The 286265-nt window shown below is 38.9% G+C and overlaps 27 protein-coding genes across 56 annotated transcripts in view; 14 read left to right on the top strand and 13 right to left on the bottom strand.

Moving 5' to 3' along the window:
• The window catches only part of LOC124409084, a 15246-nt gene extending 7900 nt beyond the window's left edge, over window positions 1-7346 (bottom strand). The window contains exons 1-6 of the mRNA XM_046886475.1: window positions 6929-7346; window positions 2941-3288; window positions 2068-2321; window positions 1575-1904; window positions 1194-1451; window positions 674-806 (exon numbers count right to left, since the gene is read on the bottom strand). Of these exons, the coding sequence (XP_046742431.1) occupies window positions 674-806; window positions 1194-1451; window positions 1575-1904; window positions 2068-2321; window positions 2941-3288; window positions 6929-7126 (1521 nt within the window). The 5' untranslated portion in view covers window positions 7127-7346. The remainder of the gene's footprint in view (window positions 1-673; window positions 807-1193; window positions 1452-1574; window positions 1905-2067; window positions 2322-2940; window positions 3289-6928) is intronic.
• Window positions 7347-16340: 8994 nt separating this feature from the next.
• LOC124409599 (putative fatty acyl-CoA reductase CG5065) lies at window positions 16341-39170 on the top strand. 3 transcript variants are annotated; one of them, XM_046887316.1, is made up of 6 exons: window positions 16341-16522; window positions 34341-34761; window positions 34883-35131; window positions 35903-36252; window positions 36539-37135; window positions 37368-39170. In XM_046887316.1, exons 2-6 carry the CDS (start codon window positions 34549-34551, stop codon window positions 37507-37509), a joined length of 1551 nt encoding a protein of 516 aa, XP_046743272.1. In that variant the 5' UTR covers window positions 16341-16522; window positions 34341-34548; the 3' UTR covers window positions 37510-39170. The 3 variants fall into 3 exon arrangements, with proteins under 3 accessions (XP_046743272.1, XP_046743270.1, XP_046743271.1); XM_046887314.1 differs by having other exon boundaries at window positions 16341-16592; XM_046887315.1 differs by lacking the exon at window positions 16341-16522 and adding an exon at window positions 21493-21637.
• Window positions 39171-41723: 2553 nt separating this feature from the next.
• On the bottom strand, window positions 41724-44223 carry LOC124409601 (putative fatty acyl-CoA reductase CG5065). The gene is made up of 4 exons (XM_046887319.1): window positions 43514-44223; window positions 42824-43116; window positions 42397-42658; window positions 41724-42340 (listed from the first exon to the last, which is right to left on the bottom strand). The coding sequence occupies exons 1-4, from the start codon at window positions 44104-44106 to the stop codon at window positions 41980-41982; spliced, it is 1509 nt and encodes a 502-aa protein (XP_046743275.1). The 5' UTR covers window positions 44107-44223; the 3' UTR covers window positions 41724-41979.
• Window positions 44224-45079: 856 nt separating this feature from the next.
• LOC124409391 (fatty acyl-CoA reductase 1-like) lies at window positions 45080-57437 on the bottom strand. 2 transcript variants are annotated; one of them, XM_046886976.1, is made up of 6 exons: window positions 56538-57437; window positions 54832-54964; window positions 50520-51106; window positions 47335-47627; window positions 46804-47062; window positions 45080-46737 (listed from the first exon to the last, which is right to left on the bottom strand). In XM_046886976.1, the coding sequence occupies exons 1-6, from the start codon at window positions 57128-57130 to the stop codon at window positions 46380-46382; spliced, it is 2223 nt and encodes a 740-aa protein (XP_046742932.1). In that variant the 5' UTR covers window positions 57131-57437; the 3' UTR covers window positions 45080-46379. The 2 variants fall into 2 exon arrangements, with proteins under 2 accessions (XP_046742932.1, XP_046742933.1); XM_046886977.1 differs by lacking the exons at window positions 45080-46737; window positions 46804-47062; window positions 47335-47627; window positions 50520-51106 and adding exons at window positions 53495-54074; window positions 54141-54399 and having other exon boundaries at window positions 54672-54964.
• A 4223-nt stretch (window positions 57438-61660) lies between these two features.
• Window positions 61661-78615, top strand: LOC124408604 (putative mediator of RNA polymerase II transcription subunit 26). 5 transcript variants are annotated; one of them, XM_046885640.1, is made up of 8 exons: window positions 61661-61868; window positions 62983-63125; window positions 63315-63567; window positions 63659-63787; window positions 64013-64132; window positions 76714-77048; window positions 77133-77483; window positions 77623-78615. In XM_046885640.1, the coding sequence occupies exons 1-8, from the start codon at window positions 61676-61678 to the stop codon at window positions 78334-78336; spliced, it is 2238 nt and encodes a 745-aa protein (XP_046741596.1). In that variant the 5' UTR covers window positions 61661-61675; the 3' UTR covers window positions 78337-78615. The 5 variants fall into 5 exon arrangements, with proteins under 5 accessions (XP_046741596.1, XP_046741598.1, XP_046741600.1 ...); XM_046885642.1 differs by lacking the exon at window positions 61661-61868 and adding an exon at window positions 62363-62924; XM_046885644.1 differs by lacking the exon at window positions 61661-61868 and having other exon boundaries at window positions 62992-63144.
• Window positions 65201-69683, top strand: LOC124408606. The gene is made up of 2 exons (XM_046885645.1): window positions 65201-66009; window positions 69007-69683. Exons 1-2 carry the CDS (start codon window positions 65842-65844, stop codon window positions 69442-69444), a joined length of 606 nt encoding a protein of 201 aa, XP_046741601.1. The 5' UTR covers window positions 65201-65841; the 3' UTR covers window positions 69445-69683.
• Window positions 78616-80224: 1609 nt separating the features above from the next.
• LOC124408423 (CUE domain-containing protein 2-A) lies at window positions 80225-82878 on the top strand. Of its 2 annotated transcripts, none has more exons than XM_046885307.1 (5): window positions 80225-80356; window positions 80713-80802; window positions 81297-81633; window positions 81761-81934; window positions 82159-82878. In XM_046885307.1, the coding sequence occupies exons 2-5, from the start codon at window positions 80714-80716 to the stop codon at window positions 82414-82416; spliced, it is 858 nt and encodes a 285-aa protein (XP_046741263.1). In that variant the 5' UTR covers window positions 80225-80356; window position 80713; the 3' UTR covers window positions 82417-82878. The 2 variants fall into 2 exon arrangements, with proteins under 2 accessions (XP_046741263.1, XP_046741262.1); XM_046885306.1 differs by having other exon boundaries at window positions 80226-80356; window positions 81758-81934.
• A 3593-nt stretch (window positions 82879-86471) lies between these two features.
• LOC124408422 (chromatin-remodeling complex ATPase chain Iswi-like) lies at window positions 86472-91269 on the bottom strand. Its single transcript, XM_046885303.1, has one exon. The coding sequence runs from the start codon at window positions 90906-90908 to the stop codon at window positions 87873-87875; it is 3036 nt and encodes a 1011-aa protein (XP_046741259.1). The 5' UTR covers window positions 90909-91269; the 3' UTR covers window positions 86472-87872.
• A 126-nt stretch (window positions 91270-91395) lies between these two features.
• Window positions 91396-92548, top strand: LOC124408424 (NADH dehydrogenase [ubiquinone] 1 alpha subcomplex assembly factor 3). Its single transcript, XM_046885308.1, has 3 exons — window positions 91396-91625; window positions 91721-91838; window positions 91935-92548. Exons 1-3 carry the CDS (start codon window positions 91567-91569, stop codon window positions 92337-92339), a joined length of 582 nt encoding a protein of 193 aa, XP_046741264.1. The 5' UTR covers window positions 91396-91566; the 3' UTR covers window positions 92340-92548.
• A 564-nt stretch (window positions 92549-93112) lies between these two features.
• LOC124408876 (protein RRP5 homolog) lies at window positions 93113-98344 on the top strand. Its single transcript, XM_046886145.1, has 5 exons — window positions 93113-93184; window positions 93275-93839; window positions 94083-97430; window positions 97791-97956; window positions 98106-98344. The coding sequence occupies exons 1-5, from the start codon at window positions 93122-93124 to the stop codon at window positions 98263-98265; spliced, it is 4302 nt and encodes a 1433-aa protein (XP_046742101.1). The 5' UTR covers window positions 93113-93121; the 3' UTR covers window positions 98266-98344.
• A 184-nt stretch (window positions 98345-98528) lies between these two features.
• Window positions 98529-116253, top strand: LOC124410099 (ubiquitin carboxyl-terminal hydrolase 4-like). 5 transcript variants are annotated; one of them, XM_046888248.1, is made up of 7 exons: window positions 98529-98841; window positions 105939-106239; window positions 108261-109626; window positions 113601-113696; window positions 113850-114202; window positions 114705-115030; window positions 115639-116253. In XM_046888248.1, the coding sequence occupies exons 2-7, from the start codon at window positions 105944-105946 to the stop codon at window positions 115953-115955; spliced, it is 2754 nt and encodes a 917-aa protein (XP_046744204.1). In that variant the 5' UTR covers window positions 98529-98841; window positions 105939-105943; the 3' UTR covers window positions 115956-116253. The 5 variants fall into 5 exon arrangements, with proteins under 5 accessions (XP_046744204.1, XP_046744206.1, XP_046744203.1 ...); XM_046888250.1 differs by lacking the exon at window positions 98529-98841 and adding an exon at window positions 99155-99655 and having other exon boundaries at window positions 105942-106239; XM_046888247.1 differs by lacking the exon at window positions 98529-98841 and adding an exon at window positions 99795-100264 and having other exon boundaries at window positions 105942-106239.
• Window positions 116254-119832: 3579 nt separating this feature from the next.
• On the top strand, window positions 119833-149157 carry LOC124409389. The gene is made up of 2 exons (XM_046886974.1): window positions 119833-120883; window positions 148141-149157. The coding sequence occupies exons 1-2, from the start codon at window positions 120636-120638 to the stop codon at window positions 148370-148372; spliced, it is 480 nt and encodes a 159-aa protein (XP_046742930.1). The 5' UTR covers window positions 119833-120635; the 3' UTR covers window positions 148373-149157.
• Window positions 149158-150027: 870 nt separating this feature from the next.
• LOC124409017 (DNA-binding protein Ets97D) lies at window positions 150028-153930 on the bottom strand. The gene is made up of 7 exons (XM_046886404.1): window positions 153778-153930; window positions 153447-153681; window positions 153073-153370; window positions 152818-152968; window positions 151983-152074; window positions 151673-151907; window positions 150028-151551 (listed from the first exon to the last, which is right to left on the bottom strand). The coding sequence occupies exons 3-7, from the start codon at window positions 153361-153363 to the stop codon at window positions 151034-151036; spliced, it is 1287 nt and encodes a 428-aa protein (XP_046742360.1). The 5' UTR covers window positions 153364-153370; window positions 153447-153681; window positions 153778-153930; the 3' UTR covers window positions 150028-151033.
• Window positions 153931-154082: 152 nt separating this feature from the next.
• LOC124409393 (protein unc-50 homolog) lies at window positions 154083-156086 on the top strand. The gene is made up of 7 exons (XM_046886980.1): window positions 154083-154322; window positions 154497-154612; window positions 154674-154825; window positions 155027-155213; window positions 155337-155470; window positions 155630-155731; window positions 155865-156086. The coding sequence occupies exons 2-7, from the start codon at window positions 154521-154523 to the stop codon at window positions 155999-156001; spliced, it is 804 nt and encodes a 267-aa protein (XP_046742936.1). The 5' UTR covers window positions 154083-154322; window positions 154497-154520; the 3' UTR covers window positions 156002-156086.
• A 15462-nt stretch (window positions 156087-171548) lies between these two features.
• On the bottom strand, window positions 171549-173255 carry LOC124409898 (ER membrane protein complex subunit 7). 3 transcript variants are annotated; one of them, XM_046887846.1, is made up of 4 exons: window positions 173019-173254; window positions 172676-172934; window positions 172409-172483; window positions 171549-172012 (listed from the first exon to the last, which is right to left on the bottom strand). In XM_046887846.1, the coding sequence occupies exons 1-4, from the start codon at window positions 173231-173233 to the stop codon at window positions 171860-171862; spliced, it is 702 nt and encodes a 233-aa protein (XP_046743802.1). In that variant the 5' UTR covers window positions 173234-173254; the 3' UTR covers window positions 171549-171859. The 3 variants fall into 3 exon arrangements, with proteins under 3 accessions (XP_046743802.1, XP_046743803.1, XP_046743804.1); XM_046887847.1 differs by having other exon boundaries at window positions 171549-171988; window positions 173019-173249; XM_046887848.1 differs by lacking the exon at window positions 171549-172012 and adding an exon at window positions 172254-172349 and having other exon boundaries at window positions 172382-172483; window positions 173019-173255.
• Window positions 173256-173567: 312 nt separating this feature from the next.
• LOC124409896 (nicastrin) lies at window positions 173568-179932 on the top strand. Of its 2 annotated transcripts, none has more exons than XM_046887842.1 (9): window positions 173568-173785; window positions 173873-173977; window positions 174071-174169; window positions 174281-174618; window positions 174705-175092; window positions 175162-175558; window positions 175644-176077; window positions 176196-176388; window positions 178902-179932. In XM_046887842.1, exons 2-9 carry the CDS (start codon window positions 173923-173925, stop codon window positions 178927-178929), a joined length of 1932 nt encoding a protein of 643 aa, XP_046743798.1. In that variant the 5' UTR covers window positions 173568-173785; window positions 173873-173922; the 3' UTR covers window positions 178930-179932. The 2 variants fall into 2 exon arrangements, with proteins under 2 accessions (XP_046743798.1, XP_046743799.1); XM_046887843.1 differs by lacking the exon at window positions 178902-179932 and adding an exon at window positions 177115-177758.
• Window positions 178346-193438, bottom strand: LOC124409897 (homeobox protein PKNOX2-like). 2 transcript variants are annotated; one of them, XM_046887844.1, is made up of 6 exons: window positions 193071-193438; window positions 184741-185184; window positions 184131-184331; window positions 183341-183629; window positions 182531-182712; window positions 178346-182455 (listed from the first exon to the last, which is right to left on the bottom strand). In XM_046887844.1, the coding sequence occupies exons 2-6, from the start codon at window positions 185047-185049 to the stop codon at window positions 182132-182134; spliced, it is 1305 nt and encodes a 434-aa protein (XP_046743800.1). In that variant the 5' UTR covers window positions 185050-185184; window positions 193071-193438; the 3' UTR covers window positions 178346-182131. The 2 variants fall into 2 exon arrangements, with proteins under 2 accessions (XP_046743800.1, XP_046743801.1); XM_046887845.1 differs by having other exon boundaries at window positions 179952-182455; window positions 182531-182697.
• A 961-nt stretch (window positions 193439-194399) lies between these two features.
• Window positions 194400-198210, top strand: LOC124409268 (leucine-rich repeat neuronal protein 1-like). The gene is made up of 6 exons (XM_046886780.1): window positions 194400-194857; window positions 195772-196043; window positions 196122-196381; window positions 196467-196758; window positions 196855-197013; window positions 197482-198210. The coding sequence occupies exons 1-6, from the start codon at window positions 194629-194631 to the stop codon at window positions 197806-197808; spliced, it is 1539 nt and encodes a 512-aa protein (XP_046742736.1). The 5' UTR covers window positions 194400-194628; the 3' UTR covers window positions 197809-198210.
• A 3211-nt stretch (window positions 198211-201421) lies between these two features.
• Window positions 201422-205278, top strand: LOC124408636 (brain-specific homeobox protein homolog). The gene is made up of 3 exons (XM_046885719.1): window positions 201422-202220; window positions 202525-202783; window positions 204555-205278. The coding sequence occupies exons 1-3, from the start codon at window positions 201891-201893 to the stop codon at window positions 204812-204814; spliced, it is 849 nt and encodes a 282-aa protein (XP_046741675.1). The 5' UTR covers window positions 201422-201890; the 3' UTR covers window positions 204815-205278.
• A 4759-nt stretch (window positions 205279-210037) lies between these two features.
• LOC124410022 (rho GTPase-activating protein 32) lies at window positions 210038-229554 on the bottom strand. 2 transcript variants are annotated; one of them, XM_046888125.1, is made up of 9 exons: window positions 229230-229554; window positions 223393-223869; window positions 218702-218839; window positions 217824-218225; window positions 217023-217353; window positions 216007-216340; window positions 215458-215915; window positions 214997-215259; window positions 210038-214855 (listed from the first exon to the last, which is right to left on the bottom strand). In XM_046888125.1, exons 2-9 carry the CDS (start codon window positions 223459-223461, stop codon window positions 212123-212125), a joined length of 4728 nt encoding a protein of 1575 aa, XP_046744081.1. In that variant the 5' UTR covers window positions 223462-223869; window positions 229230-229554; the 3' UTR covers window positions 210038-212122. The 2 variants fall into 2 exon arrangements, with proteins under 2 accessions (XP_046744081.1, XP_046744080.1); XM_046888124.1 differs by having other exon boundaries at window positions 214997-215915.
• A 256-nt stretch (window positions 229555-229810) lies between these two features.
• LOC124410029 lies at window positions 229811-242588 on the bottom strand. 2 transcript variants are annotated; one of them, XM_046888140.1, is made up of 4 exons: window positions 242560-242588; window positions 230825-230877; window positions 230349-230723; window positions 229811-230268 (listed from the first exon to the last, which is right to left on the bottom strand). In XM_046888140.1, the coding sequence occupies exons 2-4, from the start codon at window positions 230873-230875 to the stop codon at window positions 229942-229944; spliced, it is 753 nt and encodes a 250-aa protein (XP_046744096.1). In that variant the 5' UTR covers window positions 230876-230877; window positions 242560-242588; the 3' UTR covers window positions 229811-229941. The 2 variants fall into 2 exon arrangements, with proteins under 2 accessions (XP_046744096.1, XP_046744095.1); XM_046888139.1 differs by lacking the exon at window positions 242560-242588 and adding an exon at window positions 231553-231664.
• LOC124410021 (acetyl-CoA carboxylase) lies at window positions 231632-255049 on the top strand. 5 transcript variants are annotated; one of them, XM_046888120.1, is made up of 17 exons: window positions 231632-231763; window positions 238292-238607; window positions 245169-245292; window positions 245954-246284; window positions 246410-246707; window positions 246936-247149; window positions 247284-247617; window positions 247739-248199; window positions 248292-250427; window positions 250566-250871; window positions 251003-251363; window positions 251485-251801; window positions 251914-252165; window positions 252315-252764; window positions 252848-253127; window positions 253204-253484; window positions 253608-255049. In XM_046888120.1, the coding sequence occupies exons 2-17, from the start codon at window positions 238453-238455 to the stop codon at window positions 254220-254222; spliced, it is 6915 nt and encodes a 2304-aa protein (XP_046744076.1). In that variant the 5' UTR covers window positions 231632-231763; window positions 238292-238452; the 3' UTR covers window positions 254223-255049. The 5 variants fall into 5 exon arrangements, with proteins under 5 accessions (XP_046744076.1, XP_046744078.1, XP_046744074.1 ...); XM_046888118.1 differs by lacking the exon at window positions 231632-231763 and adding an exon at window positions 235938-236040; XM_046888122.1 differs by lacking the exon at window positions 238292-238607 and having other exon boundaries at window positions 231646-231763.
• On the bottom strand, window positions 254545-259204 carry LOC124410025 (SID1 transmembrane family member 1-like). Its single transcript, XM_046888133.1, has 10 exons — window positions 259040-259204; window positions 258484-258677; window positions 258058-258359; window positions 257801-257951; window positions 257278-257361; window positions 256819-257136; window positions 256184-256733; window positions 255647-255915; window positions 255313-255522; window positions 254545-255145 (listed from the first exon to the last, which is right to left on the bottom strand). Exons 2-10 carry the CDS (start codon window positions 258658-258660, stop codon window positions 254858-254860), a joined length of 2349 nt encoding a protein of 782 aa, XP_046744089.1. The 5' UTR covers window positions 258661-258677; window positions 259040-259204; the 3' UTR covers window positions 254545-254857.
• A 3220-nt stretch (window positions 259205-262424) lies between these two features.
• LOC124410027 (26S proteasome non-ATPase regulatory subunit 13) lies at window positions 262425-264512 on the bottom strand. Its single transcript, XM_046888136.1, has 5 exons — window positions 264341-264512; window positions 264145-264258; window positions 263376-263702; window positions 262923-263255; window positions 262425-262823 (listed from the first exon to the last, which is right to left on the bottom strand). The coding sequence occupies exons 1-5, from the start codon at window positions 264463-264465 to the stop codon at window positions 262556-262558; spliced, it is 1167 nt and encodes a 388-aa protein (XP_046744092.1). The 5' UTR covers window positions 264466-264512; the 3' UTR covers window positions 262425-262555.
• Window positions 264513-264671: 159 nt separating this feature from the next.
• LOC124410028 (sodium/bile acid cotransporter 7-like) lies at window positions 264672-267848 on the top strand. Of its 2 annotated transcripts, XM_046888138.1 has the most exons (6): window positions 264672-265187; window positions 265895-265927; window positions 266187-266413; window positions 266671-266814; window positions 266964-267213; window positions 267321-267848. In XM_046888138.1, exons 1-6 carry the CDS (start codon window positions 265163-265165, stop codon window positions 267563-267565), a joined length of 924 nt encoding a protein of 307 aa, XP_046744094.1. In that variant the 5' UTR covers window positions 264672-265162; the 3' UTR covers window positions 267566-267848. The 2 variants fall into 2 exon arrangements, with proteins under 2 accessions (XP_046744094.1, XP_046744093.1); XM_046888137.1 differs by lacking the exon at window positions 264672-265187 and having other exon boundaries at window positions 265744-265927.
• Window positions 267849-269955: 2107 nt separating this feature from the next.
• LOC124410023 (RNA-binding protein 26) lies at window positions 269956-275920 on the bottom strand. Of its 7 annotated transcripts, none has more exons than XM_046888131.1 (10): window positions 275732-275920; window positions 274490-274608; window positions 274013-274301; window positions 273743-273907; window positions 273278-273639; window positions 272947-273195; window positions 272193-272720; window positions 271214-271998; window positions 270767-271056; window positions 269956-270699 (listed from the first exon to the last, which is right to left on the bottom strand). In XM_046888131.1, exons 1-10 carry the CDS (start codon window positions 275788-275790, stop codon window positions 270657-270659), a joined length of 2889 nt encoding a protein of 962 aa, XP_046744087.1. In that variant the 5' UTR covers window positions 275791-275920; the 3' UTR covers window positions 269956-270656. The 7 variants fall into 7 exon arrangements, with proteins under 7 accessions (XP_046744087.1, XP_046744082.1, XP_046744086.1 ...); XM_046888126.1 differs by having other exon boundaries at window positions 269956-270681; window positions 270766-271056; window positions 275732-275919; XM_046888130.1 differs by having other exon boundaries at window positions 269956-270681; window positions 270805-271056; window positions 275732-275919.
• A 2836-nt stretch (window positions 275921-278756) lies between these two features.
• On the bottom strand, window positions 278757-285441 carry LOC124410026 (wee1-like protein kinase). The gene is made up of 4 exons (XM_046888134.1): window positions 285051-285441; window positions 282778-283102; window positions 281018-281900; window positions 278757-280012 (listed from the first exon to the last, which is right to left on the bottom strand). The coding sequence occupies exons 1-4, from the start codon at window positions 285280-285282 to the stop codon at window positions 279698-279700; spliced, it is 1755 nt and encodes a 584-aa protein (XP_046744090.1). The 5' UTR covers window positions 285283-285441; the 3' UTR covers window positions 278757-279697.
• Between the last annotated feature and the right edge of the window lie 824 nt (window positions 285442-286265).

Raw genomic sequence — 286265 nt, 5'->3', positions numbered from 1 at the left:
TAACAATTCTGCTAAATGATTAATGCGTACCTTCTTACAGACCAATCGTGCTCGATAAACTAAACATTCACCCCGTGAGTCGTCTTTGAGTGACTTCGAAACCACTGTGCACGTTATTGTTTCGTGCGTATTTCCAGCAATGTGCACGCAACACCTATATTTTTACACAACGAGTATTTGGGACACTTTCTAAAAGTTTTGGTAAAAGTTATTGAAAGTAGAATAAAATCATTTAATCAACATTTCAAACAGTTATAAGCTGGTGTTTTAAAATAAAAATAGGAATTAATAATGTTTACATAATTTCTATTTGTATTTTTAAATTTGCAGAAAACGGGGTATGTACAATATTTCTGCACACTAGATATAATAATTTTCGTTCACATAATGTAATTCGCCTTTTCTTTCAAGTAAGACAGAGGTGAATTGTAATACTTCACTATCTTAAAAATAATTCTCCCTCTTTATTTCGATATCGAACGCACGGTCATCTGTCTTAGGTATAATAATCATGCAATTACATTCACAGAGTAAAAATACATGCTGTACAAGAGTGATCTGCATAATAAAGAACCATGTATGACTGATTCCGTGTGAAATATCATTGCGATATAAATTTTGAATGAGAAATGCCTACTCATTTTATTTTCAAACAACTCCATTAAGATTATTAAACCCAAATCAAAAAAAGCAAGATACAGCCAGCAACGAACGCAGCGACCCAAGAAGAACATACAAAAAGTGAAGTAATTCCCCAAAGAAGGAAAAAACTTAGAAACGGAGTGACGGCTGCGATTATTCTCAATCTGAAACAGAGGAAAATGTCATATTAAACTCTTTTACAACAATCTTAAAGCAGATAATTATAATAGAAAGGAACTGGGCTCATACATAAATCACACCTCTCGCGATTATCTCTGGCGTAATATTGTTACGATCAATTTCATCATTTTCCAAGATCACTCGGAGACCCTTCGAAGGGACCTTCGATAAAACTAGTTCTGTAGGTCAGATGATGAAATTTTGAAGACACGGTAAACAAATATGAATTTTACACACCCTACGCGGTTACACTTTGAAAATGACAGTGTAGCCCGCAGCTACTGATTTCTAATTGGTTGTTTACCGCCTACCTCAAACCTTCGTGTGACGTAACGGAAAGAAACCTGGTTTACGCTGTCGGCAATTTTTACCTTTGCATCTCACGACGCGCCCTTTCCGTCGTGTTTTGCGATTCCCGATGGAAATACTGTCTCATCCCAATGACACATCCCTCAAGATAATCATCCCAATTGACTAGTTTAGGGTCGAAAGGATATGCCTTTCGTTCCTCTTCGGGCAAGATGGAGGCGAGCGCCGATACCTTTGCGGTATCGAATGGCCATTCCCTTTTCGTAAAGTACGCCGTGTATTTACAACCCCTGGCATACTTTCGCTGCAATTCGTATAGCCTGCAAATAATAAACACAAGTCACGTTAACCATTTTAACTCAGGGCGTTTCAGGTAAAACAAAAATTGCCTTTTAAACAAAGCTCGGATCGCATTCGGTTGCACGTTAACATGTATAACTTACGAGGGTTGTGCTCCGCGGAGTAGAATAATGTCCACGAAGAAGGCAGGAATGATTTGGAAGACCCAGATAACGATGAAGTTCCTAAATCCGCTCAGTCTTGTTTTGGCCTCGGGGTACCAGAGCACCCTTTTGCAAGGGTGATCCTGGGCCGCCTTGACAACCGCATTGCAATACCTTCCCCAAGTTACGGGATTCTCAGTCCCGGAAGTGCAGTGATAAATATGTAGAGTCTCTGGATCACGAACCGCTTGAAGTGCCGAAGCCAGAATCACCGAGACGACCATATCGGCGGGAATGACATCGGTGATACCATCCGGCCGTGAGGGAACTCTGGCATATATAATGATTTTCATCGATAATTATATATAGTTATAGTAAAACTTTTAATACTAGAGAAGTGAAAGAATAAGAATAAGAATAAGAAGAAGAAGAAAGATGTCCAACCGACTCAAAGTCCGCACCATATCTATAACATCGTGTTCATTTTCCTTACGTGCGAAATATGCCCTTGTTCACTCCCGCTATAAATCCGCAGGCCCCGTTGTTCACGTTATCCACCCAGCCCCTCTTCGGTATCTTCCAAGTGTTCAGGACGATGCTGGGCCTGACTATGCTCAGCGCCAAATGACCACGTTCTTTTGCCAGTAGGGCTTCAGCCATTTGTTTCGTGAAAGTGTAAGTATTGGGATGATCCCCAATCAATTCAGGGGTTTTTTGCTCCAGCTCTTCAGCGGAAAGATGTTTCACCTGTATGGAGGGTAAAATTTGCACAACATTAGTCATTGGTGGACTCTTGAGCTCCTCAAGGATCGTGGAAAAATATCACTGCGAATGGTTTGTATTGCTATTTTCACTGATGACGACAGTGGCGTTGCCTTTATTTGATATTGATACTGGACTTCATTGCATTTCGAGTGTCTCCTGACGTGGATACATACTGGGGTCGCACCCTGTCCAATGAGGATGAGACCTTTATGACTCTATCCTGACGTTGCTAACCCCGGAGCAAATACAGTAATAAAACAAAACTTGCGCTTCATCTCAAGTCCTTTCAATGAGTAAATACCTCATCTTACACTTGTCGCACCGTTTCAAAAGATACGCATTAGCATTTCATGACACCATCAATATCCATTAGCAAGTCCATATTATGTCACGTTGGTGTTCACGTGATCCAAATACTAATGGCTCGATGTATCTTTGCAACCTTTACGTAAATTCCACTCCACCGAAATCGGCTCGCTACAACCCACTTAGCATGAGTATCCTGGTAATTACTTACAATTAGAAGTACGCGCAGATAAACATTGCAATCAATTTAGCCAAAGCCAGTTCTCCCTAACATTGCTTTTTATGTTTTACCTACCATTTCCAGAAACTTTATCGGGTCGCACGGAGTCGGATATAACTTTTCTTCCACAACGGCGTGCCTGACGGTGCAGTTGGCATAGGCGGTCGAAACGTACACCATGGCTTTGCAATTGTCCATTTTTTTGGCCAAATTCAGGGCCTGTCTGGTACCCTCTAGATTAATTCTGATTGCCATGTCCAGGCGAGCTGCAAATGAGATGAAAGCCGCCGCGTGGAAAACCAAGTTGCACTCGGACACCAACAGTTTCCGATCACTTTCGGAAAGTCCAAGACCATCTTCACCCACGTCACCTTCCACCACTTGCACCAGATCCAATCTGTTGGGCTGAACATCTGAGAACAACTGTATTCAAGGAAAAATGGTCAGAATATTTTTTTTTCTAATTTTAAATACGTCAAATTATGTCTTTATTTGATTAGCCTTGATTGTCTCTGATAGAAAGCTAATTACTATTTTTTTCCTAAAGGCGTCTATAAATATCATTGATATTATCAATTAGGCACAAGTTCGAACTCGGTAGACGCGATTGAGGAAACGCATTGAATTTATTTCGCCCTTGAATCTGATATATCCTGCATGATGAAGATGTTTGCCAAGGCAATGGCCTCGGATGGGTGCGTTGTTATAGGAACCGATATTGCGTCGTGTTAATTCATTCGGTGAGTTCAGTGAACATCCCCGAATCGGTTTTACCCAACTTTCAGGTAACACTATGTCCATTCTGTGTCAAGGCTCGATAACCTCGACAATTTAAATAAAGGCTTGTCGATATGCAGAGTTGAAAACAAGCAACAAACACGCAATTTTTTTCCGAGTATAAAGGATGATTAGACACATTCTCGCACGCGTTTAACAGTTTTGTAACACCGATCGATTTCACTTTCCGTATAAAGTTTAATTTATTCAACAAACGTTGCACTTGGACTATATTGACATGTGCGTAATAGCAATCAGTGTTTAGTCATGCAAATAACGATTCACAAACTGCGTCTGCGACAGACCGCCACTACCAGGGGTTTTCACTATGTCATGAAGAATCAATAAACAAAAAAAAATTTTTTTTTGAAATGATCTTTTTCTGGATACTGTAGAACTAATTCCCTGGATTGGGCAATTACCTCAATATAAGGCTTAGATACACCGTGAAAAAAATCTCATGCAATATCTATCAGGCAAATTCATTATTCGCAATCGTGAAGAAGTGCTACGTCATTATTTAGTCAGCACCTTTTTTCGTAATAGAAAGAGACGTCAGTGCATATTGATTATCTGGAGGCAATTTTTTTTCTACGATTACCTTTCGACAGAACTGATTCTACGCGTTCATATAATTATTATGTAAATCTGCAACAGCTTACATACTTTTTCGAGGCTCTTTGCTAAGGTCACGTAATCCATTAAGACTGAGTATTGACATTCCTTTACGAGATTGAACACATTTGTCATGTCAACTTTTTCTTGCACCTATAATACTCCCATGGCAAATCCGTAAAAGAAATTACAAAATTTTAAGAAGGCATTAGTATTGAGGATTTAACCGCTCGTCAATACTGATTTATGAGTTTCGTCTAAGCAGCAATAAGATGCGTTAAATAAACTTTTTATATTTTATTCCACGCGTGCCGGCGTGAGTCTTTATGATTGAGACATTACTGAAGTGACAGAATTACAAGTAAAGTACAAGTTCAATAAAATAGCAACTACCGTGGTTCAGAGAGTCATTCAATCTGATTTAAATAAGGTCCTCGAACATTCTCGGAAGAAAGAGAGACGTTGGACTAGCGACACAATTTCGGTACAATGATCTGCGGCCGTCACAGTGTTGCAAAAAACTACAAGGACCAAGATCGAGTAGTTCGTAAAAAAAAGGAGTTGCAAAATGAGTTCAGACCGGAACTGTAGTTCCATTAAATTGAGATTATCCCCGCACAACATGACTTATACACAGTCTACAGTATCATGCATGCGACACGCGAATGAACAGCAACTGGGTGCTTTCTAATGAAAAATTTAAACACGTAAATTGAATGGTGGAGAAAATTTCACCGGATGCTCCGATTGTTCAATCATATTTACGTCAATTGTACAGTGATAATAGGTGCTGATCGCGATGTTCGTTGAAGGATGTACACTGCAGTAAACCATCTATATATACCGAAGAAAAACATAAAATTTTTTCCAACCGGATCAAAAACCTTCTATTTGAAAGTATATTTATTATACGGTACGTACGTACGTTCGTACATAATGTGCATGAAGCTACGACGAGCTAATAACGGTATAGGAGTGGAGAAAGTCGCGCGAGGTTAGCTAATTTTTGAATCACTAATTTTACCATCATTCCTCTGATCGGAAGGTGAATTGCCGAAATCGTAGCCGACTGTTGAAATAAGGAAGAATAAGAAGTAAAAAAACTATTTCTTCCTACCGGACGACTACAATCCGGTTTTCTACGACGAAACCGATGAAACCGGTGGACCAATTCAGCCCTGAACTAGCCAGGCCTATGCTGGAGTAGGTCACTTGGGCGAAGGTCATTATACTGCCCTTGCACAAAAACACCTTCTGTCTGTGTCTGATAGATACTCTGTGTACAACGTATGTGAGAAGGTAGTCTGCAGAAGCGCCATTGAGTGGGATTGGAAAAGGCTAAGGACGCGTAAAGACTGTTACAGCCATAAAAAATACATCGTTTTTCGTTTCAGGGATCTGGTGTTATGCCGGAAGGCGACCTCGGACGTTACGTTCATGGCATAAAGGGGAAGTGAGGGTGGGGTGTGCCCATAATTCCGGCATTGAAAGTGTCCGGCCTCGCTAATCATGGGCACGAAGATCACCCGATATGCAACAGTTAATATAATATTTCAGACAACGATGCTACCACGCGGAAAGAAAAAAGTCGTTGAATCAAAAAGGAAAAAAGAAATATTGTTTCGATCGACCAAATGCGACGATCACGGGTGGCGAAATAAATGCTAAGTAATTACAACAATTTATAAATTCGGTAAACTGGGCGAAAAGCAGATCTGTTGAATAAATTGTTATTTAATACAAGGGCGAGGATGTACAGTCAACGAAATATTAAGTCGAATGACCTGTGTTTGTAAGTATAGTCAATCTGGAAATCATTTTTTTGATCGGAATATCCTACTTTTTCGTCCAACAAACGTTTGGTCAGGTCAAGATCATATTCTGTTGGTCTCAAAGAATCTCAGTTAACAGAACTGGATATTAGTTGGAAAAATCGCAGCTGAATTTATTCGCCTATATTCGTGATTGTAGGTAAATTTAGTGGACTATTTTCATGGAAACAATTTTGTTCTCGTTTCAGCTGATAGATTAAGTTGAATCAACAAAAGTATTTGGAGTTATTCAAATTATATTTCCGGACTTGGATCAACGAAGCAAGTGGTACCTACAAGATCTAAACTTGATTATGCTGAAAAAACTTAATTTGTTTCTTCTAATCACGAAAAGTTCTTGGCGAAGAGCATATTTAGTTCAATCAATAATATGTATTCAACAATGTAAATAAGCTTGAACGGAAAGAATAAAAATCACTTAGTTTGACGATATCAATTTGTTTACTAAATCACAGGTATATTTGATTCAAGAGGATAAAATTTTATTCCACAGAATACCGAATTCTTTGCGACGGAAACAAAAATATATCTAGCAACCGGGTCGTTGAATTGACCCAACTAAATATTTTTTTTTTGAGCAATCAAATCAACCGCGTAGTTCAAATAACTCGTTCGGTCAATTTGACTTTGAATTTTCACAAAATAATGACTGAATCAACGATTTTTCCATCAAGTATGTAAACCGACTTGGTTGGTTGGGCCATACGGCCGTGGCCATGACTTTTACGCTTCCCGCAAATGTTGCGGGTACTTGCGAAACCTCTGCACTCTACCTACGACAAGTGCGGCTACGAAATGCGTCCTTGCGTTGGCGCGTTGGTGGGTGGACGAAAACGTACCTGCGATGAAAAAATCTCCTTGATACGATCCCGAGGGTCGGTTCCACGCCGGCTCCTCACCAGCAGGTAGACCCTCCTCGGCGGCGATGGTGCGGTCAGGATACGCTCCAGTAGAACACCGCCCACGAACCCAGTGGCACCGGTCAAAAATATCGTACTATCGGATATGAGCTCCCTCAGCGAAGCTGGATGTTTCATGTTGGCAGTGCACTGTCTTCTAGGTATATACAAGAAGCTTCGAGCCTTGCCTCTTACTAGCGCATAACTTGCTCTCGTAACGCGGGCTTTGAAAGTGATTCTCTCTTACTTACTGCCTATCGCTCACCGCGACATTGTGACACGTTTCCAAATGCATCGCTGTCAGCAAATTCCGATGCACATACGGCAACGGCTCTGACAATTTCCACGCGTGAAAGCCACCAACTTGCTAAATTGGCACTGAATTTCTCGGCTCAATCTGATACCCACCAATCCGCACACAATACTGGTATATGTATGTTTCCCCGAGGCAGGTAACTGTATCTATCTCTCACTCTTTTCCTCTGACTTTCGGCTCTCTGACCCACGGAAATGGTGCCTCCGAGTCCACCAACGGGTTTCAAGCTGTTCCGCGCTCGCCTATGTGTATAGGCGTAGGTACGTGTATACATGCGTACATACAAGCGCCGACTTCTATATAGTCACGCTTCGGAAATTTCAAAGATTTACCTAGTTTCCAAGATGCGAGGACATACTTTTCGAAATCATATTTGCACCATGCTAACAACACCACGGAACAATTTTACAATATTATGAATACCAAAGTCATCGCCTTACCGACCCGGTCCGTTTACTATCCGCACACATGTCATGTATACAGTACGTGTGGCCCCTTTTTACCGGATCCTTTAATTGCGATGGTAATTTAGGACACGGAATTCTCGCTTCAGCGCATTTAAAACGCACGATAATAAAACTAGGGTATTCATACTGAGGATTATAATTGATAACCTGATTTCGCACCATTCTGGATAGTTGTACTCATACAACTCGGTGCGATTCCAATTGCCGTGCAGAAACTTACTCGGAAGTTCGTACGTACCGTGGTTTACTTTTTCTTCATCTTTTTACTTTCGAGGAACGAAATCAACGGATTAAAAACGGACAGCCGGATGTTGCCCAAGTGCACCTCACCGCGATATTTGTCTTGCCTAATTATAAACAAGCTACGTCAATCTCGGATCAACTTTCACTCGGAATCGACCGATCCGAAGATGGCCGGTTGCATGCTATGAATGAAGAAAACAATTTCTTCAACCTCTTGAGACGAAACTAATTTAAAGGTGGAATCGCAAAACGGTGTAAGTGAAAATAAACGTGTCATACAAATTCTGTAAATTAAGTTTCCGATTCTTAAAAAATTTAACATTCTCGCCCTTCTACTTTTTAACTCTTACATATTTTAAACCCCACCTGAAATTAAGGTACGTTTTTTGTAGATCACAGAGGGAAATTATCGGGGTGCGAGAGGAAATGTTACAGTAATTCGAAGTCTGTATTTATTACTGAATGGAAATTGAAACCATCAGGTCCCACTCTCACCGACTCCGACAGGCCCACGACCCAGGAAAATTCTGACTCATAAACGTCACGTTAGGTCGAAAAACGAAATGCGCACAAGTTCCAATGACGACTACACCGAGAAAAGTAGCTTTGCCTGCGACATCGTAGCACATCTAAATGGACGGAGCCTTGTTTATGTTTATAGAGTTATCATGAGCGCTTTTACTTGCAATCAAAGCTGTTTTGGATCCAAAAATTTCAAGAACCATCAGCTACGGAATGAACTGGAAGCCAATTAGCCCGTAAAGTCTGTGACAATTTTATTGTAAACTGAGGAGGTGCGCAGCATTGACTGACAACCATTAGCTCATCTCGTCGTCTGTTTGAATGCTCGCGACGCGTTCATTCCAGTAAAGCTGTGTAATACACCGCAACCAAATCCAGCAACCGGTCATATTGAAACCGGAACAATGTCCAGCAACGAAAGGCAAGAGCCCTACAATCGTGATGAATTATTCAAATGGATGGCACCATCATCGGCTCTCCTTTCTTCACTGGGAGTATAATTGAAGGCGTCCATGAGCATTGCGGGATACGATTTGCACCATAGAACCCGAGGCTATGAGGTGTCTGACAGTCTCTCCTCTACAGAAGGCTAGTGAACCGGTCGCGAGACTTTCGCCTATTGACTACAAGAGCGTGGCGATGTATGCGATATAATGAAAATATGTTGTATTAACGTATCCTGAGCGACGTGCGTATACCTATACCTATGTAGGTACGTAATACGTAACGTTATACAATATAGCCGGGTAAAAAGAGTTCAATATTCAGTTAAACGTTGTACAAATTGTCCATATTCCAACCACTCGACTGTAATGCCTAAGTCACAGAGGCCAGCTATTGCAAAAGAATTTCTTTGGGTGGAATCGACGTCATTGCGGTTTAACGAGCAGCCTGTAAACAAGATGTTGTTGAACGCTTGTGATTGATGTACACGTGTCGGATTTCGAGGCTTTTTTTCAATGCCAAAATTAGAGGGGGTACTGGAACACGATGAACTTGGGAATGTTCAATGTTATCATGATGATTTGACCGTGAGGTCTCGGTGAGAGGAAGAAACTTTGTAACCATTTTTTTTGGTCATTCTAGACCGAAATTGAATGGAAAGGAATATCGATATTTTACAATTGACGAATGTTGATCATTAAAAAACCTCGTAACTTGTGAGAACGAAGGTCGCAACGCAAGTAATTAGTAAGATCAATATTTGAGTAAGAATCAGCACGGTGCAGTAATTGGTTCCAAGAAAATTTCTCTTCGGCTTATTTCGATGATTTATAAATAAATTGTCATTATCGCAATTATAGTCCAGATTGCACAACGAATTACTTACGTAACGCGTGTTTTGGAATTGTAACAAATTTTCAATAACAGTACGGTGCTGATGCGCTTGCTGCAGCAATAATATGTACATGCATGCATATAATATAACGAGTGAAATGATTATTCAACCTGTTGCAAAACTCGCATAAATTAATGGTATGATTTTGCAAATTCAATATAGAGAATGGAATCTAATGTAATTCTAATGAAGAAGGAAATGTATGATATTATAAACGAGAGGAATAATAAATTTTTCGAAATCTGCACGTACGATGTTGCTTGGCAATTCATTTGTTCTCATAACGAAATATTATATCAATAGAAAGTATGATGTATAAGATTGCGTAAGAAATTTTCTTCGGTTGCGTAACTGCAGCCTAGCGCGTGCATGAAATATTATAAAATATACCTCATCCGAACCGATTGTGGCAAAGAAAAACAGTTCGACATTAATTATTATTTGACTAATTAAGAGTATAATGCTTTAGTAGAACAAATATTACAGTAAACGACAGGAAAATGCTTACCTCAAAAAGTAATAAATAATAAAGGTCAGCGAATTTAGATTTTAATGATCGGAAGGTATCGATGTTTCCTGTATAATAATCCCCTAATTACATTCCATATCCATAAAAAATGGGTGAATCTTGTTTCGAAGGACTCGCAAAGATTCACATGCGAGATAGAACATCACGCTAAGCCTTTTATAACCTTATATTATATATACGCAATAAGATTATATAGATTTCATTCGGTGACCGTTACGTTACCTGACTACTTTCTTAATCAAAAACAAATTTATGAAGTCAGTTAAAACGGAAGTGAGCGCGTGACGTACGTAGTTTCGTCATCAACGTCATCGTGGCTGCAGCCAACAACTAAAAAGACATGTTCAACTTTCGTAACGATATTGGACTAATTAGCCGATAGAATAGAATTGTGCAAAATCACAATTCAGATACACGTATTTCGCGTAATCGTTCGGTCATTTATCGTATTAATTACAGTCGTATACCGCGTTGATTTATTATAGAAAAATAAGAAGCGTTACTCACATTACGCGAAGCAGGTAATTCGACGATTAACACTGCAATCATTCAAGTAGAAAGATGAGGATTTGTCCAGGATTTTAAAATATGGTCAGAATATAAATATAAATAGCCGAAAGAGTAACAATTATACAACGATCGGACCGCCGCATTGAATAATTCGATTGATCACGAAAGCAAGATTACGCTTTCGTGACTGTGCCGTAGAGTAAAAACGGCAAGTTAAACTGTAGCTATACATAACGGCTATAACTAAACGAATTTTCAAATACACCTCTGCATTTGCGCGACAGTAAAATTTATTTGAACAGAAATTTTACAGTGTTATGAAATTCATTATTCTTTTCGTCAATTTAAATTACCACTGTTCATAAAAATACAATCGCACAATGTCATTAGTCCTTGTATAATCTGCAAATCCCGCGAAAAAAATATTTGGCTATCGAAAACGGCATGTGGATAATTTTTTAAATTCTTTATCTAAGTAATTTATTAGAACTAAAACAATAAATTGAACGATGCTAATGCCTGAAAAAGTTGTAAGTTTGATGCCACTGTGAGATTTTGCACTTACAACAAATTCGAGGAGGAAGAATGGATAAGAGGTATAAAACGTCGTCAGACTGCTAATAAACTCTCGTCTTGTATTACACACTGAATGACAAAAAATTATAAAACACATCGATGAGGCTAAACGGTCAACACGTTTGATGGAAATTTTTCGACCGCGTAAAAACAAGATTCAACGCTGCGTTGACAATATCGTTATGAGATGACACAAGGCATTCATAGGTGTCACGTTGAGTGCAAAAACCACTTACAAGATTAATTTTTCGAAAAAAAAACACGCACGTCACTGTGCAGTAATTAGTAATTCAAGTGTCATCAGATCTCGATATGTCAGCCAGTACTAAGCAAATTACTGTCAGCTGCACTTTGTATGCATACAATTTACTACCTACACCCGTCAATCTAGCATTCAGATGTGCGTTGATTTTCAAGAATAAGGATTAACAATACAAGGTTGCCACGATAAGGTCATGTTGTTTGTACACGCGTGTAATAAACATTCAATTTTCTTATAATATGTAGGCTGGAATCTTACAGTTGCAGAATTATCGCAACTTTATATTGGTTTGTAGAAATGTTCTCGCGGATGGCTAGATAGTTACAGATATTTATGTAATCCAAGTTTTCCATGGAGAACACCGGCACGAAAGAAGTTTCGCCGGCAGACAGGCAACCAAAGTTACATCTTACACGCAAGCAAGTACCTAAGATGTAACTACGGTTGTCTATATACAGGCGAAACATCCTTAGCGTCGAGACCCTTTACCGAAAACTCCTGACATATAGTTCGATTCTAAGAGCAAAGCCCGTTCCTTCGCGATCAGCTCAAAGCAGCACGTAGATTTTAAGGGAAAAAAGTCCTGCCGGATGCCAACTGCTCTGTAGTTTCGCCCAAGTTGGCAAGCTCTGCGACCACGTACCTACCTATGTATTTGAGTTTCGCAAAAATCGAATACTGTCAGGCGAGGGTGCCAGGAATTGGCTCGAGCCGGAGGTTCAAGGAATACACCTGTCGTGTATTATGTTATGACAAACTGCACCACAGCGGTTGGGAAATTTTACGACGGGATTCAGGACATGGGCTGTACGTTGGATTTTTTTCCTGCTTCCAACAAGATTCCATGCTTACGTAATGTCACGTTGCAAGATTGTAGAGTAAACAGAATAAGTAAATTTTAATTATTAATGTGAATAAAAAAATAAAATAAAAATAACCGCAAGTAATTAGCGAACCTGCGGACTCTAAATGCTGCCGAGTATTTTTCGCTCGGAAAATCTTATCCCATGACAGCATAAAATAATATTGTACAAGGACAATTCACTCGACGTGTTATTATGACGCGGTCAGACAAACTTGTGTACGGTGACGATGGTTAGTTGGTACAAGCTGAATACGTTGGCAAATATTTGTCCCGATATATTAAAACGTAATTGTGCGTACATGGAAATTCACAGAAAAATAAATTTACACTTCAAATTCGAATAGCTTGGATGCCATATTGAGCTGATCTAGAAATGAATTATATCCGGGATGATAAAATACGTTATATATTTATACCTTCAGGCTGTAAATGAGGATAAAGGATTTGGAATTATTGATGATCTCTAACTAGTGAATTACAGACGTTATTGCGAGTAAAAAAAGTTTCGTTACTGTATTACATATACTATACATGCATAGACGGTAGTTCAGCCAATGAGAACAAGCTACTTATACGCTTTCGTTTGCTTTGACCTATTTTTAATTGGAATATTACGCTTAGGCTTGGATTAAGGGGGCAAGATACCTAAGGCTGCTCATTTGACACACATTTTGTATTACAACATTTTTTTTCGCGCCTTAATGCTGGAAAAATCATCTTTTACGTTTTAAAAATCTAAATCACAAGCGATTTCACTATTTATGCTCAACAGGGACAAAGCATTTAGATTTTCTTGTTATACTAAGTAAAAAATTGGCGGCCTACGATATTTTGTACACGTGTGTGAGAGCAGCGGCTGCTATCGACAACTATCGAAATTTTTGAGCGTACACACTTCGCGGTGATTGGTCGGCCGGGAGAACAGCCGATCTCAGATTACAGCGCCTGCGCATTAAATTTTAGCAGACGACGGTACGTGCGGTCGTTAGGAATCACTCTGTATACGAGTACACACAGAATTTAATGGATATAAAGGGTGACCCAAGTCTTAGTCCCATAGGGTAGCAATATCTATTCCTCGGGAAAATCTGAAAATGAGACTTGTTTTATTTCTTATAGAAAATTAGTTGTTTGCAAATTACAGCAGTTTTAAATCGACCAATCCAGTAGTATCTGATAGCCCAAAACATAACGAAAACAGGGCTGTTGGATTGTTATTTGACCGTTAAGCGCTCGGCAGCTATCCTGAGCTATGAGATGCTACCGGATTAGCGAATTTCAAATGATAGTCCTTGGTCAGCCGGTATGTACCAATTTTTATGTTGTAGGTATTAGTCGATTCTGGCAAAATGAGGAAATTTTTTTCATTCTTGACGTGATTACTTCAGACGACAAAAAGCGAATTAACTATTTTTAACTTAAGTTAGGAACATTGGGAAAAAATAGAGTTTAATAGCTGTTGCGTGTAAGACGTTTAATTGCGCCGAGGATTCCTAAGATCTATTAATTTTGCCAGGTTTCGAGAATCCGCAATTTATAAATAAGTCTTCAGTCATGGGTCATCAATTCTGAATTTGGCGAGGCCAGTCGAAAAATGAAAAAATTGTGCTTCTTGGTGACATAATAACGATGCAATCGTCATGGATAAAAAATTTGTATCCATACGAACTGTTATGAGTACTTGCACTTCTGCGTACTGCGTACTAAGTGCTTTGGATTATCCGTGGATTTTCTATCCGTGGTTAATAGTATTTTTCATTGGCAACCATCAATACATCCACTAATGTTAATAAGTTTCAACAACTTCGTCTTATCAGACTGATCAAACCAGCGTCTGCTTCATTTTTCCGAATCTCTGATGATAAATTTTCACGAAAAATTCGCGCCTTCCAGTTGTAATGAAGGTATTTCTATATACTTAAATCCAAAAACGATTTCTTATTCAACGCTATTATAGCTACGAAACGACCCTAAACAAGGAGGTGCGATCGTGCAACTAGAAAAATATATTTTGCAAATAAAAATGTCAGATAAGTTATAAGGTAAGGGGAGATTCGCGAAAAAAAAAGAAAAAAAAAAGTTTTTTAGCAACACCATATTTAAACAGCAGAAAAAAATTAATTTGCACACCAAACGCCAAATATACAATCTAACCAAAATTACAATCCGGATTTCTTTTTTTAATTATATTTTTAATTATCAAATGACTAACAAAATTCACGAAAATTTCATATATTATTTCTAAATATCCGTCTTACCTTATTCAAAAATTTTCCTCATCCTAAACATTTTATTCCTAAAGAACCAAATCAAAACTATCAGTTTTTATACCAGTCCCCATCTACACAATATAAAATAGTTCAACTATCAAATTAAAAAACTCAGTAACTAAATGGCAAATCATTTTCAAACTTTACAGGATTGTTCGGAATTGCTCCAAAAATTATGTAATTAAAACTCGCGTGAATTAAACATTTCCGAAATTACTGCCCAACTACCTTAAGGAGCAAGAGATTACAATTAACAATAGAATTAATCAACCGTGTACATGAAAAGTGCAGTTTCCTAGTTACCCAATTTTTCCACTGCTTCGAAACTCGAGAATCTTGTCTCATTTCGTAATTCTTTTGCAATTCGAATTTCCGACAGGTGAAGATTGTACACTAAAATAACAGGGGTTCTAATTTGATTTCGCAATGTGAACATCATTTCAGGTAGTTGAAAAAATCGCGGTGTAACTTGGCGCGAGAAGCGGTCGAACGCCTCGTCTAAATCCGTAACTTAGTTCGAGGGCCAGAAATACGGACATACCTAGATGCGCGTCTCGATTGTTGCAGTTGTAATCGACATGCAAGTACTATTACACAGCGAACCAAAGTACATTCGACTCAATTACGAAGGCAGTAGTTAATATTTATACATATACCAAGAGATTATCTTGAAAGTTGGCACTCAGTCACCTCCAATTCGGCACGACTCAAGATTTTCATCTGTTTCTCGCAGGCTGGCCACCCCGTTTTAATGAAAAAAAAACAATCGTCTTCGTCGATACAGTCATTTTACGGCCTTTCACAGTTTAAAATTAAAAAGGAGATGGCCAGCCTGCGAGAAACAGACGAAAATCTTGGGTGGCGCCGAATTGGCGGTGACTGACTGCGAAAGTTAACCTATCGCGATGTAAAAATAAAAAAACGAACGAATATCCTTCGACCGTGTAACGCGGTTTGAGTAAGGTTCGATTCTATAGAAATCAGTTCAACAGACTCGTTTCTACATGAATATTTTTCTACAGAATAGTTTTCTACAGGCGGGAACTTGAAATTCACATCAGAAATTATCCCACATGACTTATATTACGTGAAAATCGTTCTACAGAATATTTTTCTGCAGAGTATTTTTTTATAGAATAAAATTCTTCATAAAAAGCATACATTTAGTCGTCAATTTCGTACGTTTTGATTCAATAAACGAAGTCTGTAGAACATTCGCTCTGTAAAAGTGATTTCTGTAGAATCGACCCTCTCCCCGCAGTTTGAAGTGGAGTACTTGAGGCAGAATTTGGCGCCAGTGGCAAGTGCAGCACCCCCTCTAGGTATCGCCGTAGTCCTTGGCCGGAGGGTAGAGACTAGAGAGTCATAGAGAGCTTGCGTGCAACGATCCGGGGGGAGGGCGAAGAGGGTGGTGGAGTTAGGCATTGCAGCGCAGGCCTTTCCGCGGTTTAGCACCGCGGAATCCGTCGTCGACGGATCGACGAGGACGGTAGGTTGAAAATTGATCGTGGCGCCGCGCCGCCAGGGTGCGTGTTGATTTCGCAGTTGTCCCAAGATGGCGGACTCGGTTGGCGTGCGACGGGGACCCGAGGTAAAGCCGAGAGAGAGCGTGAAATCCTCGATTCTGTGTTAAAGGTGTTCGGCCGGGGTTGGCTCGAGGTGAAAGAGGGCCCGTGCGGCCAGGAATCGGCGTTTTGCGGACTAGGTACGTGCGTAGATTCATTTACGTTCGAAGTTTCGGAGGGTGAGCCGCGCCTACGCGACCGCCTCGTCTCCTCTCCCAGAAACTCTCCGCTTTTCTAACAATACACCCGTTCGTTCTATTATCGTTAGATTCAGCCGCTCGAATCCGCCCTCCGACCCCCGTCAAATCCCTATTTTTTACAACCCCGCGGCGCCGAGGGTGGCATTCGCAACTTGGTGCGGCGACATGGAACTCGCGGCCTCGAGTTGTCTGCTAGCGGTGCACCACCGCCCACTGCGGACGATCCCATCCCCCTTTCGCTGCGGCCTCTGCTCCTCGGACTTCAATAATTACATCACTCCACCTGCCCGCCCCGGAAGTGCCCTTCGTTGGTACACCCCTGTTGGAATTTAAAACCACGTCAAAACGTCCCTAACGTACATCCACTACCTTTTTCTCTTTTTCTATCCCCTTCCCACCCTGCTACCCCGGCGCCTTCACGGTGGAACTTCTTCGTCGTTCGATCGTGCTTCTTTTTTTTTTTTTCTTTTCTTTTCTGTCATTAGGTTCTTATCGCCATTTAATAAGAGATTATACACGTAACTGCGTGACGACAATGATCCAACCACCGTGTAAAACATCGACGCAACGATTTCCCAATGAATCTATATTTCTCTCTATTTCTCTCTCTTTCTCTCTCTCTCTCTCTCTCTCTCTCTCTCTCTCTCTCTCTCTCTCTCTCTCTCTCTCTCTCTCTCTCTCCCTCTTTCTCTCTTTCGCGTTTCACGCACGCGATATTCCTAGACGCCGAGGCATTCCAATAAACGGTGCCAACTCAGTGACTGTTGTTTTATCCCACTGCAGAGACTTCCGAAAAATTTCTATTCGTATAATCTCAACCTTAACACCTATAATACTGTGTCATACTCGTTGTCCAAGAACTCACTTGACCACGTTCACACAATTAACCTCGTCTGAACTAATTCATCAATCTAGAGTTGTTATAATGAAACTTGAATAACGTTTTAGGACCATTCAACCGAAAGACTGTGTTAGCTCGTATACATTACCATTTATCTCCCTCACCTGCACCGTCAGAATTAGGTTCTTCTTGCGTCTTTTATATTTTCTTCCTCCATTCCTGCATGCGCTATTCTCTGAGTATACCGCATAGTGGTTGAAGTAAAGCGCGGTGCCAGGTACTACCGTCACACGTGTATAATCGTCCTCCACTTTCCGCCGGAAGTGATTGCGGTTCGTTCATACCGGCACACGTGTAGCATGAGTAATCTCTTACCGGCCGACTTTCCTCCTCCGTTTAATGACGCTGCTTCAGATTAAATCGTGCCGATGCTCGCCTCACTTAAACCTTAAACCTTATACCTTATATGCATTGTTCTCATGTCGTAATCACTGTGGCGGGAAGCTGCGGTCCCGAGGCGACAGCGCGCGTGTCGCGGTAGAAGAGATAAATAATTATATTAGCGCACTAGTCGCCCTGTGTGCTGCTAGGCAAGTGCCATGCGAATAAGAAGAGAAAAAAGGAGGAGAAAGAAGGCGAAGAAAGTTTGCGGGGAAGCCTAGGAAGCGCATCGCGCTGCACCGCGTGCATTGGGATACCTGCACATATGCAGCTTTGTCGCATAATCGCGACTGCAGTCTTGGCTCACCTGTTAGCCGCGTCTGTGTAACGCAGTTTAACGCCTTGACGGCTTCGGCTCGATACCGAGAGGCGAATTAAAATCGTGCGACTCGAGTTAGTTTAATACGAAGTCGAGTTAATTTACAACGCAAATAAACGTTGAGTTTTAAATTAATCGGACATTTTTCACACCCTCGGAATAACTTTGTGGAAATGGTAGAATTTGCGAAACATGAGTTTATTAATGCCGTATTAAACCGGCTTGGCGGATTTCAGACAATGCCAAAGTTGCGAAATACGTAACGAGCTTCATCAACGATGCGTAATTCATGCAATAGCATTGCGAACCTTAACCTGATGACTTGAAACTGCGGTTCGTCACTTCCTTTATATCTCATATTTCTGATCATTACCTACATCACCATTACACGTGATTACATACACATGCTGTTTCGCAATACGCGCACGCAGTTTCCTTTTCTTTTCCTCCCACGTGAACTATCGAACGGAAAAGCGTGATCCAGGAGTTCGCATGCTGCAGCCGCACAAGATAACGCGTTATTATCTGATTGTAAATCGCGGGGAAAGTCTGAGTTCTATTAATAACTTAGGGAATATTACTACCAATGTCTTGACTCAGGCCTTTTACGGTTATGCAAGAATACACATATTATATATATATATATATATATATATATATATATTACATTCGAATCTCCAAGGGGACTCGACGTCATTCCTGATGTTTATTTAGACCAACGACCGAAAGTCATTGACGTTACGGGAGGCTCAGGTTTTTTAAAACTCACTCCACTTGAACGGCAGTCATCAGGATTAATTGCAAATCATAATTTCTCAACTAAACGCAAATATGCTATAGCTCTGACGAAAAGATTCCATTTATCAAGGAGTCGATTCGATATTCGTTTGAGACCGAATTTTATGAAAACTGCGTTAATTTCTAGAAAATTGCTTCGCCTAATTCTTGCACTCGGTTGCTGATACTCGTGCGATAAGCTATAATAAATTCATTTATAAAGCCTGAACTTTGTGATTGCTGATTGTGAATCTGTAGAAATAATTCTCTTTATATTGATCAAAGTTCAATGTTATTCAAGCGTTCTGGTCTCGTGACATCCATGCTGCATTTTCATACGCGTCTTTGAGAAGAATTTGCGTAAAACAAAAGCCTCGAAAATATAAAGTAGTTTTTTAGCGAGTAAATGTAGGGAGAAATTGGGGTTATAGATCGACGGATGTATAGATCCTAGCGATATGGAGCTGTGAGAGGGTTTCACCAAGTAATCCCTAATTCCGTTTAATGGGACCGAGATGTAGGTAAGCGGTATCTAGACCACAGCACCAGCCGAGTCGGGATCCCTAAGCCGTTCAAAATCGCCTAGCTCCAGCTCCAGCAGCAAACTTTTTGGCTCTTAGCTCCGGTTGTAATAACGAATATCGATCTATCTCGCCATTGAGGCACGGATTATTATACCTGCACCACTGACTGAACCTATACAGTTCCGACATAACGATAATATATATTATATCAGGGTGACCCATTTTTTAACTTTTTTTTATTTGCTACTCGAAAAATTTGTGACAAATATTAAAAAAAAAAAAAAAAAAAAAAAAAAAAAAAATTGTCGGAAAAGCTGGAGGAGGTAGGAAAATATTTAGAAGTTGCTAACAAATATTGAAATATATTTTATTTATTTAATATAGATATGTGATAGTTAATTTTTTTCGTATCGTGGTTCAATTAATCATTCATCTTATCTGAAAGATTAATCGTCACGGAGAAATTTGGATAACAGTTTTTGTTACCGAAACGGGAGTATTGCATAACGTTAATGTTCCTATTTCGTTTTCAGTACTGATTTTCATCAACAATGGTTAATTAAAATATATATATATATATACATGCAAAAACGGAATCTGCACGTCTCATCTGCAAACTTCTTTCCTTACATCATACAAATTGCACAAAAGAGTTTCTGCGAGCTGAGATAAGGGCGTTGATTGAAGCGAGAGCCGGAAGCTACAGAAAGTAAAAAATATTCATCAAAGTGCATTATCGTTCGCGGTGGTTTTATTTTTTTTTTTCAAATTTCCCCGATTTTGATTCTTCCTGCACGGAATATTCGACTTGACGAAATGAAAGAGGATGATTCACAGAACGAATAATGATAAACGCGTGAATGGGATTAAATTTTCTCGTGTATAATATGAGGAACTTTTTATCCTGCTTACTAATACCGAAAATTGCGTAAAAAAAGATTCTCCGACGATTAATTCGAAATTAAGATTTATAATTACATGATGGTTTACACGTCAGAGTAGAAATTGCATCTGTACAATTCGGTATTATCGTGGTGACGAATCGAAAAGTTTAAAGTATCACATGCCGATCGAGTAAAGTGTTTTGGTAACTTTTCAGGCCGCAATTCGTGAGAATTCAGTTTAGTTTTTAGAAACTTGCAACTTTGAAATGAAGATCTTTGTCTGGAAAGTATATCCGAAGGTCAAAGTTGCAGTTTGTTATTTACTACTCGCTCGAAAGTTATATTATACTTAATCTTGTGACACAACTGGCGAGTTATCGGACAACTTTTACGTCAGTTTAAAGTACATTTTTAAATTCCGAGTTCTCTGTCTTCAGAGAAATAAGGAAGTTATTGTAATCACACCGGAAACAAAAAGTTGTGTTTTCACTAGAGCTTTCTTGTATTTGATTCTTTTTCTTATAATTTTTCGCGCTACTCCTATACATAAAAAATTTTAAGATAGTGATTTTTCTGTGGCAAATAACCCCTCAGTTTTGAAAAAAAATTGCCAGTTTTGATTACCACAAGTAAAGACTGGCACTCGGGGAACCCCTCAAATCTAGACCATAAGCCCCTCACACACCCCTTTAAAAAATCATACCGTCCCGAAAATTAAGTTATAAAATGTAAAACACCTCTAATTTCTGAATGACAGATTCACCGGCCTATACCCAGGAAATGTACCCTCGTCTCTCGATGTCCAGTATCACGATTGCCATGCGGAGGAAACGACCGTCGCGTCGGGGCGACGGGATGATGAGTGTGAGGGTGGGGGAGGTTTCAGAGGGGGGGAGCCGATGGCCGAGAAAGAACACATCACCGGGATGTCTTTCGTGATATATAAGACCCGCGGTGGGCCCAGCGTAAGCTCAGTTCGTTTCGTGGCCGGCTCTTCGTTATCTTGATACACGTAAGATAGTATCGATCGACTTTAGCGATTTTTACAGTAAAAAAAGTTGTCCGAACCTTGAATACTCGTTACATTATACAGGATCGTTCTGTATAGTATGATCTGCAGTTTTCTGTTTCAATCGTGGATTACTTGATATCAAATATGTTATACATTGTATGTTGACACCTGTGCACCGGATATGCAGGTAAGCCGCATTTTCCCATTCTTTTCTACATTTCTCTATCCCACGTGTACATCCGTCAGTGAATTCAAACATCGTGCTGTATTTTTTTTTTTTTTTTTTTTTTCAACATGCGAATATTTGCCATCGTTCATTCATCATCACGCGATGAATGAGTTAAGGCGTGAGTGAATCGACAGGCTTACTTGACGATAACGTGCGGAAAGTTAATCCCGACAAATGAGTCAACGAAATCTATGATAGTTTGAAAAGAATCAATAATAATTGAAAAAAAAAAAAAACCAAGAAGAAGGACATTAACTCTCTTAAATACAGTGTATGTACCTGTAATGCAAAATCGAAACGATATCGGTTTTTGCAAAAAAAAATCATTCCATCGACACACGGTGCAATTCGAAAGTGCAGAAATTCCCGAAAGCCCGGGGCGGTGGGGGGAGGGGATATTCAATTCATCATGCATTATCATATAATTATTACGTTTACGTAACGAGTACATTTTTATTAATAAACTAATAAAATTATCCGCGATATTAGCTTGAATATTGTTGAATGTCTTCACTTTGTTAAACTTGAGGATTTCGTGCTTGGAACGTTGAAAATTAAAAGCGTAATTAGCGACTCGATCTGGTATTAACTCAGTTCGTCTGACAGACGCGTCAGTTTGTTCCATGCTTCTATATCGCACGCACAGAACGCCGCCTACAGCTTCCGGCTTTCAAAGACTAACAATAAATTGCGCGAATCGTCGCGTGTCTCATTGTCGTCAACGTGCGCGAATATCAACGTCCGTCACGCGTCGTCTCTCGATTCGCCAAAATAATTTATAGTGTATAACAATCGCTCTCTTTTCCACCGTTATACGTAAATTATTTCTTCATATTTAGAAATTTAAGGCGAGTGTGCCCCGGTTAAGGATCATTTCGTTTTCTTATATTCTCCAAACGATTTTAATAAAAGGAATTAAGAAAATATAAGAAAGCGAAATTATCCTTAACTGGGGCACACTCGCCTTAAATTTCTAAATATGAAGAAATAATTCACGTATAACGGTGGAAAAGAGAGCGCTTGTTATATATATATATATATATATATATATATATATATATATATATATATATATATATATACAGGCATGCAAAAAATACCCTACTTTCAGTCGATATATGTATATACACGTACGTATAATTTAATGAAATAAGGCAATAATCAACCGGTGAATTTAATACCAATCGAATCTGATCTCTTAATCTCCTTTTCGTTAGACTTCCGCATTTTATGTTATTACTTTTCTTTCTTTTTTTTTTTTTTGTTAACCATAAAATCGAGAATCTTACAGCTATATGCGTGACTATTCTCTCAACCTTGTTGCACGATGTATGACAACAACAACAACAACAACAACAACAACAACAATAATAATAATAATAATCATGGTAATATTTATATGTAGTTAAAAGAAGAGAATGAGATCACGATGCACAGTTGTTGTATGAGTTTCCAGATTGTAGGAACGGCGAAGAACGGGATATCCGAGGATAAAGTGGGTTCTTCTTTTTACGTGCGGCGGCACCGGCAGCCACCAGGGGCCAACTTTCTTTATTTTCTTATCCAACGTCGTATTAGCCGCTCGTTTCAGACGCGATTGTCAAATATCACGTGTTCGAGATCACTATTCTATGCTGCATTACATATAACATAGATACCATCCACGTGTAGCGTTATGTCAATTTTTAAATCTGGGTAAAATTGTTAGGTAGTACGGTGCTAAACTATAGACAACAAATATATATCTACCTGTATATATACATGTATATATGTGTGTGTATATATAATATCCACGCGTGTTTTAGGTCATCCTTACTTAGTCATCCTTACTTATAGTTTCTCTTAAACTTATATATGTGTAGACATATGTATATAATATGTGGCGGAAGTACTAGGTGTCAAAATGAATTGGATTTTCCTTTCTCTTTTATTTAGTGTCTTTGCCGGAAAAAGTGTTCTACTCTTTTTCTCTCATTCTAAAATTAATCTTACTACCCCCCCATGCTTCCCTTCATTTTTATTCTTCATCTCTTTTCAAGATATTATTTATCAACGATAATAAATTAAACAGTTTTTTTTTTTCTTTTTTTCTTTTAGTCCCAAATTTTCAATCGTATTATTTATCAGCGCAGGAATTTTTCACGTTTATTGTAAAAATTCAAAGAATTTTGCATGGAAACTTCGCATTCACGCGTTTTAACGGACAAGTTATCAATGGTGACAAGTACGATTTACCGTTCAGTGACTGAGTGTGCGATAATCATTTCCGATGATAACAAATGTCGTACACTCAGTCATATAAATACAAAGTATTAACGAGGCTTCCGATTATTGCTGCCGATATTCATTTCATAATTATTTATATCATATGAGTACAGCGTTTTCCAGATACAGCGATTGCAGCTCGTTAATTTTACTCGGGGCCTTCATTATCTGCACAATAATGATAATATACTTGTGTGTGAAATTGTCAGTTCATTTGGCTGTGGATAGCGATTTTTTTGCACCATCATTAGTAAGTAGAACGCGTCACACATTTGCCATCGCATAAAACGTTGGATTAAGAAAAAAAGATTGAAATCACCTAGGAAACACGTTTTGGCAGGATAAAAAAAAAGTGTGAAGATTATTTCGAAAGAGGATGTATGCGAGAGCGGATTTTTTATTTTCTTTCAGCAGAATTCGATTTTTTCTATGTTAGAAAAAATATTGCAAACTTTTACCAGTTTTTTCTGTCTCACGAATCCGGGCGCGAGTTTTTTGTAAGCTAGATATGAAAATAGAGATTAAGTTAGACGCATTGTTTCACCATCAGTAAATGTATCAGGCAAACGAACGCGGTGCGGAAGTTGAAGATAAAAAAGGAGCAGCGTGAAGATAAAGGCGGTAAATTTTTTTTTCTATACTCTAAAAAGTTGCGGGCTTAAAAAAAAATGAAAACGATTTATTATAGAAAATAGACCGACTGAAACGAATGCGTAAAGAAAATACACAAAGGAAACTGACGTGTGCAAAGTTTGAATAATTTTTTGTTCTTTATTGTCTCTTAACACATAATGAAACGCTTAGCAACTACACGTATTATCTCCTCGCGTATGATATGTACAAATGATTACATCGATACCGTTTACTGAAAAAATTCTTAATCGCTCACTTCGACTTATTCGTTTTTAATTTTTATCCGGATTCCAATCCTCCTATATGTATTTATACAGGGTGTCCAGTATTCATGGAAATTGTGAAATCAGGGAATATATCCCCTGGAAAAAACCTGGAAATCTCAGGGAATTTCATGTCGGATCTGGAATATACTAATTTTCATCCTAGGTTCATAAAAATTGTTTCTTTCAACTTTCAGGCAATGGTCACGAACCAAGACCAGATTTCTTAAAAATTGTACGTGCTAGCGAATTCTTACAAATCCGCTTGACAATGAGCTGTGCTCTAGTCAAATATAGAATATTCTTGTTCGTATGAATTGTATTTTTCATTTATTACTTGTTACATGAGAACAAACTGGATAAATAATAATTTTTGTCTGGAAAACCTGGAATTCTTAGGGAATTACGTTTTCACAAATAACTGGACAACCTGTTACAAATTCAACTAGTTATTCCGATTCCTGCAGATTGGGCGTGAATCGAACGTCTGACAGACACCAGGTCTAAATTCTAATAAAATTATTTCAAAAAAACAATAATGCTAATAACAATATGATGAACGTATGCAGAACGGTGTGAAAAAAAAAATTTTTTTTAGTGATTATAACATAGAGATTAATTTTCAATTAGAATCTATCACTGATATCAGGGTGTAAGTCTGCCTGTCAGATCTCCCGAGATTACTAAACGAGAATGATCAAATGATAGTCGATTAAATGCCGTAGTAATCCCACACCTATGTGATGCTGCATGTAGAGGAAAACCAGACAGTCCTTGAACGATGTGGAAATTTCTGAAATTTTGAATAATCGTCTTCCCATCATTTTTAACCCTAGAATGGTAACCTGGGGTGAAAAACCATCCCAGGCGTGTTTAAATCTCGCGCTCTTTTTCCCTCGGACTTGAAGGAAAATTGCCGTAAGCTCACGTGATTCTGCGTTAAAAAACGAAAAGAATGAGTCCAAGTTGAACCCTTTTCCTGAAATTTTACCGGAGACATGAATTTTTCAAAATTGGGGTCTTCTATCACCCCAGGTTACCATAATAGGTAAAAAAAAATAAAAATATGGCTGCCATTCTAGGGTTAAATGCACCCTCTGGAAAACCCGGGTTTCTCATTTTGCACAAAGTTCAGTTAGTAGGTCCGTACAACCGCAGTGCGATTACATTATATTACAAAATCGTCACCTCATACCTACGTTATAGGATAGATTCATTCTTGTTTTTCCCGCCTCCTCTTCATCGCAAAGTTCGAAACACAACTGCTAATCGTGCAAATCACTCCCGAGTTATCGCAATGTATAAATTCTAAGAGGACATTGACTTGCACAACTTCCAACTGTCTCAGGTTTTTGTCAATAGAGCAACTCGAAATTTTTACCCCCACTATTTTGCAGTGAAGACCGGTAGATAATTTCTCACTCCTGTAACTCTTATTATTATACACGTGTGACTCTGGTCGTTATATATTCTGCGTACAATGTTTATTTTTTGTTTCGTTTTTTCTTGTCTTGTTTGTCTGTTTCCGTTTTTATCTAGCACACTAGCGGTACATTTGACATAGAAATAAATGTAGCTACTCCTGAAGTGGAGTCTATAGTATAACAGCAATTAGCGTATAGTGTTATTCTGTTGGTACGAAAAAACTCTGTGTTGAAATCTAATGCCTCAACTTGAATAACATAGAATTGATACTTTACACCGCGAGTTTCAAATTATTCATTTGACACTGAACGTAAATTTCGTTCCATCTCAATTACATAATGTGCAAAATTGACATTTATTTATTTGAAAAAAAAACAACATATTTACATATATATATATACAAATATACATATATATATTATGTATATTTAACTAATCGTAATTCCGTATTGAATATATTGCTTAACGCTTCACATATCACTTATAGAAGAGAATTGATGATACAGTTTGTAGACGGGTTGTAAATTGGTTAAGATGAAAAAAAAAAATAAAAAGAACGCGTGAGTTTAACATTTGCACAAATCATTTTCCACAGCTGTGTGTATCAGCACATGGATAACAACTCGTTATCATCGAGAACCTTATAATGTATAAAGTACTCGGACAGCGGAAAGTTATATTTGTTTTACGGCTTTTCATTTCCATCCTTGACATTTGCACTGCCGCGGCCAAAAAATAAAAAAAAATGTTATTGCATTCAGTAATCGGCATATAATTACAATGTAATGCAGGTGCACAAATAACATTACATGTAATCATGCTCCCTGACATTGCGACGATTGTTTATTCATGTGAAAACGCTATTGCCTATTCATTAAACATTTTCCAAGGAAAGAGTATCGTTTCTACGAGTTCGTTTCTACAAGTGCCAATACCTAACAGTTCGTTTCTACAAGTCCGAAAATTAAAATACACTCACAAAGCGTAGATTACTCGACGAGTGGGTGTAAAAAAAAAACAGAAAAAACCGAAAATCAGAATGACCAGGATTTCGAACGTAAAAATATCGAAAATCCAAAACAGACAAAGATCAAAGTGACGAAATTTCAAGAAGCCGGAAATTCGCAGACGTGAAAATATTCGATCATTCGGAATTTCGATGTTTTAGATTTTGAAATTTTCCCATTTTCGCACTTTCGGAACTTTAAGTTGTCGGACTTACGCCCTTCGGGATTTCGTCCTTTCGAAAATTTGAGCGTCGATTTTCCGTGCATTCGAAACTTTGATGTTTCGTCAAAATTTGATTTCTTTACTTTAAGTTTAAGGAATTTCAACCCCGCCCCAAAGTGACCAGCTTACAAGTATACGTAATCGTGCGTCATAACGATCGATCATTTATCATACAAAGATCCTTAACGCATGCAGTCTCCGCGAATTAGGAATTACATAAATACGATAAGAGACACGTGTGCCGCGATTATATGTAAACGGACACGATATTACGATGGAATAAACGATTTGGCAGGTTTTGAAGAGGTTAAAAAAATACAAGAGAGAAAAAACACCTTCGGACAGTCGGAAATTATCGTTTAAAATTTATAGCTCAATACTGTTGCGATCAAATATGACTTGCGTATTACACATAGACCCAGCTTGCAGTTCGACTTAACGTAATTTAATTCCTAATCTCAGAATCTTATCCCTCTTTGCCAGCTCAAAGCTTAATCTAATCAAATGTGCATACATGTAATACGTGTATATAACATATATAGACCTATGTACGATTCATTCCTCCTGGCTATCTTTATATTCCGTTAAAATATACGTATAAGCTACACCCAATGTAGAGTATGATTATTATACTGCATTCCTAGGCTACAGACATCACGATACTATGCCACCTGTAATTCAGATAATACGGAAGAAAATCCTCTTGACCTATATATTACCCTCTGACGTGGCCGGATGCGTTCGGGTAAAAGTGCCTAACATCACGGTTAAAAATATGACTAAGTAATATAGTAAGACCGAAATATTTTCGGAATGAGGCATCTCTTCTGTGTGAAAAAAAGAGACCAAAAAACACACACACAGACGTAGAAAAAAAAGAAAGACCAGGTAACAAGAAGAAGAAGAAACGGTGAGAACATCTTCAGGTGAACTGGTCGGTCGCTCAGGCAACTACTCGTCGTGCACGCATCCACGCGTTACAGCTAAGGTTCCCTTTCCTTAACTCCTTTCCACTCTGCTCCTTTCCTTACCTTTCCTTACCTTTTCTTACGACGCCGCGTCGGGACGTCGGTATTTCGACGTGAACGACCGTCGGTGTGGTACACATTCTATATTGGAACAATAATATACTTATATATTATACTTGTAAGTAGAGGGTGGTGGGTGCTGCTACAGTGTAAGGTTTTAAATAAAACTCCCCTTACGTCGACGCAGGCTATGCGGCAACCAGAAGGGAGCGTCGTTACGGGTACGTATATAAGGATAGCCCGTGAGGAGTTGAAAGTCGATAGTTTTTAATAATTTTACTATCAAATAGTCGTCCGTTGAGTATTCATCAAATTTTTCATCATTCTGGGCCACGAAGATGTTTTTGTTTTAAATTGGAATAAAGAGGAGCCGAATAGGTATCGATGTATCCTTTATTTCAAATCGCTTCGAGTAAATGATTGCAAATCTGACGGATTAGTTCGATTTGACTCATTTTTAAATTCCACATACTGGTCTTGACGAGATGAGTGAAATGGATTTTCATCTTTTTCATTGATTGGTCCAATATGATTATTATTTATTGATCACAATCGATATCGGTGCAATGTTGGAAAATGAAATATTTAACGATGTCGACGTGATGAACACAAATCTGTTTCAATGAGTTATTAAGAAATATAGTCTTATGAGTAAAATGAGCCATCGTTGTCGTGAAATCGATCGAATATCTAAACTTTTCTTTGTAATTCTAGTATTACACGTATGTAATTTTTTTTCAATCAATCTTCATAGTTGAAGAGTATAGTAATTTGAACACTAACCTTTTAAATACGATCATTCTGAAATTTTCTTACTTTCATGATGAAAAATATCTCGCAATAAATTTTTTCAAATTCCGTAAAAATTTCCCATTCGAATAACACAGGACTTTTAGCACTTCGCAGTTATTTTCTATCCCTCAAAATCTCCAAATTTTTTTTTATCGAATCTACCTTATGCACGATTATATCCGTGAGAAATTTGTCACCTTTTAGACTACTCGATGCGACATATCGATAGGAAGAAAAATTTGACCGCAAAGTGGTAAAAATCTTGAATGTCATTCAAATGAGAAAATTTTGAGGCTTTTGAGCAGAATTTAAAACCGTCATACAGGAGCCCCGCAGTATTTTGCATATATTTTTTCGAATTTATTTCAAGATAGTCCAGCACATGGAACTAAGGAATTTCGACAATGACCGTATCAAGGACCAGCCTTAAAGTTCAAAAAGTTCTACCCGGTAACCTATTTCCTCTGTTGTGACTTCCCAAACCGAATAGTACATGTCCGTGATTTTAGTCAGCTGGATACAGCTGCTGACTGCGTGAGGAACCAGTTTGAGGCTATAAGTAAAAGACAACGAATTAAAAAAAAAAAAATATAAGGAGAAACGAGACCACAAAACCAACAACTTTCGTAACTCTCACGCTCCGTATATATATATACCTATTATAGGTAAATAGTATGTATAAACATAAGCAGTCAGGGTATCAGAAGTATCGTGTAATAGAATTAGGATTACGATAAATGGTAAAAGTCAATACAGGACAAGTTGAAAATTGGCGGCGGGATGGGGAGGGGGGAGGGGGGGGGGTATGGATAAAAAATCTGTTGTTTTCTACCACTAAACATGTTTTTTAGACTTCGGGAAATGCAATAAATGAATTTTTACGATAAACGTTCGTCTAGTAAAAGAAACCAACAAATGAAGATAACAATAGATAAATTGGAAAAAATTACGTTGATTAAACATAGTTTATTTAGATATGGTATAAAAGATCTGAAACACGAAAATATTAATCACAAAATTGTTCGTCCGGGCTTTGGGGCTCCTTTTTAAAATATTTTTCAGAGGAACGACTTGAATCTTTTTTAATTTCTTCATAAATTTCCATACAAAGAAGCGTGAAATTTCCTCTCATATTTTAAAGTTCCGCGCAGTCTATCTCTGTAATTCCATGATATGCACTCCCGTGAAGAACCCATACTTATACGATATTTCCCTACTGCTGGGTATATTCCGGACAAATTATCCTTTCACCGCTACTCAGTCCGGAATTCCGAGCATTGTTCCGGATGCGGTGTTCAATCTCAAACTGTCGTATTTTTTCATTTACATAAAAAAAAGACAACTGCGGATGGTTCAAGGAATCGAATTTCACACTGATTTTGTAATGCAATGTACTCGTATCTTAGCATTGCTGAGACGTAATATCGTCGCAGTTTTCAAACTGCTGCATTTGTTTCACTGCATTTTTTTTGATCTAGTATTTTTATTTTTTTTTTTATATCTTGTGAAAGATATGACCCAATTATTTCTGCTTTCTTTCTCCGCTTATAAGAATGTACAGTTTGTAAAATATTTTCATTCAAACACCGGATTATTTGAATAATTTATAACGCGTATATGTGTAAATACACAAATTGAATACAGTGCAACCGTGAAAGAAGAAGACAACAATGTATTTCGCACACGTGCACAGTATTTAAATAAATATAGTACGTGTATGTATATCGACAGGCATATGTACATGCATACATAAACGTGACGAGGCCCGTGGCCGTGACCGTTTAAATCCGAGAAATAGCGAGATACATAATATCTATTATACATACGTCCATACATATAATGAAAAATGACACCTGGCAAAAAGACGACAGGAAACAACAGTTTCGAAGTTGGCTTCACAGTCGAGAATGTGTATATAATTTTAAATACCCAACGGAGGGATTCGTGTCGATGTACATGCATGCATGCATACATATACAATTATACATGTACTGTAATAGTATATTGCGCTCGATGGCGTAGTGTGTACGTCCATCCATACGCTTCTATTATAATACATAATCTGGATGCGGAAAAGCCGGCGTCAAACGCCGCGGAGGATGCAGCGCGTCGCGACGCGATGCACCGGCCACTCGACGTCCACCGTTCACGGTTCTATTCACCGCGTACACTTCGTCAGCCAGTAAATCCCCTCCCTCGGCCCCTTTCCGCTTGCGGTTTAAGCCGCAACGGAGTCGCCGCTGCTCGCATAACGGGTTCTCCCGGAGGAATGGGGTCGATCCTCCTGCTTCGATACCTCCGCGACCGCCAGGGAAGGACGGTGACCTAGAATTATCTCCCATTCTCCGTTGCCCCCCTACCCCGATGATCTCCATTCGAATTGGAGGAGCTACATTGACCCTGACCACCTATGTATATATATATATGTATAAATACAAATCCATCGGTTGTGTGTATATCTATAATGTGAGAGAGAAAAAAGTCAAAGTTTTATTTTTCATTTTTTGTTAATTTCATTTGCTTTCTGGTTTTTGTTTGTCTTTTTACACTTTTCAAGTACCTTCGATGCCGGTGGTTTTTTGGTTTTTTTTTTTCTACACCTCTTGGTCCGCTTTCCCTGTTCACCGATTTTACCATCCCCTTTGGATGCAATCGGCCGTTCTACGAGACGCGCCGAATCTAACCTAACAATAAGTGTAGGCGAGAGCCTGTAGAGTTGTAGACTTTGCTGCAAGGTACGCCTCGCGAACAGCTACAGCATCCCTCAATTGAGATATCGATTCTTCTTGGCTATTGTACTTCGTGTGCCTCGTGTCTTTCTCTCCTCCCCCCCCCCCCCCCCTGCCGCCCCAAATTGTTGCTATCTCTTTTTTGCTCTCTGCTACCCTTCCGTACGTATACACATATCGTTATATGCTGATGCGTATTCATGTGTATGTGTATTATACCGCGGAGTGGGTTGGGTGACCAACTCATTTATTTATTCTATGTTTTGGATGTTCCGTTATGCCTACTTGCACAACGTATACTACATACACATACTCATATTACGATGTAACATGCCTATGTTACACACGCACTTGCCTTAAGAAACGCATCACTTTCTGATCTTTGGGAATATTTTTAAGTATATGTTTGTCGACCACGCTTTGTAACGAAATTTATATTTCAATTGAGCCGATTTTTCTTTTTTTATAAGAGAAAGAATTTAACTACTCGTTACGTCGAAACAATTTTGTTATTGCATTTTGATATTGACAAAGTGTGGAATATACTCGGTAAAGCCGAAATCACCGCTACCCAATTAGCTTTTTAATATGTGTATAATTGTAGTACTTTCGAAAAGAAGCAAATATTTTTAATCCGTCACCAACGACGTTATTTATTTATGTCACAGCGTTGAAGACACCGGAAGTTGCATTATTGATATGTTACATGCATTGTGTGTGCACGCACACGGTATATTTACGTATAATGAAGTGAGAACGTATTTAAAATGCATCGTTCGTACGTACATACTTACAGCTAGTTTCAGAATTGAAACCTGCGTGGCGTGGATTCGCGTCACGCATAACGTACCAAGTCGCGTGTAGAAAATATATACATATAATTTATAAAGAGAGCCAGGCGAAAGTAGGTAGGTTCATGACAACGCACATACATTCATAGTTAACAATATGCGAAAACAGAAAGAAACAATAAAGAAAAAAATAATTAAAGAGACAAAGAGTAGAAACGGAAGATCGACTAAGCACAGGTGCTTTATACTCGTGATGAGTTGGTACTTAATCGGTTTACCTAATCATGCTTCCCACATTCTGTAATCATTCACGTTTCAAACGCGTTTTTCCTCCAGGTTTTGTTTATTTTTTTATGGCTTTCGGCAGGTGTAACGCATCCGCCGTAATCCGCTTGATTCATTCACTCGTAACATCAACATTTCGAGGGACGATTTATTCCTGTTTCCCTCCGATCGACGAATATTTACGACAGTTGACATATGTAAACACCCACGCATAAACATGCACACCTGATTGATTGTACAACTCGCCCAGCTGATCGTGAGCTCAAGGTGATGCTACCGACTGCGTTAAATGCCTTCTATTTTGTCGATTATCGGAACCAAAATGTTCTAAATCCAAAATGTGTTAGTTTATTTTTGTTCAGATTTGCATGTAGGATGTGCCTGTTAGGCCTCTGACAATAATAACCAAAATAGAAGACACTTAACACAGTCGGCAAGGACTGATTACAGCATCCTCTTAAGGATGAATAGGGCCACCGTCTGATTGTAAATTAAAAGGTAGCAAATGAGAAGAAAACCGTAAAACCGTTTAAAAAATATCCAGCGACGTTATTTGTGACAATGATAGTGAACAAGAATATAACTTTTGCTTTAGACGGTGCGGCCCATTCGTTCTGAGTCAGGGATGGCTGTGATAACAATTCTTCTACTTTTATCAACAATCGTCAAAAATAACCACTTCTAATATCGCACTAATAATTTGACTGTACACAGTTAGATTTATCACCCAAACTTGAAGCATCTTTGCTATTCCAAGATACGCTATCAACGCTATAAAGTGAGGATTTCGACAATTTATATTCTCTCGTAATTGTCACTACTGTTCGTCAGCAATCAAATAGCTGGAATTTAGATCTAGATCATTTCCTGTATCGTCATCTTTCCAAGTTAGATGAACGACGAGTAAGAACGAATATGTCTAGATTAGTATTCCGGTAGCAAAGTGAAGATCAACGCGGAATCCCGTTATAAAATGGGAGTAAGAAAGAACTGGAAGATCCCCTGAATTCACTTTTAACCATTAGAATACTGGAAAATACGACCCATTGTTGATTTCATTTCGTTTTCCTACAGCTTTCTAAATGTTGACTAAACACTCCACACTGTCGACTGTACAAATAATTTTAGAGCTGTTATAAACAATATGTTTTTAATGTCTACTAAAAATTTATCTGTTTCAGTTTACATGCCTATAAATGTTTCTTTGATTTTTGTTTCAGGAGAAAAATCTTCACTAACGCGAAATGAGGCAAGTTTCAACAGGAACACCGAGCACCAGGAAGAGTAATACCGAAGCTAATATTTCAACGTCGTGTAGTAACTGTCTTCGCATTTGAGTCTTCAATCGAACGCACTATCTGATAAGATAGGCCTCTTCCATCTACAAATATCGCTTTCTTACCACGTATAATCTAGTCAATCAAGGAAATGGCCACAATGGCGGGTGGCGAATACACTTCCGTAAAGGATTTCTACCGGGACAGATCGATATTCATTACAGGGGGTACTGGCTTTATGGGAAAAGTATTAGTAGAAAAACTCCTCCGCTCCTGTCCCGGTATTAAAAATATTTATTTGCTTATGAGGCCCAAGAAAGGACAAGACGTTCAGCAAAGGCTGCAGGAACTTCTTAACGGTCCGGTAAGTTTCACAATGCAATGAAAAATTTCAGGGGCAATATAGCAGGGACCTAAATGTTTTTTTTTGGTATCTCTGTTTCACTCCATTCTTGTAATATAATATTTTGTTTATATTTTTGCAGTTGTTTGAGAAACTTCGGCGAGACTGTCCACACGAATTATTTAAAATTATACCAGTAGCTGGAGATGTGACAGAACCAGAACTCGGCATCTCGGAGAGCGATCAGGCAACTCTGATTCGCTTTGTATCTGTGGTTTTTCACTCAGCTGCAACGGTTAAATTTGACGAGGCTCTGAAGCTGTCTGTAACCATCAACATGCTCGGAACTAAACGTCTTATTCAACTTTGTCACCGCATGCAAAACCTAGAGGTAATTACAATCATAGAAAGTCTTATCGATATTCAATGGATTCATATTAAAAGTTTGATTGTAATTTCGGTAAAAACTACTTTCCACCCTGTGTCAATGAACTTTACTTCCCCCCCATCGTTACTTGCTGAACCTGAGTTGGCGTACAGACAACCCGTGTCTTTAATACGAAATTAACATAGTCTCAAGGTGGCGAATCACGAACGTGCTAATTTATACCGACAATCAGCTTTCCCTTGATTGAGTATATAAATTTGTATTGACAAACCAATCTCACATTAGCATAAAATTTATTATTCAAATGAATACTGACTTGAGTCAGGTCAAAACCTTTTCAATGATAGGTGAATATCAAAGTACAGGGTCTATTGAAGTTTAGTTTTCACATTTGTTGTCAGAAGGTGGCAATAAGTATTATGAAAATGCGATAATTTGCATATCACATTACTATGCTAATGCTAATTATCTAGACACGTTCATTGCCTTAGCCACCTACAAATTTTTGTAACGTACGAAGGTTTCCCAATTTCCGTATAAATCCAGCGAGTTGACAAAAATCAATTCTTGTAAGTGAAGCACATTTTATCCTTAATTCACATTATATGAAATATTTCAACGTGAAAAAATAATCTGATACATTAAAACTAAATAATTCAATGAACAATTTCATTCTTACAAGGAAAGGTTTAATTGTACTTGAAGACAAAAGAATGTCAATTTGTAAACTCTTACCTTTACGGCAATTCACCTGTATTTCCTCTCTGTCTGTAGGCAGTCATTCACGTATCAACAGCATACTGCAACTGCGATCGAACGGATGTTGGGGAGGAGATTTATGCGACGCCTCAGGAACCAGAACAAGTGATAGCCTGCACAGAGTGGATGGACGATAAATTGGTGGAAGAGTTAACACCTCGACTCATAGCCGGACGTCCAAATACATACACGTTCACCAAAGCTTTAGCGGAAAGAATGTTGCTTCGAGAAAGTGGTGCGTTGCCAGTTGCCATTGTCAGACCTTCTATCGTTTTATCCTCGTTTAAAGAGCCAGTGGCAGGATGGGTTGACAATTGGAACGGCCCAACTGGAATTATTGCTGCAGCAGGAAAAGGTTTCTTCAGGTAATGATGATTTAAGGAATATAATTTTTCATTAAAATTAGACTACAGATTACCAATTGGAAATACCTGTAATACATTATTTTAAAAGTATTTCCATTTTCTGCTGGTAGTTATACCTCATGTATATGTATTATTTCAGTTTTTAACGTATTGAATATTGATAAAATGCTGATACTTCGAAATTATTAAATACATTACGAGTATTCACTTTTGATAGCAACGTAGGAGTAAGAATTAAGGAACTTTATGAATCTCCTAATATAATACTATTCCTTTCTATCGATAGAACTATGCTCTGCCATGGAAACAAGGTCGCAGATTTCGTACCCGTCGACATAGTAATAAATCTGATGATCTGCGCCGCTTGGAAGACTGCAACACATCGTTCCGATAGTATCACAGTGTATAATTGCTGTACAGGACAACAAAACCCTATAACGTGGAAAGAGTTTGTTGATTTGTCGTTCAAGTACAGCAGATTACACCCTGTTAACGATGCTGTTTGGTATCCAGATGGCTGTTGCCGACGTTCCGTTGTTATCAACTCTGTGTGCAATACCTTGCAGCATACACTGCCTGCTCATATTTTGGATTTTCTGGCACGGCTCAGAGGCTCCAGGCCAATAATGGTCAGAGTTCAAGCCAAATTGGGCAAGGCTGCTCAGTGCTTGGAGTACTTTACCACTCAGCAATGGAATTTCAGGGATGACAATGTCAGGAGATTAGGACAACAGCTTAGCCCTGAAGATAAGCAAACGTTTATGTTTGACGTTAGCCAAATCGATTGGCCAGCTTACCTCGAACAGTACATATTGGGGATTCGACATTTCATTCTAAAAGAGAGCCCGGAAACTTTACCCGCTGCTCGTTCGTATATTACAAAGTAAGTTGGAACCCCTTTAAGAGGCTCGTACTGATCATACTTTGAACCGAAAATTTTTCCGGACTCTTTCGAATACTATTACGCCAGTACCGCATTCTTGATTGTTCAAGTTCAAACATTCTGAAACACTCGAAAGTAATTGCAATGTAAAGGAGCTTCAAAAATATGCTTTATCTTCGATGCTCTTTGTTCATGACAATTACAAAGTTCCGTTTTATTTTTTTTTTTGCAGATTATACTGGTTGCACAGAGCGGTGCAATTTGGAACGTTGTTGGTAGTCATGCGGATTTTATTGTCTCGCAGTTCAATGGCTCGTTCGTCATGGTTTTCCCTGCTGTCTTTCGTACTCCGTATGTGCCGCATGATTGTTTGACGGCTCAGAACCCCAACCGAAGAAAACGATAACAAGCATAATGAAAATAAGCAAAAGCTAAACTCTGAGCATAATATCAAGGGACGAATCGCCCAACGATTTCGATGCTCAGCTACCCTGACGGCAAGGAGCTGGTATATGTACTCTCCCAAGTTGGCAACTTTAACTATGGTCATTGTTTATAAAATTAGCAAATGGTACGGAGTATTATGCAGGGAAGAGTGGTGGTATCATTTAAGACAGGGATCGATTAGTGCGCCAATTAATACCGTTTCTACGGTAACCATCTAATATGATAAGCCAATCTATGAATAGAAGCTTAAATAATATAAACGTTTATAATAGAGAAATATGATCACAGTTCGTAATTAAAAGCTTTATTACGCGTTTTAGAGGCTACGTTATTGGGATATCGTCGGTAGAATGGATAATAACTTACAGTTGCCGTTTTCAATGGTATTTATAATTCCGTGAAGGTTTTTAATCCCGTTCTTCCATCAAGATGTCCAGCATTCTTTCCCCGTAATTTTCAGTGTAAGGTAGATATTTTTAACAACTACGTGATGCAAAGCGATGATTCCAAGAACGATGAATGAATAGTAATTTTTTTTTTTCTGAAAAGATTACCTCTTCCGAAAATTAAATCGTCCAACATGTCGGCTCTGGTATTTATTTGTGGGTTTTTTTGCATCCCAGTTATGGTCACATTCAGTGACGATTGATACAATTGATTCAGGCACCTAAAAATGGCCAATTGTATCACTTGCTAATTCGCGTAGCAATTTAAGTCTGCCACTATGCAACTGAAGGACGTTTACTTTTAAACGTAGCCTGAACGCGTATAAAAAGAAATTTGCTAATTACGTTCTGTATAAAATTCGTGTTCAAAGCTAACGAGTGCTACGTTATGTTCCAAAATTGCTCCATTTATATCTGTTACGGATTTGTTGTCACATAATTATCGTAGGATGTGAATATTCAAAATTTTTGAAGGCATCGGCAACTTAATCCTATACTCTATTATATAGGGAATTGTGCATTTTTCTTCACATAAGTTATACATAATATCACATACTCGGGTAGTAGTTGTAGATGAAGAAAATATTCCAATCTGAAGTCAAATTATTATAATTGCAAGTTCAAACTTCCGCCGCTCTATAGCTTCAACTTTGCGTGTAGGTTATTAAATTAAGAATTGTACATATGCTGAATAAAATTATCGATCACCGCAACTAAGAGTGAATTGATGTAGTCACACCGAAAAATGAGAAGATTTACCCACTTGGCCAAATTCAATACTAGCTAATTTTGAAAGAAAAAATAAACTACCGCTTCGCATAAGCCATTGCGAAATTGTGTGTAACATCTTTTTGGTTCTAGTTACGTTTGAGTTCACATGTATAGTGTATTTCAATCTTACTAAGCTTGCGTCGTGCAAATAAAATATTAAAAGAGTTGTACATGATACTTAGATATCTGTGATGACAAATTCACAATATTTCGATCTATGAGGAAATGTGTTTAGATTAAAATGTGGCATTAATTATTTCAGTTGCCTGTGCCTTTTGAAATGATTAGATTGCGAGTAATTTTTCAATTAATAATCGTTCGTTACCAAACAAACTCTTTCTCGAAGAGACTAAGAATTAAAATAAAAAAGAGGAGAAGAAGACCGTTTGTTATGCACTTCGAAGTGGGCTTCCCATGGAAAAACATTGTTCGGTGACCTATTGTTCACCTTTGCCAAGCAACTCATTGAAATAATTAAGCGAAATGAAAATAAGGTAAAATAAATTAATTAATAATTAATAAGAAAATGTTGAATAATGATAATGTAGAGCCCAAGGTTAAAAAGGTAGCGCCGTGAAGGTCATCACCAGCTAGTCTCATCTGTAATGTTATCCAATCACATGATGCATACAAGAAAACAATATTTATTATTATTAATTTAATTAATAATCGTACTGTACTATTACAAAACAGAAGAACTACAAAAAAAAACTAAAAAAAATGAAAGATTTAAAAATTGTCTGTTTCACTTTACTGACACATACCAGTCGTAGTAGTTTTAATAATAATCTGTAACTTTAAGCACAGCAACAATCATACGTTCATGTTTGAGACACTTTCCATTTGACGACGCGCTATTTATTTATTTATATAGTTTTGTTTTCATGTTTCTAATTTTTTACACTTCTTTTTCGTTTACATTTCATGTAAGGATCCCCTTCCCCCTTCTTACGTAAGATTTTACCTAGAGCTTGTCTAAAAAACGTTAAATAGTTGAGTGTCATTAGAAAAGGTTCAGTTACACTAAAACACGTCATTATTGGACATAAATAAAAAATTTTAATTTTTTTAAGAATAATTATTCAGTAGAGTAGTAGTAAGAGTAAAAACCGGTTCAGTTCAGATCATCAATCATCTTCCGAAAGGATCAGTATATTGACCACAGGCCAAATGGTATCCTTTATTTCGGTAATTCGATCTGTTATTCCACCTGATTGTGAATTTGACATCAAAACGCTTAATCGAGCGGAATTCGATTCAGTATCGACGATCCTGTAACGCATATATGCGAAATAGCCAGCTAATCGTAAGCACAAGTGCTGAGAAATCATGTTTTCTCATACAGCAATTTTTACTGTCACGTAATAGTGAGAAATCATCGATGAATATGGAACTAATTGAGTTATCAAATTACGTACTTCAGATTATCAAGAGCCAACAACTTATGCCAATTATGCCACAGATAATAATATAATCGCGTTTGATTATTCGTCAAATATATCCAGTTTTCGAAATTGCATGTCTTACCCGCATTATGGGTGTATAACCCAAAGTGGTAAATATCCTCAAGAATATACAATATGCAAACATGGATAACGTGGCGAGCATCCATAATGCCACGTACAATATTTTCTTCGCACAGCTTACGATCACGGGTGTATCGATATAGGAGTTCAAAAAATGTTTGGTCACGATGGGACTGTAATTACTCATGAAACTCATTTTCGCCCTATGCTTTACTATTATACACCCATATTCTTGGATTATCAGAATGAAACCTGTGCGTTAGGTGTTAAACGTTACTGCTGACGGAATTGACGTCATAACGAATTATTACAAACAAATTTGCTAAGACGTGAATACGCGTTTTTTTTTTCATTGCATAAGAGTCAATGCTCATTTAAATAAGAAGCCTTTCTTAAAAAAAATACAGCTAACTTCAAATTGCCGAGTGTATTTGTCATTGCAAATAAATCAGCAAAAACATCACTCACTTCAAATATGCAAATGACAGTTCTAAGAAAAAAAATATGCAGATAAAATTACCCAGAATCACATTACGACCCTGATCTATCCTGACTTCATTTAGCTTTAGTAGTTGAAACGTAATTTTGAAAACTTGTTAATTAGTCGCTATCACGAGATCTGTATAAACTTTTTTTCAACTACGTACATACATACATACATGGCACAAGACTACGTGGTAAAGATACGTCTGTAACACTGGCGACTCGTTACTTTGCGATATTAGTAACACCTGACTCCCTGGGCACCGTCGTTCACTAAAGTATTTTCTGTCTCCTTGAATTTTCAAATAATTGAGCCTCCTGCGTGTAAATTATTAACTATTCTACAGTGTCGTGGTTCAACGAAGCTTAAACTATATTTACTTCGAGTAAATCAAATCTCGCTTCCAAGATGAGAATAATAAAATCAACGTTGGATGACTCCAAACGTTGTAACAGACTCTCAGTGTAAACAACATTATGGTAAATATACATTGAAATTCCTCGCCTAAGACGCAGGATTGCGAAACCAATAATATGCAATACTCAACTCTACAGGGCCGACTGCATAATCCAAGTACAGATATGGAGGGGAATAATATGCAAACCATAAATTGCATACAACATGTACGTAAATTGTAAGTAATGTAAGTATGTGCACGCGCAGTAAATATTATATTTACCGTTAACCATTAATTAATTCAAACCTAATTTTATGGGCTGCGTAATCTTAGGCTCTTTATAAAATCATACAAAATAGATAAAAGTCGCATTACTTTTTTCGGATATGTTAAAGCGACATTTATATTAATTGATAGACGATAGATGTGATGATTTCGTGTATATGCAAAACGCAAATTTTACTCATTGATTTCAAGATGCATTTTATCGATGGTTCCTTGGTTATACTCGATTCAATCGCGTATCAACGTAGCCATGTCACATATAAATACGACGATATGCGAACCAAATGTAAGGAAAATTATTGTTATCAATATCATTGTGGTTGTTCATTTATTCTTGAATAATAGTTATCTACATTATTATTCCTGTAGGAGGAAACGTAGAAGAAATAAATATATGCAAATAATGCATTCAGGATATTAAAATAGCAGGGATACAGGAAGGAATCGCATTGAATCCCTGAAGGTTAATTTTGTCAACATTTTGTAGGTTACCTAAGTTTTCGCAACTTCGACAGATTGTAATGTTTCAACAAATAGATGCTGACAAGGACCATAAGACCAACCTTGAAAGCGTGTCCCACAAATTTAAACGCTGCAATCCTTTTTTGAGCAGCAGGAATCGCGTCGTCTTCTTCTCTGAGCACATTTTTTTTTATACCGATGTAGTAGCTCACGACATAGTCTTTCCAGTCCAACTTCCTGATATCAAAACCAAAGATTTCCTGGTCGGCTGGACTTAATCGGTTATTTAGCTGCTTAACATTGTTCGCTTTGAACTCCCATTCACGCGTGGTAAAAAACTCGAGTAACGACACCATGTGATTCAATTTCTGCTGATAGTACTTCAATCTGAAAAAGGGCCATTTGTACTTACAGGGAATTTTTAATGCCGTGGACAAACTTACTTTGGCTTACCGCCCGAAGACCGAATGATTAAGTCCCCAACATGGGCAGGTATCGATTGATAAAAAAGTGTCCTAAATGCGTGTCTGACCCTCGATGCCGTCATAACGATATCGGGTGCTGAGACGGTGTCACTCATCGCATAATTTACTCCACAGGGATACATGTGTGTTATAAAATCGTTCCATGTTAACCGATTAAATGGACCAGAGACGCAGTTGTAGACGAGGACATCTGGTACAAGCTTGCTACTTTTTCTCGTACCTTAAAAATTTCGAAAATATACTGTTTCTCTTTGTGTATCCGTTACGTACTTGTACCGACCTTCGCCATTGAGAATTTAAAGAAGCAGGAAAAAAGGTCAGTTCTTATTTGAAATAACGACCTACCGGTGATTGGCTTTCGGTGTATTTCGTTTTGATAGCTTACCCATCTCCCAAGCAGCAGCTATGAACAAATTGATGCAAACGTCGACGGGTATCATGTCAACTACTACATTCTTTCGACCGAAGATGCTCTTGAGCAGACCCTTGCCTGCGCCAACTACCAGCGCGGTTGGCCCATTGAAATTGTCAACCCATCCTGGTCTCGGCTCTTTCCAAGATGCTGCGACTATCGAGGGTCTCACGATAACGATTGGCAGAACGGTAGAATGCCTTGCGACGATGTCCTCAGCCAGGGCTTTAGTGAAAGTGTAGGTGTTTGGGTGGTTGTATATTAGCCTGTAAATAATCACAAAACACCATTACGAAGCGTTCTATCTCACAGAATCCGGACATCCGCGGCTAATTAATTGCAAAATTAAAAGATCGCTGCGAAGGTCTGCAAGTAATGATACCCATCTAATGATATACCGACTCCGGCCGGTGACCGGAAGCCGAGTGACGCCTTTGCAATGGCAATTAGATATTTTTATACATCCAGCCGTGAATTAGCCAATTATTTGTGTTCAATATCAAACGAATGTCTATGTCAGGAGAAACTGTTTGATTGTGAGTTGCGATTGATCACTTGCACGGAGTGATAGTGAGAGTCCAAATTGAAGTTGATTGTACCAGTGACGTTCGCATCGATATTTGGTGTCAAGTCTCACATCAGTTGCCGTTGTTGTTCGATTACCTTGGCGTTACGAAATCCAAGGCGTCATTGTCCAGTCCCGCAACGTACTGCAGGACCTTAGTAGGGTTCGCAGGCGGCGGATATACACGCTCCTCGATAACGGAAAGGTCGCAATTAGAGTAGGCAGTGGAGACGTGGACAATAGCGGCAAGGTGCGCCATGCCTTGACAAAGCTGCAGCATTGCTCTGGTGCCCTCGAAATTCATCGCCACGGCGAGTCGGAGGGGCTCGTCAAATCTGACGGTGGCTGCGACGTGGAAGACCACGGACACCGTTTCCTGAAGGAGGCGCCTGTCTTCGGGAGATATTCCTAGCTCTGGTTGGCTGACGTCCCCGGGGATGGCGTAGATTTTGTCACCCTGGATGATTCCGAAATTTCGAAGTTCTTTGAAGAGATCGGATGTCAGCATATTCTCGACCCGCTCGTGGGAGAGAACATCTTTTTTCTCACGGACCAGAATGTAGATCGGTCCAATTTCCGGACAGGATCGTAGCAGTTTCTCCAAGAGCACCTTACCCATGAAACCCGTTGCCCCAGTAATGAAAACCGTTCTTCCTCGATACCATCTCGCAATCTCAGATTCAGCCGCCATCTCGATCGGCCAATTCCTTGCTAATTTAAAGGACTGTACAATCGCGGGGAATTAATTTTCCACGAAACGAGACGCTCGATGACGGTTGTGTTGTTTGAATAGCTACTTGCGACTAAGTACTCACACTTGATGTGCCGGCGTTCTTCGTACGACGGTTAATTCCGCTCAGCGAAGAGCACTAATGAATTTTGATGAATATGTTCACTGATCCGAGTTAGGATTTTTGGAGTGGGAGACTTACGGCCAAAGTACAATCCAGCTAAAATTCTTCGTGTCTTCTACGGGCATACTAATTCACTGCCCATGGTCTACCGTTGACACTTTCATTTACCAAAGGATCAGCTATCGCAACAGCTCACAACCGTTAAATTGCAAAACGAATTAAATGTTGACCGAATTCCATACTTTATAGCACCAACGGCCAATTAGTACTGTAGGATACACTCCAAGTTTGAGGATTTATTCGAATAGTCTCGTACATAACTGTACGGATCAAAACTAGGTAATTAAATCCGGTTGTTGGTAAACGTATTGATAATTTTACTCGCCCGATAGATGTATCAATACTTTGTTCATATAACGAAAATAATTCAGTTCTACGAATCAACCGGTGATGAAATCGAACGTTTCAAATCCGAGAAACAAACAGAGTATACCCAGTCAAGGCACCACCGTTAATTAAAGAAGGTACTTCAGGTTGACTTTGCGAGCCTCACAATATAGTCCAAATCTTTAATATGAGAAAGGTCATTTTATTCATCGAAAGCTCATAATAATGATAAGCCATCGTCGGATATAATTGTACATTGAGTTCAATAAATATACTTGCCTGACAATTGACGAATAGATCAACTCTTTACTTAAAGACAAATAAAATCACAAATCAGCATCGAGACTGGAAGACAAGATAATATCGTTCTGATTATTTTTTATCTGAAATCACTGTAGATTCACAAGACCTCAGAAAATTGCTTTCGTTGAAATTATGCAGTCAATATGTATTACATATTGGCTAAGTATAATTTGTCACACACGATGATTGAATGACCCAGTAAATCGTGAAAATCCTTGACTTTTACGCGTAGTTGAATTTGCATACGTGGATGCATGTGTAGAAAACTGTTACGATGAAAAATTATTATTTGATCATTCCTGGAAAAACAAGCATTTGATTCAAACCTACTGCGGAATAGGTGTGAGTAAAATACCTCTTTATTGAAGTGTACAAAGCGTTGACCATCTCAATCAAAAATTCTTAAAAAGTTACGTTCTAAGAAACTAAATACCTGTCACGTATTAGCTATTATAAGTGAAATCAGTTACGCACGGTTCTTGTGAGGATCTCGAGAGCCAAGCACGGCGTCGATTGACGCTTTTCAAAAGTGGCATAATCTTGACGTCCTTGAAATCTGCGCACGCTCTCTATTCCGAGAGTTTTGTGTGAAATGAATTATCTCCGATACGTCTTACTGTACATTAAACCACTTTGTATCGTTTGCCGATGGTGAGATCAATTAATAAACTGAATTTTTTAAAGGGCCATGTCTTTCAGGACTCAAAAACATATAACAGTTGGAAAAATAATTTTCTCGATCTGGGTGATGAGTTTACAGAGTGTGGTAGCTTAGATATCTGACTGATCGTGTGAGAGGAAATGGTAAATTTGAATGAAGCTCTTAACGTATGGCAACCGTGTATACATAGATGCCATCCATTTATTGTAGGTGCGGTTTGCAGGCGTAGCACTGCCACAAATAACATGCCAGGATATCTAGTCTTTGATAAGTGCCGATATTAACAAAGTTGAGCGGATATTTGATCAAAAAAACATTTCTTTTGTTTTTCCTCAATCATACCTATGATACTGCCACGTATTGTTTGCAAGATTAATAAAGAACTGTGCTGAACTCTGAATGAAATGACGTGTTTATTATATATTCCGATTATTAGTGGATTTCATTTATTCGTGATGCCCCAGTTCCGTTGTCTCCCCACGGGTAATGGAGGTTTTACTGTGTTACTTTAGCTTGAACTGATTTTCTACCCTGATTATTTTTACCCGATCTCATTCTATTTCTATGTTACACGTCTTGTCATTCAAAAATCCCGTGTAATTCAAACGTATGAAAATATATCTTTCAGACTCTCGAGAGACGAAACGTTACTTTATTTTTCTACTCTATCTTATGAACTATTGATTACGGCGACGTAAGCCAGCATACCGAAACTGACGGATCTGAGGTGACACATATTTTCAAAAAATTGCAAATGATTTACAGGATACCTTGGAGCTGAACTCCATAGAAGCTAATAACCCCGAGTACGATGCTGACGAGAATGCCCCATGGAATGGTCTTCGCTATCAGTGCTTTCCTGGCCATCATCTTTCTGCCGTGTTCAAGAGTACTATCTTCCTCGCGCATGATATTTCGCCGAATGCCCATGTAGTAATTGTAGATAAACTTCCTCCATTCTATCTTCGATATGTCAATATTGAAGGTCTCCCGATCTTCGGGCGACATCCGGTCCCTCAATAGCTTGACATTCGTCGACTCGAATTCCCATTCGTGTGTTGTGAAGAATTCGAATGATTCGGTTACAACGCGTATCTTTTTTTGGAATGCGCGAAGTCTGCAAACAATCGCGATCAATCAATCCCATCATAATTGCCCCAGTATTTCCGTATATGTCACTCACCTTGGTTTTCCACCCGACACCCAGGTGAAGTAATCTACCAAAACACCGGGTACCTGCCTCAGGACGTTGAGCACTATGTGCGTCATTCTGCAATCGGTCATCGTAAGGTATGGAATCATGAAGACGTCACTTAGGGCATATTTCCTCTCACAGGCATGGATTTCCTCTACAAACAAGCCCCACGTAATGGGACTGAATGGTCTGGAGACACAATTATATACTCGTATATCTGGAACGAGTCTCGTGTTGTCTCCGCTCCCTGATTAAACATAAAAAGATGCTCAACGATCACTCAGTTACGCCAAAATCGTTCGTGTACACCAAAGAATCACTGAAATGAAGACAGTCGGACCCGGAAGGACAAGCAAAGTTCTCTTTCGGCATTCAACCGTGACTATTGACTTCTACTGTAGCATCTATATATGTCCTTAGATAATATAGGATGCGAGAGACTGAAAGCCAGCAACGGTGATTTTTTCCCACGGAAACCCACACCTATAGGCGAAAGATCGACTACCAGGAAGAACGTACCGATTTCCCATGCGGCAGCTATGAAAATATTGACGCATGTATCAACGGGTATAAAATCGGCAACAAGTTTCTTCTTCCCGTAAATACTGCTCACGAGTCCCTTGGCGGTAGCAATCACCGCAAGAGTTGGGCCACTGTAACTGTCAGTCCATCCTGGAACCGGTTCCTTCCACGAGGCTAAGACCATGGAAGGCCGCACGACGGCAATTGGCAATTGAGTCGAATGCTCTGCGACTAGATGCTCCGCAAGAGCTTTGGTAAATGTGTAAGTGTTGGGCAGTTTACCGATCAACCTTCGAAAGAAAATCGAACCATAAAAAAGGCACCCTGACCTATTGTGAAATTGGCCACCCAGCTCGGATTTTCAAACTTTTCTCTTTTGGAATCGATTCGTGGACGGTTGGTGGTGTTTGGCAGTCCAGTATTGAGGTTTGGCGAAATACAGTTCTTTCGATATTCAAGAAACAAAGTGGTTAGCGCGAAGTCAGCCCCCCCCCCCCCCCCCCCTCCCCCCGCACTTTGACTTTTTGCAAGTTTTTACCTAATGTCCTAACTCACGGGTCCCTGTCGATTAACATCATTTCGTGAAGCTCCCCAAAAAGTGCACCGTTTGGGAGTCATGAAATTTTGGAATAATAGAATCTCGAATCTGGGACGTTGACGAATCAAAGAGAAAGATTTGGCAGAGATTTGTACTAAGTCGTCATGGTGGATACCTTTAGTCGGCGAAAGGTGCGGTGCGTAATTTTACGATTGTCGGGTTTTCCGGTACGATTACTTTTTCAAAAAACGTCCTGGGACAATTTTCTTTTTCTTCTTTCCCAACGGGACCCAGCTTGGAAAAATCGCACCGTTTTTGAGTTATGGATTTTTGAGGAACTGACTCGCGACCGGGTGCAGATAAAATTATTTCCGATCATCCTCCGAAGAGACGGCGTCGTTACTGACAACAAACGCGAACACCATTAGACACGTGAATATGCTCAGTTCTCATTAACACCTTTCGATCAACCAATACACATGGTGCATATTAGGGTAGGGCAAAAATAAAAAAAAAATTTCTGCAGCTTCCGTCAAATTCCGTTCAAGATGTTGAAAACTAAATTCCGTGAAAAGATGAGCTCTTAATATTCATATCAAAGAGGTGCTAAATCGCGGCTTTTGATTTCCCATTTTAATAAAAACCGTAATTTTTTTTTTCCTTATAATTTTATTGCGTTCTAACAAATGAGCGAGATGTAAAAATCAATAAATATTTCTATAGGATATTGAACGATTTACAAAAAAAGTTCGATGTGATTTTTTGCCATGTCGACTCGTTTAAAAGATATTCAAGGTTAAAGTTCATCCTCAAATGATATACGATAACATCCACAATTTTTTTTATATTTCATCACGAAATAATGGCTCCAAAACATCATATTTTTCGTGAAGTTTATCAAGTATTTTTTGGTAAAACATCAATTTTCCGCTTCAAAACATCAAACTTTTTACCAAGTACTACCAATACTTGACGAACTTCATGAAATAGTATATTGTGTAGCTAGCGCGTGAAGCAGGCGATATCCGAAGAGTGTGAAGTTTGCCGCACGAGCCCACGGTGCATGCGCATTCGCGCGAGATCGAGTGACCGTAATCACACGAGAACTCGCGCGAATGCCGTATGCGCTGAGGTGAGTGCTGCAATCACACGAGACAGATATCGCCTTCACGCACGCGCTGCACACGCTATTTTTAGTAATACATGCGAAGAAACGTGTTATTTGAGAGGCAAACCAACGTCGAATTGACAGGTTGACGCGATACAAAACGGCCGACTGCGAAACCTGAATTTAGGCAATAGTCGAGATCGCACATACGTCGCTGAAGCCGGATGGCGTTACTGTCGGTAACAAGGATACGCTGCAGCGGGAAATAGGGCATATCGAATGTGCGCATGCGTCACCAATCTTACGCACCGGGAAATAGAGCATATCAAGTGAACGCATGCGCCAACTCTGTTATTCAGGAATAAGGCACTTCATGCACGCTACACGACCCTCGAAAATGACACTTTCCAAGCAGATGTTACAAAGAATATGATGTTTTATGTTTTCGAGCCATTATTTCGTGATGAAATATAAAAAAATTGTGGAACTCTTTAACCTTGGATACCTATTTAACGAGTCGATGTGACGAAAAATCACATCTGACCTTTTTTGCAGATCGTTCAATTTCCTACAGGAATCTGTATTGATTTCTGCAACTCGCTTATTTGTTCGGACGCAATAAAATTCCGAAAAAAACAATTTGATTGTGTTATTCGAATGGGAAATAAAAAATCGCGATCAAGCACCTCTTAATATTAATATAAAGAGTCCAAACTTTCACAGAATTTGTTATTCGTCATCTTGAACGATATTTTCAGGGAAACTAAATGAAGAAAAAAAAGTAATTTTTTTCGCCCACCCTACTAGTGCATATACCACACGCCAAACTGTTTCTTGGCTGTCGAAGTGAAACCTAATAAGAGCGAAACAGTCGGCTGGGATTGTTGATAAAATTACCTAAAAATACGCGTCAGCGAAGTTATATCTGATGACAGAAAATGAAAACGAAGAGGTGGAGAATCACTTTTCCCGTGTCTTACGTCAGAATGTATCGTGAGAGTTTATCACGATAGTAGTGATACAGGTATCATCATGGTATTTACTCTGATCCAAGTTACCAGAATAATGAATCCTATAATTCTACTTTCAGTCGAGGAAGGAACGGACTTATTGATTCGAGGTAATACTTGTGGGATGGTTCTCATAAACACCGTTAGATACTGAAAAACTTCAATTTTGAATAAACTTTTATCCACCACACCTTGAAGTTGGACGACGAAACACCACAAAATCAATCAAAGAAACAAAAAAAAATTGAAAAGCCGCGGCAGACTCTGACCAATTCAAGGTCACCGGTCTCGTCTGCTACGCAGGTCGAATGGATGGTAGCAGTGACACCGATGGCCTTGAATCGGTCAGAATCAATCTCAAGAGGTATACGTGGTGCGTAAAGTATCGCCCGGAGGCGTTGTTGATTTACATTTATGCATCAAGAGTAAATAAGTAGAGGTGATTCTTTCCTTGTTTGTATTCAGTGCTAATGTTATACTTAGAACCAAGCAATAAGAACTGTAGAGAAAACGCAACTTCATTAACCTGGGTGTGATTAGGTCCAAAAGCTCGTCATCCAGGCCAGCCACGCAATCCTTCACCTTACACAAGTCCATGGGTGGCGGATAGATGCGTTCACGAATGACGGGGATGCCGCAGTTGGAGTAAGCTGTGGATACGTGGACAATAGCGCGGAGGTTTTTCATCCCCTGAGAGAGCTGGAGCATCGCCTTGGTGCCTTCGATGTTTACGTCCACCGCTTTTCGCAGCGGCTCCGTGAATCTCACTGTCGCTGCGACGTGAAAAACCACCGATACTGTGTCTTGCAGAAGCGACCTGTCTTCGGCGGTTATTCCCAGACCTGGAACGCGAACATCCCCTGGAATGGCAACGAGCTTGACTCTTGGATTTGGTTGAGCGGTCTGAATCTCGTCGAACAAACACGCCGACAGCATCTGCTCGACACGGTCTCGAGGGGACGTGCCCTTCTTGTCACGAATCAGTAAAAAGATCGTTCCGATGTCGGGGCAGGAACGCAGAAGCTTTTCGACCAACGTTTTTCCAACGAATCCTGTTGCTCCGGTAATAAAGACTGATCTTCCTCGGTACCATTCCGCTATTTCGGAGTGTGACTCCATATCCGCAGACTGAGGGATTGTATTGAGGTGTATTGAGAAAGTACTCTACTTGTCAGTATGGCTGTTGTCTAACGAGCACCGTTGCCGTAGCTGGTACACGACACAAGACCGATTATTTTTACTGCTCAAAAGTTAGGGAGAATGCAATTCTATAATAGTCTCGTGAACCGCACTGATATAACGCGAGGTGAGAATGGCAGTCTAGACACTACATGGATTGGAATATGACACAAAAAAGTGCACTTCCCACTCTTTCTCTAGATAAATTTATAGCTCTCATCTTAAGGTAACATGGCGGCGATTCGCTGCCGCGAATCTTGATTTCACTGGCTCTTAAAGCTGTTATTCGGACCGCACCTTCAGCAGCTCCTAGATGTATCGTCAATCGCTATTCCAAGCCGGTTCGACATGTACACTTCGTTAATGTTTTAAATATTCATCTATGGTAAGTATATCGTATTCCAAGTCACACATATGTGTACACCTTTCACCGAGAACCTTGTCACCTTTAATCCCTCACTCAATGCTCCGTTGTCAGATCAATTCTTCCAGTTATACGTATAAAGGCCGAAGCAGGATAAGCACGGATTGGCTGCACTCAATTGGTTTTGGTCCATATTAGGAGAGTAAATTGTTAACATTATAGGACTAATTTACGTTAAGTATGATTTTGGAAAAAAAATTTCCCACAGAAGTTATAAGCAAATCTTGAAATATGAAGAATAAAAATTTTTCTCCAAATTAGCTCAATCAATCTTAATGAATAAAATATATGTTATGTCAAGTATTAAGTCAGTTTTGAAAAAAATTCAGAATCAAATACGTTAGTGAGACAAGGATGAATAAGTTATCGAAATTCGATAAAGATTTTTTTGACGTGATAACGTCTTATAAATCGGTGAACGCCGGCTGCACTCACGAAACAGCATGACTCATAGTAACGTTCCGCCTGAGCCGAGCGTGCAAGCGAGAGCGAGGTACGAAAAAAAGTGCAAATACATAAATGTTAATTTACAGAAAAAATTGTAATTTTCAATTAACTCCTTCTTTGTATTATACAAAATAATGATAATTCAGTGATAATAATTCAATTCAATTCATAAAAGTATGCAATTTTTCATCAATGTTTTCTTATGACGTTATCACGTAAAATTATCGTCCGTAAACCGACTTTACAGACAACCCGTTTTTAATGAACCTTTTTTTGTACTAACGCCATTTTTTCTGTGATATATTCACATCCTAAGTTACAAAATATTTTTTTTTGAATTTTCGACAGGGTACTTCACAGTTGAAAAAAAATAACATTTTCTTGGCCCCTAACAAGTCTCTGATTTCACGAGAAATGGGGGTTAACTCAATTTTTAACTTATGACTCAATCGAGTGAGCATAATTTGAACAAATTAAATGTAATACTTTATTTAATTGTAAGTCAAGAAACAATTTCACATTCTTCAAGTTCATGCTTGCGGTAAATTTGTTCTATAATGATAACAATTTACTACCCTACTATGGACAAAATCCGAGCGAGGGCAGCAAAACCGTGCTTTAATCCTACTACGGCCTTAGTGACGAATAATAAGACACGTTTATGGTTCTGAGGTTCAAAACCCAACGAAAATACCGATTGTAATCTTCTTCTAAGCTTAATAAGAGCATAATAGCACGAAGAGCAATGAATTAATCTTGAATCACGATTCCTTTTTTTTTTTAATCTGTTTATTGAGATTATGCAGAACTTTAAACTGCCAAGTCAACAGTCGTTGACGCGCGGAACTTCAATCGATGTGTAAGAAGGATCTATAGAAAAGATCCGTGAACCAATCTCATGCCTTGCAGAGACAATGGTGGCACTACATACTCTGCGGCTTGATTGCTCAACTGTGCATCCTCACAATTGTCCATAGATAATAAGTACCTCCTACTTCGTCAATTTCGTCCGACCAATCTGATAATGCGCGAATGGAGGTGGATTCCCAACTGCACAAAATGCAAGATTCCAATTACAATCCCATGATATTGTAACGAAGTGGTGTTCATACCCCTCATGCACTCTGGTACGGCCGATGCCATTATAATGTTCAACGGTGGGTTTTACCGATCCTGGTCGGTCGAATTACCCTTTGGTGGCGGTTGCAAACCCCTTCAGCCGGATGCTCAGAGTCTACCAGGGTCAGTTTAGGAGGGAATAGGGTAATTGGCACAATCGAACACTTGATTATGATAATAAATTTAATTTAATAACTGCGTCTTGTGGATCGCTATGAAAAACAGAAATACAAGAGTGTATGCTGCATGTACATGTAAATAGCAGGTCACAGAATTTCCTTACGGACCAGACACAATAGAAAGAACATTAAATCGGCGGAGCCGATACACGGTATATACACATATATATATATATATATATATATATATTGTACACCAAGGAAAAAGTATATTATAGATTTACGGTATATTAATATCGTTAAGTGCCCTGTTTTGCCCCCCCTCCCCCTACTACATCGACACGTACTACATTTCGCACGCAAATTAATGTTTAACCAGCTTACTGGACTTGACGAAGCTGAGGTTGAATATGTTTTTTTTTAATTGCAAATGATTTATAGAATACCTTGGAGCCAAACTTTATAGAAGCTACTGACACCGAGTACGATGCTGAAGAGAATGCCCAACAGGATGGTCTTCGCTATCAGTGCTTTCCTGGCCATCATCTTTCTGCCGTGTTCAAGAGTACTATCTTCCTCGCGCATGATATTTCGCCGAATGCCCATGTAGTAATTGTAGATAAACTTCCTCCATTCTATCTTCGATATGTCAATATTGAAGGTCTCCCGATCTTCGGGCGACATCCGGTCCCTCAATAGCTTGACATTCGTCGACTCGAATTCCCATTCGTGTGTTGTGAAGAATTCAAATGATTCGGTTACAACGCGTATCTTTTTTTGGGATGCGCGAAGTCTGCAAACAATCGCGATCAATCAATCCCATCATAATTGCCCCAGTATTTCCGTATATGTCACTCACCTTGGTTTTCCACCCAACACCCAGGTGAAGTAATCTACCAAACCACCGGGTACCTGCCTCAGGACGTTGAGCACTATGTGCGTCATTCTGCAATCGGTCATCGTAAGGTATGGAATCATGAAGACGTCACTTAGGGCATATTTCCTCTCACAGGCATGGATTTCCTCTACAAACAAGCCCCACGTAATGGGACCGAATGGTCTGGAGACACAATTATATACTCGTATATCTGGAACGAGTCTCGTGTTGTCTCCGCTCCCTGATTAAACATAAAAAGATGCTCAACGATCACTCAGTTACGCCAAAATCGTTCGTGTACACCAAAGAATCACTGAAATGAAGACAGTCGGACCCGGAAGGACAAGCAAAGTTCTCTTTCGGCATTCAACCGTGACTATTGACTTCTACTGTAGCATCTATATATGTCCGTAGATAATATAGGATGCGAGAGACTGAAAGCCAGCAACGGTGATTTTTTCCCACGGAAACCCACACCTATAGGCGAAAAATCGACTACCAGGAAGAACGTACCGATTTCCCATGCGGCAGCTATGAAAATATTGACGCATGTATCAACGGGTATAAAATCGGCAACAAGTTTCTTCTTCCCGTAAATACTGCTCACGAGTCCCTTGGCGGTAGCAATCACCGCAAAAGTTGGGCCACTGTAACTGTCAGTCCATCCTGGAACCGGTTCCTTCCACGAGGCACAGACAATGGAAGGCCGCACGACGGCAATTGGCAATTGAGTCGAATGCTCTGCGACTAGATGCTCCGCAAGAGCTTTGGTGAATGTGTAAGTGTTGGGCAGTTTACCGATCAACCTTCGAAAGAAAATCGAACCATAAAAAAGGCACCCTGACCTATTGTAAAATGGGCCACCCAGCTCGGATTTTCAAACTTTTCTCTTTTGGAATCGATTCGTGGATGTTTGGTGGTGTTTGGCAGTCCAGTATTGAGGTTTGGCGGAATACAGTTCTTTCGATATTCAAGAAACAAAGTGGTTAGCGTGAAGTAAGCCCCCCCCATCCCGCACTTTGACTTTTTGCAAATTTTTACCTCATGTCCTAACTCACGGGTCCCTGTCGACTAAAATCCTTTTGTGAAGCTTTCTCAAAAGTGCATCGTTTAGGAGTCATAACATTTTAGAATAATAGAATCTCGAATCTGGGACGTCGACGAATCAAAGAGGAAGATTTGGCAGAGATTTGTACCAAGTCGTCATGGTGGATACCTCTGGTGGAATACTTGACGAACCTCACGAAAAATATGATGTTTTATGTTCTCGAGCCATTATTATGATGAAATATAAAAAAATTGTCGAAGTCATCTTATACCATTTGAGGTTGAACTTTAACCTTGGATAACTATTCAACGAGACGACGTGACGAAAAATCACATCTGACCTTTTTTGTAGATCGTTCAATTTCTTACACGGATCTGTATTGATTTCTGCAACTCGCTTATTTGTTTGGACGCAATAAAATTCCGAATAAAAACAATTTGATCGTGTTATTCGAATGGGAAATGACAAATCGCGATCAAGCACCTCTTAATATTAATATTAAGAGCTCAAACTTTCACAGAATTTGTTATTCGTCATATTGAACGATATTTTCACGGAAACTGAATAAGGAAAATTTTTTTATTTTTCTCGCCCACCCTAGTGCATATACCACACGCCAAACTGTTTCTTGGCTGTCGAACTGAAATCTAATAAAAGCGAAACAGTCGTCTGGGATTGTTGATAAAATTACCTAAAAATGCGCGTCAGTGAAGTTATATCTGATGACAGAAAATGAGAACGAAGAGGTGGAGAAGCACTTTTCCCGTGTCTTACGTCAGAATGTATCGTGAGAGTTTATCACGATAGTAGTGATACAGGTATCATCATGGTATTTACTCTGATCCAAGTTACCAGAATAATGAATCCTATAATTCTACTATCAGTCGAGGAAGGAACGAAATTATTGATTCGAGGTATTACTTGTGGGAATGGTTTCCATAAACACCGCGAGATACTGAAAAACTTCAAATTCGAAAAAACTTTTAATCACCGCACCTTGAAGTTGGACTACGAAACACCACAACATCAATCCAAGAAACAAAAAAAATTTGAAAAGCCGCGGCAGACTCTGACCAATTCAAGGTCACCGGTCTCGTCTGCTACGCAGGTCGAATGGATGGTAGCAGTGACACCGATGGCCTTGAATCGGTCAGAATCAATCTCAAGAGGTATACGTGGTGCGTAAAGTATCGCCCGGAGGCGTTGTTGATTTACATTTATGCGTCAAGAGTAAATAAGTAGAGGTGATTCTTTCCTTGTTTGTATTCAGTGCTAATGTTATACTTAGAACCAAGCAATAAGAACTGTGGAGAAAACGCAACTTCATTAACCTGGGTGTGATTAGGTCCAAAAGCTCGTCATCCAGGCCAGCCACGCAATCCTTCACCTTACACAAGTCCATGGGTGGCGGATAGATGCGTTCACGAATGACGGGGATGCCGCAGTTGGAGTAAGCTGTGGATACGTGGACAATAGCGCGGAGGTTTTTCATCCCCTGAGAGAGCTGGAGCATCGCCTTGGTGCCTTCGATGTTTACGTCCACCGCTTTTCGCAGCGGCTCCGTGAATCTCACTGTCGCTGCGACGTGAAAAACCACCGATACTGTGTCTTGCAGAAGCGACCTGTCTTCGGCGGTTATTCCCAGACCTGGAACGCTAACATCCCCTGGAATGGCGACGAGCTTGACTCTTGGATTTGGTTGAGCGGTCCGAATCTCGTCGAACAAACACGCCGACAGCATCTGCTCGACACGGTCTCGAGGGGACGTGCCCTTCTTGTCACGAATCAGCAAAAAGATCGTTCCGATGTCGGGGCAGGAACGCAAAAGCTTCTCGACCAACGTTTTTCCAACGAATCCTGTTGCTCCGGTAATAAAGACCGATCTTCCTCGGTACCATTCCGCTATTTCGGAGTGTGACTCCATATCCGCAGACTGAGGGAGACGGGTGTATTGAGAAAGTACTCTACTTGTCAGTATGGCTGTTGTCTAACGAGCACCGTTGCCGTAGCTGGTACACGACACAAGACCGATTATTTTTACTGCTCAAAATTTGGGGAGAATGCAATTCTATAATAGTCTCGTGAACCGCACTGGTATAACGCGAGGTGAGAAAGGCAGTCTAGGCACTACATGGATTGGAATATGACACAAAAAAGTGCACTTCCCACTCTTTTTTTATACAAATTTATCGCTCTCGTCTTGAGGTAACTTGGCCGCGAATCTTGATTTCACTGGCTCTTCAAGCTGTTATTCGGACTGCACCTTCAGCAGCTCCTAGATATATCGTCAATCGCTATTCCAAGCCAGTTTGACATGTACACTTCGTTAATGTTTTAAATATTCATCTATGGTAAGTATATCGTATTCCAAGTCACACATATGTGTACACCTTTCACCGAGAACTTTGTCACCTTTAATCCCTCACTCAATGCTCCGTTGTCAGATCAATTCTTTGAGTTACATGAAGGCGGATGAGGGGTAAGCACGGATTGGCTGCCGTCTACAGAAAATTCGTCGGAAACAATTCGTCGAAACACAATTCGTCGAATAACAATTCGTCGAATAAACTCATTAACACAGAAAATTTTACGGAGTATTTAGTCGTTAAGGGTAACCGGACGAATTACTCTCTGTTGTTCAAAAATGCAAGGACTGCAATGCAAGGTGTCAGTGGCACCCGAAAGGTTAGAATAACTTGGGCTACCTGAAAGGCTAGAATAACTTCGGCATTTTGAGCACATTTACGTTAAAAACTGGAAGAAAAAATTTTCGACGAATTGTGTTTAGGACAAATTGTGTTTTCGATGAATTGTTTTCGATCATTTGTTTTCCACGAATTTTTCGATAATCATTGGCTGCACTCTCTCGCATTTTGTCCACATTAGGGAAGTAAATTCTCATCATTGTAGGACTAATTTACGCCAAGTATGATCTTGAAAAAAAATATTCTTACAGAAGTTATAAACAAATTTTATAGAAAAAATTTTCTTCAAATTAGTTCAATCGATCTTGATGAATAAATCATACGTCATGTAAAGTATTAAGTCAATTTTGAAAAAAATTGAGAATCAATTCCGTTAATGAGAAAAGGATAACAAAAATTATTTAAATTCAATAATAATTTTTTTAATGAGCCTTTTTTTGTACTAACGCCATTTTTTTTGTAATATATTTATATGATAAGTTACACCATATTTTATCTCTGAATTTTCAAAAGGGTACTTCTTAGTTAGAAGAATAATATAACATCTTCTTGGCCCTAACATTTGTCTGATTTCACGAGAACTGGGAGTTGACTCAATTTTTAACTTATGGCTCAATCGGGTGAGTACAATTTCAACAAATTAAATGTGATGCTTTATTCAATTGTAAGTCAAAAAACATTTTTATAAAGATATAACAATTTTTAAGTTCATACTAGCGGTAAATCCTCTTACGCTTTTTTTTTCTTTGCCGACTACTAGATCTTTAGAGAAAAAATAAAATTGTAATCGAACTGAAGTTACACTAAGATTTCGCGGCGTAGTGGAAAAATTTTACAACCGCACCGAAGAATTGAGTGGAACTCGAGTGGATTTGATTATCCGGAACGTCACTCTAATATCGCTGATTTTAGTATCGAATGAAATAACACGGTGGGACTGAATCCGCAGGGGAATTGCAACTCGTCTAGTTTAGGCGAGTTTTTGAAATGTACGACGTGATCTTAAAAGCACCTTAAGAGTGCATTCGAAAATCAACTCTCAGGACTGTCAACAATCTGTCACCTCTTTTGTGCTCCCAAGTTCGTGAATAGCCTTGCCTCTGCCCTAGTGAGTTTTAATGTTGGCAGCTAGTTTCAAAACGAGAAATGAAGCATAAATGAAATCTCTTCGACATGCCTATTAACGCAGCCATATGATGCAACAAAGCTATACTAGTTATTTTGACATTTTGGTACATACATTTTTCGTTGCCTCTTTCTAAGGTTTCAGACAGCGTAGCAGGACCAGCGCTGTGCCTAGCCTTTCGAGTATCTACGGCAAACTGGAAGAACCCGCCTTTCCCGATACAAATATTTAAATACAGAATTTATAAACAATTAACTAAGAATTCTTAGTCGAACACGTGGTTCATCATTTCCACCGTATTTATTGACTCCAAATCACTGACATCAAAGTAACCACAAATTAACTAAGAATTGATAGTGGACCCTGTGATTTGTCGTTCCCACCGTATATATTGACACCAAATCACTATATTTTTCATTTGATCAAACCTACCCTTCACACAAAACATATTTTTTGTGCTTTCACTTTTACAAAGTCTGCAATAAGTTCCTCGTACTCGATGCGATAAGATAATTCGCTTTCAACAGATATAGTGGCCAATCGCTCCTGGCCCATTGACGATCGCAGATAATTGAAAAAAAAAATTTTAACCAGCATAAGTGATCGAATCTGTGCGTAATATTTCTCATGGGCATACAAATTTGGCAACTCTTACTATTCAGTATTGTGGTATACGACCAGTACTGGGAGTAACCTTTTCTATGAAGTTTTATTGAGCTGTTTCTGCAGATTGTGATTTTGCGGGGCTATGATCATCATCTCTGTCTTCATCATCGATCAGGAAAAAAACATTCTCGTCAAGCTTCCTCTCAAACGGCACTGTCGTTTCTCCTTTCAAAAGTATAATTTGAGTTCAGACATTATGTACCATAGCTGCTGCCATATATAGTCGCCCATTCTAGTCCCGCTTTCCTACACTCACCGGATGAAGTGCAGCCTTTTTTAGAATTACACGATATTAATGTCAATAATGATTCCGGAGCAAGTGCCTTAAGTGTCAGTACTGGTCTAAGGGGGGAGGTCATTGTGATGGCCGTAAAAATGTTATTATGTGTATATTAAACCTGGTTTGTGTAAACTTTTATTAAAATGGATTTAAAAGGGGGCCGGGGCCGGGGAGGCCGGTGGTATTGTGAGATCACAGCGATAATCTCTTATAATATCATTATGTATATTTCATTAAAATTAGGATAAGTTCCATGCGGATTATCTTTTTATTTTAGGAATTATTAGAGACGAGAAAACATGGTACAAAGTCCATACGGAATCCCTATATTACTCTTATATTGACCACGTCAATTATATGATATGTCTTATACCAGAAGTCTCCCAATAGCTTTTAACGACATTGCGCACGAAGATGAGACACGTTTTCCTTTGCTGTAAAATACACATTATGCCAAAGTGCTTCACATCTGGTTATATCATGCCCACGAACTTAAGATCTCTGACGCACAATTGCAAAAGGCCAAAGTACATAATGGCCTTATGTATCCGCGTCATCATACGTGCGTGAGTAAACTCTTAGTTAGCCAGACACATCTCCCAATTACATCAAAAGTTTGTGGCAATATGTTTTCCTGTCTTCTTTGTTTCAGCGACTGAAGAGAAAGTTTGAAATTATGGGTCGCTTTTCAATCTCACAATGACAGATGTGAAAGAATTCGAAAAAATAATTCGATGTAGCTCATCAAACTCTTTAAGAATATAATCCATAAGCTCTGACGTAACAACACCTCGGCGATTCTGGCTATGGATTTTTGTCAATGTGCCTTATTGCACGGCAGGTCAACTTTCGTTTCTAATACTGGATCTTCCTGTGTTAACCGTTTTGGACTGGAGCAGTTTACAGGTGCCATTATTGGACATTGGCCCGTTCGTTGCATCATTACATCAGAAGGTGATACCATCGCTAGATGAAATACTTGTAAAATGAAACGGATAGGGTCACGGCGAGCGGACCTGGAATTTCGTAGATTGTATAAATTAAAGGTATATGAATTAATGATTATAAATCATTTATTCCAAACGAAACATCTACACATGGATCATGTCGGAATATTTCGTTCCGTAATATTCCAGCATACAATCAACTTATCTAATCACTGAAATGGACTGAAAAGCATTAAATTGTCATTAATTTTGTCACTTCCTTTTTCTGACTTGGTTTTAATAAATCCGAGGCCAACAAAGCATAAGTACGATTCCTCATAGCTATACAGATTCCGTGATAGAGCGTTGTTATAACGATCTTAACAGACTTCGAACCAAAAGTGAATGAGGAGAATTCCCAATGTCTGATTATACTGCATTTGGGTAAAAAAAGTCAGCTACTAGCATACGAGAGTGACGTCAGCCAATCGTTCTATCACCCATTTTCAATATTCCAGCTAATAACGGACTAATGACACTTCAAGAAATCGGAATTTCCACGTTTCACGTTATTATGAGAATAATCATCTAGTTGTACAAAATTATATCGTCAATTGTCCGCATTTACCCTGCGGCTGGATACTGGATACTGGCTTCGATTTTCACGCGTCGCATTAGCAGATGAGAACAAGTGTGTTCAGGCGCGTTTAAAAATTCGAACGCCGCCCTATCCGTTATCGGGCCGGTCCGGTATGAACGGACCTTTATGGACCAGGAACCGTGGTGCCGTTTATTGATCGCCGCGCAGCGGTGCCATATTTCTTGGTCTCCATCGTCCCGCCGTAACTGCCGTCCAGTCGATCGAGGACGTTGGCCATTTCGGTATCGTTCGTCGAGTTCCATTTCCCGAATTTTTCTTTTCGACAATTGTCAACCGACGAACGTCGTTAGACTATCAGGTACTAATTTGTCTCGTTATAGTCCTGCCATGCGTGCCTAAATTGTCATGTCCTTTAACCACATTCACCCACTCGAATATTACCTGAAACAATTGACTTGTACGCCCGTCACCCATATCAGGTGCTCGGCTTTAATCTCATTTGTTTATGCGTACGTTGATTCATATTTGCTGTGTAACACATTGCAGGTATAACATGCATTTATCGGTTCATATATTTGTCAGCCGTGGAAATTTCTTGACGACATTACAATAATCGTATATATGCGAATCGTTACCTTTTGTTTCACCTGTATCTCGCTATCGCAACTACATTAGTCTCTGATCGCGTTTGTTTTGTTTACACATAGTCTGGCCAAAGATTAGGTCGGTTAGAGTTTCGTTTGCTCGTAATTGCCGACAACAAGCTGAGCCCTTTTTTATCCAGATTTGAAAACGTATGTATAATACCATTTTCTACAGTTCCGAGCTCTTTCTTGATACTCGGTCGTTACTCGTCCGGGCACCCTAACGCGTTTTTCTGATCGAACCACATTACGGTGCTGCACTCTGTTGCTACTCTGTGAACTACTTCACAGCTGTTGCCACACAGAAGAGATACAACTGTCACCTCATAAATGAAATGATGACTGGTAGCCGTGAAGAAGAAAAGTACACGGGAAGAATGTTGTTTTAAATTCGGAGATTAGTCATTGGGCTAAAGAGGTTTCTTTGATTTTTCTAATATACCGTATCAGCGAAGCGAGGGTGTCGAAAGAATGAAACTAAAATGTTACAGAGTGCACAGATCAAGGACACAATCTATAATTGAATAACAGTAATTTCGTCATTTTTCTGTATTTTCGTTTCTCATAGTCTAAAAATAGTTATGGAATGCCCCAGAATTTTTGAACGCCTTATAGCCTTCTTCTCAATGTGAAAATTACATTTTTAACCACCGCCGGACTGCTATTCACTGTTACTCACGGAAAACCCTGACCACTTCTATTGTAACGACAAATATTTCCATTCCTTGATTCTATATGTTGAAATAAATCTACCAGCATTTTATGTAGAGGTATGTGTAGTCGCTTGTTTATTACCAGTTATAACAGCTTTATATTTCTCATCTGCAGAGTCATTCTGGAAAATGTTGGCACAAACTGGATGTACATCGAAAAGTAACGCAAACTCTGATGCAAAGGAACCGAAAGCTGAAACGCCGTCGCTGATTAAGATGGAGGAATTGCTGAATGAGGAAGATTCCAATGTTGCTGAGGTGCTTATACATGTTTAGTGTATACTTTATTTCCAAACATTTTACAAGATAATTAATTGTACATTTATGAAAATATGAGTAATGGATAATCAATGCATATTGGATAATCGATCTTCCAGTTTCAAGAATACATATAGTGATTGAATCGCTCCTTTTGAATGTATAATGAAATAGAATTCTTCATTTTAGGTGGTACTCTCGAATAAAGGAGGTCCTAAAGTCATCCATAAGGGTTTTATGTACACGTTGCATAAGAAACAACCTAATACTATACGCTGGCGATGCGTTGGCAGAACGTTGCACTGTAGAGGAAGTCTCATTACTACCGGAGATTGCAAAAAACCGAGAATACGAATGCAACACAATCATAGTCCAGATTTTGCCGCAGCACAATTGGCCAGAAAACGATACATTGCTTTAGGTCAACCTCCGGTACTTTCAGGTTAGTATATATTATTGTTATAAGAAATAGAGAATGTGAAAATGCAAAATGCGTCCTATATCATACTAATTTAGCTGCTTTACTGTCCCAGATGATGAGCCTAGGCCACAAATGGTACAAGCTGGGAATCTAAAGCCTAGTGATTTTGTCACATGGGCCGACTGGCAGGTCCAGAATCCGTTACAATTCCCGTGCCCAATGCTGCCAATACTACCAAACGGTAAATTTAACCAGTCATTCATTTGCATGATGAATGCTGTTAATAAGAGACTAGATTTACGTTTGAAAGTTGGTGATGACTTAAATGAACGATGGATTGTATTTCAGGAGAAAAAAGTTTCTTTTACTTTTGTTGTACGCTGCATTGACCTATTCAAAACTATGATCAATTCTTGACCAATTTCTAACATTTAATATGAAATATCGTGATTATTTCACATCACAGACGAGGAAACGAAGCGGATTACAAGATCGACGAGCAGAAATAATAGTGAGATCGGGCTCGTATCTGATTGGCAAAGCAGTGATCAATCCGAAGGCCAATTTTTACCGGGACTTCAAAAAGGTAAGCTAATTACCTTTAGTATCGTTGATTAAGTAACCTTTCGCAACGTTGCGATTTGTTTAAAGTGACTGAGACGAATGAATTTCCCTCCAATGCTTCAAAACATACAGATTTGAACAAACTCCTTTTATCCCCCCACTCCACGTATTTACTCTATTTCCTTTGAAAATCTGGTGTATCGTACAACACAAGTGTAAGTGATTCACGTATTACAAAATTTACAATCCCCCTTAACACGCGTTGAACAAAGTGTTCTAATTTTTAGAATATTACGAGTATTATGAGCAAGAACCGCTTAGTTTTCTCTTAGCTCAGTTCGGCGCCTGAAAGTATGCAACCTGACAGGCAGCGATGAAACACTCGCTTTAAACATCATCTGCGCCAATTTTAAAATTTGACTCAGCTGGTATTGGGTAATTTGAGATTTTGCTGATGGTTATGCCATGACGTATCGTTATTCCAATAGCTTTTTCTTTCCTCTTCTCATATAAACATCTTCAAATTATCGTTCACTGTGAGATTGAGTTACAAACGACATTTTCTGTTCCGTATTTAAATACAAGTCTAAGTCAACTCAATTAAACTAACGCGTATATTGGTAGTTTGAATACATTACTTTTGTACATTCTTATCGCATCTTTATCGCATGCTTGCTTCGTTAACGACAGGAAAAAAAGAAATTTGTTATCGAATTCGCCTTCGAATTTTTAAATTCGTCAACAAACGTTGAGATTTAATTGACCATTACCGCGATTCTTTTCCCGAGTGTACGTGTTTTTAGAAATATACTTCGTGCCACGAAGAAATAGGAATGTCTGTAGAACCTACGAAAAATCCGGAATCAAGTTTCCATACACCCACGTACGATGTGTATATATGTGTATAAATGTGGTATGTAAGTAAGAATAAAATTCTTGTTAAAAATATCATAAATATACAATACATGTGACTAGATGTTTCCACGACAATTGCCTCACTCTCCGTTAATATATCCGTGTTTTTCTTCTCTTCAAACCCTTTTTATTGCCGTGAAATATTCCTTACTTCGATTCGCAGTGCATCGTATAACGCGGTGTATCAATTGTAAGTAAAACGCGAAAGGCGTGTATCATTTTGAAAAAGGATTGCGGTTTGTTTTTGCAACACGCCAGAATCGTGCAACGCGTGTTACAATGTAACATGTTAATCGATGCCTTGACAAAGTTCGGGCAACGTAATCAGGTCGGATAGTAGAGCGCACATATGATACAGATAATGCGTTGACGACCGGCGCCGTCGCACATGCGCGTCCCGACGCCCCTCGGCCACCGATTTCGATTTTAGTCATTCCTGGGTCGGGGGGATCGTTACCACTGAAGCACGGTGCAAAGCACATCGGCCATTTTCTAAGCTCTTCCCGTTACGATTTTATATTCGTCAATCCGAGATTCGCGAAGCTCGGTCCTGTGTGTTTTCGAAATTTTTTTCAAAAATCCGTTATCCTCAGTGTTCTTATCATCCTCTTGCCGTTCGTCGCGCACTAATCGCGCTTCGATATTAACTGGTAAAACGTAAACGAATTAATAAATAAAACAAGAATAAATATAAGGATAAAAAAGCTTCGGTGGACTCGGTTCTTCGAGCCGAACCAGGTTGAAAAACACGAGGAAATTCGGTGCGTCTCGATCAGTGCCCGGTTTGCGCGCGTTTCGTCGCTATGATGGTAGTGAATGACTGCAGCGAGAGTATTACGAGTGGCTTATAGTGCGTGTGGTTCGGTTTCCTCTTCTCCAACTACGTTCACTCCGTCTAATTTGTTATCAACATCAAACACAGCTCTCCGGGCTACCGCACTGCGGTCAATCGTCACATTTTCCTTATTTCTTACAATATTTCCAGTGAGTGATTAAAATATATCTGACACTTATTACAATAACACGTTACAACGCCGCCGGAGTGTTTTTCTTAAAGCACGTTTTTAAAGCGACGCTCGATACGGCAAGACGACCGTCAAATCTCCGCAAAATACCCACTCGATCTCTAAAAGAGCAACGAGCTTGTGTTCTCCCTCGTACGCCTCGTCCAACACAGACACACGCATACGCATGTGTAACATATTTATGTATACCGCATACGTACTACGCATAGATATACATATACATTATCAACCCAGGGCGAGATAATGATTGCTTTTTATAGACGGAACGTCTCGTTGCAAGGAATGGGTTGCTACAACCACAGAAAGACCCTGCTTCTAAGAATAATTATATACACGCTCAATATTTTCGTTGCAAAGGCTCCCCTGGCCGACACCGCGGGGCTATATTATACGCACGATCACCTCGCGAATATTCATATTTTTCCCGTACGCGTTATCGTCTAATTTATCGGTAGTCGTCTCTCCTACCCCTGTATCAAACCGCGTCGGAAACGAGACGGTTGTTTTTGTTTCGTTTTTTGTTTTTCTTTCCTCAAGCTCCGGGATTTCGTGCCTCGACGGAATTGAAAACATCGACTACTACGTCGCTCCGCAGATTCATATCCGACACAGAGAGACACACACACACACACACACACGTAGAGACACAGCGCCAGCGTCGCGACTCATTGTCTCGTTCTCGATCGATGTTTGCGGCTCGTTGCCGATTTCTAGCAATTGCCTTTTCACACCTCGTACCGCGATCTTCTCCTCGAAAAATGTTGCATATTCAACGGGCTGCAAAAGTAGTAGCCGCGCACAAGCCAAAATCGACGAGGTGCTTGATAGGCGGGTTCTCGCGACGCTCACTTATTGATCCGATCGTAATCCTCCCTGGCTCGACTGTATTGAATCGGAAACGGAACGCCGCTGCACTAACTCGGCCGATATCGGAGAAAATCGGTAATAGGAAATAGCAGGTATCTGCCACCACGGAGAGCCTCGGTTTAATCGTTGATGACGTAATTCACGCTTGGATTACATACACTCTTTGCCCGCGATCTTCTTACAGCGGTGCAGATTCCGAATCCGGTAAAAACTTGCACGCGTTACGGACTCCGTGCACCAGGCTAGCTCTATGCAAGCCAGCTCTGACTCGTCGTCGCAAATTGAAACTATTTATACCAATGTATATCGCTAATCGTATCCGCGGCCACGTGACCACTTGACGAACCCTCGCTCCCGTACATTTACGATACTTTCGAATAAAGTTTGCGATGATTACCGCCGATTGTGGGTAGTTATAGGCACTCGAGGAAAGCTCGCTACTACGCGAAATTTTATTGGAATTTTTTTAAAGATATTACGGGCGTTTTCGGTTCGAACAAAACGACAAACCGCTGCGACGTCGAATCGCAGGGAGCTTCGCTTTACTTAAAACGGCGGCGGGACTTGAAAGAAAATTCAAATAGGTACCATTCTCGAATCAAGCAATGTATCGAACTCAGGTGCCACGTGTTTTTTCGCCGACTCGTTGCTCGGCCCGGTGTGTTGTTTTCACGTAATCTCTAGATTCTATACCACACACGTGTGATCTAACCATTTCAGTCCTATTCCTATTTACATTCGATGCGAATTTCCGAAGCGTCTTGCCAGTAAACAGTCTAATCAGAAAATGAATGAAAAAGAAAATCAAATAGGTTTGCCCCCAGGTGCGGCTAAATTCAATTTCGGTTCAATTTCGTTCAATGATTATCTCCTTAAGGGGGTGACCTAGTGGATTTTGTCGTTGTCGTACATGTATCTCGAAATATCGAAGTCCGCGTACCTTAAACGCGATTCATGGCTTAGCAGCCCCATTCTATACATCATCCCGAAGGAAAAAACTACAACTCATTTTCATTTGACGCAGAAGTAACGAAATGGCATGAATTTTACGAATATACTATTGCGATTTCGTGAAATCGCGCCATTCCTTTGTTACTGCGTCAAATGAAAAGGTATTGGAGTGTTTTTGTTCAGAAGTTTGTATAACTACGTCGACCTCGGTATTTGGTGATACGTACGTCGATGTCGAAATCGGCTAGGGCACCCCCTTAAGAGAATGTTATAGTCTCAAAAACTACGCATCGCTGATGTGAAATTACCGCAAACAGCGTAATTCTGCATGCAATGCTGAATATGAATTTTTTAAAGAAGTTTTATTTTATGTAACAATGGTGCCAAGAAATGAATTCCGGTAATAGAATAACCACTAAGAATACATCTCCTAGCGTTATTTTCCCATGAAACCAAAAAATGTCAGGTTAATTTTGTTTGGCATTGAATTTAGAAGTGCGCTGACTGCAGCATTTTCGCATCGATGCAGTGTAGGCTTACACAATATTGTTAAGTAATAGTGAAAATTTGTGACATTTTACACGGTCGGTAAAGATTGACTATAGCATCCTCTTAATGTGATCACAATTTTCAGAAATTTCTTTGAATAAGTGATGAGAAAATATTATTGATATCATTAAAAAAAAAAAGTGTTATATGCAACAGTATTTTATAACGCATTATAAGTAATAAAATTACGGTTCCGTTGCACAAATTGTACACTAATAATATGAATATTGTTACCAAAAATCGACCTCGGGTGAATTTTTTGATGGGAGATTCTTGAAAATCACAATTCAAAATTGACGACAGCCGCACCTTTGCTACATAATTTTTTTGTTGCAATGTATTATTGATCAACCGTACCTCACACTTTCTTAATTATAAGTATCTACAGAAATCGGTTTCTTATTATTATGTGGTATATGTATATGTCCCGTTGCAGTAAAAAGATTGTGCTCGAATACGGTGATTAATTGTCCAGCCCGCTGCGTAAGTTTGCAAAATTTGTTTCCTTCCGAGGAAGCAGAGTAATATCGGGTTTTTGTCGTACGTGTTGCAGCGTGCGATACATTGGCGAGGAAAGAATTGTCCTTAGGCACGAAAAACCCGAGGTCACGACCTGTCCTGGAATATCCAGGGGGGCAGAAACAATGGGGTGGACGTCCCGCTGCTCTTAGGCGACCCTGTTTGCCCCCCTCCTTCTCCTTCCTGCACGAGTTCGGTTTACTCGCCAGGTTTTAGAGCCGAATTCGAAGAGGCAAGTCTAGGGCTCGTGCGTATGTACACCCGGCATGCTGGAATGCGAACCCCTCGACCAAGGAGTTGGCAAAATGAGAAAGTCCAGTGTCGAGCTTGCTCAGCGTGTCCGGAAGATGTTAGACCGATCATTCGATTGCCTCTAATATTTAAGGAGAAAGAGGGACGTGGACCCGGTTTTATTTATATAGCGATTGCGCGTGTAACCGTTCGACCCTGGAGATTTTCATTTTGCCATAGGAATATTAAATTCCTTAGAGTTGTCCAACTCCTGTAGGAGTCGTAAGAATTTGAGAAGCCGAGTGTACGCAACGCGTTTCATCGGGGTGCAGGGGTCAAGCTATAGTCACCGTATCCGCGTGAATCATTGCTGCAGCACGACATATAACGTATACGAATATCTACGCAGCCGGCTCAGCAAAGTTGACGATTTGAATTCCCGGCGAATTCGGTTAAATCGGGGCTTGTTTGAACTTGGCGAAGTGGTCATACACGACGAATGTAACATACTTGTGTGTGTACAAACATATAGTTGCACTGGAGAACGGTTTGACGTACTAACACGTCTCGCAACGATCTCGCGTCTCAAGATAACGGAGAAAATAAAGGCGTCAAAATTTCGGGCTCACGTAAGATTTTGCACAAGAGAGTGTCGGGCATCATGAAACAGGAACCGGAAGACGAGGACGACTGCCTCGTCGATCACGTGACACCCTCCGGATTTTCGTCCGGGCACTCGAGCAGCCGGGTTAGATCCCATTCTCGAAGTCTCAGGGCCATGGCGAATCCCAGCGCCGTTTGGGCCCACTTCGATCTCTGCCTGAACGACCCCCTCAGAGCCCAGTGCCGTATATGCGGTGCCGTTGTCGTCAGAGGGGGCGCCAATCCCAGACAGTGCGGGACCACCAATTTGCATCGACATTTGCGGGTTCATCACGGAGGACGGCTTATCGGGAGACGGTATCACGGTAATGAGAATCACGATTCTATATGCACAAGTTATATACGATTATACTACGCAGTGCTTCATTCCCCATTTCATGAACCTCTTGTGATTTCATGTAAAATGTATATATATATATCCAGTTATACTATTTTTCTTTCTATAATTCACTCGTACCATCGAAATCACGAGTCGAGTAATTACGAGTAGCAGTACACGATGAGATAGACTAATGCCGTTAAATACACCTTCGACAAAGTGCATTGACTGTTTCCTTATATCTTGTAGACACGCGCGGTAATCGCGACTGCAAATATTTATTGGTACAATATTTATAGGTACAGGTACCCAGGTTAATTTTCCTAGGCTGGCTATATGACACAGACTACGAATGCATGGCCTTGCAATTTTGCGACAATAAGGTATACACTTCCAAAGGCACTTTGCAAGGAAGTATGATAGACAGTATAAGAGAGCTCGCCTCGTTTATCGATAGAATTTTACTCTTTCCCTTAATTGCAATTAGCCTTATAATGTCCTTGAGCGGTTCATCCTGTGAGTCCACGCGGCTGCTCATGATTACGCAGAGTTTTGGCTAGAACGGCAGCTGTTGTATGAATGAGGCACGGCCTCCTGCATTGGCTGGATAAAGGGAAATTTTTTAATTCGTTGTACAATACCAACCGTCTGACCGACGAGAGCTTCGTTGTCCGACGCCCTTGGCTGATCATTTGACGTAACGCCGCAGCTGGACGGGTTAAAGAAATACTCCGATTACGATCTGCTGCAGCGGCGTCTTCGACGAAGCTCGTTTCGCCTGAATATTTTATAACCCTCGAATCATAGATAACGCGGCTTCGCGATTCTCATCGCCGATATTCGACACTCATTGAAAATAAGAAATCCTTTTGATCTTGTTAATAAAGCATAATATGGAAGAGAATTAAAGACTTGAGTTTTGAAATTTTTATCGCTGTCTAGATTAGGCATCAACCTACAATTTTACGCTGTTTTTTTTCGCCCACAAAAGCCTAGCGAAATTCGTTGATCGCATCTCTACTCGAATACTTTTGGAATTAGAACTATACAGGCAACCCAAACGAGAATTATCACAATTTTATCAGGAACACGCACTACCAACTTATAGGCGTAATAATTAAGCAAGAGGGCTAAGGTTATCAACGATCCTCCGATACAGCAGTGTTGTGGAAGGAAAAAAATTGCTTATTGCTTACTTTGACCTTGATTTTTTTCACATAGAGAAAAGTAGTAGGTCGAAGACGAGAAACCTCTCTTCGTGCAGCATCTTCTCTGTTTGCAGCTTTAAATTTTCTCCTTTCTCAACCTTGTAAATCTTATAGCGATGATCTGTTAAAATTTGAATTTTGTATTTCTGCACTTCGTCAAAGTTGAGAAATTTTTCAAAATGGTCGATGAATTCCGGAATAAATTATCGCTGGAAGCTAAACTAACGTTTCGTTATATTTTTCTCTTTAATTTATGGATTGTACTGAATCCTCGGGATTTAACGAATTTAAATTTTCAGTTTAAAAAAACAACGTGTGACAAAGTTCAACGTTGCATCGACAATTCTACAGCTATAATAATTTTCATCCCTCAACATATCCACAACGATTCCAGCAAAATTATTTATTTCTGTGACTTGAAGGTGTATCATCTGTAAGACTGATGATTGAGGATTATACACATTCGCCCATATACCGCCTATTTGAATAATGAAATAAATTTAGAAATGAAGGATGAAATTTTTCAGTCTTGTTGTATAATACGGGATAAAAAGAGTATTGTTTAACCCTTGCGGCATATTACAGCCTACACAGGAAGCCCAGACAACAGAGGTGAAACATGGCGGCGTAGAAGAAGTGGGGGTCGTCGGGACGCGAGGGGGGTTGGTTTTCGCGTCTTTTAATCAATAATTTAAAAAAATGTATAAATTAGTGAGGCTAGTGGGGGCGTCGCACATCCAGCCCCCCGCCATCCCTACTTCTCCACCGCGTCGTCTCAGCCGAGGATATCTGTATCGGAGGGGAAGTTTGAAAATTTAATTATTGTACCTACCAGTTATATAGGAGGGGAACCGAAGGGCGGTGCCTCCGCTCGAAATTACTCGCTTATATATCGCTTTATGAATATGCGCCTGGCGCCTCTCTCTCTGTCTCTCTCCGTCTCTCCCCCTCGTATTGCAAAAAATATCAACAAAGGCCTTCGAACCGCTTCACTTCCTCGAAAAATGACGGTTGAAAGTTCTGATCTCGTGCTTCCCCTGATTCCCCCCCCCCCTTCCGCCCCTCCTACCGCACCGCTTTTAATTCCTTCTACTCACCCGGCCATGTAATATTCCAGAGAGAGGGTCGATGAATTCTCGTTTACGTTATCATATATCTTCGAAAAATATTGGTTTGAAAAATAAAAATGAACAGTTTACATGCTACGTGTAACAATAAACTTGACCTATGAAATTAGGCGATATTAAAAAACTTGCTGTTCTTTTATAAACGTATACATGCACATGTACCTATACGCGGTATCGTGCAGGCTGTAAGTTTTCTCCAATAATCGAAGGATTGTATGTTTGTACGTCATGTAATGCGCAGGATCAATTCCATGAGGCAAAAAGTTGGGTGTATTAGGTATATATTTTTTCCGTTCTTCAAAGCTACTAACAATTCCAATCTGTGAGTTGAACGAGAAAAGAAAACATCGTGAAAATTGTGGCATGTTTTGGTGAAATTTTAGAAATAATTCTTTTGGAAGTTGATATATAAAATTATCTAAAATCTAAGACATTCAATTGACTTTTTTGAATTTACTTTTGTCCCTACATCACTGAAATTGCGAATAATTAGCACAATATACGCGTTGGTCCAGCCGCGTACTTTGCGGTTATGCCTATATCACATGTATGTCATGTGATAAAGCTATATTTCCGGATCAACAGGATGTCGACAATCACATAGTTATACTGATTGTTATACAGTGGCCTGTATACCATAAGTCTTAGTTTTACTGTGTTACAGTTTTCATATCTCTCGTTGAACACGCTGCTGCGCTCCCGAATAACGATATTCCGTACATTTTCCTCTTATAAACAACACTGTGGATACATAATATTTGATGAGTCTCCCTCATCGCTCTGTAGAGGAAAACTAATTTCAAACCGACAAAAACGATGCACTGAACAAACAGGCAATGTTCATTCATGACGAGACTACGCGTTTTTCATTCATACACTTATATGATTTTGCGAAATCGAACAAGGACGCGGTATATAATTTATTTATAATACTTAAATACCCCGATGAGGGAAAAGATGGGTATAAAAAGAAATGGGAAAAAGTCGGCTCTCGTCGTACGCGCATCTGGGTATTGAGGCGAGCGAAAAGCGGGGGTGGGTGGGACTGAACGTGCGCAGTGCAGCAACCCCGTCGATTTCTCTGGGCTTTCGTTGCTGCCCTCGCTGCACTTGAAAAGAGGGACGCCAACGACCAAGTAGTACGACTCGCGTGTTCGACTGGCGCAGATGCGTCGCTGATTGGGAATTATCGTAGCAATTGCGGGCGATTAGACGTCGTCGATAAACTTATCTTACGTACGGATGCAGATGATACAATACATACATAGTATATTATAATCTTATGATATAATACAACACGGTGCGGTAGAGAAGTGAGCGTGTGGTGACTGCTATAGCGACGTTCTTTCTGTGCATAAACAATTCCTCTACCGTTTATTTTTTCCTGTCGTTTTTTATCGCCAAACGCCCGCGTCACTTCGCGCGTCTTTCTGCATACGCATACGAGTACGAATATATCGACATGGAGAGGTATCGTTGCGACGAGTTTGGTTAGTGGTTGTATTCCTGCAACGCGGCTTTAATTTCGTCTATAACCCGGGTCAATTTGACGTAGAGATATAGCGCAAACAACGCTTATATTATGTCTAACGTATGTACTTTGTACATAATACGATGTTGGAGCCGTTTAAATTTATATATATATTCAAATTCTGCAGCTGTTTTTCAACGATAGGAAAATAAACATTTCGATGAGAAAAAAAAATAACAACAAATATCTGTATAGAATTTAAATGGGATAGGGTTGGTTGTACAAGAAATAGAAATAAAGAGAAAAAAAAATTATAACACGCCTACGCCTGTGAGTTTATTATATTAAAATAATTATGTATGCGCACGTTAATATGTATAATACGTGTGTGTGTTCAAAGCGACGCGACGTGCGGGAAGGAACGTTGAATGCCAGATATAACGCGGATGCTGCTTATGCCGCGTGCCTCTGAAAATAACTCATGTATAATACTGGAGAGAGGTAGAGAGCAAGCGAAAAGAAAATCTGTTTTTGTATTCTTACGTCCTCCTGAAATGCCTTGGAGACGATGATAGCTTTCTCATTTTCTCTCTTTTTTCAAAAAATAAGACAATATTTATTGTAGTATGTATACCTGATATTTTATAACTTTATACAGCATGGCTTGCAAAACTTGATTACTTATTTAAAACAATCGAACGACCAAGTAAGTGCATTCGTAATCGGGGGAATAGAAAATATCAACTTGTGTATTAGGTATGTTAAAATTTTTACCCGACCCGCGATATGTACTTTATTCAAACAGGTGCAGTATAAAAAAATATAACATTGAACAGGGTGGCATTTGACTGGAAGTTGTAAACTTAGAGGCGAAAATTTCCGAGAAAAATCATGAGTTAATCAAATTTTCAGCTCCACGAAATGATGGTTGAATTATACTAGTCATAATTTCCCTTAGCTATAAATTCTTCGATTATTAATCGAAAATCGACTGTGACTGCGAATAAGACTCATTCCTCTCCTGGGAGATAAAATCGTCTACACAATATGATTAAGGTCTCAGTTGACAGTTAAAAAATGAGTAAATATTTAACGGTACGGATTGAGGATGATATGCAAAATAGTAATTTATTCACGTCAAAGAAAATTTGTTAATCAAGTTGTTGCGAAACTTGGATAACCGTGCGTGTAGGAATACAACCACGAAACCAAAACTTATGTAGTACGATTCTTCCGGAGAACCAAACAATTCACTTTATACCTAATGTAGGGATGTTCGATCTTCAGTAAAAAATTAATCTCCGCATCGATTCGGATTCGGACGTGTGAGAATCGATTCTACGAAAAATCCAAGGGTGAAAGACCGATCTTGTTAAAATCGATCCTTTCATATCACGTGTCCCAAAAAAACCAAACTCCAAATTAAGCGAATGATCGATACCTAAAGTCAAAATCCAAACCGTGACACACGCTTCTATAATCGGAGACGCAACGCGGGAACCAAATACACTTTCTTTTGTATCTTGACTCTCTCTCTCTCTGAGTAGTTAAACAATTTTCTGGATCATCATCGTTGAGCATGTAAGACGCGAGTCTCAAATCTGAATTATAATCTTGGTCGGGCCGCAAAATTTGGCCAATTTAAGTTAGGCTTTCTCACACTCGAATATTTTCACGAAAATTTTTCACTGTGTTCCTACCTCAGAACCCGGAACCCGCAACCCGGAAGCACTTAAAAGAATCGATTCCAGCGTATAAAAATGGATTTTCTTGAAAATCGAAGGTCGGAGAATCGACAGAAAAGATCGATTCAGAATCGAACATCCCTAAGTCTGATAATGAAAGCTTTGCTTGTATGAAACAAAAAAATTGCACAGCTTGTTCGCGTTGTCGTTGCTTCGCGGAGGCGACCTGCAGGGACCTGGTGGTGGGCTAAACGGAAGGTTACCGATGAACACGATGCACCCCACAGCAGCAGCTTCGTCCTTTCCCAATTACAAATCGTCGCCGGTGTCGCATAAGTTCGCGGGGAGCGTTAAGCAGCGGAAAGTGAATTTCTCTACCCGCGAAGTCGAGACCCTCCTGGCGATGGTCAGACAGTATCGGGACGCGATATTAATGAGCGTTGCGAACGGGCGTGGGTGGCTCCAAGCTTGGCAATCGGTAGCTAAAGCCGTCTCGGCGGCTGACGGTGTCGAACGGAGCGAATCCGACTGTAGAAAGAAGTGGACTTATCTAAAATGGGAGGCGAGACACACGAGCAAACCGGGCAGAACCCCGACCTCCAGGGCTGTGTTGGACATCCTTTTGAACAAGGATTCCACCCTCGAGAACCACTTCGCTCCTTCGCGGGGAATCATCGGCGCGGGTTCAGGGACCGTTGGGAACAAGATTTTAACCGCAGACCCCAGTAACACTCGCGGCAATGAGCAGCTAATGATACCGAGAGATTGGGAAGGTCTTCTTCAGTCTCACCTCCGACCCTGTAAGAATTCTATTCCACCCTTTCGGATCGACCTTGTAGCGTATAGTCTCTTTCGTAGATTGTTCCGTCGACTTGAATTTCTTTGAACAAAAATTTCAGAAGCATTCATCTAAACCAGCTGAACAATCCTACGTTTTCTGCCCCAACCTACACCGGGAAATTCTTATTTTTAACTTCTTCAATTTCGTGCAATTTGCGTTTTATCATCTACGCAACCATTCAAACAGTTACACATCGATGTGATAACGTGCGCTACCCTTATTCTTGTTCCAGTACTTCCTACGCCAACGCAGGCTAGTTCCGGTAGCAAAACTATCAGGATAGGACAATCGCTCATAAGGCCGAGACCCATTGCACCAGCACCTTCTCAGCACCTGCAGCAATCACAACAACAACAGCAACATCATCCTCAACAGCAACAACAGCAGTCGCCGCAGCAGCAACAACAACTCCAGCTGCCGTTGCAACAGCAACAACAACCAAAGACTTTAGTCCTTAAGACCATTCCCCTTAAGGTGAAACACGTCGCTCCAACCACCATAAAAATGGCACCCCGTCAACCACCCACTGTAATTCCTCAAACCACTGTACCGCAACAACCAACCGAGGTTAGTATATGAGCTACAAATTTATGTTCACCAGAAGAAAATTAATGCTTTAGGAAAATATAACGCCATTTAAACTTATTTCAGGTTTGTCTGCGATGGAACAGTTACCACAGTAACATGCAGAACAGTTTTCCCTCTCTGTTAGATACTGAGCAATTCGTCGATGTCACTTTGGCTTGTGAGGGTCGATCCCTCAAGTGTCACAAGATGATTTTATCCACCTGTAGCGATTACCTCGCTGATCTTCTGCGTGAAAATCCTTGCCAACATCCAATTATCCTCATGAAAGATATTAAGTTTTGGGAAGTTGAGGCACTAGTCAGATTCATGTACAGGGGCGAGGTAAACGTCGCCCACGACAAGTTACCGCAACTATTGAATGCCGCCGAAGCGCTGCAAGTCAAAGGACTGGCTGGTCCCAGTCCATCCTCGCAGGTATATCTTCAATCATTAGTGTTACACGAATCGTAGATATTCCCCACTCACTTTCTATTCGTTGAGCAAAAATTGGAGCTTGTTATTGAATCGCAGCTTCTGAGAATTCCAATGTGATGTCTCAATTTTTATCTTGCAGAGTACAAAGCCACCGATGTTGATCCCGCAATCAAAGCCGTCGACGTCCCAACCAATAATTCAGCGAATCTCAGCAGAAACCAAAGAAGCCAGAAGCCAACCTCCCAATACGGTCAATGTGATAACTGCTCCGAAACGTACCCAAAAACGTCGCCCTTCAGAATCAAACGAACCAAGCAAACCGTTCACGAAAATCCGCTTGCAGCGTCCCCAGAGCCCTGTCTCTCCGACAGTGACCGTGAAACTTGAACCTTTAGATATACCTTTAAGTCCTACTGAAATGTTTCCCGATGGTCACGACGACAACCGCTCGTCGTCTCCTGCACGATATGGGAATTCGGACGACTTTCACGAGGAAGAAGATCCGGAGGGTGATCGGGAGCGGAGCAGCAGGGATCGAGATCTGAATTTTTGTGAAATACCGGGTCCACCTGATCTCAACGATGGCGAAGAACAAATGGAATTCGTACCGACGGACTTTTTAGAACAGGAACAAGATATTTTAGATGATCACGAAAACGAGCACGAACACGATCCGGACCAAGATGGGGAAGATGGAGAAGACGGAGAAGACGAAGACGACGGAGATGATGGGGATGAAATACACGAGTTGAACGATAAAGACGAATCACCGGGCCGGAGTAGAGATCACGATGACGAAATTGAGGATGATGACTATTCAGAAAAACTCCCGGGAGATAATAATATGACATAATTAAATGTGTTTTTCTTCAATCTTGCGAGCGGAACATCGGGAAATTGCAAACTTACACTGGTCTGTACATTTGCAGTATTAATCACTGCTCAGTGTGGTTTAGTCTGGTTGAAAACGCTAATTACTGATCACGATAGATGACCTTGTTCATTTGACAAATCTCATCGTGAAGAACTGTGAATACCTCTATTTCTCTACTTTATCTACAACCAATGAATTCGTACAAGATCTGAATCAACTGGAATATGCACATTTATTCCATACTTGCCGCGTGGCTATGTGGGCATGCTTACGAATCTGTACATGATTCTACTGACACCAAAAAGTATTGTAAAATTGTTATTTTATTTCTGTTTATTTTTTTTTAAATATTTTTTAAGTTTTTTTTTTGATTTTATGTTTTTTTAATATACGATTTATTGCTATATCTATGATCTAACCCATGCATTTATACAATTTAGTCATAACGATAAGTAAGTTTTCTGCATTCAGTCATTATACAAAGATTATTACTCATTCAGAGTGGAGTCTTAAAGAAAACCAAGGTATATCCAAATATTAGAAGAAACCTGTAATGTTGCCACATTTTATATTATTAAAATTACGTATTAGTTCATTATAGTATACATTACTAGTTATAAGTAAGAATTAAGTTATTATTCAATATTCACATCATGGACCCCTCGGAAAAAAGCCGGTAATGAATTCCGGTATATATGTATATGCAAAAGGACGATAATTTGTATACGTACATACGTATGGCAGTACGTAAATATATGTATGTATAGACGTTTGAAATTTGTGTCACAGAATGTCTTATCGTTCGTAAGTAAGTTCAGGTAATAAATATAAATGCTATGTACCTACCTACCTGTTGTGTATATTTCAAAAAATGTGGACAACGCAAAAGTCTTATAAATAAATGATCATTATGTCATAATATATTCAATTCTCCACGTTCACGCTACTTGTCCTTTTTACTATTTGCTTCATGCAAGCTCTAAATTACAACCGATCTAACCGTAATCGCTCGAGCACGCAGTAAAATTTATATCGGTTTCGGCTTCCGATAAATAAAATTTGATTAAATCGCTTCTGCCGCAATTAAAAAAAAAGTATCAAATTCATTACTGCAATGATAAAATATGCTCTACACGTTATATGTGCTACTATCGGCTTATTAATTTCAATAAATAAACGCCATCGGAAATTTGGGATCCGCTCAAGGAAATCGAGGACAAGAGTGTACATTTAATTAATAAAATAAACCTGGTTCCACGAGTTCATAAATAGGCAAAGCACAGTTTTCGTTAAACCCTCTTAAAAATAGCTGGCTGCAGAAGCCTTGATGGTAGCAAGGTATTCCATTACATAGTTAGGTCAGCATTTATTGAGATTAATGAGGAGTAGTATAAGTCCGCACCCTTCGTCCTTTCTTTTGGTAAGCCAAATGTAGAATTAATTTGTTTACGTTGGCAAAGCAACGCTTTGAACAATGACCATCTTTATAGCGTTGCAAAGAACCTATAATTAAGCAGTGCAATTGAAAAATGCAGTATTTTTACTGTGATTGCTCAGAATTACACATTGCGACCTACAAAAATGTGCTCTGTTTCCTTTAATACATGCACGTAGTGATGCAGTAATAGTTAAATTTAAAGTATGCGATAATTTATTCTTCATCGAAAAGCTGTCGCACATATGATGAATACATCGTGTTAGTTCGCATCAATGTACTTCATCGCCTGCACTGTATGCCCCGTATGGAAAACCTAGTTTGCTGGTCAGTGCCGTAGGGTATTGATCTGTTTTGCAGGGGTGGCCTGGAAAAGGGTTGTGAATCTGAAGAGCTCCGGGTTCCATGATGCCTTGCGACTTGTCAGGCCGCCAGGTGGCGATAGTAGCGTATCACCCCTCCTACGGAGCGAGCTGTCAAATTGCAAGACGTTGTTTGTATACGAAATTTTTATCGGTATTTAGTGTTAAATAAGACGAAGCTGTGCTGATCCGATATCAGTAGGTTAGTATATACAGTAGTAATACACGATGTAACCCTATAGCCACTTTTTCATATCTGTTTATTGTGCAGCATAAAAAAGACCGGCGATGCTTGTACAGGAGCTGTCATTTTTTTCTACATTTTTGCCGTTTTTACCTGCTTCAACTTCGCGAAATCGAACCTTACACCGATACACAGCGAGCTCGTCAGTTTTGAAAATTAATAACCAGCTGCATAAATTCGCGATTTGATTATCCCAGCTGAGGAATCTAATTTCCGTGTTTTTTTCTTTTCACTTTACTTAACCTATCCCTCACTGATCATGTTCTACAATATCACTGGGCAACAATAAGAGTGTATTTGTTTTATTGCTTCAGAATGAATAGAACAATGGATGAGAAGGAAGAACTAGTGAAGAAATCGCTTTTCAGCTTTGTAAGGAAACAGGTTCCCACTGCTCAACTGAGGTGAGAATTTAAATTTGATCACACTACTTTACACCGTGTCTTCTTCCTGAGAAGTTAAAAGAAAACAGAAATTTTTTGAAAGCTAAAATTTATTGACTTTGTGAACCGACAAATAATGTTATATATGGCACTTGTTAATACTAAGTATAGGCATGAATTTTTCATCTTGCCGATCATCTCTCCACTGGATCACTATTAATTATGCTAGAGTTATAAATTTTTGTTGAAGAAACATGCACAGAATGAATCTTATCGTAACAGGAATATCTATTGTACAAATCATATTCTATTCATGCAAATTTGCATAAACTGGTAAGTCACATCTGTTAGACAGATAAATATACAATAAATTCAAATTTTTGTTCTCAGCACAAACAGGGATAAAAATGATAGTAGCTATTTATCAATGTCCTTGTTCAATCTTGAAGCACGTTGTATGTAGTCATTTTCCATGTATTGTTGATGGCTATAAACAAAGAAAAAAAATTTTTTAGCTTGATAGATGACATAGTTCTCAGCTACGTTGTGAGCATGGTTGAGGAGGATGCTCTCGAGGAGAATTTAGATGTCGAGGGATTGTGCGAAATGGTGTCTGCCTGTCTTCCCGAATTTTCAACTATTGACAAAGAGGCAGTATCCAAATGGCTGTTGGAAATAGAGAGCGAGCTCAGACAGGGAAGTAAACCGGGCGAGGACTCTCAATCTCATGATCCGTTGAGTCATATCAGTTTGACAGCATTTTTACCTCCTGAAGCTCAGAGGATCAGGGTGCACCATTTGTCCGAAACAAGTGATGCTGGTAGTGATTCCAGCGGTGAATATTTCGCTGAAGTAAGTGAACCTGAAAAATCGAAAAGGATGTTATCGTCGTACTTTTTTACTAAAAGTTTATGTATCAAGTTTTGCTATGTCATCCCTCATGTTTAACTCTAATTAATGTCTTTTTGTGATATAGCAGGAATCAACTTGGCATCAGGTTGCTCTTCTCCAGGAAATGTTTCCAGGAGCGAGTCCAGCAGAGGCACGACATTGCTTAGCCGTAGCAGGTGGTGACATAGCGAAGGCAGCGCAGCTCGCGTTACATAGACAAGAGGCAGGCCAAAGTCTAGTTGGCAATCTTACTTTCCTCACGGTACGTAGGTCTCGCCATAATATTTCTATGAATAATTTTATCGAGATACAATTCGCCAGCTTAACACAAAATTCGCAAAATACGTTATTTGGAAAGTAGTAGTAGTAGTAGTATGTGTGGACCATTGTGCCCGGGCCCGTTAGGGGCACCCCGTTATTTGGGAAAGTATAACTATTAATGACGATAGGAAAATCTTATCTAAATCTAACTCAAAGTATTTTCAGCCAAGCGTTCGTACTAAGGCAAGAGTGAACGACGAAGAGTTGAAATCGCGCATAATTGCCCGCTATAGCTATGTGGATCGTGACAATACTGTACGCGAGCATCGCCCAGTGGCTCCTAAGACGGAACCAAAGAAACTGGTTCGTTATTTGGATAACAAGATCGTAAGTGTAAAAGGTGAACGATACACAGAAGTTCGACGGGGTGATGACGATGAGGGGAACGAGGGGGGCAGGAAGAGGGGGCACAGTCGTCCGTAACCAGCCCCCTTGCCTCCCCCCCCCGATCCACCCCCTTGGAGGCACCTGGTTTTAAATTACACTTGAATTAATGTCCTTCTCTTAGATGAGCCTAGGGGTGTAAACAAACAGTGCTAAATGATAGTAAAAACAGTCAGGCTTCATTTTATATACGACTCCAAGCTTATGTTCAACATTATTTTGAAACTGACGGCGCTCTGTGTGATTTTTGAAAGAAGTATTTACACTGCACAGCGTTTATCTAATATTTAGCACTAGAGCTTGTATTATACTCTTAGATAAACTAGTGAGTATACAATGGCCATTACACACATAATTCTATTACACAAATTAAAAATGTGATTAGGGACACGTCATTTAATTATCTGACGACTGAATATTGTTAATAACAAACACACCTATGAATGGCGTTACGTTTCTATTTGCCATTGTAAACTGATTAATTTTATGAGAGACGTGAGCAGAACTAAAAAGACTATTCTACTTGAGTTATTACCTCTGACTGTGGTATTCATTAAACTAACCTCTTTAATACGTTTTTTATACAGCAACAAAAAATTTTTCCTTCAAATGTTTAACGTATTCTGTTGATATTGTTATTGCTATTATCGAGGTGAATAATATTAGGTACCTATTATTATCACCATTATTCGCGATTTATTACGGACTGTACATACAGTATGATGTGAAAGTATAGTGTACATTATGCACGGTATGATATTCATTGCGCAATAGCTTTTGCAATTAACGATATATTTATATCTCTGACAGTTAAGACAATTTTCGATTTTCCCGTTTCTACATATTTATTATGAGAAAAAATTCCACTTTGTCGCTGTCTGATGTACATGATCCAAACAGATTCGTGTAGCCATTGCATGGTTAACATTAATTTTAAGAGACCTCCACGTAGGTAATTTGAATCTCATATAAAATATTCTAAAATTCCAGTAGACCCGATACCATTTATCATTAAGAAGGTATAAAGGTATATTGTGGCAGCTGAGTTCTTCAATTTTACTAATTATTGCAGAATTAACTACAGCAATCTGTCGTCATTATACTATTTTCCTAAAGCATTCATTGACTGGAGTTTTAAATTTTATTGCCTCATTTAATTTCTAAATACGTTACGGATGCATTATTCGCTTTAACGAACACCTTTTGTGATATTTATCATTACGCATGTTCATATGCGAAAGTGAGGGGATATTCACTCATAGATCGGGTGACAAGAAATTGCAATGATTTCAACTGATTTCAAGCGATTTTTCAAGTGATTTTAAGCTATTTCAAAATGACTACTTTCCATAGTGGTTTGCAATTTCAACCAGTGAATACCCCCTCGCGCGAAAGGCAAGCAGATTACATGCCAGTAATCCCACGCGATTTCAAATACAGTCGGACCTCTCTATAAGTCTGCCCAGGCCTCCAAGGGGAAGAGTTTTTCAAGGAAATGAGGTACCCACTTTGCCCTATTCGCTAGCCAGAGTATCCCCTCGCGCGAAAGACGTGCAGGCAGTTACATGCCAGTGATCCCACACTATTTCAAATACAGTCGGACGTCTCCGTAAGTCCGCTCAGGCCCCTCCCCTTCAATCCATTCCCTTTCAGTCTCTCTCGTTCTTTGCGCCGCTACCTCTCAATAGGATCAGCCGCTCAAGTGGGGGAACACTGTGAGTAAGAAACTGGGGAAGTGGGCTTATTGAGAGGTCGGACTGTAGAATTATTCATTGATATTTATGATTTAAGAAAAAAAAGGCTCCGATGTCGTTCCGTTTGCGCACAATACCTGTAACCAACACATCAGCTGGAATTTTCTGTTTACTAATTATATAAGATGTAAGATCAAACCTAGCATTATTTTTAAATGTTGACGATGTTGGACTGGTAACTCCAGCCACTGACAATGATAAGTTATCTTAGAGTATAAGACACAGAAAAATTTGCAACTAACTAAAATGCCCGCGAACAAAGCAAAAACAAATTGCATTTTTACATTGATTTATACTGATTACAAAGATGTATCCAGTCAATTTTAAGCTTCATTCTCAAGTTCGCAGACGATTGTAATTCAAAAAATTAATTTCGACATTACCCTATCTGTACAGTCTCTACATTTTTACCAGTAATGGTTACTTTCCACACTGCTTACAACTATATATCCAGTGATTTTTATGCCATTGAGACAAGGTGAAACTTCTTTAATTCACAGGTACTACCAAATGAAATGTAGTACACACGTTAACATTATTTCTTAAGTACGGTATGAATCTGTTTTTAATTTCATGTTATGATTAGAGTTAACTTTATTTAAGGATATTGAACCATCCTGATGCCAAACAAGTTTACATGACATACATTGAAAACTTATGTCGAGCTGCATAATTTCAATAACTGGAAAATTGATTATTTGTTCAACTAAGATAAAAATTTTGTGTTCTAGTCGATCAGACATCGAGGTTCAATAAGATCTAGATCATTTGTGATCATTTTTTTAGTTATATTTTTTTCTTATTTTATTTTAGACGCATCTATAAAACTGTGACACATGTATTTTATTTTTTTTTTACTAATCCATATTGTGTTAAGAATACTTGAAACTTTTATCAGACCCGAACATACAATTTCGTATTTTATCTGTTGAATATAAATACTTCTTGGCTGTCAAGAGAAAACTTGCTGATTTATTTATAAAGTAGATATACATTGACGTTTTGGGTGTCGTTACATGTTGGAATATGGAAGTAATTGTCAGATCCAAGGTGTCGGTGTAGGTATTAGGTGAGCAATGAAATGCGTATCATGTATTTAGACTAAAAGAAAAAATTTTGCTTACCATGCCACACGTTGTACCAGTATTACTATTGTTATTATCAATTCTTAAATGAATTTTGAACTATAGATAATCCATGATATGATGGTCATTCGAAAATACTAACATTACATTATATTAAACGCTAGGCATCTCACGTAATATATAGATATGATTTGTCTCGAAATATCTGGACACTGATATGTTTAAAGGCGAAAAAAGAGCAAAGACAGTTGAAACGCAATGAGAAACTTAGATTTATAAATGTATTTGTGTAACGGTTTATTTATTTTTAATTTTTCTTGATTTTTATAACGTTTTTCCGTAATCCAGGCTACACAGTGGGTCACCTGTTTCCCTAAAAGTATCCTATTTTGTATAAATATACCCTGAAGCAGTCAACTTTATCCTAAAATCCCACTACTTTTTCCAGTCAGTTACTTTATTTTCACAAGCTAAAATGTACTGAGTTGATGAGCTCATGTTTGAGATATTATCCCAAAATTTTTATATTTTCAAGGGAATTTATTTTTCTATAGTATGAACATGTTTTTATTGATATATTTTTTTCATGATTATTTTAAAATTTTTTGGGGGTGCAATCGAAAAAAATCTAAAACGATCAAAATAACGAACACCCTAGTGTATATCTAATTTTGCCCTATTTGGTCAGTACTGTGAAAATATATTGGAACCTTAATACCCCCTCATTCTCACAAAGCATTGTGAAGCCCGGAAATCGTATATGTTGAAAAAATATTATATCAAGTTGTTTATGAATTAAAAAGATGTTTTTTTTTTCGTTATAAGACATACTGAAGTGCAACAGAATTTGAAAATTACTAATCTGAAGTAGCTCGTTGCCAGTGATGAAAAAAGAGATATGTGAATGATATATTTGGACATGTTGTAATACTTGCGTGCTTAGATAAATTGGAAGTGCTATGCATATCAATATCTGGGATTAATTACACTATTCTGCTTGGTGAGTTTAGAAATTCCTGAGTACTTTCAGATTCTGTTGCAATTAGCTTTTCATGCAATGTCTTTCAATATTTTAAATATATTACGAGAAGGGCCGGCCCTTGCCATAACTAAATGAAAACTATGGGTGTGTAGTTTGATAGAATTCTACATGAGATGATATTGGGATGATTCGAAGCGAATGAAATGAATAACCAGTTTTAATTGTAATACCCACTGTTCTATAGAACGGTACACAAATAATTTAGAGAAGGAGTGAGAGTTTCAAGATTTGTACAAATAATGTACAAATCTCACACCGCTGATGTGGTATTTATTACGTGCAGGTGTGAAATAAATGCGTAATATTATAACTTTGAAAGAAAATATTACTCGTGTAATTATCACAATTATAACTACTGTCAAAAACATACGTATTCGTATACATAGTATGTGTAAACGCATTTATCGGTATATACAGATTCACTTATGTATGTATTATACCTATTAATACACATTCTATGTGCATACTATATTCTTTTATTTCTGTATTATTATGTAGGATAGTATCATAATTACCGTAAAAATCTCTAATATGCTTGTATAGGATGAGATATTTTGGTGTTGGAGACGGTACATTATAATATTCGATTCTTGCGTTTTGCACACAGGTAACGGCAGATAAAATCTTGACCGTAAAAAATGTAATTGATTTGTCGATATGTTTTACAAGATTATGCTTTTTTTAAATCTCGAACAGTTCATTTTCATTGTATTTATATGAAGACGATTACGAGGATAATTTAATAGTTCTCAAGTTTTTACGCTACGTACGAATGACGTGTGTTCACTGCAAGATATTTGTTACTATTATACATATATGTATTATATATGTAATTATAGAAATATTATAAATTGTGAAGTAATTTAGGGTATAAATTAAATAATACGTATGTATCTTATTTCATACTTTTTATTTACTCTGCTCCTCGATAAGAATTCTTAAATTCAATAAACGTGATAGTAAACAAAATTCATTGTACCAATCAATCCTGAACCAAGTTTCCAAGTTTTATCAAGTAAACTTATTCTAAGTGAGAGTACACCGAACACTGCATTTGACAATATTGAAAATATCATTGATAATTAATTAAATCTTTCGACCTTAACAATTAGCGCATTTCTTTGTTTTTCATACATATTTCATAAATAACTATGGTTCTAAAAGTATGTGAAAATTTACTGTTCTAGTTAGAAAAGATGCTACTTCTAAACATCATGAAAGACTTCAAGGAAAGAAGGAATTCTTCATAGAAATGAAATTTGCTGTTACCACTTCTTTTTCGAGACAAACAAGCTGTTTCTGACAAATTAATTGGGTGTCTAGAAGAAGGTATTGAAATTGTGTAATTTGTGCCCCCGACTTCACTTCAATTAACAGAAAAGATTTTTTTGAGATTTAATTAATGTGCAATTAAAAAAGTTTATTTTTCTTTTAAATTTATGTTGACAGTGGTGTGATGATAGATGGCCCTAAATACCATGGTTTTGAATTATTTTAACATGAACAGTATATGCCTGACCTGAATTCAGCCACTGTAATAAACTTAAAGTGATATTGGAAATAATTAAAATTTAGATAAACTGAAATTATGTTGTGTAGATAATGAAAGTACATTTACTTCTTCTTCTTCCTAGGTTTATCCTGAGGTGCTGGAAGATTCTCTTGCTTCCGTTTGGACGCTGGCTTTGATCCAATACTTCCACCCTTCTTTCGTCTCTCCTGTCTCTCTCTTTCTTCAAGCTCTAGATTTTCACGTTCAATTAGCGTTATCAAAGTGTTGCATCTTCTTTGGAGTTCCAGTGCTGTTCTTGACTTGACAAACCAATCGAAGCGAAATTGTGGCGCAGATCTTACGGTTGCCCTCAGTTCTTCATATACATTTTCTTTGTCAAATCCAAGTTTATGCAACATGCATACAAGGAATCTATCCTCTTCTTCGGTATAATTTTTTCCCTTATTCGTTCCATAAGCTATTCTCAGCTGATGGAATGGTGCTCTGTACCTAGCCATTTTTGCATCCAGAGCTTTCTTTATGCCGGCACGTCTCTGAATTTTTGCTTCTCCTCGCTCTATCTGGGCCATTACTCTGTCTATATCTTGAAGTTCATGACAACGCTCCCAAAAGACAGCAGAATACTCCATTACTTCTTCAGGAGATTTTCCTTCAACATCTTTGGCAATATTCTCAATGTCGTCTCGACCGTATTTTTCATTAGCCTTTATAAATTGATTGAAATCTCTCTTTGTCCAATTTGTAAATCCCTGAGTAAGCAGTTTTTCTTTCTCTGTCAGTTCCTCGTCTGTGAGTGGCTGAGCTTCGTCAATTTTTCGCTGTTCTTCCTTTTGAATTCTTCCTGCATCAGATCCAAGTTCAGGGTTTTTTGGTACTTTGTATCCTACTGTCTGTCTAAAGTAATATATTTCTTGATCGAGTAGCTCAAACAATCGTGGTGGAAAGAATTGAAAGTCTTGAACAATTGGTTGTTTCGGAGGTCTCGGTGCCTTTGGAGCTTTCGGCTCTGAGACTCTTAGTGCTTCCCTGAAGTAAGCATCGACTGCATAATTTGCCTTTCTCTCACGTTTAGGTGGCTCAATCCAGTTTCCTATTCCCAATATTTTTTGCTTCTCCCTATAGTCCTCACCTTCAAATTGGTAGACTGAATCGGTCGGAGCATCGACTGTGAAATTTCTCAATGACGACTCGCCTAAATTCTCCAACTTCTGTTTCATTTCCTCTGTTTTAGCTTCCCCTTTCTGAAGTATCGTATCAATATCTTCGTCCGTTATAGCACTGTCTTTTGAGGCAAATACTTCGTTAGCTCCATGTCTAATCATGTTGAGCATCTCGTCTTTGTTCAGTGCAGTTTGTTTTGCATCTACTAGCCTGCCCTGCTGAATAACAAGTTTATCTAAGCGCAATTTGACCTCGGCACGTTCAACAATCTTTTCCTCCACTGTATTCTCCGTTATGAACCTGAACACTCGCACTTGTTTCTGTTGACCAATTCGATGTGCTCGATCCATAGCTTGCAGATCCATTTGAGGATTCCAATCAGAATCATAAATAATAACTACATCAGCAGTAGCTAAATTAATGCCAAGTCCTCCAGCTCTTGTGGATAACATGAAGATAAATTTTTCACTCCCCGGAGCGTTATACTCGTTTATTTGGCGCTGACGATCCTCATGAGCCGTGTTACCATCCAATCGACAATATTGGAAGTTTCTCCAATGGCAATAATCTTCAAGAATATCAAGCATCCTGGTCATCTGACTGAATATCAATATCCTGGAGTCTTGTTGCTTCAATTTTGGCAGTAATTTATCAAGGATAACCATCTTTCCACAATTATAAACCAAGTGTTCATCAGTGGTATACGGAGGACCAGGCTCAGCTCCGTCGAACAAATATGGATGATTGCAACACTTCCTTAGCTGCATAAGAATGTTTTGTAACCTCATTTTTTCAATTTTTCCAGCACCATTTACGATGTCGATATCCTTCATAAGCACTTTGGTGTACCATTCCCGCTGCATCTTGCTCAATCCAATGTAAACTTTTATTTCTTTTTTAGGCTTAAGGCCCTTCTCTACTTCAGCCTTGAGGCGTCTAAGAAGGAATGGTCTTAACACAGCGTGCAGCCTTTCGACCAAAGAATTATCTCCAAGAAAACTGTTGGTATTGAACCAAGAGTCAAAGTCGTCCGAGCTGTTAAACACATCCGGTAACAAGAAGTTCAAGAGTGACCATAGCTCGTGAAGATTATTTTGTAACGGTGTGCCGGTGAGTAAAAGTCTATTGGCAGTTTTAAACTCACGCAAAATTTCTGACAACTTCGATTTCTCGTTTTTAATCCTGTGAGCCTCGTCAATTACCATGTACCTCCAGTTAAACTTCTTGAATACTGATTTCTCCTTTATAACCATTTCATAAGACGTTACGCAGACATCCCACTCCCCTGGCATCATGACATCTCTGATGAACGTGTTCCTTGTCTCAGCGTCTCCAATCAGACAAACAGCTCTCAGCGAGGGACACCATTTCTTAAATTCATTCATCCAGTTCGCTAGCGTTGACTTTGGGACAATTACTATGTGGGGTCCTGGAATGCTGCGGAAATGCTTCATGTATCCAAGCAATGAAATGGTCTGGAGGGTTTTTCCAAGACCCATTTCATCCGCCAGTATACCATTGATTCCATTTTCATAGAGCGAAATCATCCAGTTAAGCCCACGAATCTGGTAGTCCCTCAGCTCTCCTGATTTTATGTAATGAGGGGATGACTCGAAACGGGTTGTTGGCGCGACGCTGACATTGCTCTCAGCGAGGAGTTCTTCGTCTTCTTCTTGTTCGGTTTTTCGATGCCTGAGATCAGCCGACGTGTCACCCTTGACAGGAATCTCGGGCTGCTTCCTTGGTCTCCCAGCTTTAACTTTGAGCGGACTGACACTTTTGTCTTTCTGATTATTCGTCATGAAATGAGAAAAAATTTCGGTCTGTTTAAGCAAGTAATCAAACCTCTTGCTTCTGTCGGTCTCCAGTTTAGTTTCGAAATCGCCACCCCTAGAAGATGTTGTTTCTGCTGACGATCCGTTTGAATTCTCCCCCGTTTCCACCGCGTCGGCATTTTCCGTCTCCGGCTTGGACATTTTTCGTCGCTCAGCTCAATTCCTTGCTTAATTTGTTCGATGAAATACTCGAGGCGCGTATCCGACGCCAAACAGATTATTCACCGGTATCGTATGTACGATGCCGCGTTCACCACCGAATCAACGAATCAAAGGCTCATCGCCATTTTAACGCTTTAACTCCCTCCAAAACTGTTTTATGTCCGCAATCACCTGTCAGCTTGGCCAGTTAATTAAAGAATCAGCCTAAAACCATCGCCTCGGAACTCTAATAACTAGTTGTAATCTTCAAATTACCACAGATTGTTAGCAGGTCAAGCGGTAATCCGGCTTTCGAAAGTTTATACACAACGTGAGTGAGATTGTAGGCCTTTGCAATGTTGCACGTATTGCGGCGTGAACAGAATTTACTACGAATTTTCCGTCCGAACCATCCAGTAGCCGCGATTAATGAAGCTTTCGGCCGTGTCCACACCGGATTTAAAGCTGATCTAACGGAAAAAACCAATGGCATCACTTTGTGCAGCCATCGCACCCGGTAGGTTCTCATAACCTCCCAAGTCCAAGAACGTAACCTTAAATAACCTCAAGATACAATTTCGAATTCAATGCAAGCTCAAACTTGATGAAAATAAAGTATCAAATTTTTCGGAAGATTGTTTCTTGAACCTACAAAACGATGACGACTACCTTCATATTTAGCCGCATAATTTCAGCAAACGTAAGGCAAACTGTTAGGTGAGCAATATTCAAATGTGTGAATCATTTTCATTATATTTCCCATTCACACGTCTTATGTAAATTATTTTTACCAAACAGATCGATTGTTACAGAAAAATTCACGGGTCATCAATCATTCGCAAAAGTGCTTACGAAGGTGATGGGAAAACGACGATATCTATTCTTAACAGGGATGAGATCTATGGACTCATGATAGATTCCTACAGCAATGTATCTATTATTTTATTTCTGTTTTTTTTTTTTTTTTTTTTTTACATAATATTTACTTTTGTACCAATACAGAGCTTGACAAAATTCCTGTTTCAGAATGGATTTCGTTTAAACAATGGCGTTCATATCATTGGACCACTTGCAATATTTCCACGAAGCGTACTGAGTTGGAAAGTCAACACTATAGATGATGTCAACGAAGAAACTTTGTCTCTATTTACTATTCTTGACCCAAAACCTGACATCTTAGTAATTGGAACTGGTGACCCTCATAATAACATTCAAATTGACAGGAAGCTGGTTCAGTTTGGCAAACAATTCAAAATGAGCGTGGAGATTGTTCCAACACATCAAGCTTGTCCAATATTCAATTTCCTTAATGCCGAAGGAAGATTCGTTGCGGCTGCGCTCATCCCACCTGCAAAACTTGATGTCAAAGCTGAAGATTCCATATTGGATCAAACGGGTCCAATAGTTATAGGAAGTCCAACAAACTCATAGATACATAAACAAGCTTTTTTTCAATGAAGGTACATGTAATACTGATTTAGTTGGACCAGAAAAGCAAAAGAAACGATTAAAATGACTTTTGGCATTTTAGTCTAATGCCCACAATTATTTGAAGTATTTACAGCCATATTTAGCATCCATTAGATTATTAATTTTACATAAATCATATCCCATCTATGACTGGCTTACCTCATACCTTGTTGCAGTAAATGACTCCGATGGACTGTTAATAATAGCGTATCTATTTATGAATTTGAAAAAGATAATTACGTACCTATGCGATTATATATAATTTATACCAATGTACAGAGTAATATTATCTATGTGTAAAGCAGAGAATTATCGTAGAAACTTGTATAAATATTTAATTATTGATAGAATATTTAGCAAATAAATCGTAGTGTAAAGTAATTGACTTCTTTATCAATTATCATCCATCACGTTTATTGTAATCCCCGTCTGATTCATATTCGAAAACAGCTTATGTGACCATGCGCGTCTGACGCATGCGCAAACCTTTCCTCACAACATGCTGCCGGACCCGACATAACCTAAAAATCTAGTGTGTGTCGAATGTTCTAATGACTTGGAGGGAATCCGCACGTGTGTTGATCTGAAGACATTTTTATAGATACGTCAACCCCAAGAAATAACAAGTACGCAATGTTGCTCGGAATCAATATTTTGTTTATTGCCATATTTTATTTGTATTCAGTAACAATATATTAGGGTGAAATGCAATTCATGTGTCTAACCTTAAAATTAAATTACAGATGACGTTAAAAAGTTTTCCACGCGGAGGACGCAAACCCCTAAAAAATTTGCACGCAAATAATGTAAGTTTTTTCAGCTTATCGCCACCACCACCACCACCACCCCTATCCTCTGTAATCCACATTTCACCAAAACTTGCTGTATGTTTATAGGAATTGAAAAAAAAGCCAAGATCAAAACTAAGAGTCCACAAAGACAATTTAGCTGTAACCAATTATGAAGATTCGCATACTATAAATATATTGGCAACATCAGCGGACTGTTTGAATTATACTACATTAACGCAAGGAATGGTTGTTCTGGGTCGTATTCGAGAGGCCAGGGATTATGACTTGATTATATCACTCCCTGGACGATTAATCGGTCGATTGGAGCTGACAGACATCAGCAATTCGTACACAAAGTTATTGCAAAGTATGATCAGTGTACAAGATGACAAACCTGAGGGTTATAAACCACTGACAGAATTATTCAAACCTGGTGACTACTTGGTCTGTTATGTTAAGCAACTACACTTGAAAGAGAAGTGGAGAGTCTCTTTGTCCCTGGAACCAGAACTTATAAATCAAAATCTGGATCGTACTCGGATCATTAAAAAATCGAAGATTGTTGGCACTGTATCAAGTATTGAAGAACATGGCTATGTCATTGACACTGGGGTTGCTAATCTCAGAGCATTTCTAACTTCTCAAGATGTTGATGAAGGAAAAGAATACTGTAAGTTGGTATCCTGCCACTTTTTATTCATTAATTATCACAATTTTGAACAAGCTTGGAACAGATATTGAATACTGAAATTAACATTTCAATTAGTTCAAAGGTAAAAGAACGCTACCTGTAGTTTACAAGACTGGTTCTCACGTTTTATCTCTGTACTATAATCTTGTCAAAAATCACTACCAAAATTAAATACTCCTCCTTTTGTGATTCTTTGTTGAAAAGTCATTCTTTTTTTATAAGTTATAGGACAGCAACTCTTTCTGGCAATTAAAACCGTTGAAACATCAGAGTCAGCATCGACACTCAAGTTATCTGCAAAATCAAAACACAGCAGTAAAGCAGTTCCTCAGGATACACAGTTATTGGATGCTCTAGTACCTGGAACAAAATTAGTTCTCACCATCAAAAGTATTCTGTCAAACGGATTGCAGGTGCTGTACAATGAAAGTAACATTGGTTACATCAATCAGATTTATTTGGATAATCCCCTATCTTCGTATGAGACAGATGAGTCTGTCCATGGTACGCTCTTGTATGTTCTGCCAACTGTAAAATTTGCATATTTTAGTTTGTTGACGGAAGAAAGAGAAACTGAAACACTGAACATTGGTGATATTATAACCAACGCGACAGTAGTGTGCAAGGAGCAGAAAGGCATTCTCCTAGAATTACGAAGAAAGTTGAGGGGTTATATACCCATGCGAAGAACGGAAGTTGACTTTGAGAAGATTAATTCCACATTTAAACCCAAATCTAAACATAAGTGTCGAGTATTGAATTACGACTGCTTTGACAGAGTCTATATTTGCAGTATGGAAAAGAATATTTTGAACGAGGAATATTTTACGGCTACTAGCTTTGCTCCTGGAGAATTGGTGACGGCAGAAATTACAAAAATTGATATAGCTTATGGATCTGTCACATTAAAAGTTAATAAAAGCAAAGGGTATGTGCCCCCCGAACATGTGTCTGATATTGGTAAGAATATGATATATGAGCTCAGAGTTGGCCAGTCTGTGAAAGTAAGAGCTTTAAACCGTGATGATCAGCGAAATAGAGTTTTGTTCACAATGAAGCAGTCATTAGTTGATAGCAATTTACCAATCTTGAATAACATTAAGGATGCAGCTGTCGGTTCCCAGCATCATGGCACCATTGTGCAAGTAAAAAAGACTGGACTTTTGGTCAAATTTTTTGGAGACTTGAAGGGTTGGGCCCTTCCGTATTTGCTTGGCTGCAAAAGAACTGAGATTAAGCAGAAATTTTCGATCGGCCAAGTAGTTCCTGCAACAATTGTGGCAATAGATAAAAAAGAAAATAAAATGAGTCTGAGCTTGATCGGCATACAGAAGAATACTAATACTCAATTACATGTCGGTGAAACTGTCGATTGTATCATCACAGAATCTTCTTCACAAGGAGTGCATGTCGAGATTCATTCCACACGTGATGACCAGGTGATAGAAACTGGGTTTCTGCCAGCCGCACATATGTCGCCATGCTTGGAAGTAGCAAGCTTATTAGCTGCCAGATGCACTCCAGGGGATAAAATAAGAGCCACTGTGTTCTCTACTACCCCAAGTGTAATTTTGACTAAAACATTCGTACCACTTGATGAATTAACAACTTTTAAAAACCTAAGAGTTGGACATTACTTACCGTGTTCTGTCAGAGAGATAGGTGAAAATAGTATGAAGGTCCTCTTGCCTATTGATGATTACAGTGAACTTGGTGTTGTTCCTTACGTTAGATCATCCGAATTAGAATCGATTTATGTCAATCAAGTGCTATTTGGAAAAATTATTGCCATTGACGAGAACAAAAGAAAAATTGAGTTGCAAACCGATTTATATGAATTGTGGATGGATTCTGTGAATCAAAACACTGAAATGACTAATGCGGTTGATACTTTGGGCTTCTACCTCACAAAAGTTCAAGAGCTTTCAAATTATGATTTTTACCAAAGTAGGCCGATATCAAAGGTTAGTTTGGGGCAACGAGTATCTGGTATAATTGAAAAAGTTACTGAAGATGGCCTTGTTTTACTATTAGACAATGATTTACATGGTACAGTGCGTAAAGATCAGTACAAAAAGAATTTTAAAGTGGGAAATAAGGTTTCTGGTATAATTATATGGCTAAATTATGTCCACGAAATTGTTGAGGTAACACTCAAAACCACAGTGGTAAATTACATCACTACTCATAAAAGTGACTCACCTTCCATTCCCATGGAAACAAAATTGAAAGGGGAAATAATTTTGGTCACGAATTGGTTCATCCTTGTCATTTTAAAAGGGCAAGGGAAGGGAAGATTAGCTGCTCTTCCAGCCCGAAGACACCTCAATGATGTCCAACCTGACTTACGACCTTACTTTATCGGAGCAAAAGTGAATTGTTACGTTATTATAGAAGCTGTTGAGTCTGGTCTGTTACCAATTTGCGTCTTATCATCGACACTCGAACCAAGTAAGTTGAATGCAAGTGCGAAATATCAGGAAGGTCTAAAAAAACGGAAGAAAGACGATGCACCCAAAGTAAATTTACAGGCTAAGAAGGCAAAGTTGGATCACAAGGATTCATCTAAAGATGCTGACCATGTAACTGTTAACGAATCCATAAATGATGATAATTCAACAAGTCTGACGAGTAAAAAGAAATCTAAAAAATTGAAGAGGAAAGTCACTACAGAAGTTGAACCAAAAACAAATGTCGATAATGAAATAATTTGGAACAGCAGCTGCGATAATGGAGGAATCAAGAATAGCATACCTGGAATTGAGCCGAAGAAAAAGAAAATGAAGGAATCTAAAACAGAGGAATCGAATGAAAAACAGATACCAAATTTTAATGAGAGACAGGAAGAAAAAGCGAGTGATGAAAGTTTGAAACCAGATGATCTAAGCATTCCTGCATGTGGATTTTATTGGGATACTGAACCTACACCTCAGGAAGAATTAGCTGTTGAGTCATCAAGCGACAGTGACGAAGAAGCAGAAAGTCCACAGAACCAAAAGAAGAAAAAACTAAGTGCTGCCGAACGAAGGGAACAAGAAAGACAGAAAGAGCGCGAAATACGTGAGAGAGAAGAGGCCTTGGCGAGTAATCAATTGCCAAATTCAGTTGACCAATTTGACAGATTAGTTATGTCAAGTCCCGATAGTTCTGTAGTCTGGGTACAGTACATGGCTTATCATTTGCAAGCAACTGAAGTAGAAAAAGCACGAGCGGTGGCTAAGAGAGCGATTAAAACAATTAATTTTCGAGAAGAGAATGAAAAATTGAACGTTTGGCAGGCTTGGCTGAATTTAGAGTCAAGATTTGGCACACTTGAATCATTGAATGAGGTTTTCCAGGAAGCAGTGAGAACTAACGATGCTTTCAAAGTATATACTCATATGTTAACGTTACACGCCGATGCTAATAGACAAACAGCACTGGACAAAACGATTACAACAATCACAGGAAAGTTCAAACAAAATCCACAAGCTTGGATTGAGTCTGGAATTGCATTACTGAAAATGGGGCTCAAAGATAGATCGAGACACATCATGCAGAGAGCTTTGCAGTCGTTGCCAGCACACCAACGTGAGTTTATCAATTACTTATTCAGTTTTATTACGGGTTAATTAATCTTTCGGACTAAATGAGGTACAGTTGTAGACATTAGGAGATTATTATATCAAGTTCTGAAAAGGGAATTAAAAGGTTCATGTATCACTTTAAATTTTTTTGTATTTTTATTTCGTTGAAATATAAACAGATTGTACATCTAATACAAAATATGATAATACAGCACATGAGATAAGGGTGATCAGAATATATCTATTAGATGGTCACATTGGATACGTTGAATAAGGCTGCATTTGTATTACATTGCTTTAGTTAGTAAAAGATTTTTTACAGAATAAGTTTATTACATGAGTACATTGTGCTTAAATTTTTTAGATGTTGACTTAATGGTAAGATTTGCTCAGTTGGAAAACAAATATGGAGACAAGGAGAGGGCACAGACTTTATTTGAGAAAATTCTAAGCTCATACCCCAAACGAGTCGATGTATGGTCTGCGTACGTGGATGCCTTAATCAAATCTGCGGACATTCCCATTGCCCGGTACGTTTTAACGACTCTACTTTTATATGTATATATATGTTGATGTATAGCAGGTTGATAGACAGGGGTAAATTATTTATTTATTTTTAAAAAGCATTTTCCATATGTGACGACGTAATCAATCCGTTTTTTTTTTTTTTTTTATACAGACAAGTTTTGGAAAGAGCAGCAGCCCAAACGCTACCAGCTAGAAAAATGAAAACAATATTCAAGAAGTACATTGCATTTGAAGAACAGCATGGTACAGCGGAAAATGTAGTCAATGTGCAAGAAATGGCTCGCAATTACGTTGAAAATCAATCTCAGTAAACATATGTAAAATTATTGCTCGTGAATAAGGCGAGAGTGACAAATAATAACGTTGAAAATACAGTGGGATTATAATCAAGATAAGCATAAACCCTCCATTTTCAACATCCGTTTTTTTAAATCCCAGTCTTGTGTGTGTATTTACATACACACTTTTTTTAAGCGACGCCTTGAAGATTCCGAATAAAAGAAAGTCTCGGCGCATGCGCAGAGCGTATTCGATCTGTGGGCGCCTGGGCGGAAAGGTCGCAGTCTGCTTTGCAGCGTCGGTAGGGTAGCTCGGCTTGGTGTGATTCTGCGCTAGCGCGGAAATAGAAATAAATAAAGAATTCCCGTGGGAGGGGCAGCAGGGGTGTAGAGATAGCGTAAGTCGCGACGGAGAAACGTGGTGAATTATCAACACGGAAATTCAGCACCGACAACCTTGTCGTAGCAGCCATATTGTTTTCACACACGTTGCTGGTGATCCGGCGGTGGTGCATCTCGTTACCTTACCGGAGCTTTTCGAAGAACGCACGGGCCTCGGAGATCGTGACAGTCGTAAACAAAATTAAAAAAAAAAAAAAAAAAAAAAACAAACAAACAAACAAACAAAAGATAAATTACAAGGTAAATATAACAGGTGATGCAAAGATTCGGTGCTTCGTTATGTGTCGATTGATCGATCCTCTATGATAATTTTCAACGACTAAAATGTTGGGAAAATGTTTTAGTATAAGCGAGTGAAGTTAGTCAGTTTTTGCCTACTCGTCACGCACGCTGCCGAATGCCAATGGGTTGTGCGAATCGATCGCGGTTATGTATGTACACCCTATAGCTTATGTAGAACAAGCGTCGACTCTCTCTCTTTCTCCTTCTCACCCACTTACTTACTCCTGTCCTCACCTCAGGGTCGGCTGGAAATCTAAATATTTGCCAGGATGACGTCATCGTCATCAGCTTCCGAATTGGCCCGTCACGTCACGGCGAATCTCCAGGCAACGCGAAACGGCTCGCGGAGGGTCCGTCGACTGTCCGTTTCCGTTCCCGATCTTCTCTAAACCCAGGCTTTACTAATCTTCGTTCGTTGCTGTTTCTTTGGTTTTATTCCTTGTTTTTCTTTCCTCACAAAGTGTAGTTGAATTTGCAAAACCGCGATGAGAATAAAAGGAAGGTACGCGCTCTCGAAATGACCTCGGCTCTCGGAATATTCTGTCAAACGAAGCAGCGGCTGGCAGTATTTCTATGTTAAAAGAAGAGCAGCTACATACCAGACGACGATAGTAGTGCGGTCTAGCTAGTGACGCGTGAGAAAAACGTCGTCGAGGAACCGCGCGACGTTTCGCAATATTATAGACAGCCGAAGAAAAGTTGCAAGCCCGCGGAATACTCCCACGTCGAGATACTTTCTGTGAGTATTTTCATCGGCAAATATGTCGCCCATTTTCCATCCTCGTCTAGCGGTGGGCGTATAGGTTATAGTCGAAGAAAGAGAGAGAGAGGGAGAGAGAGAGAGAGAGAGACAGTCGCTCAGCCACCGCAACCGGGGAAGTGGGCTTAACTTTAGCCTAAAAAAACCCGTGCGAATCACACAGATTGAAGAAATGTGGCAGCCTAGCTTAGCTAACTCAAATATTCTCAGTTAACAACTCGAGCTCAGTGAGTCGCGCGGGATTCGATCTCGTGCGTGCGCGAGGACATCGCACGCAAAATTACGAGGTAAAGAATTTACTCGCATCAAATTACGAGAGGGAAGGTCTACGCAGGATAACGAAAGTTAACAAGATGCGTCATCGTTTTATCGAGGCCCATTGAAACACCTGCGCCGGCCCTGATCCAGAGTCAAGTTGGGGGGGGGGGGGGGGGGGGGGTCGCGTGTGCGCGGACGTGTGCGTGACCCTTGAAGGCCTACCACGTGGTCGTAGGCCGACCGACTACTGTCTCTTCCTGATAGTATTAATTTGCCTCTGTCATTCCTCCACGGTAGCAGCATCGATTTAACGCTTTTGTCATTGCAACAGTGAGTACAGAAATGAATTTCACGTATTCTCCTCACTTTTTTTTCGTTATACGCTATAAATAAATACCCCGATTCCGAATATATCCTCGCGAGGTTCTCGGGTTTAATCTGGAATACTGAAATCCGATTCTCTGATCGGAAGAGAATTTCTTGTCGAGTCATCTTCAACGGCTATTTTTATCGTTGTATTTGTTATCTTGAAAGGTATTCGACCCTTCTGGGATGGGTAATAGGATTTTGCGGAAGCTGTCGCAGCTCGGACGACGTTTTTCAATAAGACCCTCTAGAAACTATGTAGATATACGTATACATATGTGTGATCCTGTGTTAACATCGTCCAGACGTACATACGCATACAGTGTATATACATATCTTTGCGTTTGCGTAACTGATTGTGAGCTTAGGTACTTATCTCTCACCCCATGATGGAACAATTTTTAAACCATTCTACCTCATTCTTTGTGCGGAATTGTGAAAACTGCTGTTTACCACCTGCCGTGCAAAGTTCAAGTGCAAATAATCCTTGCGCAACGGCTAATTACGACAATCACGTTACCGCCGATTTTTCTTATAATCTCACGATGGTTGTACTTATGTACTTACGTACAAACAGCGTTTAATTACCCGAGCGTCAATCAGCTGCTCCATCGCCCGCGCACGTGGGTAATAAATTTGAATTGTTTAATGAGGCATACCGATTTATGCATACACAATAAGGAAACACGTGCCGGAGGACGAGAGTCGCGAAATTTCGTTTTTTTTTCTTTTTTTTTCTTTCTAACAATTATCACTAATCGTATGTAAAAATTTTCACATACTTTGTAGTTTTATTTGATCTATACACGTTCACGTTTTTTTAGATTACATATATATATATCAACATCGATTGATTCCGAAGATTCGGGGCTGATCTTCGATGGAATGCGAAAACGGTTCTTTTGCCCAGTGAATCAATCGAGTCAAATAATTTTTTTACCAATGTATTTTCTAATTTGTTCTTTCCATCTTTCGACGTATACTTTGCAAATTTATGTATACAATCGAGACTGCAGAGTTGAATTTATATTTTTATATCATTTCCGAAGGACTCTGCAATGAATATAGGTATAAACTGTGTGGATATTTTATATTGAAATAGAAATTTTTTGTATATATACTGCACGTAAATGTATCGCGCTCTGCGGCTTATCCTCAATATTTGCGAGAACTTTTCGCAAAGTGGGAGGTTGAGAAATAAAGAAAGAAAGAGAGGAAAAAACGTTGCACAAATGTCGAAAGCATTTGAAATAACATCGACAGGATATTAACGGGTATGTGTATTTACTGCAAAAACTGTGCGAATCGCAATTGATATTATAAACGGTAATTTTAAACAACTTGCACATAGCATGGATCGGACCGCGCGGTAATAATATTTGTTGGAAAATTTCGTGCAGAAGTTATACATGTTTGAGGTTCTCCGTAGACGGATACTCGTTGGTATGTCTAAAATGAAAAATGGCGCGCTGCCAAACAATGAGAAAATTGTTTGAAACATTCTCTCTGTCTCGTTTACAATTACAGTTCGTCAGTATACAACTATACCTGCTTCACAATGTATTTGAGCTGCTACCTCGTTTGTTCTGCTATATTCTCAGTTTTTTCTCCAATTATAGGATTTCCCACGACATGTGACAAAAGCCGTAAATATTTTTCGATTCAAAATTATTGCAAAAAATAAAAATAAATTTAAAAAAAAAAGTGAATGATAGAATTTATTTGATTCGTGAGCGGTTCTTTCAAAGCCACAGTGTAGTAACGTCACGGTCGTGTTCCGCATGCATATCAATGTTCCTTTCATGTGTGAGGTTAGCAGTTGTGTCCTCTAGTCACGTGTCGTCCGCCGTCATTGACACACCTAAATGACAATTCGTTATACGTCAGAATCACAAGTACGCGATTATAAGTACGTTTGTATTTTTTTGCTCAGTTTTTTTTTTTCTCAATATTTTTTATCATCCATTGTATAATAATTTGTTGGAAATAAAGGTTATTAGAAGCACGTGAGTTGTTAGATATATAGAGAGCAGCAGCTGCTATAATAGCTCGTTGTGGAATCAAACGATCAAGTGAACGTTAATTAACATCATCAAAGCGTATAACAAACACGGTTACGGTGGACTTTCGGTCGCGAAGAACCCGGAATATTGAACATAAGAGAAAAATTTCGGGAGTGTAAAGAATTTTCGCTTTTTTGCATTGTGATATGAATTTATGTGCTCGGCAGCTGTAACTTGCGTGTTACTTTTTTTTTAACCTATTGTACCAAATTCGGAGTTGGGAAAATAAAAAAGCATCACGCTCTAATTAGAGACGACGCTATATAGTAGGTGTATGAAATATATTTATATCCCACTTGATTTTCCAAAAGCGACAAAACCGTGATCAGCTGTGCAGGAAATTGATTGAAATCCATACACACAAATGGGTATAATATTTGGAATTTTTATTTTCCAATTTCAAACTTGACTTGAATTTTCTTTTCCTACAACCTGAAATTGAAATTTCTGATTCTTAGCCCGTGTAACGAACGCTGTGGTATTTGTTACATAATACGTTATCGTTATCGGTTAAATGCTTTCTCATCGTGTACGTATATATGATAACTAAACACACTTTTCATTAAACACTCTCGATACACAACGATTTAATAATTATCATTTTGATTTGCTACACGTTGTCACGAAGAAGAAAAAATAATATTTCTTTTAAGTCACGCACCCACATACGTATAGATAACATGTGGATGGAACGATTTGTTCAACGTTTTATCTCTTCGTTATGCAGGAAAGATTCCTCGCTGTTGTAGTTAATTACCCGCATATTCATACAGCACATTGTACATACCGATGTTTCTATATATAAAATATATAAATCAAATTGTATGTAAGGATATTATTTCTATTTTTGTCACATGATTATAACATCAGCGATGTCCATTGCTTCACATACTCGACTGTATTCTTTCTTTTTTTTTCGCCTGTTTCTTTTTTCATCTCGTGTTAGATCACTTTGCCTTATACGTGTACGTACCTACATCGAGGTAGGTATGTGTATTTCGTTCATTCGATCATTTAGTATGTTTTATAGGTATATGTGGACACGTATAATACACCTACAGCATAAATGCTTCGTTGAGACTTCTTTTCGCACTTTAGCGCGCGAGACACGTGTCGTGAAATACTGCACATTTTTTGCTCACGCCAGCCCGTCGAACATTCCACGGATTATTTTTAGCGATTCGTTTTGTTAACATTGAAATTATCGAATCAATTAAAGTCATATTTTTATAAAATCCTTCCTGACCCCAAAATGATGCGAGAATATATACGCAATTATTCGTATACATCCGATTACAAATATTCTAATAATATTACGGTTTATACTTTGCTTTTAACTTTGATTTTAACTCTTGTAGGTATACACCTGGTATTGAGTTTATACCTAAAATTATCGCAACGCCGATTATTTTTTTAGTCGACTGTTGATGAAGTTTCTAGGCATAAGGTGAAACAGCGCATGGCGATTACACGCTGTAACATTACTCGAAAATTATTCGATAGATAAACACGTTTTAGTACTAGGACGTAAAAGTGCACTTTTTTTTAACTCGGACGCTCGCTTTTGTACTGTTGCAGAAACGATTACTTTACTTAGGAATCTACTCAGGCAAAAATACTGGTGTTACGTAAAAATACTTGAGCTATTATGACTTGACACGGCATTCGCTGCCTTATTAGGTGTATTCCGTAAAACGGTGTATCAGGAAGCAGATTTTAACCGTCCCGTAACAGCGAGTGAGCGTTCAAGCACGAATGAGTCGAAACAGGAAGTGGATGTTTAACTCCGTGAATCGCATTTATGTACGTACAGTTCGTACGATCGTGAAAACGAGTCAGTCAATAGCAGATCGTCCCTTAAATACTAGTCTGTCAACGCGTTGATCGTCATCTCGTACGTTTATTTATATAATTATTTATTAATTACGTTTTTATATTATTATTTTTATTTTTATATCATCTTATCTCCGGGAAAATCTCACCCCGAGCAATAATTACCGTAGAGTAAAAAATCAGGCCTACCGGATTACAATAATATTAGATATCCAAAAAAAATATTCCGAGTATTATATGCCATACAAGGCATTCCGTGACAGCTTCGGGATCGCCCCAGTCTTATGATCATTTCGGTTTTGATCTATGGATCATGTTTGTATAAGGATTTATATTTATATATCTTTATTTCAATTCTGAAATGTGTCCGTAGGTCGCCCACAATTTCTTATTTTTTTCTCTCTCTCTTTTTTTCTTCGTACCATAGAAAGTGTCGTCTATTTTGATATTGTTTTCAAAATATTCAAAATTTTACGTCAAGTACGGAAATTATTTCTGTATTTTCTTCTTAATCAATCGATTATCAAAAGTTTTAGTTATTTTTAATAAACGCATATTATCATTGGTTTATTGATACCACAATTTGATTATGAATAAAATACAGAGTAAATTTTTGTGACAAGAAGGTATCGGTAAAAAAGATTCCTTTATTTATATATACGTTAAAGGTGATCCGAGACGTGGTAAGGACTAGATCAGAGTCGAGTTGGTTATTTAGGTTGTTTTCGCATTGATTGTTTTTTACCCGCATCCCGTCCCTCCTCTTCCTCCTTGTATGTTGTGAATTTATGAAAATTATATTTCTGGACTGATCATTTTAAGAGGTTCATTGACCTAAGATTATTCCTCATTTATCAAATTGTCGTATTCGTAAGCTATAAAAGTTCTTTGAAAATAACAGGATAGAAAGTACTGGAATTAGAAACAAAAACTTAGGTATTGACAGATACCTCTTTACGATGGCTCATTTTATTCAGAAAACTATATTTTCTACACGGTTACCGAGCTACATTTTTTCTCACGGTAATATTAAATTCGGTATTGTCATTTTTCCCTCATAATTAATGTCTTGCGAATAAAACAAGGCATCATATAAGAGTGAAATGAAGCATCGATGTCTAAGCCTTTCTTCATAATTGTAGTATTTTCTATTTTTGTATATTTTCTCAATTATATATTCGTACAGGTTTATTAAAAAATGCATAAATCTGCATAACAGGGTGGCCACACATATGGAAAATCTAGAAAACCTGTAAATGTCAGGAAATTTAAAAGGGGTCATAAAAAAATCCGGAATTGTCAGAGGATTTCTAATTTAGTCGTGAAAAAAAGTGAAAATGTCTCTTTTCTATCATGGAAAGTAGGAATGATTTTTTGAAGTAATAATAAGTTTACTTTTTTCGTCGAGAAAATAAATTGGCTCAAACTAACTTTTTTTTTACGTTATATTTTTCCTCAATTCGAATTAAATTTTAACCGAATATAAAGTTACCAAGCTCAACGATTTAGGTTTTAGTAACTTACTAAAACTGCGGAAAATGTCAGAGGAAACTAGGATTTAAGTTCCTGGAAATGTGTTGTAATATTATTTCCCAAAAATTTGTGGTCACCCTGTATAAACAAAACTACAAAAAAGAATTAGTTTTTGGTCAATCAACATCTCCTTGATCATTCAATGACTTAAATCACACGTATTTCTCGGATGTGTTTGAAATATAAACAAAATCATTATTCGTGGCTTAAAGCAATGCCGTACAACAGAGGGGAGCATGCCGGTGCGGTTGCAGTATCGTACAGCACGAACGCGATGCCCTCAACTTTGTCACCCAGGCGATATTCTAGCGGTTCCGGTTCGAGCACAACAACATCTGGGGTTGGCAGTTCTGCATCGCCAAAGCTCGCCTCCTCGTACAGAACTTCCGGATCTACCAGTTCCTTCGACCGTTCGACCAGCTACTACAGTTCCGGTTCCGGCTACGGCTCCACTCATCGATCTAGCTTGTACTCTTCTTCCGAGTATCGCCGCTTCTGTTCACCCTCCAGGTAACCCGAAATCTATGCTTTATTCCAATATCGTTAGTATGAAATATCTCGATATTTTTGTCATCATTGTCATTCGAAATGATTTGCATTCGAATCGGATGTGAAAAAGAAAAATCAGCCCTTCGAATCTAAAATCTACTGTCATTTTTCAGGTTTATTCCGTTTTTATATTCGTTCATTAAAACATATTTTCCCATCAAATTGAAGTTAGTCACGTTATCGTAACGATTTGTGCCGAGGAAAAATCGTTATTTCGCGATTTTGGAACTGTCTGAAATTCAGTGAGCTGTAATAAAACAAAACACTCGTATTTTGAAATCAAGAAAGTACTCGTTTTAACGTTACTAACTTCAAATTCGTATTTTCTGTATTTTCCCGGACTTTCGAGCCTGGATAATACAATTTTTAATATACCACAGATTTTCATACAAAATTTAGGTCGGCTGAGTCACGCGATATTATCCGAGAGTAAACGATGCAATCGATGCCTCAGTGTTCTGGTGCCGAGTTCGTTGAATTCGTTTAACGGCTCACACCCTAATTCGAAGTTTGGTTATATAATTCTAGGACTTGTTTTCCCGAAAGAAAAAGATTTAATCTTCATTTCCTCGAGAATGAATACACGCATATTTTTCCGGAATGACACGATTATCTTCACACAGTCATGCTCGATGAGTAAACAAATTTGAAGACTGCCCGACGCACGAAAAGAAACGACAAAAAAAAACTCCGTTACGAATTCAAAACGTCTTCATCTAATCCGCTAATCGATTCAGTCGCGTAAGTCTGACAACCGTTTTTCCATCATCGCCGACGAAATAAAGATTAAACAAATATTAATGAATAAATAAAACTGACAAAGACAACAGAAAATCCGGTAAAGAAATACGTTGCAATATTGCAGGGAATATAAAATACGTTTCAAAATTACCGTATAACGTATGACAATAAGCATAGGTACACATATTATGTACATACATCTCCACTGCAACGTGGCCGTATGATTTCATGTATTGGAACGGCCTTACGCACTGCAGTGAATGTAGCGTAGAGACGTCCTAGATTTAAAACTTCCGGTCAAAAATATTTTTGGCAAGTATGGAACGCGATAGATAGAATAAAAATTATCATCTCTACATCGTAGAATGCCTTTTGGTTTATGTTAAATTCGTTCTTCCACTTTACAAATCAATTCCGACTAACCAATGTCTGCTTTCCAATTTTCACCCTACATACCAAGTGCTGCATCATCTTCATTACAGTAATGAAAATTATGATCACATTTGTTTATTCTTTGTTACATAGTTATTTATTCAGAGCGTCCTTATTAGATGTTTGGATCACGATATGCGCTTGTGTAAAAACATGTTTACAAGGTACAGTAGAAACTTGTACTGTACAGAAATACATTCTTACACCGTAACATTCCGCTCACTCGGAGATATGTACTGTAATTACCTGCACGAATGCAGTAAAACTACATTTTACGTTGTATACCTGTCGAGGATAAACGTAGCTGTATATACGTATAGTGCGGTGCAGTTTTGTCCGTCCGTTAAACTGCTTTTCAGATTTGCTTAGGGTTCTTGATCACGTTATTGCATATTTTTACACAGGTAGAGTCGTACTTCTCATCAAGCAATAAATTACATGTTCCTATCCGAATAATGCGCAGTTTTTTTTGCTTATACCGTTACGGTTACCCCGAAACTACGATTTACATCTACTATATGTATAATATTCCGGAAAAGTCGAAATGGCAAGCTGGCGTAAAATTTTTTGTAATCTCAAGCGCGCGCGCATACACACACATACACACACTCACACACACGTATGTAATGGTTATTGTATACCCTTACGCGAATGTATGCCAGTAGACATTGAGCGGGTTGCATAACCAGTGCAGCCGTAACATTACTGGGAGCCCTTGGCCATCGGCCCGAAAGATTGTTGGCGGGGGGATGTTGGTCGGTTGAGTATAGAGAAGCGTAGTAATTCGCAACGGTTGCTTTTATTCGCAGGTCGCTATCAGTCTCGTCCACGTCTTACTCGGACACGGGCAGCGGTGGTGGTGGTGGTGGTGGTCCAGGAAGCGGAGTGTTGTCGGGTGCTGGTAGATACTCCACGTCATACTCGTCGTCGAGGGATCAGCGTAACAGCGAGGCCCGGGAAACCCTAGGAAGTTTGGCGGCCTCGACAGCGGACCTTATCGCTAAGTATTCGCCGGCTAATTACGTGCCAAATATATCGGGCAGCAACGAACGACACGGAATTGGGAAAACAGCCGTCAACGGATACGGAATCGCCGGACCGTTGGGGACGAGCCCTGGGGTACACTCGTCGAGCTCGAGCTCAATCGTCGGGGGAAACGCGTCCAGTGCGAAAAACCATCTACTCACCGCCAACGAATCTACGACCTCGAACACGCTGCTCCAGGGCCGACCACCCCGGGCATCGAGAAGATCTCCGATCGGTAGCAACCTGATTGGCAGCAATCATGCGCAGCCGGACAGCGCGGCGACAGAGGTAACGGGGACGTCGCAAAAGGGGCCTAAGAACGACGACAACAATAATAACAATAACAGTAACAACAACAACAACAACAACGAATACGAATACGAATACGAACACGGAAACTGTACCGAGGGTCTGCAGTCGAGAGCTGTCAGGCTGCAACCGCCTCCACTCGTTAACATTAATACCACACGGTGTTCCGAGGCAAATGGTGCCGCTACCTGCCCTTCGGGAATCCTTGAGTCAAACGGGTTACAAAAAACCAATTCTCGTCCCTCTAACTCTTGTGTTGCTGATGATGGCGTTGATGCTGACGTTGATGATGATGGTGTGAACGTTAACTCGGTTTGTATTTATCGGCCGGTAACTAACACGTCTAACAATTCATTAACTAACACTCTATTAACGAACAACAACCATAACGCCGATCCTAACACCGATGACGAGGACGCTAAAGACGACGAAGGTTTACTCGGTGGAAGACACGCAACGACGACCAATCGTTTGAACGGATTTTTAACGCCCGAAGATCCGAGTCCTGACACAGAGCTGGGGATCATATCCGCTGGTGGCCTTATCTATGAGAGTAGCGGCGATAACGCCGCCTCTTTACTGGATACCATTTCAAACGATCCGGCGAATGGTTTCAACTCCGCTGTACGACAACCCGTCGTTTCTCGACCCAGCGGCGTGAACCACGCCGGAGATAATACCTCGACCTTATCCTCGTTACCTTCCACCTCGAGACGGGGTGACAATTATCCCGGTAACGGAAGTACCAGCAACGCGGCAAACGGAATTGCTGCAAATAATTCGCAAACGGCTACTGCAGCCACCCATCAAAACGTCTATCGCGGTATCAACGATCAAATCGTAAGTGACATGGATTTTTTTTCCTCTTCGTTTGGTATCGTTGGATACTTTGGTCGTCTAAGGGGTTCTGTACACCTTTAATGCATTGCTGCACATTTTTGATCTTCCTTTTTATCCAAGCTGCATGTGTCCTACATTTGACAGATTTATTGAACAAAATTTTGGTAAAAAATCGTTGGATCTATCTGGTGAAGATCCGTTTATTACAGCATAGCATACAAAACACGTTTAATGCTTCTTCTGTTTCCTGGTTCGGGGATCAGACTCTGAACTGAACTCCAAAGACTCTTATATAACTTTTACATCGAGTTATACGTAGTAAATCTAGAACCAAGTTTTGTACGCGATCGTTGTATTTTGTTCGTTTTAGAAATCCAAGAGTTCTTCCATTGTTAGCTTTTTCTCATCGATTGCTTACCTCCAATCGAGTTGGAGAATTCATTTACATTGAAAAGTTTAAATTAAGTTAATTCCATGCCGAGTACTTGTCGGATAATCAGCATAACTTTTACTCTTTCAAATATTTATCAATTCGATAAAATCTCAGATTCCAAACGCGATTCCCACGAGCAGATTCACTTCCGTAAAGGTGTATATGAGCCCCTTACAGTCGGAAGCTTCTGGCTTTTGCTTTACTTCTATGGTAAGACTGAATAGAAACTAAGTGGTATATAATAGAAAAGTCGTCGACGAGCGTGCTGATTATCGGTGAGTATCATGGCGTCCCTTTATTTATTTATTTATTTCACTCCCTAGCTTCTCTGTAGGATACCTTTACGCAATTTAAGACTCGGGATTGAATATCTATCGTGTTCAACAAAACTACGGGCAAGGTATTGCAGGTATAACATAGGTATATATGTAGGTTGCGCATTGAAAATAGCTGCAGAGTTGATGTAGCGTGTAGGTAGGTGTAAATGCACACCTATGTCAGTTATAATAAACTTTATGAGTCAACTGGTTGGTGCAGAAATTTTATGCTGCGACGTATGTTCCGATGTAAAGTCTCGACTCGCGTTATAAGATCGCTCGTTGTACGGCCTAATGAAAAATCTATAAAGTCGGATCGATGAACGATTAATATGTAACACTCGAAGTAGCGAATGTTCCATTAAATTTAATTTTTCTCAATCATTACACCGGTGCTTTGCAGCCACCCGCAACTGCCTTATATCGAGTGGCTATACTATATTCGAGAACAAGCACACGTGTCTTTGGTTTGGTCCGATCATTTATTTCATTTAGAAAGGTTCACTCTGTGATATATAAATATAATTCTTGTGTCGACTAGTGGAACAGTGGGGCACTATTTGTCTCCTCTTCGTCGCTTATGCCAGTAGCTTCTACACGTGTATAATGTATACGTAACGTATACAGTAGAGTGTAGACAAATCCGAACGGGTGGTGGTCCACATAGGCATGTATTCTATTAAACTATAGTATACCTATATATGAGGACAGCTCGCCACTTCACTGGGTCAAGTATAGCTGCTGTCGAAGAAAGGACTACAGAGATTGAATTCAAGCGAAGTATTGAACAACGAGAATTCTGCACGTTCGATGCATTTTTATATTTCAATTATAGTAGAGCTTCAAATAGGATCGCAAACTTCATCGTGTATAAAAGCTGGTAAATAGTGTTGGTCAGAAAAATTCTCAACTAAAAAAGAAAGTTAATTTGTAACGAATTAGAAAGTGCGAAAAACGAAAAAATAGAAAAGATTTAGCTGGCCGGTAGAATTTTCTCTGAGAAAATGAAAGGGGAGAAGATAAAATTCACTGGGAGTGTCGAAAAATTCGGTCAGAGTGACCAGCGCTTTGCGATGATTCTGTCCTCCCGTCAAGTAGTAGGATTTATTAATAGACTACTACTTTGCTGGTGATCGGTGAGCTTTTAGACTTTGAGGGTTTGAGGTGAGTTTGTTCACTGGTTAGCGTCGGACAAAATTATATGCTTTCATAAGATTTGCGTCGGTGTCGACGCACCGTGTATTTGTTCTTATATGTATACCCAATCCTAGATTTCGGTGTAAATTATAATGCTTTTTGAACGGGTTTAAAAAAAAAAAAAAAAAAAAAACAATCATAAATAATGAATGCTCAAAATGTGATGTAACTAAAGAAAATTGACATCCTTTTGCTCAAATTTAATACTTTCTTCATCGTTAAAATCTAGGGTTCCATTCGAGTAAAATATTAAACTGGCTTACGTAGAACTCGTGGGTTGGGGTTTGTGGTGCTTTTGGACCGCCGCGGCACTTGGCGTCGGTTATGCTTTCGCGCTTGGCGTCGCGGCGCCCCTCGAAAATCGCAAACGCGTCGTCGTTCCTGCTGCTTGCGCCGCTGATACTGCTGCCCACTGCAATTACGTAAGATCTAATTACGCTAGTATTCGGGTCACGACAACGACGACGCAAACACGTGCCGTTGATCGCAGATTTTCGCACTCGTACGACAGACAGGTGAGTTCAACTGTTTGCACCTCTCTCTTTTGCCGATTAATCGGCGGTACGTTTGGAATTGAAGCGATCGATGAATGCGAAGATCTAGTGTAAACGATGCATAAAAACAGCTTCCGAAAACTCGGAAGAAATCGTCGTCGTGAATTTAGTTGTATTTATTTATTTATTTATTTATTTTCTTTCTTTCATCATGAAAAAATATAATAATCATGAAATCGAAGAACCCTGCAAAGTTTTAACGTAACCGTAACTACGAAGGCTTCGCACTTTACCTGCGTTCTGCAGTACTTGCATTTTCTAATACTATCTATACTGTATATATAATGTCAATTTTATTGCTGATGTAGGTTTGTACATCGATGAGATGAAATTCGAAGCAGTATTTCAAATTTTGGATCATCGTATATTGATGTTTGATGATTTTCAAATTCCAAAAGTTGAGGCAATGGTCGTGAAATCTGTTGTTTTCTTGTTCTTCGTTTTATACAAATTGTGATATTTTATCGCTCGGTAGTTTTGAATAGCCACTAATTATAACGATAATTTAATCAGCATGTTCAAGTAGGCTCAGGTTAATCTTATGATAAGAAAGTGAATTTGATAACATAATGATACAGTTTCAAGATTAAAATATACAGTTTTATTTTCTCCCTTGTCCTTTAATTAAAGGCTTAAGTACGTCCTATTTATAATTTGCTTATAATATTTTTGGAGTGCATAATTAAACCTTGCCCGTATCTTTCTTCTTTTTCTTTTCATATTTTATTTTCAGCTTATCGATCTCAATCGTAATTCGTATTATGTAATATAAATTGATGAGATTTTATGATATTGATGAAGTTGCGCATGTAGCGTCGACAGTTATAAGTATAAAACACCGTTGAAAAACAGGGGAGCGAACTCAGAACAGCTGGTTGTATAAGAAATAAGTAATGAGTTATCGTACAATATACACTCTCATTCAGCACAAGTGTTAGTCAAGTTTTTACGAAAGCGCTATTATGTGACCGCTACAGAAATAAAAGGTATGCAATCTCATTGTTTATATTTTTCTCTTCCTTGCATCTGATTAAAGATGCAGCGTCCTTATTTTTCGCGTCATGTTTCTTCAGTTATTCAACTTACAAACAGACATTAACTCATGCTTCTAACACCTTTTGTACTTTTATTATCGAGTAATACATATCCTTATCCATTATCCTTTGACACTATCGAAGTCTAATACATGCGCAAAAACTTATCTCATAGTATTGAAAACTTCAGGAAGTATCTATAACTTTTTGGATTTGACGTGTGAAACATTACCGATAATGCGCGTAAATATTTTTCATCGACTCGTGACTGCAGGCTGATTTACATGATACATTTATATGTAATGTAAAAAAAATGTTCAAACGCGTGAAGTTGGGGTCAAAGTTCAACGAAAATAACTCATTCATACACTATAACTTACCAAGTAATATAATATAATATAATATAATAACAATTTGTAAAATATCATTTCATTTACAGGAGGGAAGTCCGACGATTCGGGCACCGCGCAACCGGTTGCAGACTCCTCGAGACGAACGATGTGGATTGAACGGTCTCCGAAACATAGGAAACACAGTTAGTATTGCTCATTACCTTATACAAAATTCTTTACATTCAGTATTATACAACTTTTTACTATTTGAAATATGCAATCGATGCGTGTTCACTGCTATTCATATTGAAAACAATCAAAAACAATGGGCCTCTGTATGAATGACTGTATTTCAGTGTTTTATGAACAGCGTGATCCAATGTCTGAGCAACACGAGACCGCTGCTGGAGTATTTAATAAACGAGCAGTATCTAGCTGACATCAACACCTCGACATCAAGCATGAAGGGTGCGCTGATCAAGGCGTTCTCCCAGGTGATACAAGAACTCTGGGAAGTGGGCGGAGAGCACGTTGTCAATACAACTTCCCTCAAATCTCAAATCCAGAGATTTGCTCCTCGCTTTATGGGCTACAGTCAGCAAGACGCTCAGGAGTTTTTGAGATATCTGCTCGAAGGACTGCACGAAGATGTTAACAGGGTCACTGTCAAACCGCAGCCCATTCACACGGATATACCGGAACATTACACGTAAGATGACAATACTATAAAAGTGAAGAAATGAAGATGGCTAGAAGGGTTGTGATAAATCTGAAAAATTGGCAAAAAGTATTTTTGAAAATTTCGAATTAGAGAGCAGTTCCCATATTTATTTCAATTGCATGTCAACTTCAACGACAATGGGTCTAATACGAGATTCTACTTGTGTCATGATCTCTGCTTCATTTTATGTTCAACTATAATGCCAGGTGCAGAATTTGAGCAATCAGAATATCAGATACAATTATTTCTTGCTTCATAATGCATAACTACTGAATACTATGGTTATAGGAAAGTCAGGGATTTAAAAAAGAAAGTTTGGAACTGCTGTCGATTACTGTTGAATAATAAAGACCGAAGCAACTAAAATATACATGTCGATTTCACACGTCACTTTAATAATAATTTATCACTAGTAGAATTGAATTGTTTATCACGCATCAAGTTTCAAAATAGGTCTTGTTTCGCCACGTTTAAATATTTTTAACTGCAGGGATAGCCAGAAAGCTGCTGAAAGCTGGAAGCGATATCTAAGAAACGAAGACAGCACGATCGTCGACGTATTTGTCGGACAGCTGAGATCCTCGTTGCACTGTACATCATGCGGTCACGTTTCCGTGACATTGGATCCATTCTGGGACTTGAGTTTACCCATCCCAACAAGGAGCGGTACAGTAAAGCTGAATCAGTGCCTGGAGCACTTTACAAAGGAAGAAGTACTTGACGGTGATGAAAAGCCGACTTGCTCCAAGTGCCAGATGAGAAGAAAGTGCACGAAAAGTTTCAGCATCCAAAAATTTCCAAAGATATTGGTTATTCGTATCCTTTTACACTCGTTATTGGAATTTTCAGTATTTTCACATAATGCTTTTTACATCTTGGTATTCGTAAAACACTACGTTACCTGCATCGCAAAATCCAATTTGACTCAGAGTTTTACGTGTCAGAAAATTGAATCGATGAGGGTAATCAAAGGTAGCCTTGGCTCTTAAAACTCTTGAGTTTAAAAACTGTGGATAAACACATGAAATAATTTTTTGAGATTGACGCGATCTACTTTACTGATCGATTATTTATGAATACCAGTATTTAAATTGATATCAGTATCGGATATATTAAAAAAACTTGATTGCGATTGTGAATTTTAAAGAAAGAAGACAATTCTTGAGGAAAAGAGAAATGGGAAAAAAGTATCTGTTCATTGCTCGATTTTATTTATTTTGCTATTGGCAGCTGAGTTTATATAATTTGCTCATGTAGGTAATAAGGTATAAATTAGGTTTCAGGTGAAATTTGAATTAACCAATTGTCTGAATTAACTGCATTTGTTGCAGAATTTTTCTTTATTATCAATTTGATAATGATCCCTATCCTCCAAGAACAAATTCATTGTATCGGATTTTCCTATGACCGAAACCAACGATCAGATTTGAAACGTTTTTCCCCCATGGAACGTTTTCGTGGTAAATTGAACGTTTTAGTTGATTTTCCACTGACCGGTTTGGACCTGAGTGCCTTTTCTGCACCGAGAGTGGCCGGTTGCACCTACAACTTGTACGGAGTGGCAAATCACTCGGGGACAACTTATTCAGGGCACTATACTGCCTATTGTAAACATCCTTACTCGGGAGAGTGGCATGAGTACAACGACAGCAGAGTGTCTTCAATAGCGGCAAGATCAGTCGTCTCCAGCGAGGGATACGTATTGTTCTATGAACAACAGCCGCATAGCTCTAATTTGTAACATTTCGCTACGCTTAGAACCATCTTGCCTCTCAGTACCTCAGGTTCATAACCTCACGATACCATCTTTGGTTCATAGAATTTCTTTTTTTAATCAAACGCGCCTCGACACTGTAACGTTGCAATAATTTAATTGTATATTTATTTATTATTCGTTGCGGTTGATAGCATTTTTATTTTATACAAAACGTTTTAACCGTAATAATTATCGAGTCATCTTTGCACGTTTTGAATTGTTATCATTCATTGGCATACGCTACTTTTTACGACGGGACATGTGTAGAAGAAATCAAAAGAAAGAAAAAAATGAAAAACGAAAATTGAAAAAAAAAAAAGAAAAATGATAGACTGAATTAGGCGCAAATTATTTGTTCATACAATTTGTCAGATTTCGGATTCGGAACATCGATTCGTTGCTGAAACACGCCTGATGCAGGACTTTATATTTGTCGTTTAGGGACGAAACAATTATTCAATCGACCCATTGATTTTTGCTATTTTATTGACGTAATTTAAATCTTTACAAAAACGAATTTACGTGCTTTAAGTTGTTACGTATATATATATTTTTTTTCTTTGTGTATTCAATTTTTAATTTAACGAACTGATAACCCGTGTATAGGTAGTTGCTTTGAAGGCTGTCGACGTAACTAGTTCTTTTACCCTATACCTCACACCCCTTTTCATCGAATCTCTTGGTAGTTTATACTAATATGTCTATCTGATTACTTTTGTAAAATATTTTGTTTAATTATTGCAGTCAAAGAGTTATTTATTTAATTTATGAAAACAGATGAAAAAAAAGAATAATGACTATGGAAATAAAAATATTAATATATATGATATTATTTATGAACATAATATATATTATTATACGTATATTAATACATTACGAATAAAAACCTAACAAAAGTTGATTATTGCAAATAAAGAAAAACGGTTTTGGATAAATCTCGGGAATATTCGTACGAAGAAAAAACAAATACCTTACAGTTTTTCAACGATAATCGATTCACACATGTTATTACCATCATTATTCGCTTGATTCTTAGAACGGAAAATTTCAACGCAACTTTTACTTTTACAATCCTTTAATGAAAGAAGAAGAATAAGAAGAAGACGAAACTGAACGTAAAAATAAAATGTCTATTCAACCAATATTTATAGATTGAATAGGTGCAAAAAATGGTATATGGTAAAAAAAAAATCATGGAACTGAAGACAGGTAACTATTCTAACCCGAGAATAACGTAAATTTGATTTGAGCTGAATAGGCTTTGAGAGATAATTCCCTCCCGTTGCATGCCAATATTGCATCGTATATTTTGATTTATCCTTAATGTATTTTCGCGTGAACGATCCTTCTTTGTACAGCGCAATTGAAATAATTGACTGTACACGCTGTAAGATCTATTCGTCGCAGTTCCGAAGGAGAAAACGTGTAATTATTAACAGTACACGTATACGTGACACACGACATTTGCGGTACCGCTGCTTCTAGCTTAGTTCCGCAAACAATTACGGAGGCCAGTTTCCATCGCGTTCTAGATTTCAAACTGATAAAGTTTGACGACTATTAAGGCGCGGTAACTCGATAGGTACATCGCCAAATTATTCTCCGTTTTTAAAGTATTGTGATAATATGAGACAGGGGTTACTAATTTTTAATGTAATTAACGCGAACACACTTCTTAATATTCAATTGCAGTTACCCGTCGTTATACAACAAGGATATATGATTCATCTTTAATTTTTGCAACTATACATAAAACACTTTAGAATTTTTTGATTTTCTCGTTTGATTAATTTTTTGGTTTTCTTTCCCTGTAAAGTACCTCCGTAGAACATGCATACATGGAAGCGGTACTTGACCTATTGAAACCTGTGTCGTCGGACATTACGTAGCTGCGTACCTAACACGTGGCTCGAAAAAGGCTGAAATGATGCCCAATGTTATGCTCGGTTAGCCGAATTCAGTGGAAGTAATGAATCTCTTTCGTCCTGCACGGAAATTAACCGTAGAATCAAGTTCTCACGATTTTGATCATCCTTTGTACACACGGTTCCACCTGTTCGTTGATCAACGACTGAACAATCGCATCTATTTACATGTACGTATGCATTGTGTGCGTGCACATATGTATTAGTTCCAGTCAATCCGAAATCGTTCATTTTACAGTCTTTCATTTTTCAAAATTACACCTTACAATTCCACTGTTTTCACGAAGGAAGGCATGATTCCAGGTTTCGAGATATAATATCGTATTTCTATTTTGGTCTAGTATCAGGTATATTTTTATTGAAAAAATAAAACAATGAAACAATACAGCGTGGTTCAATTTATGAGCCTTAAACGATGTCGATCAAGCAAGAGATCATCTAATCGCTTCTAGCCGGAACTATTAGTAAAATATACAGTCGTATAGACAAATTCAATGGAGCTAGTTCAGCGGCGAGAAACCTGAAAAGTATGGAGGCACCAAAATGGATCCCAGCATGAGATAGCTGCTCTGGCGAATACGAGGAATGGTAATCAAGGAAATGCTATAGTCAGTCCTTACCGACTGCGTTGAATGTCTTTTATTGCGGCTATTATCAGAGGCTATATGCATCGCAATTTAAAAGAGGGTATAACAGCCGTATTCTATATGCAATTCTGAACAAAAACACACCAACACATTTTGTTTTTACGCAAAAATAAGGATATGGCACGACAAATAAGTAGTCACGATCACGGTTTTGTATTTTTCATGCCATTTTGTTATTTTTGCGTACAACTAAAACGCGTTGGTGTATTTTTGTTCAGAATTGTATGTAGAAATCGGCCGTGACGTCCTTATTTACGTTGCGATGCATAACCTCTGATATTGGCCACGATGGAAGACATTTAACGCAGTCGGTAAGAACTGACTATATCATCCTCTTAAACGAGAAGACTGGAAAAAGCCTGACGAAAATAAAACAATAACGTAAATAACAAGTAAATTATTTTTATCGATTCAGAATAACAAGAATTTGACTACGTTTTTTTAATTTGCAAAAATACAAAGTTTATTGAAATAAACCAGTAGATTCAGACTAATTCACGTTACATTATATGTTAGATATGCTACAGAAATCGTGACGACGAACAATTTTTTCGATGCATACCAAAAGTGGAAGTAGTAAAAATTATATTGGTAAGGATAATATTTCCTTGACAAGTTGTTAGACAACAATTCCCGTTAAGTATAAAAAATTATAAAAAGAAGGTACAGAAGCAACGAAGAAAAAAAAACCAAGCGGAAGTTGTGTATTATAGTTCTTATCGATCAGCTGTCGACTACACGATAATTTAATTTCGAGTTTTAATATACTATAGCAAATTAACAGTAGTGTACAGATATAACGTATACGTATAGGTTGTGTAGGCATGTACACCGGTGTGTACGAGGAGGTTAGCTAACGCGAATAAGTATACGAGAAAGAGGTAGGGCTCGTATTTAGGAGCATCGTATTAGTATTTCGAGTTTTAGTTGAAGGCGATCTACGAACAGACTATCTTCGGATCGTACAAGGGGAAGAGGAAGATACGATCACTGGTCTACACGTGGTCGCGGCGGTGTTACGTCACGCTGTACGGAATAAAATTCGAAGTAACGTAATTCGCGTGCAATTTAAAAGTTTGAATAGACACGACGAGAGTTAAATAGCTCTGGATAAACCACCCTGTAGAAAAAAATTGAGGCAACTAGAGAGTGATCAGCCTGGGCAGTATCGCGCAACGAGTTTCCGTCGCATAGAAAAACCAAGGGAAAATTGGGGAGCAGCTTGATTTCCAAACGTCGCGGGCGAGTCGCGAAAACGAGAAATCGCGCATTCGCGAATAATCTCTTCACCTCTCGACCAGATGGCGACGGTGTCCTGTATCAGCACACGTTGCCTGTTGCGACGGGGCGACCTAGGAGGGGGGAGATTCGCAGTATGCATCGGTGTGGGTTAGAGTGAGTGATATTTCGCGAGTGTCGCTTGCCTCGCCGGGCCGCCGCCGCTGCTCGGAGGGGATACCTCCCGCGAAAAATCCTACCATTTTCAGTGCTATTTGGGCTTAAGGACGTCCTCCTCGATCGCCAGGGGTCAGGGTATTTAATCTTGGTGTATCGGGCCCGCATATTTCGGCCAAATCGAGCCGGGAACCTCGCTGAAACTCCGCTTGAACATATAAAAATAAAATAATAAAATAGCGGCAGAGCTTAACACCGAAACGGATTCGGAGAGGCCCCAGCATTCGTTGTGTGCCGTGTTTCTGCTGCCTTCGCGTGCTTGCTGCTGCTGCCGCTGCTGCTGCTGTGGGCAGGCAGTCTCTGTTGCCGAGTGCCTTGGTTCAGGCCGGAAATACTGAGTACTGTTAAAAGGACGGGGGTTACGTATGTGAGAACATGATTTTAACACATGAAAAGACGAAAAAATTTCAAATACCATTTTACAAGATGAGAAAAGAAAAAAGAAAGAAAGAAAGATTAAAGACAGACACACACACACAGGCACGCGGATTGAACTGAAATTTTCTCAAATGTAACTTCTTTTTACCGGAATGTCGAACACTCTTTTGACAACCATTTCGACGCCGGGACGGGGGATTGCGATTTATCGTTAAACCCTGTTGCAAAAACCAAGAACGAAGAAGCCAGCACGACTACGGATGAGGGCAGTGATCTCTCAGGGAGCGGCGACCTGCGAACCGTCCATAGATATACCTATAGGATATACTCTCCTCCTCGCTACGCAGACTGGCGATTCTGGCTGGCTGGCTGGATGGCTGGCTGGCTGGCTGGTTGCAGACTGGAGTCTGGGACAAGGATTCTCTCTCTCAATATCACGTTCTATACTCTTCGTGTGTGTAACCGAGGACAGAGTCACACGTTCGAAAAGAGAATTTTTCAAACCGAGGTAAAATACTCACACATACCAATGAAATTATAAAAAAATTATTCTACTAGTCCGTATTATCAGTAGTCTCTCTCTCTCTATCATACTTCGTCTCTTTCTCTCTCTCTCTCTCTCTCTCTCTCTCTCTCTCTCTCTCTCTTCAGTTTCGTTTTTAGAATTGTCTGATCAATCGGTAGATTATATCGACCAACTGTAGGTACACAGTGAATTATATACCAAAGTTAGAGAGACCGAATTTCGCGAGGCATCTCTTTTCGCTTATTCGTAACTCGTGATACTTTTTGTTAGCCTCCACGTTGAACGGAAGCTGTGAGAAGGCTGGTCGATTAATTTATACCGCGAGATGTGTCAATAGGTCGTTACAGTTTTCTTCGCAAACAAAGAACTGTATCTAACGTCACCGAATCTGTTCCACGGACATTTCGGCGACCGATGTCTCGAGAAAATTCGTCGAGATGTGTACCGACGTCGAAGATAATATCATCGCTGAATCCGCAGACATCGGTGTGGTTCAACGCGAGCATGGACAACTCGTCGTCGCTATTGTCATAATCTAAGCTAGGAATTAATAAAATCTCTTTCGTAACACAGCGTGTCGGTTATTGGCTTTGCTTATCGAAGTAAATATATATAATAAAACACTCCGGCGCTGATTATAACAACGGTGAAAACGATATACATATTCAGAATCGCCAAGCTCGCTCATTTTCTGCGTCTATACGAATATTATGTCTGAATGTCGATAATTTTTACACGTTTCTCAAACTTTTTCGCTACCTTTTCTACACTGCATATTACACAGGGTATAAATCGGGGCTCGGATTCACACCCCGTTTCATCGAGTTCTCTCTGTTACTACACATTACGCCTCGCGAGTACGAATTTGCTCGGTAATTCGACGTTTTAATTCTTACGGTTGAACGGTACCAATTGGTAAGTGGGGATCATGTCTTGACTTGGTCTCCAACCGTCCTGCGGCTCTCTAGTTGGTGTCCGTACACACATAATGGTTTCGAGATATACTCTGTCGGCCTGACTCGCTTATTCCTAGTTTTATAAATACCTATCTACATATTCCTGCGCGATTGTATAACCGAGAGGAGAACACCGTTTCGCCGTCTACTCCACGGAGAGAATTATATATTTTTCTCTCAACCTCTCCACTTTTCTAACGCACGCATAATTATCTTCATATACGTATACGTACCGTCCACCAAATGGACTCATTTTGTAAATAATAATAATAATAACAACAATAATAATAATAGTAGTAATAGTAATAATATACACTTGTAGCAAATGACAATCGATATATTTATAAAAAAAAAAGAAAAAAAATTCAACGAATCCGTGATAACGTCTCTCGCTCTCGACGCTCGTGGACGAGATTGACGTTTATGAAATCGTTATACGTGAAACGGAGCTCGGAATATAAAATTTCCGAAAAATTATCGACCATCGTCTAGTTGCGTGGGTTTTTACCGAGTATCGTGATCAATTATGCAGATTGATTCTTTGTATTTCTTTGGTCAATTTCTCGAAGCCACGAATCTATAAGACGGGCTATGCTGCATCGAGTTTTCCATAAAATTCAAACCGTCGGCTCTTATGGCCGCCATTTTAAACCAGCTTGAGTCGTGCATCGAAATCATTATACGTGTGCATACCGGACGTTGTTACACGTATGTATATCACCACGCGTCGTCGGCCAGCATGGCTCGCGTATCCATTTTCAATTAATCGAATCGACGATTGATTGCAATAGTGATCGGGGAAGAAAGGAAAAACTAATGAATAAAAAATTAAAATTACCGACGTACACACCGTGTGACTCAATATTCTGGGCATCGAAGAACTTGAGCTTTTGTCTCGTAACATAAATTGTACATAATGTATGTAAAAAAATACAAAATGGCTCGTGGACGTCGCGCGGAGAAGTTTCGAACTGCGAGAGTATGATTCGTATAGCCAGCCGTGTATAATAAGGCCTACGCTGAAGAAAAAAATCCAACGAATCGTTGGGTCGTTTCAGGAGGTGACACGTGTCCACGGCCGATGAATTTCGTTTTAATTATTCCATTATCCTACGCACTCTGTCGATGTGTACGTGAGCTCGGCATATTTACCACAAAATCGCGCACCGTACGTGCTTCTGTATATTTTTATGTATTACATGCTAACGGGTTATTCGACGCGCGAATGTCGCCGATGGTGAGAATTGAACGGATGCCATCGGCTACAATTCACCTTGTAACAATTGTTGGTGGTTGATTGAAGAATCATTCGATATATTTTCCAACGTTTAGAAGATGTGCTGAAATTCATATGTCCTGTAAGTTTTTTTTTCTTTTTTTCATTTACTTCTTTCCATTTCACGGTTTAAAATTTACGTAATCGGTAGTGGTACTGGTCTGTAAAAAATATTGTACAGTCTGCGGATATTTGATTTGATGAAAAAAGTTATCCGAATTTCACTTTGATTAAGAAAATTCTTATCGATTTTATTAAATAATATCATTCAACGATGCTTACCAACTAAACCTATTTCTTTGACATTCCATGCTATCAATTATCGGATGGAATTGTTATTTCAGAATATTGATCAAACTGTCTTCAGTTGGGAGAAAGTATCTACTGTAATTTATAAATTTTTTAAATTAAAACTTCACGCTTTTTGAGTAAAAATCGAGCCACTGCAATGAGCAGTGAGATTTTATTAAATATTTTTCTAGATTTACTGCCGTAAAATCTCACTCCTGTCGGATTTGCTCGGTTTTTACTCCACTAAATTTAGAGACTATAATGGTAGAAGTACGTAACGCAGAATTTCCTTGAGCTGAGTAAAGTTTTTTTTTTTTTTCATCTACTTATTTCAAGGTAAATAAGAATAAACAATTTCTTCGAAACAACGAAACACGGTTTAAGAAATACTTTTTACGACTTAAACTTTGCCAATTGCGTTTTTCTTCTTTCTTTCTTTTCTCAAACGAGCGATAACGAAAGAAGCAAAAATATTTTTTGTCACCTTTGAGAGTATAAATCGCATGTTAATCACTAACGCGACAATCAGCTTGCAGGGTGTAAAATAAAACGGTAATATTAATCAGGACGTAAAAATAAAAAATGACACAGGGAACCCGGTTCCAATTGAGTTCATGTACTGATCGGATCAGTTGTACATTTTTTTTGCAACGGAAGAACGAAGATACGCGAACCGTCGTATCGCACGACTCTACATGCGTACGGTGATCAGTGATCGCGTTGAATTTTAGGCCTACGCGGACCACCGCCGCGGTATTCGCCGCGCATTTTCGCGACTTCGAGATTAAACTACACGTCGCTCGATTACGTGCGACATCGCCTGATTATTTCATTTGGTAAGCCTAAAATCGCATAATCAGACTACCAGACGATTTTTGCGAGGAAAATGCGAAAATCTTATAATTCGGGATCGAGCCCTGGGCTTTCTGCAACATTGCAAAAACGTTGAAAGAAAACGTTTCGAGTCTGTTATACCTCATTCTGAACTACACTAATCTCATATTGTAAATGAGTGATCGATTAATGGTCTTTCAGGAATAATAAAAAAAGAATGAAAAGGTGAGTGGAAGAGGGAGAGGGAGTGACTCAAATGGCCTGATTATTATAATATACGAGCTTTCGGTTATCGAGACGAATGAATTCTTTAATTATAGGATTTTTCGTACCAAGGATTACCTCAATATCGTATACGTGGAACGCACACGTGGTTTTCTCAATCCACCCTTCCTCTTTTTCATTGCCCCGAGTAAAATCCACCATTTTGTAAAACGCGCTGAGTGTACAGCCGTTGACATTTTTTCCTCGATTATTATACCTCCGTTCTACTGCTATAACACTTGCCAACATTCACGATAATTAGTTTGGACTCATATTTTAGTACGCCAGAACAATTAGATCATCGTCTGTCCGACATGTGTCGCTATGTATCTGTGTACATGCATATTCATATGTACAGCATATTACCGATGTGAACAGCAATGGAAAATCCAAAATATTTTACACACGATATTTATTACGCTTTGATTCTTATCATATAATATTGCAAAGGCTTTTTCAGAATGTAAACGAAACTCCAGTTACGGTAGGAGTTTTTTTCTTCATACGTATGTCAGAGAGAAGAATATAAGGATAATTCTCTAATCTCTTTTTTCAAACGCAATCCAACATTTTTTCAGCATTATTATATGTTACATTACAACAGCTTATATATATACATATATACATATTGTATGATTGCGTTGCGGTTAGAAATGAAATTAAAACAAACTCTATAAGGCTAATCAATTTTTTGACGAACCGTTATAGCACTTCAATTTCGCGATAGTAGTAACACGAGGCGCGATTATAGCTTACTCAAGCCACACGTAACACGCGGTGCGGCTGGCTCCGTCCGGCTTGACTTATTTTTGCACTTGAATTGCCGATGATATGCCAAGCTCGTTATATTTGCGAAAATGAATAAATGAAAAAGAGAAAATAAACCACACACACGTGGACATCATCGCGTAATTTTATTCTACATCTTTTGTAGAAATAAAATATGACCACACGACGTTGGTAATGTGAAAAAAAAATCGTAATTTTTATTTCTTCTCGACGCGTAATAAACGAGTTTTGCGCATACCGGCCACTCACTTCAAATCTCCGAGTATTCTCATGCAGATGATTGGCTCGTGGATGTATATTGGCCAAGCCTTTGCGGTTGGTATCGCCTCAAATTATTAACCAGGCAGAATAAAATACTCGATTCCATATTTGGAAAAGGAAGCTTTTGATTTTTATAACTCGAAAAGTACTTCTCTCTTATTATTTTCCTTCCTTCTTTTCACACTACGTTACTGATGCAGATGTAATAAAAAAAAGTAGACGTTTAAAAAAATGGATATAATAGCCTTTTTATGGAATATGCTGTATGCCATTGGCTCTGTTAAATTGAATAATTTTCAATATTCCAAGACACTTTGCAGGTGAATGAGCTTGAAAAATATTGACGATACCGGAAGTTGAATTCCGGATACTCGATCCTAGCAATTTCGAGGCCTATCATATTCTCTTTTTACGCCGTATTATAAATCAGACATGGATACTTTATTCATCTCTAGATCTGCAGTTTGAGACAATTTTTTTTTTTACCTGCAATAACTTACGCACAATTTTTTTTTTTTTTTTTTTTCTATCAATAACATCTTTTAGTGCATTTTCTGCAAACACATATACCCACCACTAGTATATATACTCATATACTAATTATGACGCACCAAAAAATTTTAAGAATTGAATCATAATGAGGTTAATAGTATTTGGAAACGTACTGTCAGAATAAAGAAGAGAAAAGATTTATTTGCCCGATTTAGACGCGAAATAACTCGCGACCGGTCGTCGTGAAATTTGACCGAGTGGCGTGAAATTTTTAGGCTGTATAATATGTTTCATGTTCAGATATCGGTGAGACTATAGCAATGTATAGGAGAGCGATATGAGACATACATATATGTATAGCAAGGGATACCCACACAGGCCGAAAAAAGGCCAAAATTAGGTATTTCTGGCTGGCGTGGATGATTGTAGTCCGGACTCAAAGAGCTTGAACGAAAAATTATTTTACTTTGAACTCGTCAAATTGTTTCCCATTTTACAGTCTGATGGATGTTTTAATCATGATGACTAGGACCAATCACTCATTTTACACGAAAGATGGAAGGATGTGAAATTTTGAGTTCTATGTACGTTTTTAAAAATTCAAAACATGCATGTAAAACAAGTCAGCTTATTCTGGCTGGTATAGTCCACAAGTACCAAATAAATAGAATATCGTGTAACAGCGTAAGCTTGCAATATCAGTCGTAGGTGAACCGATGATGAATATTGCAAATACGCGAGGCAAAAAGACCGTTGCCTCCTCGTTGCACACGATTCTTTAAATAACCAGAGTGTATTACGCGGTTTTTCACGAAGCAAGAATGTGAGGTTAGGGTCGCGTAATGTCAGACTTTCATGCAACAGCGCACGCGCGCGGTTCAGAAAATAACACTCTTAACTTCTAGGACTCGAAAGTGGTATTTTTAGTACTCCGCGCATGCGCATTTGCAGACTCACTCGACCGTCATAGAAACGAGTACTTTGTGTACGAAAAACACTGATGAAAAGACGCGTAAAACATGCTGGCATTATATAAATACATTTGTTCACCTTTCCTTATCTTCATGAGTGATACGATAAAGCGAGGAATTGACCTCTTTTTCACCCATCCGCTTATTCGCAATATTACATCTATGTATACTTTTTCCATAATTCTTGTACCTACTATCCTTCAGAGCGTGAGAGTGTTTTAGAAATTTTCACTCTTTTTACTTCGACTGGATATTATGACAAATGCCAGGATAGTGTAACTCAGATGATGCCGTTGATTTTTTTTTTTGCGGCAATATTTTGCAACTCATATGAAATAAACGTCTAAGCGGTATAAAGAGAGAGAGAGCCATGGGATGATTGCAAGTGTCTTTGTTACGTTGAAAAAAATATTGAAAAAAAAATAATAATAATCACAACACCGATTAAATAATTGCCACGACGAATTGCTCTTGATGAAACTGACTTTGTGATTTTGAAATTTACATTAATTGCCTAGCCTGCCATCTAGGGTGGCGCCATATTGTTTTGCGACGGAATCGGGCGTAGCCAGAACGACAATGAGAAAAGTTTCACGAAAATAACCTAACCCAACCCAACCTAAGCTAACAAAAACATCATTTACGTCCCCGAACATTGTAGAATATATAGAACATTAGTCTCTTAGTAAGATGCAGCAATTTATATTCCAAGTCCAACGCGAAATTTAAGGTCGTAAAAAAATCGAGGTTAATACCCGGTTTTACGCCTGCTCTGAGATGGCGCTAGAATCGCTAATGAGACGACAGTGTACAAAAATAGTCGTGCAGCCTTTCTTCTCTCCGATCGTATAGTGAACGTATCGCAAAAATATTAGCATCGAGTGCATACGATCGACAAACTCCGGTTAAAATTTGTCCACCGTATAACCTCGCAGATTTCCCGCAGCAAGAAATCGGATCGAAAGGGGTAACCGGTATACTATAGTCAGAGAATCCGCGTCTCTTTGTAAAAGAAAAAGACTGAGAAAAAAAAAAAAATTGCTCAGGGTATAATATGACAGGGGCGTAATGTTTTGGCCCGAAGAAGGGTGTCGTTACAGGATCTAGGCGCGCGTTACAATAGGGGTAAGTTTCGCAGCGGACTGCAGCCTACACAAGAGCAGTATAAGACATTAGTTAGCATCTATAGACATCAGGACCAGTCCGGTCCGCCACCGGGCAGACCAGACATGCAGCGGCGACAGAACTAAACAAGCAAGTTGTGGTAGGCCTCTGGGCCAAGGCTTCCCTTTGTCGAGAAGACGTCGAGGGTCGCGGATCGGCGGTGCGCTTGCGCCCTTCCGCCAACACCACCACCTCCTCCTCCCCCTCCTCCTCCTCCTCCTCCTCCTCCTCGCCGTCGGACGGGGTGGTCGACGATCCTTCGTCGTCGTCGTCGTCGTCGTGGAATCGCGAGAGGGCCGAAGAGGTCGCGGACTCTGTCTCACGTCTGTCTAGTCCGAAACGACGGTTGCGGGATCGCTGGGAGGAGAGGATCGCGTCGGGACGAGGGGAGCGGCGCGATGGTGGTGGTGGTGGTGGTGGTGGTGGTGGTGGTAGCGGTGGTGGTAGTGGTGGTGGTTGTGTCGAGGCGTCTGCTCGCCGGTCGGGCGACCGGTGCTGCCGGTGGTTGGCTGCGTCTCTCCTCCTCGTACCCCTGCAACAGACCGAAGGAACGACCAACGCGGCAGCCTGTCGACGGCGTCGCTGCACCTAACCTCTGCTCCGCAATCGCCTCGATGCCCTGCGGCCCTCCAGTTAGCAACCCCCGTCGCCTTGTCGTCCGTATACGCCGTGATTTATGCGCGATTATTTCTTCGTGGGGTGGAACGAGGATCGACTCGTCGTGCAGAGATAGATAGAGCCCTTCGCACTATCAATCCTTTCATTTATCACGGTTCATTTTTTTTCTACCTACTAATTGTGGCAAAAGGTTACCATCTTCTACTTCTTCGTGTCTCTTGTACGTTTTTTATCTCCTTTGGATCGTTTTTTTTTCCTCGTGCCTGATTCAATCACAATTCGAGTACTTGTCATCTACGTTGTTTGTCTTTTCGCGGTATTTATCGCACTCATACGTCGCGGCGAGTAACGACATATCGGAAATAAATTCAGACGTCTTCAGCGTTACATTGATATTTTCAAATTACCCAAGAACCCGTGTGAAGGCATTACCGAATGAACGAACGGTACCGTACTCTTACCTAATCTAGATTTGATTTCTACAGCTTTTTCAGAAAAAAGAATGGCTGCAGAAATTGAAATCTTGAAGAAAAGTATAAGTATAACACCTTCGATCCTCATCCTCGTTATAATTTCCCCTTCAATCAATTCTTTCATTCTTTCTTACACTTGTAAAGCGTTAGTGTATATACACGGTAACACGATGAGCATATGAGCAGCATGAGCGCGGCAAAATATTCTGCTACCCGCTAACCAAGGTAGGAAATTAACGTTAGTTAGTTGGAAGGACTTCCATAATAGAAGCCTATATTCGAAGGGCAGCTAGGAGGAAGAGATGTTCAGTTTGACTGGTGCTGCTGCCGCGACAGAAACGGCAGCAGGACCAACGGCAGCAGCAGCATCAGCATCAACGATGCACTCCCGTATCAACAGGTTTTATTTTTGCCAAGCGAAAAGGCCAAGGTCCTCTCGAGTCCTCCCTCCCCACCACCGGCATCGCTCCACGCCGTCCAGCCCCAACAGCGAGACGAGGGATGCTGCGAGGAACCTTCAGCCTTTCGATTAGTCGCTGCATCGCCGGCTACTCGACCCCCCCGTTTATCGTCTCCCGGCGTTGATGCACGACACACAATGCCAGACAGACGTTTGCTTGTCTTTCTTTCCTTTTTTTTTTATCTTTCTCTTTTTTCTTTCAATCTTTAACGAATCGTGAAAATCTTCAATTTTTACTTACGCCCCTGCACCCTAATTTTATAGATACATACATAAGATTTCATCCTAATAACGGTATAATATAGATTATTTCTCTCTACGTATTTATTTTCTCAAACTTTTGTTCGCCATCGGGTGAAATTTCTATAGGCACAATTATACGCACGTCACACGTATAATTATACACGTTCAGCTGCACTTCAAATATGTCTAAAAATCACAAAAATTCCACTATAATTCGATAGCGAAAAATCTATCTTAACACTTTTCATTATTATATACACCTCAATACTCTCGTATGCCTTGTACCCCGTGAATTTATACGCGCTTTGTTCCATTCAGGGTTGATCTTAAAGAGCAAGACGATATTATTGATTCTTTTTATCCCACTCTCTCCTTCTCTTTTCTCTATCTGATTATAAATCGAGGAGTCCAAGTTTTTCGAGCGCCTATGTAAAACGTTTCGATTTCATCATTTTCTTCTTCTCTCCATCTAACTCTAACTTGGATAAAGTTACACGACTTAGAGACACGGGCGCGATCAGCTGCTCGCTGTATGTACACATGCATGCTAACTTATACACGCAAGCATCGAATCATGCCGGGAGTGAAATTCTTGAGAGAATCAGCAGCCTCGGGTACTTTTGTGTGGGTAGAAAGGGAGAGGGAGAGGGAGAGACAGACAGCGGAATGGGGGGGGAGGGAGAGGCGTTGGTACACCGGTGGATGCAGCCAGCCTCCGCGTCGGCCTCGGAGTGCACCGGCCTCTGCTGTGCACCACGAACGAACGGCAGCCGAGCAGCCCGCCGCTAGAGTATTCGCCATTATATTTCGCGTGGATAGAGTCTTTACAACATATTCTCGAATATCGTGCAGTCGCGTGATCAATATAAGCCCCGAAGCCCGGCGGAGATCCACGAAGACTCGCCACCAGACTCGTACCTAGTCGATTTTACTCCGGTGGCCAAAAACACGAATGCATTGCATCTATCCGACACGACACGCCACTCGGTACCGAAACGTTCCAGCAACCGGATTGCATCCTCGTCTCCTTTTACAAAGACCATCTTCTCTCTCTCTCTCTCTCTTTGCATGAAAGAAATCTTTAACGCGCATCCTTGTAGAAAATGTGTCCAATCTTTAAATTATTTTCTTTCACATTTATAATTAGTTTATTCATTCGGTTTCCTTCCGGATATCACGAATTTTGACAATCGTCAAAATTGTTGTTGTTGAGAATCCGAGCACCGAAACTTTGAATTTTTCTTCAATATTTTCCTCCGGCTCGGTTCGCTTTATATCTATAATTCGAAAAAATCAAATTTCATTATTTTTATCATGTTCAATAAGGATGTCGTGCGATTCTCTTTTCTTCTCTTCTCTTCTCTTCTGGTATCTTTTGTCAAAACGGAAATACATAATTTCGACGGTACCTACAACTGATCGTCAACGGGAATCATACGTTTTTCTACCTATATATTCGTTCAAATGCGTTGCGTCTGAAAGTGAAAATTTCGCAGGATCTCCGCTGCAAGTTCGCCGAGGCAAATATCGTCGCGTGTGCGCGTGGCGGCGGCCCTGAGTGCACCTACCCACCTATACACCTATACCTTCCCTATGCTCCTCGTCGCGGACGCAAACTCTTGCTCGACCGGCGGGCAACCGGGACGACGACGGCGGCGGCGGCGGAGGCGGAGGCGGAGGCGACTGCAGCCTCAATTCTAGCATTAGAGTAACTCCAACCCCCGTGTAGGAAAGTCAACTCCAAAGAGGACCGACACTGAATACGCATACATCTACCTATACTGCATGCGTGTATGTATTCATGTATGTATGTATGTATGTATGTATGTATGTATGTATGTACGTGTCGTTGAACTTTGATAGAGAGAAAAATACGGTGAAGATAAGAGAACGATGTACGCACTTTATACGTATATAATTCTCATTTCCAATTTTGGATAAGGTCAGTGAGACGTGAAAGACACATCGAACTGTTTATTATAAACACACGTTAGCCGAGGGTGTAAAAAAGAGTTTGAAAAATGATAACCTAACCGTGGAGACGGTGGAAAGAAAAATGAGAAAATCGCTTATCGAGTCGGAAACTGCGCTGCAAAATACGTTAGACCTACGTACTGCAGCGACGGCGGCGATATCATTCTTTCTCTTGGATCGCGATGGCGCGTCTCTTCTTAACGCGACCAGCATTCGACCGTAGAAGAAAAGTGCATGTAGTTATACTGCGTACGGGCAGATGTGTGCGTGTGTGTCGTTCTCTGCACAGTGTATAAGATTGTTACATCGCAACGCAGTGATTTTGCCGGCGAATACCCGAGGAGAAAATGAACGAGGCCGAGATGAAAGAGAGAAATAATAAAAGACCAGAGTGATGCTGCGCTGCAGCTCGACGACGTGCCAATGGTGCAACATACGTATGACATTCGGTTCTTTCTTTCTTTCTCTCGATTTGAATGACAACGGAAATTTCTGTCTTCCTTATTCTCGTACCCTAACGAAAGGAAACAACGGACATGACGGATCTCACCGTTTTATAGACGAACGTTTGTTTGCTGTTTTTGATAAAAAATATGTTCACCCTGTGCAAAAGTGAACCATCATCGAAGTTTGTCGTTTCTGTGCCGTTCGTATCTGCATCCGCGATTGGCGGCACCGTTGTTAGGTATTTTGCATTGATTTGGTACTAGCTGATTAAAGCGATATCCACACGTTAAAGTTCATTTACGATTGATCTAAGATTATGATAATCTAAACTGTGAATAATTTTATATGCTGCCATTTGTGCGGAAAGATGGCGTTCAGTGATCCGGTAATTTCTGCGTACAGGCATTGAATAATGTGTGTAATTGTCGGTAGAGTGAGTTTTCTCGTGATCGAGATGTATCGCATATTTGCGCCTGCTTCGTCAGTTACCCATACCTACACAGTGCGCTTGTATAGAAACATGGCGACATCGGTACGGAACGGCAGCTTCCGGCACGTTAAACTTTGCTGCGCCGGAATGAAAATTTGCACCGTGCACAACGAGACGCTGCACATTTTCTGCGTACGTTCGAGAAAAGAAAGAAAATCATACGTGGGGAAATATTGCATTTTCCTCGAGGAAAGATAATGGTCAACGGTTGTGGTAATGTTGAAAACTTTATTATATACTTACATCGTTGCTTTTTAGTATTCTTTCCAATTAAGAGGGAAACCTACCTTGGGAGTCAAAAAAAAAATGAATACTTTTCGGGAATTTTTTCGACAGAGAAATATTGAACGGATATTTTCGAAACTCTAGAAATATTTCATCACTAGTTTGAACTACTATAAGGTGGTCTTAGAAATAGTACAAAGAATTAAAAAATTTCAGTTTGGTTGGCTTCAGATCAAAATTGCGACCTCCACAGTGTACGCAAGTTGCCAACACGAATGAAACTTGCTGTGGGAGGTAGTTAATAACTCCATCAATCATGGTTCGAATGACTTGAAAAAATTACCAGATGTAGTTGAAATTTTAAATAAGAAAAGATCCTCAGAGTTTAGCAAATATCCACTTAATTCTTACTTGTCGAAAAAATTCTCGAAAAGCACTCACCCTTCACCGTCCCAAGGCTGATTTCCCCATTGATAATTTACGTAAGATTGAAAATGTCGCTGATAAAAGTAGATACAAAAAAGATTAATTCTCGAAAGTGTCCTGCACTTTGATTTGAACAATCTTACATTTGTGATAGTAATATTATCCAAAGTAAATATTCCAGTACTTGTGCTGCAATGTTTTTCGCAGGAAAACCGATGTGTGTCTGTTATTCGTTCAGTTCGTGTCGTATTTTACACTGTAAATGACGATCAGATAGTTTTTGTTTCAAAGAATAATTAATCTCATTGCAGTTAAATTCACAATCAGCCGAATTGTTCTAGTCACATTAGCCATTCCTGAAATAGTTTCTGCATCACTTTTTCAATTCTTGTAAAATTTATTCTGGCTGAAATTCCACCCCTTTTATTTTCTCTGTTCACGGATACGAAAATTTCTTCTTTGTCTCGTCTCCCCCACTAATTCTCGTTCGATTCGAACCAGGCGAAAAGAATTTAAAAAATAATAATAAAGACTACGTAAAACTTGATCTAAACTTCGCTACCGCGAGGTAGTAAGGTGTTGTTCCTTATCGCCTACAACAGGCAATTCCTTATCTCCCGGAAGTTTGCCAAAATAATATTTTTCAATATACCTTTGTAGTATTTCTACCACGTATAACGTATGTAGACCAGTACAAGGAAGCAAAAAAGAAAAGATTTGTTCTGAGGCAACGAATCGAAAATCGAATTTTATTTAACGAAAAGAAATCTGCGTTCTTTTTTTTACACTAAAACGACGTACAGTCTCGTTTCTATAACTTAATTCTTTTCTTCCCCATTTTTTTTACCTCTATTGCTCTTTTTTCAAATATGATTTCTTTCTCATACTCAATTGAATTATACTGACAATAAAATTATTTCCCAAATCCAACGAATCCTCTCTCCATACCTGCATCCCCTCAGATACATAAACATACCAGACAAATTACTCTGCACCCTGCACCCTGGCGTAAAGTTATGCGATGCACGAATGTGACGCAGTCTTTCGAAAACCAAGTAATATCAGGCTGTACGTACTTTGAGCGTATGTACATAAAATACCAATCCACGTGTACCCTGGATACACCTATATAAGTATACCATATACATATACATATACGTATAGGTACATGCATAAGCGTAGAACTTGTAGCTCACGCATCCGCACGTACAATTCCGACCCTGACGAACCGCTGTGTTTTCCGGCGGTGGTGCGCGAATCGCCGGTAGAATTCTGCTCGCGATATCCTTTGTCCGCTTGTATTGGTACTATCTGAAATACATACATTAAACGCTATTATACATATTATTTTTCCAACCCGCTACTACTTTGTTATCGACGCTCAGCGAGAAATCCATTTTATTGTTAGATAAATTGTCGGTGCAGCACAACTAATAATGCTTGTGAGGTTATTCATACTATACATATAGGTATACGCACATGCATATTCTGTCCGTATTAAACGTGCATGTGTTATTGCCACGGTATTGTTTATTAATGTTATTATTATTATTGTTGTTGTTGTTATTATTATTTTCTGCAACGATCGCATACCGTACGTATGTTGTTCGCGTGACTTTTATCCTCTTGCGTTTAATATATTTCAACAAGAACGAATATGCATGTTTCATCTTTTACTATATATATGTATATAATGTCGACGATGAGTATAAAATACCTACCTGTGTTAAATTATTAGATTGCATTTTACTTTGTTATACAGTCTCGATTAACTTGTCATAATGAGTTTTCAATTGTATAACTAGATCGTTGTAGGAAAAGCAATTTTGTTGGTAATTATTTATTTATTTTTATTTTTTTTACATTTTTACAAAGAAAAAAAAAGAACATTTTTTTTATCCATTCGTTTCGAATGGATATTGTATATTTTATTTGGGTATTTAGCGACCCTTCTGATGCAGGAACCTTCGGTCGAGTGCATCGTGATTGTCTTGATCGCCGTATAAAGATGGAGAATACGAACCGTAAATAATGTGAATCGGATTTATCAATCGAAATCAAACAATGCACAATATCCATAATACGAATACTAATAACAATGATGACTGGTGCGCCGTATAATTAATTGCGCAACGATTTCCCGTCTAAAGGCAGTATTCGAGAGCTTGCAATAGTGAGTACAATATGAACGCTGATAACACCTCGCGTAAATTAATTTGACTTATAACATATTATTGTCGTATTGTATGTAATATTATACTATACGTATACCTGTATATTAGGGTGTTTCAGGAAAAAATAATTTGCCATTTACCACTGTGACGACCCCTTAAGGTGCATATAAAGACCCGTCGTACACCTCGAAAACGCGGGGATGCAAAACTCCTGTACCGCTCAAGCGATCAGAGTGAAACTTGGGAAGTTAATGCCTTATTTTGGCAAAAAGTGGAGCGTCTTTTTACTTTTTCAAAATTTTGAAAAAAAATTTACAGATTAGATACCACCCACAGAAATTGGCCAAATTTTCACAGTTACATTGAATTGATCGAACTATCCGGTATGATGCCACTCGGCGGTGATGAAACACACATTTTGAGCCCAGTCCCATGAGATTTGATGGTGAATTGACGAAATGGCAGCTAATCTGATTTTCGATTACGAAGAACACCGAAATCTCATTTTGGCGACATTTGTTACCGACCTTTCATGCATGCCGGTAATTTCTTACCGACATTACACGCATACATTACCGGCATGCGCATAATATCGGTAACAAATCTCGCCAAAATGAGATTTCGGTGTACTTCGTAATCGAAAACCAGATCAGCTGCCATTTCGTCATTTCACCATCAAATCTCATGGGACTGGGCTCAAAATGTGTGTTTCATCACCGCCGAGTGGCATCATACTGGATAGTTCGATCAATTCAGTGTAACTCTGAAAATTTGGCCAATTTCTGTGGGTGGTAACTAATCTGTAAATTTTTTTTCAAAATTTTGAAAAAATAACAAGACGCTCCACTTTTTGCCAAAATAAGGCATCAACTGCCCAAGTTTCACTCTGATCGCTTGAGCGGTACAGGAGTTTTGCATCCCCGCGTTTTCGAGGTGTACGACGGGTCTTTATATGCACCTTAAAAAGTTTGTTCAGGTGAAAAGTAGGTTGTGTAAAAAGATGAGCATTCTACGTTATGTGAAAGATCGTGCTCGTTTGATTTTTTACTTTCTACTCACAATTTCTTTGAATTTAGGAGGAAACACGTTGTAGTACTTCAATTATTATTTCTTTCCTGACATTTATATCCAGCGCAAAACTCACGATCCTTACACAGCAACATATCAACTAGGAATCTTGTTCTCCTAAATTAAAAATGAAAAATAGTTAGATACACTTTTCTCAAACATCAACTGGAGACTTATTAATATTACAAGTGTGGGTTGTCTTTGTGACGTCAATTATTGATGTAGGCGATGAAAAAAAATTTATTCACGATACTTCATAAATTTAGAAAAATGGAAAAAAGTGAAAAATTAACTGCTCATTCTTTAACAGAATCTCCCTTTTAACCTGAACAAACTTTTTACGGAGTGCCATGGAGGAAAATCGCAAGTTATTTTTTCCTGAAACACCCTGATATTATATATCCATGAAGCAGGAAAATCGGGGATGGGGGAGGAGGGGGAAGATTCAGACGGGGAACTGATTTAGAGAGAAAAGGGGAGAGAGAGAGAGAGCTGAGAGGTTGAACTCTCGAAGAGAGAGAGTGAGCTCTGTGAAGGAGACGGGAGTGTGGAAACGAACGAACGACAATCGGTCCGGCGGACGGAGGCAACGACCTCAACCCCAAAGTCGTTGCCACCGGCGCTAGTCTGGCGCCCCTAGACGAAGACGAGAGAAAATTGTGTAACGAGGTAAAAAGATCGGATCCAAATAGCATTCCGCGATTCTGCAGACCGTATTCCATACGGTTTATTCACCTTTTTTCGGCTCAGTACTTCTGTGCAATATAATTGTGCGATCTATATATAGTCATGATCCTGATTGATCACCCTATTCCATTATTAACATTAGGTATAAGGTCACGTCTTTAGTACCATTCTCTGAAAAATCATGAGACATGATACACTCCATGTATATATAGATGACGTTGTTTTAATTTATTTTTTATTTTATGTTATTTTTTCTCATCATTTTTGGATGTACGTCCAGGTAAGCATCGATGCTGTTGTCCGGGACTTGGTGGTTAAAATGACGAAAACGAAAACTAGTTCCGGCTCAAGATCAATACCCAAGTTGTGCAACGACTGTCTCCACTGTATGACTATACATGTGCACCTCTACGTGTATGTATATAGTTGGTATGTACGGGTTGTAATCGCATAAGCTCTCTTCGCGTTATAAGGGCGAGATATTATATTGTACCTTTTCTTCTCTCAAGAGATTCGTGGTACAGGTCAGTTTTGCACTACCGTCGTCGCTTATACGTACATACATATCTACATACGTTATAGGTACTCGGCGAGGAGCGAAACCGGATATGAAAATCGAATTATGCGAACGCTTCGCTTTGTGCGAATGCCTCTTTTCTATACTCGTGACCATCGTCTGGGTTTCGGCTACATCCTACCACTATTACATTGCAACCATCGCCTCCCAGCGACGCCTTGTACCTACATTATTATACTGCGGACAATGGTTGGATTGCTATGGTTTTTTTTTTTTTCTTTTTCCTCTCAAGAATCGGTGGAATCACTCGGTCTTGAATACCTTTACTCGATCTGGTATGTATGTAATGTGAACGATCAGTTGGAAATGCCGTGAATTGCAATTAACTTACCATTCAGTTTGTTGAAGAGAAGGTAAAGCGATATATCGGCGTGAAGTAAAAGTAAATAAGCCCCGTTCATCATTGACAGACGTGATTGAAGGATATCATGGGAATGGCATGGACTCTTCACGTTAAAATGCCTCGCGATATCGGATGTTTCTTTTTCCTATTCGTTGCTCGTTTTAATCCATTTTATTTCGTATAAATTGGTCTGATGGTCTCTTAAACATTGTTCCATTTCCGAAACAAGGTGTCGAATAACGAGGATAGTTTAGCGTATACACGCATGATGGTAATGCGAGAATGTGCAAATTGCCGATCATAGAGAAATGCTGCAGAATCCTGAAATTAGGTGATCGACTTGTCAATTCATGTCAATCATCTCTTGTGACATTCTAAACAAATATAGAAAGGTGATGGATTTTCTTCAGACTAATTCGAAAAGTATACCACAGACTTGAAAATTTTTAGCACCTCTTTTCTTGGGTGATCTATTCGATGACTTCGGAATTATTTTAGCAAAGTTTCTGCACGGACAGTATCGTCACTGACAAGAAATTGGTTATTATTAAAACTCTTCGCTGTAAAGAAAAATAATCATGAACCTCGTTGGGTATTATATTTCAAACATTGCTGTAATCCATCAACTTCCGCAAAAATTTGCGCCGATTTTCAAAAAGTTTACACGATGACTTCCTTGGGCTGGATTCGCACGTGGATGGTTGTATGTGTTCGACAGATTTACGGTAGATTCGCCAATTTAGATTTTGAGATACGGGCATATAGAAGGGTTCGTCGAAGAGTGTCTTCCTCGCATGTCGACCTAGTTGCAGCCTTTTCGAGTAACGAGGAAGTAGTCGGTGGCTGCACGAGTCCTAATCAGCACCGAGTGAGGAGGCTACCGCGCCTAGAAGAGGCGTTCATTCATTGGTAGACGATGCTAGGAGGTGGGCGGGGAAAGGGCAGACGAGCCGAGGCGACTTCAGCCCATGGGGTTCCCATGGAAAAGCGTTTCAGTGAGAGTGATCCGCCATGCTAGAATCGAGATGCAACTGCAATTGGGCGGTGCATAGAACCCAGGGCGACCCTCGACCCACATCGAATGGGACGCAGGCGCGCGACAGCGTCACTGTCTGGAATCGTCTAGACCCTAGAGAGTCGAGCTGCACTGCCGGCTGTGTCGGACCCTCACAAAGGGGGCCTTGGTTCAGTCTGATGATAAAAATGGCGGACTTGTACACGTCGGGCACGTGGTGCAGCAGGCCAGGAACGCTGACGCGAACGTTTTCCCTGCAGCTTCCTTCCGCGTGCGGGATGAACGACGCGGTCTCCAATTTAAGCACATATATATATACGAGTACACGTTGTATATATGCTGCATCGTCGCAGTGCGAATCGTTTCGCGGTTAATGTACCTACATACGTCGGTGCAACTTGAACAGTGCGGTTCATCACGTGTCGTAGTAACTACGGGATTATTAATCTCGTGACGCGGTGTTGTTAATACTAAATCGCAGCATGATACGTCACCCCTGCGAAGATATGTCGTCCCCTGATAACGGAGAATTGGAATCTGTGTCTGTTTCCACAAAATTTCTCATTCACGGTAATGTGCATGCAATATTTCTCAAATACATAAACGATCGTTTCAAGTTTTTAATCCGGTTGAAATACCGTATTATATGATGATGTGGAATGATTTTTTTTCATTTTACCAATTAGATATAAAAAGATATGTACTCGATGGTAAAGTAAAGAACGTTGTGTGACAATTTAAACACATTTACATAGATAAAATATTTTGATGTTCGATATTATAGGACAGTTTAATGTCGGGGGAATGTTCATTGATATTTCATGACACTTGGGAGGTTTTTTTTACTACTGATTCAAATTAAAGATTCGTTGTAACGTAGTCGAGAAAGAATTTTTTTTTTCTTGTCTGCTGGAACTGTTGAACGATTTTTCGTTCGAAGATACTGACATTTTCAGTTTTATTTTTTAAGACTGATAATTCTTGCATGCTAGACTGGTTATCCATTCGTTTTTTTTATTTATTTTACACAGTATTTAGCGAACCAGGCAAACAAATGCACGGTCTCACAATTGTGCAAAAATAACAATGATCAGCGCGTATAAAAATTACGAGACAAAGAAGTAAAGTAAAATTACACTTATACTTTATATTCTACAATTACATGCATTTCATTCTCTCGGCGAAGCCAGCAATGGCTGCAGCTTCTTCTGGTCTTGCTACGGACTTATTCAACTTGTATATTTTTTTCTTTTATAAAACACCAGATAAACAATTGCGAACAGGCTGCATATGAAGCCCGCAAGAAAAATAAGGCATTAATTAAAATAGATTACGTAATTTATTAGGCAGTTATTGTTGTGAAGGCACCTTTATGCTCGGCGAAACTCCTCGTTCGGTGGTATATTATACCCCAATATTTATCTATATAGATGCATAAATTTGCATAATACTCGACGTACACATACATCGAGACGTTGCGAAAAATTGGCAAAAAAAATGGTGTCTTACCGGTTCTTGTCTCGGGATATTGTTAAGCTATGGCGGCTGCTTCTAAAACGCTTTTTCGTCGACAAGTATAAAATGCGAATTATAAAAGTGTTGCAGCATCGTCAGGTCTGTGAATTATCCGTCAAATTTAATTCCGTTCGTCTCTATTATAATATATTATTTCACACATGTACCCCTTATACAGTCTGCCGCGGTGATCGATTCCAAGGATCTTAATTTAACGTAGGTAATGAAATCTCGAGTCAACGGTATTATGCAAGCTGAACGTTGAGAGAAACGCGGTAATATCAAAGATTCGTGTCAGACTTCACCGCAATTGGGAGAGGGACGCTCACGCTCTGCGGGGGGGATTTCTCAAAATTCAATTAATCCTCGCCGATTGTTCTCCACACTCCGCACAACGAGTATAATTAATTCTTTCATTTCTCGTAAAATTTAAATGGATCAGGATATACTATCCACCATATATCTTTTAGGGGTAAATAACATCCACCAGCGCGGTATAATTTCATCAAAACGCCAGATTTTACAATCGAAAAATTTGCTTCGTATTTCTTGGCGTATCGTATAGGAAAAAAACGATCGATTCACACACTCCGATTACACAAACTTTTCTCATGCTAGGCGCATGATGATGCGTAATTGCGTGAGAGGAACTTTGAACTTTATACTGCCAAGCAGTTATTCAATTTCTTCGCGATTGTTAGTTACTTCAACACAATTTATACTCTGGTATTATACTCGTAGATGCTACGGGTTCTTCTACAAAGCAAAACTCGCGAAGCTGATAGTCACATGTTTTTCTACTGTGCGATGTGTGTAATCGATCAAGCGGTGACGAACCAACGAGGAGGGCAAGAAACTGCAGTCTTCTAGACTCGGGTTACACGGAGACGAAGACTAGGTTTTACACTACACATTCACCCTACGGAATAATTTATTCAAAAAGAAGCCATAATTCACCTGAATGTCCAGAGCATTGCAAAACCTTCGACTTGTTCGAATGCGTGGCTGTATAAATTTTCCATAAGTTACTATTTTTTTCTGCAGATATTCCGTGTGTTTGTGTCGTTACGGTACTTCGTAAAATCACTTCTATATATACCTACCATGCACGAATATCAGGATGAAACTTATTTCTCGCAGTATTTTCTTCCAGTAGTTACTGACGATATTGCACAAACATTTCCATGAAACCAAGAAATTTCCGTTTTCATCCAAAGGATTTTTCTGTAACCATTCAGTCTTCCATCTACGTGAATAGCTGATGGTTCGTCACACGTGCGAGAGCAATAATTGAAAAATGCCCAAATCCCTTAGAGACCGATGCATGGTGAAAAGAATTCCTCTGCGCAAGCATTTACTTATACCAATACATAATTATTCATGAGTGAGGTACTTCAAGCTACCGTGAAACTTGATATTTAACGACAATCAGATTTCACATGCAGACGAATAACATTTCTGTGTTTCTTCGTACAGGACTTTTCCGCCGCTTGGTCACCGGTGATATCAGCAGATACCTTAACTTGATATAGAATCCGAATCACGGATCGAGGACCAGTGCGATGGATGCTTTGGTCAGGCAAGTCCTGCATGGATGCGCTGCATGCTGGTATATCGCGTGTTGCTATGGAGACGAATTTCTCCGTCCAGACTAAGCCTCGACTCTTCTTCATTCGCTCGTCCCGGACACTGTCGCATCTCTAATTTACTTTCTTACTAAAATTGTCATCAGACGTACTTTACAGATAATTATTCCCTTGGCAGTGTCGATCAAAGTTTCTCAATTACACGACTTGATCCTAATTTTCGTTCAAATAATGTTTCAGGAGAAATGCTACTTTTTCACGTAACTTCTAATGCCTATATTCTGATAAAATAGATTTCGGCTAACTTGTTTTCGGTTCGAAACAAACGGCGAGTTCAATTTTATACGATTTATGTGACTATGACTGGCGATGCAGCTGACGTGAGAATATGGAATGCATTTTTGCATAATTCGTACAGAAGCGAAGTCGCAATTTATTTTGGACTGAAAACAAGTTAGCCGTAAAGGTAAGGCATTTATGCAGTTAGTAATATTCACTAATAGGTTTCCAGTGGCTCACCATTTTTTTGGAATCAAAACTAAAACTAGTTTCCTTTCTGAGCAAAATTTATGTAACAATGACTAGCGACGCAAGTGACAGGAGAAACAAATGATGCGTTGATCATAGACGCATAAAATTTGCATAGAAAGAAAGCTTTTTTCTTTAAAAGCATGTGTTTTAAGTATTTTCGAGGTCAAGGAATCCGATTATGACGATAAAAAATTACCGAGTCAATGCGATTTATTGTTTAGTATAACTATAGCTTATATTAGAAAAATTCTTTTGTAACTCTTGAAATCGAGTATTAGGGCTCTAAAACATTATTATTCAATGTTTTTCAAACGAAAAATTCATTCTGAAGAAGGAAGATGATAGTTTGTTCTATGACGTCATTTGAGAAAATGATAAAAAAAATTCGTCAACTTCGAGGCCTCAAAACTGTAAAAATGCGTGAAAAAAATAACTTTTTATGGACATAATCGGATTCCTTGACCTCAAAAATACGGACAATACATGCTTTCAAAAGTAAATATTCACCTGAGAGACAAAAACATTAAATTACTTTATCACATGGTCAATTCGCATCACCGTACTACACACGTATTAATGAATAGCTGTAAAAATATTTCGATTTAAGTAATTATTACAAGTTAACAAAAGTATGCGTGTGTCATACAAAATGCAGTTCATCGACTTTCCGGTGAGGAGAGTATCAGTCCTGTTTAAAATAGCTCTATAGGATATAGTTCAGTTCATGGTATAATATGTGACGCGAGGCCGGAAATTAAACTGTATTAATTGACCGAAATGCAGACGTATCAGCACCGTAATTGAACACATACATGGACATACTCAGCTTGACCAGAAAATATCTGTTCAACTTCATCGCCCATTGATGAAATTGCCTGTTAATTTGTATTAGAGTAGAGGCCTGTTTTGAGTTGTACGAAGCTTGAGCGATGCGCCTGTCGAATAAAAGAAGTTGAATGATTCTCCATGCGGCATGTATCATGGTTTGACGTGGCTGTTTATAGAAAGCGTCTCCTTGTTCCATATGCACGAGGCAGATGCCAACTTCAAGTGCAAACCTAGTTTAACCACAATAGTAAAATTCGGGAATTTTTCTCCGTAAGTATTGTTACTTGGAACTGATTAATTTGAGTAAAGATTCTATTTTCTTTCTATTTCAAAGTTGTACTGCGATGAGGTATGGAATTTGTGCAGTTGTTTACGTGAAAGAATTATCAATAACTTTGTTCCATGTAATGCATGGTTGGCTAATTCATTGTATGATAAGTATTCAGGGACTTTCAACAGTATAAAGTATGCAAATACTATACCATACCACCTTATGGTTTAAGTAACAATAATTTTTATTGTTATACCCTGCGTCCAGAGATATAAAATCGTTAACACTCGGCGGAATGTAAAAACCTAAAACTATAAATTAGTGGCTTAAGACTACACCGAACAGCACATGGAGAACTTTGTAATATGTACTAAGAAGAGAACAAGCAGACTCATGCACTGATCCTCCCTTAAAAACTATGCAGCGATGTTTAAATTTTACGCGAAGATTATTATCTCATAGACGAACGTGTGGTATTATACAATTCATGATACACACTTTATACACTGGGAAAGAAAATTGAGGAAAACACGTCCAATATTATCGCTGAAACATTACTCCAGGGCAACGAACGCAGACAGTATGGACGTGCTACTCATACCTACCACAGTTGGTTGCGTCGTATATGTGTAGCGGAGGTATATGCGGGAAAAGTTTTGAGCACGCGTGAACCGTGGGGGAACCCCAGCGCAGAGTGCGTCCCTGTTACGCAGTTCATTCACACGGCGGGCTCTCTAAATATAATATGGCGGTAGTTCGTAGACCCCCCACTCCGCGGTGTGGAACTCGGACCTCGAAGTCCCCCTAATCCAACGCCCCTGCGATTACAAGCGTTCCTCTCCTCTCCTCTCCTCTCCTCTCCTCTCCATTCCTCTCCCTTCCTCTCCTCTCTCCTTCCCCCACGCCTTCCCCTTCCCCTTCCCCCTGGACCCTCCAGTCCTACGCCCACCGAATACGAAGCTCCCTTCTTCTCTCGTGCAGGCTGCAGCCAGGCAAGCAGGCGGGAGGGAAAATCTGCTCAAAGTACAACCTCCGCGAGGCGAACGGAATGCTTCGGTGTGTAGATAAGCGACGACGAAGAACCAACGAGAGAGAGAGAGAGCGGGCCTCTTTTCTGAATTCTTATATTATACGCATCGACCTGCGTTCCGCATGCCTCGGTCTCTGTCCCATGATCAGTCCGCTAATTTCTCATCTTCTTTACTTCTCGCGGTTTCCTATATTTTCAACGATAGTTTGAGAACGCTTACTACTCGTCGGCCCACTCATGCCAAAGACATAAACCTGCACAAATCGAAGATGCACAATGAGCGGAACGATCCCTTCTTCACCCAGTCTCCGTATACCGTATATGATATACAATCATCGATCATGATTACACGCAACTCTTTTAGATACTTGACGTTTATAGATAGAATCAGAGACAAGATAATGATTCTAGTTTAATCGTGGACGAAGATGCAACGCGAGGACTTGACTGCGTGGTGTATATGGTATGAAGAACATAACTGCGAAAACGGACGGACAGGGAGGCCGAGCGGAGACGAGAAGTAGAAAGGACACTTTGACTTGAGCAGGCAATTGTGGGATGTACCTAGTCCTTATTGGTACTGCGTAGGGTGGTTGCCGAATTTATGTGACGTGTACGCGGGTTTGTCTGCTGTATACGGATGATCGAGCGCATGATTCAGCATTGTTAATCCGTTAATTCGTTAATCCGTTAATCTGTGAACATGGTGTACCTTACATTTGCAGTCTGATACACTTAATACAGAATGAAGTCAACTGCAGAGCAAGATGCAAATTATTCCGTATAAAAGTCTGCCCGAACAACTAACTGTATGTTCTAAGTGCAACGTGTTTATACTCGTAGATATAGTTAGTGAGTGTTTCTGAGGAAAAAAAAAATTTCATTTTATTTATATTCAAATTTCGATGGTCAAAATGTCGATAGGTAAAAAGTTTTATTCGGTGCAGCAAACTAGAGTTGGAAACGCTGTATGAAGAAAAACGTGCTCTGCAAAGGGCAAAAATTGCATAAATTATCGAGATTATTTTCGCCACTTGACCTTTCAGGTTTTGTGCAGCAACATTTTTCTTTCTTTGTTTTTTTTTTTTATCCACACGTTCGTTCGAATACTGATCATACAATTGCGTGTACCATTCTTACAATAAGAACCAAAACGTCAAAACCACCGTCGACAGTCTGTATGACCCACCTATATCCGTAAGATATATTTTTAGAAGATTCACATTGTTCAGCGTGGCCACTTTGCCCTGTTCTATACCTATATCTGTAAAAACTGTTGTTATACATCGCGGGTACGTCACAGACTTATGTGCCACGTACCTACTCTGATCATGTACGACACATAACTGTATTATTGACTGTGAATAGTTGGACTAACCAGAAACGGAGCAACGATTAATTCTATTTGCATGTCCTGTGCATGTTGCAAGTGTAGTCGCCGTACGTCTTGAATGAATGAAACGCATTCATGTGCGAACCGAGTCCTACAGCTCTTGAATTTGTCAAATCAGTTTGTGCGGATGTCACAGTTTTTCTTCCGATATCAATTCTTTGCATCTGAAATCTATACACAAGCCAGTTCACTATAGGTATATATAATTTGACAGGCACGCGCTATAACATGTAGATGCAATTCTTTAAGAAAATTCCGGAGTCAATGTAACTCTGAATCGTTGGGGGCCTATAATCTTACCATTGCAAATTTTCGAAACGACACGTATTCAATAGACGAATGAATAATAGATGGCAATTCTTCGTTATTCTCCGAACGAATGTATCGACTTTGTCTCGTTTAGGACTGCTTCGTTTAATTCTAGTTACGTTACGTGGTCATGATGTGCAAATTAGCTGTAGTTTATCATCAAATGGCAGAAAAGAAGCGTCGAGCAGTACAAATGCGTCCGGTACTGCGTGTCCGATAACACATACGAGATCAAGTTCAGTGGCCTTTATTCTCAGAGTGGCAGTCTTTGAAACGGTGATTGTTTTTCTCTTGTCGTTATTGTTTCTCTGCCCTTTTTTCAATAATCATTTAGTATTCTTCTACTTGGAAATTACAATCACGTGATTCGATATTAGCTAGGCAACATGGCGCTGGAACTTGTTATCAGCTGATCGGTCGGTTTTGACTAAAGTACGTAAATGGCGTCTGCCATGCTGTTAGTCTTTTATTTATATAATATCTATAATACAGAGTAAAAAGTATGACAAAAAACGACCTTTAGAATTACATGCTACTTCTTTCGCGCAGCATATTTTACTGTGCTACCAGATGGCGTGTAGTTTAATGTGTCGGATCACATTGCCATAGCTGTGCGATTGTTTTTTCATCCTCTATTGATTGTTTCACCACCGTTAAGGTGTAAATTTGATGGATTTTTCTCAAAGTTTTTGGCGCTCCAGCAGCATCCCATGCGAGAATTTTAAAGCCCTGCTCTTTTGCGGATAAACGGCGATCACTTGAAATAGACCCTTTTATCCGGTTCTGCACGCGGCGAAGAAGATAGCTGCACGGTACTGCAGGGGCCATTAAACTGTCTACAAAGGAAAAATCAACGAGAAAGAGAAGGCCGGAGCCCTTCTTTTACCTCTGCTCATATACATATATGTGTGTGTGTGTGTGTGTGTGTGTGCGTCTATGTATACGTTCCTCTCTTTCCTCGGTAAATTTTTTTTCTTGTTCCTTAATTTCCTCCCTCTCTTTCTTTGCATCCTCCTTTTCGTCTTTTCGCCTGCTCGCAACCTCTTTCTTCTCTGCAGATTCTTCCCGCGATATTACAGTTTACATCTCGCGTTAGCAAATTAGTCATGCTGTCTATCAAAATCCGATCGTTATTTCATAGGTGAAATGTTGGAATTTTGACTGTGAGAAAAATTTCTGAAAGCAGAAAATTTCGGGAAGAAAATATTCTACCGATCAAATTCAAATGGCACAAATATTTTCTGCTTTCCTGTTGCAGACCTGCAGTTCGGGTGTATCTCATGCTGCAGACGACGACCAGCTGCTTCGAGGCGCAAAATTTGAAAACTGGTTATCCTGCCGGAGAGGATGACGCTGTTGCTGTCTTGGGCAGCGAGGCAGAGCGTCTGATCCAGCCTTTCAGCAGTTACTTGATGACACTAACCCGTAGATCCGAACTTGTGGGCTATATAATTTGCACACCGCAAGCTCCTATCTACCGGTACATGTAGTCAGGCCGTCGATTTGATGACATACATCTTTCGGACGAAAAGACGACCAAACAAATCAGAGTCTTACAACGATAGATTTCAAATGCTTCTTCAGCTTATAGGCGTTCTCAGAGGCGATTCGTGATCTCCAACATACCTAACCACCCGATGCATCTCTACAACGATGAGAACTGCAGGCTTGATGTATCCAGTAAATTTTATTATTGTACATGGTTTGCTTCTCGTCGAATTTTACGCTATGCAATACAAGGTGTAAAATTTTGCAGAACAATGGCAAAAATTCAAAATCACCTATTGAATAAGACGGAATGATTTTCAAGTGATCATGTGTTGCAAGAATCTTGCAATCAGGGTATAGTTACTGTCATTTTGAAACAAACCGCATACTCATGAAATGCACGCGTGACAAGTTTTATTATTACATGCAATCAATTATAAGGGGATATTGTAAGGTGGGATTTCGAAATTAATTGGAAATTTTACTTTATAAATTTTATAAACTAAATGGGGCAAGTAAATATTCCTCACAAATTTTTACTGGAACTTCTTGATTGATTTTATAGTATCTTCATTAGAAATAGTAATGATATGATGCCTGCTATATCATTTATGTTTTATTCAATTTTATATATATATATATGTGTCACCTTGAACTCTTGCTTTACAATATGATACGTGTATCCTTAGTTCCTATATATAGCTACGCTTTTTAACCAATCGAACTCCTTCGTATTATATACTATTTAGAGAAAAATCCATTCATTGGAAAATTTTTGTTCACTGCATTCGACCAGCTTTGCATACCTACATAGAAAAAAAAAATTGTTTAATAAAAACGTTGCTTTTTTTCTCTACCAAAATTATCATGGACTGGAAAGTACAAAATATAGATTTGAGAAAGTGTTGATATTTTCGAAAAAAAAACAAACGAAATACAAACGCGAAAAAGCGACGAGAATAAATGTGCAAAGAATTTCGAATATCCAAAAATTATTGCGGCGATGCCTGGGTGAGGTAGTAGGTTGTATAGTAGGGAATGAAAATTCGAAGATACGAAGTCCACTGTACAGCTTGCTAACTTTCCCGGTCGTCGGTGCCCCGACGATGGACCATCATCATCTTCATCATCATGATCATCACCATCAATAAATCCGTGTAAAATAATTATCGAGAGAAAGTGGGAGACAGGGGCAAAAATATTGACCGCGAGAACAAACAACGAATCAGAGAAGAATTCTTGCAAGAAATTATAGAGAAGGAAAATAACGAGGAGGAAGGATGAATGGATGGAAATAACGAAAAACGGAAGGCATGGCGGGCGGGCGTGTATAGCCTGCCGCGTCGCCGATTCCCTGAGACCCTAACTTGTGACGTCGCATCCGATATCTCACAGGCTAGATTCTCTGGTATTGGCGATGAGTGCTGCCTTTGCCAATGAGTAGTATGTCAGTTCCGGTGTGATGCTCTGTGTTAAAAGTGAACCGTAAACGATCGTACCGCAAAGAGAGAGTTCGCAATCACTTTACACTCGAGTTTTTCGTATTATTTCTTTATTAATATTGTTTTTTCTTTACCTTCGCTTATTATACCATTGCTCCTGTTGTAAATGAATCTATGTACATATGTATTTCAACCACGTAATCATATTGCTCTCATTTATCGAGAAATAACTAAATAATTCTCGTTTATTTCATTTTCATCATTGAAATAAATTTTTACCATCAACAGTTGTACAACCTTTCACGTGTACCTAGGATATATACTATATGCATGTAATGTATATACAGATATTTACCGTTAGTCTATATAAACTATAGATATATTAATAAAAATAATTGCAATTATTCAATCTTGCATTATTTGGTAAAAACTTGTTTTATACATCTACAATCTCCGTTGATATAAAAAATACAGAATTTCTAATGTCAAAATTGTTATTAACGCTATTCTGAATTTTACGACCTATTATCTACGAATATATATATATATATATATATCATCCCTTATGTTACTCAAATAAGATCAAACAATTGCAAGGTTCTGTCAACAAATAATATGAGTATGCAGGTAGGCTTAAATCTTGTAGCATGTTACGAAAGCGAAACCAAAAGTCATAACTACTTCCTCTTTAGTTGAATTCGAATTAAAATATATATGGTATCAATACGTGGAGTCAATTTTGGTTTAGGAATGTCCTGCAAAAAAATTTTTATGACAAAGCTAGCCAATACCATTATTTGATTGGTAAATAGTTTACTTTGATTTTGGATTTCAGGAGCATTACTCAATTTGACTAAGTGGATCTTTGCACCTAAAGCTGACTCCTTTCACATACCTGTGTACATTAATAACCTTGTCTTCATTATGAAAACTACGTTTCCAAAATGTAATCCATAAAAAAAGAGCTTGGACGTTGAAAGTATTAAAACCACAGCAAGAAGTAAGAATAATTTGAAAGAAGGGCAATTCTTCCGTTGCAATTTTTTTCTTCGATGAATTTAAATCGCGTGGCGGCAAAGTAATAATAATCCATTCTTGATAAGGTCCATGTAAATTTTGGCTTGCTTGCCGTTCGTTAATTGAACTTTTTATTGGCAAATACTCCAACTGTAATAACATCTTAAGTGTGTTGACTGCGTATTACCGCATGTCATATTCTTTTCAGAAGTATCTTCTACCTTCTTCGACAAGCCGACTAAGTTCCGCCGCAGAATATCCTAACAGCTGTTTAAGGTCGCAAACAAACTTGTATACAAATCGCTTTCCGTGAACTTTCGATATCATGTCCCCGTCGTAATAATACCGGAGCGCTCTGCTTAATTTTTCGTAATTCATCGAAGGTTTATTTTTTCGGGCTCCCCAAAGCTGAGCGACTACTTCAGGTTGATTCAGTTTAAACTCCCCTTCCGTTCCTAGCCACTGAATCGCTCCTCTGTGCTCTCGATCCGTTAATAATTCCAACAGAAATTGCCACAGTTGGATTTGGCCGTTGCTTCCCGTTCGGTTTGACGTCGCAATCGTTATTCCAGGTGAGTCAACACTTCCCATCGGAACGCTCACCAACCGGGGCTGCTGATTCAAATTACGAGCTTTTGGGGTCTTCTGACTTCTGATCTTTGCAGACTTAACTTCGTCAGTATTACCGTTTGATGCCATGGGAGGATCCTTCTGGACAACAGCTGCAATAATCATTATTAGAATATGAAGAGCTAAAGTCTGTAAACCACTGTTAGAAATAAGTACTTGTAGAATTTGAAATAGAAAAGTGAAGGAAACAGTAAACATATTACAAATACTTACCAACAAACTTGCATTTCCTGAGCAACTCCAAATGTGTCCAAAAAACATCACCAGGATCAAGTGGAACTTTTGATTGAAATTCGTCAAGGGTTAAGTTACAGAGTTGTGACCCTGTGATGTTCCAGTCGGCTAGTCTCAGGGAAACTAAATTGAACTGCCTGACAGCCCACTGCAACCAATGCTTTACATGGGCTTGAGACCAGTCTTTGGGACTTGCTGGTATTTTCAGACGTTCCTACACGGATAAATAATGTACTGTAAGTGAAAATATTGACTAAATATCTTTAGTTAACAAACTAAAATTTGTTACCTGTTCCTTCCTGTACTGCGGGTCTACCATCCACCTGATAACATTCTGCTTTCCCTCTTCATTGGGTGTTGCCGCCGCTGAGCTTTGCTCTGCTGTATGATAGGATGAGAAAAGTAAGACTTTCAGCATTTAGAGATATTAGTATTACTTCTCTTTGACAAATGAGAAAGATACACAATCACAAAGTACTATTTAATTGGCGTGAAACCTCATTTTCTGTGATAACAAAATAGAAATCTGTCATATGATTGGCGGTTCAAACTTTGTGAAATGAAATTCACTGCATTGGCCATCAGCTATTGATAGCGCTTACATGGAAACAAACAAGTGACCATTTTTAAACAAAATGAGTGTCACCTTGACTTCAAGATGATCAGTTTGGAATTTCTAATTTGTAGGAGTGAATTGAATGTTTTCGAAAGATGTATTGAATTTTAATTGAAAGAATTAAACTGTGCTGAGACAATATGGAAAAATACAACATTTTTTCTGTTCACAAATTAGTTAATTACTACTTTGTTGAGGAATTTGAGATTCAAAAATTCCAAGCATACGAAATATTTACTAGGAACTCTGAGATAACAAAGTAGTGTTGCTGATATTGGTTATTTAATCATTTTTATAAGAAAATTCAGCAATTACTGGTAATTAAATCACATCAATATAAACCATAATCAAATGAAATTTAATGGAGAATGTCATTAGAAACTAATAACAAGAGCGAGCATTTGCAATTTACATCAATCACCTAACACTGCAAAATATAATAGGCTCAGATTCCTTGGCGCGGTTATTTAGAAAAAGTAATACCATTAAAGAGAAAAAATTTACTCACATGTGTTTTCAGCCAACTCGATGTAATCTTCGGCAGGTTTTAAGACATCCACAATATTAATACGTCTCTGATTGGCTTTTATTTGTACATTAACTTGTACTAGTCCCTCTCCCTGGACGCATTGGTCAACCAAATTTTTGTGACTCTCAAGCTGTTGATGTAATTTGAATTGGAATAAAAAGGTATAAAACATATTGTAAATGCAATGTAATTGATAAATTTTCCTTTATATTTAGTTTCTTTCACATCACGTACCATTTGAGCATCCTGGAGCCAGAAGGAATAGTCCATTAATTCAACACCGAGTCTTTGTTCAAGCAGATTTCTTAAGGTTGATAACGGCTCTCTTATGTCCATGTGCTGCATCAGTACTCCTTCGTTAGCATCGTCTCCATTAGTTACTCCGTCCAGTGCAAAACTGGGCTCTACTTCCAGATCTGAACTCTCCTGCTGAAGCTGCGCCATTATATCATCTTCCTGTGATAAAATTGCTTCTGGTTCCATCTTTATTCTTTTTATCATAACAAAATCTGAGTCATCATCCATGTTGAAGCTGTGAATAAAATTAACAGATTATTAGACATAGTTAGCAGAAAGTTAAATAAATAGGATGGGTTCTAGAAGGATACCTGATTGCTGTATCTTTTATCAACGATAGTGTAGTAAGACGAAACACTTATCGTTAAGCACATGCGAAAATATCCGAATGCTCAGTCAGAACGAGCGTTCTTTTTAGGGTTAGGATTCCGTAATTGTTGTGGTTAACAGTATTTTGTATCTGTCCAAGCGGTACGTCGATGATTGGAAAAAGCTGCCTTCTGCGTGTTACAATTTGAAGAAATCTTGCGGTAAGATAGTGGTTATCTAATTATATAAAAAGTGCATGTTAAATTAAGTCAAGTTAGGTTAGGGTATTTTTCCCTGCTTTCAACTGCTTTGAAATACAAAGCGGATGCTCACCCCTTATCCGAAAATTTTCGACGGTTATTTTTTTCCATCAGTAGTCTCGTCTTTCATAAAAAATCCACCCCTCGTGATCGTGATCATCAATTCTTGGTATAAAAATTCGTGGAGTTTGGTGAAATTGTGATTATCAAATTTCTACACGCGTATACAATGACAGATGGACTGGATGCACAGCGCCATGGCTAAATTACATTCCTCGGATTCGGTCACCCATTGGCTGTCCACTATTCCCAACGACGGTGTCTAACTTTGTAATACCTAACTGTCGCGTGGGTTCAAGATTTGGAGATACTGGCATAATGTTAAACGTCATCTGTATGGTGTCATTGGTGTTTCTGATTAAGGCTCTAAATCAGAGTGAAAGAATAAAAATTAAAGTAATAAGGAATGGTATCGACCATAGATGTGGAATTGCACATTCCTGCCGCATGGCAATGATATTGAAGCAAGAATTTTACAAATTGTCATTTATTCGAAGATTCCAAGGAATTCCTACTTAACCTAGAAGAATTTGACAATTTGATGTCTTCGCTGTGAAGGTTTTGTAGATTTTAACATTTTCAACTTCCGTTATTTAAATTTCATTTTATCAACTCGTATTACGTCATCTGCCTGAAATTTTCTTTCGATAAGATAAATATAACAGCAGATAATGAGAATGTTTTTTCGCTTTGGCAAATGTTAAAATTTTTTCCCCCTTCCTAAATATAGAGAGAATTCAGTCAAACCTTGACAAAATGAAGTATACAACCTCGCCTCCGATAAGTCGCAGCACTTCCCCGTTATCGTTCAAATCGGGGTCCCCGCTGCCAATGCCAGTGACCTACAGGTATGTTTAGCCTCATTCAAATCAACCGAAACTCTCAACTCACCATATGATTATTCCACAGACAGGACTGCATGGGAGCAGCAACAAAGTGCTACAAGTATCTCAGGAAATTATTGAAGTTTGAGCAGATGGATTTTGAATTTGCTCTTTGGCAAATGTTATATCTTTTTACAGATCCACAAAAAGTGTACAGAAACTTTCAAAGCCGAAAGCGTAAGTTTGAACTTAAGATCTGGTCTGAAAGTGTAAAAATTAATGATTTTTTCATTCATAACTACAAATATTCTTTCAAAGTAATCTAACTAAATACATATTCTATTTTCATTTCCGGTTACAAACAGTTATGATATATTGAATTCAAATAACATATTGAATTTTATTACATGAAATGTTTAAACATTTTTCGTTGTATAGAGACAAAGTCCCAATTCGCCAGGGACGATCCTGCATTTTTGGTTCTACTGAGTTGCTGGTTGTGCATCTCATCAATAGGCTTTGCAGTTGTATCAGGACTAGGATTTTTCCAATTTCTAAAATTCCTGTTCTATGTCATTTTGGTCGATTGTATTGGAGCAGGGATAATTGTAGCCACATTATTCTGGTGAGAATTTATTCAAATTTGACCTGCTACTTGTTCGTTTGATTCAGGCAGCAAAACAGAAAACGTATTCAGTTTTGATAAGTTACTTTCTAGATACAATTGATTAATTCAATTTATCTCTAGGTTCGTGAGTAATCGTTATTTGAGGATCAACAATGTTCAGGATGTCGAATGGGGATACGCATTTGACATTCACCTTAACGCGTTTTTTCCACCTCTTACGATTCTACATTTTATACAATTATTTTTGTATAATGGTGAGCACTATGCATTTATTTGAAATTTACTGTAACACTCTCATGAGTATTAAAATTTCCAAATGACAATAGTCCCATCTTGCAGAGCACATATTTCAAGTGATAATTCACCATTTCACAACTCACCAAAGATGAATTAATGACAATTCGTTTTAACAGGACTGATAAGCCACGAGGGATTCTTTTCTCGATTCATTGGAAATACGTTTTGGCTGATAGCTGTTAGCTACTACATTTACATTACATTCTTGGGATACGCTAGTAAGTACATATTACACATTTGTTGTATTTTTACAATTGGAGGCAGTATCAATGTAAATAGAATCAACCATATACATTTAAAGATGACATTCTATGGTTCGTAAGTAAATAAAAACAATTATATTTGTTTTAGGTGTACAGATTCTTCACAAAACACACTTGATATTAGCTCCCCTGCCCCTAATGGTCTTAATATATATTATTAGCCTGGCAATAGGCTTGAACATCAGCCATCTTGTCATGACATTTTACCTTGAACGAGTTGTTTGAAATTGTACATGTTTGAGATAAGAATAGAACTATTATTGTGGAGTACATCGTCTGATTTGCAAATAAAGAACTTCTGTATTATATACTTGAGTCTAAAAAAAAATGTTACCGTACCTGTGATTGTATACCTACTGTTCGACAACTTATACGACATTGTTTATACGATACTGTAATTGAATTTCCTGTTACGTATGCATTTTGAATGTCATGTATAACGAATACATTACTATGATTATACTGATATTTATTGTAACATTAAATCCACAACGTTATAGTCTTCAGAACAGGACGCAATAAATTTGGCTGAATTTAGAGAACGCTCAAATTAGTTGATACGGACAATATTTCGACGTAGTTTTAGGAGGTATTAATTCTGCACGGTCTGAAGTCGCTGCGAATATCGGATCAAAAAATTCAACCAATAAACAAAAAACTTCTTTTGTATTTCCTCTGCTGATGATCCTATTCTCAACTCCTTGAAATTCGATTAGTCTAGAAAGAGTTATTCGTATAATGATGGAAGTGATATCTTGATACCCTAGGTGGAAGTGTTTTTGTCCGAGAAATCTATTCCGCGTAGCTTGGAATAGCTGCAAGAAAGTTGGGACCCCAAAACGAGGAATTTTCTTCGTATCTCCGCAGGAGTTGGTACTTTGAGATTTTTAACTCCATTTCTGGCTTGCTATGGAAAATTTTGACAAGTTGAAAAACGATAAAATCGGTTTACTCATACCCTATATCGACGTAATTTTGCGAGGGGAATCGATTGCGCGCAGTCAGAATACGCTGCGAGCAACGGATCAAGAATTACATCCAAAAACCGGAAAATCAGTTTTGTCAGTTTTTCAGCTGCCGATCTTCTCTATGACATTTCCTCGCCGTTGGTCCAACGCTCTTTTTGGTGCGTTTTTCGCGTTCGTGAGGGTCCATTTAGTTTGAAAAGGGTCGTTCCAATCGATTAAAAGACCAAAAGCTTCATAATCAGAAATTACAGAAAAAGAAAGGTTAACCCATTTGGATTTTTTGCGAAAATTTCGACGATTTTGAATAGTGCTGCGATAAATTCGTCATTTCTCTGCTGTTGGTCCTACGCTCTTTTTGATGTGATTTCTGAGTTCCTGGGGGTCGAATTACTCTAGAGACGGTCATACGAATCGATTCCGAGACGAGAAATTTTCGGCTCCGAAAATGACCAAAAAAGTAAGGCTTACCCCTTTCGATTTTTGGCGAGAATTTCGACGAATCTGAAAAGTGCTGCAATGAATTTTTGTCTGCACTATTCCGACGTAATTTTGCGAGAGGAATCGATTGAGCGCAGTCCCAATACGCTGCGAGCGATAGCTGAAAAGTTACAGCCGAAAAACCTATGATTTTCATCGTCATTTCTCTGCTGCTGGTCCTACGCTCTTTTTGATGTGATTTCTGAGTTCCTGGGGGTCGAATGACTCTAAAAACGGTGATACGAATCGATTCCGAGACGAGAAATTTTCGGCTCCGAAAATGACCGAAAAAGTAAGGCTTACCCCTTTGGATTTTTGGCGAAAATTTCGACGAATCTGAAAAGTGCTGCAATGAATTTTTGCATGCACTATTCCGACGTAATTTTGCGAGAGGAATCGATTGGGCGCAGTCCCGATACGCTGCGAGCGATAGCTGAAAAGTTACAGCCGAAAAACCTCTGATTTTCATCGTCATTTCTCTGCTGTTGGTCCTACGCTCTTTTTCATGTGATTTCTGAGTTCCTGGGGGTCGAATTACTCTGGGAACGGTGATACGAATCGATTCCGAGACGAGAAATTTTCGGCTCCGAAAATGACCAAAAAAGTAAGGCCTTTGGATTTTTGGCGAAAATTTCGACGAATCTTAAAAGTGCTGCAATGAATTTTTGCATTCACTATTCCGACGTAATTTTGCGAGAGGAATCGATTGAGCGCAGTCCCAATACGCTGCGAGCGATAGCTGAAAAGTTACAGCCGAAAAACCTATGATTTTCATCGTCATTTCTCTGCTGTTGGTCCTACGCTCTTTTTCATGTGATTTCTGAGTTCCTGGTGGTCGAATTACTCTAGAGACGGTGATACGAATCGATTCCGAGACGAGAAATTTTCGGTTCAGAAAATGACCAAAAAAGTAAGGCTTACCCCTTTGGATTTTTGGCGAAAATTTCGACGAATCTGAAAAGTGCTGCAATGAATTTTTGCATGCACTATTCCGACGTAATTTTGCGAGAGGAATCGATTGAGCGCAGTCCCAATACGCTGCGAGCGATAGCTGAAAAGTTACAGCCGAAAAACCTGTGATTTTCATCGTCATTTCTCTGCTGCTGGTCCTACGCTCTTTTTGATGTGATTTCTGAGTTCCTGGGGGTCGAATTACTCTAGAGACGGTCATACGAATCGATTCCGAGACGGGAAATTTTCGGCTCCGAAAATGACCAAAAAAGTAAGGCTTACCCCTTTGGATTTTTGGCGAAAATTTCGACAAATCTGAAAAGTGCTGCAATGAATTTTTGCATGCACTATTCCGACGTAATTTTGCGAGAGGAATCGATTGAGCGCAGTCCCAATACGCTGCGAGCGATAGCTGAAAAGTTACAGCCGAAAAACCTGTGATTTTCATCGTCATTTCTCTGCTGCTGGTCCTACGCTCTTTTTGATGTGATTTCTGAGTTCCTGGGGGTCGAATTACTCTAGAGACGGTCATACGATTCGATTCCGAGACGAGAAATTTTCGGCTCCGGAAATGACCAAAAAAGTAAGGCTTACCCCTTTGGATTTTTGGCGAAAATTTCGACGAATCTGAAAAGTGCTGCAATGAATTTTTGCATGCACTATTCCGACGTAATTTTGCGAGAGGAATCGATTGAGCGCAGTCCCAATACGCTGCGAGCGATAGCTGAAAAGTTACAGCCGAAAAACCTATGATTTTCATCGTCATTTCTCTGCTGTTGGTCCTACGCTCTTTTTCATGTGATTTCTGAGTTCCTGGTGGTCGAATTACTCTAGAGACGGTGATACGAATCGATTCCGAGACGAGAAATTTTCGGTTCAGAAAATGACCAAAAAAGTAAGGCTTACCCCTTTGGATTTTTGGCGAAAATTTCGACGAATCTGAAAAGTGCTGCAATGAATTTTTGCATGCACTATTCCGACGTAATTTTGCGAGAGGAATCGATTGAGCGCAGTCCCAATACGCTGCGAGCGATAGCTGAAAAGTTACAGCCGAAAAACCTGTGATTTTCATCGTCATTTCTCTGCTGCTGGTCCTACGCTCTTTTTGATGTGATTTCTGAGTTCCTGGGGGTCGAATTACTCTAGAGACGGTCATACGAATCGATTCCGAGACGGGAAATTTTCGGCTCCGAAAATGACCAAAAAAGTAAGGCTTACCCCTTTGGATTTTTGGCGAAAATTTCGACAAATCTGAAAAGTGCTGCAATGAATTTTTGCATGCACTATTCCGACGTAATTTTGCGAGAGGAATCGATTGAGCGCAGTCCCAATACGCTGCGAGCGATAGCTGAAAAGTTACAGCCGAAAAACCTGTGATTTTCATCGTCATTTCTCTGCTGCTGGTCCTACGCTCTTTTTGATGTGATTTCTGAGTTCCTGGGGGTCGAATTACTCTAGAGACGGTCATACGATTCGATTCCGAGACGAGAAATTTTCGGCTCCGGAAATGACCAAAAAAGTAAGGCTTACCCCTTTGGATTTTTGGCGAAAATTTCGACGAATCTGAAAAGTGCTGCAATGAATTTTTGCATGCACTATTCCGACGTAATTTTGCGAGAGGAATCGATTGAGCGCAGTCCCAATACGCTGCGAGCGATAGCTGAAAAGTTACAGCCGAAAAACCTGTGATTTTCATCGTCATTTCTCTGCTGCTGGTCCTACGCTCTTTTTGATGTGATTTCTGAGTTTCTGGGGGTCGAATTACTCTAGAGACGGTCATACGAATCGATTCCGAGACGAGAAATTTTCGGCTCCGAAAATGACCAAAAAAGTAAGGCTTACCCCTTTGGATTTTTGGCGAAAATTTCGACGAATCTGAAAAGTGCTGCAATGAATTTTTGCATGCACTATTCCGACGTAATTTTGCGAGAGGAATCGATTGAGCGCAGTCCCAATACGCTGCGAGCGATAGCTGAAAAGTTACAGCCGAAAAACCTCTGATTTTCATCGTCATTTCTCTGCTGTTGGTCCTACGCTCTTTTTCATGTGATTTCTGAGTTCCTGGGGGTCGAATTACTCTGGGAACGGTGATACGAATCGATTCCGAGACGAGAAATTTTCGGCTCCGAAAATGACCAAAAAAGTAAGGCCTTTGGATTTTTGGCGAAAATTTCGACGAATCTTAAAAGTGCTGCAATGAATTTTTGCATTCACTATTCCGACGTAATTTTGCGAGAGGAATCGATTGAGCGCAGTCCCAATACGCTGCGAGCGATAGCTGAAAAGTTACAGCCGAAAAACCTATGATTTTCATCGTCATTTCTCTGCTGTTGGTCCTACGCTCTTTTTCATGTGATTTCTGAGTTCCTGGTGGTCGAATTACTCTAGAGACGGTGATACGAATCGATTCCGAGACGAGAAATTTTCGGTTCAGAAAATGACCAAAAAAGTAAGGCTTACCCCTTTGGATTTTTGGCGAAAATTTCGACGAATCTGAAAAGTGCTGCAATGAATTTTTGCATGCACTATTCCGACGTAATTTTGCGAGAGGAATCGATTGAGCGCAGTCCCAATACGCTGCGAGCGATAGCTGAAAAGTTACAGCCGAAAAACCTGTGATTTTCATCGTCATTTCTCTGCTGCTGGTCCTACGCTCTTTTTGATGTGATTTCTGAGTTCCTGGGGGTCGAATTACTCTAGAGACGGTCATACGAATCGATTCCGAGACGGGAAATTTTCGGCTCCGAAAATGACCAAAAAAGTAAGGCTTACCCCTTTGGATTTTTGGCGAAAATTTCGACAAATCTGAAAAGTGCTGCAATGAATTTTTGCATGCACTATTCCGACGTAATTTTGCGAGAGGAATCGATTGAGCGCAGTCCCAATACGCTGCGAGCGATAGCTGAAAAGTTACAGCCGAAAAACCTGTGATTTTCATCGTCATTTCTCTGCTGCTGGTCCTACGCTCTTTTTGATGTGATTTCTGAGTTCCTGGGGGTCGAATTACTCTAGAGACGGTCATACGATTCGATTCCGAGACGAGAAATTTTCGGCTCCGGAAATGACCAAAAAAGTAAGGCTTACCCCTTTGGATTTTTGGCGAAAATTTCGACGAATCTGAAAAGTGCTGCAATGAATTTTTGCATGCACTATTCCGACGTAATTTTGCGAGAGGAATCGATTGAGCGCAGTCCCAATACGCTGCGAGCGATAGCTGAAAAGTTACAGCCGAAAAACCTGTGATTTTCATCGTCATTTCTCTGCTGCTGGTCCTACGCTCTTTTTGATGTGATTTCTGAGTTTCTGGGGGTCGAATTACTCTAGAGACGGTCATACGAATCGATTCCGAGACGAGAAATTTTCGGCTCCGAAAATGACCAAAAAAGTAAGGCTTACCCCTTTGGATTTTTGGCGAAAATTTCGACGAATCTGAAAAGTGCTGCAATGAATTTTTGCATGCACTATTCCGACGTAATTTTGCGAGAGGAATCGATTGAGCGCAGTCCCAATACGCTGCGAGCGATAGCTGAAAAGTTACAGCCGAAAAACCTGTGATTTTCATCGTCATTTCTCTGCTGCTGGTCCTACGCTCTTTTTGATGTGATTTCTGAGTTCCTGGGGGTCGAATTACTCTAGAGACGGTCATACGATTCGATTCCGAGACGAGAAATTTTCGGCTCCGGAAATGACCAAAAAAGTAAGGCTTACCCCTTTGGATTTTTGACGAAAATTTCGACGAATCTGAAAAGTGCTGCAATGAATTTTTGCATGCACTATTCCGACGTAATTTTGCGAGAGGAATCGATTGAGCGCAGTCCCAATACGCTGCGAGCGATAGCTGAAAAGTTACAGCCGAAAAACCTGTGATTTTCATCGTCATTTCTCTGCTGCTGGTCCTACGCTCTTTTTGATGTGATTTCTGAGTTCCTGGGGGTCGAATTACTCTAGAGACGGTCATACGATTCGATTCCCAGACGAGAAATTTTCGGCTCCGGAAATGACCAAAAAAGTAAGGCTTACCCCTTTGGATTTTTGGCGAAAATTTCGACGAATCTGAAAAGTGCTGCAATGAATTTTTGCATGCACTATTCCGACGTAATTTTGCGAGAGGAATCGATTGAGCGCAGTCCCAATACGCTGCGAGCGATAGCTGAAAAGTTACATCCGAAAAACCTGTGATTTTCATCGTCATTTCTCTGCTGCTGGTCCTACGCTCTTTTTGATGTGATTTCTGAGTTCCTGGGGGTCGAATTACTCTAGAGACGGTCATACGATTCGATTCCGAGACGAGAAATTTTCGGCTCCGGAAATGACCAAAAAAGTAAGGCTTACCCCTTTGGATTTTTGGCGAAAATTTCGACGAATCTGAAAAGTGCTGCAATGAATTTTTGCATGCACTATTCCGACGTAATTTTGCGAGAGGAATCGATTGAGCGCAGTCCCAATACGCTGCGAGCGATAGCTGAAAAGTTACAGCCGAAAAACCTGTGATTTTCATCGTCATTTCTCTGCTGCTGGTCCTACGCTCTTTTTGATGTGATTTCTGAGTTTCTGGGGGTCGAATTACTCTAGAGACGGTCATACGAATCGATTCCGAGACGAGAAATTTTCGGCTCCGAAAATGACCAAAAAAGTAAGGCTTACCCCTTTGGATTTTTGGCGAAAATTTCGACGAATCTGAAAAGTGCTGCAATGACTTTTTGCATGCACTATTCCGACGTAATTTTGCGAGAGGAATCGATTGAGCGCAGTCCCAATACGCTGCGAGCGATAGCTGAAAAGTTACAGCCGAAAAACCTGTGATTTTCATCGTCATTTCTCTGCTGCTGGTCCTACGCTCTTTTTGATGTGATTTCTGAGTTCCTGGGGGTCGAATTACTCTAGAGACGGTCATACGATTCGATTCCGAGACGAGAAATTTTCGGCTCCGGAAATGACCAAAAAAGTAAGGCTTACCCCTTTGGATTTTTGGCGAAAATTTCGACGAATCTGAAAAGTGCTGCAATGAATTTTTGCATGCACTATTCCGACGTAATTTTGCGAGAGGAATCGATTGAGCGCAGTCCCAATACGCTGCGAGCGATAGCTGAAAAGTTACAGCCGAAAAACCTGTGATTTTCATCGTCATTTCTCTGCTGCTGGTCCTACGCTCTTTTTGATGTGATTTCTGAGTTTCTGGGGGTCGAATTACTCTAGAGACGGTCATACGAATCGATTCCGAGACGAGAAATTTTCGGCTCCGAAAATGACCAAAAAAGTAAGGCTTACCCCTTTGGATTTTTGGCGAAAATTTCGACGAATCTGAAAAGTGCTGCAATGAATTTTTGCATGCACTATTCCGACGTAATTTTGCGAGAGGAATCGATTGAGCGCAGTCCCAATACGCTGCGAGCGATAGCTGAAAAGTTACAGCCGAAAAACCTGTGATTTTCATCGTCATTTCTCTGCTGCTGGTCCTACGCTCTTTTTGATGTGATTTCTGAGTTCCTGGGGGTCGAATTACTCTAGAGACGGTCATACGATTCGATTCCGAGACGAGAAATTTTCGGCTCCGGAAATGACCAAAAAAGTAAGGCTTACCCCTTTGGATTTTTGGCGAAAATTTCGACGAATCTGAAAAGTGCTGCAATGAATTTTTGCATGCACTATTCCGACGTAATTTTGCGAGAGGAATCGATTGAGCGCAGTCCCAATACGCTGCGAGCGATAGCTGAAAAGTTACAGCCGAAAAACCTGTGATTTTCATCGTCATTTCTCTGCTGCTGGTCCTACGCTCTTTTTGATGTGATTTCTGAGTTCCTGGGGGTCGAATTACTCTAGAGACGGTCATACGATTCGATTCCGAGACGAGAAATTTTCGGCTCCGGAAATGACCAAAAAAGTAAGGCTTACCCCTTTGGATTTTTGGCGAAAATTTCGACGAATCTGAAAAGTGCTGCAATGAATTTTTGCATGCACTATTCCGACGTAATTTTGCGAGAGGAATCGATTGAGCGCAGTCCCAATACGCTGCGAGCGATAGCTGAAAAGTTACAGCCGAAAAACCTGTGATTTTCATCGTCATTTCTCTGCTGCTGGTCCTACGCTCTTTTTGATGTGATTTCTGAGTTCCTGGGGGTCGAATTACTCCAGAGACGGTCATACGATTCGATTCCGAGACGAGAAATTTTCGGCTCCGGAAATGACCAAAAAAGTAAGGCTTACCCCTTTGGATTTTTGGCGAAAATTTCGACGAATCTGAAAAGTGCTGCAATGAATTTTTGCATGCACTATTCCGACGTAATTTTGCGAGAGGAATCGATTGAGCGCAGTCCCAATACGCTGCGAGCGATAGCTGAAAAGTTACAGCCGAAAAACCTGTGATTTTCATCGTCATTTCTCTGCTGCTGGTCCTACGCTCTTTTTGATGTGATTTCTGAGTTCCTGGGGGTCGAATTACTCTAGAGACGGTCATACGATTCGATTCCGAGACGAGAAATTTTCGGCTCCGGAAATGACCAAAAAAGTAAGGCTTACCCCTTTGGATTTTTGGCGAAAATTTCGACGAATCTGAAAAGTGCTGCAATGAATTTTTGCATGCACTATTCCGACGTAATTTTGCGAGAGGAATCGATTGAGCGCAGTCCCAATACGCTGCGAGCGATAGCTGAAAAGTTACAGCCGAAAAACCTGTGATTTTCATCGTCATTTCTCTGCTGCTGGTCCTACGCTCTTTTTGATGTGATTTCTGAGTTTCTGGGGGTCGAATTACTCTAGAGACGGTCATACGAATCGATTCCGAGACGAGAAATTTTCGGCTCCGAAAATGACCAAAAAAGTAAGGCTTACCCCTTTGGATTTTTGGCGAAAATTTCGACGAATCTGAAAAGTGCTGCAATGACTTTTTGCATGCACTATTCCGACGTAATTTTGCGAGAGGAATCGATTGAGCGCAGTCCCAATACGCTGCGAGCGATAGCTGAAAAGTTACAGCCGAAAAACCTGTGATTTTCATCGTCATTTCTCTGCTGCTGGTCCTACGCTCTTTTTGATGTGATTTCTGAGTTCCTGGGGGTCGAATTACTCTAGAGACGGTCATACGATTCGATTCCGAGACGAGAAATTTTCGGCTCCGGAAATGACCAAAAAAGTAAGGCTTACCCCTTTGGATTTTTGGCGAAAATTTCGACGAATCTGAAAAGTGCTGCAATGAATTTTTGCATGCACTATTCCGACGTAATTTTGCGAGAGGAATCGATTGAGCGCAGTCCCAATACGCTGCGAGCGATAGCTGAAAAGTTACAGCCGAAAAACCTGTGATTTTCATCGTCATTTCTCTGCTGCTGGTCCTACGCTCTTTTTGATGTGATTTCTGAGTTCCTGGGGGTCGAATTACTCTAGAGACGGTCATACGAATCGATTCCGAGACGAGAAATTTTGGGCTCCGAAAATGACCGAAAAAGTAAGGCTTACCCCTTTGGATTTTTGGCGAAAATTTCGACGAATCTGAAAAGTGCTGCAATGAATTTTTGCATGCACTATTCCGACGTAATTTTGCGAGAGGAATCGATTGAGCGCAGTCCCAATACGCTGCGAGCGATAGCTGAAAAGTTACAGCCGAAAAACCTGTGATTTTCATCGTCATTTCTCTGCTGCTGGTCCTACGCTCTTTTTGATGTGATTTCTGAGTTCCTGGGGGTCGAATTACTCTAGAGACGGTCATACGAATCGATTCCGAGACGAGAAATTTTCGGCTCCGAAAATGACCAAAAAAGTAAGGCTTACCCCTTTGGATTTTTGGCGAAAATTTCGACGAATCTGGAAAGTGCTGCAATGAATTTTTGCATGCACTATTCCGACGTAATTTTGCGAGAGGAATCGATTACGCGCAGTCCCAATACGCTGCGAGCGATAGCTGAAAAGTTACAGCCGAAAAACCTGTGATTTTCATCGTCATTTCTCTGCTGCTGGTCCTACGCTCTTTTTGATGTGATTTCTGAGTTCCTGGGGGTCGAATTACTCTAGAGACGGTCATACGAATCGATTCCGAGACGAGAAATTTTCGGCTCCGAAAATGACCGAAAAAGTAAGGCTTACCCCTTTGGATTTTTGGCGAAAATTTCGACGAATCTGAAAAGTGCTGCAATGAATTTTTGCATACACTATTCCGACGTAATTTTGCGAGAGGAATCGATTGAGCGCAGTCCCAATACGCTGCGAGCGATAGCTGAAAAGTTACAGCCGAAAAACCTGTGATTTTCATCGTCATTTCTCTGCTGCTGGTCCTACGCTCTTTTTGATGTGATTTCTGAGTTCCTGGGGGTCGAATTACTCTAGAGACGGTCATACGATTCGATTCCGAGACGAGAAATTTTCGGCTCCGGAAATGACCAAAAAAGTAAGGCTTACCCCTTTGGATTTTTGGCGAAAATTTCGACGAATCTGAAAAGTGCTGCAATGAATTTTTGCATGCACTATTCCGACGTAATTTTGCGAGAGGAATCGATTGAGCGCAGTCCCAATACGCTGCGAGCGATAGCTGAAAAGTTACAGCCGAAAAACCTGTGATTTTCATCGTCATTTCTCTGCTGCTGGTCCTACGCTCTTTTTGATGTGATTTCTGAGTTCCTGGGGGTCGAATTACTCTAGAGACGGTCATACGAATCGATTCCGAGACGAGAAATTTTCGGCTCCGAAAATGACCGAAAAAGTAAGGCTTACCCCTTTGGATTTTTGGCGAAAATTTCGACGAATCTGGAAAGTGTTGCAATGAATTTTTGCATGCACTATTCCGACGTAATTTTGCGAGAGGAATCGATTGAGCGCAGTCCCAATACGCTGCGAGCGATAGCTGAAAAGTTACAGCCGGAAAACCTGTGATTTTCATCGTCATTTCTCTGCTGCTGGTCCTACGCTCTTTTTGATGTGATTTCTGAGTTCCTGGGGGTCGAATTACTCTAGAGACGGTCATACGAATCGATTCCGAGACGAGAAATTTTCGGCTCCGAAAATGACCAAAAAAGTAAGGCTTACCCCATTGGATTTTTGGCGAAAATTTCGACGAATCTGAAAAGTGCTGCAATGAATTTTTGCATGCACTATTCCGACGTAATTTTGCGAGAGGAATCGATTACGCGCAGTCCCAATACGCTGCGAGCGATAGCTGAAAAGTTACAGCCGAAAAACCTGTGATTTTCATCGTCATTTCTCTGCTGCTGGTCCTACGCTCTTTTTGATGTGATTTCTGAGTTCCTGGGGGTCGAATTACTCTAGAGACGGTCATACGAATCGATTCCGAGACGAGAAATTTTCGGCTCCGAAAATGACCGAAAAAGTAAGGCTTACCCCTTTGGATTTTTGGCGAAAATTTCGACGAATCTGAAAAGTGCTGCAATGAATTTTTGCATACACTATTCCGACGTAATTTTGCGAGAGGAATCGGATGAGCGCGGTCCCAATACGCTGCGAGCGATAGCTGAAAAGTTACAGCCGAAAAACCTCTGATTTTCATCGTCATTTCTCTGCTGCTGGTCCTACGCTCTTTTTGATGTGATTTCTGAGTTCCTGGGGGTCGAATTACTCTAAAAACGGTCATACGAATCGATTCCGAGACGAGAAATTTTCGGCTCCGAAAATGACCAAAAAAGTAAGGCTTACCCCTTTGGATTTTTGGCGAAAATTTCGACGAATCTGAAAAGTGCTGCAATGAATTTTTGCATGCACTATTCCGACGTAATTTTGCGAGAGGAATCGATTGAGCGCAGTCCCAATACGCTGCGAGCGATAGCTGAAAAGTTACAGCCGAAAAACCTGTGATTTTCGTCGTCATTTCTCTGCTGCTGGTCCTACGCTCTTTTTGATGTGATTTCTGAGTTCCTGGGGGTCGAATTACTCTAGAGACGGTCATACGAATCGATTCCGAGACGAGAAATTTTCGGCTCCGAAAATGACCAAAAAAGTAAGGCTTACCCCTTTGGATTTTTGGCGAAAATTTCGACGAATCTGGAAAGTGCTGCAATGAATTTTTGCATGCACTATTCCGACGTAATTTTGCGAGAGGAATCGATTACGCGCAGTCCCAATACGCTGCGAGCGATAGCTGAAAAGTTACAGCCGAAAAACCTGTGATTTTCATCGTCATTTCTCTGCTGCTGGTCCTACGCTCTTTTTGATGTGATTTCTGAGTTCCTGGGGGTCGAATTACTCTAGAGACGGTCATACGAATCGATTCCGAGACGAGAAATTTTCGGCTCCGAAAATGACCAAAAAAGTAAGGCTTACCCCTTTGGATTTTTGGCGAAAATTTCGACGAATCTGAAAAGTGCTGCAATGAATTTTTGCATGCACTATTCCGACGTAATTTTGCGAGAGGAATCGATTGAGCGCAGTCCCAATACGCTGCGAGCGATAGCTGAAAAGTTACAGCCGAAAAACCTGTGATTTTCATCGTCATTTCTCTGCTGCTGGTCCTACGCTCTTTTTGATGTGATTTCCGAGTTCCTGGGGGTCGAATTACTCTAGAGACGGTCATACGAATCGATTCCGAGACGAGAAATTTTCGGCTCCGAAAATGACCGAAAAAGTAAGGCTTACCCCTTTGGATTTTTGGCGAAAATTTCGACGAATCTGAAAAGTGCTGCAATGAATTTTTGCATGCACTATTCCGACGTAATTTTGCGAGAGGAATCGATTGAGCGCAGTCCCAATACGCTGCGAGCGATAGCTGAAAAGTTACAACCGAAAAACCTGTGATTTTCATCGTCATTTCTCTGCTGCTGGTCCTACGCTCTTTTTGATGTGATTTCTGAGTTCCTGGGGGTCGAATTACTCTAGAGACGGTCATACGAATCGATTCCGAGACGAGAAATTTTCGGTTCAGAAAATGATCAGAAAAGTAAGGCTTACCCCTTTGGATTTTTGGCGAAAATTTCGACGAATCTTAAAAGTGCTGCAATGAATTTTTGCATGCACTATTCCGACGTAATTTTGCGAGAGGAATCGATTGAGCGCAGTCCCAATACGCTGCGAGCGATAGCTGAAAATTACAGCCGAAAAACCTATGATTTTCATCGTCATTTCTCTGCTGTTGGTCCTTCGCTCTTTTTGATGTGATTTCTGAGTTCCTGGTGGTCGAATTACTCTAGAGACGGTCATACGAATCGATTCCGAGACGAGAAATTTTCGGTTCAGAAAATGACCAAAAAAGTAAGGCTTACCCCTTTGGATTTTTGGCGAAAATTTCGACGAATCTGAAAAGTGCTGCAACGAATTTTTGCATGCACTATTCTGACGTAATTTTGCGAGAGGAATCGATTGGGCGCAGTCCCAATACGCTGCGAACGATAGCTGAAAAGTTACAGCCGAAAAACCTATGATTTTCATCGTCATTTCTCTGCTGTTGGTCCTACGCTCTTTTTCATGTGATTTCTGAGTTCCTGGTGGTCGAATTACTCTAGAGACGGTCATACGAATCGATTCCGAGACGAGAAATTTTCGGTTCAGAAAATGACCAAAAAAGTAAGGCTTACTCCTTTGGATTTTTGGCGAAAATTTCGACGAATCTGAAAAGTGCTGCAATGAATTTTTGCATGCACTATTCCGACGTAATTTTGCGAGAGGAATCGATTGAGCGCAGTCCCAATACGCTGCGAACGATAGCTGAAAAGTTACAGCCGAAAAACCTATGATTTTCATCGTCATTTCTCTGCTGTTGGTCCTACGCTCTTTTTGATGTGATTCCTGAGTTCCTGGTGGTCGAATTACTCTAGAGACGGTCATACGAATCGATTCCGAGACGAGAAATTTTCGGCTCCGAAAATGACCAAAAAAGTAAGGCTTACCCCTTTCGATTTTTGGCGCAAATTTCGACGAATCTGAAAAGTGCTGCAATGAATTTTTGTATGCACTATTCCGACGTAATTTTGCGAGAGGAATCGATTGGGCGCAGTCCCAATACGCTGCGAGTAACGGATTAAGACTTACAGCCAAAAAACGAAAGCGCAGTCTCGTCAGTTTTTCAGCTGCTGATTTTTTCGACGGCATTTTCTAGCCGTTGGTCCTACACTCTTTTTGGTGCGTCTTTCGCGTCCCTGGGGGTCTAATCAGTCCAGACAGGCTTATTCCAATCGTTTTGACGACCGCAAGTTTCATCCTCAAAAATCACAGAAAAAGGAAGGTTAACCCCGTTGGATTTTTGGTGAAAATTCCATCGATTCTGAGAAGTGCTTGAAGCTACTTTTTGACGCATTATATCGACGTGATTTTGCGAGAGGAATTGATCGCGCATTGTCTGGAATCGCTGTGAGCAGCAGGTTAAAAGTTACCGCCCAAATACGACAAATTTCCTTCGTATCTCCGCAACTGTTGCTCCCACGAGGTCTTCAACGCCATTTCCGGCTTCCTAAAAAAGGTCGATGCACCCATTTCAAGACAAAACGTGTGAGACTCAAAAATTGGAGGAAACGGAAGGTTCACCCCTATGGATTCTTTCAGTCGAAAATTTGCTGATTTTTGCAAACGATAAAATTTGCTCACTGATACCCTATGTCAATATATTTTTGCGAGACGAATCGATTGCTTGCATGTTAGCATTGCTCTGAGCAACGAATCAAGAGTGATGTTCGAAAAATCAAGATATCTCCCTTTCGTCGTATATTCTCAGCTGTTGATCCTTTTTGCCTTCTTAGGGTCTAATAATTCTACTCAAGGTTTATAGAATCAATTCTGCGAGTAAAAGTTTTTTTCTCCAGAAATTGCAAAAAACCAATATCTTTTGTATAATTTACATGCCATCATCCACAAGTTCACTCTATTTATTCAAGTCAGTTGAAATTCAAATAAAGGGTTGAATTTATTCGACAATATAATTTCAATAGCAATTACTTCACTTCAGATACAATAGTAGATCACACTTTTTATTACGTGTTATGTTCAAATAAGTTACTTTCCAAAAAATATCACAGACCTACTTGGAATATCCCTCCATGTATAAGTATGAACAAATGGAATAATGACGATAAGAAAGTAGGATATTACATGTAAGTGGAACTTGGATTGCCAAATATTTATTTTCAATTATAAATGTATTTAGTTTTTTTTAAATTTGTATAATCCTTAGTACGTGAGACCTCAAGTAGTTTTGATAACAAGAAAAATATATACCTTATAACTTCAAAATTATACTAAATTATTCAAACATTCATAACCAACATCACCCAATAGGTACATATTAATTTGATTACCATACCTCTGCACCTGACAGTATCAAGCAAATACATTTCGAACTTCATAAGCTATGGTATTTCTCACAACCGTACGACCGTGAATGTTTTTTTTTTTTTATTCAATTTAGTAAAATCTTTGTTAAGGAATCGAGGTACAGTTTGATAAATGCTGAATTTGATGCTATCATTTAGGTTCTTAATTTTTACAACGGTAACTGAATTTAAACTTTGCATCACAAATATTATTAAAATAACTAAATACTTACAATGAAGCATTGTACATAGCTAAAACAAGTTCAATTAAAAAATAGATACGTAAGTTTGGTATTTTTTAGTACCACTCAATTCTCATTCATAAAATAATTATAATCCTAAAACAAGGTGTAACAAGATACAACAAGGACTAAATTGACTAATGTAAATTACAATTCCATTGTGTATCGAAACAAATTTGAATATGTGACTGTGCATTTATTATTTCGTTTCTATTGTCTCTTCTTAGCCGCTTTCACTGCTTTTGATTTTTGTTTCTCTTCTCCAGCAAAGAAAGTCGTTATCATTTCTGACATTTCAGGCATATCATATTTAGTCAAGCTATTCAATTGCTCCATTTCCTGAAACGAAGAAGTACCGACAATCTTAACTCAACAGTTGTAAGTATTACAATAATATACTTGATTCATTGACCAATAATTCGCATCCACTCAACAAGAACTTATCATTACAATGGGAGTTTCATATAATCAATAGCAATAAATTTGTCTCTCATAATTGAAATGACTAACTGAAAATAGCATTTTATCGTAAAGCCTTTAAGCTATGCTTCAGACATAAATGACATGTTAAGTTACAATTTTTTGAAATCTTCCAAGCCTTGTCCCAATTTGGTCAATGCAAGCACTGATCCTAGAATCGTATTGTTAAGACAGTCGAAAATCATTGGTCGATTCACTTGTTGCATATCGTATTAGTAATAAAAAAAAAATAAGAATTAGCAACGGTGCAACTAAATCTAAAGCAGTTTTTTCACTAACCTTTCGTGTTTCTGGATCATTCATTATTTTTGGTAGAACCATTATTAATAAAAGAGGCAGTATCATCATGAGAACCTGAAAAAAATGTTGCTTGAATGATGAAAGGACATTTTATAAAGTTCCAACACATCAGGAGATGCAGTGAACTAGTTTGAAAAATAAAATAAAAATTGGGCAATTACCTTTATATATGTTAATTAAATAAAATTATTGCATCGTTTTAAATACAGTTACAATTATCACAACATGTGGAGGGAGATTACGTACCATTGGATTAAATAAGAAATCTGTTACTCTCCACTGTTCTCTAAGTTGAAAATATCGGAATGGAGCAAATGGTCTCATTTTCAAAGGATATGGAACTTGAATAACTTGTGAAGTTTGAATTAAGTTCACTTTTCGAGCTCTGAACTTTCCCTTGGAATTTATCTCAACTCGTACAGGCTCATAAGCATAGTTGGGGTTGACAACTTCGATGATGTAAGAACCCGACGGGACATTGGAAATTGTGAACGAACCGTCCTCCCTATAAAACAACAGAAAGAAAAACGGTCCTGAGTAACTCAGAGGAACGTGAGTTGAATTGGAAAATATTGTGTCGTGTAAATACCTAAGATATCCAACATGTTCCCCTCCGTTTGCCATGACGTGAGTCATGAGTTGCCATCCGCTAAGTATTGCATTTTCAGGAGGGAAAACTTTTCCTTCGATGACGTATCTGTCGGTCGAAACTTCTTCGTCGTTTTCACCAAATACATTGCTAATTTGGCAAATTATTAAAAGTAGAGATACTGATCTTGTTAGGAAGGCCATTTTGTTCAACATAACCTATTCCTCGTAGTCAGCTGGGTGCGGACTTGAATGTAATCGTGAGGCTCTGAGTGTCAAACAGATTTCTGCAATGGTTAATTTCGTCTAGCTGTCACGTTTTGGATTATCCCCGCGTTAACTGAGGATATATCCCCGTGATTTTTGCAACGATACGTTGTCCGTTGACTGAACCTATCTGAACTGGATTGAAGACGACGCAATATCGAGTCGATAAGTGCATTGCAGAATTAGTCGGCTGGTCTCTAAGGTCTCAGTTCATAGTTTGTAACATATTCCACAGGAGCGCCACAGGGTAACCGGGGTATGTATAAGATTTGTATAAGACGTTTCGTGGTTCGTGGTTGTATTTTGTTGTATGCAAAAATCATAGGCAAAAATGGGACTCACGTCACATTCAATATCGTTCACTATTTGCCGCTGTACGGTTCCCTTCTTTTCGTAATAGAATCATGGAATATTCAAGACGATAAACAAATTACCGAAATTAATCAACAGAAGTGCTAAAAAATATTCTATACTACGGTGCTCCTACGTCCAGTAGTATTTGTAAGGATCGGCCATCGTGTGTCACGTTAAAATGTCAAACTCTGATTCACGAGCTTGCAGGTATTAATATTCTAAATATGTTTACAGATTGATTGAGTACAAACAATACCCAGAAAGACGAAAATTAAAAAGGAAAAATGGCAGCGCCCATATCCCAAGGATGCATTCTTCTATTTATTCTCATAAATGCCGGTAAGACTATCACGTCATACCATAGAGCTTATCATCGCACTTAGTCATTTTTGCTCTGATTTTAACCTCGACGAAACATTTTTCTCACTTTAGCTTGTAGTGAGAGGATCAAAGACATGATATACAAGCCTTTAGAAGGTGTTTCAGCGTGTTTTCGTCGCCACAATGGTACTAACCAATTCGGTTGTTCATGTGAGTATAGAACGTTTCATTAAAAGTCAGTCATAAGTTTCTGAACATCGATGCGAATGTAGAAGATATGGAAAAAATTAGAAACTAGTAAATTACCAAATTGTTTTGCAGCAAGTCGATCGGGAAGCGTCGGCGTTATTCATATAGTTGAGAATGAGACTGAGCTCGTATGGTTGGAAAAAAATGGCAATGCTGGGCCATATACAGCTGTTGTACCATTTTCAATGTTCACCAGAGATACTTTAATTCGGTTACAAAACACAGAAAAGATAAATGGAATTCTGCTGACATATAATTCTAGCTTAGAACGACCGTCCCATTACTCCCCCGATGATACCTGTCCCAATAGATATTCAGGATTCAAGCAGTGCAATACTGATAAACCTTGGAATCCCTGGGGATCTGCATTGCTCATGGAAGACTGGCCATTCCCAATGTTTCATTTGAAGGTAGGCATAGAATTTGAATTACATCCTCATTGGATTTTGGTTGACACCAATTGATGCAAAAATTTCAAGCTTGTTTTACTCTGCAGGATGAGAGTCAATTGAATGATGTCAAGTCTTGTTTCACTACCTTCAATGCACATGATCGTGATAGCCAAAGCCAGCGTTCACTCTGTGCCCTGGAAATGAAATCATTTATGTTCTCTGCTGTGGATTCGGAAACTTGTATACGACGAAGCATGCCAAGATGGAACTTTAATCCACCTCAATACTGTGACCCTTTGGGTGACAGAAATATACATTGGCCATTAGCAGCACTGGACAATGAAACGGAATCTGTGATCCTTGTAACAGCACGCTTGGATGCTTCAAGTCTATTCGACGCACTAGCACCAGGCGCTAGTAGTGCAGTCACAGGATTAGTTACACTCATCGCTACGGCACACTATTTGCACAATATGAATCCAATTGTTGGAAGTGAGTACGAAATTGAAAAGTATGAACCATTTGAAAAATGTGAACAATTTGAATATATTTGCTTTCCAGAAACGAATGTTGTATTTTCACTGTTGAATGGTGAAGCGTTTGACTACATAGGGTCCAGTCGATTTGTGTACGACTTAAAAAATGGCAGTTTCCAATCATTGGGAGGGACAACTTTAATGTTTGATCAAATTCGCACTGTTGTTGAGCTGGGCCAACTTGGGGAAGGAGATATCTATCTGCATTCCAGCAACTATGAAAATGATTCACTAATAACTGCATTGATCCCAAACTTACCTGCAACAGTTTTAAAAGACAGCGTACCACCTGCATCAATCCAAAGATTTCTGGCTGAAAACTCTACCATTAGTGCAACAGTAATTGCAAATCATGGGGTAAATTTCACAAACAAGTATTATCACAGTATTTTGGATGATGCAGAAAGTGTCGATTTCACGAGGTATGAATATCATTATTTGGATAAACATTCTCTTCTGTCTGTATTGTATTCCTGCCAACTCATTGGTAATTGTTTTTAATTTTAGCTCTGAATCTGGTCTTGCCAAAAGTCTGGATAAAATTGCACGTGAGCTTGCTAATCAGCTATTTGTCACTGTTACTGGGACAAATGCATCCAATAATGGTTCTGGAAATATCGAGAACCTCGTTACAAAAATTCTCTCTTGTTACCTAGAAAGCGCCAACTGTTCTTTATTTAGATCAGCTTCGGCTCCTGGCCACGAATTACCGAATCATGTCCTGCCACTGTATGTTGGCGTTACCAGATCGCTAAATCGCGCGACACGTTTAACTGGACACCTGTTGGCTTTATTGACAGGTACAACACTGTCTGAATATGATTCCAGTATGTGCCATGCAAACCATTTCCTTTGGGTGGAAGGACTTAATTTCCAAGGGACGTGCATCAACTCTACAGTCAATTACAGCATTGCAACAAGCCCAGCTTTCATATTGCATGGTAATGTTAACATGAATTTTTCTGAACTTGTATGTCTTGAACTGAAAAAACAAGTGAAACCAATAATGTAAGAATTTATGAAGACTAATCATTAATGTTTTTACTTCAATATTCGCAGGATATGATATGAAATCCGGAAATTATTCCACATGGACAGAATCCGTGTGGCAAGTACTAAGCATGAGGATGTTTCTGAAGCCCTCTGCAGCAGCAGAACGTTTGAGCGTGATTATTGGAATTTTAGTTGCAATTGCTTCGTTTATCATAGTCTGGTTTATCCAGTTCCGTGCTGATCTCCTTTTCAATCGGATGTAAGTTGAAATCTATGACTAATCATTGAATGAGTATATACGTAGGTATACTTTTATGCATTACAACAATCAATTAAAACGTATTTATTTGGAGTTATGTATGTGTTATTGGAATGCTTATCGATTTGAATTATTATTATTGAACTTGCGATCCACTTGCGCTTTGAAATGGGTTTATACCTCAGATTGATCAGATTACATATAAATTACAGTCGGCACACCATAATTTCGCTTCTTCATAGCTCTGTGGATAAAGCGGGAAATTAAAACGCGTTTTTTCTCTCATACTTTGCCTATGACATTCCTAAAATATAATATCTACATGTAGTAATGTGTCTGACAATTTGCAATCTCAGTGAAGAGTTACAAAAACTTCATACCTATTCGGCTGCATTACGAGTAATATTAATTTTTTATGTAGAAGCAGACTTTGTAATGTATTTGTCGACAACCTATTCTGAAATGTAAACCCAGTATTGCCTAAGGTAGATTGCTTTTCGGAAAAATATTTCATATCCATGTTTGTACTATTTGAATGTGTGTCAATGCGAATAATTAATTTATCAGAAAAGTAGCATAAATTTTTGTGGCTTCATGAAAATTTACGTTTGTGGCTTTTCACTGTTCTTATCCGCATGCCACCTAGTGACAATAAATATTCGCTTGTAATTCAATCTAGGCCCCAATTAGCAAAATCTAGATTTCAATAAACTTGAATTATTTCAGTGGAACTGCGGATTGCTAGGGATACGCCGCGAACCACATGACAATGACCAGGCTAGATTTGCGTCGAGAAGAACGTAATGTTCCAGTAACTAGTCTTTGAATTCAAAATGTGTGTGGTTACGCCCTCGGAGCAATTATTTAAAATTTTCATTATTTAGGGTCCACCAATGCTTTTTTAAAATAAGTAGCTGTTTTAAGGGGGTTCAGTACTTTGGCCTTCAGTCTCTCAGCTAAATAACATATAACAATGACTTGTCGCAAACGCCAAGGATCTGTAATACCTTATTTATTATACCTAAAGTATCAGCGCGCGTTCACCTTAGCGGGAGCGACCCTCGCCGTTTTTATTTTTATATGCTCTCTCTACTTATGATATCAATTAATTCATACAGTTAGAAATGGAATCGAGCAGTGCATAACATTATAATATGTAATATTATTAATTGTGAATTAATTTGATTGTAATTACTTTCATCAGAAGTGTATGCCCCATGTTAATTAAAATCTTGACTGATTTTTAAGTCTAAAAGAATTCTTCAATATTACTTATAAAGATAAATGTGTAGTATCACATTTTATGAGTTCTACTAATTTATCTGCAATGGTAGAATAACAAATTATAGTACTAGCAATACAGTTGTCATTAACCGAGCAACAAATCTCAAGATTAAAAGAGTTGTAGAATACTGTTTAGGAACGCTAAAAAAGAAAGAGAAAAATAAGAACTTCTTAGCCAAACAGTTATACATAGCTTGACACGGTGGTCGCCATTTCGTGCTTGATTTTCAACTTGACTTTAAACAGCGAATACAGGAAGCTTCGCAAATAACCAACGATTATGCAGCTGAAAGGTTCTAGTCTCATCTCCATTTGAAGCTTTGAAACTCGAAAAAAATAATCCATAATCGTTTAACTGCGTTTATTTCACTCAAAACAACTCAAACCTCACTCAAAATTTGATACACATTCGATTCTGATATGTAGATTTCGCAGGAATTAGAATGATTAGATTTCAGAAAGAACTACGAAAAATATGTGGAATTAATCGAATTTTGTCAAGTCTTTCGTTTTTAATTTTTTACGTCTGAAAAGTGTTTAATAAAGTCACTTCAAATAAAATGAGCGCAAATGAAAAATAGTAAGGGACCAATTTGCAAATTTCAAAACTCGAAATAAAGATGAAACTAGTATGTTTCAGCCATATAATCGTTGTGTATTTGCGAACCTTCCCGTAACAATATCAGCTGTTCGAAGTTGACTGAAAAATCAAGCATGAAAAGGTGGTCACTTGAGCTCAAGCACAAGATGAAAATGAGTGGATCTGTCATTCTGCTTGTCTAATACTAGTGCTGTGTTACGTCGGTGACTGAGTCGCTACTCATAAATGCAATTTTCCCATTTCAAGTTTTCTTCATGTTTTTTTTTTCAAAAATCATTACTATTGAACATTATTGTTCAACAACATATACTGTATTAATCTTGACAAATATAAGTTGGAACAACCACAGAATAACCAGTATGAGAAAATTGCAGAAAAGCTTAAACATTTCAATTTTTTTTTCTTTAATATCTTATCCTAAAACTACATACTATAATATTGGCTTCGCACAATTGTAAAAGGCTCTATAACAAAGTCATGGCATCACTTAATTTTTATACTTTAGATTAATTTGCTTTTTGCTCAAGGGTTTTGTTACACAGTGAAACTAACATACTGCTAACACAAAGGTACTAAATTTGATAATCACAGCATTATTTCTACGTGACTACAAATTTCTCTGATTCAGATCATATGATGGGGTGAGAACACTTTGAAATTTTATGATTTGAAAAATGTACCCAACATTATAACTGGACAGGGAATCAAACACATCACCACATGTTCCTCAACTATTCAATTGATTGGTGCAGCTGGATTATTTTTTCAACTTTTCTTCGCTTCTGGTAATTATATGCTCTACAACTATTTGTATGTTACTTTTCAATGTGGATAATACGTCGATGAAGAATTATGCTATTGACTTCAATGGAAAACAGATGAACTTAAATTTTCAAACTAAAAATGTTCATTCAAAATATGGGGACGGTGAGATACCCATTTCTATCGAGAACCTGTAATACTTTTTTGAAAAAGACCATTATGCAGGTAATAGTATTTACACGAAGCTATACGTAATATTCTTTGAACACAGAAAGTGATAACAAATAGCACTGCTTGTCATAAAGATGGAGGCGCTGAATGCCAGTATTTCTGATGTACACAAAATCTTCACAATTTATTACACTCAATATTATGATTCATATCATTAGAAAATTATTTACCTTAATATTTTGGGGACTGCATCAGTTGCTTTTTCATTTAAAATCATAAACAAACACGGTGGTTAAAACCAAAAGCAACTTCAAAATTTCAGGAAAATAACAAAGTTATTTGTTCTTTGGCAAGTCACTTTTCGGTGTATAATAATTTTAATTGATCAAGCTTTTTGTAGATATAAGAAGTATGTATAACTGTACAAGGTGTAAGATGGTATTGTAAAAAATATGGGGGATTTTTGCAAGCGTGATGGCATTTATTATCAATAAACTTAATTAACAGGGCGTGGATGTACACGAGACAAAAAGAGAGAGAAAAAGAGAAATTCATTTCTTTGATTTCACCAGTAGGCAATATTTTTTTTAGTATGTATGCATTATGTATATACTCTTACTTCCTGTGTGTACATTATAATCTTCATTTTCAACTCAGCAGGGAGTAGTTTCAAATTTATCTGATTTGTATCGAAATAGGGGAAATAATTTGAATTGTCATACCGAATTATTTTTCCCAAGACATGACTTTTCTCAACAATTAAAGAATGACACATATTTTTGTAACGAAAAGTCATCACTTATTAACATTTATACTGAGTGAGCAATCCATAAACTAAGTGTTCAAGAATGTACACAACTTGAAACAAAAAGAAGACTGCTGATAATAATAAACTTTGATAATAACTTCGTGTAACGAAAAAAGTTACGCACTCCCGCATAAATGTTTACGCAGTGTTATTGTTACAATTATTTGCTGTAATAATAGAAACGCATGTAACACTTTCAAGATACGGAGACAATGACAGACGACAAGTGAAATTAAGAAAATGAGTTAGGCAGTACATATGTGGGATTTATAATAAAATGAATTGTGTAAAATTGTTATATCATATATCATCCTTAGGTCGATTATAAGTGATGTTAAAATCTGAAGTGAAAATTACACGTTGCGTGCAAATAACCTGATAAGTTCAGCCTGAAGGTCCGTACATACACAACACAGGTTGTTTTAGAAATTTTTGTTTTATGCAATAGGTTTCATGGGATGAGATAATCGCGTGTTATTATATAATCAAATATAAATTTGATCAACATTTTGTTTTGCATATGTTCGAACCATATGTATCATATATATACATATATAATTCTTAATTTTAAGTATTTACTAATCATTAGTATTCATTCAGTATACAAGTATGAAGTAGGAGGCTGGGCACCGCCCACCGAGCTATCACAGTTGTCTGGTGCCGCAGCACATACGTATACGTGGTTCAGCCTTAAAACCTACCTTTTATCCTATTATTTTCCTTAATTTCAAAGATCATATAAGATATAAATATAGCCTTGTACGAGATTTACTGCACTATCCGAATTAACAGATTCCTATATCGGGACATAATTATTGCACGCATGTAAATTTCCACCAATGCAACATTATTTGGTAAACCTTATACCAAGCTATACCATGTTACGTGCTGTCTGCAACTGATGATGGCGTTCGATTTATGTAAGTACATTTACAAGCTGGTTATATATATATATATTTTTCATTCTATAGAATAATAGGTATAAAATTTCAGAAAATGTTCATCAACACCTTTATTTCGCACGTCGTAAACATAAGTTCTTTTCATCATTTAATAACGTTACATAGCCCAAGAAATGCAACACGTGGCACCTTACCAATTATCACAAAATATACCTCATAGAATAAATTATCTCGATTTATTGCCATTTTCAGCTGCTTAATAAGAATAATTTGATCGGGAATTTGAATAGAATTGTAGTAAGAATCGAGATTATTGACGTGCAAATTTGTCGATGTAGAATTAATACAAATCATAATTTTTTGTTCATAAGTTGATTTTCATTAAAAAACGTATCAGAAGTTATTTGATTTAAAACGGTAATTATCATATGTAGACAGCGTATGGCTATCAACTATGCGTGGCGTGTGCGTGTCGTCACGTCGTATGTCTTCCGTTAATGCAGCGTAATATTAAAAATTTTTTCGTTACGAACTGTTAATATTTATCGTTTCAACGTTATTACTTAGTAATAGGTTTAGTTTAGTATGTATTACTATGTACAGCAGTACCAGCCCGCAAGCTGTGGTACATGCACAGAGACGACACTTAGAGTTTAAAAATATACTCATATATTTTTAATTTAAGTAGTTATTATTATTATCATGGAGGGACAGCACTTTGCTACGTGACGACGATGCAGAGCTGGTTGTCTCGACAAGTAACCAAGTTACCATGCTCTTCGATGGCACAATATTAAACACTAATTTATGAAGGCATAAAGTACTGTAAATGACCAAATTATAAAAACTAAAATCAAATGAGCAAAGTATATTTATTTATTACGACAAATTGTTAAACTTCAGTCATATTTGTTGGTAACTCGTAATAAACAATTTTACTAATACCGTAGAGTAAACAGGGGGAAATAAAGGAAATGTGCGAAAATCACAAGTGTGTAGTCGCAAACAGCTATGAACAATTAACAAACAAATGCGATATAAGATTCATGATAATAGAAGAGCTTGATATACTTGACCTACATGTCCCCGACTTGCAAGAATGATTACGTATCGGACAGTTAAAGCAAAATATAACGTCGAATGCCTTAATACTGTAGTGAGCAACTGGGTGTGAAGATACCGCGGAGAGCCGACGTTTCTTTTAGTAGACAGAGGTCAGTGAAGATCGTCTTCGTCGCTATCATTGCCATCTTTAGTTCTATCGACATCAACTTCGCCATCGCTGGTACCTGAGTCACTCCCTGAATCTTCCGACTGCCAGCCTGACTGTTGTTGGCTTTGTGGTTGCTGTTGCTGCGCGACGTGTTTGGCAACTTTGTGTCGCTTGCCAGCACGAGGTATCGCCTCTGCTCCTGCACCATCTAACATCGGTTGTAAAATTCGTCGTCTGGCATTAATGAACCAGTTATTAACCTGAAGAAGCGTTAGGTTCGTTTGGCTTGCAATTTGTCGTTTTTCATCTTCCGTCGGGTATGGATGCTGTAATAAATTTTTACATTTTTTTCACACAATAATTTTTAAACACCATACTGACGAAAGGATATCTATACTTACAACCAAGTGTTGGAAAAGCCAAGACCGCATAATACTGGTGGCTTGTTTCGGAAGGACACCTCGTTTTTGTCTTCCCTTTCTAGCGCTACTGTGACCGCCACTATGACCGGAAGTTGTTGTACCACAACCTTCGTCTTCATCTTCACTCGGTGCTGGAGATGGGGAGCCTGCAACAGTAATATCTAATTGATGTTCATTTACAATTCTTGAGCAACCATGACATCACTAGCATATTCTACTAGGAAAAACTGACACAACAAAAATGAATGCCTATTTAAATAAAATAAACTTATTTTTTGCATTGGTATTCGAAATCTTCAAGAAACGTCAAGATTCTCCAGTGAAATGGAGAATATAATTCCGACTAAATCGCTTTAAAAATCACAAAACTAGCATGTGAATAGCATAAATATCAAGTCAAAGCTTGGGAGAGATGTTTTTATTTCGAAAGGTATCTCTGCAGAGACGATGTTAGCAGTAAATAATAGGGTAGGGTAACTTCGAACCAAAATACTTTTCGTCACTAGCATCACCAACATCAATATACTGATTTTCACGTTGTTGCAGTGGAAGAAGTCCCCAATATCCAGCTTCTTCCAAGTATATTCTTTCACCGGTATTTACTGAGTCAAATTCCTCTACAAACGTAAGTAATCAATAGTATACTCTTCATACATTGTATCAAACATATCAAGACACTGTTGAAATGATTATAAAATTGTAGAGAACACACGATTATCAACAGGTATAATGCTTCTGGAAAAAGTAATCCTAATTACGGAACGACAATAAAATCATAAACAAGCTTACCTTGACCGAGATACATGTCATTTGCAGATGCGTTAGGGTGAGCCCCGATCTGTGAAAGGGGAGTGCTACCATGGACCATCGATGGCGAGGGTGGATCATCGTTGTCCTGGCTGCTAGATCTGTTTGAGTGTTGAGTGGCGGATGACGACCGCGTGGAAGAGGGACGGTCATTACCCCTCTCTCCGTGAATCGCCAAAATACCCGCACTACTCTCCAACAGTAGATCCCCCCCGCTCACTCCGAGTCCGTTAGCTCCCGACTCAACATCATTGCCTGTAGATGACAGCACCTGGCAAATATATGTCGCAACTAGCCGTCAGAGAGCAGGGGTGGGATACTATTACGCTTTCAAGAGGTGTGCAAGTACCATATTTTCAATGTAACATCTTTCATGCGAATTGTTGCAACTATCAACTGGTATGCGACAAATTGAATCAATTGATGAGAATTGAAAATGTTTGTTTACACAGTGTAACCATAGAAACTTATAACGTATTGAAAATCGAGAGAATTTATCAAGAATAAGTTCTACCAATTATTCTATGAGCCATTCTTTTATATTATTACATGTTGTTTATTTTTTGTTACAATTCTTTTGAATTCCCACAGCATATATTACAAGAAATAATGAGACTAAGAAAAGAATTATGTCTATCATTATTATAATTCTGCCCAGAGTTATCATTGAAATTTTGGCATCAACGATACTCCCACACCTCTAATACTATAAGGATATCTACTTAGGTAATGGGACAGGGTAGGGATCCCTGCGAATGAGAATGCGACTAACCTGTAGAGGGCTGCTTCCGTTGCTGCCGCTCGAAGGACCCATATCGTGTCCCTGATGACTGTAGTCGCTGCGAAGTAGATTTTCGCTCTGCATTTTGCCCTTTAGACACGTTATGTATCTGTTGCAAAAGTCTTTGCAGAGTTCCTGAACTTTTTCCAATTCTAGCAGATGAATTCGTAACACCTGTATGGCCTTGATCATCTGCAAAAACAGCAATATTTCACTAGTGTTGTTCAACTGTTCACTATCTATTCTGATGTTATTTAATTACTTTCATTTATTTTTCTAATTTACGAGCTTGGGCAGTACTTCATTGGAACTCTGTACGAACTGTGCTCTAGAATTCTATTTACGATAGACATTAATGTGTGGGCTTAAAAAATTTGATTAAAATATCTTTGTAAACGGCAACTCAAGTTTAAAGAAATTTCCAGAACTCCCATAAAAACTGGACACATGGATGTAAAAAAAATGTAGTTTAATTTTAGTTGGTCGGCAAGAATTGTTTAGAACTTAAATCAAGTTGCTAGTCCACTGAGATGAGCTGTACATCAGCAGTGATACAAATCCTATTCTTTTGAGTGAAATAGATTGCACATATGAGACTTACCAGACCATCAATCTCTGGGTCATTGATTAGGAATGGTTTTCGGTCTCTTTCTTGATGTTGGACAAACGCCTGAATGTCCATGTTGAAACTTTCCGATGTTGAATTGTCTGAGCTTTGCGTTGCTTGCTCGCATCTTTCAAACAGTAACGCTAATAATGGGAATAGAGGATGTTTATAGACGGCCCTTTTGTCTGCTTCAAACTGAGCTTGGTCTTGATGTGTCGTATAGTCAGCTACCCCGCTTGCAGGGTCCTGATCGTAGCCAGGGGTGACCATTGCTAGCGCCACTGCGGTGCTACCTTCTTGCATCCTATCATTCCACTCTCGAACTAGCCATTGTCACCCAAGTCCTCCGGGGCCTGATACACTTTTATATATAGAAGGAAAAAAAAGATAAGTTTCTCTCTTTCTTCTCTGACAAGTTTTCTTCCCACGAGGATTCACCTGTAAGTAGATAAATGTAATGTAAATTATCGAACCATAATCAGTTTTCAATGGTTCTTCTAAAAAGGGAACACAGGAAACTGGAAATTTTTTTATTTACTTCCTAACTTTGTGAGCCCGAATTCCAGTGGCTAATTTTGTTTCACTTCAGACTTCTAACATTCTTTGACGGTAGTAGCTACTGACTTAGTAGTTTGTAAATATGTAAGACAGATTTTTCCAAATTATAAACTTTGCAAAGGGCTCTTCATGGGGTTCGGTATACACAATCTTTTCTACTTATCGTCAGTTCAATAATACATTTCTATAATTTTCAAACTCGACAACATACGAAATAATACTCATACAAATATACATTAATATAATATAACACTTTAATTCGAAAATAGCTTTTTTATTATTATGTCTTCAAAGTAATTAAACATAATGAAACTTTATAAACTTATTGGCAGTAATTTATGACAATAAGCGAAGTTATTTAGCAAGCTCGTACAGGAAGCGACACACATTTTTTATTTTGTTCAAATTTTAGCTAGTTCAAATTAGCTAATTCAAGTATATATATTCATTATCTCTTTCCTTTTTCATGCTTTATGTACAAGGTTGAAAAAAATTCCAGTAATAAAGACCTATTAAAAAAACGATGATTTCCATCCTGAGCTAGTTTTAAGTGTTTAACAGAGCGGTCCATATATACTACATATAATGTACGGCATCCACAGGCCACTGATGTTGGTACGTAGTTCGTGCTCATCTTGAAGGAAATTCTTTCCTTGGTACAGACCGCTCTCGCTTAAGTGTAATCTATATTATATTTAAATATCTTTAAATAAGTTGTCAAAAAGTTCATACGAAATATCGCAGATTTATTTTATACATAACTAACATCTGCAAGTATTTCCCATTTGAATTTGAATAAGTTGTTCCAAGGAAACGCTTTTTACCATATCTGATTGACATTTAGAATATACTTTTATGTAGGTGTATGTATAAGAGGATTACGGAATTATACAAGAATAATGGATGCTACAGTCAAATTGCTGCAACGGGTTCTCCATTTCCTATAACGTAACGCCTTTGCTCGGTGTGAATTTAGTTTTAACACAACGAACGAACGAACGAACGAACGAACGAACGTTACGAAGGGACGAAGGAAGGAAGGAAGGAAAGTCGCCAGGCCGGCAAGCAGAGAGAGCAGCATGAGACTCGCGCTACTGCATTTAAATGTCATCATTAGAAGCTTCACCCGGCGGCTCTCGAACCGCCAAACCCTTGGCGGTGGTGCCTGCCGCCCCTCGCGATTCTCCGCATGAATAAATAAAACACTGCGCAACGGCGACAACGTATGTGAAAATGTTCCAAGAAGAGAGGAAAAAATAAATAAATAAAATTTTGTATAAATATATAAATAAATAAAATAAAATTGTTAAGACTTCGACACGTGTTGCAGTATTTTTTCTTCTCTACCCCGCAATCTCATATAATGCAATATACATATATATATTATAAAAAATAATAATATATATATATATATATATATATATATATATATATATATATATATATATATATATATATATATTATATATATCTCCCCACACCCACACAAATATTTATGTATTATTGCGATATTCGGGGTGAACGCGGAGGCGCGTGTTTGGAAACCTGAAACAAGGGATACTTTAACAGCTGCATGGTTGAATAACGAACGCGCGGGTGAATGTTTCAGCAAGCAGAGAGAGAGACAGAAGGCCTGTGGCGGGTGTTGTATGTGCAATAAAAGCCGAACGGAATGAAATAGCTACAATTCGGAGTCTCGAGTGGTGTTTACACAAAGCAACTGATAAAATTATACGTAGCTGCCCTTTCAACCCCTCCCTCCCTCCCGCCGACCGTTCCTTCATCCCTCCCTTCATCCCACGTCCAACGCGGCCAAGACATCGGGAAAATTGCTCGCGGCCTTAATTAAAGATGGAGGAGTCGGCGGAAACTTTTAATCAAATTCTATAGCATCGGTGAAAACTCCCACCCCGATTATAAGAACACACCTCAAAGTGTATAACATCCCGTAACTAGAAAAGCCTAATATATGTATTATGAAACTACGGAAGTGCGGTTCGTTCGCTGTATTCCTGGATTTTTCTCAAACCTTAAACCCGCGTCTCCCGTATTTTCATATTTGATCTGTACCAAATTTTACCAACAAGTAATATATATCCAAACGTTACGCGACCGTTCGTTATACTATACATACTTTGTAAACCACAAAACTCCTTGGAATGTCGAAAATATTTTTCAACTGTAAGAAGAATCACATTCACTTATATTTCTCATAAACAGCGAGAACCTCTGACAATGCGGGTATACAAGTTACACCAAACGGCAAACCCGCTACACTGATGGATTTGTGTATCCTACATCGTTTGTCTTTTTGTTCAGAATTACACCGCGTGGTATAATCACGTGTACGCCCATATAACTGGTATTAATACGATATGTATGTTGTACGTGTACCAGGTACCTAAATATTATGACACGGTACGATTTGTCTGCTATCGTGTCGTTGTTTCTTTTTTTCCCTCTTTTCTTTCTCTGTACGTATCGATCGTCAAACTCTACAGCCAGATCAGAAACGTTTGATATATTTCAAACAGCACGCAAACACGCATTTTGCACCAAGCGATGCAATTCCGATCGCAGCTGAATTTTTTCCACGCTGTGTGTAAATATACAATGTATATTATTGTATAACGCGAAAAAAAATATCATCTAAAACAACGGTACGAAAATGTCTACGGTTGACTTTACCTGTTTTACCACACACGTGTCCCGAATAGAATTTAGAGCTTGCATCTGTCACAATCGAGTAGCTTCTCAGCGAATAAACGAATGCAGAAATAAAGAAAAAAAAAAAAATGTCACAGATTTGAGTAACAATTTATTGTTCGCGTACCGCGTTAGCTCGTACCCATTGCTAGGTTTCCTTTCCGTACCCACCCGACACTCTTACAAAGATCCACAAGCACTCCATGCCCATACATACATGCATGCATGTATACATGGGTGTCCATATACCCTATATAGAGAAAGAAGAAGAGGCGCGTCGAACGTTGAAAAGAGCAAAGCTCGGCGCGAGGGTCTCTCTACAGCCATAGCCAGCAGGGGAAGGAGGATGAGGATGAGAAAGAGGATGAGGAATAAAAGGAGAAGGAGAGACAGAGACTACGGTATAAGCCGGGCAAAGGGTGTTGGAGGCTTGGAGAGAACCGAAGGAGGGAGGGCGAAAGGAAAGGGGACAGGCGCCATTACTTGCAAGTGGCGCTTTCGGAGCGCATCTTTCCGACAAAGCCGATATTTATCGCCCCCGGGGTTGGTTTGCCCGCAGCCAAGGTTTCATTTAAAATATTATCGCTGACAGTGGTCCGCTCATCCTCTATATCCTAGGCCGCACAAAACCCACAGGAAACGCCGCAAAAATATCCCCATCCCCTTTCATCTGCCTTATATATACATATAACACTGTTCCACCTGTACCTTCCGCCTAACGTCCCGGCCTATAACCCATACCTATACCTATAGCTATAGCTACACGTACATCGGCGCTGAAATGAGATCTTGTACGCGGATGAGATTGGTATATAGCTACAAGATATTTCGCTGAAGGGATGAATATTGCTTTTGGATTTGATTTTTTTTTTTTTTTTTTTTATTATATATTCATTTTTTGATTTTTTAATAGACAACATCTTTCGAATAATTCGCTGCCCATGTTATACGAATTCGTTGAATACATGTGTACATTATTCTTTTTTACCAAATTTATTGAGAAAAAATTAATCTTGATTAATGGTTCATCGAGATTGAAACGGAAGATTTGCGAAACTTTTATCGAAATACAATTTTCGAGATTCAAAACTGTTAGTTCACGTTTAATAATAATGTGCATATATTTACTGAATTAATTCGACATCGATATATCAGTAACAGAAGGCTCTGTTCACAACGTTATAACGATAGAAATTAAAAATTTAAAAAAACAACCCCTCAGAGACCAACCGCTCGGCAAATTCCGGCAACAATAAGCCAGGGTAAAAAAGGGGCTTTCAACGTAAGCAGGTTTCAACTACCTAATTCCAGGATTTAACGCGGACTGGCAGGGACGTTGACTTTTCGTGTCAAATTATGTAGAAATTGGGTGCGCGACACGCGGAGGGGTTGGTCGTGCGGACACACCACTTCAGTTTGGATATAAGGTAGGCAATTCGTGAGCAGCCCCAGAGAAGGAACCACAATTCCCAACTCAGCTGGATAAAGCCGGGGCTATATGCATATTTACAAAGGGTTAAGAACCGAAAAATATAAGGCGAAGGGAATATCTAAAAAGAAAGCAGGAAATTACCGATAATCGATCAATTCGATTGGTAGTATATTTATATATTTATTATTCATAAATATGTTGTTTTTTCTTTATTTTTATTGTTTTTCTACTTTTTTCACGGGATTTCGAACATTCTCATCAAGGCCGCAGCAAGCAACTCTTCTTATCGATTGGAATGATAAACTTTGTAAGAAACGAAGAGCTGTAAAAAGAAAAAAACCCAGCAACGAAAAATAAGCAAAATGTTATAAGAGGCGAGAAATACATGTATGGGAGTAATTATTAAACGGCATTGTACCTCTGTATGGATTATATTATAAAGAACCCAGACGCGAAAGACGATCGTGAAATGAGCAATAAAAATTCTGCTTTACGTGCTGTCGGCGATCTTTCTACATATCTTGAGAGTAATTAATTTATTCAAAATTCATCTGGCTATAACCTTTTATAACTGAATGCAAAAAAGTGCAAAAAATACATGCATATAGTTCGTAAGGCAGAAATAAAAGACGAAAGTATGACCTAACAGGACGGTGTATATTTAATCGAATTACGGAAGAAGCCTTCGTTGCGAAAATTTCCGGCATGATAAGTGTGTTTACCACACGTCAGCACGGTAACAATTTTATGTTTTAATGGTCTCGCACTCGTATCGCTGAATTGTTCCCAATAAAATAGTGAGCAAATTCGAATGTGAAAAAGACCGACATTTTAGGTCGTTCATAGATCACAAGGTGAACCTGTATTTGAATATTATTATTGACCAGGAAAAGATTACAGGTGCGACATTTGATGAAAAAAAATTTAGCTATCTAATATGTCGTTGGTAGTTTTAACTATCGGATGAAGAACACGTTGAACGATTTTAATTTGCATTTCACAAGCAACTACATATCTCTGATTTTTTTAGATTAGAAGAAAAAGAGAGGAATCGACGTTCGGGTTGTAAATGCGTCTTTGGAGAAACAGGAGGTGGATTTTAAAAACTATAATTACCGCGGTTCCACAACGTTATGCTCACCACTGGACAAGGAGGCTCTGCTACAATAATTACGTTGCAACGACTCGTGGTCTTTAGGAATATAACGAGCGCTGCCGCCTTGAGCGGTGGAAATAAATGGCGGGCGTGATGGATAAATGCTCGTGTGCATCTCGAGGTGAAAGAATAAAAGAACAAGACAGTAACAATTTGTTGTTTCACTGCAAAGGATCGTGTCGTTTACGTCAGCATTTATTTCAACGCTATAAGAGTTCGCTGTAATTTAATATTGCAACGTACCCGGCTATCGTTACCTCAACGATAAGGCAATCGTGCATATAAATATGAATATCTTCGAAATAAAATCGTTGATATTCTTTTATACCACCACACAATCTCACTATTTGTGAAATTCAATTGTGCTCCAATCGATATATAGATACCGTCGGAATGAAAAATGACAAGTAATATCGAACATGCGAATTATGAAATATTGAACAGAAATTTAAGTTGAATTCAATAATAAATTCTTGAAAAAGCAAGAGTACAATGGGAAGAAATTTACGAACCTCGATCTCTCTCGATACTCAAGTTTTTAAACCGGCCGGAAACTCGTTTTCGCCAAGATTATCATCACTGTCATCATTTAATTTTATTTTTTTTCTTCACTCTGACTAACGACGAGAGAAATAGGAAGACACGTACTACATTACCGTTTTACCGGTATTAGGCAGGGCGGCGTATACGATTGTAATCACAAAATTGAATATGAAAAAAAAAACACGCACATGTAGGTAGTGTTACAACCGTATCTTGACGTAAGAACACAGAATGAAAGATGATCCAGTTTGGCTGTATAAAAAAAGCCGGGGAATATTATATTCGGAAACCACGTGTTTTTAGCTCAATCGCTCAATCAACGGAACCCGTACTAGGTGTTTACTATCTGTCAGTCAAAGCGACACCCCTCCACCCTATGAGCAGCCTTCAATGGCCGTCGATTTTTCACAGACCGGCGGCGGCGGTGGCGGCGGCGGCTGAGTCTGTCACTCAAACGTCAATAATGGCCGAAGTCCCTCCCCGCCTTGCCGCGAGCCAGAACAATCATTTTCATGCGAAGAGGGCGGAGCAAAAACTACGGAGCTACTGCTGGCTGCTGCTGCTTCTCTCGGTGCTTTTTGGTGTTCGAAAGGGCCGTACGCCACAAGGTGATATTTGGGAGGCGTTGGCTCCACGAAATTCACTCTAGCGACGTTGTTTTGTTTCACCCGAAATCACCGAAATATCGCTTGGGAACGAAGGAAGAAGAATTCTTGCAGGAATGCGTCGTTTAAACGTAACGCAGGAAGTACCCGTACTGTTGTTTTGGCGATCCGGTTATCGCTTGGCTTAATTTATTCTCATCGAACGACGTCGCCGCTCTGATCACACACCTGTATAAAAAGATGTGTTTTATCCGCGGGACAGACCAGTTTTGAGTTTTTAGTTACGCTACTGCGTCATCCCCACCCTGGTGTAAATAAGAATGCGCGCGCCCCTGACTTTTCGCGATCCCACGGATCGGGCAACGCGCATTCGAAACTAACCTATAATTTCGATTTGAGAACAATATATGTATATGCCGTTGCTGCGCGCGAGTGCGTTTGTACACGCATATGACGAGCATCTTTTATCAATTCGTAATTTGAAGCACGTGTTGTCCGTGCATTTGCTTTCTACGCTGAATGAATAAGCGAATTATTTACAGGAAAAATTGTACCGAAACGGTTTGGATTTTCGCAACCACCTCACACCAGACGACGTCGGGTCGGTTTTTTTTAAATACATTTTAAAATGTACGTAGGTAGATGCATTAGAGGGGACTTGACGTGTTCTCGACTGAAAGTTCCGTCACGCAATGTAGCTATAAAACTGTTTAATTTCTACCCCCGAGTATCCGAGTGCACAATACCGATCGGGGAATTGCACAATAACCCCGTTTCGGTAAACTTTACGATACAAAACTCAGTAACTTGATTCATCGAACGTCGAATACTGCAGTTTCAAAATCCACATAGATTCGCGTCAGGAGACGATTGTTTACAGCGAGTTTACAGGTGCCTAGCTACTGTAGATGGAAGAAATATACGGACAGCAGAATTTATAGCGAGTAAATCGTAACGTTAGAACCTACCGCTTGTCATGCGTTTGCGGATGTTCGTCGTCTGGATCCAAACTAGTATCGATCTTATCTATTTGTTAAAAAGTTCACCGTCAGCTTTGCAATGTAGAAAAAATGGGGCGTTTACTACTGACCGAAGTTATGCGCGAAACGAGATAATCTTCGAAGCGCGTCGAAGGATCGTCATCGTAGTTATTTCTTTGCTACAACTCGAAAACATAACCTCAACTTCTAGGCTAACGTTATTTCCGAGTTTATTTCATTCCACAGATGCGAGTATTACCTTCAATTTCTCGTTACCAATATTTATACTACCGCTGAAATAACAAACTATGTGTACTTCATATTAACAACGGGTGTACACTCACCAAACTGCTGGATGATTTCAGGTAGTCTGTGGTGAACAACACAACACGACTCACTTGTTTTTTTTTTTACCTCTTCTTTTCTCGTTTCTTTTTTCGGAGGTTCTTTTTACTTTCTTTTTTTCGTGTATTCTTTTCAGATCTGCGTTGAAGCGCGGATGAATATAACGTTTCGAATCGTCGTAATTCTCGGCCACGTGTCGCGAATCAAGCCGGGCTCGTCGTGGACGTAAACAAACCCTTTTCACACCGCCATGATCACCTGCGTTTCATGACTATTCACAACGATAATAAATTAGTGTCATTAGTAGACATTTTTCGATGCACCATCCGCCGTGCTCCTCCTCCTTCCACCGTCTCTTCTCTTTTGTGACGTCACGGACTCAATACTTTTCGCTGCGCTCGAGAAGTCGAGTCGCGTGTTCATAGGCCGAGATGATAACAGATGGCAGCACTCGAATATAGAGGCTCATCGACGATGCTCTGCTTTATCGATCGATCCCTGTCGACCAGGCGGGATTCTGTTTGAACAACTATTCTATATACATGCAACACTTTTACGTGTATTTTACCGTAATTTGCGAGTAAATAAAGACGATAATTTAGATAACAAGACTCCTTGTCTTTTACTTATACGTCCTTTTGTATCAGACCATCTATAAAACTAATTTTTTTACATAAATGACGGTTTGTTTGGGAACAAAAGTTCAGGTCACATTTAATTATTTCACAAAATATCTCACACACTCACGCATAGGATAAGTTTTACTTCGAGGAAAACATTTCCTCATTTGGTATCGTAAATGCATTGTATGCATTGTAATTTTTACCATCAAATTATATGTTAATTAGATACGTAAACAAAGTTGCTAACCAGAATATAAAATGTTCTTACGTGACTAGATTACGCACGAACTGATCATGACAATAAGACGGCTGTAGTCACATAAGTCTTTCGTAATCATGTAGGAATTCTAAAGGTGAAAAAAAAAAGAAATAAGACACAACGATTCAATTGCAGTATTAGGCAGAGTCTCAGGGTTACGGGTGTAAAATTGGCGCGTTGTAGAGACAACCTCTGGTGAATCGGTGTAAAGTGCGTGGAAATCCGAAGTTATCTTGAAGAGTGTAAAAAATTCCCGGAAACATCCTACAGTAATGAATCGACATTTGGTATACGTACAATAATGAATCAGCCGCGTAAATTAACGAATATTTACCTGGAAACGCGCTCGTTTTTTAAGACGACGTCTGGACGCAGATAATGTCGTACGCTAGTATTATACAGCGACGAAACGGTGTGCGTGCGCCCATACGTAGATATATTAATAAGTCAAGACGTGTATAAGTTTGCACAAGGTGACAGTGTGTTAGTAAAACACACGTGTATACGAGTAACAAAAACATCGCGGCATACGCATATGCCTGCAGTTGAAACGCTTGAATTACCTTTTCTACCGGTATGGAACGTAGAAGATATCTGAAATACAGGTGTGTTGTATATGGAATTCGTTCCATCTGCCTAACACCTCGCACTCGATAAGTAACGCGTGTACGGAAAATGGTATCTTATCACAAGTTGTTATCAGGGAGGCCCCGGGGACTTGATAGAAGCCTGATTTTGATGTTCACTCAACAGTTCAGTGTCACGTTTGATCAGAACGCCATGATTTTTCAAATATTTTGTCTCTTTTTTTTATCCCATGGGATTCGGGGTGAGGATACTACCACGGCGAATGTCACAGCGGCTCCGATCCAAAGGAGTATGTGCGAAGTTTGCACCTGCACAGGTACGAGTTTATCATTTTCGCTTCACGAACACATCCATAGTTAACATTACACGAGTACAGCACATGCTCCACTATCATGCAATAATCCCTTCGTCGTTGTACGATCCATCACCATTTAATGGCGACGTAAAATTTCATTTTATAATTCACAATTCGAGGTGGATAAACATGCATAGTAAGAAGCAGGTAAAGGTGCTTCGCGTAATGTTTCACAGAACGAAAACACGCGTAGCACAAGTTACAGTGTTGCGTGCTGTCGCGGCGATAAGAAAAAATATAGAACATAGTAACGGCAACGCAGTTTGAGCGACTGCGGTATGCACATAATTATTTCTGACAAAAATTATCCATTCTTTTTCAGCAATACCTGCTTGGATTCATGAATATTGTATTTGGCAGCATAAGCCTCACCGTTTGACATAATATAGACTTAGACGCGCTAGGCGTGTACGTTACTCAATATAAACTAGAAAAATTATTGTCGCCTGATCATTGCTCTAGTTACAAGCTGCGTTAGAGTCTCTTATCGCAAAATCGATCGCTCTCATTTGTCGAACGATGCGATTTGATTCTACTGTGGTATTAAACATATATTGTTGAACAATAGCTCTTCGCTAATTCGAGTCACGCTGTTTTCGTGGAATTTCATTGATTCATTTCTGTGGAATATTGTGGTTATCTTTGGCGATTAAACGAGTCATAACAAACTTTTTGAAAACCTGTTGAAGAAATTCGATTATCTCACTATACTCACGATCAGATATTACTGCAGCGGATTATCATCGTACCCATTCGAATTTTACAGAATCAAAATTGAAATATAAATTTACGATCAACAGAATTATGATAACAGATAATGCTGGCAATAAAACGTCAACCGAGTTTAATTTCTGCATGTGATTTTGTATTTGTAGATGGCATAGTAGACTGCAGTAGCAGAAATCTGGATGATCACTTCGAAGATGATAATTGGCCGAAGGAACCACTGTTGGAAGTTTCATTTGAAAACAATTCTTTCGTACATGTGAATGCTTTTCCGAACGTTAGCATCAACAGGCTAATACTTCGGAAAAACAATATCAACACAATTGACGAGGGAGCTTTTCTACAGTTGAGAAATTTAACCGAGCTTGACCTCAGCCACAACCAGTTGACTACGCCTCTACTGGGTCCGCATGTATTTAGGGTAAATTAGGCAGAAAACCTTTAGACGTAACCTCCGCATTATTGTATGAATTAATTTTAGTATTACCTTGTATAACAGGGTCGGTTTTCGCCAGTGGCTTACGAACCCCTTCCAAAGATGAAGGTCCTCAATCTGGCTTACAACGCGCTCCACAGTCTTCATCGGGATCTTTTCGAGCATTTGGGAAGTTTAACGGTTCTCTCGCTCGAAGGAAACCCGTTTATGAACATTGATGACCCGACCGTTGATGCGCTCAGTTATTTATCCTATCTGGAAGAACTCACCCTGAGCTACTGCGAACTCGACGATCTGCCTGAGCACGTGTTCCACACCCCTAAGTAAGAGCCGAATTCTCTGTGGGTAGATTAAAATGCCAGGAATTCGATGAGAGTTTGAAGATTGAGAGTAACTTTGCCGTTTTAGGTACTTGAAAAAGGTAGACTTGACTGGAAACAAGTTCAGTTCACCTCCACTTGCTCTCGAGGATGGCAGAGCCTTGGAGTGGGTGGCTTTGGACGAGAATCCCATTAAAATCATCAACGAGAACAACGCCTTTCCGACAATGGAAAAACTCAAGGAACTGAGTCTCTGCTGCATGCACAACTTAACCGCTATTGGAGCCGGTGCTTTTTCGGGTTTGACTGCTCTCGAAGTTCTCCACATCGAAGGATGCCCTCAGCTTGAAATCATCGACGAGAACGCATTGGCATCAAAGGTCTGTGGCTGTGCATTTCCTTCGTTTTTTCACGAGCAATGGAATATTAATTAGAAAATCGTTGCGAAATTGTAATCCGTCGAATCCCTGTCACAGCATGAATTAGGAACCGAGTGGCCACCACTGAAGAAACTACAGTTGGCTGACAACGCTCTGCATTATTTGCCAGCTAAGTTGGTCGGAAGATGGGACAAGCTGGTGGACCTTGACCTGCACAACAACAAGTGGGGCTGTGACTGTAAAAACCAATTCCTGGTCAGTATAATATCGTTTATTTAAGAAATGATCAAATGACCCGGTAAAGTTTAAGTTCCTGAATATTTCATTTAACATTATCCGATTGTGAGGGAAATATGGGGACTGCGATGGTTAATTCTTGATTCATTTAATCGTAGACACTTTGCAAAGTCCTCTTTCCGCGGGTAGAATAAATGTCCAGTTCCATTGGACAAAATTGAAATACCAAGAATCGCTATAATGAACAAAGTGCGATTAAGAGTCTAATTTAATTCGGTATATTCATTGAGTCGGAAGTGTACACATAAGTCGAAACGAAGTTCAGTTATAAAAGTTTTGTGTCCAGCATTACTAATCATACGATTTTTTTATAGTTCACATTTACATAGTTCCCCGCGTTCTTTAAATATAAATTCTGGAAATTTGGCATTGAAAAAAATTACGTCACATGCAAATGAACAAAAAAAAAAATTTCTTATTATTCAGGTCGAATCGCTCCTACCCAGTCTTGGTGATAAGTTGATGGGCGAAAAAGCGAATGATCTGACTTGCTCGACACCACAGGAACACCAGGGAAAAAATCTGACTTCTCTCTCAACACGTCATCTCCGTTGCGTTGATTTGTACAACGCAAGACCGGAAAGAGACGCAACCGTTCTTGTTGGTATTTTGATCGGAGTTCTCCTTGCCGTTCCGGTTACTCTTGCGGTATTCGTATTTTGGAGACGAGGATTCTTCTTCTGCAATTCTCAAGGCCCAGCGACATTCTCTCGCGCATTCTACAAGCGTGCTGACCGTGATGAGGACTTTTAGATTTAAGAAAAAAATTCAAGTTCGTGTTATAGGAATAGGTATTAGATAGGCACGAGTGTATAACTTGCTTGTATTTCAACTCCAGTTTTGCAGACTGCGCGTAACTCTAGGTGAACCAAAATTGAACAAGTATCGCTGGAGGGTTGATACATGCGGTAACGTGATTTTGAAAAGAAATTGAACATTAGTAATGTACTGCTTTTAGTGTATGTATAAACCGTATTATAAGATAAAAGGAAATCCTTTGCTCGGTGGTTGATGCAGAGAATCGTAATGACATTTAGACCTCCATACTGGCTCTTGTCACAGTCACTCTGTAGAAATTTACAAGGGCAGTCACCGAACCAAGAATTTCTATTTCAAATTCGGGACGATTTGTGTAAAAAAAAGTGATAACGAATATATTCTTTTTTTTTTAAATAAAACCTGCTTAAATAGCAATAACGTAAATTTATTTGTCGATTCCGCTGATTTCTAGATTTCAAAAATATCATCCTCGAGCACAAAAAATTAAGAGTAAGTATCTAAGACAAGAAAATCCTCATAAATCCGCATAAACCAGCTCAACAAAAGTAAATACATTAGATAACGTGTATTTTTAACATTTTTTACGATTCATTTTTCAGCTTTCGTGCAGTAATGACGAACATCACATTAACGAATTCTGTAGTGAATTTGAAAACTTGGAAGGGTCAATATTTCGAATGGCCGATGTATCGAAATTTTCAATATATGTGAAAATAGAATAACGAAAGATGAATTGCTCGAAATATTTTGACCCTTCCAAGTTTTGACCCCCCCCTTCCCGAATTTGACCGAGCATCGACAGAATTTTACTTTCAGAAATTGCAAGTTAAAACGAAAACGCACGGGGCTCAAGAACCGCCGGATTTCACGCGAAGACAAGTTAATCCGGTCGATGCTTGGTAGTCTCTTGTTACAAATTACTTCTCATTTGGCGTATTATCCGTATTAGGGATCCCGCGAGCGTCGAATAGGTATTCGTCGAATTATCGGCGGGCTGGTAGAAGACCCCGTAGCCAAAACACAAGCCCCCTATTTTGCTAACAAGTCTCCGGGGGGCGTATAGACTGCAAGCAGCCTCCGCGAGGGTGGCTGAAGGGTGAAGGGGGTCCAGGACTTTGGCGTTCCACCGTGTCGTGTCCCATACCATAGACTGCCGGGTTACAGGGTGCCCCGCAAGCTCGACTCGGGGACGGACACGCGACCGTAACACAATTACCTCGCACGCTAATTCACTCAATAATCGCAGAACCACCCACTTTAAATGCCGACACGCGCCAAAACGCGTCCCTTGACGAACCTTACACACTGCAGTGAACTACGTAGGAGCTTCGGGGGTGATCGACGTGATTGGGACGATCGGAAATCCGAAAATTTCACTATCCGACACGAAAAAATATGCGGATACACGGATATATGCAAGATATTCATATTCTGTACATTTTAAATATAAAGCAAATGCATGCGCATGAGTATAGAATTTGTATATAAAATAAATATGCGTGTGATATGTAGACCATTGGAGAGAGAGAGAGAGAGAGAGATAGAAACAGGAAGTTGTTAGAAAGAATTCTATCAGTTAGAGAATATATATATATATATAAACGAAAGTCACTAAATTGTTATGATAGGATGAGATATCGACAACGGCTATACAAACAGCTGAGAATGAGTAGGTGTACACTAGTTCGGTAAACATTTAATCAAGATTTTGATCGGTGATTCATATATATTATCGGTTTCTCGGTATTGATAATGCGAATAATCCGTTCATATTATACCTGCGTAGGCACTTAACCCAGCGAAGTAATTTGATTGAGGATTTTGAGAAGTTTGCACCGCGGTGTGTAATAATTATAATAGAGCCGATCTGGGCGAATCGCAGCTCTGCAGTGCATTATATGATCGCCCGACGAGGTACAATAATTTAACCCTCTAGTCAACCTCGGTTCACGTCGGTGCTCTAGGTAGGTATAGCTATAGGACATCGCGAAAGCACGATCCCAGCTTCTGCCTCCCGGTGCGATGGTAGGAGTAATTTAATCTTGGCATCTCGTGCTCGCGTGGCCCCCCATACATACATACATACATACATACATACATACATATATACGGCGGAACAGCGCCCCGTCGACGCCGCTCATCCCCTTGATCCGTTCAAAGACGCGCCCCGTCGCGCGATCGGTCGCCTCGCTGCCAGCAACATATTGACTGATGCGAAGTGCTTTGGGGTTCGGCTTTCGGTGATGCTGCGCGGCCTGCGGCCTGGCTCAATTCGTGGCCGGGATGCTCGGGGCTTGAGAGGAGTGAGAGAGAGAGAGGAGGGCGGCGGAAGGATATCCGGTGCATCGCGGATTCCTCGCCTCTACGCGTTGATACCTCTAACAATACCTTGAAGGTGTGACGAAGCAAGGTTTCCTTGCCTCGTGGTCATCGCGTCGTAGCTTAAGCGACATTTGGTTGCATGGTACACTGTAAATAGTAAACACTTTCTATACCTTGGATATATTGCCTAGCTTTTGAACCGTCTTGAACTACGAGACGAACTGCGTAAGAATCATATTATACTGACGATAGGATGCAAAGTTGGAGAGACTCAAAGTTTGACTCTACGAATTCAAATTTTACGTATCATCTGAAACTCCGACTCTGACGACGCGGCGTTTTTTCCATAAAGAAATGGCCGCGAGTTATGTCTCGAATTTCGCGCATGCATTTTACGGGCTGTACACGCGTGAGTCTCTCGCAAGAAGAATCAGCAATGTAAAATCGATCAAGTTTTTAACGCGAAACATGAAGATACACTGTGTCGCATAATCCGTAAATCGTAGAACAGTAATTTGTGGCTGACGTATAATATTCGTATTATATACCTACTGTAACAGGTGAAATGACATTACCTACCGGGTCACCTGTAGTCTGTTCTTATAGTACAGAGCGGTGTCTTGAGGACGTTGGCAATCGCCTCCGGTATTCATTAAATTGCGTCAAGCCGCGCAGCTATCTTCAAAGAAGGGAGAAAGCGAGAGATAGAAAAAGACGGACACAATCCCCTTACGAACACAAAACGTTCAAAGTTTTCGCCACCCCGATTCTCCAGTATCTCTATACCCGGTGTTATCCGCCCCAGGAAAGCCGCGTGTCCATGGATACGCGGATGGGTCTCCGCCCCCGCGACGCCGGATCCAACCCCGGTGGCTGTGAGCGTCGCGACGCCCGCCAATGCGACGTCGCCGACCCCGTGAACCCTCCCCGAGAACCAGAGGGTTGAATTACGTACGCAGGTTGACTGACTGATTGGGGGCTGATCGGTGACAGTATTTCACTCTACGCTGTAGGCTGCGACAACACGTGTACTCGTGTCAAAGTTTAGTTTTCAGGTGATGAATACGGGTGGTTTCGTGAACTTGGCGTGTTTTTTTTTTTTCTTCTACTGACTTGGGCATTGTTCTTCGGACTAAGTGGGATCGAGAATTTTCAACCGTATCGAAGACAAGGAGTTTAAGAAGTTTCCGTTAGTGACCCTTGTTCTGTGATTTTTTTCAAATAATACAAGAAATACAGTTGTTATCGTTGAAAAATTGTGGAGATCCATTAGGTATTCGATTTGTAACAGTTTTATGAATTTTCTACTTAGCGGATGATTGTAATATTTGTGTAAACTTGAGCCTGTTATACTTTCCCAGAAATCAAATAGTTACAGTGATTTAATATACGTTTTTAACTCTCCGACTGTGAAGTCAACAGCAAAGTGACGTAGTGAGAGATGCGTAAATCCTCTGCGAATTAAAAGTGGGAATTAAAATTAACAAACGAGCCTATTCCACGTTTACGCAATGACCAGTTCTGCACAAATGTCGTGAAACATTTGAATCGCACTCGTGCTATTCGATGGAAGTTGGAAACGCTTTGTCCGTTCTGCATTTTCATTCCAGTCATCCGTCTTGGTGGATCTTATTTACAAACTTGAAAGGTGGGAATTCCCGTGGTAACACCGGTGAAATTAAACTTGGTGATACAGCGAGTCACAGTGTGTTAGAATTAAAATTGCATCGAAGATGCAGTCGACTTGCCCGCAACAACAACAGCAGCCCCAAAATGTGTCTTCGGCAAGCCGTACGTCGTTTTCGATCGACGATATTCTCAGTAGAAGCAACGTTCCTCCACACAGTCATCATCAGCTCCATCATCATCTGCCTCATCCTCAACAGCACCATTATCAACAATTTGCCAGTCTTTTACCTGGTTATCCGTCCGCTCCACCAGCGGCGGCTTTTTTTCTCGGGCCGCTTTTTGGCGGCGCGGGGGTTGGTGTTGGCGTGGGTGTGGTTCCTGGGATGAATGATCTCGCAGCATTGAAACACTGCCGACGGCGGAAAGCCCGAACGGTAAATCATTAATCTATTCTGTGAAAAATCGTGAAGATGCTATCAAATAACGAAGGATACAGCTTTCGTAGTTATAGATGAATTCAAAGTCAACGCGGATCGAATCTAATTTGAACCATTTGAAATTCTGAAGCAATGTGCAAAATTTCACTCATAGGTTCAGGCCGAGTTAACAAATGCGTATAAATTGAGTTCGTCCAAGTCTGCGGCCCGCACGAATCGGTCGGCTGAATGATAAAGGCTGACAAAATATTTTCATGGATGAATTTTTCACCTTTCAATACAAGTAAATATGATGTTTTAGGTATTCAGCGATCAGCAATTAGCCGGCCTAGAAGCCAGATTCGAGGTCCAGAGGTACCTTAGCACTCCGGAGCGAGTTGAATTAGCCGCGGCGTTGCACCTGTCCGAAACACAGGTGAAAACGTGGTTCCAGAACCGTCGGATGAAGCACAAAAAGCAATTAAGAAAAATGAATACCAATTCTGGTACGAACGGTAGTCAATCTTCGGGTCAACAGCAGCAATGCGGAAATCAAGCTTTATCGACGACGTCGCCTGCTGGTGAGCAACCACAAATACTTTTAAACAATTCCGTTGTTGATTATATTTTGAGAAATTCCGACATTATTAGATAGTCGTTCCACGAGCGAAAAGGCATTTGCTTGCAATGATACCGTTTTCTTTTCACCTCCGTGCAGGAGGTAATAGAATGTTTATAATGGTGACAGAATAGGAATCGAATTACAAATTAATTATACTCATATTGGTTACAATATAATGGCAATCAACGTAACATTGGAAACGGTTCGAACATTGCATGCGCTGTATAAAACGCATGTTAATATAGTTAGTTAATTAGGTGTTAGAAAACGTATTTTTTCATCACTCCTGCAATATAAAACCAGAAAAATCTGAACAATGATATCAACAGAATCACTTACGCTGGAATATTCTGAAGATTTGGTCCTCATTCATCTCCGATGACCATAAATTTCGAGAAGGTCGCGATACATTTGGATAAGTGCGGAGAGATTCTGCTGATCGTCAGTCACTGAAACAAACAAAAGCAATATTATATAGAGATAGTTTGGTAACTTTAGATTTACTTACCGACTAATGGTCTAAAAACCAGAAAAAACTAGGGACCAAATTAAAGTAAATCCGTTCTCGTTTAGAGTACATTGATAATCACCCAGAAGTCACCGAAATCTGTTTCCATCTTGAGACTGTAAATTGAAATTGATGGTTGTGTGCAAGGTGTCAAACACACGCGTGCGAAAGAAATTGGCCATTACCCATGACGTAGCAAAAGACAAGGTTTATAATTTGTGAATGTGAAAATCGTCCGAAGATCTCTCGAGGATAGTAATTCCGAAAATCTAGTGATGGGAAAAGAGCGCGAGCTGACTGAAGTTGAGCCGATGATGCCGAAGAGTAGTAGCTAGCTTGTTACTGCTTTGTTAACAGTTAAATACGCCATTTACAATATTACGAGGTTACGGTAATATCGTAAATGAAGCAGAAACAGGTAATTGAAGTTAACTACGTCGCTCGCATCCTTATATATTATGTATATATACATAGTCACCGGGTCTGACTCGGCGGACTCACAGTCGCGAGTCACATTCGAGTAATTCAAGTTACTTGCTGGAACCAAGATGGCTCCGAGCTGAGGACTAACGAAGTTACGAAGACAGAGGCAGAGTTTCTCAGAAGATGAAGATGGTGGTCGCTTCGACTTCAGAGGGGTTACAGTTCGGTCGTTCTTGGCTCCGTCTTTGGCGAAATTACTTAATTATCAGCTAAGTGCCTGCTGGCTATGCTTGCACAATTACGACCATCGTTGTTAGACATATCATACATACTTAAATGCGATGCATCGTACACATCAGATGCGTTTGCATTATTTTTATATTCCGTTGATTCCTAAAATGTCACTATTGAACAACAAACAAGTATTTAATACTGTAGCCGCCAGAATTAGGATAACTTAAATCTTTCACTAAAATAACGAAAGCTATTTTTACGACCATGACAACTAATATTAGTGTATATACATTGCATAGCTTTGAGTCCTACGCAAGACTGCTGATTGGTGGAATTCTATTAAAAATTTCATCAAAGATAGAAAACATGGGCATATAAAAGGTGGGAATTTCTTTTCGGTAAAGAGATATTTCACCCCTTTTCCAGGCTAACGTCATTTTCGCTAAATTACTTACATTTTCGCGAAGTGACGGCCTCCGTTTAATTGCTTTTTCAATTAGAAAATGTCGGCTGGTTGCATTCGGAGAGGCGTATTTTTCTTTTTTTCTTCTTTTTTTGCCCACAGAACGTCCTGTCGACTTTTCTTTGGGCGGAGGGCGAGACTCGAGGGCGAGCAGCGACGCCCCTGACTCGGACGAAGACGAAATCGACGTTCTTGGTGACGAAACGCCATCGCCGACGGGTCAGATTCTTCACCTGCAGACATCGCGCCATGTTTCGTCTCCCCCCAATTTCCTGCAACCGCCCCATCCCCATTCCGTTAATCTAGCCAGCTCTCATCAGGTACATCACAGTCAGCAGCTCCAGCATCAGCAGCATCGCTGAGAACCGTTCGCCCTGCCATAAATTGATTGGCGTCGGACCTTATTAAGAGAATCACAAGAGACCACCAGCTACTCCATTCAGGCTAAGGTCGATGATTGCTTCTCAATTATAGAAACTCGGTGTTATAAGATCAAAGGAGAACGTCACGTTGAAATTCTCTCGAGGAGACTACGCCCTGCAAAGATGACCGACCTTTTAACGAGGTGCTCGTTACACTAGAAAGATGTAATATACATACCTATGTAAGTAGTGATTGACGAGTATTTTCCATTTTACCATAGTAGACCTAGATGATGAGGTCCTAGAGGGCGTAGCTCAATTGTCAGTACCTACGACATCGTACAGCTTAATTCAAAGAGGTATAGTAACTACCGCAAAACGTGATAGACACAGACATACCTATGTATAATTTGAAATTTAGTATAATTGAACATTTTTCAATATCGTACACAATGTCAAGTGATATATAATATATGAAAATATATATATACACATAACATGTATATAAATTATACCTAACGATGTACCAACTTGAGTTTGATTTCATAGTCAGTTTAGCACCTTTATTATATTCACAGTAGGTATTAAACCTACAGATTTAAAGGATTTCATTACAAAACTGGTATACAAAGCTGTACTTTTGACGCAGCTCATGCAAGCTGAAACAAGTGTGATAAACTTTCGCATTCACGGGATCTAATAACGAGTACGATATAGAGTGTAGCTAGGGGAGGGTGTAGTTTAGGGCGACATTAGTGGTCGAAAGGATACGTTGCTCGATTGACATTTTACGATATCATGGGTCAGAGACGCCAACCGGAGTTTCCGTGCGTTACAATCCCGCTAATTGACTGCTTGACATTTCGAATATGCGATCATTCGAAGGCACTGTGGAACATTAACGAGCCCGTGATACCGGAAGTATATTATAGGAGGTACGTATGTCGTCAATTATGCTGATTGTCGAGGTGCGATGCAAGGTGTCATTCTCTTTTCGTCTCCTCGATGCATGAACATCTCTCGAATAGAAATATCGCGACGTAAGCCCCGCGAAAAAACATCGAAACGGATTCTTCGTCTGGGAGTTAGTCGGCGAGAAATGTCACTCGATTTTATGTCAGCCTCGCGGTAGTTGGCGCAGTGTCACGCTCAAGCTCGGCCCTGACTCCGGGGCCAGCCCATGGTTGGGGTGGATCCTAATACCCAGATAATGGGGAGTAATTGCAAGGGATCAGAGCGACCGGAGGAGCGGCGGCCAGGGGCGACGCGGGGGTGGATATAAAGGGGGTAACAGTGTTAGCGGGGTGCAATCACGCCGCACGGTCTCAAATATACATATACTCATATACTATACACGCTTGTAGGCGGCGTTTCATTCGCCACGGCGAAAGCTACCAGTTATTGCTATTTGCGTTTTGCGGGGTGATTTTCGTATGCATGCTGCAGGTATCAGGTGAGCATTTCTACAATAATATTTTACAGTATACATCGTGCAATGACCTGGCTATAAGGGTGAAGAATTAAATTATTTCCCCTCTCTGCATTGTTTCTGAAATAGTTACGCCAATATAATACACTTGTATATCTATACTATAGAGGTGATATTGGCAACTTTCACAAGTAAACGGTGTATTTACCTATGGTAGAACATTGTTTCAACGTGATGAACAAATTTTCTAGTTTTAGCGGGGAAAATTTAACGGGGTAACAACCATGATTGCCTCGCCGAAATTAACACGTTCAGTTATGCACAATAGGATATCTAGAACTGGATTCTAGTACCGTTTATAAATTTTATACCGATCTGCAGGTTTAGAGGAAAATGATACTATTTTAATTTGGCATCAATTAATAGATATACCGCAAGGTGTCCCAATATCGACAAGAATAAACGAAAAGTCCTAAATCTAAATATATGTTACATGCACGTAAAAAAGTTACAGTTTCTGGACAGCTGGAAGACTATGCGAACCCTCTATAATCTACGACATTTAATGGCAACAGTTTATCAAAGTGCATCGTTGCAGGGGTGACGAAATTTCGATCCCCTGTATTTTTCAACAAACTCAAGCCTGTAATAAATAAATTGTACAAATTATACGGGCGCAACTACACTTGTATTATATGTATATACAGCGATAAGTGGTCAAGGGTGACATCTGTCCGTATCCATATAATAAAATGTGAGTGTTTTTTTTATTCCTTATTCTTTTCTTCTAATCGTTCTCTGAGTACGGGCGGTGAAATGGTGCCGGTTTTTCATCCTCTGTAGGCTGCCGAGCTTATTAATATTATTACGCAGATGTAGCCGCCCACCCCCGTTTCCCGTACTCCTGCCTCATCCCTATGATCTTCTCGCTCGGATGTCAATATATCCGCCACCTACTACGTTACCCGATTCACGCATACGTGCAGCTACGTATGTACACGTGTAAACCTCGTCTGGGTATCATTTCGACGACCCCACGTCGACTGGAACAGAGTATAATGAAAGTAATGGAACACGCCCACTGCATTTAGGCACTTCAACCCCATACAGGCTATTGTCAGTACCTGCAGCACCATTGTCTCTTATTTCATTATTTTTACTGCAGTTTCCTTGGCGAGGGGTGCAAATTTTCACTTTATTCACGTAGAACGTAACAATAGACACCTTTACGGATTTAATAAACATCAATGATGCCTTCTAATTTCATTACCCCAGCATCTCGTCAAATACTTCAAAGCAGTTCAGGGGGCATGCAAGGTATAATGCTCACGACATGTACAAATAGGTTGATATTAGTGTTTAAAAAATAGGTTCGCCATTCCCTCGGACTGTTATATACTTTCTATTCAAATCACTATAGTGGTAAAAATACAAGCTTCGAAGTTCTGCGTGTCATCCACGTAACTTTCCAAATTAATTATAAGAACTGATTCTTGAACAAAGCATTGAATATGTTTACTCTTTTATACAAAGATAACGATGAAATAAAGGATTATAGGTAAAAATGAAAATTGACAATTAAATCGGAGCAAGTATACATCGGCTGAGTGAAGTTACAAATCTGTGCTTACTCAACGGCGAATAACGTAGCAACTAACTCGGGCGTGCCATTGTGAGAGCGTAGAATTTTAAGCTAACAATAAAGAGGCTCAACTTTAGGACTATAGAATACGGCTGTTAGCCTAACAAGCTGTCAAGATGTCGGCGCGTGTCACTTGACGTCTAAACCTGCAGCAGCAGCCCTCTGATAGAGCCAGAGACTCCAACCCCAACGTCCGAGACAACCAACCGACTAAAACGCTTTAGCGTACAATAAATTCTACTCTTATACTCGACCGGCTCCCCCCACAGGCTCTGCATGGGCTTCGGTGGACCGTTTCGACTACAACTCACGTGCCGCTTAACTTGATCACCGGGCAATCTGGACTCATTTGAACCTCCGGTTACTCCATCGCTTCTACTAACAAATAATATTGTTCGTGGCGTGCGGGGTTTCTGATTCAATTTGCACTATGCGCGTCCCGACGACGACGACGACGACGACGTCGGCGTCGGCGACGACGATGATGCCGACAACGCCGCGACGCCCTTCGGGTAGGAAACAGTGACACACGAATACATAGATATACTAAAATATTTTGTCCGCAAATTCGCGCCCATGAAACTACCCGGTCACCAAAACTATTTCTTTTAGAGTACATACCTAACATAAGTCTGTACACGACTCTGAACATTGGTGTCATTTATAATTACAACTATATGTATGCGGAAACTCTTAGTTTTGTATTGATTTCAATCTAGATATATATTTGCGGATAAATAGAGATTTAAATGTTTAGCAGGATCCTATGGATTAGCCGACAGTAATGCAATCGGAAATTAAATATATCTTGTTCGTTTATTTCACTATTTCTTCCAACTGTTTAGCAAAAATAACGGTACCACGGCGAAAGAACAGATCGTCCGTAATCTTGATCGGATTGCGGTGCCAACCCAATTTCTCATTCTAAAAGTGATTTCAGCACAGTTTACGTATCCCTAAATCACGTTTCAAAGTACCAATTAGTGGTATTGTTACTTAGTTATACGTATATAGAAGGTACTAGAGATAGGAAAGATATTTAGTGTTTGTTTGGCGAGAAGATTCGTATCTCCACGACGTGTTTAAAAATAATTACCCAGAGAGATGCCACGATAGTCACGAAGGCGTCCTCACTCAGCAGTCACCTCTAAGCTTCCTGTTCCAAAGTGGACGTCGAGTACCCTTCAAGAGCACCTCTAGAAGACCTCCGCTCCGACATAAAGGCCCCGGATTCTCCACGGGTCCTTCGGGGACCTCTCACCCTCAACCACTCTCTATCATCGTTGTTATAGAAAGTATAAGACTGAAGGATTTCTATACAAAGTTTCACAAGTATAAATTTCTAAAGACTCCGTCAAATACTTGGAATACTCTAGAAAAGCTATTCATCCCGTGTAATATCGGGTTAGCCGAGTTTTTTTTCAAACGGTCACTTACAGAGCCTTATAGTGCAGTATAGATCAGATTCTATGTGAGAAAAATGTCATACTCAATTGGCTCACGATCAGCTCTTACATCGCTGAGGAAATTTAAAGAGGATTATTTTTACAGAGAACTTTTCAATAATCGTATCTGTTGAATTTAAAATTAATAGAAATGTTGTAATGATATAAAGATATATTAGAGGTACTTTACTTTCGGCTCCATTTTGAAATGTGAATAATTTTTATCGTTTTCTGTTTATATACATCAGAATTGTTGAGTTATGTTGTCAAAATCTATGTTATTGAGCAACATGTGATGTATAATCGTCAAATCTTATAATCCAATAACCGCGATGGATAAATTTTATAATGTCCAGTATTACTTTAAATACTATACATGCAGATAGAAAATTCTTTGGATTTGGAAGAGAAATTCAAAGAGTCTAACTTTTATCTGCATATTTATAATATTTATAATTGTTTACATATATTTTTATTTATATATAATAATAATGCAATGAGCCAAACAGTTCTTCAATAATAACAAAACATCTATCATATCAGATAATTAATAAAGTGACGCAAATCGATCGAAGCCGATGAACGGCGGGTTCTTATACGTCAAAAAACAAGATTACTATTAAACGATGTAGTTACATTAGCCTTTATTCTTATTATATCTAGCTACTCTAGCTAAGAGAATTTTTTTCAATCTTCAATTTTGTCCGTATAATATTATCGCCAGCAGTAAAGCCTTGTTGGTAATTGCCTATAATCCTAAAATGAATATAATCACTATTCACGAATTTCAAATTATTAAAAATAAATATCTTTCCGGTATGTATTGCGCATTGCGTTATGTACCGTCACATATGATTAGACTGGAAAGTTGATTATAATTTTTAACTTGATTTAGAATAATTAGATGGCGAGCTTAACAGCATTAATAATATCTGGATTACCTTATGAGAGTTATTACTACGATAGACAAATCTTGAAACTTTTGTTTTTGCAATATAAATATATAGAGTGGAATAATCATTATCGATAAGTACCATGACGTTATATGATTCGTGAAATTATGGATTGCTCGAACGTGGAAAACGTCTGAATTTTAGGAGGCGAAAAAATAATAGAGAGTATTTAATATTGATCAGAAAGCTGTAAACTTGAATCTAAAATCAGTTGTAAATAAAGTCATGGTCTTAAATATCAAAGCAGGCAAAAAATTTTACCAATTAAAGCGATTTTTAGACAGTTCAATAGCCTACCTTTCCAATTATCCTATTAACTATCTTTGATACATTTATAACTATGTACTATCATCACGAGATACCATACTATTAATAATAAGACTTAATGGCTGAACATTTATGGTCCGGTTTTTTTGTTGCCTACAGATTTTTTTATTGGAGAGATTTCTTGTTTGTGTTTTTATATATACCTATTATATAATATTTTATGTATTTGCACGGCATTCTCCACAAACACCATATTGTCAATATATTTTTGGAGTATTCGTTAACGGCATTAGTATATTTATAGTAAAGCTAATAAAACGTTGTATGTAAATTTCCATACTACGAACGGTAGAATCGCGATTTGGCGGCTTGAATAATGCATTAGTCTAAATATGTGGATAATTGTACCTATGAAAAAATTATTGAACTTGTAATAGTAATCTTGATTTCGTGAAAAATTTTCACCAGCAATTGATTCAACGAATGAATTAACTTCAAGTCAATATATTAGATCGTTGACCTTACTCGTACTTAAAAACTAGCATGTACAAAACACATTAATATTACTATGGACCTGTCCATAATAGGAAAAATTAATAACATTCTTACATACATTATATAAAATACTTAACTTAATATAGACGTAAATTATAAAAATTTGTTTTTCATTTTCTCAATTGCTGACGAAATTTTTAACGTAAGTATTGAAACGCACCAGAGCTCTGGGTAGTATATGAAATCTATCAATAATTGAATGATAAATACATTGTAAGAGGAAACACATTGACGTAATATAAAAATTAACGAAATAAGATATATGGTGTCATTAGGTATGGATAACTCTGTATCCTTTGGCTAATAATTATTAAAGCAAACACAACCTTCAGACTTCGAACATCAAAGTTATCGCTATTAATAATCAGTATGAATTTAATTGGTAACATAATGAAAGGTAAAAACAAAGGTCTGTACTCAATATTCATTACAGGATTAAAAAATAAATCTGAGTTAGAAAATTAAAATTTGTTAAATTCCAACTCAGTTGTCGCGTAATAAAGCTATTAAAGAGGAATGGGTGTTTTTTTGGTATAACACATCCTCTTCAGTCCAGAAGAATCTGAAGAAATCCGAATACATACCTGTAGATGTAACATTTTTATATCTTCAACAAAATAACGCGATCAAGATTGAGAAACCAATAGCGACAGTAGAATTACAAGTACCATATTTATAAATGTTTAGCATTATATTTCCAAATAAAATAGAACCTAAATCCATACTTCTGCTCTGGTACATCTCAGATAATTAAATCCGATCTAACAAAGGGGAACGCAGATGGTTCTCCTTCATCATTGTCACAAACTTCATTAAATGCCACAATAATTCATGACTGTGACAAAAGCATGAGCCCGTTATTTAAAAATTTGGGCAGATTAATCGATTGAAAGAGAATCAGTCAAACTTTGAGAACGGTTAAATAATAGATCCACATTAACGTGGTTCTCGTAAAATACAATAGACTCTTTATTTAAAAAAGATAAAGAGAGTACGGGGCTTATGAATATCACTTGGTCAATGAAGAGATGGCCTGGAAGCTCGCTGCTTTAATCTAGCCAAGAGAGCTTGTTCTCCTTCGTCATCAGCTCTCGACCTTGCTCCTCGAAAGCTTTCAGATCTATATTTATCTCTTAGAAAAGTTCTCCTTTCCTCTTTATATCTTTCTATTCTCTCCCTGCACCTTGGATCCCCCAAATCAATACCTCCCAAATTTTTCTGTGACGTTCTTTCCGAGCTATTTGCCGAGAGCATAGAAGATTGAGAGCCTACATTCGGCGTAGAACTATGCTGAGAGTCTTCAGAGGCTTGTTTCGTCGGCAGGGACGAGCCGCCGGTCATTCGATTGAACTTGGCTTCATCCAGTGAACGACTCAGAGCCGCACGCGTGGTTCTCGCTTGGCGAGCTCTCAGGCACGGGGGTAAATGTTGAGATCCGTTGTTCGGGGGTTCTTCGGACTTCCCTCTGGCAGAATCTAACTCTTGTTTTATCTTACGTTCCCTGACTATTTCTCGTCCAATTTCAGAGTCGAAGCTTCTACGGTCCCTTGTTACCTCAGAGTCATATCTCCTTCTGGGAGTAATGGGCATATCGTTTGTCCCTCCACCTGATAATCTCTGCAGAGCCAACTCTTCCAAGATCGCAGCTGTGTCGCGCAGCACAACGGAATCGTCAACTGGTGATGATGCATTGGAAAATGTACAAGATGAAGCTAGAGAGGGTGCTTCTGACGCACCCTCAGGGGCATGTGCTATTTCGCATGGCTCTGCAGCATTTTCTGATGGTATAACTACTTCTGCATTGTTTTGAGAAAGGTGCGACGTTTTTCTAACATTCACTTGCGATTGTCGCGAGTCACCGTGCTTCGTATCTGAGTAATTTTCTTCCTCATGTACATGTTCAGAATGATATTTGTTCGGCATATCATAGTTTTGTTGAACTTTTGAACTTACGCGACAATGTAATCGATTTTCAGATGTTTGTCTGTAAAACTGTTGATGCTCTGGACTTTTATTATTGTACGAACTATTTCGATGCTTGTCGGAATTGTCAGGTGAAAGCTGACATTGAAAATCAGCTAGCTGATTGAATGGTGTGTGTATACTGGGAGAGCCTTCGCTCTTGGTTCTATAGTTTTCATCAATAGCTGTGCCATCATTTTCTGAGTACACCTCTGGATCATTGAAATGAGTTTCGTGGAGTGGTTTTTTCACACAATTCAAATCTAAATTCAACTGATGCTTCGCAGGTGAACGCCTACTAACGAGTTCTGCTTCATTTTCGTCCCTGTGAGAAGTACTAGATCGATCTCGTAACACAAACTGCACGCTGCTAGACAACTTTGTCCCATTCACACAAGTATTTTCTTGTCCACGATCGCCAGAAACGAAAACTTTTTCTTTACTAATACGCTCATCATGCTCTATCATTTCTTTGCATTCCTTTGCTTCAATCTGATGCAATGCTAGGTTTTCAGATTCTTTTTTCTGTACTACAGGACTGTCTGTCAATTCGCTGATACCAATACAAGACGTATCGATATCCGTAGCAATAGTCGAACCCATTGTGAGATCAAGCGACGTTCTAGAAATGTTTTCGGACAAGGATTGTATCTGCGGTGCATCCGTCGCTAAAGCAGGATCCACAGTTTCCTGTATAAGATCAGTAAGATCACTGGAAACGCTTGTTGGCGAGACTCCAGACTCGGATGTTCTTTCAACCATCACCCATTCTCCAGAGTCATTGGGGTTTGACGTCACTGGTTGAGTTTCTGTATTAGTAAGCATTCTGTCAGAACTGTCACAGATCACAAAACCAGAATCTGGTAAGTCTTCGAGAGCTTGTTCACACGACATTGGAGAATCGAGATCGGTATTAGTCAATGGTAACTTACTCGGTTCACTACCGAGAGTTTTAAGCGTTTCAACGATTAACTCTTCTGGTTGGGAGCTAAGAGATGTACTTTGTGAAACATTCTCACTATGCAGAATTGATCCACTGCTATCTTCTGAACAAGCGTTCTCTTGCAGCTCTGAAGATGTCAGGCAATTAGAAGACTCCAGATGATTGTCTTGCGTATCATCATCAATATGTGCTGAAGAATCAGATTGTGGAATACTTCGATCGTAGCTTGTTTTGACCGGACTTAACGGCAGTATTCTTTCACAACTTGAACTAGACTCAAGAATCTCATTAGACGGCAACGTGGTGCCATCATAACTCGTGCAACTGTTATCTCTCGTCATTTTGTCGCAAGGTGTCATTTCTTGATCTGGTGAATCCAACACCCTTTGACAAGATTCTTCAGAAATTTCTTGCCCCTCGGATGATGCAGTTATTCTGCTGTCATAAGATTCCGTGAGTCTGTCATAGGTCGGAGTTATTCGCTCGCAAGGTGTCATATCTTGGTCCGAGGCAGGAGTTGAAATTCTGTCGCATAACTTTATGTCATTTTCGTTATCGTAATTAGCTGATAGTCTGTGACTAGAATTAGATATTCGATCAGAAGAAACTGTAACCCTCTTTGATCTGTCTTGACTATTTTGGTTGTCGCTGATGTCTAAGGGTAATGTAAAACTCCTGAAACTTATTCTAGAACTGCTGGCTGGATTCGGTGAAATAGACGGAGGAGTTCCTGGTAAAGTTGCAGGTGTTAATGGCGTCGAGGCTTCTGAAAGTAATGGCAAGTAACCTGGCGTCGGTAAAGGAGAAGGAGTCTCCGTGCCATGCACCTCCGCCGAAACCATGACCTGTAAGCGCATGTGAAAGATATACCGATTATGAGTCAGATTCAAAATGAATTTATACAAACCTAATTAGAGACCAGTCTAACATAATGGAGACTCGGAGAAAATTGACAGAACAAAAATCAAGGTTCGCATTATTCTCACCTGATCTGGGCTTTGGCTATCAATGAATCGAAGCTCAACGTCACAGTGCAACCGCTCTTCCAGTCTGGACCTCTTTCTTTTGGATCCTCCACTAACAGCTGTGCATTGTGGACCCTCTGGCCGTTGCCTTCTCGGAGAGGCCTCAATGGACGCAATGCCTCCCCCTTCATCCTCCGAGAACATTCTCATTTCCCTTTCTTCCAAATCAAAATTCAGCTGAATTTCTGACAAGTCCAATGGCGAATTAGAACTGGGGGCATCCGCTAAGTGATCAAAATAGGAATCGTGTGATATAGAACGACTATGACCACAGGGTCTAATGGGCGGTGGTCCGAGAAGCGGCCCAAGACTATCCTCGCCATCCAAACTATCGGCACTTTTAACTGGCCTCAGTCTTCGTAACGAGTTTAGAGAACTGGGAATCTCAACTTGAGGTGGAGTTCTGGCTTGCCTGGCCTTACCACGAGCTCCCAAGCCACCTCTGGTGAATAGCGCTCTCCAATTCAACGACGGCGACCTTTTTGATCCATGTCTCTTCCTGGGCAATTCGATAACCGTATGATAGTGTAGAGGCAGGCCAGCTGGACCTGCACCAACTTCTATGTAATCAGATTCACCACGGAGCACACGACTCCTAGCCTCTTCTAGGCTCAAAAGTCTAGCCGGTGTTGTAATAGCCAAGGATTTAGGCCTGCCGACAGGACCGTCACCAAAGATCAGCTCTGCATAACACACCAAGAATTCAGTAACAACAGCTTGCACGCCAACCCCTTGAAGAGCTGCCACTCCACCGACTTCCAACTCCTTGCAGCGAAGAAGATTGGGTGCCCAGACAATAGCTACATTGCGAGAAGTCATACCAGTCTCTTTCCCACAAGCTGCGACTTTGGCCAGATGTCGCATCAGGTATTCAAGTGTCCTGTAGTAAGGTAATATCATAAATCAGTAAACTGAATGATGAATGTGAACGTACTTTTTGTCAAGTACTAAAAATAATTAAAGATGTTTACCTATAGTGAGGTGGGGGTAGTTTTCGCACTGCATCTCTCATGTATCTCAGTCTGTCTGCATCTGTTTCAGCCTGCACTGCTCCAACAAAAGCGGAGTATAGCTGATACGTACACAACGGATTAGGTAATTCTCTGAAGTACATTTTCAGCAATGAAGCCACTGAATGAATGTCTTGCAGTATACTTTCATCTGAATGAAGCGCTGGTACTCTATCCTCGTCAAACGCATGCCGCAGTCGTTGAATGTTAGAGGTTACTCCACTTAGACGATATATCCCGTCAACCAGGCCATTAGTTTCAATGAATTTGGCACAGCAGGTAAGCACCGTTGGTACTAAATTATTAAATGAAATTAAATTCAGAACTACTTTATTGAAATAAATCAATAAATTGACTTAAATATTTGCAAACAAAAAAGTTGCATTTAAAGTTGAATAAATGATGTGCTATAATTTCGTAATGAATGATTGATATGAAGACAGAAAGACAGAAGATAATTGACGCTCTTCTTTCACTTCATTATATTTTTTCCTCTTTTTCTTTATTCTTCTCAGCTATAGTAGCCATAGGAATCAAAGTGTAAGATATTGCAAATAAACTGTACATCTATAAGGATATATTTTTCAGTTCGCCTTAGTTTTGTACACTAACAATGAAACAATTAACTGCTATTAGACATACAGCAATCCCATATACTGATTCCAACGTCATACTGCGCGCAGAGAATAGTTTCTTTGGAGCTGGTAATGTACTATTTTGGGTATATCTTCAGATTTTTTGTACATCTACAACAAGTTGCTGTACGCAGTAGACTAATATAGAAGAACAAAATTCATTTACTGTTAATAACAAGGTCTTTTCTGCGTCTCAATATGATCTATATTCTAAAGAGTTAAGAGAAGAACGGTTAGTCTAACACGATGCACTAACAACAACAAAAAGAAGATGTTGAATAAGAAATCAGATCGAACTGATCTATGTACTATAAATAAAAGTATCATGTACTATAAACTTACCATCTTGACCTGAATTCAGTAGATGCTCTCCCAAGTCACATCCGAAAACTCGTTCCTTCAATATTCCCGACTGTTTCAGCCTTCTTCTTGACGGTCTATTGAGTATAAATGATCTAAAGAAAGCTATCAGCTTTCCATGCTTTCGAAGCACCGGCTTAACTGGGAGTTTCGACCTTACTGTTGTTGAAACAGTTAAATGACGGGGCACTTTGTCACCAATAACAGCGACACACTCTGCTGGGAAGAAACCAACAGCAAAACCATGTTTTCCGCGCCACCAAGTGCTTTCCCCAGGAGGTGGCATATCGATTACTGAGATCATGTCCCCAACCTAAAAAACATTCAATCAACATTATAGAGTATCTGTTAAATTTTTGTAAAAATGAAATTTCTCAACCTTATTCGTACAAACAAGCAACCCAATTTTTGAATATTGTTAGAAACTAAATTTAGTGATGGAAAATATTGGGAAAACAGCACCAGATTGATTGTGTATTCAATTTTTCACTGCAAATTTACTTTAATAATAAATTGTCACACCGCGTAACAATTCTTTGTCTCATACGCAACATTCTGTTGCTATTTCATAACATTCTCAAGACAATTATTATGTTTCATATTACAGTATTTACGTTCATATGAAGTGACACTTTTATTGCAGTATCACACACTTCAAAATATTCTTTTTAGTCATTGGTAATAATATCAGATCTTGCTGCAAATTCGAGTTGACAGCTGAAGCTTATACAGGGCAAACTTGAAAATTAATTTTCATTAAAAAAGTTCAAGAGTAACATATACCTGAAATGAAATCTCATCCTGGGCTTGTGCAGCATAAGGCCTAACAGCATAAGCTGCAGCCACAGCTGGCGTGTTAATTGGACACGAATCAGCCTCTGGAACAAGAATTCTTCTTCCCCTATTGTCCAGTTGCAGCCAATTTAAAACAGGCCCACAATTCAAGCCCTCATGACTGAGCTGTGAAAATCGGGACAAGTAATCCTTCAACACAACCGTAGTATTCTCTGGTTGATCGTCGGAAAGCTCTGTTAGCGATGAAAACTTCCTGTCGAATATACATCGATGCAACTGCTTGTCAAACATGACAAAGTTTTCATAGGAGCGTTGTAGGGTCCAGCATGCGTCACCAGAAGTCACTCTGACATCGTACATGTCATCATTTGGATCTTCGCTAACCGATACCTTACAAATGAAAGAGGACTGGTCAGAAACTAAACTTATCAAAGAACCTTACATCGATATTAAACACTGATGTAATTCTGAATTACTTATGTAAATGCAATCAATTCAAGTTAACGCGATTATTTATTTACACAGATACTTCTGGACAAGAATTTCAAGCCGTGCTCGCCGAATACTCTCAATTAACTGAAGTTAACTTCATGCTATAATACCAGAGAAAGCAACAACCAGCACTTGGTTTTCTATCGTTACATAAAATGGATTATAATTTTAAATTATGTTCGCTGATTTGATTTATAACAGTGATACACTTTGAGCACAACAAAACTGGACATCAATTACATATTGTAACATTAATAAAAAAGAGAAAATTAAATGAATCACAATATCGTTATTTGTTTTTTATTCTTCAGATCTCCGAAGAGTCTTACTCTTTCGATCTCTCACACTTTTCGAATTTATGAATCACAACTTACCTCCAGTGCTCCAAGTTCGACATGCTCATAGTGAAAGTGAGCACATTCATCCAATTTTGGAAATCTTGCAATGCTGCCCATATTGGCCCCTGAACTTCCTGGCGTACTCAAGTCATCTGTTTTGTTGTTTCCCAATTCCTGAATTGGAAATAAATTTTGATATACATGAGGAGGGTTAGTTAAAATCTTCAAGTCGAAGTATTCAATACCAATTGAGCGTTCATAAATTAACTCAACTCACGCAATTAAAACTACAGACTGATGATTCATTTAGCGAAGGAAGACGTATATGTATATAAGTCAACAACTGTGTGGATGCACCCGGAGAGACAACATCTGAATACGTAATAATTAAGGGGTCTGTGACTAATTCAAAGGAATCGGTAAATTAACTCTTTGTTCAATCGAGGATAATTGGTCTGGGTCTATAAGAATACGCGTCTTTGTATATATTTTTATTTTTTTCAACACTGTTGAATATGTGAATCCAAATTAACCCATTTGGTAGAAGATGAGATCTGAATAGTTCGGAGCACAGAAATTGATCAAGGTAATATGCATGAATTTCAGAGCAAGTCAAAAATCCTCACGAGTTATTAATACCACACAAGTAACTAAATATGCCTTGAACAATTAATCAATAGAAAGAAGACGTGCTGTCACAAGCAGTATACAGCTGAGGCAACTGGGTAGACACTCGCAACGATAGAACGGATCATGTTTCAGTAACAAAAAACCTGAAAACATGTCTGTGTATAATATATACGATTATTCTAGTCAAGTGTGACATTCCCAGTGAGTCAGCCAGCTGGCCAGCAGTACTTAGCATAATACACTTGTCTCAGCGCAACATCGCCAGCGTTATATCGCCATTTCATTATTTCCATCAGTTTTTCTTTTCCTCTTTCTCGCGGCAAACTGAACCGTCTAGGCTTAATTGTGCTTCATTGTGTTTCGCAATTATACCAATACCTAGAACGTAGTTGCAACGTTATTCGGAAAAATTATCTTAAAAAAAACGCAAGTGCTGCGTGAATTGAAACGACACAATTTTCTACTATTTAAATATAGGAATATAGGTATGTCGAGAACATGTTTGTGGGTTTTTAAACGATTTTTAAAATCTCGACTGGGTGTATTGAAAAATGGGACGGTAAATATTTTACGTATTATCTAAACTACCGTAATTATTTACACCTAATACAACGTGTACTCCTCGGTACTACATAATTGGCCAGCAGTGAAAGGAATAAGAACATAGCACTTGCTCAGCATTGCGAAGTTTCCGCTTTCATGAATTTGAAACTAAATTGGTAATTCTTTCGAGCGGTGCAAAAGATTAAATCTCAAGATCTCCACGCTGCGAAACACCGCATCTGATATATTCAATCCTATCATTTTGAAACACATTTCAAGGACACATCAATAACTCTCCTTCAGTTGCGATACATATAAGTATCCATTCTCGGCCAAATAACGAATACACGATAAAAGGAACGAATCTAATCAATTGCATAAAAACTCTTTTCACATAGTCATGTGAGAAAGAAAATCGTCGCGATTGACGAAAAAAATTAACTCTATTCGTTACTTATGTAATTACGGATAATTTTTTTGAAATCCTAATATATTGCGGTACATTAAAACTGGTTCCCGATTCAATTGCGGGGTCAACATTTCGTTAATGAAATACGCAGCTAAGCCGTTGTGCAGTGTGTGGTGGTTTCTCGATAGCTGACGGTAGGAACAGCTGCTATACAGACTGGTTGCTGAGTCGATGAGAAGACACGTCGTCGCATATCCTATTCTCGCATCGCGTGAAATTCCCGATGCGTTTAAAAGCGGGTATAAGGCATTACTGCAGACACGCTAGCAAACGGCACGGTACTTGCATAAAAATATATTTACATGACGCGAGCATGTTTTGCGCGTTTTCCATTAACGTTTTCCGTACACAAAGTAAGGTACCCGTTTCAATGACGGTTGTGTGAGTCTGCGAATGCGCATGCGCGGAGTACCGAAAAGACCACTTTCAAGTCCTAGAAGTTACAAGTGGTATTTTCTGAACTGCGCTCATGCGCTGTCGCGAGCAAATCTGACATTGCGCGATCCTAACCTCAATTTCGTGCTTCGTGAAAAAACGCGTAACAAACTCTCGTTACATAAAGAATCGTGTGCAACAAGGAGGCAACGGTCTTTTCGCCTCGCGTATCTGCAATATTCATCATCGGTTCACCTACGACTCATATTGCAAACTTACGCTGAGCCCGAAAAGACCGAGTTTGTCTCCTTGTTACACAATATACTATTAATTAATGGCGCATGTCCCTCTTCCTCTCCTCTTCCAGTGTGTATGCATGTTACACAGCATATTTATGCCGAACGATGGGCAGACTGGCAGACAACAGGGTGCAGACTGCAGACGTTAAACTGGAGCGGCATGGATATCTCAAGCACAATATAGCAGCGCGGCTGATTGCAAGCAGAGTACGAAAACTGGGTCAGTCTTTCGGCTGTTCGGATATTCCCGTGTCGAGTATATTTACGACAATGTAGCCGGACTCGGTGGAGACGCGACGAGTCGAGATGAATAAGCTGTTGCAGCCTGAAGGAAAGAAAAATCCGCCCACAGCAATCTGCTGTATTGATTCATGGTTATCAATTTTTCGCCTATTACAGATACTTTCGACACTAAGATGAAACCGAAGACACGTTTAACGTATATAACGGTCTCAACTGTACATTAAACGGTATATTGTATATTATTACTTTACAAGCTGCATATTATACATTTACATTATGTATACCTATTCATTTTCGAGGATAATTTTTTTATAACGAGGATTACTCGTTTCCTTGTTTATTAGCCAAGTTTTTACAACTATTTTAATACGTGCTCGTGCAATACCGGTTTCTCACATCATATAAGTATCAGTTATATCTCGACAGGAGCGCAAGCGTGTCAGACGCAGCGTTACAAGGCAGAACTCAACAAATGATCCGTGGGACTCATTAAAGTAACGGTTAATATCCATCTTGTGCAGTTAAATTATGTTCGCACTCTTGTCTGAGAAAAAATTAAAGCCACCAACGTGAATATAAAAGTATTGTCGTCACGAAGCATGTGTTAAGAATCGATCACAAAATCACTACAAAACTATAACTCCATTTTCAGGTTCTAAAACGTTTAGCCTCTCAGAAATTATTACAAAAATGAATATTTACGCATGATAAAATTTATAATAATAAGAATAATATTAAAATGATGCTGTAAACGAGAAAAAACAAAATCAAATTTGATAGTCGATCGCTGTTGCTATTTTATGCCGATGAAAATTTAATTCAAATCAAATCAGATGATGAATTTTTCTTCTACAAACATAATATCTGAAACAACTACTTTGGACCGCAGTACGTTGCAACAATATGTTATCAAGCCGAGTGCGGAAAATGTTGGTCGAACAAAATCACGTGCACCGTGCGCACACTCGCTGGCGAAGAAGATATTTCGAGAATAATAACAAGAGAGCACGTTTTATTGGCCGAACAAGTTTGACAGCTGCATCTGGAACGTACGTAATCTGGGATGCTGGCACAGTCAAAGAGAAAGGGAGAGAAATAGCAAGGACGAGAGAGTAAGAGAGAGAGCAACCGCACAAGTTGACGTTATCGATTTGTTCTTCTCGCGCTCGTTCAGTCATTTCCTCACTGGCTTCGCATTTCCCTCCCCGTTATACACGGAAAATTGAGATGGGAGGGCAAGGATGTGGTAAATAGAACTAACAGACTTCCGTGGTCTAAAAATAATAATAATTTACATAAAATAAAATGGTCCGTACGTATATATTTATATGGACACGTTCCTTTGCGGGTCAGTTGGCGACTGAAATTCGTTCCACACACACACGGTAGGACAAATATAAATATTCCGTAGATGAGAAGGAAAAAATTAACTGAGCAAAATGCAAGTGTCAAAGAATAGGTAAGTGAAAAAAATTAAGCATGAATAATGAATGACTGTAAAGAAACAGAATTTTTCTCGGTAAATACCGTGGTGTGTGGTAAATTAAAGTTATAACGCAGAGCAGTGAAAAATGTAAGGAATAGTGTATACATGTAGACATACAAAAGTTTTCAATAATGCACGCATATCGGTCACGCTCAATATCCAGCATTATCAAGCTCGGTTAAATTGAAATTCCGCGAATGTCTGCAGCATGAGGCTGAATGCCTACGTGTATAGGTATAGAGATATGCATATTAGAGACGAGAGAAGACGACGAAGAAGATTAAAAAAAAAATGGATGAAATAAAAAATAATCACTGAGTAATGCCTTGTTTTCCATCAAGTGCACACTTGTGACACTTATATGATAACTTATAACTAAGGCCAGAAATGTTAAATAAACAAGTCAAGATTACGGCTATCCTGTAGCATCAGATATAAGCCGCAGTAAACGAGAGCATGTTACGTTATATCATGTATGCATATGCGACGCATTGATAACGCGCGAGAGAAAGAGAGAGAGCAATTTGCCGTTGAATAACTGAAAAGCTCAGCCTCCTATAGATATGTGTAAAGGGTGCGCGGGGAAAAGATGATAAACTCAAAGTGAAGAAAGTCTAAGAGAAAAGAAGAAAAAGGAAGACGAAAGCTTAATAAGCGTGCACAAGAGAGTGCATAAAAAAACCTTTGCAGCTTGAGGCTCGATGTCCGTCAGCTTGTGGGCACGGGGTCGCTCCGACGTCGGTCCAGGCATCTTCTGGGACTTCTCCGAAGCCGAAGAGGAAGATGACCCAGGCCGACGAAGCCCCTCAGTCCTTCTGCACGCCAGGGTGACCTATCACTTTGTCCTGCACGATTCGAACGTCATATTCTCGCTGCCGCTGATGCTGCTCGTTTCTGTTGTTCGTACGAGTATTAATTCGGCGTTCGTGCAGCTATTATTGCCATTGCAGTTTCCGGTCGTCCTAGTCGCAATCCTCGTTTCTTGATGATCGGTCTTGCAGCTTATACCCCCGAATGACCAACATCTTAATTTTTTCATTATTGAATCGGTTTTTATCGACGACCTTCAACAATTTGCGATAATATCGGCTCGTCGACGCGCCGTGCCTCAAATGTAGTCGCTCGTATTCCAATCCAGATTCTCCCCCGCGGTTTGGGGCTGAAAATGAGATTCAATAACACCGATTAATGATAAACAGGAATGATATTGTGGGAAATTGCTTGGCCAGAAATCAATTCTTTTCATCAATGATGCGTATTAAGAAGCACTCGCATTTTGGGTATTCATAATGATCTCTTTACAAAATATATAGAATTCTTAAGGAAAGCTTAGATATCGATGGTTCATTTCAAACCTCATCAAAATGGTTAAGAATCTATTAAATTTATTCGATTTCATTTTACGATAGCTAATTTTATTCAGAGAATTAACAAACACTTACTTTAATTTTATTTTTTTTTTCTCTTTGAATATGTTGGTAGCGTTAAATATTTATGAGAGAAAAAGAAATTCGACTTGAATTCCAAATTAAAATCTGTCATTGTAGAAAGAAATCTAAAGAATCTGTTTGATATTTTTAGATTCATTTTAATGCGATTTGAAATGAAGAATTATTGTCTAAGCTGTTCTTTACAATTCCGGTATTTTCTATTTTTCTATTTTCAAAGAGATCTCCGTAGTTAACGAATATAAAAATTTCATAATGTCTACCATGTGATAAAATTATCAGCTCCTTAAGCTATATTCGGTTAAGTTTATTACAAATTGGGAAAAATTACTCGAGCAAAAGTATAATATATGGATTCCCATTCATTTCAGAATTTGCTTGGTGATGAAAATAGAGATGATCCATTTATGTAATAAAACTGCGAATCGACTCGGACGTGATTATTATCCTACCACGACTGACGACCCACCCTCGCCCATCAACTCGAATGGACTTAGCGAGTATTGATGCCTATTATTTCTTAAGGGTGATAGACGGCGCCGATTTTTCCGTGAAACCTAATCCTTCGATATATCGTTTTTCCACGTGCATAAAATGCCACGTCAGCAGAATTTCATTATCAACCGCGAGTTAATCGCTTTCAACTCTTTTTACCTTGCGGAAATATAAGGTTTTGCCAGTCTCTTCATGACATATTATAGTTATAATAATTTACAACGCACATAATGAGATAATTAATACAATCACATAGTAATTCACGTATGTAGAATATCTAGTCAAATATTTTTATTTCTTTGCTAATAAAATCCTGCAGATATCTGATTATTGTTGTTATATCATTATTACTGACATTTCCACCTGGCAATGAGTATAATATAGCCAAGACTAAAAGTAATTCATGTATGCGACTTACCTTTTCGTGCAAATTACTTATAGACGGTTAAACGATCTTTTACAACAACAACAACAACAACAACAACAAGAATAATAATGCAACACGCTGTAATAACAGTCACGTATATCTGTAGCTATAGACGGTATATTATTATACATACATGTACAGTAATCATGTTGCTTCTCTTCGCATTGAGTACTCCAGTAGCGGTTATAATTCTTAATAAAATTTGATCGTACTCTGTATGTATGAGGTATATGTACTACGTATGCGATTATATACATAGAATACTTGTGTGTGTGTGTGTGTGGGTGTGTGGGTGTGTGGGTGTGTATACAAAGAGAGTTTGTTATATCGCTGCAGAGAGAAGGCGCCCCTTGTTCGGTTAAAAGCGAATAAAAAAAGAAAAAGAAATAAGGGAGAAGAGAACAAAAAAAAAAAGGAAAAGAATAAATAAAAACAAACGTGGAAAAACAGAGCAGCACATTTTTTTTTTTTTTATAATTTCTTAACGAAACAATCGTCGTCGGTGTTTAGCGATATAAGCGTAAAAGTTTTCTTGTGCTAAAAAAGCGTAGCGTAAAATTTGTACGAAATATTTGTTAAATGATCCATGCAAACAAAGTCACGACGAAGATTTTCGAGCGTCTCGATTTCGATAAAAAGAGCGTGCGCATTCTATAATAATAAAAGCTTTCTAAAACATTTGACACTTTCGTTTGCAATAAAAATAAAACAATTCAAAACCATCTGCGTACTTGTCGTCGTGGTGAAGGAAAGAAAAAAAAAAAAAAAAAAAAAAAGAAAAAAAAAATCAGGAAGGAAGTATGTAGAATACCGGAATTTCAGGTTTTCTCATTAAAAAGTTGCTGCTGCTTTATGGAATCATTTCTAAACAACGCTCTCGTGTCAAGGAACCGCATCACAGCGGACTGCAACTGTAACGCGGTGGTTTCAGAAAAGTGAAATTCGAGTTCTGATCGCTCAAGCGTTGTCCCTCGAGTTTCGACTAATTATTATCAGCCACTGGAAAACGAGAAACGACGATTGGCGGTTTTGGCACTACAACGTATATTGTATCCGTCTGACGTTATAACGTTAACCAGTTCTGTGGTAACGTGTACCGATACGTTTTCCCACAAAGCATAGGGAGGTTCATACATCCTTCTTAGTTACATACTTTCTCATCAACTCGGTAGCCCAGCCATACGCCTTGTTGACGTTTACATTTTTCTTCTCTTTTCTTTTCTATTTTTGTTATTATCCTTTATTTTTGACGCGTATACATGTATATTGTGTGTGTGTGTGTGTGTGTGTGTGTGTGTGTGTGTGTGTGTGTGTGTGTGTGTAATGTGTAGCGAACGCGCAACGCATATGAGAAGGAGGCTACAGTCAAGATGCACGAGGCTCTGTACAAAAATACAATACAAAGACAACGTTAAGCTCCGGGAAAAAAATCTTGCCCATATCCGCACGTTGCTACAGCAGCACGATATACGATATACGTATAATATTTCGTATGTAGAAGCGTGCAGACAGTCACTTATGAGTGAATGTATAATTTCATGGGCAAGAAAATAGTTGACCGTAAGCTGCACGGATTCCTGACCGCGTAACGTATAACGGATACGTATTTAAAGTATAAATTGAATTATTCATGCGATAAAGCGGCAAGTGATCCTCGCAAGTAGGAAAATCAAATTCATTTTAATATCATAACAGAATTTAACATTTTTTCTTTCTTTCTTTCTTCTTTGTTATTAAGGATATGAATTATTAAGCCGTACGGAGGAAAATATTTAAACTTGACCCGGAATTCCCCCGGATATACAGTAATGAATCGTTATTCACTAACGCCTGCAACAAGCGACCCTGTTTTCGTACAGGTACGTATAACAGAGTCGATATTTTAGTATGTAACTTAAAAGATTGACGTTATTCTGTCAATGAAATGCCTCGATCGCATAAACGTTACTCAATACATCCAACAGGTGTTTGACGCGATTGTATTGTACTATACAAATACAGGGGTTATCATAGACAAATTTTTTCCCAATTTTATTTCATTCGATTCGATTCTCGCCTATAACGCGACAAGGAATGAAAACAAAGGTGAATTTTTTTACTAAATTATTTACATATTCTTATTGTCACGTGTACGAAGAATTACACATCGAATGTTGACCGCGGAATAATTACTGGAGGAATCTTATAATCCTGATGCGTTTTTGAATTGCAGCAAAAGTGTATAAAGTACGTGTTATTATAATACGTGTACGTGTAATATCTATTTATAAATGATTGTTGTCAAGAGGAAGGTGTTCGTGGAAAACAATCTGTCAACCGTTCTCGCACATATTTTTTTCTTCATCCTTTTTTTCTCCGTCTCATTCTATTCTTCTCTTTTATCACAGTCAGCGATGGATCGCGTTGCGCATTGTGCACCAATTGTACTGTATTGAGACATGATTACACGGTAACTATACACATAACATGAATTCACGGTTTCATAGGGTAAAACTCGATTTTTCTTTTCCTACCGTAAATTCTTACACGTTGTGTTACATTGTAATACATTATGTAAGAATGTCCTCTGCAACCGATAATAAGACTCGGAGGAATCTCGTATTGTTCCCGATTTCTTTTCCTACACCTTTTTATGTACGGTAGCTTTGATTGGATTCAGCTAAATCGATAAGCAATTATCGTACTACTTTAAACACATAATGCACGTACGTGTAGGTAGATAATTTCAGCAAGTGTTTGAACAACAGTTAGAATTCTATTCAGCGCGGTAATGCGCTTCTGCTTGAACGATTAAAAAATCACGAAACGCAATCAAACTTTGGATAATTTGCTGGTGCGAACAAACACTGTACCACATTTTTATGAGAGGTGTCTTAAACCGAGTCTTTGAGACATATTCACCGACATAACCACATCAAACGATAAAGCTCAGTCTGGACTGGATAAATTGCTATGGAAAACACGTACTTGAGTACTGAATCACATCCTGTCCCCCAACGACGGGAAATCGTTTAAATTTTGACCGCTTAAGACGGACATGCTGTTCATCATGCCGCCTTAAAAAAAGAGGGCAAACCGTGAACAGGTCAAAAGGTACAATTAGACAGACACTTTCCCGGCATTAACTAATTTCTTACATTCTTTAAACTTTGAACGCTTCAGGTTTTTCAATTTACACAGATACATATACCGGAAATTGAGCTCGTGATCGATAAACGCAACTTTCTAGGAGGCCTTGTTTCCATTTGCCCCCCCCCCCCCCCCCCCCCCCCCCGCCAGGCCCGTTGACGCTTTACGTGCAAACGCATATGGATGTGTGTATATCAAATCTCGATATCAAAGAAAAATTTTCAAACAGAAATAAAAAAAAAAAATTTGATACGGAAACTCGTTTAAACGGATTTTCTCTCTCGGTAACCGTGTGAGATATCGTTTTCATTATCGTGCATTAATTTCCTACATATGCGAACGCATCTGTCGCCTCGCACGAACGATATCGGACCAAAATAGTATAGGCAGCAAGCAGGTATCTGATTCCGGAGAGAATTACGTGGGTTGAGGGTCTCGATAGATAAGACAGCAGGGGATCGTCACCGCTGCGGATGCAGCGTTCAGACTTCATTACGCTATCGCAGAAGCTTATCAACGAGAGGGCCCAATTTCTATTCGGTCCGAGGAGTGCGTCGAATATCATTTCTCTACGTAGGTGTTACGTCGGTTCAGAGATACTACGAGCTCGGTAATAACTGTGGATGAGAAAAGTAACAACGAGCAGCATTATAATCCGCCATTTAGTTACGAACTAAGATACGGTTTGGTTTTACATACATGCGTGTGCGTCGTGCGTGTAATGCATCGCATCGACAAAACTGATATGATGTTTGATGAGGGGACAGGTGCGTACGTGCGTGTGGGTGCCTACCTATTTACATGGAATACTTTATGAGGTGAATTGTGAATAGCGCGTGATGCAACGGATATCTTGGAGTCAAATAAGGCCACATAACGCAAACTGAAACTGTACTGGCATGCTAATAAACAAGAACATCTTGAGGCAAGGTTGGGTGTCAGTCATATTTATCACGCCCACATGCATTTGCTGCATAAAATCACCACTCCCGAGTTGAGAACTACTGGGGAAACACAAACCTTAAACCTATAACACCAGCGGCACCAGCAGCACACACATTCGCCGGATGGATTGGATGAACTGTATTGCGTAGGGAAACTCTCGTTCTTCACTGCATCTAATACGCGCCCCTCGATTTCTCACAACGATTCTTTCTCCTCGACCCGTTCACTTTGTCGGAGCGCCTGCTTCAGAGATAGAACTCACTCGGGCCTCCTTCATTTTCTCAATAACGATATTAAAATTTCATTCGATAGTGTAGCAACGACAGACGCTGCTTTTCGTAACACCGCTGTCAGTGAACCTGCCCAACCTGACCTGTTTCGACTGACCGCGCGACTGGGAAAAATACATGAGGCGCACCGACTCTGCGGCGCCATTGTCGCTCCAACCAATATTTCCCGGCGATACTTGCGGCGGGATACCCGCCAATTTTAAACTCTCATGAGACAATGGGAAATTTGCGTTTTTCAATTGCAATTTTCATTTGTTTTTCCTGACGGATTACACCGCGTATAAAGGAAAACAAAGATAGACAATTCTCATTTATCCATTACCGTGGATATGAAACAAGCTGGTGTAACTAAAAATATTTATTAATTTGGACGTACACGATTATCTGTCAGAGTTTTTAATGGATATAATCGCATGATATATTCTTATTGTAAGATAATTATTGCGTTATTGGGTATTAAAAAAAATATTATTCGTCTTTTAATGTATCATGTTACATCACGGAATCGTATAGTTCTCGTGTGTCATAGAGAAGAGTGTTCTTCCAAGAATCTTCTGCGCTTCATGTGCATTGTCGACGCCGACAGTATTTAAGCAACGTTCTTTAAATTTGTTATTCATACTTTGTTTCACGATAGATATTAATGAAATGCTCAGTGATTGACAGTCTTGAAAGTCGTCGTCAGATTGAACGTGATTCGTGTAGAAAACGTCCTTGTCATAGTAAAACGTGATTTTTACATCGGGATTGGACTCTCTTAATGTGTTGAATTCGCAGATCAGTATTTCCTTGAATTCTAATAGATAATCGGACGAGATTCTGTACTGAAAAAATCACACGAATTATAATGCAGCAGCGTATAACAACCATAAAAATAGTTTGTATAATACGTTCTCACATTTACCTGTAACTTGATCAAGACGTAGTTTCGAAATGACGGAAAATGGATTATTGGATTGTCCAACAAAGTCTTTTTTTGACCAAAAATCGGCCCTCCTTCTATGATATAACTAGTTTCTTCCGTATTTCCGGAATTTCTCGTAAACGCGTGAGCCAGCACCGCTTTATCGGGCAGCAATCCATTTTTAACTAGGAGACACAATTCTTCGAATAAATTTTGGACTCCTTTATTAGTCCAGCAGCCACAGTGCGTCATTTGAACAGCGTATAAATCACGCTTTTTGTTAGCACGTAATTCAATATCTATTACTAAACAACCCCTATGCAGCGATGATTTCGAATTACGTGTTATTTGCATACCCAAAAAGTGCTTTAGAATCTGAAAAACATAATATGCGATACAAACTGAATTGATCGAGAATAATGATGGAAGATGCAGCATCGATCTTACTCGAACAGGTGTGACCATTTTATATTTACCATTTTTACAGCATTCGCAAGTGAGTGAGAACTTGTTGTACTTTGCGCCATACCTGTTATTAGAATCGAAAATGCGTTTAAGATTGAAATATCAACACTCAAAGATAGATTTCCCTTAGAAATAAGGGGAGTGGAATTTTTTCTTTTCAATTAAACATTCACTTCAATGAAACATATGTTCAACAAATTTTCTCATTTGTACTAAAAAATGTATTAAAAAATTTTGTCGTGTAAAAAATTCTGTGTATATACATAACAAATATAAGACAAGCATTATTGAAAAGTAAACGAATTTCAAATCAGCGGAACTATTAACCACAGTATAAACACAGCCCTGCATAGGTAAAATTGAAAATTTTGAAGGGGGCGTGACTTGACGCGCGCATGTCAAACGCATTGTTGAATATTATTGACGTTATAAAAGTCCGATTCCTCCGGTTTCCCGACGCTTTATGACATCTGACGCGTAAACAACGAACCAAAAAACGTTTCTCCGTCGATAACGACCCCGCGTTTATTTGCCAATACATGCACGTTATGTGGACACGAAAAAGGTATGGTTGGTAAATTTAATAGGTAGATAGGTAGGTGTAGGTGCAGGTGAAGTTGTGTGGGTAAAATCGCATTGTACCGTACTACCGCGAGTGTACTCGGGCACAACGATTGCCGTATGAGTGCTAGAGAAAAAGTAATAAAGTAGATGGAATGAAAATAAATAAGTACTAAACCTAATGCGGAAACGGTGACAGCGGCCGATCAGTTAGAAACTAGTTCCAATCATTGGGTATTGAGCCAAAGCAGACTCGTGCTAAGCCGGTGGTGGGATTGACAATTTGTGAATTTGTACAGTCGAGAAAGTCGAATGTCAGGGGAGGAAAAGAAAGCTGAACCTAACCTCCAGGAGGCGGTTGCGACTCCGCCACGGAAGATTCGTCACCGGTAAGTAGTTGCTAGAACAAATCAAAGTGTTGGTTATTAACCGTATTCAACTGCATGATAAGCCGGGTGAATCTTTAACAATTTTTATGTCATGACTCCGACTAAATCTGCGGAATTCTTGGATAATTTGATGACGCGTGCTCCAAGGAAACGGTACATACATACAACACGTGACCAGCCGACCAATAGCATGGATTTATGAGTCGCCTGACCCGAGTCCGAGCCAATCGGAGCCTTCTGTCAATCTTTTGATTATCCTGTGAAAATCTATATCGCTACGTTGTCCAAACGCCAACTAATACTATTGCCTGCGTTATGTTCAGAGCATTTTTATCATGTGTTTGAAACTTGCGTCATACACAACATGTGCATCATTTTTATCCCAATATGTACTCACAATATCATCCAGCTCAAATGTGGCCACCTATAATACGCCTATAATTTTCTACCTACGTCGATTATTTCACTATTTTTATCTCAACCACGTCGAGTCAGTCTTACAATTATAGGTGATAAGCGTCAACTTAGGAGTGTGTAGGGCGCTACAAAACACGCATACCAACTTGTCAACGAATCTCAAAATCATTGCCACTCGCCTGTGTGCACCGTTCAAGGTCTTGGTCTCCGCGAACCTGCCTATAAACGATCACCGAATCGATGGATGAATCACGTTGAAAAATTTCACGTACCTACGTTACAATTATCTTGTAGCCAAGATTAAATCTCAAGCCTTCAGTCTATAAATGGTCTTTTTTTTGTCCATTTCGTTTGCGTATTTGAGGGTAAACAAACGAGCCTTAAAGGCTTGAACAGCAGTGGCCACGAATAAGACACTCGGTTGAGCCATTTCGATTTATGGTACAGCAGATCATTATCATGATTACCTCATTAGGAACTCAGAAGTATTCTTCACGCAATCATATCTGGGTCTACGGCGATTGTAAATGTGGCTAGGTCAGATAAATAGTAGCATACGTCTGAAACTCGTAGTGCGATTTTTAGCTATTCGAGTGACACAATTACAGTGGGTGTTTCGCTTATCAGTAAAGTTTCCGCAGGTGGTACTTTTTCATTCTCTTTAAAATTCACGGTTCTATTTACTCTTTCCAAGCGTATAATGTGTGGTCAGATGATATAGGGAAGTATTTATACAGCGAGTTATTCAATAATACGTAGGTAGAGGAAAGACTGATCTTTTTTCCGTTCTTCTTCCCCGTTCAACAACCCGTACACAGGTTGAACTTCAGATAAAACGACCTGTTTCGAGGCAAGTAGGAATAAAAAGGGGGATTCCCAATATTTTTAAGACGTTCTTTTTTTACTGAACATTGTACATCACTCTTGTGATGTAATTTTATACAAACGAATCGAAGTGGTTCGCCCGTAAAATTCTCCCATGATTTATTTTACTCATCTACATACCACGTGTCTCAACGAAAGCAGGGGTCATATTCAATTGCGTTCGTATGCATGCGTATAGGTCGGGTATATATATATATATATAGGTCGGGAGGGAGAAATCTATATCACTTGTGATTAAAATGATTACTCGCGTGTTCATCGGACAAGGTCTGATGTAATTTATTGAAAAACAAACTGCAACGACTACACGCTGATAAGCCGACACATGTAACACACCTACATACAAGTTCGACACTTTATCTTAAAATACACAACTTTTTCTTCCGCTACACGTTTTCTATTTTACATGCAGCTTAGAATTTTCGCTTCTTTTGTTATGTTTGAAATTTCTCTCGATCTGAAAAAGTACAAAGTAGAATTCTCGCGTTCTATGGAGTTCTATCAATATTCGGGCTAGCGTCATCCTGGATGGAAAGTTCAGGCTACGTGCTTGAATCGGCGTCATGCAATGTAGAAGATAAACTGCGGAAATTGATAAGAGAGAAAATAGGAATCAAAGGAAAGTCACGTTGTGTTTATTGATCGGGAAAGTTTTTTTTTTTTTTTTTTCCATTAGTCGTCGAGGAGCAATCGACTTTGTATTTTGGTGGGTTTTACCTTGGATTATTAATGGAAACCAGCTTGATAGCTATAAGAAACTGTGCCGGGGTTTGAATAAATTTCAATTATATTCGATCACGACTATCAAACGGAATCGCTGCAAGTCCGGTAGTAAAAGCGCGTGTGTACATTCATTCATAATCGAATTATCGTATTGATATCATGTTGAAAAAATTCTACAGCACCGTGAAATCAGAATTAAGCGATGTCGCGTGAGTATCTCGATCAATTGGCCATCCGTGATGAAAAGACGCAGTTCAGTGTCACAAGATGAAATATCGAGGACAGATATTAGACCTCAGTTTTCTAGACTGCCATTTCGTAACAAGCTTGAATATACATAATATACATGTATATTATACGTTTCTTCAAGAAAGTATTGAGTTTATACATCGATCTATACTGAATTTAGATTTCAACTTGAGATTCGAAATCGCCGTGAGTTGGTCCTCAGCCACGAAGCTGTGATGTTCAATCTCTTCAAATCCGCGTCCCCTAAAGGTGCGTGTTAGACGGTGAAAGTTGGTCGTATCGTATCGACGGCATATCAAAATTCGAGTGAATTGTACGCATTATTAGCTGCAGTAATATTCACGGATTCGTTCGTTTTTCAAACCTGCAGCATATAAGTTATAGGCACGATATTCACCAATCCCAATCGATTGATGCCTTAACATGACTGACAATGAGCTGAGCTGAACGCAACTGTCATTAAAAAATTGTGAAGTCCAACGTAGTCTCAGTTTTTAACTAAACGTAACAAATCTCACGCCAAACTTGTTGTACGCTTTACATCAACCGCATCATTACATAAAAAAATGCTGAACCCTGCACGTTTACTAACAAAAGTGAATATGTAAGCTTTGTACATGTGTTTATATATAATGTAAGATGTGTGCATAATATGGATAGCTTATCTTGAAACCCGCTCCTCGTCGTTGATACGATTCTAACTCCGTACAATCTGCAGATTAAAATGATTACATTATTACTTAATATTTCACGGTCAAATATTCGCAGCTGCTTTAATTATCCCTCACATTTTAACCTTTTCTTCCCTGCATCAATTTGCTCAATCAATTAATAGTGTGGTATCTTTAAGCCCCGTCAAGTCATTTTAACAATCCGCAGTGTTGTTTATACGAAGGAAAAAAGAAAACGTGAAAACAATTGTCGCTTCTACAGCAGTTAGTGAAGGATCGAAACAAATATTTGGAAAAGTGCTGATTCCATGGCACGATTGACCAACGAAGTGAACTGTGCGAATCCGTTGTCTGTAACTCAACTGTGGAAAAAGAAAAAGAAAAAAATTGTGGAAGATAATCCGGTCCATTTAAAATCGTGAAGTGAATCGAGTGTGAGGTACGATTACGCCCAGCTAGCGTGTCGAAAGAAAAGCCATTCCAGCCGTTAAGATCGAACCCAAAACTACCTACGATTGGATATGGTAATGCTAACGAGAACGACGTCAGCCTCTTTTCGGATGAATCTAAACATGTGTGCACTTATACGGAGAGAGCTTACATGCCGGGAATGTGATAACTCACAGGCAAACTTCTTCTTTCCGCTCAAGGTGGATGGACACGATGTGGCTTAAAGTTCTTACGAGATAGGGTTATCGGGGTTCAGACTCTCGACGATATAATCAGACGATGCCGTGGCGCGAATCATGCGATTACTGGAGGAGCATCGTGATCGTTGACGAATGCTATTTTTTCTCGCAATGTGCACGCGGTAATCAGACGATCGAACCGGGCTGCGTAAAAAAATAGCGTGATGCGAATGAGCCTCGACTGATCGGCACCTACACCAAACGGTCGTCGCAGACACACCGCAACGTCAAGACCAGCGACGACCCCTGAACCAGCGTCCGGTTATCGGTCCGTGTCACCTAGCGCTGCTGAAGACGATTTAGTGCCGCACAATCGAGTCATACCCGATCGACATTCGACCAAGGAAGGAGTCTCGCCTCGACGATTGAGAGATCGCACATTTCTTCGCGCTTGATTCGTTCAATTTATCTCGAGGAGTACGTTGGGGGCATTATTTTCTCTACCACGAGGAACCTCAGCAACCGTCAAGGATCTTCGTCGCAAGAAGATGGTCAAGGACCAATCGCCGTCTTCAAGGATCTCCGTCTTCCTAGTCATCAATTACCAGCAGTGATTTTACTTTCTAACAAGGATTTCTAATCGAGGTGAAAATCTTCGCATCGATCGTGTAAATGCTACGAAGTCTTCTATCTGCGATAACGGGTACAATTGAGAGTTTGCATGCGATATACATATAATACGTACGTAACGTCAAGTGGATCCTGGCAAAGTCCCACGCACTTTTTCATTATCCTTGGAGGAAAGTTTGGTTCTTGGGTTATTTTTCTACATGGTGACGGTGTATTTTTTGTTGGATACATTTTTTCTTTTTTTCTTTTTTTAATACATCTACGGCATTATCCTCTGTGGCAGGATATTTGCCTGTGTGCTTTTCCTAACGTGTGTTGGTTACCTTCATTGATTTCATTTTCTATCGTATTTTTCAATCGTCCGAGTCATCTTGTTTTTCTCTTATGAACGTTGCGGGTTCAGTGAGTGAGTATATAATAAATTTGCATTTCTATCGTGTCATGCGGTTATTCACGTCCTTCGAAAAATCCCAATGACAATTCTGAAGGTTAACAAATTTCCAAATCGCGCTTTTCTCAATTCATAAACCACCGGTTTTAATTTACCCATTCATTCGTCAGTTCAGCAGAAATATAAAAGATAGGATCTTGCAAGTGACGCGTATTCCTGCATGAAACAGGTAGATTAAATTGATTTAACGATTGATACACTGATGTCAAGAAATATCATACGAAAATGGGAATGACTTCAGAATCACCAATCAATTATTCATCAATAATTTTTTACTGTCAAGCTATATCAATGTGTTCAAAAATTATCCTGCAGTAGAGTGTTTCGCGAACAAACATTCATTTTACAAGCGACTCTTTTTCGTTCCTCCTGTATCGGTTCTGATTTAGTCATCGGTAAAACCGGCAAAAGTTAACGTTAACGTCGCACAGAAATGACAAGAATCAGCCGATCATTCCAAAGTGTAAAATTCGTGTGAAATCTTATCTCAATTTCTACTTTCATTTCGATTAGTTTTTAGACGTTACTTAACGATACTTCATCTCGTTTTGTTGCAGTTTCATTCGAATTTTTTTTTCATGCCATTACGTCAACGGTTGCTGCTTATCAGCCGTTGCACTTGATCTGCAGCTTATCAGTTTTAACTATACTTTCTGTGTAAAGCTTATATTTCGAATTCCCTCTTACTTTCCCTCGAAGCTTTCATTCGCAGCATCTTCACCGCACGTGTATTAGTGAAAATCAGCAGAGTGACTATCCGTTCATCTCATGAATACAGAATTACGGCCAGAAGCGATCACGTTACCACTAGTCCAGTTCAACGGAAGAGATGAATGACTTCATCTTTTGTGTTCTCGGTTTCTCCTCCCTCCACAAGCTTCTTCTTGTAATCGGTGAAGAATGAAACGATAACGAGACGTAAATGAGGTCCGTTACTTTTACTCAAGTACTTGACTCTCTTCATTTATTCACGTTTCGGGCACGTGTTCAACAATCATTCGACGAACAGTACAGTAATTCGTTTCCTTGTCAGTTCTTCCATTGTACGCGAGTTTTATTGAACGAATCGTCATGACTACTTATATACATACCAGAGTGAAGTCGAGGAATCGTACCGTTATTCACGCATTGTTTGTTTATACACTGTACTGCAGGATAATCAACGTTATTCCAGGGCAAAAATGGTGATGCGTTTTTCCCCCTTTCTTTTCGACATCAATCAATTTCCCCCGAACGCTTACGCGGCATGATGATGAATTCACGCGAGGAGATGAATTGCTTTCGTTTCCTAAATGATTTATTACTTGAGTAGATCCTGTTGTAATAAATAATGTGATATAGATATATATGTATACTTCCAGGTTTTTGATCTCCATTCGGATTTTAGGCAATGAGAATTCAGCCCCTCGTTAATTTTTCCTAATTTCTTACTTCTGTAAAGTCTAATCACGCTTTTTAAAAATTGTTCTTACATACGGTGTCCTTACTTACATTTTTCAACTGAAAAAATTGGAGAAACACACGATACTGTACACTTTTCGATCCATAAAATATCAACTCTGGACTTCTTTTTTTCGGTCTTTCATCACGACAGTTTAAAATTTTTAACGTAGGCAGCCAAAAAATTTTACCGCGAAGCTAGGTACCCCAGGTATTACAGGGTCAAACGGAAGGCAGTAAAATTCCTCGGAGAATATTTGGCTATCGGTATCCTAGCTCCTTCGAGGCTTTCCTCCGAGCAAGTTAACGATCCTTGACAAGAATCTCGGGAATTCCGAGGTACAAAATAACCCTCCTCGTTAGAGAATCCCTCTCAAGCAGAGACCAACAGCCAGTCAACTGACATCCGTTGTTCCCGAATTATATTTTGAAGGTAGCGCCTCGTTACGCGAAGTAGAACAGCCACTTGATCCTCCCCGCCAAGAAAGCGACGGAGATCCGCCGCAGGACTCTGCCGAGGACACGAACCATCCGCAGGACCGAGTTTCAAATCCAGAGGAAAAAGGCGGGGTCGGTCCAGAGCCGCAAGGAATAATGGCCGAGAGTGGAGAGCCAGTTAGCTTCGTTGTCGGGGATCCGGATCCGGACGAAGAGCTGGAGACCGAAGATCGGTTTCCGGGAACGGAAAGCAATGCGAGTGCCCTGCAACCGATACTTCCAGGACTCGCTGAGCGACGGAAGCGCCTCAGGTGATTAAGAAAATTATTGTTTTTGCTGTTGTATCGCGCTGCATCATCCTTGGGCAGGAATCTTGACATCGCATATAGTTTTATTTTACATTATAATTAACCGATACTAACAAATACACACACACACACACACACACAGAAACACACACAATCCTCACGTGTATGCCACTATTGACTGGTCACCGCATATTTACTCCGAATAAATACAAATTTCGGCTCATTCAACTAGCATCGAGATGTCAATAAGCGGTTTTAACACTTCGGGAACGAAATACGAGCGGCCAGCATCCGGTGTCGCTGGATCTCGGCTGACTTTGAGGTCTGCAGAAATCATTCACATGTCAAAATCCAGACATTGTGGATATTCTGCTTTTTCTATTCAAACTCCTTACTGACGGTTGATCGTGTTCTCTTCTAGTTCCCGTTCGTTCGGTTTTTCAAATCTTTATCAAACTCTGCGCACGTGGCTTTTTGAAAGCGAATATTTATGTCCTCGACGTGCGACTGCACCGAGTTTCCTGAACGGAAACGGAAATCGTCAAGTTCGAAATGGGATTCCGCGATACCGATGGAGCGGAAGGTGACTACGTTCTTTCGAGAAAACTACTTTGCTTACCAAGCTACGCACAGGTAGGAAATTGTACCAAACCGAATTTTAGTGAACCAGAATTTTTTCTGCAAAAAATGCTGTTCAACATACTCTATTACTCTGTCTCTCTTTCAATCACTATCGTTTTTCCGACGAGAATGTACACCTTCAGCGGTAATGCTACGTAGGTATACTCGATATATGTTATAACCATAATACTTGTAAAACGCGTTGCGTAACAACATGGAACGTGGTTAAAGTGCCAATCGACGTATCTCATATACGCACACTCGTTCCCTAATGAATTTTGCAAATGATAAACTATACAAGGTTACATAATTGGTTTAAACTTTTGTACGCACTTATTTCACCTCTCAATCATCACGCTCTGTCAATATTGCGGCGAATTGATTTACGACGGATCGTCTTGCATATTTACGATTTTTCAACTTTGCTAATGATCCTGAAGTTTTTTCACGTCATCGATTTTCGCACATTTCCATAACAAGTTCGAGAAGAGTAAATAAAGTCAAAAACTCGATCGAAGGATGGTGGATTTTTATTTTAAACCTGATTACAGTAGGTATTAAATTATTATCGCAAACGCTTTAATATATCCACTTATTAACTGTCGCGCTATTGCAGTTTCAAAATTCGCGACGAATGTGTAATTGCGAATTTCTGATGATGATCATGCTGAGTATGATCTTTTCATCGGGTTTGTTTACAATGTTACCTTTGTTATAGCACGTATTATGTATAACGCAACTCTTAAATTATACATGCATACACTTATTAATTATACACTTTTCAGGAAAAAGCGATATATTGAGAAAAAAAAGAAATTTCACGTGAATCGCACGGTTCGAGATAAGAAAAATTTAAAACCGAGACCACTTCATACGATATGTGCATATATTTAATTCATTCATATATGACGCAAAAGAACGAGTCTCGTACAGTATCTACAATAATATAAGATCATTTGTTATGCAATACGTGTCTCAAGGCTTCTGACGTATAGAAAATCCTCTTTATACCTGCCTGTACTACAATTTGCTCAAGTTTTTATGTCAACTCGTGAAATTCTCCCGGTTAACTCATGAAGCGATGTTGTATCATATACTTGTGACATTTTCGAAACTTGCAACGTGAACCGTTAAAATATGCTTGCATTGCCATTGATTCGAGGATATAATATTAAATTTGTTAGAAATCATTGGAACAGTAGCAATTAGATACCAGGAGAAAAAAAATGTCATATTTTGCCATACGACATATCTACACTCACAAAATAATATACATTTATGACTTTAACTGGTTTTTGCACATTTGGGTTTATTTGCATACAATAAATTCCGATTGGTATCTCGACCGGATTGGTAGACATATAAATACACGCTAACAAGACGCATCCAAACCGGATGCACAGCTGATAGTGCAGTATATATTGTATACGTTTGAAAATTAATATTATTATACATTTCAATGTTTTTCTAACAACCTGTTCGCCGCTCCTCGTACGCGCACGTAAGACGGATCAAGTATTGCACGCACGTCTGTGATGTGGAAAGGGAGAGAGAGAAAGAGAGAGAGAGAGAGAGAGAGAGAGAAAGCAAATGTAAAAGATAAAGGTAAAAAGATTTTTATGCATCATTCGCACGTGACCGATCCTATTTTCGACGTGTAGTGAACAATTTATTTTCTGAACTTTCTTTTAATTTTTTTTTATTTATACGATGTACATATATATACACGATTATATCTCTTATAAAGAGAATTTTGCGGTGAAAATTTTAGTTGTATTCGTACATCCTCCTCGCGTTTGGTGCAGTCTCTGAATTGACTCAACTTTGGCAATTCCTTCATCATGTGCGGATTAACTTTAGTGATTTTATTCTTATTCGTTTCGTTTAACGTGTCGTGTATTTTTCTTGGATGATACAAAGAAGGATTTTTGCCAAAGATAGATGTGTCTCAAAATTACCGTGCAGGTAATTGAAATAGACGAAAACTCGATTTTTTCAACTTTCCTGGATTCCGCGATGCCGATGTCAAGGTAAATGAACAAGAATCGGAAATAGATTTCAACGCGATTGTTGATTAGCCGGAATTACGTGCCTTCGTTTATTTAGCAATCTATTTTACGCAACCTGCACGATTATAATTAATTGCGAGGCCGCGCTGATTAGTCGTTGAATTAAAATGATTTATTGTAAAGAGTATGCGTTTTTTATTCTCATCATATTTTATAATCTGTATATACGTTTAGTCCCGCTGAGTTTTTGAGCCGTAATGACAAAACGTAAAAAAAGTCGGGTAATTAGCACATTACCTCACGTCTGTAAATTCTTCTGAATCTGAAGCTAACTATTGGTCGATAACTTACGTACATACGTCAACCACGACCTTCGCTGAAAATTGAAATTAACAACAAATACGCATGATATTATAATATCTGCGATGACGACGGCAACAAACCGCAAAAAGGTGGCTCGCCGGTTATATACATTATATATATTATATATACATAACATAACACAAATGAGCTTCAACAAAAATTCCTTCACACTTCACAACTTTTTTACACTTTGTAAATAAAGCAACGCGCTCACTGATACTTTCTTTAAGGAATTAAGTAATACGCGTTTCGAAATCCGTGGCCTCTTCTAGGTCCCTTCTACAATTCTTTTATGGTTCAATCGCTATCGTTTCACCTTCTTCACCGGTAGGTATTTCTACCCAAATGTCATGTTTCGTATCGATTACAACGTACGATTTATGCGCTCGCAAAACATTCATCGGTATGACGTCTTCGACAGAAGTCTCAAGCACGTTTTTCTGCGTGTGCAGCTCTTATTAGCGGACACAAGTATATGTATAGAGGCGATCGCCTACTTTGCAGGTACACATACCGTATAACGTATGGCGTACTACCTTGTGTACTTGCGTCGTAAAAATTGAAAATATTCTACGTACAATTACCGGACACAACATGACTTTTCCTTTTACCTCGGAGAAGACTTTGGACCGCGTGCTTTTAATACCGAGATACCAGAAAGGTAAATTACTTTAGATGCAGTCCTGACTAGAATCTGCACGACGTTCACTTTATCGTACGCTTACTGCGCGGCCGTACAGCGTTATTATGCTTGTGGTTAAATTTTCAATTTTCATTTTCCATTTTAAATTTGCAACCTGCAACTTCGGAATCATTACTTATGCAACGGGTCTGGACGAATGCCGTCGAAGGAAAAACTGCTATTTTCAACCAAATACCGAAGGGTCGCCGTCTTGTATATAGGCATATACAAAAATTGATGTCTATATATCACAGCACAATTTGTATACGTGTTAAATTACCGGAAATTCCGATAAAATTTTTGTAGCAGTGGCTTCAACCTGGCTCAATCAAAAGCGACGATCTCTCGAGGTCGGCGGCTAACTTCTGACTGCTGTGACGAGTACAATAAACGAGTGAGTGCAGGGTACACGATTGGGCGCAAGAATGAACGACGGTAAGAATCTTTCCCGAATGGTATGCAGCAGCACGTAGTGGGGAACATTGCAGAGAAGAAGGAAATTCACTGGTGACCACGACCTCACTACTGAATTATGAACATCGGTCCCAGTAAGGATCGAGAACCTGTCCAGCGTGGACGCGGCTTTCGCAAATTTCAAATTTACCCGCAGCCGCGGAAACGTTGATCACGTACTTACTCGAAAAATTTCCGAGAAACTGGAGCCAAAGTTTGTAGATCGAGCGGTGAATCAAACCATCCTGAAATACGGATGAAGCCAATTACGTATTGGCTATTGATTTGTGCAAATATTTTTCCATCAAAGATATAGAAAATTGTCGGCTTTGCCACTTCGGTGTGAATTTTGGATCGCAAATGCACATTGTTATTACATACGTGGCAGGAGTGAGATAACGGTAATAAACGAATAAGCAGTCACGTAGCATATTCGGAGGAATACTTTCTTCGTGGAAATGATCGGATGAAGACACTTAAAACCGAATTTTAAAATTGACTCAAAAAGGATATTCGATCGTTTTTACCGGACGACTATTTGAGTGCAGAAGTGTAATTCATACATGAGACTATAATCAAGACGTACGGCGTATTGCGTAACGGCAGTTTAAAAACCTTGGACTATGTACCCGTTCAAAATAGCTGGCAAAGTCTCTCGATAGTAAAAACTGGTGAGGAAAAACCAAGCGGAGTTCATGCGTGCTCAATTCAACGCTGTAAAAAATTATTGACTTCCTTGAGAAGCGGAGTTTATGGAAATTCACCTTTGATTCATTGCAAGATTCTTGAAATAAAAATGCTCGACTGACGAAGCCCTCGACTTTAGTTTGGGCTGTAAACGAAAATTTCAAAATAGTCACAGTGGGTAATCGTGGGTCATCGGCTGCGGATGGATTTGGACAAAACCGCGCAGACTTGAGAATAATTTTCAATCAAACCGTTGAAATTTTTCCCGAAGTTCTATATTTGGTTCCGTTAATGTGGGTTTATAATACCCTACAAAAACGCTGGATGCAATCGACGGAAATGAAACGTATGAAAAGATTCGTCCTCGCTCACAGTACCGAGAAGGATCCAATTTGGAAGAGTTCGGACAACCTGCTGGCAGGAGTAGCCAAAATGCCGATCGAAAAACCCGAACCAACCGAAACATACAGGGCCAGCACAAGCTCCAACGAAACAGACGAGCAGGAAGATGAGGGGCTGAAAATGACGTAATTCACGCTTACTTTAAACCCGGCGGGAAATCTTCTTGTATCTCACAACTTTATTCCAATTTCCGGGACGATTTGGCTCGTTTTTTAATCAGGGATTATTCTTAGTCGTTAGTCTTTTCTCAGCACCGATTCTCGATTCCCTTAGACCAGCAAGCATTAGACCTACAATCGGATGTTGATTTACGTACTTTCTCCGTTACACCACTGTCTAGTAAGCAGATACTTCAATTGCTGACGATCGTTTCGTAACTCGCCCGTTCGTGCGTATAATCGAGTCATCAAAGTTTCAAAACATATAATTACAGCCGAGGAAAAGCTTGTTATTGAACTAAGTAGTTCGTGGAATATAAAAATTTTTTTCTGCTTTCTCATACACTTTTCCTGACGATTTTAATCTAAAAAACGGTCACCATCATTTTTTTTTTGTTTTGTTTTTTTTTTCTTGAAATTTCAAAGTTTCAATCCTTCTTAATCGTTTTCACGACAGAAAAAACAAGGTGCCTTTTGTTCGTTTGTCTGCTGAAAAAAACAACATGAGACCAGTTTCAAATTCCTCTTATGCTATAACAGTAAGAAAACTACAATGACAATTAACGTTCACGTTCCAATATCGTAATTGAGACATTATAATCGATGGAATATTTTTTCGATCTAAAGCGTTCGTCGTCGCTGTTAAATAACAAGCATATTATCGTATACGCGTAAATGTACACGATGACTGAATGGAATGTGATCGTAGTGATTTAAATATAGTTTTGTTAACGGTATAGTTTGCGGAACTTTCTCTGTTCTGAATTAATTCGCTACACACATAGACATACGTGATACGAATGTTCTGCCAATATATTTTATGAAGTACAAGCCTCCTCGCGAACTCAATGACCATTTTACCAAGCTATATATTTCATTACGGAAATATTTGTGTATATTTATATACACAAAACTGTATTCGAACATATATTTATTTATTATACATGAAACACACTCTGTGGTGTCATAGCTTACAATAATATTACAAACGTTAGCAATGTTTGAAGATACAGTTAGACAAAAAATTAAGAGTATTTTACACCCGCTCGTGTGGACGATAATTTGTAAAACACAATAATCGTAACATCTCTGATTTTATACGTTCGTAGATTACCTCTGATGTAACGTAATTATTCTTGGTTTTTTTATAGTAATTTTTTTTTCCTTTTTCTTTTTCCTTGTTCCACAGGCCCAGCATGTCGCAAGGCACGGTGATGATCCAAGCGCAAAGTCGACAATTAGAAAAGGATTTCACCGTCGCAACACCCGAAGAATTTGTTCGTAGATTCGGCGGAACTCAAGTGATAAACAAAGTAAGTCCAATAAGATTTTTCTTTCTTAAATTTTTAGTTTATGTCATTAAATATTGTGAAACATTTTCAATGTAAATCAAATGTAATTGCCTATTGTCTTTCGAATCTTATACTTGATAATTGTCTGGCCGCACTTGGTATTCTTAATATATCCCACCGCGATAAATCTCTTCGAGCTGCCCCTACAAGTTTATTAAAATGATTCCAATTTGCAAAACAAATTTCATGAGGCTCTTCGAATAAGTACGAAATTGTGATGTATGTTTAGCAATGATATAGCCATCCGAGATTTTTAAATCATCATTTTGTCCTTTCGGAGAAATAGTGTATCCAAACTTCATAGTCAAATTGATTAATGTCAACTGAATCCTCTTGTGTAACGAATGCAAAGACTATAGAAGTGGATGTAAGGTGTAGTGTAAGTACTCAGAATTTGTAATTCCTGATGAAATTATAATTTCAAATTGATTCCACCGACGTCTTTGACGAGGAAGGATTAATTATTCATTAGCGAAACTTCACGTTAATGGGGGACTTGCGTGTACGCTCGAACTCAACTTTACTACACGTTTTGTACTGCATACTACTGACGTAATCCGATGATGAGAATAAAAAAGAAGAAACGTGAATATAAAAATTGACCATGATTATTTTCTTACAGGTTCTCATAGCAAATAATGGAATTGCTGCGGTCAAATGCATGCGATCAATTCGCCGATGGTCGTACGAAATGTTCAAAAACGAGAGAGCGATTCGCTTCGTAGTTATGGTCACCCCGGAAGATTTGAAAGCAAATGCTGAGTACATTAAAATGGCTGATCAGTACGTACCAGTGCCCGGAGGATCCAACAATAACAACTATGCAAATGTTGAATTGATCATCGACATTGCGGTCCGTACTCAAGTACAGGCTGTTTGGGCTGGATGGGGTCATGCGTCGGAAAATCCAAAACTGCCTGAACTTTTGCACAAGAATAACATAATATTTATTGGTATGCTTAGAGAAGAGCGTCTATTTAATAATCTGACGATTATGTTCAACTGAAATTATTCTTCCATTCAGAATAATTTAGAGACCTGATTTATTAACTACATTATTGTTTCAATTACCTTACAGGACCTTCTGAAAGGGCGATGTGGGCTCTTGGAGATAAAATTGCTTCTAGTATCGTCGCTCAAACTGCAGATGTACCCACACTTCCGTGGTCTGGCTCGGACTTGAAAGCTCACTACAGTGGAAAGAAAATAAAAATATCATCCGAACTATTTAAAAAGGGGTGTGTCTCTAGTGTGGAAGAATGTCTTGCTGCTGCTAGTAAAATTGGCTTTCCCATAATGGTGAAGGCAAGCGAAGGCGGAGGTGGAAAAGGTATTCGTAAAGTCGATAATGCCGAGGAGTTACCTTCGTTATTTAGGTAATAATTTCTGTTAGTAACATTAATTGGTATCTGCATGGTTGTTCGAAAATATTATTTAAAACATTTGTCTACTCTTCTGGATTAGCATTTATCTTATGAAAGTACGTTAACTCCTATGCCTTTGATCAAATTTCTGAAATTATTCTATGTTATCCATGCTGGTAGCAACTCTGTAACATAAATACTCAGTTTTCATTGATGTTAGCAATTACCTTTTTATTACAGACAAGTACAAACAGAGATCCCAGGATCGCCTATATTCATAATGAAGCTTGCCAAATGTGCTCGGCACTTGGAAGTGCAACTATTAGCTGATAACTATGGAAATGCTATTTCACTCTTCGGACGTGATTGTTCTATCCAAAGAAGACATCAGAAAATCATTGAGGAAGCACCTGCCGTCATTGCTAAACCAGAAGTCTTTGAAGAAATGGAAAAAGTATGGAATTCAGCTGTTTCAAACTCCAGAGACTAAACAAAAAAAAAAAAAAAACAGAAGCAAAAAGATACTGAACACTTTTCACTTTACACTCATTGAGCATTCATTCATGAATTCATTTTTTTATGTTCTAGGCTGCTGTCAGGCTAGCAAAAATGGTAGGATACGTAAGTGCCGGCACAGTTGAATATCTTTACGATACATCAGGTCGTTACTATTTTTTGGAACTAAATCCTCGCTTACAAGTAGAACATCCTTGCACAGAAATGGTTTCTGATGTCAATTTACCTGCCGCTCAACTTCAAGTTGCAATGGGGTTGCCTTTGCATCATATAAAAGATATTCGGCTTCTATACGGGGAAAGTCCATGGGGTGATACTCCCATTGATTTCGATCAACCAAGGCATAAACCACAACCTTGGGGTCATGTCATTGCTGCCAGAATCACAAGTGAAAATCCAGATGAAGGTGCCGTATTTGTAAACATGTATAAATTTTTCACATATTATTTCATACTTTTTTTTCAAATTTTCATCTGTAGATATATTTTTAAAATTCCAAGCGTTTACGCAATTTATCATCATTTCAGGTTTCAAGCCAAGTTCAGGAACAGTGCAAGAGCTCAATTTCAGATCATCGAAAAATGTCTGGGGATATTTTTCAGTCGGCGCATCTGGAGGGTTGCATGAATTTGCTGACTCGCAATTTGGTCACTGTTTTTCATGGGGTGAAGACCGTAATCAAGCTAGCGAGAATTTAGTCGTTGCTTTAAAAGAATTGAGTATCAGAGGTGATTTTCGGACCACAGTAGAGTACCTCATAACACTTCTCGAAACTGAATCCTTCCAGTCGAACAGCTTTGATACAGCGTGGCTTGACTTACTCATTGCTGAACGTGTTCAAAGCGATAAGCCAGACGTTTTGCTGGCTGTGACTTGCGGGGCGTTACATATTGCTGACCGAACAATCACAGCTGCGTTTAATGGTTTCCAAACAGCCTTAGAAAAGGGTCAAATCCAAGCCAGCAATGACCTGGACAACGTTTGTGAGGTAAGTTTTGCATTGTAAATCTATTACTAATCACTAATGGTGAAAAGAATACAAATAAAACTGCTGAAAATTAAAACCAAAACTCTTTTCAGGTTGAACTCATCAATGACGGATTCAAGTACAAGGTACAGACAACCAAGTCAGGCCCAAACTCCTACTTTCTTGTAATGAATGGTTCCTACAAAGAAGTGGAGATTCATAGACTTTCGGACGGAGGTTTACTACTTTCAATGGAGGGATCAAGTTTCACAACCTACATGAGAGAGGAAGTTGATCGGTACAGAATAGTGATTGGTAACCAGACATGTATATTTGAAAAGGATAATGATCCGTCATTGTTGAGATCACCTTCAGCCGGTAAACTAATCAGTTTTCTGGTAGAGGATGGTGGCCACATTGATCGTGGTCAAGCTTACGCTGAAATAGAAGTAATGAAGATGGTTATGACGGTGACGGCTGGTGAAGCTGGTAGTTTGTTTTACGTTAAACGACCCGGTGCAATCTTAGATGCCGGAACATTAATTGCCCATTTGGAATTAGATGATCCGTCATTAGTCAGTAAAGCTCAAGAATACACTGGACAATTCCCAGCACCAATTGCGCCTGCTATTCCTGAAAAACTCAACCAATTGCATACTAAATACAGAAGCGCTTTAGAGAATACCCTTGCTGGATACTGTTTGCCCGATCCTTACCATCTACCGAGGCTCCGGGAACTGATTGAAAAATTCATGAATTCCCTGCGTGATCCTAGCTTACCTCTGCTAGAGCTGCAAGAAGTGATCTCCACTATCTCTGGAAGAATTCCCGTATCCGTGGAGAAGAAGATCAGAAAATACATGACTTTATACGAAAGAAACATCACTTCAGTTCTAGCTCAGTTTCCAAGTCAGCAAATTGCGTCTGTAATTGATGGACATGCCGCCACCCTTTCCAGACGAACAGACAGAGACGTTTTCTTTTTGACGACTCAAGGTATCGTCCAACTGGTGCAAAGGTATCGCAACGGTATTCGTGGTAGGATGAAAACGGCGGTTCACGAACTTTTACGTCAGTACTACACAGTCGAAAGCCAGTTCCAACAGGGACATTATGACAAGTGTGTGTCGGCTTTGAGGGAACAGCATAAAGATGAAATGAGTATGGTCACTGCTACTATTTTCAGTCACAACCATGTACAAAAGAAAAATGTCTTGGTTACTATGCTCATTGATCACTTGTGGGCTAACGAACCTGGGCTTACGGACGAACTGGCAAGTACACTGACCGAATTAACGAGTTTAAATCGCACTGAACACAGCCGAGTGGCTCTGAGAGCTAGGCAAGTCTTGATAGCAGCACATCAGCCTGCATACGAACTGAGACACAATCAGATGGAATCCATATTCTTATCTGCAGTTGATATGTATGGACATGATTTTCATCCTGAGAATCTCCAGAAGCTGATACTTTCTGAAACTTCTATATTCGATATACTACACGATTTCTTCTACCACTCGAATCGTGCTGTCTGCAATGCTGCTTTGGAAGTTTACGTTCGCAGAGCTTACATCAGTTACGAATTAGCATGTTTGCAGCACCTAGAACTATCTGGAGAAATACCTTTAGTTCACTTCCAATTTCTTTTGCCGAACAATCATCCAAATCGCCAGAATCTTACTCTTGTCAATCATAGAACAGGAGCTATGGCTGCCTTCAAAGATCTCGAAGAGTTTAGCCAGTACTCTGATGAGGTACTCGACTTGCTAGAAGACTTGTCGTCCAGAAGTACAGTTTCTGCCAAAGTCCTTGAGGCTGTAGAAACTGCTGGAAGTGAATCTCGGCATAGTACATCCATCAATGTTTCTCTGAGTACTGGTGAAACAGGTGTTGTTGAGGGAGGTGAAATACCTGCAGAACCTGTGCACATATTAAGCATTGCTGTCCAAGATAATGGTAATCAAGATGACGCAGTTATGTCCAGACTGTTTGGAGACTGGTGCGCGACTAACAAAGAGGAGTTGGTTACTCGTGGAATCAGAAGAGTAACATTTGCCGCCTTGAAAAAGAGGCAGTTCCCAAAATTTTTCACTTTCCGACAACGTGATGGATTTATTGAAGATCGTATTTATCGACACCTTGAACCAGGCTGTGCCTTCCAGTTGGAACTTAACAGAATGCGAACCTATGACCTTGAAGCTTTACCTACATCAAATCAAAAGATGCATCTCTATTTAGGACAAGCTAAGGTGCATAGATCTTTTTTCTTCATTATTAGTTTTCATTCAAATATTGATTTACATGAAATAATATTAGCAAATTTGAACAAGGCTTTGAAGATAATTGTCCTATAGATTATAATTCAATTTTTTTTACCGTTTATTTAGGTCGCCAAGGGCCAGCCAGTTACAGACTACCGCTTCTTCATACGTTCCATTATACGCCACTCGGATCTCATCACAAAGGAGGCTAGCTTCGATTATTTGCATAACGAGGGTGAACGAGTACTATTGGAAGCAATGGACGAGCTTGAAGTAGCCTTTTCCCATCCTCTAGCAAAACGCACGGATTGCAACCATATATTCTTGAACTTTGCACCAACTGTTATAATGGATCCAGGCAGAATTGAAGAAAGTGTTACAAGCATGGTGCTCAGATATGGTCCTAGACTATGGAAATTACGAGTTAGACAAGTACGTATAAAGAAATGTAACTGAAACTTTCAAATCTAGTTATCTTATCACGAAAGTTATTGGTTGATGTATTCAATTATCCATATAATCTGATGTTTAGAAATTGAATCTACATATTTTTCACCTTATAGGCTGAGATAAAAATGACAATTCGTCCAGCACCAGGACGACCAACTTCCAACGTTCGTCTTTGTATTGCAAATGATAGTGGATATAGCATTGATCTGCACCTTTATACTGAGGCTACGGAACCCAAGACTGGTATTATCCGTTTTGAATCTTATGGATCTACAGCAGTTAATGCGAACTGGCGACCAGGACCAATGCACGGCTTGCCTATTTCTACACCTTACCTGACCAAAGATTATCTCCAGGCTAAACGGTTCCAAGCACAGAGTTCGGGAACTACTTATGTGTATGATTTACCGGATATGTTCCGTCAACAAATTGAGAAGTTCTGGGAGAAGTACATCGAGGAAAGACCTACCTCAGGTTGGTTTGTATGTTAACTAATGTTATTACTTAATGACTACTGAGAGAAAATTTAACCTCTGGCGCGTAATTAAAAATTATACACATTTATTCTTGAACGACAATTCGTGTACTTGAGCAGAAAATATCAAGATCCCAAGCCCGGTATTGGACTGTGTCGAACTTGTCTTGGATGGCGAAAATTTGGTAGAACAAAAGCGATTACCTGGTGAAAACGACGTTGGAATGGTCGCATGGAAACTTAGACTTTACACTCCAGAGTACCCAGCTGGAAGAGATATCATACTTATTGCAAATGATCTGACTTTCCAAATTGGTTCGTTTGGACCAAAAGAAGATCTCGTGTTTTGTAGAGCATCTGAAGCAGCTAGAGATCTCGGAATTCCAAGAATTTACTTTTCGGCGAATTCTGGTGCCAGAATTGGTCTTGCTGAAGAGGTATGTGCGTGGACTTTACTTTAGCTTGGATTCATTTTAGAATGTACTGTGCATTTAGTTGCTGTATTTCACCAAATGACGAACCTAGAAAATAAATCGTTGTTTGAACTAGGTGAAAGGCTTGTTCAGAATTTCGTGGGAGGATGAAAACGAACCTGAAAAGGGCTTCAAATACATCTATGTCACTCCTGACGATTATGCTAGATTAGCACCACATAATTCAATTAAGGCATCATTAATTGAAGACAACGGTGAGCCTCGCTACAAGATAACTGATATTATCGGCAAAGATGATGGACTGGGAGTTGAAAATCTTAAATACGCTGGTATGATTGCTGGCGAAACATCTCAAGCATACAACGAGGTTCGTATTTGTTAACATCCCTAAGTGTCCTAGTTGATACCTTAATTTTTTTCAATATCTTTTTAGATCAAATCATTATAAATATCATTTAGTGAACATTTTTTCGTGACGATTCATGTATGTGATGGATTAATTTCTCTGTTTTACAGGTGGTTACAATATCAGTTGTCTCATGCCGTGCAATTGGTATTGGTTCTTATTTACTGCGACTTGGGCAACGAGTTATACAAATTGAGAACTCGCACATTATATTAACCGGGTATAGAGCACTGAATACAGTGTTGGGTCGTGAAGTTTACGCAAGTAATAATCAATTGGGTGGAATTCAAATAATGCACAATAATGGTGTTTCACACGCAACTGAACCAAGAGATTTAGATGGTATAGCCACTGTACTCAGATGGATTAGCTATGTACCCAAATCTAAAGGAGCCCAGCTTCCCATTCTCTCTGCACCACATCCAGACCCAATTGACCGAGAAGTTGGATACGTTCCTACTAAGGCACCTTATGATCCCAGGTGGATGCTTGAAGGAAGACATTCTCCCATTGATGCTGCTGCCTGGGAAAGCGGATTTTTCGATCGTGGCTCATGGCAGGTAAGATTAGAATACGTTAGCGAAGAATTACGAAGACCTCATCATCCACTTGAATAATTCGAATTCACTTTAATAACTTGTAGGAAATTATGCGGCCTTGGGCACAAACTGTAATAACTGGTCGTGCTAGACTTGGAGGTATCCCTTGCGGTGTGATAGCCGTAGAAACACGAACTGTAGAACTGCATTTACCAGCAGATCCCGCAAATTTGGACTCTGAAGCAAAGACAGTTTCACAGGCAGGTCAAGTCTGGTTTCCAGACAGTGCATATAAGACTGCTCAGGCTATTCGTGATTTTGGCAAAGAAGAACTGCCGCTTTTCATCTTTGCTAACTGGCGTGGTTTCTCGGGTGGTATGAAAGGTAAATTGAAGAATGGTGTTTTACTTATAATTATCAAAGTTTCTGTGTGTTCATTATTTTACGTTTTGTTCAACAGATATGTACGAACAAGTCGTTAAGTTCGGTGCTTACATTGTCGATGCATTGAAAGAGTATACCAGACCAGTGATAGTATACATTCCTCCAAATGGCGAACTGAGAGGTGGTGCGTGGGCAGTTGTTGATCCATCTATAAACCCCAGGCACATGGAAATGTTTGCCGACACAACAAGCCGAGGAGGTGTATTAGAACCAGAGGGAATCGTTGAAATCAAATTTAGAAACAAAGACATAATTAAAACCATGCACAGAGTTGACCCTGTCATACGCAACCTCAAGGTACTTAGAAATGTTTACATTTATAGCAGTTTTACAACTCTTGAGCAATGTAACTAACAATGATTTTTTAATGCTTACATTCAACCATGAATGTTGATCTTCAACCTTACCATGTTAATTCAGGAAAAAATATCGTCTTCAAACTCCGCTGAAGAACGTGCTAACCTGGAAAGTGAAATCCGGAAAAGAGAACAGATCTTAGATCCCATGTATCACCAGGTCGCTGTTCATTTTGCTGATCTTCATGATACTCCTGAAAGAATGTTGGAAAAGGGTGTCATCAGTGAGATAATTCCATGGAAAACAGCACGCCGCATGTTATACTGGAGGCTCAGACGTAAACTCCTGGAGTGTGATGCCATAAACGATGTTTTGTCAACACAGCCTAGCTTGGGTGTTGGAACAGTGGTTTCTATGCTGAGGCGCTGGTTCGTAGAAGATAGAGGCGCTACCGAGTCTTACCTGTGGGACCAGGATGAAGCTGTAGCCAAGTGGTTAATAAGCCAGAATGAAACAGAAGGCAGTGTTCTAAGCCGTAATATTAATTGCGTACGGAGAAATGCAGTTCTCACTCGGGTTAAGGAGGCGCTTGAATGTTGCCCAGACGTGAGATTAGATGCAGTTATAGAAATCGCGCACAGACTGCAAGCTGGTGAGCGTGCAGAACTTCTGCGAACTCTCTCACAGCTTGAAACGTCTGGAGAAGAACATCACAACGATTCTAGTGCTTCGTCGTAGTCAATCCATGTCACATATTTAAAATAGCAACATACCTGGTGTATGTAACACTTTTAGGACTCATTTGTTGTACATATTCTCCTAAGACATCCTATTTGTTGTTAATGTTATAACTAAAAGATGAAAAAAAATACACCGTTTGTAGAAAATTTTCAATTAGTAATTATTTACTAGTATACGTAAAATGAAATCATTTTTCTAACGTGTCAGCCAAATTTTTTAAATGATAAATGTAATGCTAGAATGATGTACATGTTGTTGATGTGCATATTTGCTATGGCATTGTTTATTACCTACATCGTTATATGAAAAATTGGGAACATAAAGAGATAAAATATTTATTTTAAAAAAAATCGCATAAAAATTTTTTTTTCAAAGTTAAATTCTTCAGTTGTTCGGTTATTACGAACATGATAGTTTGTATATATTATCGTATAGTCACACGCAACTCCGTATTTTAAAAAGTTAGATAAATTCATTACAATATGTACAATTATAGTGATATAAAGATAATAATTTCGAAAATGTAAAAGGGATAATCAATGCACCAATAATTATATTACTGCTATAGCATAGGAAGTAAGTCCATTGACATAAATTCAAATAATTGTCCACAACTAACAACGACCTTTTAACTAAAAGACAGGAATCTGACTTCGATGTACGTCGACTAAATCGTCGTCTAATGTTAATAGCACCATGAATGAGAAGAACATAGCTAAAGCTGATAAGAAGTGCCAAATATCATGTGGATCAAAAAAATTTAACAATTCGCATGGCTTATTATAAATTCTAGATTGTGCAGGAGTTAAGGCCCACGATATTGATTTACGAATGAAAAAGTACATTGCTGCTGCCCAAGTCAAGAAAGATAGAATAATGTAGATAAAAGGTTGTGGTAAGATTCTCTCCCGGTGGCACAGCTAAAAAATAAATAAATATTTTGTAACATATTTCATTTTATATCAGCAGATAATTGTGATTAATGGTTTAACATTTATCAACTAATGATAAGTAACACCATGACATAATTCTTAAGTGAGACAACTGTATGTTGTCCAAAAATTATAATATTAGGGTCAAGACATACCTTCATCACAATGTAGAAGAAAGTGTAGAGAAGTAGATTAGCCATCAATACTGCCAATAAGTAAGTGTCAAAGTCTTTATCATGGTGCATATTCCCATATACTGCCAACAGCACATTACAGACATTGGCAATAACTAATAGCACCAGTCTTCCACCATATACTGGTCGCAGCAAATTCGTGATACCAGCACGAGCATCGTGTCTCATTATCTGATCAGAAAGTTTTATAATACCAACTTATCGTGACACAAACGTCCATCTTAAACTAAATCATATCAAATTTCAAGTGAACTTTGTATTTATTTGGCAATCATATAATTTGAAGACTTCTTACCACAAATACTCTCAGAGGTAGTCCTCTGTCAAATCTCCATCGGCCCATGTAATAAATCTGTGCAGTCAGAGCTAAGCAAGCGGTGAGATGTATGATTGTAAATATTATCCAAAAATATTCCGAACCATCTAGAACCCCGATTAAACCGAGAAAAATAGCAAATGCTAGGACACCAAAGGTAACTGGGGCTCGTGCATTGATATCAGGATGTCGTGTCTGATAGATCTTCACCATGCAGAGAACTGCCATTATATACATGAAACTCGTGTCTAAAATAAAGACAATTATGATAGTACATATTGAGAAGTTTTGCTTAATCGTATATAATTGTGAAGCCTTACACAAAGATAAAATCATGTTTGCCTAGACTGTGATATTTTAATTAATGTAGAACTCTATTCAAATAGCTAAAAAAAAACGATATTGAATTTTGTTTATAGGAAATCTGAAAGTTTATCAAATTTCAAACCTCAGTTAGCAAGCTACCCTGAATTATAATTTTCTTCGATTGATACGAAATCAAGCATACAAACGTACCAAATTGGAAATTGCTGTGATTTGGGCAGACGTGATAACTTCCTGATAAAACGCCTTCCATAATAAGGGCCGCACCCATAGCATAGAACAATCCATAATGTTGCGGTATGCCAAAACTCTTATTTCTTTCCTCATTTGTTTCCCTATGTTCTCTGGTATAGGTGAGAAGTATAAACAATAGGCCTAGAATCACGTATCCTAAGTTCGAAAAGACGTGATTGAAGTCCGACAACAATCCCAGAGGATGCGCGCACAAAAAATTGTAGTAGCACAAATCTTGATTGCCAGTCACATGTAGGACTTGCTGGTAGGTCACAACCAATTGAATAACTGGTAGCGTATAAAATACAGCTACAGTACCGAGATAATATACATACAAACGAGATTTATGCCTCAAAATTCGAGGATCTTTTCGAGCAAGATCGCAAACTGAGAGCACTCGTCTAGTTCTTATAACTTCTTTATCAGAAAGAGCATCCTCCAACATATCTATGTCATCTTCATCCAAAGAAGAGTCTTCGTCTATGGAAGCCCAGTGGCTGGGGCCGAGCTAAAAGTTTTAAAAACCTTTTGAAAATTATTTAGTCAGAGCAATCGAATGACAACTTACAATAGCTTTGTTTATTGCATATTACCTCGCCCATTGAAGATGGACCATCGGTACTATGTGTTCCCTCCGCTTCATCCTGATCGGATAGTAGTTGTTCTCTCAACATCCTACCCTCTCTGATTCTGAATGCAATAACTCCGATAATATAGAAAATACAAAACCCTATTAAAACTGACACAACTATAGAGGAAGCAAATATATAGTCCTGCTTTGTTATGCTCGGTTCTATGGATAATGACACTGTTTTAGTTCCTGGATAACTCTGCATTTGATTTCCCTTACAGTCACTGTCATCTCCTTTTACTACCAGAACTACAAAAAAGCCATGCGGATACCTTTCTCTCTGAAAATATAAAACTCATTGTTATATCTGAACTAGAAATAAGGATAGTAAATGCATCTGGATCATTTTTTTTCAGAGTACTAGCTGAATCTATGTCTAAAACATTAAATAACTCTGCTATGTAGAAATTATAATGCTCACCGGTATGGTAATGCCACCTTTTCGGCTAACTGTTTGCCAGTATCCAGAGAATTGTATGTTTCTTTCCAAATCAAATACCGGACACTAAAAAATAACATCTCATTATTTAAAAAGAAGTTTCAAACCTCATAATTATTTTCCTATGACTCAAAATTCCCAGGAAATTGGGACCTCGTTATTACGCATCCCACTTCAAGACAATTCTCTACCATGTAACTGAACAACTTTCCTCTTCTGCCAAGGTGTTTTTGCACGTCATACGGCATATGGAAGTCCCTTGCTGTCTAGGGCATAGCATGTCTACCACAGTGACTACATACTTCTGCTCCCGAACGGGCTACAGAAGAGTGAGATGTTCGCTATAAGACAGACACCTAGGATAGCTGTGCAATAACGAGGTCCCACTGTACCTGTTTATAAAGATTACATATAAACAAAAATAGAAAAAATTTTCGACTTAAAGGCAAACATTTCGAATCTAAATTAAGCCATGAAAAACATACTTTTAATAGAGTGCACTTACTGAAATATTCTGAATGGATACTGTCATGCAGGTATCGCTATCAGATTCCACTTGCATGAGCACCGAAGAACTCTCCATTTCTCCAGAAAATTTGAATCCATAATAAATTGGTTCCGCCGGAGAGATAGTTACATTTCTAACTTCTCCAGGCCTAAAATAAAAACAAAAATACGATCAACCCTTCTATCAAGTATCAATGAGGAACAAAAGCAGTTATGGCAAGATACTATGATTATATAAATTAGTTTATAACTTACTGCATATAAAAGTCATGAGATAGAAAGACACTCATGCTGAAGCTGATGTTTGATACACTTGCAGTAGAAATACTAACAGTTACGAATTCATTTTGATCTCTGGAGCCCAATCTTTGATAATCACTTGTTGGACACAATGTTCGACTTGTTGTGTTATATTCGAGAACATCATCAGCAGTTTTAACAAACAAAGGAATTTGCCAAGACAAGATTCCCTTTTGTTGACGAACGACAATAATTAAAGGAAGACTGCTGCTGGCATTGCTCTGAACTGTTATACGAGCACCATCTAAAGATGTTATCTATAACCAGTGAATTTTTGTTACAAAATGTCGACTGTACAATTCGAACATGCTTTACTGTGTATGGGAAATAATTATAGTTCTGATTTTTTACAATACTGAATTCAATATATAGGATAATTACATTGTTTTCACTGTACACAAACACATATTCAATGTAAGTGTTTATCTCCTTTGTATAACTTGTTGAATAATTGCCATTAATGACAATAGGTTGTAGCGACGGAAGTGTTGGAGATGAGGCTTGGCTCAAATTTATGAGGAGTAGCGGCACCACGAGAAATATAGCAAAACTCTGCATAATGGCAGTGTTTTCACCTTTAAAATAAAGAAAATTGATTCAATAAACAAACAGAAATTTAGAAATACTAGTCATGTGACTGAGCACAAGTTACGGCTACAGCAAAGCAGATTCAAATTTTCTGGTGAATCCCATTTTGTATGTTTTTTTTTTTCTCCTACAATATGAAGAGTGGGATATGCAGTGAGACTTGAAAGGCAGAGATTTTGAAATGCGTTAGGATTAACCATGCTTTCGGAAGATGACATACATTGAATAAATTAGGCTGATGATGAAATCAGATTTTTTTTATCAAAGTTTAACAAATGATAAGATGAAGTGTATGACTAAGAATTGAATATGACAACTTTTCATTGTGGTAAAATAAATCACTACATACCATTAATTAATGTCACCCGATCATAGATCTATTTCTTTTGTAATCAGTAAGTGCATGAAACTTCACCATGAAAACTATTATTTATTTACATAACAAAAACGTCCGATAAACACGATCTTGCCCGCTTGTTGTAACGCCTGCAGCTGACTGTGAGTGATATTTATGATATTCATTTTCATATGCGCTATTAGCGCTATTAGTCACAGACCATAATTCACGGACGATTATTCTGTGTTAATACGTATTATCATGAACTCAGACGACTATTAACGCCATCTATCTGGTACTGACAATGAGGTATCCTGCAGCAGCTAGCATTATCGGCTGATCACGTATCGGGTTGTCAAGGTTTTCAAAATCATCGCGGGAGTTTGTCCGGACAAGCCGATAGGCGGGCAGACGGTAAAACTTTTTTTAAATGAATAAATAATCTTAGAAAAACTCAATTGTTCATTTACAAAAAATAATAAAGAAGAAATAGTATAGGCTTTTTCGGTTAAACGTTGAGAATCGGTTCATTTCCGGTAGAACTGGAAGTTCAAATAAACGGGGCCTCGCAATTTTTAATGTCCATCATTTCATTGTAAAATTCTGTATCAAATTTTTTCATTGAGCCGTCTGCGAGATCATCACGGCAGTTTGTCGAACAGACCGACAGACCTACCGACATCCAGAACGACACTTTTTTAAGAACCCGTTTTTTCGGATTCTACATAGAAGTTCGAAAATGTAAAGATTTGAGATTCGTTGAAATTAGAAAAGGTGACTTTCGACCAATTAGATTAATGGTCAATTTTGAAGAGGCCGAATGAATAAAAATCAATTATTGATATGTTGAATACAGTTGTGATTGTGAGTGGAACAGCTCATTTATTTTTCTATTGATATTCTGAGGCTAGAGTGAATCAACTGTTAGAATAAAGCACGAACTGACAGTAGTCTGTGGGATAAGATGAGGCTAGGAGACTTTCCATTGATAGATTAACACTCAATGCGTTTTTTTCACACTTTGCGTAGCGGTTTAGCGGGACGAAAGTAGCCGATTTCATCTCAGTCTTGTAAAGTTAGGTTTGCGCATGTGTGGTCCACAATTGCTTCATTTTTGTCCCTTGGAAGATCACTTTCGTCTCCAGGGACATAAAACTGGTCACTAGCGTCCCGCAAAACTGCCATGCAAAGCCAGACTCGGGCCAAAAGTGGACGATCGCAACTCGTGTGATTGTCATCCTCTTTGTTTTTAATTTTATAGCTAAAACTGTATGAGATACCCCACACAATAACTTTAAAAATAGAAGGGAAAAAAATTTGAAAAAATTTGAGATTCTGTTTTCGAGGACTATACTTCACTTATTCTAATGCGCCAAATCGAGCGTTTTACCTTGAGTGATTAAGTTAGGTCAATTTATGGTTGACGATTTTTACTTGTTACTTATAATTTCAAATTGATTAAAACATTGGTGCCAAAATGAAGGTGAATGACTCTGACTTGATACCAAGAAAATACATTGGCTTATGGTACCTGTAGATATCTATTACTTTTTCTTTTATTGGCCGCAGATATCTATATTTAAATACGCTGACCACTATTTCCCGGGCTAGCGGCAAGGTGGAAAAAAGCTTCCAATGGGAACAACTGGAGTCTAACAATTATCTATCCATTTAGTACAGAGATCATAGTTAACGTAGTACGTCGGTGTAGTCAAGATGGATGAGACTCGCCGCAAATGTTTCCGAGCTATTTTAATTTCGATAACTCGTTTTTCATATAGGCCGCACATCTGCCATTCATATATTATTCACCAATGAATTTGGTGAGAATATATACATAAATTTATTGAATTACGTGACACAGCCTGAACGATGCGATCTTGAACTCTGGTCTATCGGCGCGCGTAGTTTCGCTCCGGCTGTTCTAAAGAGAATGCCGCCGCGCCGCGCTAGAAAGTACTCTCAATCGCCGAAGTAGTATACAGTTCAGTGCCGCCAGCCGGTTGAAATTTGAAACATACCGTTTCAAAATTCCGGGCGAGTTGCGCAGTCTGAAGTTGGTGGCAGGTGTGATTCTTACATTGTTACTTTCTGACATCTTTTCAAATATCTACGTTCTCAGATCTCAAATACTTACGAAAAAGGGCATGACAGACAAATTCGAGATACAATTCTGACCAGAAACGTGTAAAAAAACTTCCGGTTTTACGCAAAAATAAAGAAATGATATGAAAACTACGAAATCGTCTTGATTCGATTCGTGATTTCGTAGTTTTGATGCCATTTCTTTATTTTTATGTGAAACCAGAATTTGGATATTCAGAATTGCATATAGAACTAGGCTGTTATACCCTTTTTCGTATTTGAAATTTATGAATTTAGATATTTGGAATTATGTCAGTTTAGGTCGATCGGCGTTTGTCTGATTGGGTGGTATCCAACCGAGCCTTTCCCGTTACTTTCATCAGATTGATAATATTTGTAATCTCTTCATTTTCAGCAAAATAAAGCCAAGCCCTAAGTACCTGTATTTCTATTGGGGCATCTACCTAGCGCCTAAAGAACATCTAAGTATAATTTACCTCATGATTGGGTTTTCTTTAATGAATCCACTGATAAATATTATGCGCGCCAATTTTATATTAATGGCTTTTCCAATAATCGATTTTAAGCTATAAGGCCATGGTCAGGTTTTTTTTTGTCATGACACATTCACGATTAATCAAGTCTGCCAAAGAGTATTCCTAAGCTGTATTCAGTTGGATTGTTATAAATTTTTAGAAAGCTATCATCTAAAAAGGCTGATTGAAAACATTTGCGACTTTGTGAACATTCTTGATTTTCGCGACGTAGCCAACCTACTCATCTTTTGGCCAGGCTCTTTCGACAAAACTCTTTTGATTCGCAATTCACTCAGTAGTTTCGCCTTTAGGCCGCATATCCGCGATACGTATATTAAATACTGAATGTAAGTTTGGTAGCGATACTCGGATGTTGTACGCACAGCCTAATCAGTGCAACCAGTACCTAACAAAAATATGGTATTCCAAAGTCAAAGTCACAATGACGAGGTTGAAATTTTATTAGTTTCATCATTCCACATCACGATATTTTTAGAGTTTTGTTTCGTTAACTTACATATTATTTTATAGTTACTTACATGACACCGTATTCAATCTGTGATTCATTTATAAGGCGTCTATCAAACTTGAATTTGGTTTGATAATTATTATACGCCAGCAATAGGTTTCAGTGGCCGAAATGAGACATCCAAAAAATATACCTACCTAGGATAGTCGTAAGAAAATATGGTATAACAAAGAAATGCCTCTTATAAATGAACCATGGTTGTTGCGCGAATTTAAACAGCTCAGAACTTTTATTGATAAAGAGTCAATGAAGAACTCGATTACGTACTGTTAAAAGTGTCGCCGTTATTACGCATGTACGTTACAGTGTGTTTCAACAAGTTTCAAATTTCTAAACTGCGTTGTTTCATCGAACACGGTCCCAGTTTGGGACACAACATTAGAGAGTAAGAATTTCAGATGCCCGAGTTTCGAGAAGACTCTCCATTGAATTGACGTCTTTACACCATCCCTCTAATCGCTGTACCATTCCAGCTATCTGTGCACGATCCAATACTCGTGGCTGTACCCAAGTCATGTTCACTGTTGCAGCTACTTGATCAATAGCGCCACGAACCAAACCCTGTGCCAATGCTTTCATAACAAGAAGTTCAACCTCGCCAATAGGCAATCGGGTCTCGTGTGAGATTTCAGCAAACGTCAGCTGCCTAATAATTAGACCAAGGATTCCAATTAATTGGCGCATGAATATCTCAGTTACAAACAACGTATTAAAGTATGAAATAGGTTGATATTTATTATTTTACCGATTATTAGCTTGCCGTTTGAATGTCATCTCCATTAGACACAAGAGGGAAATCTTCTGTCTGAGCTTCAATTCCTGTGCAGCTAAATCAGCTACTTTACTCCATTGTGGCTTTGTTTTTTCTAGGGCCGCAATGTTCCCGGCATTAAACGCTTGGAGTAGATCTACCAACCAAGCATTGGAGGTACCCTTCAAAGACTCTAATACAGGATGAGCCAAAAGCTCGCCAAGGTTATAAACACCCTCTCCTAAAAGTGCTGCAAGCCCAAGGAAAAAGGCATGTTGTTCTTGCTCTTGCTTACTCAAGGTGTCCAGGTCAATGCAACCAAGATACCTGTGAATAAAAAAAAGTTCCAGTGTTTCCAAAATTGTTTTCAACGCGATTAAAATCGATTGTTCAACCATGGATGTGTGCATACAATGTCGACATCGTATCTCATACAAACATACTCACCTAAGGGCTGTACGATAATATTCTGCATGTTTTCCTTGTAGTCTATAGAGTCTACTTGCAAGGAGATAAAATCTACCATGTACAGTTGTAATTCCGTCTGCATTGTCAAGCATCAACTCAACCTCTTCAATGACTTTCTTCGCTCTGTCCTGATCATTAAGCTTGTCCAGCAGAATTTGTCCACTTAGAACTTTGCATAAAGCAACTGCTTCATTATTATTTTTTATTTTTGATTCTGTTTTCTCTAAGAATGTTATAGCCTCTTGCTTATCCGGAAATTGCTGAATTACATGTGCCAAAATTTCAACCAACGATAGCGGATTAATCCTACACAGAATAATAAAGGAAAATGAAAGCTGCTTTCTTTATAATGAAATAATCAATTTTTATATCAATTACCTATTTTAGGTAATGAGACCAAATATTCACAAACATTGTTAAAGTCACATGATTACATCAGGAAATGAAACAACTTGCTCTGAACAAAAATAAGAAGTTTAGATATTTTCTTTTTCTACCAACATTCCTATTTCATTTTTATGAATAGATTTCATATAAAATTTTAACCGTATTTTCTTTTGGTAATGCTCTATAGCTCAAACTATGTTTACATCCGACACGTATATGTGTAAAAAGAATAATGTTATCGACAATAATGTGGTCGAGGAAAAAGTATGATTAACAATAAAAGTAACGGTATTGACCTATACCCTAATGTGAGGTTATGTTCCAACCTTGTCCAAACATCGTCAATAACGTTAATACTTACTTATTTTCGAAGGTTGACAAAAAATGATTGTACAGTTGTACAAGATTATCGCCTTGCTGTAGGGCAGGATGTTTTACAAATGCTTCCAACTTCAACGTGAGCTGATGCCAAAGCCTGCAAGTCACCGGGATGATGGGAGGTTAAAATTATTTCAAAACATTCATCGAGGTCGTATGAAAAAACTAAGTTAACGTACTTCTTGTTGTATAGTTCTTCGAGCTGCGCCCATTCCGATGCTAAGTCCTTATCGGGAACGTTTTGTTTTTGGGATAAATATGATGTGACATCCTTTGTGGCACTTGAAGCAACTGCAGCCGCCATGTTTAACAACAGTGACCCGACAATCCAGATTACAGACTGGCGTCAACTCACGGTGCCAACTCTAGCAGCACCCGTCAGTACCAAATTCGATTGTAGTCGTATTTCGACTCCTGAATTCGATATAGAGCTCGTTTGAGAGTTGCGGACAATTGATCGGAATTTAGAGCAGATGCTAGACGGGATATTTAGTCGGAAAAGCGATTTGAATTAATCGCGAATTTTTCATATACTGCGTATGTGCGGTAAATTACCGTTCACAATGTAATTTATTTCTATTATTTTTCGGCTGAACGTAGAAAACGCTCATAATTACTGGTCTTGTGAACCATCTTTTTAAATCTTTCAGATGGTATCAGTTGACAGACACTCGTCTCCGAAAATACGTTGAATGTGTACCCGTGGGTCGTCTGCTCGATTTAAAATTGTGCAACCGGCCATGCGAATTGGACACTACCTCTTGTGACACGGTACACGAGCAGAAGCACTCATTGATTTGTTGACAAATTGTATATTTTTACGTAGGATTCCTCTCGTAGATTTCTTTCTATCAATCTGACGTGGCTATCGTGCACTCTTATTCATTACCAGCTAATAACAATGGCTATTATTATTATTAATAGAATATTTAATGTCAATAATTCATCATGCTTGCAATCACTATTGTATTTACTTACAACTTGCTGTTCATAGGTAGTGTATGTATTATAAAATGAGCATTTCTTGTAAGTAATATAATTGTAAGGTTCTATTAAAAACATCTCGTTGTTATCCTTATTATTTCATTTCATATTCATCCCATTTCCATTTTATTATACACCTTTAGCTATTAGATACACTATTGTAGTTTTGCGAAAAAGTTGAAATACTTAAGAAGTTCTGTTCTTTAGAATTTCAACTACATTATTATATGCCAAGCTTAGTCTTTACTACAGAAGTCACACAGCGCATGATTTTCAATGAATATTAATAGAAGCACTAGTAAATAGAGGAGCATTTGCGAATGACTTGTTATAATTATTTTCAGCAGCGTCAATCAATAATAATAATTTCAAATTCACATGTGCATTCGAACAGTGCTACAATTTCTGAGTGACCCAACTATGCTACATATTTGCACAGCTAGTAAACTCTGATGGACCGAGAATTACAGGGAATGAAAATAGTTAGGCAGTAATCAACTTTGGCATGCTTTTATCGAATACTATATTTTTTTTGTTGATTTTAATCAATTTTCACATATCTCAGCAGAGTGGGATAAAAAGTTTTAAATCAGAGATAAACTATAAACACAGGAATCTCAAGAATTGACTTCAAAACTCTGTGCAAGATATAACACGATATACTACCACAATGAGCAAATCTGAAAATAAGAACAAACTGGTATTTCGATATGGTTTCTTTACATTGTTATTAATCTGTATGCTACTAGCATCAGTAAAACCTGATTTTGGAGGTGTAAACGGTAAGTGTTATTACTACTTGCAGTAATTATTTACGCAGTCGATAAATTATTTCACCTAACTAGCAGATCTATGCATACAACTGTGGAATTTCCTACAAATTACAAAGAAACAATAATTGTTCAGCAATAAGTGATTATATGTTAGTTTTATAATGCGCAGATGTAGCGTCTGTTAGCCATTGCGTTTCTATTATGAATAAACTCATTTCCAAATAAAAGAATTCTAAAGACAAAAATAAAATTAGCGTATTTATTGCAGGGGTAATGAATGGGAACCTGGCGATTTGGTATTTTGCTGTGCCTTTAACGTACTTAGAAGCTGGACTTTCCTTCAGTCCAGTTTTGCTCTACACAGCGCTAAGTAACGGATACCTTCAAATTTTTGTGATATGTTTTGTATATATTTTGATGCCTCTATTGATCAGAGTTGGAACGTGCCTGTTAACATATGTTGGGGTCAACATTTGGCTCCTTAAGGGAATGGAGGTAATTTTCGTACACTACAGATGGATTCTGATCGATTTAGGGCTGCTCATATTATCTGCTATGCAGAATCAATAGATAGTAGCAGATGATACCAGTGGCCTTGGATCAGTCAAAATGTATCTCTGTAGGAGAACATGTGAGACATATCAATCATTGAAAGATATTCCATTTGGAAGCATATGTATACTCTGTGGTTTGTAAATACTGGTTTATATAAAGCCTAGACGATTATTATATTTAAAAAAAACTCGTTTCAGGTGTTGTATTGCATGCCACCTCCATTTAGTACGGGTCTTGTACTGAGCCGATTGGCAGACGCAGATCTACCAACGAGCATAGTTACAACATTGACATCATACTTTGTTGGACTATTTCTATCCCCATTCTTGTTGTACATAATGGTGAGATAGTGTGAGCTACTTTGTAAAAGTCAATGATAATCTACTTGCAGGTCTATCAGAACAGATTAACAAATATAATGAAATATTTTTCATCATCTCTGCTTGCCTTTTGTTAAGGGAATGTAATAAATTGATTTCTAATGTTCCAGCTGGGTGCATCAACTGCACCTTTTGTTGGCATCAATGTCAGAGAATTGTTATTGAGCACCTTGATACCCTTAGGTGTCGGTGGTATCTTACAGCCACTTACTACTAAGTTAAAAATCTGTTATGGAACTCGAACTGCGTGGGTTCCGCAGGGATTACTGTTGCTAACTGCATATCATTGGTTCTGCGATGCTCTGTCGGCCGATGCTTCATCTCTTCAGGCAGTTGACATACTGCTCTGCATTCTAATCGGTGATCATCTTCTACAATACTTAAGAACAATTTATTCATCTTATAACATTAGTATTATGATAATGGATTGTAGTAAATGATATAGTGGTAATGAGAACGAATTTCAGCCTGTGTAGAACAACTTATTGTTGCCTGGCTTTGTTGGGTGCTGTGTTCACGTTGGTTATCCCGCAAGATTCTGCTAGCTGCCTTGTTTACCACAACACACAAGTCTGTGGGTCTTGGAGGATGGCTTCTCCGAGGTGCTTATCACGGATCAGCCCATGGACCTTCCATTACTTTGCCACTCTCAGTTTTACCAGTCGCACAACTTTTGCTTGGGAGTCTTTTGGCAAACTGGGTCGCTCCCTGACGTCCGTCGAACAGTAGAAGATGCGATACAAAAGTGGCTTCCTTTCCGTCATTGCAAATTCGTATTATCCCACAACCACTACAACCAGTAGTATACGATTTAGTTCCAAGCAGACTCTGATACTTGCTGAAGAGCAACGTGTTTATCAATAATATTATAACTCTTACATAAGTAGTAAAAGGTTTCAAATTCGTAAAGTAAAATTAGTTTTGACCGGCCAATAATTGGTTCGCTTATAGTGTTATACCAGATTTTTAGTGCGATTAATTGGCAAAGATTAAGTCAAAGATTGAGTTAATGATTAATTCCCAAAATCGTAACCACAATTGATTATGTATCAATTGCAAGACTTTGTTCCAAAAATTTTGCATGCACTATTTTTTCAGATAGTAAACTTATTCCGTCTTAATATAGCCTATTGTTATGAAGTTTTACTTCATTAGTATTTTAACAAAGCTGAATCAGTAATTCATCGCTGAACCAAGAATCCTGCACCTGGAAAATGAATTTTAGCAAGCTTTAGCATTTTGAGGGAAAAGTTCTACTGATCTTATTCAGATATTCGTTATTTGATGATCCAATGTTTTTTTTCATTTAAGACGGATGCAAACCCTTTTTTCGGTAGATTAGCACTTTAGCAAACAGTACTCTTGTTGGAATATGTATATTACACACTCATTCATGAAATATTGGTGCAAAATCGTGTATGGCATATGGAATGGTTGCGTGAAAGTGAAGTCTCTTCTTGAGGAAAGGACTTACTAAAATATATATAAAATACATACCTATGTATTACATCCAAGAGAACTTTACTTCTAAAATGATTGTTCCAAAGTAATGGCTTCCTCGAATTCATTTTTGCAGCACAGAAATTTTGAAGGTCACAGTTTGTCATAATAACTGAATGCTATTAAAGGCCGAGTATGTGATTGCGGAAACAGAGTTTATAACGTTCTCATGAATTTATAGCATGTACAATTTGGGTAACGGTGCAAAAATTTATTAGTACTACTTACTCCTGAAGGCTATTGTTTGGAAGTTCGAGAATTCTCACATCTTATTATTGTATTCTATAAGTGGAATCTAATTATGCACTTAGTTAGGATTTTTAACCAAGGATCTTTGTAAACAACTAGATTATTGAGCGGCAAGTAAAAGCAAAATCTTGTGATATTCTTCCTCAGTGAGTTTCTCTGTAAAGCTATTATAATTGGGGAATGGTAAATTTTGAGGTCCATGAAAATGTGCTTTTACCACTAACGTAATTTGTAAATAAATCATCACACAGAAGTGGAAAATGACCTTTTGAAAATAAAATTCGAAAAAATTGTAAAAACCACCTGCAGTATCTGTTTCCAAAGATCCTGACGTATAAAGAATTTCAAAGCACTATATACCCTTAGAGGAAAAACTACTTGAAAGTTTAGAATCTTGAAATATACACGATAAATACAGATATTTTTTAGTAACTAGATAATGAATCAATAAGATAAAATATTCAACTTTAGTCGTAAATCTCCTTGAGATATTTTTTGAATGATCTAGATCTAGATTTGAAAAATAAATTATATCTCTAATCTACATTTTATTTATTACGGGATTTAAAAAAATGGACGAATTTTTTAAAATTATTATCAAAGTTACACATTCAATATTTGCTAAAGGTGAAATAAGATGTCTGATACAATATGAGCTATTAATATTATTATTTAGATGTTCCTTATCTCAACTTCTCATTTCCTATCCATTGAACATGGGAAAAAGGTTCGTTACCTCTGAATTTTATAACTCGCCAACAGGTGAACACACAGAAATACCCAATACATATTTTAGTAGAGAATTGAATGCTTTACAAAAAAGCCCGCAGTCGTCACATGATACATCTACTTGTTCAAAAGTTATTCAATGTCAAAGCTGAATAGGTATATATAAATTTTACATTTTTATTAGTTCAAACTGTTGGGTTTGTAAATTATTTAATGACACTAAAAATGCTTTACAAAGAAGGTCCCATGACGTTTTGTGATAAGTCTGGTAGTTTTGCTATTACTCTAGAAAAGGTAAAATTTTATATAAGTTCAACTTTGACATTGAACAACTTTTGAATGAGTAGATTTATCATATGACTGGGAATTTTTTTTGTAGAGCGTTCAATTATCTAAAAAAAATATGTATTGGGCATTCCTGTATTTTCGCCCATTGGTGAGTTATATCATTCAGAAGTGACAAACCAAATTTTTCCCATGTTAACTGAACGGAAATTGGGAAATTCTGATGAGAAACCTCGGAATATTAATATGAAGGGCTCATATTTTAACAGGCAACTTATTTGTCCTTACTGCCACTATTGAATGTGGGACTTTGAAAGAAAAAAATGAACCATTTTTCGGATCAACCTAACATTTACGATATGCTCACCTTTAATCGGTATCTTACCTTAACTACTGTACTAGGAATTTAACATCTCGGGAATAATTCATCACGAATAAACACAGACCACATCATGAAGTCAACCATGAAATATAGATTGAACAAATATTATTAAAGCTCTAATTGATAACTTTATGACGATGAGCACAGATGAAAGATCTAAGTACGCAGTGACTTGTCCTCTTGATCACAACTCAAAGCCCCATAGTTATTAATGGGGAGGTTAAAGCGAAGAAATTATATGAAATTATAACACCATTTAGAGTTTCCCATACAAAACATAGCGATTTTATTCTACAAATAATGGGATAATTTGGTTAGTTTTTTTCTCAAAACTCGTGTAGTGGTAGTCTATTTGGGTACGCCTGCGATACAGTCATCATTAGTACTGTAATGGTGCACACAGCATATTTAATATAACAAATAGTATAACACTCAATAATGTCTGGAGCCTGATATTTTGTTCATCCAAAACCAAGTCATCGATTACATCAAAATTCTCAGTGCAGGGATCGCGCGAGTGGTAAACGACACTGATTCCTCCATATAGCTCCACTGTGACTATAGCTAGTATGGACATCGCGTCACAGAGGACATCGACGCTGCTATCGCCTCCAACTGCGAGGCTCTCCATCCTCGTCCTCCTCCTCTTCATTTTCCTCTAGAAGTAAAGCTTCTGCAGCTCCCTAAAACCCGAATCCTTACTCAAGTTTCAAAAGCATTGATTCAGATTGTAGAAAAATTTAACTAAAACTTGACAATAGCCTTACGTTATCATCAGAAATGTTCAGATTCGACAAAGTACGCACTTCTAATTCAAGCTCCTCATCCGCTGTTGCTGGGGCTTGTTCCGAACGAGCTGGTTGGGGTATATTGCTATTGGCATTTCCTCCACCTCCGCGATGTAGATGGTGTCCGGTTACCCAGGTCACAGACAATAATCTGTCCTGAAACGTGCGTCCCTTTACCAGTGCTACCTCTGCCTCTTTTCTTGATTTGAAATTGATGACAATGGAAGGAGTAGCATCATCCACCATTTGATTAACTATTTCACCATATTGCTGAAACAAGATGATAAATACATTTATTTTACGTCATTCGGACTACATAAGCTACAAATCGTGCTTCAATTTCATAAAAACCAAAGACCATCCAACAAATATTAAATTGATCTTAGAACGATAGTTTTGCCTTTCATGCAGATCAGATTTCACTCACTTGAAAATGTGCTAAAACTTCCTCCTTTTCCTCACTCTCGTATCCAGAAATGAGAAGGCTTGTTGGTCGATGGTCAACAGAAACATGAGCAAAACTACCTCGTCCTCTCCCTCGATAAGATAACACGTGACTTCCTCGCGTCACCTTTGCTGGCCTAGCGCCTCTTCCTACACCAAGTCCTGCATTTAACCCTAACGCTGCTGCCTGTGCTTTCAACTCATTTAATCTCTTTTGTAATTCACCTGGATCCTGACCCTCTTGTTGAGCAGTCATTAGATCTAATTCAGCGTCTAATATTTCTTTTTGAGTTTGTTCCCTAGTTTTAACTTGAGACTTGTTCGCTCCCACTTGACCATTGGTGGCTAGATCTTTCCGCAAGCTGTCAATAGATTGCTGCATAGTTTTAATTGTTATCATAATTGCGTCTTTTTGATCTGGATTCTTCTCAGCACGTTCTATTAGAGATCGAATTTCAACAAGTTGTTTATCAAGTAATTCCTGCTTCCTCTTGCGCAGATCTGCAGTCAGTTTTATAGCTTCCTTCCGTTTTTCCTCCTGTTTTTTTTTTAACGTTTCCTTGGCAGCTAACATTTCTTGAGATTTTTTTATAGCCAATACCTTGTCTTCTCTAGACGGTATGGGAGGTGCTTTTGGTGACACAGGTATCACAGTTGGGGTCACTGGCTCTTCTGTTGAGCGACGAGTGGGAACATATTCATTTTCTTCAGTTTTTATCGGTTGGTTAATTGTAGCGCCTAGCCTTTCTTTGACGGATGGACGACTACCTGCTCCAATTAAAAAAAAGAATAATTTAAAATGGTTATACCTAGACTGTTTTTATAGGATCAAATTATTTTTTTTTCGCACCAAGTTTACGAAATGAGGTCAAAGAAAAAAAAAATGACTGAGATTTTGAGAAACAAATCACAAAAATAATTTGAACGAAAAATACTATGATAGTAAATGAAGAACTATTTACCGTTTTTCTCACCTGGAGGTACGTTCTCAATGGCCCCACTAGTTGAATTATTGTTAACATTGTTGTGCCAAAAAACCTTGATAAATCTATTGTTCAAAACGGCTTCTGTACTTCGATAGGCAGCTTTTGCCTCCGATGGTATCTGGAAGGTGACTAATGCCGCCTCAGGGTCACCACCAAAATTCACTTGTATATTAACAATTTTTCCAAAACGCGAGAAATGATTATTCAACTGAGTTATGTTATTCAAACTGCGCGGAACTTTCTTCAATTCAAGAGAACAATTAGCTGGATTATGTACAACTCGTTGTTTTGGCCCAAGACGATTGAAGTCAAACGCCTGCTTACGCTTTAATGGATTATTTGGTGCATGTGGCATCTCACTCGGATTTGAATGCGGTATGACAGGTACACTGATAAGTTCACGCTGTCCACGGCCATATATACCTGGACCCGGTGGAGGATGTCGACCCCATGGCATGCGGGGTTCCATACTTGGAGCATCTGGATTATATTCTGCAAATGCAACTATCATAACTCATTTATTGCATATGTCTTTATAACAAAACCTCTGACGTATCTCGCGTTTGTTATCGGGGTGTCCATAGATTTTATTTCCAAAACTCATTTTCATAACAGTTTAACTTTGATGTTATAACCCTGCTGGATGCTATAAAGTCTTCCATATTATCAAACATGCTTCTGTCTTTAGGGTGGGGAGCAGAGGACAATAATAAGTCTACTCAATAATTACCCATATTTGAATGATGCTGATTTCGAAGGTGTGGTGGTGGTAGACTGGCAAGCGGTAAGTGAGGAGGTGGAGCATTGCCATTTGGTCCTGGAGGAGGTTCAGGTATAGAGGAAACAGGTACCGTGCCTGGGGCTTGAGGTCCGTGAGGCCCAAAATTTAATACACGACTCAAAGCAACGTCCTCCAACACTACCGGGTCAGTGCCATGATCATACGGACATAGATCTCCTCTCATGCAGTAACCCTTCTCTGGAATAAACGTTGTTAGGATTTATGAGTTATTAAGCATCAAGAATTGTTTGCCTGAGAAAACATAGAAGGTTAAACATACCATCGAAATCTCTACACCGTCTTTTGGGTTGAAGAGTACCAGACTGACTATTTGGTGGATTAGCACCTACAGCTACAACACTTTGGATAGATTGACTGGTGGTAGAAAGTCTCATGTCTACATCTCCGTGATTACTGTCTTGTGTCGGGGTTCCACCACCAGGACTTCCATCCCCTCTCTCTACTCGCCCAGTTTCATTTCTTTCAGATCTATCGACTTTCTTACGATCCGTAGACCGTGATCTTGATCGAGATCTGAGAGGTGTAGGAGATCTGTTTCGGAAACGAGCTCTATGATCACGAGTATCAGGGCCATCGCGAATACGGGAACGCAATGGTGATGTACTGCGGCTTCTTGTGCGCCTACAATTGGTATTTTGAAGATATTACATTGAATTATTATTTCATTAGTTGACAAATGAGTAAGAATGTTTCCATTATTTCCATAAATAAATAATGTATTTACCTTCTATCGTGTCTCCTTGTGTTAGGCGGTGGTGATTTGTTTCTCCACGGACGGCTTCTGTCACGCTCTCTGTCTCGGCGAATGTGTTCTCGGCTTCTAGATCTCCTTCGGTCTCGTTCCCAGGAACGTGACCGCGATCTTGTTCTTGATCTCATCCTGCCGCTTCTTTGCGGAAGAAAAGTAAAGCAATGTAATAGTTTCATCACAAAAGTTGTGCGAGTATATTCTTATAATAAAAAATAAAGACAAATGCACAACTGTGAACCATACCTGCTTCGCGATCGCTTCTCTTTCTCTTGTACATCTTTCTCAGAGTCAGATTTTCTAGTTTCTCTTTTAATCACTATTGCAGGTGTAGCTCCATTCACTTGGGCTGGTTGAGGAGGGCTGCCAGCAGGTGGAGGAGGGGGAATAATAATCTCAACTTGCTTTTCAACAGGGGGTGGTGGGTTTATACTAGGTGGCGTTCCACCACCCTCAGGTGCTCCTTTTGGGGGAGGTAATACGTACTCTTGCGTCTCCAACGTTTTGAATAAAAGTTCGACGAAATTTTTTGTTTCTGTGGGGCAAAACACACCGGGCATATTAAATTTCATGAGTTGTAAAATAGCTGCGGTAATAAAGGAAATCTTTGTTAAATAAACTAACTCAGTGCAGGTAGAAATTTTTTTTTTTCAATTTGTATTGAATCACACACATGAACCATGAAATTAGCTCAAAAAAGGGAAAAAAAGAATGTAAATATACCTTGTTGTAAAAATACATCCAGCTGTTCAACCATGCCACCACGCAACTCTTCCAACGTTTTGTCCTTCTTGACTAGAGCATAGACATACTTCGCCAGGGCAGCAGGATCTGCATCGCATCTATACAAAGACCATACATACATTGAACGATACATCTAATTTTCATAAAATCCCAAATGCTTGTGTCTATCTGAAGTAGCATTAACTTTCATACACTATGCAATTATAAGAACGTCAAATTTTCAGTTTGAAATACAATATGAAATAATCATCTCTATCCTAAGATAGGTGTTGATAAAAATATGTAAATATATGGCTTCTAATTTTTATAGTTGACATTATGTCTTTTATCCAAATCTTTCATTGCTTAAAGGTTTGTTAATACGACCATCATTAATTTGCAATATCGTCGATTGTCATATTGGTCACAGAGGTGGATTTTCTTACGAGTAAAAAATTAAAATCAACGTGTTCCATGCTACTTTGTACTAATGCTTTTGAAATGCCAAAATGTGTTATCACGTATATCCATTAAGGATCAAATTTTGTCATAATAGAGGACATATATTGCAGGATATTGAAATATTAGTGTTACTGTAAATTTTCATCAAAATCACACCTCACGGTACGGTTTACAGGTGATCTATTTAGCTTAATCATGATATGGATCGCCAGGTTGAATGATTATGTGTCACAACCTTTTTCACAGAAACAATAAAACAACTAACTTGGGTTAGCCAAACGTAAGGTTGGACAAAATGTCCATTTTATACTTAGGTGTGAAAAACGATAAAATTAAGGTTTCAACAAAAAGTACACTACTGTGGCTTCTTCACAATTATAGCACCATAAAGTAGGTACCAAATTGATATAGATTGAATTTCATAAAATTTCGCACACAGTTAGTACAAGTGAAAACTTTGGTAGGAATTTTGCAAAGTGAGAAGTAAACTCAGCGAAGTAATGTGTGAAAAATTGATAAGAGATGAGAGAAGTGTGCAATTTTGATTGGAGTAACCGATACCATACTCAATCACAGAAGTTTCTTGATATTTTAAAGGGTTATTAAAAAGCAAAATTGCAGTCGCACTGGGGGGTCTCGGGGGTCAGATGGAAGCGCTGGACACAACACATGTAATTATCACCCCTCATACAGGTACGGTAGTATACCACATGTACACTCATTGACGATATCAGATTCACACACACATAAATCTACAATGAGACAAGCTGGCCTACTTACAGCGGCTCCAGGACAGCAGTGAGCCACGCCTTAAACTGATCAGGGTTCTCTATGATCATTATCGTTAGATGCGTGACGTTAACCACATAGAAATTACGAAAAAACCACCAAAATTACTCGATTGCTCGGCGGGAATGCGTGCTCTCTTGAGTAGAGACGGTCGCCATTATGAAATCTTGCTACACTACACATAAACGTTGACACAGATGGCCGACCTCTCATGTAAAAATTAACAGATGTCGCTAATGGTTGAAACTCGTTCGCTGCCTGTTAGGTTTTCTCCATAGACTTATGTTTTCTCATAACTCTCTTGAGGTGCAATTTTACACCTAAGAACATATACTACTGGATGTAGCTTCGTGTGTACAGAAGGTGCGGGAGAGGGTGAGAGAGAAAGAGGTATAAGCCGAGTCATTCCGTCTCTCTCGCTCTACACCTGAACGGCTGATGCGTATCCTTTCAGCCAATCAAATGCAGATTGAGAGAAACAGAGTATACCGACATATATCTCGCTCTCACATCACTTCGGCTGTAGTTTTCGCGAAGTTGACGGCGTGGGTAGTGTTCCCAACGACGTTTCCATTACACGTTGTCGCGTGGCAACGCGCCACGGTTTTCCATGGGTACGTTCCGAAATTAGCTGACAGCAGTAAGAACTCCCTAGGACAGAGACAGAGCTACACGAGTATCGTAACGCACCCCATGCGTTGTGCAGCGCACATAATGCGCGCACGCACCCGCCGATATAAATTTATTTTTCAAACCTGATGTTATTTACGTATTTGAGTTTACGAAATTTTACAGATTTTCATCAAACATACAAAAATTAATTTCAGCGAGAGTAAGAAGTTAAGTAACGTGTCTTCAACTTCTGATTATAATTTCCTTATCTATGAACTCCGGGACGATCCTGAATTATTCTTTAATCATCATAGACTTACGCCGTTCACTTACGCCAAACCAATTCGACCTTCTGTTACAAAGAGTAGAGTCCTAAATATCCAAAGTAAAGCTCTCATTAGAGAGAGCATGCTTGGCCTACGATCACGGACGTGTTTTACGACACTCTCTCTGACCTTGCGGTACATACATAGTTTATTGAGTGTTGGCAGCTGCCTGGTTCACATATTTCGAACGATCGAAGAACATAAACGTAGCGGGTGGAAGAAGTCGTACTATTAAATTTGCGCCAAAAACGAGCCTACTTTTTGCTAGCATACAGGCTTGAGTTTCATCTCTCTCACTCACATATATGTAGAACTATATTTCAATGATCGCTCTGCTCCAAGGAGTAGCTTTGCTCTCACGTCAGCTGTATAGACCAATCATTGTCACAAAATTCGTACAAATTCGAACTCGCATTTTATTTTCGACCGAAAGTAAGTTAGCCGGAAGATTAAGGTATTAATGAATATTACTGTACATACTATAGATTATAGTTCCGCTTTTATCATAAAATAGAAAATCAGGGACCAGTAAGTAGAAAAAAAACTCCATGTGTCATATTTTTTTTCTTCTAATGTCTTCCCTTCCCAACTGCCTTGTTTTCGGTCCGGAACAAAATGCGAGTTCGATTTTATAAAAATTGTGAAATGGAAGTCATTGTCACATATGTCACATACTTTGTGTAAAATCGAACTCGCACTTTGAAAATAAGGTAGCCGGAAGGGGAAGGCATTGATGAACTAACTGTACATACAGTGGTTTTTCTTACAATATATTTTGAAATTACATAGAAACATTGATGCGATGTCAAAAGTATTTAGGTGTTATAACATGTGTAGATGATTATTATGATAAATAAAATTTAAATTATGTTAGGACAATACATATCACTAAATTAATCTTAAATGTATGTAAATTGTCAGTCAATTGATTTTTAGCATGTAATTATTACTGATGTAAGATTCAACTATCTTAGTTTTTATCAATTATTATTATTAAATGTAACTTTTTATCTTAATTATCTATCATACATGGTTAATTATAACATATTATTAAGCTAAAATTACATGCAACAATCGCTTATTATTCCGACTTACATTGTAAACACTAGAAATTATAAAATTCTATCACTAGATACATCGATTCACGGTATAATATAATTAAAGTAATAATGATAATAATGATAGTCTACAAATACTAACTACGTTACGCATTTAGTATATAGCTTACAAAACAGGGCGCGCTCATATGAGCAAAATACAATTAAAAAATAACGATTGTAAAACACACTTCGAGTTCGTTTTTACTATTTAAAGTAAAATCACAGACTAATGTGAGAAACCTTTCATCACATATACCAATCTGTTGGGTACAGTAAAAATGATTCCAATGTTCTAACGATACTGTACCTCTGGTCACACTGCTTAACAATTATCTAAAAAATGGTACAAGTAACTACAATATAAAAACGATGTCACAATGGTATAGCACTAGTGTAGTGTGTTCTGAAAAACAACAAACTTTTAATCTGGTTAATTCGCTTTGTCACAGGCTTACTGATACTTTCGTGACTTATGAAAATAACTGTCGATTTCTGAAAATTTGCAATATTGAAATTAATTTTATCTAGACAAATTTTCAGATTTAACAAGAAAAAAAAGTGTCATGCATTATATCTGATAACTAGAACACAATTTCGCATAATCTTAACAAATGCATTTCAAGTTGATGAATTCACTGAAAACTACGAGAATTTTTGTTCACTTTTAATAATAACAATATTAGAGAAAAAAACATCGAGATGAATTTTATATAGTTCAATTGAAATATAAATGAACGATGTACAGCAGCTGCTCTGTGTGCTGTAGATATAAATACATAGACATAGGCACCTGGGAAACTGGGAAAGTATTCTAGCTGCATAATTGCCATGAATATTTCATGAGTTATTGTTTAAGCTCAAATGAGAACTGCATGAAAACCCTGCAAGGAATGAACCGTTATTAGTCAAAACATGGGTAATGATATTAATTCTTGCAACCAGACAGATTCAGAATTATAAAAACGTATACAGCTACAATTCATTGTCTAGATACGTTGTATAAATTTCCGTTTTTCCCAGGTAATTCAAAACTGGGATAAAACTGTTACTGGACAATTTAACTGGATTACTTTTCTCTGAAAAAATGACTTACATTATAAATAAGCAGAAAGCGTAAACTTCGCATTCACCATTCCAAACTTAACTAGAAAATGGGAAAAAATATTCTGCCTCCTAATTACATTAACGTATTATTTACTTCATATAATATTTATATATTTCTATATATATATATGTATATTTATGATACGATATTCAACGCATGCTGAAAAGTGCACTTATAAAAAAAAATTGACAAAATAATTTAGAAAAGAAAATACTCTCGTTCCTGGGTAACTCAATCAACAAACTGTTTTTTGAGTATATTTATTACGTTGCAACATCGTATGCAGAGTCAAATGTCGCGAGTTAAAAGGAGTTAGGAATATAAGGACGCAGCATTGCCAAAGACATAAATTCATTCAATGTTCGTTTAACTCTGTACCTCGGCCTGCTGAGAAAAATAAAGAAATATATATTTCACGAAATTATTCCATTTTACTTGATATACATGTATAGAATAAAGTTGAACAAATTGGATGTATTTTGTTGAGACCTTGGAGGTAACATCGACAACAAGAGGAGAACGTTCAAGGTGCAAAGTTGAAAATTATAGAATATAAAATACAGTCTGACCTGTTCAAATTATTTTTATTATAAATAAATCCTTGACATTGAAGTGATTAATTCTGACAAGCAATATATTCGTCCTTAGTTAGTGGCACATTATGATTTCAACTCTGCATACTAATTATCTTGGGTTAAAAATTCATTTTATTATCACTTACTTACTAAAGTTACTTGGATATCACAATATCGAGGCACCATTTGATGCCATGCCTGCTTTAAGCTTGCATTGACTTTTCTCTCATGAATAATTATCAAAAATTTGTCGTACTATTACTACGGTTAACCTTTTTGCCAATTGCCCGTGAAGAGGTTCTGGTTGTTGTCGGCCTCAATCTATATCCCCCAAAATTTGTAGAGAGATTGATAGCACCCATATTGGGTGCAATAGTTTTCAGGCACTTAGCAGCTTCTTGAAGTTGCTTCATCAGGATTTCATTCTTAAGTTTCTCAGCATTTAGTTCCCGCCGTAATTGAGCCTTGGTCTTATTCCCGAATGGGCACAAAACTCTGTTTTGAATTAAAGATACTGCAGATGGCCGCATCTCTGGTTTCGGATGAATCATCAACTAGAGAATAAAATTGATACAGTGTTATGGTATACAAAAACATACGATCTTCACTCTGATACAATGAAATAATGTACTACAGTCAGATTAAAATGAAAACGGTGTATTTTCACAGACAAGTGTGAAAGGAAATTTTAAATTGAAAACAGCGTATGATAAATAATGTAATTTTGCAACTACTATTTTGTAACTTGCAACGAAACTCGGGCTCTTGATGTAAGACAAATGTATTGCATGGTTGTGGTAAATTTCTATGTGAAAAAGCGACTCTATGAGCAAGTGACAGGGGCCCGAAACCTGTGACCAGAAGCCCAGAGGGATGTAATAATGCCAAATATTAGAACGACAACCGGGAGGAGGAGCCACGTATACCTGGCTCCGAAAATATTAAATTCAATGGATTGCGAAGACAGAGTTGCAATATACCAATCAGTCAATAACAGCTATAAAGAATTAGTGGAAAAAACTATTATAGATATGGGCACACATAGAATACGTGCGATATTCGAAGACATACAATAAAAATAAGAGTGTATCAAGAAAAGTGAAATCAGATAAGATGAAATAGGGAAGCGAACATAGTATGAGGTAAAGCATAAGTTACTCGCGCGAAAATTCTACCAAAATACGGTTATAAAAATGTCACGGACATCCACACTCAGGCACAAAAGTGCCTCAGTGGGTAAGGTGTAGTCAGGATATTATACTCAGGTGGGCTGGATCCCACTTTGAGTGATAGCAGGTGGGGACAAAGAAGTCACCATAACCTGAAGTATTATTGTTTATTGTTTATCGCTATAATTTTACACGTAGGAGATAAGGTGGAGTGTAAATGTATTGATAAATGATAAATGAATAAATGAATATTTACCAAAAAAAAAAAAAAATAATTTGAGAAAATATTGGAAAATCGAGCATAATATCGGAGTCTTGCAAATGTCCAATTTGCAATTCAGTCAATCATTTTACACACGGTTCAATCTAAAAGTAAGAATGTTTAATTACCTTTAATAATTCGTTAAGATCTCTACTATAATGTGGTAGCTCCTTGAGGTTTCCATTCCTAATTTCATGCCAATCAGGACCGTTTTTAGGTAAAGCACCCCCGCCTCCAGCTTCATAAACTGTTAAACCCAATGCAAAAATATCAGCCTTAGGTAAATGAGTAAAGTCTTCATGAAGAATCTCTGCTGGAAGATATCTGCAGTCGCCTTCTTCAACTTGAGGGTTACTAATCGAAGTGACGTGACCCAGATCTCCAATTTTATAAGTTATTTCTTCTTCGACGGTCTCTTCCTCATCAAACCCGTCATCAGCAGAATCATAGTTAACGGCATGTAGCCTTTTTTCTTTTGAAATAAAAATATTTCCAGGCTTGATATCCATGTGAACTAATTGCATAGAATGTATATATCTGAGGCCTTCTGCAACATGCAACAAAAGTTGGCGCATTTCAGCTTCCGACAAGTGCCTCTTATCTGCCGGAAGGTTGGAAATGGCATCAGCCAAACTCCCGCCGTTGCAGTACTCGTTTTGAATAATCATGTGGTTATCTTCAGCCCATGCAGAATAGTAGCGCACTACGTGCTGATGCTTGCCAAGTACGGCATGCGCGTATACTTCGTTCAGAGCATTCTTTTCGTTAACACTTCCAGCTACAGGTTTAATACTCTTCTTTACTGCATAGATGCAACCATCTAGTCTATTGATACATTTGTATACAGAACCAAACTCCCCGATGCCGATTAGTTCGAGTTCATGGAACTCTTGGTGGTACCTAGATATGTTTGACTCATGGAGCGCAACACGCTTCGTTGGTTGTTCTACTTCATTGTCCGAGTCCTCTGAATCAACCAGATCAAACTTGGGAATTCGGATGTCGGGAGAGCTGTGTTTGAAAAGAAATTTATACATGAGCAGCGAGTCAAATTCGTATATGAAAGGTTTACAGTGCTCAAGTCAGGTAATAATAGGGGAAATTGGGGAATGTTTTGTGAAAACAGGGGGGTATTAGAATTACAATATTTTTTCATAGTACTGACCAAATAGAGCAAAATTCGATAAGTAGAGTGTTTTGGAATTTTTTCCAGTTCACCCCAAACATATATTCATATTATACAAAATAATCCTCTGTGAGTATAAAAATTTTCAGATAATAATAACATGGGCGATTGAAGTGTTGAATGTAAAATACATTGATATTATTGACGTTTTGTGATTACGTTTTTTTCCCCGATGGACTGAAAAAATCAATTTAATGCTTCGGAACAATGTTTATATTTTCAACTAAATGTAGAAACAAAATAACATCGGATGAGCAGTTATATTCCATAGATCATAATACTCAATAAAACCGTAAAAATCATGATTTTGTGAAATATAAGTGTTTTGAGATTCAATGTATTCTTTGTTTGATCCTATGTTAAGTTGGAAATATAAAAATTGTTCTTAGGCATCAAATTTTTTCAGCCTATTTTAGTTTATGAATAAAATAACTGACTGGAAAAAATAGGGAGTCTGAGGGGGCAATCAACTGCTTTAGTGTACATTTAGAAAAAACCTTCAATTTTAGAACGCTTATAAGGAAAGAAAAAAAAAAAATAGGGTACTTTTAGGGACACAGGACACCCACTGTGTAACCTGACATGACATAAGCAATCGCCGATAGTAACAAGCATCTATTATACGTTGTGTTAAACACTTTTTGTAAAAGACAATTGAGTACCTTGACAGACATTAGGATACATGAATCTTCAAATACTCACCCATTAAGACTACGCTTGGACCGAGTTCTCTTTCTGGCAGTGAGTAACATTCCATTAGGTGTGAAAGGGTTAACGTTAGCTGTTGGTTTATCAGACTTTGTCGGATAACATGAAGCCACTGCTCTTGGTTTCTCCAGGTGAAAAAGCCTAGTGCATCTCGAAGGCAGTGGAGTATGGTTGATACTTTTTTCTATCAGAGTTTTTGGTGTGGCAGGTGAATCTAATAACCGTAGTGCTCTAACACGCTTGTAAGGTGGACTGCTAGCCAGTGCCATTCGTGATGGAGGTCCTCCTTCTCGAGAAGGTATTTTGACTCCGTTAGAACCTGAATTAAAGAAAACAATCGCACTTTGTTGATCTCTCAGTGCACCAAAGTAAGACACTAAAGAGAATTCTCCAAGGAAATTGCCAAACAATACAAAACAATTATTTTTTGTATTTTTTAATTTATTTTGTATACATGGGAGCTGAAGAATAGGCAGTATATTCAAATTCATCCAATGCTTTATTCAGATAAATCGATACTGTGAATCAAATTCACAATTCGGAATTGATGTATATTTTTCAAGGAAATTTATTCCATAGCTTCAATACAACATTTTGATAACGATTAATAAATTTTGTCTCTTTCTGAAACTCAAATCATCCTTTAATGGACATTTTCAGGTCATAACTTATTTTTATGTACTTTCAGTTTTTTCTTTATTTGTATATGGAAAATGAAACTTTCTTAAAGTACCAAAAATTATTGAACAAACAATTTAGAATATCAAATCTTTTAATAAAAACTAGATTTAGCCTGTACACGCCTGACTCATGTTTTCGGTTTCTGAAAAATGCTAACCTTATTCAATAACGAATTATAGACAGATAAGCCGAAATATGCCTGAACGTCACTTAGATCGAGAATCACAGCCAATATTCGAGCCCTACCTGATGAACCGATCAGTGAACGAATAAAGGTCTGACAGGGGTTAGAAATTTCAATATAGTCCGCCTTCCCAATAGTGTCGGTGATGGACGTGTAAGGGAATAACTTTTCGAGGAAAGCAGTACCCCCACTCTTGATGTAATTCAGCAACAAAAACAATGAAACAATGCACCTAGGGCGCGACATTATTAAAAGAGCTATACAACTTGGTCACGGGTGGGGGAAGCATTCTAGCACTATTGACAGAGCGCACTATAATTTGAGATTCCAGAGACCCATCACTTTTTTTAATACCGGATTTGATATGTCTTATACATTTCAATGATCAGCTTGGGAATGAAAATTATTTAACTACTTGCTGTCGACGTTATCTACAGTACTGTATTTAAGCATGAATAAAGTTCTTTTGAATAGAATGGATTGATATGGTTTCAATAATTCTGTATAATTCCAGGGACTGTACACTAGGAATTCTGTCACTAAGATTGTATAGCTGGCAAGAGATAGCAAGAGACTGTGAACTAGGATCTTGCAGTCTTGCAATCACTAGTCAGTGCACAGCCCTTTGGTATGGGAATTCATGTAGGTATAGATGTTTGCAACAAGGAAGCTTGTGATGTATTTTACTATAGTAGTCAAGTTACTAAGCAGGGAAAAATTGCTTAATCATCTGGGTAAACAAAAATAAATATTCAACAGCTTCCATTTTTGATACACGATCATACTGTAGAATTCGATTGAGAACGCACAAATTTATTTCATATTTCATAGAAACATACATCACGTAATACTTTGACAAATTTTCATTGTAACTAAAAGTTTACTGAATTTTGTGTTATTATGTAATTATGCATTGAATTTGGGTATGCGAGAATTGGCTCAATCATTTTTTTCATCAATTCTTTTCTACCAAATTCAAGACATTCGTTACGTAGTTAGTTCAGACACGTAACTCATAGGGCTAGGTTACTAGTTGTGAATATGCTGCTGTGAAATTGAGAAGTTGTTCAAAATATCCCTTCACAGTATAAGTATTTTTTTCTACTATATACGATAATAACAAAAGTATGAATTAATTGGTCCACCAATTATTTAATCAATGAATTCATACATTGAACGTTTCAAAGTCAATCATAAACTTTAGTACAAGTATAGGCCACAAATTACTTGCAGTTTGTACAAATTTATATCCGTGCATCAATTTATAGTAGTAGGTTACTCAAGGAATTTTTCAATGCTTGACTTGTTTATGCTAGACTAGGGATAAAAAATCTTGTATAGTTTATGATGGAAAGATCACCCTTTGAAACGTTGTGAATATTCTCGAAAACTGGCGTCTAACCTGTTACTGCGATCGTTGGAGTTTTCGGTATCGAGTCAGTATCGCCGCATTCCATTGCGGCACTGAAGGAGAGTTTCCTGGGTTGATGAAAAGGTGAGCATTCGAAATCATCTGCCGAGGAATTCAACACGTCGTCAACATCACAACCCGAACTGTTCGTGCGACAGCTGATGTTCAGTTCCTCATCCTCGATATCGCAGGCGTCGAAATTTAGCTTTTGAGCGATCTCCATTGTTTCAAACTGTCACCATCGGGCACCGTGGAACGACTCGGCACTGTTATATTTCGATAACCTCGCGCAAACCGACACTAATCAACTAGTTTTGCTAATTCAAGCACCTCACGTCCATTCAAATGCAATTACTCGTACCACGCTCTGTCGTTGTGGCGGGTGGCACGGTGCATCATGGGGAGGAGGTGTCCGGCTAATCAGAATCGCCGTTGCAACCAGAGGCCCGACGACTTCCATGTAACCCTTGACGCTATTGGGTCCCCACTCTGGTAGGCATTGCGGACCGTGGCGTCATCTGTGTCCTTTATTTTTCGGGACTTGGGGCATCTCGTTTCCGACATGTTTCCGACCCGAAAAAAGATGTGGCGGTATCTTTGTCCTGCGATTCTCCTCGTACGAAAAAAATGATCCTCATATTCTATAATGGAGAAAATCCCCCGGCTGACTAAAATAATATTTACGGTAGATTTTATTCGCTGCGCTTGCCTAGAGCGAATTAAATTTGCTATCGCCTATTTACGCAAACGCAAATTACGTTAGTTTGACCCAATTTTCGATGCAAATAATCCTTGCTGAATATGGATTTGTTTATCTTGTTATTACATAATTTTTTAGTTAGAATTCAGCCTTGAATTCAATGAATCATTGACGGCTTCGACAGTTTTTGCCAAGCTGCACAATTGTTGGCCGGATTTGCTACAGAGCGCTGAATGTATTATACATCATCTTTTATATTCCTTACAATAGTATTTCTACAACATGGAAGTAGCCTTTGTTGAGGAACGAACGACGACGGAGAATAGGAAGATCTACCGTTTTCGTCCTCGTGGGCCTCGGGCAATAAAAGAATTCGGCTCTTCGGGCTGGGACAGCTGCAGTTTACGCTGTGCTACAACCTGTAGCATGCGTAAGTCGTAAGATCGTTCTTTCCCCTGAAGGGCACGCGGGAGGGGTTCAAGTAGGCGGAGCTTCGTATATTTTTA

Source organism: Diprion similis, chromosome 8 (assembly GCF_021155765.1).
Source record: "Diprion similis isolate iyDipSimi1 chromosome 8, iyDipSimi1.1, whole genome shotgun sequence".
In the NCBI taxonomy this organism is placed as follows: Eukaryota; Metazoa; Arthropoda; class Insecta; order Hymenoptera; family Diprionidae; genus Diprion; species Diprion similis.
The sequence above is the reverse complement of the archived record's forward strand: the minus strand, read 5'-3'. Positions and strand labels throughout refer to the sequence as shown.

Coding starts and splice junctions, on each gene's coding strand:
- LOC124409599 (XM_046887316.1), top strand. CDS start 34,549: ATGGCCACAATGGCGGGTGGCGAATACACTTCCGTAAAGGATTTCTAC. Junction 34,762..34,882: donor AGGAACTTCTTAACGGTCCG/GTAAGTTTCACA, acceptor ATATTTTTGCAG/TTGTTTGAGAAACTTCGGCG. Junction 37,136..37,367: donor GCTCGTTCGTATATTACAAA/GTAAGTTGGAAC, acceptor TTTTTTTTGCAG/ATTATACTGGTTGCACAGAG.
- LOC124409601 (XM_046887319.1), bottom strand. CDS start 44,106: ATGGCGGCTGAATCTGAGATTGCGAGATGGTATCGAGGAAGAACGGTT. Junction 43,117..43,513: donor TTGGATTTCGTAACGCCAAG/GTAATCGAACAA, acceptor GATTATTTACAG/GCTAATATACAACCACCCAA. Junction 42,659..42,823: donor AGCTGCTGCTTGGGAGATGG/GTAAGCTATCAA, acceptor GAAATTTTTAAG/GTACGAGAAAAAGTAGCAAG.
- LOC124409391 (XM_046886976.1), bottom strand. CDS start 57,130: ATGGAGTCACACTCCGAAATAGCGGAATGGTACCGAGGAAGATCGGTC. Junction 47,628..50,519: donor TTGGACCTAATCACACCCAG/GTTAATGAAGTT, acceptor TTTCTTTCGAAG/GTTGATCGGTAAACTGCCCA. Junction 47,063..47,334: donor AGCTGCCGCATGGGAAATCG/GTACGTTCTTCC, acceptor ATGTTTAATCAG/GGAGCGGAGACAACACGAGA.
- LOC124408604 (XM_046885640.1), top strand. CDS start 61,676: ATGGACCAGGAACCGTGGTGCCGTTTATTGATCGCCGCGCAGCGGTGC. Junction 63,126..63,314: donor AAGATTCCAATGTTGCTGAG/GTGCTTATACAT, acceptor TCTTCATTTTAG/GTGGTACTCTCGAATAAAGG. Junction 63,568..63,658: donor TCAACCTCCGGTACTTTCAG/GTTAGTATATAT, acceptor TTACTGTCCCAG/ATGATGAGCCTAGGCCACAA.
- LOC124408606 (XM_046885645.1), top strand. CDS start 65,842: ATGACTGCAGCGAGAGTATTACGAGTGGCTTATAGTGCGTGTGGTTCG. Junction 66,010..69,006: donor TATTTCTTACAATATTTCCA/GTGAGTGATTAA, acceptor AATTGTCCTTAG/GCACGAAAAACCCGAGGTCA.
- LOC124408423 (XM_046885306.1), top strand. CDS start 80,714: ATGAATAGAACAATGGATGAGAAGGAAGAACTAGTGAAGAAATCGCTT. Junction 80,803..81,296: donor GTTCCCACTGCTCAACTGAG/GTGAGAATTTAA, acceptor AAAATTTTTTAG/CTTGATAGATGACATAGTTC. Junction 81,935..82,158: donor GCAATCTTACTTTCCTCACG/GTACGTAGGTCT, acceptor AAGTATTTTCAG/CCAAGCGTTCGTACTAAGGC.
- LOC124408422 (XM_046885303.1), bottom strand. CDS start 90,908: ATGTCCAAGCCGGAGACGGAAAATGCCGACGCGGTGGAAACGGGGGAG.
- LOC124408424 (XM_046885308.1), top strand. CDS start 91,567: ATGACGACTACCTTCATATTTAGCCGCATAATTTCAGCAAACGTAAGG. Junction 91,626..91,720: donor AACGTAAGGCAAACTGTTAG/GTGAGCAATATT, acceptor CGATTGTTACAG/AAAAATTCACGGGTCATCAA. Junction 91,839..91,934: donor TGATAGATTCCTACAGCAAT/GTATCTATTATT, acceptor TTCCTGTTTCAG/AATGGATTTCGTTTAAACAA.
- LOC124408876 (XM_046886145.1), top strand. CDS start 93,122: ATGACGTTAAAAAGTTTTCCACGCGGAGGACGCAAACCCCTAAAAAAT. Junction 97,431..97,790: donor GTCGTTGCCAGCACACCAAC/GTGAGTTTATCA, acceptor TAAATTTTTTAG/ATGTTGACTTAATGGTAAGA. Junction 97,957..98,105: donor GCGGACATTCCCATTGCCCG/GTACGTTTTAAC, acceptor TTTTTTATACAG/ACAAGTTTTGGAAAGAGCAG.
- LOC124410099 (XM_046888246.1), top strand. Junction 106,240..108,260: donor CGCTTCTGTTCACCCTCCAG/GTAACCCGAAAT, acceptor TTTTATTCGCAG/GTCGCTATCAGTCTCGTCCA. Junction 109,627..113,600: donor GCGGTATCAACGATCAAATC/GTAAGTGACATG, acceptor TTTCATTTACAG/GAGGGAAGTCCGACGATTCG.
- LOC124409389 (XM_046886974.1), top strand. CDS start 120,636: ATGAGGGCAGTGATCTCTCAGGGAGCGGCGACCTGCGAACCGTCCATA. Junction 120,884..148,140: donor AGAGAATTTTTCAAACCGAG/GTAAAATACTCA, acceptor TTCCTGTTGCAG/ACCTGCAGTTCGGGTGTATC.
- LOC124409017 (XM_046886404.1), bottom strand. CDS start 153,363: ATGGATGATGACTCAGATTTTGTTATGATAAAAAGAATAAAGATGGAA. Junction 152,075..152,817: donor CGAGTTGGCTGAAAACACAT/GTGAGTAAATTT, acceptor CCTATCATACAG/CAGAGCAAAGCTCAGCGGCG. Junction 151,908..151,982: donor CGCAGTACAGGAAGGAACAG/GTAACAAATTTT, acceptor TTATCCGTGTAG/GAACGTCTGAAAATACCAGC.
- LOC124409393 (XM_046886980.1), top strand. CDS start 154,521: ATGAAGTATACAACCTCGCCTCCGATAAGTCGCAGCACTTCCCCGTTA. Junction 154,613..154,673: donor CCAATGCCAGTGACCTACAG/GTATGTTTAGCC, acceptor ATTATTCCACAG/ACAGGACTGCATGGGAGCAG. Junction 154,826..155,026: donor AAACTTTCAAAGCCGAAAGC/GTAAGTTTGAAC, acceptor TTCGTTGTATAG/AGACAAAGTCCCAATTCGCC.
- LOC124409898 (XM_046887846.1), bottom strand. CDS start 173,233: ATGTTGAACAAAATGGCCTTCCTAACAAGATCAGTATCTCTACTTTTA. Junction 172,484..172,675: donor ATTTCTTATTTAATCCAATG/GTACGTAATCTC, acceptor CATTTTTTTCAG/GTTCTCATGATGATACTGCC. Junction 172,013..172,408: donor ATGATCCAGAAACACGAAAG/GTTAGTGAAAAA, acceptor TGTTGAGTTAAG/ATTGTCGGTACTTCTTCGTT.
- LOC124409896 (XM_046887842.1), top strand. CDS start 173,923: ATGGCAGCGCCCATATCCCAAGGATGCATTCTTCTATTTATTCTCATA. Junction 174,170..174,280: donor TAACCAATTCGGTTGTTCAT/GTGAGTATAGAA, acceptor ATTGTTTTGCAG/CAAGTCGATCGGGAAGCGTC. Junction 174,619..174,704: donor TCCCAATGTTTCATTTGAAG/GTAGGCATAGAA, acceptor TTTACTCTGCAG/GATGAGAGTCAATTGAATGA.
- LOC124409897 (XM_046887844.1), bottom strand. CDS start 185,049: ATGCAAGAAGGTAGCACCGCAGTGGCGCTAGCAATGGTCACCCCTGGC. Junction 184,332..184,740: donor ACCCAGAGATTGATGGTCTG/GTAAGTCTCATA, acceptor CTGTTTTTGCAG/ATGATCAAGGCCATACAGGT. Junction 182,456..182,530: donor GGCTTTTCCAACACTTGGTT/GTAAGTATAGAT, acceptor AATTTATTACAG/CATCCATACCCGACGGAAGA.
- LOC124409268 (XM_046886780.1), top strand. CDS start 194,629: ATGGTATCTTATCACAAGTTGTTATCAGGGAGGCCCCGGGGACTTGAT. Junction 196,044..196,121: donor TGGGTCCGCATGTATTTAGG/GTAAATTAGGCA, acceptor CTTGTATAACAG/GGTCGGTTTTCGCCAGTGGC. Junction 197,014..197,481: donor ACTGTAAAAACCAATTCCTG/GTCAGTATAATA, acceptor CTTATTATTCAG/GTCGAATCGCTCCTACCCAG.
- LOC124408636 (XM_046885719.1), top strand. CDS start 201,891: ATGCAGTCGACTTGCCCGCAACAACAACAGCAGCCCCAAAATGTGTCT. Junction 202,221..202,524: donor GACGGCGGAAAGCCCGAACG/GTAAATCATTAA, acceptor ATGATGTTTTAG/GTATTCAGCGATCAGCAATT. Junction 202,784..204,554: donor ATCGACGACGTCGCCTGCTG/GTGAGCAACCAC, acceptor TTTTGCCCACAG/AACGTCCTGTCGACTTTTCT.
- LOC124410022 (XM_046888124.1), bottom strand. CDS start 223,461: ATGCCTGGACCGACGTCGGAGCGACCCCGTGCCCACAAGCTGACGGAC. Junction 218,840..223,392: donor TCGAGCCTCAAGCTGCAAAG/GTTTTTTTATGC, acceptor TTTCCAATTCAG/GAATTGGGAAACAACAAAAC. Junction 216,341..217,022: donor ACTGAATTCAGGTCAAGATG/GTAAGTTTATAG, acceptor TTAATAATTTAG/TACCAACGGTGCTTACCTGC.
- LOC124410029 (XM_046888140.1), bottom strand. CDS start 230,875: ATGGCGCAAAGTACAACAAGTTCTCACTCACTTGCGAATGCTGTAAAA. Junction 230,724..230,824: donor TTGCGAATGCTGTAAAAATG/GTAAATATAAAA, acceptor TATGTTTTTCAG/ATTCTAAAGCACTTTTTGGG. Junction 230,269..230,348: donor ACGTCTTGATCAAGTTACAG/GTAAATGTGAGA, acceptor TGATTTTTTCAG/TACAGAATCTCGTCCGATTA.
- LOC124410021 (XM_046888118.1), top strand. CDS start 236,010: ATGCTACGAAGTCTTCTATCTGCGATAACGG. Junction 246,708..246,935: donor GAGTTACCTTCGTTATTTAG/GTAATAATTTCT, acceptor TTTTTATTACAG/ACAAGTACAAACAGAGATCC. Junction 252,166..252,314: donor CATCTCAAGCATACAACGAG/GTTCGTATTTGT, acceptor TCTGTTTTACAG/GTGGTTACAATATCAGTTGT.
- LOC124410025 (XM_046888133.1), bottom strand. CDS start 258,660: ATGCAGAGTTTTGCTATATTTCTCGTGGTGCCGCTACTCCTCATAAAT. Junction 257,362..257,800: donor TATCCATTCAGAATATTTCA/GTAAGTGCACTC, acceptor GTTATTTTTTAG/TGTCCGGTATTTGATTTGGA. Junction 256,734..256,818: donor GTCCATCTTCAATGGGCGAG/GTAATATGCAAT, acceptor TAAAACTTTTAG/CTCGGCCCCAGCCACTGGGC.
- LOC124410027 (XM_046888136.1), bottom strand. CDS start 264,465: ATGGCGGCTGCAGTTGCTTCAAGTGCCACAAAGGATGTCACATCATAT. Junction 264,259..264,340: donor GAAGAACTATACAACAAGAA/GTACGTTAACTT, acceptor GGTGACTTGCAG/GCTTTGGCATCAGCTCACGT. Junction 262,824..262,922: donor AAACGGCAAGCTAATAATCG/GTAAAATAATAA, acceptor TCTAATTATTAG/GCAGCTGACGTTTGCTGAAA.
- LOC124410028 (XM_046888137.1), top strand. CDS start 265,816: ATGAGCAAATCTGAAAATAAGAACAAACTGGTATTTCGATATGGTTTC. Junction 266,815..266,963: donor CATTCTTGTTGTACATAATG/GTGAGATAGTGT, acceptor CTAATGTTCCAG/CTGGGTGCATCAACTGCACC. Junction 267,214..267,320: donor ACTGCTCTGCATTCTAATCG/GTGATCATCTTC, acceptor AACGAATTTCAG/CCTGTGTAGAACAACTTATT.
- LOC124410023 (XM_046888126.1), bottom strand. CDS start 275,790: ATGATCATAGAGAACCCTGATCAGTTTAAGGCGTGGCTCACTGCTGTC. Junction 274,609..275,731: donor ACTGCTGTCCTGGAGCCGCT/GTAAGTAGGCCA, acceptor GTCTTTGTATAG/ATGCGATGCAGATCCTGCTG. Junction 273,196..273,277: donor ACGGTGTAGAGATTTCGATG/GTATGTTTAACC, acceptor CGTTTATTCCAG/AGAAGGGTTACTGCATGAGA.
- LOC124410026 (XM_046888134.1), bottom strand. CDS start 285,282: ATGGAGATCGCTCAAAAGCTAAATTTCGACGCCTGCGATATCGAGGAT. Junction 283,103..285,050: donor TCCAACGATCGCAGTAACAG/GTTAGACGCCAG, acceptor TCTTTAATTCAG/GTTCTAACGGAGTCAAAATA. Junction 280,013..281,017: donor ATCTTAACGAATTATTAAAG/GTAATTAAACAT, acceptor TTTATTCTCTAG/TTGATGATTCATCCGAAACC.